The sequence below is a fragment of the Neoarius graeffei genome, chromosome 15, assembly GCF_027579695.1.
Source record: "Neoarius graeffei isolate fNeoGra1 chromosome 15, fNeoGra1.pri, whole genome shotgun sequence".
Lineage (NCBI taxonomy): Eukaryota > Metazoa > Chordata > Actinopteri > Siluriformes > Ariidae > Neoarius > Neoarius graeffei.
This window is the reverse complement of record NC_083583.1, coordinates 53,015,064-53,303,421: the sequence shown is the minus strand read 5'-3', so window position 1 is coordinate 53,303,421 and position 288,358 is coordinate 53,015,064. Positions and strand designations below refer to the sequence as shown.

The 288,358-nt window shown below is 42.2% G+C and overlaps 7 protein-coding genes and 1 pseudogene across 10 annotated transcripts in view; 2 read left to right on the top strand and 6 right to left on the bottom strand.

Annotated features, from left to right (window-relative positions):
* Positions 1 to 12,867: 12,867 nt before the first annotated feature.
* gamt (guanidinoacetate N-methyltransferase) lies at positions 12,868 to 24,926 on the top strand. The gene is made up of 7 exons (XM_060941613.1): positions 12,868 to 13,578; positions 19,890 to 20,122; positions 21,584 to 21,729; positions 21,829 to 21,892; positions 21,980 to 22,047; positions 24,391 to 24,501; positions 24,594 to 24,926. The coding sequence occupies exons 2-7, from the start codon at positions 19,948 to 19,950 to the stop codon at positions 24,732 to 24,734; spliced, it is 705 nt and encodes a 234-aa protein (XP_060797596.1). The 5' UTR covers positions 12,868 to 13,578; positions 19,890 to 19,947; the 3' UTR covers positions 24,735 to 24,926.
* A 21,254-nt stretch (positions 24,927 to 46,180) lies between these two features.
* ndufs7 (NADH:ubiquinone oxidoreductase core subunit S7) lies at positions 46,181 to 70,812 on the bottom strand. Its single transcript, XM_060941612.1, has 8 exons — positions 70,739 to 70,812; positions 65,041 to 65,077; positions 64,808 to 64,876; positions 58,710 to 58,827; positions 58,313 to 58,492; positions 52,718 to 52,764; positions 46,589 to 46,677; positions 46,181 to 46,423 (listed from the first exon to the last, which is right to left on the bottom strand). Exons 1-8 carry the CDS (start codon positions 70,752 to 70,754, stop codon positions 46,326 to 46,328), a joined length of 654 nt encoding a protein of 217 aa, XP_060797595.1. The 5' UTR covers positions 70,755 to 70,812; the 3' UTR covers positions 46,181 to 46,325.
* A 3,194-nt stretch (positions 70,813 to 74,006) lies between these two features.
* On the bottom strand, positions 74,007 to 101,799 carry ctdspl3 (CTD (carboxy-terminal domain, RNA polymerase II, polypeptide A) small phosphatase like 3). 2 transcript variants are annotated; one of them, XM_060940567.1, is made up of 11 exons: positions 101,497 to 101,799; positions 81,166 to 81,283; positions 80,863 to 80,982; positions 78,620 to 78,728; positions 78,349 to 78,466; positions 78,091 to 78,177; positions 77,869 to 77,931; positions 76,167 to 76,246; positions 75,940 to 76,066; positions 75,716 to 75,811; positions 74,007 to 74,376 (listed from the first exon to the last, which is right to left on the bottom strand). In XM_060940567.1, exons 1-11 carry the CDS (start codon positions 101,641 to 101,643, stop codon positions 74,311 to 74,313), a joined length of 1,131 nt encoding a protein of 376 aa, XP_060796550.1. In that variant the 5' UTR covers positions 101,644 to 101,799; the 3' UTR covers positions 74,007 to 74,310. The 2 variants fall into 2 exon arrangements, with proteins under 2 accessions (XP_060796550.1, XP_060796551.1); XM_060940568.1 differs by having other exon boundaries at positions 80,863 to 80,979.
* A 19,789-nt stretch (positions 101,800 to 121,588) lies between these two features.
* On the bottom strand, positions 121,589 to 200,885 carry arid3a (AT-rich interactive domain 3A). Of its 2 annotated transcripts, none has more exons than XM_060941610.1 (9): positions 200,645 to 200,885; positions 179,327 to 179,973; positions 178,723 to 179,002; positions 143,632 to 143,704; positions 140,879 to 141,062; positions 136,835 to 137,082; positions 136,159 to 136,443; positions 129,396 to 129,485; positions 121,589 to 123,433 (listed from the first exon to the last, which is right to left on the bottom strand). In XM_060941610.1, exons 2-9 carry the CDS (start codon positions 179,668 to 179,670, stop codon positions 123,297 to 123,299), a joined length of 1,641 nt encoding a protein of 546 aa, XP_060797593.1. In that variant the 5' UTR covers positions 179,671 to 179,973; positions 200,645 to 200,885; the 3' UTR covers positions 121,589 to 123,296. The 2 variants fall into 2 exon arrangements, with proteins under 2 accessions (XP_060797593.1, XP_060797594.1); XM_060941611.1 differs by lacking the exon at positions 200,645 to 200,885 and adding an exon at positions 186,043 to 186,240.
* Positions 193,451 to 193,989, top strand: LOC132898898 (ubiquitin-ribosomal protein eS31 fusion protein-like; annotated as a pseudogene).
* Positions 200,886 to 205,524: 4,639 nt separating the features above from the next.
* Positions 205,525 to 223,165, bottom strand: LOC132899589 (G-protein coupled receptor 54-like). The gene is made up of 5 exons (XM_060941609.1): positions 222,958 to 223,165; positions 220,026 to 220,150; positions 219,561 to 219,696; positions 210,731 to 210,969; positions 205,525 to 206,315 (listed from the first exon to the last, which is right to left on the bottom strand). The coding sequence occupies exons 1-5, from the start codon at positions 223,163 to 223,165 to the stop codon at positions 205,968 to 205,970; spliced, it is 1,056 nt and encodes a 351-aa protein (XP_060797592.1). The 3' UTR covers positions 205,525 to 205,967.
* Positions 223,166 to 235,885: 12,720 nt separating this feature from the next.
* r3hdm4 (R3H domain containing 4) lies at positions 235,886 to 255,721 on the bottom strand. Its single transcript, XM_060941608.1, has 8 exons — positions 255,584 to 255,721; positions 246,546 to 246,700; positions 244,989 to 245,107; positions 244,792 to 244,909; positions 244,395 to 244,480; positions 241,845 to 241,930; positions 241,678 to 241,733; positions 235,886 to 239,456 (listed from the first exon to the last, which is right to left on the bottom strand). The coding sequence occupies exons 1-8, from the start codon at positions 255,628 to 255,630 to the stop codon at positions 239,353 to 239,355; spliced, it is 771 nt and encodes a 256-aa protein (XP_060797591.1). The 5' UTR covers positions 255,631 to 255,721; the 3' UTR covers positions 235,886 to 239,352.
* A 26,555-nt stretch (positions 255,722 to 282,276) lies between these two features.
* The window catches only part of abca7 (ATP-binding cassette, sub-family A (ABC1), member 7), an 89,922-nt gene continuing 83,840 nt past the window's right edge, over positions 282,277 to 288,358 (bottom strand). For both annotated transcript variants that reach the window (XM_060941607.1, XM_060941606.1), the window contains 3 exons: positions 287,210 to 287,302; positions 283,021 to 283,264; positions 282,277 to 282,935 (listed from right to left, as the gene is read on the bottom strand). In XM_060941607.1, coding sequence (XP_060797590.1) covers positions 282,561 to 282,935; positions 283,021 to 283,264; positions 287,210 to 287,302 — 712 coding nt within the window. In that variant the 3' untranslated portion in view covers positions 282,277 to 282,560. The remainder of the gene's footprint in view (positions 282,936 to 283,020; positions 283,265 to 287,209; positions 287,303 to 288,358) is intronic.

Genomic DNA, 288,358 nt, shown 5'->3' with positions numbered 1-288,358 from the left:
TGATTTGGAAATCATGGAAACTTTACATTTCATTGAAAGTTAACTCACTTGTCCTAACACTGTTTGCTCCTGTAGTAAAAGCTCATACACAGGGGCTTTTATGGTGGACATTCCACCCAGGTCTAATCTTAAGCTAATAATACATGGATTTAAAATTTTTGTTGTTGTTTGTTCAGTAAGGTGACATTTTCTGTCGGAGACATTTATTTAACGTTTATGAAAAGAGTTTCAGTGCCTTAACACTAAGTTAAGGCTTTAAGACTTAGTAAGTTTCCCAACATAGGTAAGTGTTCAGGATAGAGGACTTTGTACTTTCTAGTTTCTCAGTAATATAACATGGTGTTTTTTTTTCTCTGTTTAACTTCAAAAGAAAAAGAGAGAAGCTGGCGAGAGAATGACTGTTTAACATGTAATAGCTGCTATAATGTAAGTGAACTAGCTTTCCGTATGGATGTTCCACAACAGGTGGCACGGTGGTGTAGTGGTTCGCGCTGTCGCCTCACAGCAAGAAGGTCCTGGGTTCGAGCCCCGTGGCCGACGAGGGCCTTTCTGTGCGGAGTTTGCATGTTCTCCCCGTGTCCGCGTGGGTTTCCTCTGGGCGCTCCGGTTTCCCCCACAGTCCAAAGACATGCAGGTTAGGTTAACTAGTGACTCTAAATTGACCGTAGGTGTGAATGTGAGTGTGAATGGTTGTCTGTGTCTATGTGTCAGCCCTGTGATGACCTGGCGACTTGTCCAGGGTGTACCCCGCCTTTCACCCGTAGTCAGCTGGGATAGGCTCCAGCTTGCCTGCGACCCTGTAGACCAGGATAAAGCGGCTACAGATAATGAGATGAGATGAGATGTTCCACAACATTAAATGTAACCATAAACAGTTAAAAAGCAAGATGTGTTATTCACTGGTAAGTTAAAAAATGTAATAATTGGCAAATCACCATGATACAAGTGGAGTAACACTGTGTGCGAGTGAATGAGTGAGAGAGAGAGAGACCCCTTATTATTATTATTATTATTATTATTATTCAAAAATCCCAAACTCAATAAATAAAGAGTAGTTAGGAATGAACCAAGTTGAATAAAATACACAATATCTAGTACAAGCACATTTTAATTTGGACTGAAACAACTAGAGTGCAGTAACAAGAAGTTCAAATCCGATTAACAAATTCAGCAAAAGATAAACTTTAAGCTAAAGATTAATCATTGTTGGTGCAAGCCAGTCCTGTAGAGCTTTTATTCTTAATGGCAAACATTTCATGTTTCTCTTCTATTTTTTTGCCATTTATAATTGTAATTATATTTAAAAGCAACTGTAATTGCATTAAAAATATTAAGTAATGAAAGCAAACCCGAATCATTTGTCCCTGATATTGTAATATTTAAAGAAGCACTTTGTACTTGATAGAGCCCTCTGCTGACTTCAAGGTGAATTGCAATGTCAATAAAAGCATGACCCTTTCCCTTTACCCCAACTGCCCCTATCCCGTGCTGTTGAAATTATGTAATATTGTGTTGTAAGTTTCAATGTAAAGGGGTGGGGCTGGACGCCGTGTAGCAAGAGGCAGAGATAATGTTGAGGCTGGAGGGGGGGAACCTTTCTGAAATGAAGAAACCAGAAAGATCAATAGCATAGCAATTTATTAAATCAGTTTTCTAAGGCATCTTTAAAATATATGAATATTACAGAGGCACCTTTAAATATTACAGTCTGTACCTATAATTCTTTTCCCATTATAAATTATTTATTTGCCTTTAATGTGATTCTCACGTCACACTTTTTTTTTTTTAAACAAAATCTGGTATCAGAATAAGACTGGACTGTATTCATATTTGTCCTAAGGGTCTATGGTAAATATATTTAATCATTAAACAATCAACTATAGTTTTGTTTGAAGGGAAAGTATGCACATTCAAACACAGATTATAATGCAAAATTGAGAGCAATGCGAGAGTTAATATAGAAAATGGACCTGAGATAATGGACATTGGAACAAATAAACTAAGAGGAACAAGCAGTACACAAGAGTAAAGGGCAAATTCAGAATGGACAAATACGGTACAACATTACAGAATCAAAGCTTACAGTGGTGCTTGAAAGTTTGTGAACCCTTTAGAATTTTCTATATTTCTGCATAAATATGACCTAAAACATCAGATTTTCACACAAGTCCTAAAAGTAGATAAAGAGAACACAGTTAAACAAATGAGACAAAAATATTATACTCGGTCATTTATTTATTTATTGAGGAAAATGATCCAGTATTTCTTTGCTTGTTTTTTAATAAATGGTAAGGAAAGGATCTGAAGTGGAGATTTTACACTGCTTGAAGATTAGTACATGATTTAGTAAGATTAGTAGGAGTCAGTTATCTGACACGATGTACTTTGACTTCTAGATTATGAATATCAGTTTTCAACCACGGGAAGGTGATAGTGCAGTTTATTGAAACTCAGAAAGGAGTTTTGACGAGACGGGAAACGATAATGTAACTGGCAAAACTTCACTGTTCAACTAAAATTCAGCCAGAGTTAGTTCTTGCTAATTACATCTTGTTCTGCTGTATAACGCTCTGGGTTTTAATCTGTGGACCAATCAGCTTTGGTTCCAAGCATCATTATTTTTAAGTGTAAAATTGATGTTACAACTATATCATGCATAGTAAAATATCAAAATATTATTGCATTTTGTCTTTTTTTGTCAACAGTGTAAATCTCTCTGACATGCCTACACTACACTTTCAATATTACTGACCTCACTAATGCTCATGTGGCTGAATGAGCACAAATCCCCACAGACATGCTCCAAAATGGAATGGAAAGCCTTCCAAAAAGAGTGAAGGTTATTATAAGAGCAAAGAGGGGATTAAATATGGAACAGGATGTTCAAAAACATATACGAATGTGATAGTCAGGTGCCCACAAACTTTTGGTCAGATAGTGTAGTTTTGGTTAAGATACATGGCAGGCCAACCAGGAACAGTCCTAGTCCTCCCAGTAACGACTCCAACATTTCCCAGGAGGACATGGTAGCAGAGAAGGTATGAACAGAGACAAGCCGCTATTTAAAATATGAATGGGGCAGAACATAACATTCAATATGGCTGCTGTATTACGTGAGTCAGATCCTTCTGGTAAAAAGAGTCCAATACCTTTTACAGTGGTGCTTGAAAGTTTGTGAACCCTTTAGAATTTTCTATATTTCTGCATAAATATGACCTAAAACATCATCAGATTTTCACACAAGTCCTAAAGTAGATAAAGAGAACCCAGTTAAACAAATGAGACAAAAATATTATACTTGGTCATTTATTTATTGAGGAAAATTATCCAATATTACATATCTGTGAGTGGCAAAAGTATGTGAACCTCTAGGATTAGCAGTTAATTTGAAGGTGAAATTAGAGTCAGGTGTTTTCAATCAATTGGATGATAATCAGGTGTGAGCGGGCACCCTGTTTTATTTAAAGAACAGGGCTCTATCAAAGTCTGATCTTCACAACACACGTTTGTGGAAGTGTATCATGGCACAAACAAAGGAGATTTCTGAGGACCTCAGAAAAAGCGTTATTGATACTCATCAGGCTGGAAAAGGTTACAAAACTCTCTCTAAAGACTTTGGACTCCACAATCCACAGTCAGACAGATTGTGTACAATTGGAGGAAATTCAAGGCCATTGTTACTCTCCCCAGGAGTGGTTGACCAACAAAGATCACTCCAAGAGCAAGGTGTGTAATAGTCAGCGAGGTCACAAAGGACCCCAGGGCAACTTCTAAGCAACTGAAGGCCTCTCTCACATTGGCTAATGTTAATGTTCAGGAGTCCACCATCAAGAGAACACTGAACAACAATGGTGTGCATGGCAGGGTTGCAAGGAGAAAGCCACTGCTCTCCAAAAAGAACATTGCTGCTCATCTGCAGTTTGCTAAAGATCACGTGGACAAGCCAGAAGGCTATTGGAAAAATGTTTTGTGGATGGATGAGACTAAAATAGAACTTTTTGGTTTAAATGAGAAGTGTTATGTTTGGAGAAAGGAAAACACTGAATTCCAGCATTACAACCTTATCCCATCTGTGAAACATGATGGTGGTAGTCTCATGGTTTGGGACCGTTTTGCTGTATCTGGGCCAGGACGGCTTGCCTTCATTGATGGAACAATGAATTCTGAATTATACCAGCGAATTCTAAAGGAAAATGTCAGGACATCTGTCCATGAACTGAATCTCAAGAGAAGGTGGGTCATGCAGCAAGACAACGACCTTAAGCACACAAGTTGTTCTACCAAAGAATGGTTAAAGAAGAATAAAGTTAATGTTTTGGAATGGCCAAGTCAAAGTCCTGACCTTAATCCAATTGAAATGTTGTGGAAGGATCTGAAGCGAGCAGTTCATGTGAGGAAACCCACCAACATCCCAGAGTTGAAGCTGTTCTCTATGGAGGAACAGGCAAAAATTCCTCCAAGCCGGTGTGCAGGACTGATCAACAGTTACCGCAAACTTTTAGTTGCAGTTATTGCTGCACAAGGGGGTCACACCAGATACTGAAAGCAAAGGTTCACATACTTTTGCCACTCACAGATATGTAATATTGGATCATTTTCCTCAATAAATAAATGACCAAGTATAATATTTTTGTCTCATTTGTTTAACTGGGTTCTCCTTATCTACTTTTAGGACTTGTATGAAAATCTGACAATGTTTTAGGTCATATTTATGCAGAAATATAGACAATTCTAAAGGGTTCACAAACTTTCAAGCACCACTGTGTGTGTGTGTGTGTGTATATATATATATATATATATATATATATATATATATATATATATATAATGAGAGAGAACACCCCTACTCATTCATAGGGTTTTCTGTATTTTGACTATTTTCTCCGTTGTAGGACAATACTGAAGACATCCAAACTATGAAAGCATATTTGGAATTATGTGGTAAATAAAAAAAAAATTTTAAAGAAAAAAATGTTTCATATTTTATATTCTTCAAAGTATCCAGTGTTTACCTTGATGATGCTTTGCACACTATTGACATTATCTTAACCAGCTTCATGAGGTTGTCACCTGGTATGCTTTTCAATTAACAGGTGCCTCATCAAAAGTTAATTAGTGCAATTTTTTGCCTTCTTAATGCATTTGAAATGAAACCGTAAATAGTAAATAATAAAAATACAGTAAATAGCCTGATTCCACAACTGTAGTAATCCATATTATGTCAAGAACTGCTCAACTAAGTAAAGAGAAATGACATCCATCATTACTTTAAAACATGAAGTGTCTTTTTAATCCATCCATTATCTGTAGCTGCTTATCCTGTGCAGGGTCGCGGGCAAGCTGGAGCCTATCCCAGCTGACTATGGGCGAGAGGCGGGGTACACTCTGGACAAGTCGCCAGATCATCACAGAGCTGATACATAGAGACAAACAACCATTCACACTCACATTCACACCTACGGTCAATTTAGAGCCACCAGTTAACCTAACCTGCATGTCTTTGGACTGTGGGGGAAACCGGAGCACCCGGAGGAGAACATGCAAACTCCACACAGAAAGGCCCTCGTTGGCCACTGGGCTCGAACCCAGAACTTTCTTGCTGTGAGGCGACAGTGCTAACCACTACACCACTGTGCCGCCCCGTCTGTTTTACTTAATAAAAATTAAGAAAAAACATTGAATTAGAAGAGGTGTCCAAACTTTTGATTGGTAATGTTTAAATCACAATATAATTATTATATAAATTATTATATAAATATAATATAATAATTGCAGGTTTAGCAAGAACACATTGGGTCATTGAGGCCAATTTTGTTTTAATGGCATTGACATTGAATATACTCATTTAATCATGTAATTGTATTTACATACAATGTACAAAACTGTGCAAAAGCTTATTCTTTTTTATACAAATTTTGTTTTACATGTTTACTTGACAACTTCTGTATTATTGGGTTCATAAAAAATTTCAATTTCCAAACATTACTTTTAACGAAATGTTACAGAAAAACATTTGTATGTCAGTAAAGTAAGTAACATATTACATATTATTCTATCCACATTCACTGGATATGAGCAATCGTGTGCTTTAATTGGCTACTCTACTACTAGGCTATCAGCTCATATACCATGAGTAGAGAAAAACAAAATGGCGGACTGTGTTGCTGAAACAACCGAGGATGAAATAAAAACTCTACTAGAAAACAAAACCCCCCAAAATACAAAAAAATAGCAACAAAATATGGAATAAAAGTATTTGATCTTAAGAACATATATCTTTTCTCAAGAATTATTATAGTATTTTTCACAAATTGCTAGTGTCATTTCGCCGGTTTGTTTACATTCTAAACGGAAATGATTTCGTCGGACGTTTTGTATAAAGTTTTCATTTATTGAATTTGTAAAAAAAAATGCTTTCTTTCTCAAAGTCCAGTCAATGTAGATAGAATAAAACAATTATTCCACTCAATCTCGTCGTACATGGCCATCTTGGCGCTACATGCCTCTTCAGTTATCAGCTCATGTACGACTCGACTTCATGGATTAACTGTTAAATAGACCACTTTTCAGAAGTCTCCAGAAGAACTGTGGCAGATTCTCCAAAATGCTTAGAAAAACTTTCAAGCCAATTCCTTATAAAACAGTCCAAAGTGTACCTGAGACCACTTGTGCATTTTTAAAGGCATTTGTCACAACAAATATTGCCTCGGTTTAGTTTATTACTGTTTACTGCTCTTTGTAATAGATTTTTATGTAGAAACTGTTGATGTATTTTTGAAGGCATCTTTACAACATTTCTTTGCGTGTGCCTTTTGCACAGTACTGTATAATGCATATACATTTTGAGAGTGCACTCATACAGTATGTTCATTCACCAGTTGGTGAGTTAGTGAGGGCCTGCAGGATGACCAACAGCAAGATAAACCTTCAGTTTATCTTGAATATCAATGTGAAAGCATGCATGGTTTCATAAATCGTGGTAAAGTTCTTTGAAAATAGCATTCAGCACGAGCTGGGGAGAACATTGTGCCTTTTAAAGACATTGCTTCTGAACTGTTTATAGTATATGAGGTCTAGATTTGGATGGAAACAGTGAGACAACTGCAACAGCTCTCTGCACACTTTTGCCATCTGCTGCAGGATGAAGTTAACCCTTTGGGAGGGGAGGTCTGAAAAGGTTTTCTTTGATTGAAACAACCATTGGTGGAGGTAGGAAGATACAAACAAGCCCAAAGGTTTTGTGTCAGCATGTCCATCTGGATGTTTCATTCCATTGTACTGTATGTATGTATGAATGATATACAGTATAATTTTTTAAGTGGCTTCTGCCTGCCTTTTTTGCACTGTCCAATCACAGTTAGTGTTTTTGAGCATAGCTGTTCCTGGTTTTGGACAAAGGTGAACTGTTTCCATTTCATATCTCTGATGGTAAAAAATATCTTTGTCGGTAAAGAATATCTTTGTCCTAATTAGCCCAATTATTGGGATTAATTAGGTTAATTAATCCCAAAACCAGCTGACAGATGGCATTGATTTTAAAGCTGAACACTTCGGTTTCCATTATTTCACACTTCAGTGTACACTAGATTATTGATGTATCCAAAAAATGTACATCTTTTCTGGGTTCCTCTCTAACACAAGGCAGACTGAGCAAAGAATGGAGCACTTAATAGACAGGATGGAACAAACTGTCTGCTCAAACCATTGATCTGCTACAAGGCTGCTTTGCTAAATAGCATCACAGATCTTATGTCTCAAAGAGAAATGACTCTAACCCTGACTGGATTATTTATAGCTACAACGGACCATTTTATGTATCCTCGTTTCAGCCTACCTAAATAAGAAGGGTCTATCTGCAAACTGGTAGGTGTGACTTTAAGCACATATATGGACTCAAAAACATGCAAATTCTGGAAATGTTTCTGAGTAGTTTTCCGATCAGAGTCACAAAGTTTTCTGACACACTTTTACTGCTATGGCATCTCTTGCCTTCTAGACCTGCCTGATTCATGCTGTTACGGCTTCTGCACTTGTGACTCACTCTCTGCTGCTGTGGATGGTCCCACATGGATACCCTAAAGATTACAGTTACCAAAAGCCGTTTATACCAAAATCTCACTATAATGATAAGTCTCAAACTCAGGGAATTTTTCTTTGCCATTGTTTGAATCTTTCGCCTGCTCATTAGGATCTAAATATGAATATACCCACGGCTTTCTGTAAAATGGCTATTCTTAAAAGAACTGTACAAATGAAACTGAACTAAATTTAACCGAAGTCCCTTCCAATGAAGATTATAAACTTTTTTTTTTTGGTCAATCATCTCATAAATCTCATGTCAGGTGAACTAGCTGGCTAGCAGTAAATATATACAACCCCAATTCTGAAAAAGTTGGGATGCTGTATAAGATGCAAATAAAAACAGAATGCAATCATTTGCAAATCATAGAAGCCCTATATATTTCATTGAAAAAGTACAAAGACAAAATTTCAGATGTTGAAACAGAGAAATTTATACATACATACATACATACATACATACATACATACATACATACATTTTTGAAGTTCATGCCAGCAACACACACTAGAAAAGTAGGGACAGGGGTATATTTACCTCGGTGTTGCTTCACCTCTTCTTTTAACAACACTCTGTAAATGTTTGGGAAGTGAGGAGACCAACTGCTGTAGTTTTGTAAGTGTAATGTTGTCTACAGGAAGGCCAGCTTAACACCCAGAGTCTTTTACTATAGAGCCATGCAGTTGTAATATGTGCAGAATGCGGTTTGGCATCATCTTGCTGAAAGAAGGAAGGCCTTCCCTCTTTATTTCTGAGAGACTCAGCGTCTCGGATATATATATATATATATATATATATATATATATATATATATATAAATATAAATTTTTTTTATTTTTTTTAAATACCCAATCATATTACTGACCTGTTGCCAATTAACCCATTGTTCCCAACTTTTTTGAAATGTTGCTGGCATTAAATTCAAAATGAGCGCATATATATATATATACACACAACCCCCATTCAAAAAAAGTTGGGACAAAGTACAAATTGTAAATAAAAATGGAATGCAATAATTTACAAATCTCAAAAACTGATATTGTATTCACAATAAAACATAGACAACATATCAAACGTCGAAAGTGAGACATTTTGAAATTTCATGCCAAATATTGGCTCATTTGAAATTTCATGACAGCAACACATCTCAAAAAAGTTGGGCCAAGGCTCTCTGGGCCAAGGCTCATTTAAAATGGACTGTGGCAAAGTGGAAAACTGTTCTGTGGTCAGACGAATCAAAATTTGAAGTTCTTTATGGAAATCAGGGACACCGTGTCATTCGGACTAAAGAGGAGAAGGACGACCAGAGTTGTTATCAGCGTTCAGTTCAGAAGCCTGCATCTCTGATGGTATGGGGTTGCATTAGTGCGTGTGGCATGGGCAGCTTACACATCGGGAAAGACACCATCAATGCTGAAAGGTATATCCAGGTTCTAGAGCAACATATGCTCCCATCCAGACGACGTCTCTTTCAGGGAAGACCTTGCATTTTCCAACATGACAATGCCAAACCACATACTGCATCAATTACAGCATCATGGCTGCGTAGAAGAAGGGTCCGGGTACTGAACTGGCCAGCCTGCAGTCCAGATCTTTCACCCATAGAAAACATTTGGCGCATCATAAAACGGAAGATACGACAATAAAGACCTAAGACAGTTGAGCAACTAGAATCCTACATTAGACAAGAATGGGTTAACATTCCTATCCCTAAACTTGAGCAACTTGTCTCCTCAGTCCCCAGACGTTTACAGACTGTTGTAAAGAGAAAAGGGGATGTCTCACAGTGGTAAACATGGCCTTGTCCCAACTTTTTTGAGATGTGTTGTTGTCATGAAATTTAAAATCACCTAATTTTTCTCTTTTTAAATGATGCATTTTCTCAGTTTAAACATTTGATATGTCATCTATGTTCTATTCTGAATAAAATATGGAATTTTGAAACTTCCACATCATTGCATTCCGTTTTTATTTACAATTTGTACTTTGTCCCAACTTTTTTGGAATCGGGGTTGTGTGTGTGTATATCTCATCTCATCATCTCTAGCTGCTTTATCCTTCTACAGGGTCGCAGGCAAGCTGGAGCCTATCCCCGCTGCCTACGGGCGAAAGGCGGGGTACACCCTGGACAAGTCGCCAGGTCATCACAGGGCTGACACATAGACACAGACAACCATTCACACTCACATTCACACCTACGGTCAATTTAGAGTCACCAGTTAACCTAACTTGCATGTCTTTGGACTGTGGGGGAAACCGGAGCACCCGGAGGAAACCCACGCGGACACGGGGAGAACATGCAAACTCCACACAGAAAGGCCCTCGCCGGCCCCGGGGCTCGAACCCAGGACCTTCTTGCTGTGAGGCGACAGCGCTAACCACTACACCACCGTGCCGCCCTGTGTGTGTGTATATATATTTAAAAATCTGAGTTTCAACATTTGATATTGTCTGTACTATTTTCAGTGAAATATAGGGTTTCCATGATTTGCAATTCATCCTTTTTTTTTTTGTAATGTTTTACTCAGCATCCCGACATTGGGGTTGTAGACATAGAGTATATAATATACAAAATAATACTAATAGCAAGATTAAGTCTATAACTTGCAATAACTAGATAAAAGAGACAAATTATTAATGGTAATATCTCATTCTTTAATATGAAATAATATGAAATTAATGAAATCATTTCAATGTGAAAGTTTTGGAAAACAATATGCAGCAACAAAAGCTCTATAAACAGACAAAATAAACAGTAGGCTACATTCACAAAAAGTTCTAAGACATAGTGAAGTCTGGAACCTATTTTTGTAGCCTAAAATCCACAGACAGGCCAACTTAAAGTGCCATTCCACCATTGGATGTATTCTTTGGCATAAAATACAATATATTTTATGACAACAGGACTAGATAGAGAAATCTTTTAGCTTCAATATGATATATCAAACATAATTTTTTGACAACGACAAGTATATTAATTTTGCGACCAAAGTCACCTACCCTTTTAATTTCCACGCGGTAGTGAAACGTGATGTCATCGGCAGGTTCCCCTTCTTGTGTACCACGTGTCGGTCTATTTTTAGACCAGGAAACCCCCAAAGTGAGAGAGTCATTTCTCCTCGTATATGGGGGCCAAAAAAATTGCGAAAAATTTTGAGTTAATCTTTCAGTTAGGTAGATTTATTGGTATTAGCTAGATTTATTGGTATTATTTTTATCGCGTTCTATCCGCCATTGCTGATAATACGTGCCATGTCACACGTCACGTGGTACACAAGAAGGGGAACCTGCCGATGACATCATGCGCGGAAATTAAAAGGGTAGGTGACTTTGGTCGCAAAATTAATAAAATTGTCGTTGTCAAAAAATTATGTTTGATATATCATTTTGAAGCTAAAAGATTTCTCTATCTAGTGATCCAAACAACTCAAAGCCCACATGATGTTCAAAATTAAAAATTCCTTAGCGCCTCAATACTTGTCTTCTGCAATTCAAAATGTTACTCATAACTACAGTACAAGATCCAGTCACTCTTCTCTTCAGCTCCCCCGGTGTGGTCCTTTTGGAAAAACTTCTTTTCTGTACACTGCAACCAAAATTTGGAATGAACTACCTTCAGAAATAAAATCAGTAGAAAATTTTCCCCTGTTCAAGAAGAAGGTAAAACAGCACTTTTTCAACATTCTATTTGATGAAGAAGCAGCAGATTATGTGTATTTTTAGTTTCTATATTTTTAATTTCATTCTTTATTTTTTATTATTATTATTATTATTATTATTATATTAGGCGGCACGGTGGTGTAGTGGTTAGCGCTGTCGCCTCACAGCAAGAAGGTCCTGGGTTCGAGCCCCGGGGCCGGCGAGGGCCTTTCTGTGCGGAGTTTGCATGTTCTCCCCGTGTCCGCGTGGGTTTCCTCCGGGTGCTCTGGTTTCCCCCACAGTCCAAAGACATGCAGGTTAGGTTAACTGGTGACTCTAAATTGAGCGTAGGTGTGAATGTGAGTGTGAATGGTTGTCTGTGTCTATGTGTCAGCCCTGTGATGACCTGGCGACTTGTCCAGGGTGTACCCCGCCTTTCGCCTGTAGTCAGCTGGGATAGGCTCCAGCTTGCCTGCGACCCTGTAGAAGGATAAAGCGGCTAGAGATAATGAGATGAGATTATTATATTATGTGGGTTTTTCTATTATTATTAACTATCAATATTGTTCAGTATTATTTGTTATGGTATTAGTTTTCACTTTTTTGCTATGCTTCCCCATGATATTCAGTTATACAGTATTGTTAAATTATTTTTATTTTGTTATTTTTTAATTGTGTGTCGCTATTTTTTGTCTGTGATAATAAGGGACCACAATGGAAACAAGTTTTTTACGCTTTTTTGTGTCATCCCTGCCACACCTGTACCGTTTTTTTATTGTACGTTTATGGCCAAATAAACAAAACAAACAAAATACCATTTATATATGTTGTCAAAATATATTGTATTTTATGCCAAAGAATACATCCAATGGTGGAATGGCACTTTAAGCTCTTGTAAACAAACAAACAAACTAAATAAGTCAGAGCAGTTTGTGGAAGAATATGGAAGGATGACAGAATAAATATTAAAAAATTAAAACTTGACGAATTACACATTGGGCATTTTGTTATGTTGTCTTAATAATATGACACATTTCCTTAAAGTCGACTTCATTATAATTGTGAACCCGTTTGGAGCTCTGTTTATAAGAAATCCTGTCAGATTAGCTCGTGTTAGCTGTGTAGCTAAAGAAAAGGGAGGGGGGTGGGGGGAAATCATCAATTACTTCCTTGTTCCGGTTTGAAGTCCACAAAGACACGCCCACATTTCCATTTATGGTCTTGAAGGCGCACACAGTGACAGGCGCGGTCCTTATTTCCGTCGCTCTGCACTCAACACCCCGGGCTTTCATGTGTGTTAAATGCGCGCCCTGAGACACTATTCTATTAGGAGACTTGTGTAGGAAGACTATGTTTGGACGTCTGACCCTTTGATGGAAGGATACCACCCTGGAGTGATCCAGCAGACAGACAGAGTCCCCTCACACAGCTTCCTCCAGCCCATGTGAAGGCTCCAGCTGTTCTCCTGACTGTGAACGTGCTGTTCCAGCTGTCTTAGCCACGTGACCGCCTCCTTATCGCTCCCAGTGGCCCAGTTAAAGTTCAGATTACTGTACAGCTTCCTGCAGAATCAGCACTTCTTCCAACATATAACACTCACTGCAAAGGCAGCTTTCTCTTTTCCAGTCATCGAACCTGGACACACCAGATCTACACCAGAGTCCTGTATTAATAAATATCAGCAATGACTTCTGCACAGCCGATTTTCTCTCAAGGAGAAGACTGTAAGCCAGGCTGGAACGACGCAAGCGCCGATTACGATGAGTCGGATACACATCTGGAGATCTTGGGGAAACCTGTCATGGAGCGCTGGGAGACTCCCTACATGCACTCCCTCGCCACTGTCGCAGCGTCGAAAGGTAAATCAGTTATGGCTTCCTGCCTTCATAGAGCAGTCCTCAGATCCTGAGTTACAGATGAATATTAATGCAGCATATAATGGAAAATCTATAGGCCTGTACAGTTCAGAAAGTGACAGTGTAACCACACACACACACACACACAAGGGTACAGTTTGGATCATGGCTAATAACAACATGAAAACCCCATGTAAAACAGATTCAGCAGTTTTGCATTCACACCCTCCCTTTAATTTTCCCCACACCAGCACCTGACTCAAAATGAACAATCCTACACATTAACGTGTTTCCACATGTTCAACAGGAGGGATTTTCTCCTCAAACCATGAACTCTACCATACAGCTCCCAAACCTTCAGTTATGCAAATATTAGGATTATTATTCAAATATATATGTACAACAATATTTTGGCTATTTTCGTTGCAACCTTAGAACTTTTTATTCCTCAAATTTCCATACAACATTCTTACCAAGCTGAGATTATTTATATACAAGCAACTTGTTTTTAAGATATTAAGGTTTAGATTCAACCCATTTGCTTAAAAGGAGCAAAATGTTGTATCCAAAAAATGTACATCTTTTCTGGGTTCCTCTCTAACACAAGGCAGACTGAGCAAAGAATGGAGCACTTAATAGACAGGATGGAACAAACTGTCTGCTCAAACCATTGATCTGCTACAAGGCTGCTTTGCTAAATAGCATCACAGATCTTATGTCTCAAAGAGAAATGACTCTAACCCTGACTGGATTATTTATAGCTACAACGGACCATTTTATGTATCCTCGTTTCAGCCTACCTAAATAAGAAGGGTCTATCTGCAAACTGGTAGGTGTGACTTTAAGCACATATATGGACTCAAAAACATGCAAATTCTGGAAATGTTTCTGAGTAGTTTTCCGATCAGAGTCACAAAGTTTTCTGACACACTTTTACTGCTATGGCATCTCTTGCCTTCTAGACCTGCCTGATTCATGCTGTTACGGCTTCTGCACTTGTGACTCACTCTCTGCTGCTGTGGATGGTCCCACATGGATACCCTAAAGATTACAGTTACCAAAAGCCGTTTATACCAAAATCTCACTATAATGATAAGTCTCAAACTCAGGGAATTTTTCTTTGCCATTGTTTGAATCTTTCGCCTGCTCATTAGGATCTAAATATGAATATACCCACGGCTTTCTGTAAAATGGCTATTCTTAAAAGAACTGTACAAATGAAACTGAACTAAATTTAACCGAAGTCCCTTCCAATGAAGATTATAAACTTTTTTTTTTTGGTCAATCATCTCATAAATCTCATGTCAGGTGAACTAGCTGGCTAGCAGTAAATATATACAACCCCAATTCTGAAAAAGTTGGGATGCTGTATAAGATGCAAATAAAAACAGAATGCAATCATTTGCAAATCATAGAAGCCCTATATATTTCATTGAAAAAGTACAAAGACAAAATTTCAGATGTTGAAACAGAGAAATTTATACATACATACATACATACATACATACATACATACATACATTTTTGAAGTTCATGCCAGCAACACACACTAGAAAAGTAGGGACAGGGGTATATTTACCTCGGTGTTGCTTCACCTCTTCTTTTAACAACACTCTGTAAATGTTTGGGAAGTGAGGAGACCAACTGCTGTAGTTTTGTAAGTGTAATGTTGTCTACAGGAAGGCCAGCTTAACACCCAGAGTCTTTTACTATAGAGCCATGCAGTTGTAATATGTGCAGAATGCGGTTTGGCATCATCTTGCTGAAAGAAGGAAGGCCTTCCCTCTTTATTTCTGAGAGACTCAGCGTCTCGGATATATATATATATATATATATATATATATATATATATATATATATATATAAAATATAAATTTTTTTTATTTTTTTTAAATACCCAATCATATTACTGACCTGTTGCCAATTAACCCATTGTTCCCAACTTTTTTGAAATGTTGCTGGCATTAAATTCAAAATGAGCGCATATATATATATATACACACAACCCCCATTCAAAAAAAGTTGGGACAAAGTACAAATTGTAAATAAAAATGGAATGCAATAATTTACAAATCTCAAAAACTGATATTGTATTCACAATAAAACATAGACAACATATCAAACGTCGAAAGTGAGACATTTTGAAATTTCATGCCAAATATTGGCTCATTTGAAATTTCATGACAGCAACACATCTCAAAAAAGTTGGGCCAAGGCTCTCTGGGCCAAGGCTCATTTAAAATGGACTGTGGCAAAGTGGAAAACTGTTCTGTGGTCAGACGAATCAAAATTTGAAGTTCTTTATGGAAATCAGGGACACCGTGTCATTCGGACTAAAGAGGAGAAGGACGACCAGAGTTGTTATCAGCGTTCAGTTCAGAAGCCTGCATCTCTGATGGTATGGGGTTGCATTAGTGCGTGTGGCATGGGCAGCTTACACATCGGGAAAGACACCATCAATGCTGAAAGGTATATCCAGGTTCTAGAGCAACATATGCTCCCATCCAGACGACGTCTCTTTCAGGGAAGACCTTGCATTTTCCAACATGACAATGCCAAACCACATACTGCATCAATTACAGCATCATGGCTGCGTAGAAGAAGGGTCCGGGTACTGAACTGGCCAGCCTGCAGTCCAGATCTTTCACCCATAGAAAACATTTGGCGCATCATAAAACGGAAGATACGACAATAAAGACCTAAGACAGTTGAGCAACTAGAATCCTACATTAGACAAGAATGGGTTAACATTCCTATCCCTAAACTTGAGCAACTTGTCTCCTCAGTCCCCAGACGTTTACAGACTGTTGTAAAGAGAAAAGGGGATGTCTCACAGTGGTAAACATGGCCTTGTCCCAACTTTTTTGAGATGTGTTGTTGTCATGAAATTTAAAATCACCTAATTTTTCTCTTTTTAAATGATGCATTTTCTCAGTTTAAACATTTGATATGTCATCTATGTTCTATTCTGAATAAAATATGGAATTTTGAAACTTCCACATCATTGCATTCCGTTTTTATTTACAATTTGTACTTTGTCCCAACTTTTTTGGAATCGGGGTTGTGTGTGTGTATATCTCATCTCATCATCTCTAGCTGCTTTATCCTTCTACAGGGTCGCAGGCAAGCTGGAGCCTATCCCCGCTGCCTACGGGCGAAAGGCGGGGTACACCCTGGACAAGTCGCCAGGTCATCACAGGGCTGACACATAGACACAGACAACCATTCACACTCACATTCACACCTACGGTCAATTTAGAGTCACCAGTTAACCTAACTTGCATGTCTTTGGACTGTGGGGGAAACCGGAGCACCCGGAGGAAACCCACGCGGACACGGGGAGAACATGCAAACTCCACACAGAAAGGCCCTCGCCGGCCCCGGGGCTCGAACCCAGGACCTTCTTGCTGTGAGGCGACAGCGCTAACCACTACACCACCGTGCCGCCCTGTGTGTGTGTATATATATTTAAAAATCTGAGTTTCAACATTTGATATTGTCTGTACTATTTTCAGTGAAATATAGGGTTTCCATGATTTGCAATTCATCCTTTTTTTTTTTGTAATGTTTTACTCAGCATCCCGACATTGGGGTTGTAGACATAGAGTATATAATATACAAAATAATACTAATAGCAAGATTAAGTCTATAACTTGCAATAACTAGATAAAAGAGACAAATTATTAATGGTAATATCTCATTCTTTAATATGAAATAATATGAAATTAATGAAATCATTTCAATGTGAAAGTTTTGGAAAACAATATGCAGCAACAAAAGCTCTATAAACAGACAAAATAAACAGTAGGCTACATTCACAAAAAGTTCTAAGACATAGTGAAGTCTGGAACCTATTTTTGTAGCCTAAAATCCACAGACAGGCCAACTTAAAGTGCCATTCCACCATTGGATGTATTCTTTGGCATAAAATACAATATATTTTATGACAACAGGACTAGATAGAGAAATCTTTTAGCTTCAATATGATATATCAAACATAATTTTTTGACAACGACAAGTATATTAATTTTGCGACCAAAGTCACCTACCCTTTTAATTTCCACGCGGTAGTGAAACGTGATGTCATCGGCAGGTTCCCCTTCTTGTGTACCACGTGTCGGTCTATTTTTAGACCAGGAAACCCCCAAAGTGAGAGAGTCATTTCTCCTCGTATATGGGGGCCAAAAAAATTGCGAAAAATTTTGAGTTAATCTTTCAGTTAGGTAGATTTATTGGTATTAGCTAGATTTATTGGTATTATTTTTATCGCGTTCTATCCGCCATTGCTGATAATACGTGCCATGTCACACGTCACGTGGTACACAAGAAGGGGAACCTGCCGATGACATCATGCGCGGAAATTAAAAGGGTAGGTGACTTTGGTCGCAAAATTAATAAAATTGTCGTTGTCAAAAAATTATGTTTGATATATCATTTTGAAGCTAAAAGATTTCTCTATCTAGTGATCCAAACAACTCAAAGCCCACATGATGTTCAAAATTAAAAATTCCTTAGCGCCTCAATACTTGTCTTCTGCAATTCAAAATGTTACTCATAACTACAGTACAAGATCCAGTCACTCTTCTCTTCAGCTCCCCCGGTGTGGTCCTTTTGGAAAAACTTCTTTTCTGTACACTGCAACCAAAATTTGGAATGAACTACCTTCAGAAATAAAATCAGTAGAAAATTTTCCCCTGTTCAAGAAGAAGGTAAAACAGCACTTTTTCAACATTCTATTTGATGAAGAAGCAGCAGATTATGTGTATTTTTAGTTTCTATATTTTTAATTTCATTCTTTATTTTTTATTATTATTATTATTATTATTATTATATTAGGCGGCACGGTGGTGTAGTGGTTAGCGCTGTCGCCTCACAGCAAGAAGGTCCTGGGTTCGAGCCCCGGGGCCGGCGAGGGCCTTTCTGTGCGGAGTTTGCATGTTCTCCCCGTGTCCGCGTGGGTTTCCTCCGGGTGCTCTGGTTTCCCCCACAGTCCAAAGACATGCAGGTTAGGTTAACTGGTGACTCTAAATTGAGCGTAGGTGTGAATGTGAGTGTGAATGGTTGTCTGTGTCTATGTGTCAGCCCTGTGATGACCTGGCGACTTGTCCAGGGTGTACCCCGCCTTTCGCCTGTAGTCAGCTGGGATAGGCTCCAGCTTGCCTGCGACCCTGTAGAAGGATAAAGCGGCTAGAGATAATGAGATGAGATTATTATATTATGTGGGTTTTTCTATTATTATTAACTATCAATATTGTTCAGTATTATTTGTTATGGTATTAGTTTTCACTTTTTTGCTATGCTTCCCCATGATATTCAGTTATACAGTATTGTTAAATTATTTTTATTTTGTTATTTTTTAATTGTGTGTCGCTATTTTTTGTCTGTGATAATAAGGGACCACAATGGAAACAAGTTTTTTACGCTTTTTTGTGTCATCCCTGCCACACCTGTACCGTTTTTTTATTGTACGTTTATGGCCAAATAAACAAAACAAACAAAATACCATTTATATATGTTGTCAAAATATATTGTATTTTATGCCAAAGAATACATCCAATGGTGGAATGGCACTTTAAGCTCTTGTAAACAAACAAACAAACTAAATAAGTCAGAGCAGTTTGTGGAAGAATATGGAAGGATGACAGAATAAATATTAAAAAATTAAAACTTGACGAATTACACATTGGGCATTTTGTTATGTTGTCTTAATAATATGACACATTTCCTTAAAGTCGACTTCATTATAATTGTGAACCCGTTTGGAGCTCTGTTTATAAGAAATCCTGTCAGATTAGCTCGTGTTAGCTGTGTAGCTAAAGAAAAGGGAGGGGGGTGGGGGGAAATCATCAATTACTTCCTTGTTCCGGTTTGAAGTCCACAAAGACACGCCCACATTTCCATTTATGGTCTTGAAGGCGCACACAGTGACAGGCGCGGTCCTTATTTCCGTCGCTCTGCACTCAACACCCCGGGCTTTCATGTGTGTTAAATGCGCGCCCTGAGACACTATTCTATTAGGAGACTTGTGTAGGAAGACTATGTTTGGACGTCTGACCCTTTGATGGAAGGATACCACCCTGGAGTGATCCAGCAGACAGACAGAGTCCCCTCACACAGCTTCCTCCAGCCCATGTGAAGGCTCCAGCTGTTCTCCTGACTGTGAACGTGCTGTTCCAGCTGTCTTAGCCACGTGACCGCCTCCTTATCGCTCCCAGTGGCCCAGTTAAAGTTCAGATTACTGTACAGCTTCCTGCAGAATCAGCACTTCTTCCAACATATAACACTCACTGCAAAGGCAGCTTTCTCTTTTCCAGTCATCGAACCTGGACACACCAGATCTACACCAGAGTCCTGTATTAATAAATATCAGCAATGACTTCTGCACAGCCGATTTTCTCTCAAGGAGAAGACTGTAAGCCAGGCTGGAACGACGCAAGCGCCGATTACGATGAGTCGGATACACATCTGGAGATCTTGGGGAAACCTGTCATGGAGCGCTGGGAGACTCCCTACATGCACTCCCTCGCCACTGTCGCAGCGTCGAAAGGTAAATCAGTTATGGCTTCCTGCCTTCATAGAGCAGTCCTCAGATCCTGAGTTACAGATGAATATTAATGCAGCATATAATGGAAAATCTATAGGCCTGTACAGTTCAGAAAGTGACAGTGTAACCACACACACACACACACACAAGGGTACAGTTTGGATCATGGCTAATAACAACATGAAAACCCCATGTAAAACAGATTCAGCAGTTTTGCATTCACACCCTCCCTTTAATTTTCCCCACACCAGCACCTGACTCAAAATGAACAATCCTACACATTAACGTGTTTCCACATGTTCAACAGGAGGGATTTTCTCCTCAAACCATGAACTCTACCATACAGCTCCCAAACCTTCAGTTATGCAAATATTAGGATTATTATTCAAATATATATGTACAACAATATTTTGGCTATTTTCGTTGCAACCTTAGAACTTTTTATTCCTCAAATTTCCATACAACATTCTTACCAAGCTGAGATTATTTATATACAAGCAACTTGTTTTTAAGATATTAAGGTTTAGATTCAACCCATTTGCTTAAAAGGAGCAAAACAAGCTAATGTGTCTTCTTTAAAAGGAAAAGAAAACATTTTGTATGTTTGTATTGTATGTGTGTATATATGCATAACATAAGTATCTGTATATATGATTTGGTCAATATTATACCATGTCGGTATGTCTTGGTATGTTTTCTTTTTGTTTGTTGCTTTTGTGTATATATAGTTTATTATGGCGGAAAGTGACGTTTGATTAGCGGTGGTATAGAGGGTTAGGATTGGATAAGTTATTACTTATTCCTAATCCTTTCTGAACATTATTCTGTTTGTTTATGACGATGTTTTGATTATTGCATTTTTTTATATCTTCTTTATTGTTCAGAATAAAGTAATCAATCAACCAATCAATCAAAAAAAACTGTCAAGATAACCGCTCTGAAAATGATGGCGTGTAAGGGAAAAAAAAAATCACGGCGTCTGAAAACCATTGTGCTGGAAAAGACAGGTGTCTGGTATTAAAAACAGCCCATAAATAGTGTAAAATAAAATTGCACACATTTAAATTGTTCTTTACCGACAACAATTTTTCCCAATCAGCCTGAAAAAGAAAGTTCATCAATTACATGCAGAAAAGTTTAAAATAGATCACCATTTAATAGTAAAACTATTTTTTTCCTGCAGTGTCTTTGAAGTATTGCAGAAGGGATCCCGAAATCACATTCAAACCCTGACTGAGGGGCTGTTTACTGTTTCACTTGTCTATTTTTATCCATACTGAAATACCATGGCATAGTGTTTCTCATGTCCACTTCTATCTGGGTTTCACTGCTTGACTAGAAATCCTCAGTCATACAGTATCATAGAATCGTTTCATTGAGTAGTAGTGGAATCATCAAGTAGCAAGAATTACTTCTAATGAGGAGTTGATTAATAAATGACCCTTCTTATGTTCTGCTGTGTAGGTGGCCGTGTCCTTGAGATTGGCTTTGGCATGGCGATAGCTGCCACTAAAATTGAATCGTTTCCTATTGAGGAACACTGGATCATTGAGTGCAATGACGGTGTGTACCAGAGGTTGGAAGAATGGGCCAAGTCTCAGCCACACAAGGTTTATTAAAAAAAAAAAGTTTATTCTTTGCACATTTAATTCATTTGGTCACAGAGAATGACAATAGTTTTAATACTTTTTTTTTTCTTCCTCTTACAGGTTGTTCCTCTTAAAGGCATGTGGGAAGACGTGGTTCCCACCCTCCCCGATGGTCACTTTGATGGTGAGAGAAACGACAATTAAAACATACCTTATGATTCAATCATAACTGAGTCTTTTAAAAAGGTGCTTATATGCCATTTTGCTCCAGGAATCCTTTACGACACGTATCCCTTGTCAGAGGAAACATGGCACACTCACCAGTTTAACTTCATTAAGGTATAGTGATCAAGTCTGCTAGAGACCTCTAAAGACTGGTAATGAGCTGCTGCTGCACTTGTCTTAGAGTTTGGGTGGGGCAGGACAACATTTATAACTAGAAGGGCACTAGGTAGAGTGCATACCTCCGCCAAGCCACATAACATCAGAGTCAAATCACTTGACCCTAGGATTTATTAAAAATAAAAAAACCCAGACTTTATTTTCAGAAGGTTAATAACCAGTTTAGCTCACACTAATCTTACACTGGGCCTTCAATATCTATCCGGGTTTGGGACCGGCGCCAAGTGTGCACTGTCTTGTACAACCCTAGTGGCTAAGTATTTTATATAATCTGCATGTCTTTGGACTGTGGGGAAAACCAGAGCACCCAGAGGAAACCCACACGGGCACAGGGAGAACGTGCAAATTCCATACAGAAAGGCCCCGTCAGCCGTGGGATTCAAACCAGGAACCTTCTTGCTACGAGGTGACAGTGCTAACCACTACATACTACAGGATAATACTGAAGCTGTACACCAAATTTAATCAAAATCTGTTTACTACTTTGAGTTACGTTAAGAACAGACCAAAAAAAAAAAAATCTTTGATCCACATACTTATCCGGATTTGCATCTAAATCTAATCAATTGTTCCTTGGCCCATGGCTCACCTTTCCTCAAAACAATCAAAATCTGTTCATTACTTTGAGTTGCATTGGGAACAGACAAACAAACAAAGAGGCATAACCTCCTCAAACAAAATTAGCAAAGGTAACAATGACACCTCGAAAAATTAAGTCGAGTGCATTTTTTGTGAATCCTGTAACAGTTGAGAGTTGACAACATGCAGTCATCCAGCATATAATTAATTTGTTTCAGCAACTAGCTACAAAAAAGAAATATAAAAACAAACAACAAAAAAAATGACCTTGGAAAAGGGAAACATTTATGTATGAAAATGTTCATAGAGTGAGCACGGGGCAGTGTGATTCAAGCCCCAATGGTCCTCTAGTAATGCTCATTGGAGTTCCTATTTTTGACCACTAGGTGCAATGAAACCTTGATGGCGTGCACTGAGTGCATGGGCCAACAATAGTGCCACATCCAAAAAAAAAAAGAGAGCAAATCAAAGGAACATTGGCTTAGGCTACATCCACACGACAACGGCAACGAGATGTTATTTAAAAAAATATCGCGTCCAAATGGGCAACGATCAGTAAAATATCAGGTCCATATGGCAACGCAACGCTTGCTGAAAACGATGCAATACACATGCCACACCTCTAGGGGCGCTGTAAGACGGTCCCTTCGGAGACACCAGAACAATAGAAGTAGTAAGGACGCATGCGCATAAACTATTATGCGCGAGACTTCATATTAGCCACAAAGTCAGGAAAATCTGTTCGTAAAATTACGTTATAATGACCAAATACAATGAAAAGTATTTTTCCAGTCTCACCTGTGAAAGGTAATCCCATGTGATCTCGTTTGGATGGTAAACCTGTTGGTACAGTTAAACGCAGCACATGAATGAGGCATCTTTATTCTCCGCTTTGACCCATCTAATATGGCGGCGAGGATGACGCATGATTCTACGCGGAAGGCGGCGTCTTTAATGGTCCGGAATAAATTGAATGCTACACGTTGATGGATTAATTTGTTGTTTTACGCCCTTTTTGAGGAATGTGTTGTAGGACTTAAACCAACATCTGAAGAGGTGAGATCGCTCCTTTTTTTCCCTATTTTTGCTGGCGGGATTGACTCTGCCCTAAGGGCTATTTTCTCTCTCTCTCTCTCTCTCTCTTTGCACCATTACACAATAAATATTCACAGTGAAAATATTTAGTAAGCGCGTTTAATGAACCAAGTTATAGGATTTGTTGACAACTCGCATCGAGTTCGTTACACTTCTACCCGGCGTGAAGCACTGACAGTCATGTGGTTGTGACGTCATCGTAAACAAATCCGTTCTACTCATCCAGACGACTTCGCAACGGCAACGTTGCCAGATCTTTCCACTCTGGAACCCGTTCTCAAAAAGATTGCATTTTGGGCACCCAAAACGCCGGTGCCGTGTGGACGCCAGGCCTAAACGATAAGCAATTGTATCGGAGTCACCTGAATCCGTTGCCATGTGGACAGGGCCTTATATCTGTCAAAATAGCAACACTTACACATTGGTGCACGTGTAAACACATTGGTCGTTTAAAACATGTAATTAGCATTTCACTGGAATTTAAAACGCATGGGATTGTGAAAACTAACATTCTCTGCCTCACCTATGGATGAGCCATCACTGCACAAATATAAAGATTATATCGCTCTTTTCCACTTTTATCATTGTCCTTTAAACATGTCCCAGGCCCACGCTAAGAGGCTGCTGAAGTCTGGTGGCATCCTCACCTACTGCAATCTCACCTCCTGGGGCGAGCTGCTCAAGTCCAAATACGACAACATAGACAAAATGTTCCAGGTGTGTATTCTAAGGCCAGTGAATTAATATTAAATCTCATAGACATGACTTGGACAAGAGAATTACCAAGAGTGTGTGTGCTTCTTTTTCAGGAAACACAGGTGCCTCAGCTGCTAGAAACTGGTTTCAAAAAGGAGAATATTAGCACCACGGTAATGGACATCAATCCACCAAGTGAATGCAAATACTACTCCTTCAAAAAAATGATTACACCAAATATACTTAAAGAATAAGCTACAGGCCCAAGCTGCTTGCATACATACACATCTATGGTGCTTTTTATGTTTTCAAATAAAAAATGCTGTTATCAAGGAAAAGTGTAAAAAAAAAAAATCTGTAAATTTTTTTTGTATAATTAATTCTATGGTGGAAGTCATGAAATTTGCATTTAGATTTCTGCAAATAAAAAGCACAAGACTGTAGAATTATGGTCCAAGTATTATTTCATAATGATAAATTTCATGTCTAGAATTAACAATTTGAAAATTATGATCTTGATAACAGGGTTCCTACACATTTTCAAATGTAAAATTCCAGACTTTTTCCATACTCAAATTCTCAGGTTTGGAGACTTCAGCGAACAAACAACTACTCGTATATTTAAAAGAATTACTTGAAAATCAAACAGGTACTCACATTATGACACACCACCAAAATGCATACCATATTTAGCTTGGCCTAAAATTTGTATCAGTGCCCTGTTTTTGTCATAAATATATATATATATATACACATTACACAAAATACAGGATGCCACTCTGACGCACACGTATCTGATGCACACTTCAAGACATTAAAACACAGGTGTGACATACAGGATGTCCCGAAAAAAAATGTATACACACTTTTAATCACTGTAAAGTACTGTATGCGTTTATTAAAATCCATGTAATTTTCAAAAAGTAACAGAATTTACAGACATTTTATTATTTAGTCACCGCCTGTTCTCAAACTGACATCCATTCTGGTCCAGTCACTGCTGCCAATGCAAATCACATTCAATTCTCTTGGTATTTTTGGACATTCACTTTCAGTGACTGTTGCAGGTCTCATAGCGTAGTAGACTATAAACATCAGTTAGAGGCAGTGATAAAACAATAAAGTGATGTCTGTAAATTCTATTACACCTTGAAAATGAAATGAATTTTAATAAACACCTACTTCACAATGATTCAAAGTGTGTATACATTTTTTCGGGACACCCTGTATGTTGTGCACACACAGAAGTTTACTCATCTCATCTCATTATCTCTAGCCGCTTTATCCTGTTCTACAGGGTCGCAGGCAAGCTGGAGCCTATCCCAGCTGACTATGGGCGAAAGGCGGGGTACACCCTGGACAAGTCGCCAGGTCATCACAGGGCTGACACATAGACACAGACAACCATTCACACTCACATTCACACCTACGGTCAATTTAGAGTCACCAGTTAACCTAACCTGCATGTCTTTGGACTGTGGGGGAAACCGGAGCACCCGGAGGAAACCCACGAGGACACGGGGAGAACATGCAAACTCCACACAGAAAGGCCCTCGCTGGCCACGGGGCTTGAACCCAGGACCTTCTTGCTGTGAGGCGACAGCGCTAACCACTACACCACCGTGCCGCCCACAGAAGTTTACTGAAGCTTCTAATTTGAAAACATTCATTATGGCATTTTTTGTATTTACTATTGTGTTTTAGGAAGGCCCTGTGTTAGTTCCACTGTAGATCACATTTTGTCCACATACCAAGAGATGGCAGACGTGGCCGAGACGTGGCCACCCTAACCAGTATGTAATGGCTGCAGTGCCCTTGAGCAAGGCATTTAACCCCACATTGCTCCAGGTTGTAACCATGTTGTACCCTGTAATAACTGTAAGTGGCTTTGGATAAAAGCGACAACTAAATGTAATGTAATTATAATAATAATGTAATAACAGCATTGTTCAGTTTATATGTATGTTTGCGTACACAGCCTTCATATTTTTGTTGGCAGTTTTTTTGTCTTGGGTCACTTATTTTTCTAGCAAATTCTGGCAACACTGCCAAATAACCCATAAGCATTTTTACACTGACTGGAGCTATGATGTGTGTTCACGCGTGTTCAAGAGGCGTTTTGTAGCAGGGGGTTTTCCTGCGTCTTGTCCAAAGTCTTGCAAGAAGCAAGCAGGTTCAGGGGGTGTGGAGGAGCGCATGCCAGTACAACAGGACACCCGTTTCCCTCCCTCCGCATTTCAACACATTTCTTTGGCAAAATTCAACTGAATGTCGGAATGTTGAGCTTCATTTTACTATGTAGCGGCAAAGGTCTGGAAACACAAATATTTCTCCATACCCTAATTTCCATTTTCCATACTTTTCCAGACCTGGAAAATACTAAAATCAAATTCCATACTTTTCCATACTGCGTAGGAACCCTGTGATTAATGAACTAAAAGTTACATCAGCAAGTGCTTTCACATCAAGACAAATAATAGGACCGTAATTTTACATGGCTCTCTCACTGTACATAGAAGCATCTGCAGCGTGTTTACAAATCTGAAAAGAAGTCCATAATCTGTCTAGACTGTACAGTAACAGAGCTGCCATTTCCAATTAGTCTGAAAAATGAAACTGGTTCTAAAATCTGACCTTATAATCACAAAAATAAATGGTATTCAGATTAAAGGAGTATTGTGAAGGCAGTCAGTTCCACCTTCTCAGAAGGAGTGGGTGGTAAGAGAGAGCAACTGGACTTGCTTGAAGATTCTTGAAGACGTTTCACCTCTCATCCGAAAGGCTTCTCCAGTTCTGTCTGACTAAGGTGGGGTTTACATTAGACCGTATCAGCGGATCATCAGATTAACATTTTTAAAACGATTAGTGTGCACACAGCAACACCAATACACGGATACGCTTGGCTCCGCAGGCATCCTGCGCTCCAAACCACTCCGCCCTGAACAGCGAGTGCCCTCTGGAGGGTGCGCACTCCGGCCCTGCGCAGCTCACAGAGCGCGCGAGTGAAGTGCACGAGCAGTGATTCGGGACTGAGCCGCTGTGTGTGTGATCCCAGCGCATATCACTTACCACTTGCAAGTGGAAGGATGGCAAGCCTAAAGACAATCATAACTACACAATGGGCAGTATTTGCATCAGTATTTGCAGTATTTTCATACTTTTATACTCTTTAATGAAAGGTGATACAAGGCGGAAGTCCGCGCCGTTTTTCAGTAGTCGCGTCACATGACCAACGCCAGCGAATCAGGAAGGTGGATGTCACAGTGACGTTGTCCAATGACGACGCCAGCTAGAGCTCAGCACAGCGTATCCGCGTATTCTGAATGTTTACACAGCACCGGACCAGACACGATCTAGATTGAATACGTGGACTCTGGCGGATTCCCGTTTCCCGGCGTTTCCAGGCGTTTTAATGTAAACGGACAGTGCATCCGCGAAGAAAACGAGACAGATAAGGTCTAATGTAAACTTGGCCTAATAGGGAGTATCAGGTATTTATCCTCTCGTGGATGAAAAGCGATCCTAAGGTGTCGTTGAGTCATCCTGTTGGTGTGGGTCACTGGGGGCTGGGTGTGAACGGCCTAGAGAGTCGTTGGGGTGATCAATGGGTTGTTGATTCTCTCTGTCCTCCTGTGAGTCACTGAAAACAGCTGGGTTTTGGTGTGCATTCAGTTGTCTGGGAAGTGTGCCAAGGACTGCATTGTAGGTGGCTGATAAATGATGTCTTAGGGCCTGTCCACACGGCAACGGATTCAGGTGAATCTGATAAAATTGTTTATTGTTTCGGCCTGGCGTCCACACGGCACCGACGTTTTGGGTGCCCCAAAACGAAATCTTTTGAGAACGGGTTCCAGAGTGGAAAGATCTGGCAACGGCGCCGTTGCGAAGTCGTCTGCATGAGTAGAACGGATTTGTTTACGATGACGTCACAACCACATGTGCTTCACGCCAGGTAGAAGTGTAACGAACTCGATGCGAGTTGTCAACAAATCCTATAACTTGGTTCATGAAACGCGCTTACAAAATATTTTCACTGTGAATATTTATTGTGTAATGGTGCAAAGTGAGAGAGAGAGAGAGAGAGAGAGAGAGAGAGAGAGAGAAAGTGAGAGTCAATCCCGCCAGCAAAAATAGGGAAAAAAAGGAGCGATCTCACCTTTTCAGATGTTGGTTTAAGTCCGACAATACATTCCTCAAAAAGGGCGTAGAAGAACAAATTAATCCATCAACGTGTAGCATTCAATTTATTCCGGACCATTAAAGACGCCGCCTTCCGCGTAGAATCATACGTCATTGGATGGGGCAAAATGGAGAATAAAGATGCCTCATTCATGTGCTGCGTTTAACTGTACCAACAGGTTTGCCGTCCAAATGAGATCACATGGGATTACCTTTCACAGGTGAGACTGGAAAAATACTTTTCATTGTATTTGGTCATTATAACGTAATTTTATGAACAGATTTTTCTGACTGTGGCTAATATGAAGTCTCGCGCATAATAGTTTATGCGCATGCGTCCTTACTTCTATTGTTCTGGTGTCTCCGATGGGACCGTCTTACAGCGCCCCTACAGGTGTGGCATGTGTATTGCATCGTTTTCAGCAAGCATTGCGTTGCCATGTGTACCTGATATTTTACTGATCCGTTGCCCATGTGGACGTGATTTTTTTTTTAAAAATCTCGTTGCCGTTGTCGTGTGGATGTAGCCTTAGACCCCCACCTCTGTTCAGTGATGGCTGTTCCAGGTTGACAAAAATGGCTTCTTTAACTCCTCGCTCATACCAACGATCCTCTCTGGCTAAAATGCGTACATTGCAATCCTGAAATGAGTGTCCTTTGTTGTTAAGATGAAGATGGACAGCAGAGTCCTGGCCTGAGGAACCGGCCCTCCTGTGTTGAGCCATGCGCCTGTGAAGCGGTTGTTTTGTTTCTCCAGTATACAAGTCCGTGCATTCCTCACTGCACTGAATTGTATACACTACATTGTCCTGTTTGTGTCTGGCTATTCTGTCTTTAGGGTGGACCAGTTTCTGCTTCAGGGTGTTACTGGGTCTGAAATGTACTGGAATGTTGTGTTTGTAGAAGATCCTCCTGAGTTTCTCAGATAGACCAAAAATGTAGGGAATGACAATGTTCTTGCGTTTGTTCCCGTTATCCTCCTTGTCCGTTATGTTCCTTTTTCTGCTCTTGAAGAAAGCCCAGTTGGGATACCCAACTTGAGAACCAACAATCCATCAATCACCCCAACGACTCTCTAGGCCGTTCACACCCAGCCCCCAGTGACCCACACCAACAGGATGACTCAACAACACCTTAGGATAGCTTTTCATCCATGAGAGGATAAATACCTGATACTCCCCATTAGTCAGACAGAACTGAAGAAGCCTTTTGGATGAGAGATGAAACGTCTTCAAGAATCTTCAAGCAAGTCCAGTTGCTCTCTTACCACCTGCAGTTTACCATGACCTGGATGACTGAGAATCTTCACAGACGACATCTCAGAAGGAGAAAGAAGAGGAAAAAAAAAAAAAAGGTCAATGTTTTGAAGCATTGACTGCTTTTAAGCATTTGAAGAAATCATGCCCATTAGGCCATCAAAACTGGTGGTGAAAGAGTAAAAAAAAAAAAAGCAGCAATGAGAAAGACATCTCGTGTTTTTCCACTGGACAGAGTCGCACGACTCGGCTCAGTCATTCACCACGTTGTCACCATTTCCACCACCAGGCGAGCCGTGCTGTACTGAAGCACCTCTGCTTAATTTAGTCACTTCTTACCCAGACACAGAGTTAAAATAGTGCAGTCTATTGATTGTTCAGTCACTCAGACATCCTGATTAATATCTCTGGATGGAATTGGCACAAAAATATTCAGTGGTTCAATAAATTAGTGTCCTTTTTCTGGCAAATTTAAGAGACCAGCCATTTAAACAATGCAAGCTGGTTAAACAGCAACTTTAATGCTTCTTTTTTTGACTGATCTTACATTTTTCTTCCATGAGCCAAGTAAAAGCCATCAACTTGTGGTTGTGGTGGGAGAAAAAAGTGAAAAGGCTTCATGTTCACTTTGTTTGTACCCTATGTAGGACATAACATAACGGAGCTGAACACAATACCTAGTGCCCTTTTGAATAGTGTATAAGATTAGATTTAGGACCACAGAATATGCACGAGTGCTTGTGTGTTTTAACATTGTCTAGTAAGGTTTGTACTCAAATCCCTCTGTATTTTCACTAAAGATAAATATATTGATGGGCGGCACGGTGGTGTAGTGGTTAGCGCTGTTGCCTCACAGCAAGAAGGTCCGGGTTCGAGCCCCGTGGCCGGCGAGGGCCTTTCTGTGTGGAGTTTGCATGTTCTCCCCGTGTCCGCGTGGGTTTCCTCCGGGTGCTCTGGTTTCCCCCACAGTCCAAAGACATGCAGGTTAGGTTAACTGGCGACTCTAAATTGACCGTAGGTGTGAATGTGAGTGTGAATGGTTGTCTGTGTCTATGGCTACATCCACACGACAACGGCAACGAGATGTTATTTAAAAATATATCGCGTCCAAATGGGCAACAATCAGTAAAATATCAGGTCCATATGGCAACGCAACGCTTGCTGAAAACGATGCAATACACATGCCACACCTCTAGGGGCGCTGTAAGACGGTCCCTTCGGAGACACCAGAACAATAGAAGAAGTAAGGACGCATGCGCATAAACTATTATGCGCGAGACTTCATATTAGCCACAAAGTCAGGAAAATCTGTTCGTAAAATTACATTATAATGACCAAATACAATGAAAAGTATTTTTCCAGTCTCACCTGTGAAAGGTAATCCCATGTGATCTAGTTTGGACGGCAAACCTGTTGGTACAGTTAAACGCAGCTAATCTTTATTCTCCGCTTTGACCTCTCCAAAATGGAGGCGAGGATGACGTATGATTCTACGCGGAAGGCGGCGTCTTTAATGGTCCGGAATAAATTGAATGATACACGTTGATGGATTAATTTGTTGTTTCTCACCTGTGAAAGGTTATCCCATATGATCTCGTTTGGACGGTGAACCTGTTGGTACAGTTAAACGCAGCACATGAATCTTTATTCTCCGCTTTGACCTATCCAATATGGCGACGAGGATGACGTATGATTCTACGCGGAAGGCGGCGTCTTTAATGGTCCGGAATAAATTGAATGATACACGTTGATGGATTAATTTCTTCTACGCCCTTTTTGAGGAATGTATTGTAGGACTTAAACCAACATCTGAAAAGGTGAGATCGCTCCTTTTTTTTCCCCCATTTTTGCTGGCGGAATTGACTCTGCCCTAAGGGCAGAGTCTCTCTCTCTCTCACTTTGCACCATTACACAATAAATATTCACAGTGAAAATATTTTGTAAGCGCGTTTCATGAACCAAGTTATAGGATTTGTTGACAACTCGCATCGAGTTCGTTACACTTCTACCCGGCGTGAAGCGCTCACAGTCATGTGGTTGTGACGTCATCGTAAACAAATCCGTTCTACTCATCCAGACGACTTCTCAACGGCAACGTTGCCAGATCTTTCCACTCTGGAACCCGTTCTCAAAAAGATTGCGTTTTGGGCACCCAAAACGCCGGTGCCGTGTGGACGCCAGGCCGAAACGATAAGCAATTGTATCGGAGTCACCTGAATCCGTTGCCGTGTGGACAGGGCCTATGTGTCAGCCCTGTGATGACCTGGCGACTTGTCCAGGGTGTACCCCGCCTTTCGCCCGTAGTCAGCTGGGATAGGCTCCAGCTCGCCTGCGACCCTGTAGAACAGGATAAAGCGGCTAGAGATAATGAGATGAGATAAATATATTGGCATGTGATGGGGGGTTAGCTAGACAGTGAGTGGGAACTGCAAATTCGGAGGAAAATATAGCTTGTAATTAAAAAAAAAAGTTCTGACATACTTGGCTGTTTTATTTAATGGCTGCTCAGATTACATTAATGGGATTTAGCAGACGCTCTTATCCAGAGCAACATACAGTGGCATGCAAAAGTTTGGGCACCCTTACTGAAAATGTCTGTTACTGTGAATAGTTAAGTGAGCAGAAGATGAACTGATCACCAAAAGGCATAAAAGTAAAGACGACACGTTTCTTTTCAGCATTTTCTGCAAGATTTGTGTATTATTTTTGTTTTGTACAATTGGAGAGTGAAAAAAGAAAAGGAACACCATGTGAAAGTTTGGGCACCCTAATACATTTGAGTTCTCAGGTAACTTTTACCAAGGTTCCAGACCTTAATTAGCTTATTGAGCTGTGGCTTGTTCAAATTCTTCATTAGGAAAGGTCAGATGATGCAGATTTCAAAGCTGTATAAATTCTCTGACTCCTCAAACTTGTCCCTAAAATCAACAACCATAGGCTCCTCTAAGCAACTCCCTCGCATTCTGAATAATAAAATAATTGATGCTCACAAAGCAGGAGAAGGCTACAAGAACGTAGCAAAGTGTTTTCAGGTACAGTGGGGCAAAAAAGTATTTAGTCAGCCACCAATTGTGCAAGTTCTCCCACTTAAAAAGATGAGAGAGGCCTGTAATTTTCATCATGGGTACACTTCAACTATGAGAGACAGAACGGGGGGAAAGAATCCAGGAAATCACATTGTAGGATTTTTAATGAATTAATTGGTAAATTCCTCGGTAAAATAAGTATTTGGTCACCTACAAACAAGCAAGATTTCTGGCTCTCACAGACCTGTAACAACTTCTTTAAGAGGCTCCTCTGTCCTCCACTCGTTACCTGTATTAATGGCACCTGTTTGAACTCGTTATCAGTATAAAAGACACCTGTCCACAACCTCAAACAGTCACACTCCAAACTCCACTATGGCCAAGACCAAAGAGCTGTCAAAGGACACCAAAAGCAAAATTGTAGACCTGCACCAGGCTGGGAAGACTGAATCTGCAATAGGTAAGCAGCTTGGTGTGAAGAAATCAACTGTGGGAGCAATTATTAGAAAATGGAAGACATACAAGACCACTGATAATCTCCCTCGATCTGGGGCTCCACGCAAGATCTCACCCCGTGGGGTCAAAATGATCACAAGAACTGTGAGCAAAAATCCCAGAACCACACGGGGGGACTTAGTGAATGACCTGCAGAGAGCTGGGACCAAAGTAACAAAGGCTACCATCAGTAACACACTACGCCGCCAGGGACTCAAATCCTGCAGTGCCAGACGTGTCCCCCTGCTTAAGCCAGTACATGTCCAGGCCCGTCTGAAGTTTGCTAGAGAGCATTTGGATGATCCAGAAGAGGATTGGGAGAATGTCATATGGTCAGATGAAACCAAAATAGAACTTTTTGGTAAAAACTCAACTTGTGTTTGGAGGAGAAAGAATGCTGAGTTGCATCCAAAGAACACCATACCTACTGTGAAGCATGGGAGTGGAAACATCATGCTTTGGGGCTGTTTTTCTGCAAAGGGACCAGGACAACTGATCCGTGTAAAGGAAAGAATGAATGGAGCCATGTATCGTGAGATTTTGAGTGAAAACCTCCTTCCATCAGCAAGGGCATTGAAGATTAAACATGGCTGGGTCTTTCAGCATGACAATGATCCCAAACACACCGCCCGGGCAATGAAGGAGTGGCTTCGTAAGAAGCATTTCAAGGTCCTGGAGTGGCCTAGCCAGTCTCCAGATCTCAACCCCATAGAAAATCTTTGGAGGGAGTTGAAAGTCCATGTTGCCCAGCGACAGCCCGAAAACATCACTGCTCTAGAGGAGATCTGCATGGAGGAATGGGCCAAAATACCAGCAACAGTGTGTGAAAACCTTGTGAAGACTTACAGAAAACGTTTGACCTCTGTCATTGCCAACAAAGGGTATTGTAAGATTGTGTGTGTTCTCGTGCATAGCTGTCCTGAGCTTTATGACCCTTTCACACCCTGGTAAACGTGCATAATCGCGAGAACAGACTCTTTTGTTTTCTCTGTACCTTCTAGTTTCGCTGAAACCACCTTCCTGGTTCCTCCTGTTCTAGGGGGTGTATGGTCTGCTCTTTCATGTATAACAAAAACGACTCCTTATCTGGCGAGTTTCACCTTGTCTTGTCACGCAAGCTTCTGATGTATATAAACCCTGCTTTTTCTATGTATCACTGAGCAGTGCAAGAATAAACCAGATTGATTTCATTCGTGTGGTTCGTTTTTACCCTGCTCCAGAGCGCTCTTATATCGACGCATCTGAACTAGGACAGACGCAGGTTCTAACAATTTGGTGACCCCGACGTGATACTCTCAATCAGGTAAGACATGTTTAATTGACTACCTGGTTGGCAGTAGTTTCGATTTTGTTTTCCCTGGTTCGAGTCCAGGAAGAGCGCGCTATACAAATTTACGACACATTTCCGTCTGTTCCTCTTCAGATCCGTCTGTTGTCATTGTACGATGGGAAGCTCGTTCCCTAAGCCTGCGCCAGGGGAAACCCCGGCCGAATGGATGACTAGGTGCGGTTTCGCTTATTATGTTTCTCCTTGGCTCGATAATTTGGCAGGTTGGACCGAGGCCAACCCTCAAATTCCTTCATATCCTCGCCAAGGTACTTTCGATCCTGGTTATCTTGCATCGGCCTATCGCATGATTTATGAGGGATTAGGGGACCCCGGCTGGGATCGCCCGTATATGCGGGATGGATATGCCAAATGGTATGATATGAAGAAGATTTGGGATAATTTTAAACAGGCTTATACTCCCCGTTCAGTCCTGAAATCCATCCCGAAGCCTCGGGCTGCACCCGTCACCAAGGAAACGGAGGAGGCGGCGCTAGGAAAATCCAAATCTCATTCTGCTCCTCCAGCCTCGTTAGATAGTAAACCTCCACCTTATAGTAAGACCGGAAAAGCTACTGGTAAATCGTCGTCATCTGTAAAAACGATTCCTAAAATTTATCCGTCCCTGGCTGCTGTGTCTGCGTGCCCCCCCCCCACGGTTGACAGAGGGCAGCGTCCCGGAGGGATAAAAGGTGCACCTGCATCAGCCAAGAACGGCAAAGACGAAGAAAGTAGTGACGATACCGATGATGACACTGATGATGACGATTGGGATAATCCCGATGGTGTGGGTCCAGACGCCGGCTCGCGTCCTTATCCGCCACAAAACGCTGCTTGTGTATGGGTTGCAAAGCGCAGTGGTATTGATATAACTCCCCCGTCCCCGTCGGCTCTTAAGGACATCATCTCGCTTCTTCCGTCACCCGATAAGCCCTTGCTTTTTGTTGATCAGTTAATTAATGTTTCTCGTAATTGTCAGCTTACGGGAGCTGATTACCGGTTTATTCTGCAAAATAAATTAGGAGGCGCATATGATGAGACAGCCCTGTTAGAAAACGTTCAGGTTCTCGCCCCCGTCAATGATCAAGCTGAAAATATTAAAGAAGAGTATGAAGGGGATGACGGTCGCCCGCGTCGGCGCACCGTGACTACCTTCTTTTGGAAGGACACGCCGAACGCACTGCAGCAGCTTCGTGAGCAGTTGACGCGATACCTGCTCGCCTTAAAACAAGCAAATAGAGACCTGTCACAGGTCACTAACTGCAAACAGGAGCGTTCTGAGCTGACGTCGGCTTTCTGGAAGCGCTTTGGGGAAGTTTGGCAACATTTGGGAGGTCTTGAACTTGATTTGGCAAACCCGAACCCAATGTTCTTGTCCACCTTTCTGTCTAATTGTCGCCCCGAAATACAGAGCGTATTAAAACATCACTGGAGTGACCGGAATAATCTGGTCCTCCGTCAGGCCGGGGAGCGGGTGCGCACGTTGGAGAGCGATGGTCTCCTAGACTGTAAGATGAATAAAGCATGTTTATCTGTTGTGCCGGGCGGACGGGTGGATGGACGACAGGAGAGGGGTCGCCGAATGGGGCCGCGCGGCGGGGGAGGGAGGAGAAATGGAAAGTGCCACTATTGTGGAAAAGAGGGACATTGGATAAGAGAGTGCCATGCGAGACAGCGTGATGAACGGGAACGTGAAAAGCCTGTCATTCACGCTGCCCCGAGCCCTTCTGGGCAGAGGGATTTTTCCCGCCCATAGGGCTGCCCTCAGAGCGATGAAACCCCGACCGTTGTTATGTTAAATCTTTCATTCAGCTCCCCCCTTAACGAAGATCTCCCTACCATTGTGTTATGCCTAGCAGGGACTGAGTATTCTTTCTTACTTGACACTGGGGCCACGATGTCTTCGGTGGGGAGGGAATATGCGGGTCCTTTATCTACACGGTCTGTAAGCTCTGTGGGAATAGAAGGGGTTCCTTTCCATTCCAGTTGCACGCCCCCCCTTTCTGTTACTTGTGCCCTTGATCCTTTACTGAAGTTTTCTCACTCTTTTGTTTGCATGCCTGAATGCCCTTTCAATCTGCTAGGACGGGACCTCATGAGCCTTTTGGGGCTTTCTATTTCCTTCAGTGGTTCGCACATGCGTGTGGATATACCTGACGACGCTCCATCGGATGCCCAAGCTCTCACTTCCCTTTCTCTCCCCCATAACCTTCTCAATGCTGCTTGTGCCGTTACCTGCCTCACACCCTCTCTTTCTGATCTCCCAGCTTCTCTTTGGGCGGAACATAAGGACGAGGTGGGCTTTGTTAACTGTACCCCTTACGAGGCGGTCATTAAACACTCTTCGCCAGTATATGTAAAACAGTACCCCCTTTCCCCAGCTAAACTGTCTGGCATTGATGATGTTCTGTGTTCTCTCCTAGAGCAAGGTGTGGTCGTTCCCTGTGTTAGCCCTTATAACACCCCAGTGAATCCGGTGCAGAAGCCCAACGGCACGTGGCGTTTCACCCAGGACTTGCGTAAGATTAATGAGTTAATTATCCCAGTCGCCCCATTAGTTCCAGACGTTCCCTCTCTTATGGCCTCGATTCCGTGTGAACATGCTTTTTTCTCTGTAATTGATCTCTGTTCTGCCTTTTTCAGCGTCCCTGTGGGCCACGACACACAGCCCCTGTTCGCTTTTACGCATAGGGGTAAGCAGTACACCTGGACCAGGTTACCTCAAGGGTATGTTGATTCTCCTGCGGTTTTTACAGCCGTAGTGAGGGACGCCTTGGCCGATTTGTGCCTCCCCTCGGGCTCCTCCGTGCTCCAGTATGCGGATGATCTTCTGGTAACGGCGGAGGATAAGGACATTTGCGCTACAGCTACACTCGCTCTCCTCTCTCTTCTGGCGCAAGAAGGTTTCAAGGTCTCACGAACTAAGCTTCAGTTCTGCCTCCCCACTGTTCGATATCTGGGTCACGATCTCTCCCAGGGCTCCCGCAGGCTCAGCCCCGAGCGTGTGCAGGTCATCCTAGACACTCAGGTGCCTGCCACCAAACACGCCCTCATGGCTTTTCTGGGACTTATCAATTACTGCCGCCAGTGGATTCCTGACTGTTCCACCTATGACAAGTGTCTGCGCTCTGCAATTCTGCACTCGGACCCTTTGACTCAGCCCTTGGTATGGTCTGACGAGATGTTGTCGGCCTTCAGGGCCTTGAAACAGGCTTTATGCTCGGCTCCTGCTCTCGGACTTCCGAATTACCGTTTGCCGTTTCATTTATATGTGTGCAACCAGCAGGGAACTGCGTCTGGGGTTTTGGCGCAGGAGCACGGGGGGGGTATGCGGCCTTGTGCGTTCCTCTCTAAAACTCTCGATTCTGTGGCTCAGGGTCTCCCTGCTTGCCTCAGGGCGGTGGCTGCATGTGCTGTCATGGTCACGGACGCTGAACGGCTGGTCTTATCTCACCCGCTCGTTCTCCACACCTCACATGATGTAGTGCACGTTTTAAAGAACCTCAGTACCCAGCATTTATCTGCGCAGCGTCGCTCTGGATACGAGTCTATTCTTTTGGCCACCGAAAACCTTACTGTTAAGCCCTCCTCCTCCTTTGATTCTCTCGCACACGCTCTTCAGCGCCTCCTCAATTCACAGGATGATTTTCTTCCTTCTGAAACACACGACTGCATTTCTAGCATTCTTTTCGAGACAAGTATCCGCCCCGACTTACGTTCCACCCCGTTACTTTCAGGTGATTCACTGTTCGTGGATGGCTCGTGTTCACGCCCCTCTGACGGCGTTTTTGTGTGTGGTTATTCTGTGTGCCGCCTTCCTGATGAAACTGTTGAAGCTTTTTCTCTTCCTTTCTCCTCGGCTCAGGCTGCCGAACTATACGCTCTAACCCGTGCATGTGTTATTGCTCAGGACACAGACGTCACTATCTACACTGACTCACGTTACGCTTTCGGCGTTGCTCACGACTTTGGTCGGATTTGGGCTTCGCGTGGGTTCACCACTGCAGACGGTAAGCCCATTTCTCATTCTTCGCTTGTTACTGATCTTATTACAGCGTGTCTTCTCCCGCGCTCTTTAGCCATTGTTAAGACTCGTGCTCATTGTATTGGGGACTCTTTTGAGATCAGGGGAAACTCTCTCGCCGATCGCATTGCCAAAGCCGCGGCTGCCTCCGGTGTTTTTCCGCCTTCGCTTACTCTCTCCCTGGTCTCATCCAGCCGTATGATTAGTGCCGTTCTTCCAGACATTGACTTGATCTCCCTCCAGGCCTCCGCTTCGGCCTCAGACAACCATTTCTGGGACTCATGCGGCGCGCAGCCGTCTGACGGCGTTCGGATCGATGCTCAGGGCCGCCTTTGTTTGCCTAGACATTGTACTCCATTTCTCGTCCGCGAGTTTCATGGTCCCACTCACCGCGGCCGAAGAGGGGTAGTGGAGGATCTATCCAAAACATTTTGTATTGACAAAATACACACTGATGTACATCACATTCTGGACAGGTGTTTAACGTGCGCCCAGAATAATCCATCTAAACCAGGCGCGGTACATCAGCACCTTCCCATACCTGACACGCCGTTCCAGGAATGGCAGATTGACTTTACTCACATGCCAAAACAGGGCCCCTTTAAGTATCTTTTGGTCATGGTCGACAAATTTTCACGATGGGTGGAGGCTTTCCCCTGTGGGAAAGAAGACGCTCGCACGGCGGTAAACAAATTGACGCAAGAAATCATTCCGCGTTATGGTCTCCCGGTAGGGATAGACTCTGACAAAGGTACGCCGTTCACCTCTAAGGTGACCCAAGAACTATGTAAGGACCTAAAAATCCATTGGCGTTTCCACATCCCGTACCATCCGCAGTCCTCCGGCATTGTGGAGCGCGCAAACAGAACAATCAAGGGTAAGCTGCGTAAAGCCATGCAAGAAGCTGGTACTAAAAATTGGGTACAAGTTTTGCCTTTAGTTCTCGCTGACATGCGAATGACCGCTCAAGTGGCCCTCGACAACCTGTCTCCGTATGAGCTCGTGATGGGCCGGCCTTTTCCTACACCCTGGCGCAGAGGTATGCAGGCTATAGGAACGAGTGATCTTGATGTACATCTCAGTGAGTACGCCGTGGGTCTCATGCGGGTGTTGGATGAGTACTGGACGAGACTAAATTCCAAAAAGCCTCCCATTCCTGAGGCACCCACTCACCCCTTTGAGGTAGGGGATAAAGTGTTGGTAAAGAAATTCGCTAAATTAGGCACTCCTCTAGAGGAACCACCCTACAGTGAACCCACGGATGTGCTCGCTGTAACTCGAACGGCTGTACTAACTGACCTTTTTCCACAGTGGATTCATGCCAGTCGAATAAAGAAGGCTCCAATGTAATAGAAATCTATATTGTTGATGCTTAACAGGTTTTTGTGTTTCAGAAAGTTGCTGTGACAATAGCTGACGGCCTTTTCAGGGATCCCCTTTCCAGCATCCGGAGTGATCCGGTTTCGGCTGATCTACAAAGAGGGGATGGTCGGTGCGTCCCGCAGACTTCTGAACTGAGGAATCTGGAAGACACGTGAGCCTGGGCTACCTTCAACTATCTACATCCTGTGGACACAGAAAGAACAAAGTCAGTGACCAGTATGACTTTCCTTCTGGTATTGGTCTTAGCGCTTGGAGCAGGGAATCCCGCTCAAGCCAGCCACGAGGACAACGTTTTTTGGCGATTTGCCAATTGGACTGCTAAACAACATACTAATCAGTCTTGTTATGTCTGTCAATACGTTAGAGTCTAAACTGTAGTTATACTCTGTAAACAAAGTATAAAAGAGGGGATTGTAAGATTGTGTGTGTTCTCGTGCATAGCTGTCCTGAGCTTTATGACCCTTTCACACCCTGGTAAACGTGCATAATCGCGAGAACAGACTCTTTTGTTTTCTCTGTACCTTCTAGTTTCGCTGAAACCACCTTCCTGGTTCCTCCTGTTCTAGGGGGTGTATGGTCTGCTCTTTCATGTATAACAAAAACGACTCCTTATCTGGCGAGTTTCACCTTGTCTTGTCACGCAAGCTTCTGATGTATATAAACCCTGCTTTTTCTATGTATCACTGAGCAGTGCAAGAATAAACCAGATTGATTTCATTCGTGTGGTTCGTTTTTACCCTGCTCCAGAGCGCTCTTATATCGACGCATCTGAACTAGGACAGACGCTAGGGGGTGTATGGTCTGCTCTTTCATGTATAACAAAAACGACTCCTTATCTGGCGAGTTTCACCTTGTCTTGTCACGCAAGCTTCTGATGTATATAAACCCTGCTTTTTCTATGTATCACTGAGCAGTGCAAGAATAAACCAGATTGATTTCATTCGTGTGGTTCGTTTTTACCCTGCTCCAGAGCGCTCTTATATCGACGCATCTGAACTAGGACAGACGCAGGTTCTAACAGGTATATAACAAAGTATTGAGATGAACTTTTGTTATTGACCAAATACTTATTTTCCACCATAATTTGCAAATAAATTCTTTAAAAATCAGACAGTGATTTTCTGGATTTTTTTTCTCATTTTGTCTCTCATAGTTGAGGTATACCTATGATAAAAAGATGAGAGAGGCCTGTAATTTTCAAGTGGGAGAACTTGCACAATTGGTGACTGACTAAATACTTTCTTGCCCCACTGTAGCTGTTTCCTCAGATTGTAATGTTAAGAAATGGCAGTTAACAGAAACAGTGGAGATCAAGGTGAGGTCTGGAAGATGAAGAAAACTTTCTGAAAGAACTGCTCGTTGGATTGCTAGAAAGGCAAATAAAAACCCCTGTTTGACTGCAAAAGACCTTCAGAAAGATTTAGCAGACCCTGGAGTGGTGGTGCACTGTTCTACTATGCAGCGACACCTGAACAAATATGACCTTCATGGGAGAGTCATCAGAAGAAAACCTTTCCTGCATCCTAGCCACAAAATTCAGCGTCTCAAGTTTGAAAATGAACATCTAAGTAAGCCTGATGCATTTTGGAAACAAGTCCTGTGGACTGGTGAAATCAAAATAGAACTTTTTGGCCACAATGTGTAAAGGTATGCTTGGAGAAAAAAGCGTGCCAAATTCCAGGAAAAGAACACCTCTCCAACTCTGAAGCATGGGTGTGGATCGATCATGCTTTGGGGTTGTGTTGCAGCCAGTGGCACAGGGCACATTTCACTAGTTGAGGGAAGCATGGATTCGAATAAATACCAGCAAATTTTGGAAGCAAACATCACACCATCTGTAAAAAAGTTGAAGTTAAAAAGAGGATGGGTCCTACAATAAGACGATGATCCAAAACACACCTCAAAATCTCCAATGGAATACCTCAAGAGGCCCAAGCTGAAGGTTTTGCCCTGGCCCTCACAGTCCCCTGACCTAAACATCATTGAAAATCTGTGGATAGATCTCAAAAGAGCAGTGCATGCAAGACAGCTCAGGAAACTTGTAGAACTGGAAGCCTTTTGCAAGGACGAATGTGTGAAAATCCCCCAGGTAAGAACTGAAAGATTATTAGCTGGCTACAAAGTGTTTACAAGCTGTGATACTTGCCAAAGGGGGTGTTACTAGGTACTAACTATGCAGGGTGCCCAAACTTTTGCTTCAGGCCCTTTTCCTTTTTTGTCATTTTGAAAATGTAAAAGATGAAAATTGTTTTTGCTTAAAATATAAAGGGAATGAGTCATCTTTAACTTTATGCCTTTTGGAGATCATTTCATCTTCAAACTTGCTTAACTGTTCACAGTCACAACAATTTTGACCAGGGGTGCCAAAACTTTTGCATACCACTGTACAACATACCCAGAGCAGACTGGGGAGCAGTTGGGGGTTAGGTGCCTTGCTCAAGGGCACTTCAGCCATTCCTGCTGGTCCAGGGAATCAAACCAGCAACCTTTTGGTCCCAACACTGCTTCTCTAACCATTAGCCCATGGCTTCCCCCAGACAAGTTAATTTATGTTTATTTAACATTAGTCACGCTTGTGCTGTGGGTTGTGCACTGCCAGAACATGAACACGGCTCGAAATTCGCGGTGGTCCAGTCGCCCGAGGCGATTTAATTTGTCATTTGGCGGGTAATTCCTGTCACTAGCCAGCCCAGCTGGCTAGTTGAAAATAAAAAAATAAATAAATATATATATATATATATATATATATATATATGAAGCGAAGATTCAGACACACCGTCAACTAAAGCCGCCACATATTAAGCGTGTGCCGTGTCTGTGTTAATCGATGTGTTTATCGGCAGGACGGAAACTACCGAAGAATTCCGAATCGCGGGCGGCACGGTGGTGTAGTGGTTAGCGCTGTCGTCTCACAGCAAGAAGGTCCAGGTTTGAGCCCCGTGGCCGGCGAGGGTCTTTCTGTGCGGAGTTTGCATGTTCTCCCCGTGTCCGCGTGGGTTTCCTCCGGGTGCTCCGGTTTCCCCCACAGTCCAAAGACATGCAGGTTAGGTTAACTGGTGACTCTAAATTGACCGTAGGTGTGAATGTGAGTGTGAATGGTTGTCTGTGTCTATGTGTCAGCCCTGTGATGACCTGGCGACTTGTCCAGGGTGTACCCCGCCTTTCGCCCGTAGTCAGCTGGGATAGGCTCCAGCTCGCCTGCGACCCTGTAGAAGGATAAAGCGGCTACAGATGATATGAGATGAATTCCGAATCGCATCGTGTACAAGTCAGGCTGTCGTTTTTTTCACTACTGCGCATGCATAGAACGCATCTCGTTGAATATCACAGTAATCACGTTATCAAATTCAATAGATGTGGCCACATTATCGCCCGTTTAAACACGTGTTTTTGTTGTTGTTTACATCTACATCTGCCAAAGCTACGTTGCGATGTGGAGTTTTCTGAAAGGTGTACAGAAACCGCCAGAGACGGGGACAAAGCGACCTCGGTCTGAAGAGGAGAAAAAGGCCGCCGATAAAGCGTACGAGAAGGAGAAACGACAAAGGACTTATAAGCAAATGTGGGAGCAGGGTAGGCCTTGGCTGCGATACGATTTTTATGGAATAATAAATTTTTTTCAAGTTGATTCCTAGTCAATATGAAGCTCCTAATGCTTTCTCTCTCAAATGGTTAAATACAGAAAGCATGTTGGACATATTTTGGGTGCTACGTATAGTCATGACAGTAAGTATATTTGTTTTCAATACTCATACACCAAGTTTTCCAATATATTATTTGTTGATATTATATTATGGTGCTCTGTGTTGTTCTCATTTATGTATTTAACAACAGTATCAAAATACTCGGGTCTTGAAATAAATGCACGTTAGTCATGAACAATGGTAACTACTCTCTTGTGTTATTTTTGACAGAAGTAAAATTCATACATGAACAAATTTTGGCTAGTTGATTTTCTGTTTGGCTAGTTTGCACCAATTTACGTGTGTGTATTTGAGTGTTTAGTCTTTGTCTAGTTCTTATCTAGTGTTTATACTGTTTATATTGTCTGAGTGTTTAGATGAGAACTAGACGGACTAAACCAGGGGTCACCAAACCGGCCCCCCAGCCCCTCTGCCCCCCATCACTTGAACCAGCCCTATGAGGCAATCCCCAAAAGTGGTCATGGCCTATTTTTTTAAATTGCTTTTTGGCAAATAATAACATGTCTGCATCTTGTATTTTGTTGATTTTATCAATTAAAATTGATATTTAGTTATAAAATGAACTATTCATATTTTCTGAATTTTCATCATATACTCGCGATCAAGCAGTGACAGGCAGCACACGCGCAGAGAACTGTCAGTGTTCAGGACAGCAAAATGGCTAGTGGTCAGCGAAAAGCTGACAAAGAGTGCAGAGTTTTTAAAGAACAGTGGACCACTGATTATTTTTTCGTTCAGTGTAAGGACCGTGCAGTTTGTCTTGTATGTAAAGAAAGTGTCGGTTTTCAAAGAATATAATCTGCGTCGTCACTACGAAACCCGCCACAAAGAGTACGCTAGTTTGTGAGGGCAAACAAGAGAAGACAGGATTCGGAGGATGAAATGCGGACCGGCTGCACAACAGAATGTATTCCTTCGCCAAACCCAGATCAACCAGGCTGCTGTCCGAGCTAGCTATAAGGTAGCTCACCTACTAGCTACCCATGGAAAGCCGTTTACTGATGGGGACTTTGTTAAAGTATGCATGCTTGCTGTGGCCGAGGAGGCGTGTCCCGACAAGAAGGATGCGCTCAACGCGGTGAGTCTCTCCGCACCTACTATGACCAGGCGAACCGAAGATTTGGGGGACAACGTGTATGACCAGCTGAATGAGAAAGCGTCAGAATTCGAGTTTTTTGCTTTGGCCATGGATGAGAGCAATGACGTGCAGGACACAGCACAACTGCTGTGATCTATTGATCTATTGCTCATATTATAATTTCACTGTTTTTTAAAATGTATTTATTTTATAGGCCTATTTATTTGACCTTTATTAAGTGCTGCATACAAGTATTATTATTATTATTAATAATATCAACAGGCCTACCTACAATTTATAATTTTCCACTCACCTTTGCCAGTGTCAATCACCTCAACTAGGCAGATGTTTCTTACCTTTACAGCTTTGATATTTTTATTAGAAAATAAATAAATGGAATATCTGTGGTATTTCAAATTAAAACAAAGTGTGAAGACTCGATTACTACTTTTGCAAACCACTAGTAAAGATAAACAAATATGTACTATCAAATATGTGCAAATCAAGTGTTGATCTAGTAGTGTGGATATAGTAGTGGGGATATAGTAGTGTGGATATAGTAGTGTAGATATAGTAGTGGGGTTGGCTGTGCCAGGCTAGTAATCTCTACTACACAATGAGGCCTGCTGGTGGTCATATTTGTCTGGGTCATACAATTCTATGTGATATAGCTGACCCGACCCCGGCCCCCCATCACAGTCAGGAACGACAATGTGGCCCCCAGAGAAAAAAGTTTGGTGACCCCTGGACTAAACACTCAGACAAACAATATAAACAGTATAAATAAACAGTATAAACACTAGTCTATGTCTAGTTCTTATCTAGTGTTTATACTGTTTATTTATACTGTTTATATTGTCTGAGTGTTTAGTCTATGTCTAGTTCTTATCTAGAGTGTTTATATTGTTTGTTTTTTTCAATTATTCTATTTTTATTTATTGCATTGCCTGTTTGCACTGTGGGTCAGAGAGGACCGATATTTCATCTGTGCTGTATGTCGAGCATGTATAGCATATTTGACAAAGTTGACTTGACTTTGGAAGGTAACTAGTCGGGCTGGCTGGTGAAAAAAAATGAATTTCTAGGCCTGATGAACCACATGCATCTCATCAAATTATGTATACCTGCTTTTGTTTCAAAATTGTTTATTTGCATTCTGAGTAGTATTTTACTACCCGTGTCTATCAAATCACCCCACCATTCAGAAAAGCATTCAAAGTCAAAGGAGTACTGATACAATAGACAGTCCTTTATTGTAATTGCAAAGAGGAGGTGATTAAGCTGCACCATAAGCAGCTCGACAGCTTTCCAAGTACAACAAATTACCACCGTTAAATAAAACATTTACAACAGATCACCTGTGATAAGAAATCTCATTTGCGATACCAAATTCGCATTTTCTTTTCCCGCTTAATCTTCCTCTGTAACTGCAGAGTTCCATAAAGCAAAGCCTCAGCAGTTGGTGGGCAGCCTTCGAGAAAAACACAGATTGTCATGTTTTAAACTTAAATTACTTGCTTAGATTTTTCATACTAAGGAGACATGGTTACAGGACACTGTAAAATTGAATTCAGAAAGAACGTTATACTGAAATGTTTTATTTAAAAGGCTTAAAATGATTTTAGGTGACACATACCCGGAACATAAATGTCCACAGGGACAACTCTGTCACAGCCTCGGACCACTGAGTAGGAGTAGTGGTAGTATCCTCCACCATTAGCACAACTACAAACAGCAAAAAAAAAAAGTATTAGATCATAGTAAAGTTTTGAGCTTGGTTTATGAGGTTCAAAGATACCACTGTCTGGAAGTGTTCAAGGTTTATTCCTAAGCCTGACAGGCTGAGAACTGTAAAACAGTATGGCAAGTTATTTTAGTGACTCAATACCCTTGAAAGCAAATCACTAAAATCCCATGGTGACAAACACTACGTTCAGACTGCAACCTGAAACGACCCATATCCGATTTGTTGTGAAATCCGATTTTTTTGTTAGGCCGTTCACATTACCAATTATATGAGACTTGTATGCGATCTCCAATATGAACGGAAAACGACCCAAAAGTGTCCCGCATGCGCAAATTGACACGTAATAAGCACATCTACATAATACGTAAAAAAAAAAAAAAAGCGCACTCTTCAAGTTTGCAAGTAAAGCATGGAGATGAGGCGAGACCTGGCGATGTGGTTTTTGTGGCGGCGGCGGCGGAACTCGCACAATAATCTGATTAATGTGGGCAGCAGACTAATGAGACCGAAGGTGTCAAATTACTGGAAATTTCCAGAACAATCTTGTAATACAGGATGGTTTAAGTTATAAATCAGTTATAGAAACTGTTTTATTTAATCAGGCTAACAGATAAACATCCAGGTCCCTACCAAATCCACCATTAGCTTGATCAATTCTATAAAAGTCTATTTAAATTCTGAAAACTGTACAAGTGTTCTTGTTTTCCACCAAAGAGGCGGGATTAGCCAACGCAGAATAGTGACGTTTGTCTCTTGTTGATGACGTGTAGGTCGCATGAATGCGACCTGTCCGGTCAGACTGCAGTCGCATGTGAAAATATCGGATATGCATCGGATTTAGGACCACATATCCAAGCGGCCTGGGTCGCATGTGAAAAAAATCGGATCTGTGTCGTTCAGACTGTCAATAACAAATCGGATACAGGTCGCATATGGGCAAAAAAATTGGATATGGGTCGTTTCAGGGTGCAGTCTGAACGTAGTCAAATGTAATCCCCATCCTCAGAGATTATGAAGTAAAAATGGTTTTATCTGTTCATGTGTCACATTGCAAAAGAATATATAGGTTACAATATTTTTTCACATATGCTGAAATGCAGAGACTGCTCTATATACACACACACACACACACCATTCGCAATTTTGGATGAAGCATTGGGTGTAAGTGGAGCAAAGTGTGTAAGTGGGACAGAGAGTGCATAAAGGACTGCTTTTACCCAAGAGACCAGAAAATGTCTATGAAATACCATGATCAACTGCAAGTTAAAATGTAAACAAACAATAGATCGCTTGATTCTCACTTGCGTTAGTTCTTATCTCTCAGGTAAATCATTCACAAAGATCATCAGAAACCCCTTTAAAGACCTGGATCTTAGTTAAACAAGACGGAGAAGTGATTAAGGCTACATCCACACGACAACGAGATTTATTTTTTTTAGCGGGTAAAAATATATATATCGCGTCCACATGGGCAACGGATCAGTAAAATATCAGGTACATATGGCAACGCAACGCTTGCTGAAAACGATGCAATACACATGCCACACCTCTCCGTGCGCTGTAAGACGGTCCCATCGGAGACACCAGAACAATAGAAGTAGGACGCATGCGCATAAACCCCTTCTGTTGTTGTTACGAATGATGTGCGCGAAAGTGCTGCTTGTTCTAGTCATGTGGTTGTGACGTCATCGTAAACAAATCCGTTCTACTCATCCAGACGACTTCGCAACGGCGCCGTTGCCAGATTTTTCCACTCTGGAAACCGTTCTCAAAAAATATCGTTTTGGGGCACCCAAAACGCCGGTGCCGTGTGGACGCCAGGCCGAAACGATAAATTTTATCGGATTCACCTGAATCCGTTGCTGTGTGGACAGGGCCTAAGGCGCACTGTAACTGTACGGCTGGGTAAGAATTTTGTCGTGACCTTCATGCATATGGACTTTGTGAGGAGTAATCAAAGAAACAGCTGGGGACTTTAGTGCTTCGTGACAAAAAAAAAAAAAAAAGTACTGTAAAATAACGACACATAGCAAGTACTTGGGAAACACTAAGGCCAGAGCTGAGAGGGAAATACAAACTTTTCACCAAGTGATCACTGCAAACTCGAGCATGCTTCGACTCGGCTCCCTTCGATTTCAGTGAGAGGCTCAAAAGCCACCTTTCTCGACGTCTTTTTGTGAAACCCTGTGTTCGTTCACCCTTTTTTATTAGTTCACAGGGAACCCTAAAAAAACTTGATCGGTTTCACGATTTGAGCGATTCGACCGACCTAAAACAATGCAAGCGTAAGGCATTTTTCACGCGAGCAATGCACCTTCTCCGTACAAACGCTTTATCAGCTGAGCTTTGGTAGACCACCAGCTAAAGTTTGGAATAACTAATGAGGCGGATGTGACGTCACGTGAAACCCAGCAATAGATGAACGACTGTTCTTGATGCAGTGCCGTCTGAAGGATCAGAGATCACGGGTGTTCAGCTTAGGCTTGTGCCCTTGCCTTTTACGCACCAAAATTCCTCTAGATTCCTTGAACCTTTTGATGATACTATGTACCGCAGACGGTGAAATATCCAAATCCCTTTCTTTCTCTCTTTGAGGAACACTGAAACGTTTAAAAATAATTTTCTCATGTATTTATTGACCACCTGGAGATCCTCAGCCCATCTTTGCTCCTCAAAAGACCAGGCCTTTCCTGGATACTGATTTTATACCAAATCAAGATTACAATCCCCTGGAGACATCACTCATTTCAAATCACACCATTACTAGCCCTAAATTGCCCCTGTCCATGCAAGAATGGATGTATATTAACAAATGAAATGAAGTTGACCAGACAAAACATGAAATATATTGGGTTCATACTGTCTGTAATGAAATACAAATCAAAGCCATTTTTAGAAAATTGCTTTGCACAGCTGTTTTTTTTTTTAATTTGCATTTTCGATACTGTCTAAACATGTCATTTAGGGTTGCAATACCTTCATTTAACCATGTTAATGTTTGTCTAAACGACTCATTCACTGGGACAGACAACACATTCAGAGATTATGGTGGGGTTTACATTAGACCGTATCAGCGGATCATCAGATTAACGTATTTAAAACGATTTGCGTGCACACAGCAACGCCAATACACGGATACGCTCGGCTCCGCAGGCATCCTGCGCTCCAAATCACTCCGCCCTGAACAGCGAGTGCCCTCTGGAGGGTGCGCACTCCGGCCCTGCGCAGCTCACAGAGCGCGCGAGTGAAGTGCACGAGCCACGATTCGGGACTGAGCCGCTGTGTGTGAGATCCCAGCGCAGATCACTTACTACTTGCAAGTGGAAGGATGGCAAGCCTAAAGACAATCATAACTACACAATGGGCAGTATTTGCATCAGTATTTTCATACTTTTATACTCTTTAATGAAAGGTGATACAAGGCGGAAGTCCGCGCCGTTTTTCAGCAGTCGCGTCACATGACCAACGCCAGCGACTCAGGAAGGTGGATTGGTCAGTGACGTTGTCCAATGACGACGCCAGCTAGAGCTCAGCACAGCGTATCCGCGTATTCTCAATGTTTACACAGCACCGGACCAGACACGATCTGGATTGAATACGTGGACCCTGGCGGATTCCCGTTTCCCGGCGTTTCCAGGCGGTTTAATGTAAACAGACAGTGCATCCGCGAAGACAACGAGACAGATACAGTCTAATGTAAACTTGGCCTAAGGCTACATCCACACGACAACGGCAACGAGATTTTTTTTTTTTATATATCGCGTCCACATGGCCAACGGATCAGTAAAATATCAGGTTCATATGGCAACGCAACGCTTGCTGAAAACGATGCAATACACATGTCACACCTCTACGTGCGCTGTAAGACGGTCCCATCGGAGACACCAGAACAATAGAAGTAGGACGCATGCATGCGCATAAACCCCTTCTTCTGTAGCATCAGCCACATAAAGTTGATTATTAATCAGTAGCGTAAAACGAAAGACGCGGAAAGAAGAATGAACGGGGGTAGATGGAAGCCGGTACGCCAACATTCTGACCCTCCAGGATTCTTTAATGGTCCGGAATAAATTGAATGCTACACGTTGATGGATTACTTTGTTCTTCTACGCCCTTTTTGAGGAATGTATTGTCGGACTTAAACCAACATCTGAAGAGGTGAGATCGCTCCTTTTTTTTTTCTATTTTTGCTGGCGGGATTGTTTTTGGAAAGCGCACGGGCAGTGCGCGGTTTTGGTTATACTGCTTACGCAGTGTTTGGACTAAAGACCCTGCCCTAAGGACTATTCTCTCACTCTCTCTCACTTTGCACCATTACACAATAAATATTCACAGTGAAAATATTTTGTAAGCGCGTTTCATGAACCAAGTTATAGGATTTGTTGACAACTCGCATCGAGTTCGTTACACTTCTACCCGGCATGAAGCACTCAGTCATGTGGTTGTGACGTCATCGTAAACAAATCCGTTCTACTCATCCAGACGACTTCGCAACGGCGCCATTGCCAGATTTTTCCACTCTGGAACCCGTTCTCAAAAGATTTCGTTTTAGGGCACCCAAAACGCCGGTGCCGTGTGGACGCCAGGCCGAAACGATAAACAATTTTATCAGATTCACCTGAATCCGTTGCCGTGTGGACAGGGCCTAAAACTAAACAGAAGTGTTATTTAGGAAGAAAAGTGTTGCTATTTAACAACAAAAAATCATGTACCAATGTATAAAACGTTGCTCTTGTTAAGCTTTCTTTAAGGAATAAACTTAACACTTGTGAAATAAGGCTTTGGTCAGTGCATGGAGCTGTTTCCACCATGGGAAAGACACTACTTTGCAATTGCTCAGTTTCCTTATACTGTAATTTTCCATTTTATGATGTTTAAGAAGAAAAAAAAAGGGAAAGAAGAGGCGTATAGCCATTTATAGTTGCTATAATGGGAAGTAACATACCACAAATGGTCAGCATACTGATCTCATCTCATTATCTGTAGCCGCTTTATCCTTCTACAGGGTCGCAGGCAAGCTGGAGCCTATCCCAGCTGACTACGGGCGAAAGGCGGGGTACACCCTGGACAAGTCGCCAGGTCATCACAGGGCTGACACACAGACACAGACAACCATTCACACTCACATTCACACCTACGGTCAATTTAGAGTACAGCATACTGATAAACAAAGTATTCTGTACTGTTCGTAAAGGCTGCAGTAGAAGTGGAATAACACTTTCTGCTATAGAATATTAAATCAACCGGGGCAGCAATGGCCATCCACTTCACGACAACCACCTCTCATGCCAAGATATTTTCTTTTTCTTCGCTTATTGTTTATGATAGTGAAGGAATTACACCTATAAAAACTTAACTTTCTGGTGCATAGTTTGGCAACAGTGGTATGCAGACTTGTGCTTATTAAAGCACCCTAATTAATGCAGCATTAGACAAGAGGAATATGCAAATGACTTGGGAAAGAAGCACACAACCAAACATAAAGCAGCTGCTCTCATCGCTGAAAAACTCCTTTATAACATGCTTCACTTTTTTTGGGGGGCCTTTTCCACCTTTATTGGATAGGACAGTGTAGAGACAGGAAATGAGCGGGAGAGAGACAGGGAGGGATCGGGAAATGACCTCGGGTCGGAATCGAACCCGGGTCCCCAAATTTATGGTATGGCGCCTTATCCACCTGAGCCATGACACCCCATGCTTCACGTTTTTGGTGCTGGTTGTCTGGATGATCAAAACGACACACAATTTCACATCCTGGTACGTAAATCTAACTGTTTTGAATCATGATAAAGGTCATTGCAGCTGCATGACAGCGCTGCGTTTTAACTGTAGCAACATCGAGCAACCGCTCTACCCCTTAATTTATACAGCAATATAATATTGTGATAGAAATGAGTCATTAGTTACCAATTATACTCGAAGAGTATAACCCTGCGCTACTACACTTGGGTTAAATAAACTGATTTTTCTGACATTAGAGCATCAGGTGGCCTGAAGGAGACAAATATTTGTCCTTACCTTCCCATAGAAATGACATATCTGGGCTCAGGCATCTGATCGTACACCTACAGCAACAAAAAGTGACTTTTAAAAAATGGTCTCATAGCATCCCGAAACAACCAGTCAGAAAGAACGCACTTTCATTAATCTCAGTAATGTGCAGAGGTGTGTATGGGTAATTATACACTCATCTCACTGTTCCATATGGTCACTGTCAGGCAGAAACCTCATACCTCCATATTTCATCATTAACATTTTTTTTCCCATAAAATCAGTGCTACTCGTCACTCTTTACAGTGTCTTGCAAAAGTATTCATCCCCCTTGGTGTTTTGTCCCATTACAAGCTGGAATTAAAATGGATTTTGGGGGTGGGTTAGCACCATTTGATTTACACAACATGCCTGCTACTTTAAAGGTGCAAATTTTTTTTTTCAATTGTGACAAGCAATAATTAAAATGGGGGAAAAAAAATCTGGAGTGTGCATAGGTATCCACCCCCCCAAAGTCAATACTTTGTAGAGCCACCTTTTGCTGCAAGTCTCTTGGGGTATGTCTCTATTAGCTTAGCACATCTAGCCGCTGGGATTTTTGCCCATTCCTCAAGGCAAAGATCTTCCAACTCCTTCAAGTTAGATGGGTTGCGTTGGTGCACAGCAATCTTCAAGTTACGCCACAGATTCTCAATCGGATTGAGGTCTGGGCTTTGACTAGGCCATTATTTAAAAAAAATAAAACAAAAAAAACCACTTACAAGGTCTTCAAAAAGAAGTTGACAGTTTGATGAGGTCTTAATGAACCGTCTGACATTCTTTGGTTAAACTCCCACAAGGATAAAACACCACAGCTCCGTTCTCCGTCTAAACAGCTCTGTTCAAAACAGCTGATCTGAGTGAGTGTTCCTTTAAATGATAATGAGCCACTGCTCACCCCACCCCCCCTTATTCTGCTGGCCAATCAGGTAGCACTTTCATCAAGAATATTCAATTTGTGTGTGTGTGTGTGTGTGTGTGTGTATATGAGTGTTTAGTCTACGTCTAGTTCATATCTAGAGTGTTTATATTGTTTGAGTGTTTAGTCTATGTCTTGTTCTTATCTAGTGTTTATACTGTTTATATATACTGTTTATATTGTTTGAGTGTTTAGTCTATGTCTAGTTCCTATCTAGAGTGTTTATGCTGTTTATATTGTTTGTTTTTTTCAATTATTCTATTTTTATTTATTGCATTGCCTGTTTGCACCGTGGGTCAGAGAGGACTGATATTTCATCTGTGCTGTATGTCGAGCATGTGCAGCATATTTGACAAAGTTGACTTGACTTCATTCACAAAAGCAGTTATCAAGTCATGAGAGGAGACACTCAAATGAGGGGGTGGGATAATTTTAATGAGCTCCCATTGGGACACAGAAAAGGGAAGACAAATCTGAATGGCTTGTTGAAGCTCATGTCTTCTGAAATAGGCAGAACAAAAGAAACTGACTGGGTGTCCCATTTCAGAGATTGTGGGTTGGTGGGCTCCAGATACCCGAATGTTTGTGCACAGGCACTGAAAAAGGCAAGTTTTTTCCATAATGTCCACTTTAACGCAACAAATAATTAGCCCCATTTAATCAGCCTGTTCTGTTTGTACAGGCTAAACTAAAAAAAAAAAAAAACCCACAAAGTTTCAGACATGCTGATTTTCTTCTTCCTCACATATGTAATATTTAAAACTATGACCAATCACCTGTAAATTACCATCTATGATCCTGGCATAGCTGATTCACATGTAGCAATGCACACAATAATCCAGAGAGCTGAAAGCAACAAAATAAAAACTAAACACTGAAAGCGCAGCTCCTAAAGGCCAATTAATGCTGACAACCCAGTCCTCGCAGACGGTGTCGCAGACAGTGTCTGCGTAGCCCCCCTTCGCAGACGCTCTGCGCGCACCTCCCAAAAATTGTGACCACCGCAGAAGCCTCGCAGACAGCGTCGCAGACAAGAGGGCTCTGATTGGTCCACTCTACCCGCTGTACACGCACTTCCGCTTCCCTACTTTCCCGGTTTGGTTTGTTTTCACGACCGGCATTTTTAAAAACACGAGCGAAGATGGAGCAGCACGAAGAGCGGTTGATTGAGGAAGTATGTACATCTATACGACTCCAGTTCTAGTCATTATTAAAAAAAAAAAAAAGTTCTAGTCATTATAAGTAACCGGAGGATAAACACTCCACTAACCACACCCACCAACTACTCCTAGCGACTTCGCGCCCCCTTGCGTTGTGTCGGTGAATAACATCGCGCACGCCTATTCCCCCGCTCAACAATAAATTACAACTGTCTGCGAAAAGCTATCTGCGAAAGCCTTGTCGCAAGAGCATGCAGAGGCCTTAAGAGTGGTGTGTGCGACATCTTCCAGTAACACAGCCTGTCAGTTAGGGCGGCACAGTGGTGTAGTGATTAGCGCTGTCGCCTCACAGCAAGAAGGTCCTGGGTTCGAGCCCAGCGGCCGGCGAGGGCCTTTCTGTGTGGAGTTTGCACGTTCTCCCCGTGTCCACGTGGGTTTCCTCCGGGTGCTCCGGTTTCCCCCACAGTCCAAAGACATGCAGGTTAGGCTAATTGGTGACTAAATTGACCGTAGGTGTGAATGGTTGTTTGTCTCCGTGTCAGCCCTGTGATGACCTGGCGACTTGTCCAGGGTGTACCCCGCCTTTCGCCCGTAGTCAGCTGGGATAGGCTCCAGCTTGCCTGCGACCCTGCACAGGATAAGCAGTTACAGATGATGGATGGAGCCTGTCAGCTACCACAGGCACAGACTAACCCTGTGTCCAAAATCACTCACTCGTTCACTACTCCCTATATCGAAGACTATATAGTGAGCTTATTGGTAAAATTAAAAGAAAAAAAAAAATCTTTCGGACACTAGTCCGTCGTGCTGTTATTTACATCATTACTGTCACATAATTAAAACGTGCCAGATCAGTCGGCTGGTGGGTTTTCAAAATAATAAAAACACATGCATTTATTTTTGTGATAAATCCATATTATACTGAGCGTATTCCCCACATTCATCAATACAAAGTACCTGCATCTTTCAGTTTTGTTGTTTAATCAAGGCTGAACACTTTCTTCTTTGCTGCTGCCTTTTATTAAATCAAATTTGAGGCTTTTAATTTGATTTCTTTCAGTGCGACCTCAGTGCATGATGGGATATTGCTTTGGTTAGTGACCATGGGTTGTACACTACTTTTTGTGATGCACTGTGGGATACTTTGAGTGCACTATATAGCGTGTAAATCATCCTCACTAAGGTTTCGGACAGCACTACAAAATGGTGTCCTCACTATATATAGTGCCCTATATAGTGAGTAGGGAGTGATTTCGGACACAGGGTAACTCTTCCTCCTTTTATAAGGTGCCTCCTCTTCTTTTGTCCTGAATTTAATGGCAAGTCTTATTTGTCTTCACGTCTTTGTTGATAGCTTTCTTTCAAGGTCACCGATATGAAATGAGTTTTACAAAACCTTCTTTAAATTCATGTGCACAATTGAGAAGGCTATATAAAAGCTGACCGTGTCATCCAGATACAAAATTGCAGTCAATACAATTTGAAACTTATCAATTGAGATTCACATGAATGCAAACTTGCACAAATTCAGGAGCTCTCAGAGGATATGAAATGTTTCAGCTTGATAAAAGAAGCCCAGTGTTGTGGTGTGTAAATAATGTTAAACTTCTAGTTTGACCAAACTGATGTGAAATTACTTAGGATTAAAAACAGCCTGAATGATTGCTTGAGCCATCAGAAGAGAAACAAGCAGGAGCCGGTGTCAATAATGATGTAACAACATCGCGCCATTCTAGCAACACCATTCAGTCTGATATGATAATAGAGATGAAAGTGGAGCAAAGAAATCCTGAACTCTTGAAAGTCAAACTAAGATTGGGGGGCTACGTCCCCCGAAAAACTTGCACCCATGCATTATGTAACAAAAAATAAATTCCCATTGCTAGTTTTAGGTCGCTTAGAAACCGGCTCTTCCATTATTGCGGTTTCTTCCACGTTTTCTTGATGTTGTGTTGTAGAAACGGCACTAAAACTTAGCTTTGAAACCACAAAATGCAACTTTGATGGGAAAAATATATAATAAATTGCTTACCTCTCTTCACGTCGAAAGAAGGAGGAAAGTTTTGCTTGTTTTGACACGGCGAATTATTAACACAAGAGGAAATGCTTGTAATTCGCACCGAAAAAGACTGCAGCTACACTGGCAGCTTGAACACGCTTTCTAGTGCGATTGTGTTGTGCTTGCGCAGAACGGTGCCAGTCCTGCGCACCTTAGCTGAGCTCCGGCACGCGCGCCGTTAACAAAGAACACCTGTCTTTAATCAATGAACTACGTTTGGGCTATTTAAGGACTGCGCCCATGCAAGGACGATGCAAAGTATTACGCCGCGTCTAGGAACGCGAAAAATCCGAAAAATAAATTTCTCCATTTGGAAAACCGGAGATTTTCAAGAGTTTTGTCAAATACCCGGATTTCCGGGTAAATCCGGAAGACTTTCATCTATAATGATAACATCTGGGAATTAATCACAAACATGAAAACATGGAATATACCACCCCTGTATTGTACCAAAGACAGGTGATTAAATGAAATCCTGGGCTAAAAACATTTTGAAATGCTTGCTTTATGTTTTAAAGTGCATATCCTGGACCAATTTCATTTGGTTTATATGAAAGTATGTCCCTTTACACACTCATCCAGAAGGGTAATTTTGCACAAGGCCATCTGTCTACAACAGAAAAAAATAAAACGCGTCTGGAAAAATCCCAAGGGAGTCTGGAGCCAGATTCGTGACATTACCTGCGGAAGCGCCAGCAGGCTGCGCGAGCTTTGCACGGTTTCAGTGCACAGCCTGTGTAGACCAAGTTTAGCAGCTAGCGATTTTGCATTGAAATATGGACTTGTCACCTGAGCGCAATGCTACTTCACCTTTGGATGAAGAATATAATGAGATGTCAGAATTGGGGCTTCATCTGTTTGGATTTGATGATGATGATTCAAGTAGTGAAGACAACAGAGACAACACCGGGGATGTAAATAATATGGTCGTTTTCTTGTAAACAAACCAGTGCTGACGTAGGATTCAGAAGGAGGCGTCTCGCACGCGAAATCAATGTTTGCTGGGAAATCCAAATGCCAAGTTTTTTCAGAAGCGGACCAATTCGCCTCAAATGGCTTGATTTCAACTGAATTTGTCTGGTACTGCGCAAGGTAAAAAAATTGCACAAAATGCAAAATGTTACAGATATTTGACCAAAGTTTAATATAAAATAGGAGAATTACATTGATCTTGCTCCTGAATTTACCCGTGATATGCACCAAGACGTGCACCAGTTTCCCCATGTCTGTGGACTGTGATTAAAAACTATGCGGGCACAAGATGTGCTGACTTCAATAACACCTTCTCAGTACACTCAATACTTTTCTAAACTCAACTGGAGCAAATAAATTAAAAGAGTCTGCCAAATTGCCCTTTCTTAATTTTCCCCCCGTTCAGTCACTACAATATGGATGGATATTTATTCATCCAGCCTTATGTAACAGTAATCATCACCACATCATACCTTGCGTAAAGCAGGAGCCATCTTGTTAGTGAGCGTTCCAGCGACGATCATGACGTCAGCCTGTCTCGGACTGGCTCTGAACACGACTCCAAAGCGATCCATGTCATAGCGAGGTGCTGCCATGTGCATCATCTCGACAGCACAACACGCCAAGCCAAAGGTCATGGGCCACAAGGAGCTCTAGGTAACAGGCAGGAAAGGATCACAAACTGTCATTTCCTGCCAAATAAAACAAAGTGACCTGGCGACTTGTCCAGGGTGTACCCCGCCTTTCGCCCGTAGTCAGCTGGGATAAGCTCCAGCTTGCCTGCGACCCTGTAGAAGGATAAAGCGGCTAGAGATAATGAGATGAGATGAGATGAGAAAACAAAGTGAGCCAAAAATGAACGGTACTTACTCTGCGTGCCCAGTTCACCAGGTCATCGAGCTTGGTGATGACGTATTCACCTTTGCTGCTGATTGCCGAGGTGGGCTTCGATGCCACAGCAGTGCTTTTCTCTCTGAATGGAACCAGGCTGCAAATTGGACAGAAAGGACAGTTGTGGTGACAGCTCACAGAGCTCCCCCAGCAAGTAAAACTGAATTACGGGCATCTGTGGATTTTCTAAGCTTCTTCATGTTGAATACAACTCCGTGCTTCCACGGAAGGCGGTCACATTTTTCTGCTCTCCCTCCTTTTTTCCCTGCTTGTGCTTCTGTGTCTTGTCTCGTCTGCTGTACTTTTTGAAGAGACTCTTCCTGCATTACTTTCTAAACTAAAAAAAGCATGGAATTGATAAGCTGGTCCCCTAACGAAATTGACAGTTTTCTCGACGAGAAATTTGGGTTCGGGGGAACCCGTCTGTCCTGCCGGAACATTTGCGGCTGGTTACACGATGGATGCGTGGGAGCGGTGGCGAGTCGTGTGCCTGGCGATTCTTTCTGTGGAGGACACTGAAGATATCTACCTATTCGGAACCATGATTACAGGACTTTTGCTGATTGGATTAGGCATTGCCCTGGTATATCGAGGAAATCAGACAACAGTGACAGCTGTTCAAAGCCCCACAAAGCTGCCCGATATGATTGGAGTGGTGGGCAAAGCTGTTGGCACTCAGACTGTGGACATTGAGAACTTTAACCACAAAATGGTTGTTAACTCGGAGCAGCTTTCAGCTTTGCAAGGAATACGTTTTTCGGAGATCAATTTGAATAGAATGGACAGATATGGACGAGCGGTGTGGACGTGCAAAGACTGCATCTGGAAAGACCAAACAATTCATATCTTATCGACATTCGGTGCCCTGAGACAGCACCGACCTTGGTTTAGGCCGTTGCTGAGGAAACATTTCCCCCTGAAGGTCGCTGCCAGGAGACGCTCTCATTCCTCGCATTCCTCTCTAGCTCTCCGCGGTCGCCATTTTTACCCCCAGTGTGACAAGCAGGTGCGTGACCAGCGCCTTCATGGCTGCAGGAGCGGACAGCTGCTTGCTTACGCTGGATTACCTCCTCCCCTCACCTCTTACCCCTGATTCCCCCCCCTCAAGTCCCGTGTTTAAAGTGTACTTGTGTTGTTGTGTGCTTATGCAAAGGATTTTTTTTTTTTAAATGTTCCCACACTGTACTCCTGACAGGAGCATAGTGGGGGGGTTCTTTTTTTCCTAATCTCTCCTCATGTTGTGTTTCCTTTTTATCTTTATCCCTGTCTTCCTGTCCTGTCTACCCTATGTCAATTGTATGTTGTATATGTACGGACAGGCTGACGGCTAATTTCGCTGGTACATGTGACTAGTGACAATAAAGGGCATCATCATCATCATCATCAATAGCGAAAGAAATTTAGCTTCTGTGTCATAAATGATGGTGGGGTTTTTTTTCTTTCTAGAACAAATTTACTCCAATTAAGATTTTCCACGCAAGATTGATTTAATTATCAGTAGATACCCCCTCATCCCCATACTGCGAGTTCTAATCATGGTTGGGTCATACCAAAGACCATCATAAAAATGGTCCCTACTGCCATATGGCAAAGTGCCACAATGCAGATGTGAATAGCAAGTCAAACCCTTGTGGCTACCTGAGGGCCAGTCCCTCACTGTAATCCTAGTTATGAAATCAGTAACAGGCAAAGGGATACAGAAATGCAGAGCGCTGCTGCCCAATAAGCCTTAAAGGGAAACTGAAGGCAAATTTATCATCAAAATTCTATTTATGTCTCTCATTTTATAAAATGTAGGAATGCATTTCTGACAGCTATTGTATCACTGCTATAGCAAGTTGAGTGTTTGAAATATATTATGTAATATATCAGCAGGGCCGCGTTAACCCTTGCCGAGGCCCTGGGCAGACACACCCCCGAGGCCCCACCCCTGCCTGTTGGCAACTGCGCTCAGCAAATTCACCCCCTCAGACGTGCCTGTCTAACTAGACACAGAAACTTGGACTACGTTCAGACTGCACCCTGAAACGACCCATATCCGATTTTTTTGCCCATATGCGACCTGTATCCGATTTGTTATTGACAATCTGAACGACACAGATCTGATTTTTTCACATGCGACCCAGGCCGCTTGGATATGTGGTCCTAAATCCGATGCATATCCGATATTTTCACATGCGACTGCAGTCTGACCGGACAGGTCGCATTCATGCGACCTACACGTCATCAACAAGAGACAAACGTCACTATTCTGCGTTGGCTAATCCCGCCTCTTTGGTGGAAAACAACAACATTTGTACAGTTTTCAGAATTTAAATAGACTTTTATAGAATTGATCAAGCTAATGGTGGATTTGGTAGGGACCTGGATGTTGATCTGTTAGCCTGATTAAATAAAACAGTTTCTATAACTGATTTATAACTTAAACCATCCTGTATTACAAGATTATAAGATTGTTCTGGAAATTTCCAGTAATTTGACACCTTCGGTCTCATTAGTCTGCTGTTAATCAGATTATTGTGCGAGTTCCGCCGCCGCCACAAAAACCACATCGCCAGGTCTCGCCTCATCTCCATCGCAAACTGCACTGGTGTTTCTGCACCTTGAGCCAGCGCTGAGAGAAGTTGCAGAATTCAGCTGGCTATAAACAATCTAAATAAATATTTATAAAAATGTAGAAAAAGTTTGTTAATATGACGAAATAAATATGTACAAATTATTAAGCCTGAATTAAGAGTTTGGTAATACAGCGGCCGTATCCCAAACGACTGCCTACTGAAGCTCGAGTTTAAAAATCCATTACTTCCTAGTAACATGTAGTCCACTTACTGTATATAGAAATTAGAGAGACATTTAGGAGTCAACCCTCATTACCAGGCTACACGTTTTCATTTCAGTTCAGAAACGAAAACACACACGAGACCTCACACTAACACTAACCAGATAATTAAACAAACAAAAAAAAAAAAAGAGAAAATCATTAAACATGAAGAGTGCGCTTTTTTTTTGTTTACATATTACGTAGATGTGCTTATTACGTGTCAATTTGCGCATGCGGGACACTTTTTTTTAAAAGATTTTTTTTGGGATTTTTTCACCTTTATTGGATAGGACAGTGTAGAGACAGGAAATGAGGAGGAGAGAGAGACGGGGAGGGATCGGGAAATGACCTCGGGTCGGAATCGAACCCGGGTCCCCGGATTTATGGTATGGCGCCTCATCCACCTGAGCCACGACGCCCCATGCGGGACACTTTTGGGTCGTTTTCCGTTCATATCGGAGATCGCATACAAGTCTCATATAATTGGTAATGTGAACGGCCTAACAAAAAAAATCGGATTTCACAACAAATCGGATATGGGTCGTTTCAGGTTGCAGTCTGAACGTAGTGTTAAATAATGACAGTGGCACAATTAGAAATACTACTGAACGATAAAACTTTATATCCATCAACACCTATTTAATCGAGAAAAAGCAATGGTGAAATAGGCAATTGCATGGTGAAAAAATCCATCAGACATCACGGTTAACAAGTCTGGTTAACTAAGGTTTAGCCTCAAGAAGCCTTTGAATGAGTGAGTCAATGAACAACATGTCAGGAACATCACCTCGGCCTACAACAGTTTCTTTAGTATTCAGAACAAGAACATTCATTTGGTATAGAACCGTTCGTTTTCATTTTGGAATCCAGGCGACTTTTAACTTGTGAAAACAAAGAGCGATAAAGAAAGAAAAATATCTTGCTTCTCAGAAATAAATCTCAAAATGTTAGGCTATGTGAAACATTTCATCCTTTCACACATGTAATGTCCCAAACAGCAGTGGCACACAGCTTTGCGCATTCAATTTGACAGCCATGGGTCAACTTACAAGGGCACTTTCCTACTTTTCTGGAAAGCGAAGTCATTAATTAAATCATTGAACTCGAGCTGGCGTAGCGTGTGAAGACATGGTGGACAGTGATCATATTGACAATGACGGGTGATTTATGCGACGGGACAAGGTGGGCTTCCTTACGGGTGGCGAAATGCATCAAAAATGTTATCGATATGATCAAAACTTCTGAAAATATCATTTCATATTTTCCGATCTCGCTACCTCCGAGGCCCCCTAGTGGCCGAGGCCCTGGGCAGCTGCCCATGAAGCCCATTAGGATAACGCGTCCTTGTATATCAGTCCATATGTCAAAGCAATGGCCGTAAACGAGATTCGTTGAGACCTGTGTGAGACATCGTAGGACGGAAGTAAAACGTACAGCGGAAATCAAAGTGCCCAACATCTGCCAAAGTTGTCAAAAGACGTGCACGTCCTCTTTCGAATGCTGATGTAATCAAGCTGGAAGTTTTCCCTGTGTCCGAAATCACTCCCTACTCACTATATAGTGTGGATGCCATTTTGTAGCGCTGTCCGAAACCTGAGTGAGGATTACGTGGGAAATGCGCTCTATGTATTTATCACAAAAATGCATGCATTTATTATTTTGAAAACCCACCAACTGCCTGATCTGGCACGTTTTAATTGTGCGACAGTAATGGCGTAAATACCAGCGTGACGGACTCGTCCTTATCCTGTCGTCTTTCCAACTCTTCTCTACTCCACGTTGGTTCGAAGTCGTATGGAATAATCATCACTGATGAAGCTGGCAAATCTCGAAATTAATCTAAATTGGAATGATATGGCGATCTGGCTGCTGTGAAAACAGTTTTCAAAATGGCGGCGCCGACACTTCACGTTTGAAGTCTCGCACAAGTCTCGTGAAGATCGTGCGGATAAGCGACGCCTGCCGTGGACCAAACGAACTACATTCGACATGGCTAAAAACTGAAAAGGCTGAAAAGTGAAATATAATATGCCAATACAAGTCACAATATAAGATTAATAATACCGAAAACCTAATTGAATAACATGTTAATTAAGAAATAAAGCAAGTTTAAAAATGACTTCAGTTCCCCTTTAAAGGAACAGTCCACCGTACTTCCATAATGAAATATGCTCTTCTCTGAATTGAGACGAGCTGATCCGTACCTCTCCGAGCTTTACGCGACCTCCCAGTCAGTCAGACGCGCTGTCACTCCTGTTAGCAATGTAGCTAGGCTCAGCATGGCCAATGGTATTTTTTGGGGCTGTAGTTAGATGCGACCAAACTCTTCCGCGTTTTTCCTGTTTACATAGGTTTATATGACCAGTGACATGAAACAAGTTCAGTTACACAAATTGAAACGTGGCGATTTTCTATGCTATGGAAAGTCCGCACTATAATGACAGGCGTACTAACACCTTCTGCGCGCTTCGACAGCGCATTGATACCTTCACTCCTCTTCGGGCACGGCCAGGCGGGCGAATGCCCTGGTCCGTCCGCCCTGTCTAAAAAAATGGTACAACTCGAGCCCCATGGTAAAATTGGGACTTTGTCATTTTTCCGCATGAGGCCCATGGTAAAACCACACTTCCAGGAGGGGCTGCCATCTGCCTCCCAAGCCGACCGAGAGCGCTCCTCGTCGCGCACGGCCAGGCGGGCAAATGCCCTGGTCTGTCCGCCCTGTCTTAAAAAAAATAAAAATAAAAAAATGGTACAACTCCGAGTGAAGGTATCAATGCGCTGTCGAAGCGCGCAGAAGGTGTTAGTACGCCTGTCATTATAGTGCGGACTTTCCATAGCATAGAAAATCGCTACGTTTCAATTTGTGTAACTGAACTTGTTTCATGTCACTGGTCATATAAACCTATGTAAACAGGAAAAACGCGGAAGAGTTTGGTCGCATCTAACTACAGCCCCAAAAAATACCATTGGCCATGCTGAGCCTAGCTACATTGCCAACAGGAGTGACAGCGCGTCTGACTGACTGGGAGGTCGCACAAAGCTCGGAGAGGTACGGAGCAGCTCGTCTCAATTCAGATAAGAGCATATTTCATTATGGAAGTACGGTGGACTGTTCCTTTAAGGGCCTGGTTAGTACTGGGATGAGAGACTGCCTGGCACATGAAGGACTTTGACTTTTCTTCCATAAGTTGTTTACCCATCTTTACATGGAGTGCCAACAATTCTAGAACTGCCTATAAATCCACAATTTCCACACCTTTTAGCTTCTTTATCCTTTGTGTTCTTGAGCACGACTGTTTTCTGAGCAGCAAAAGAAGAAAATGGTCTGTAACGAAGATCAGCGTTTGATTAGAAATTGTCAAAGCTTTGTATCTTCTATATAAACTCTTACAAAGTATGTCTATACATCAAACATAAATCAAAATCATTAACTAGCAAAGCAGTCTGAACGAAGGTGTAACCTCGATAAAGTAATCAGTCATGTCTCACCTGAGTGAAAAGGAGCCCAGTGTGGCAAGGCGAGGAGCTGAAAGAGAGGGACAGGACTGTTACTCACGGTAAGATGAAGGACAGCACTTTCAAATACCTCTGTGAAATCATGCAATTTATTTTTGGGTGCAAACTAACATCTCTTGCGGTTTTCCAACTAGAAATACCATGATCAGATACTGACCTTAAATGCTGACTTGCTACTGAATTTATTGACGTACTGTATGCCATGAGCATGTGTAACATTCACATTAGACAGATCTTAAACATGAACACACGACATAAACTGAGGCGACTATAATGCCTTAGAATTTCTGTACAACTTGTTTTATATTAAAAAAAAAAAAAAAAGACTTGGCAGCAGTGGGTTGTTTTACAATCAGGGTACAAAGTTTGTGTCACAGGGGTCCAAAATTCAAATTGATTCAAACTGGTTCTTGTACCGGCTCTTAAGTGAAGGACAAGTTAAAGAACAGATACAGTAGGCATGTGTAATAGTTTGTATTATAACAAGATTAAGTGCAGCTTTAAGCAGGGCTGGGAGAAACAAATCAGGGCTCTACAGTGCGCACATGGGCGCCGCCAGGGGGGGAAAGGTTAGAACAATTCTAGGGGCCCAGCACTGCCATGGGGCCCTTTAAGGGGCTGATAATATGCTTTTAATGATTTTAATAAGACTTTTGAAATAACAACAATGCAATATTCCATCTGGTAAAATGAGCTAATTGAACAAGGTTGTCTATTTCTTGAGTTCTTCAACATATTGTCATTTAACCCTCCCCCTTTTGCGAAATGGTACGGTCCAGTTCTGGTAGACGCGCGATGCGTTAAATCTGTGTGCTGATCAGTGCAACGCTACTTGCTGCTGTGTCACGGTGCAGCAGCAGCCAGCCAGCAGTGGAGTGCGTACAGTCTATGATCGCTAAATATGAAGAGTGGCTGTCAAAAACGTAAAGCAAGGCAGCTGAAAGCTGAGAGGGACCGGAGAGGCAGGCAACTGGCCACTCAGTTTTTCCCAAAGAAAGGTAGCTATCGCTCACATGTGTGTTCAAAATATTAGCGAATGGTAAATGAACAGTATGAACGTGGTTGGATTTGCCTATCAAGAGAACACTTTTACAGTTTGTACAGTGACATTTTTTCCATTTTAATAACTGAACTGACTTGTGTGATAAACAAGATGAAATATTACGTTATGCTGGTGCTAATAACTAGTGCTAATAACCAGTTTCATAACTAATGGGGTGCCCTAAATATGCACAGATTCAGCCTCAGGGGGACCTCCGCCCTACCAAACCACTGAACCCCCCTTTGGAGAAGGAGGTAAGCAGCAATACAACCCATAAATGCTTTAGGATTGAAGTTTTTAATGAGGGAGCGCCATATACAGTTTGCTAGATTAAAGTGTTGCTAATAACGGACACCAGTCAAGTGTTTGACATGGTTACGTGTGTGGAATGTTCACACGTTCTAAACCATTGGTTTAGAACATGTCACATCACACATTTCACTACCAATTGTCCTAGCACAAGAAGGCATGTGGCAAAATCTTGAATTTTCATTTGTGATTGTAAATGCACCAGAATTAGTCACTGACCAGTTTTTATCTAGTCCCTGGTAGGTTAATACATAAAATGTAATAAAGTCACAAACTCAAGGTCCATGGGCTATCAAAAGTCAAATAATGACAATAGTGCAATTGTGACGAGGGTGGGCAAAGTTGGGGGGCCCAAAATTCTAATCTTTCATGGGGCCCAAAATTTCTGGCGGCGCCCCTGAGTGCACACATTTCACTCACATTTGCGAGCGAATTTTTCAGCATGTGAACGACGACGAAAAAAAAAACAACGCGCATTTGTGTGAGGGCTTCTTGCAGCCGACAATTTAGGAAAGCACTGAGCACAGACGCGACGAGTTTAACATTCTAAAATGTATCAAACGTTAAACTGCAAAATATGTAAATCCAGCGCTGGATAGCCTACCTAATATAGTGTAACGAGTAACGGCCTGTATTGTTGTAAGTGTGTGTGTTCAGCGTTGTGGGTGTGTTCTGCCTGTGCCTTGCTCCCTGTCTGTAGTTGCGTGCATTTGCACCTGCGGTGGTTCCCATGGCAGCCGGGGGGTGTGGGGTGTGTGTGTGTGTGAAAAAGTTACTTTTTTTTTTTTGCTGTTCTGCCACATCTTTCTGTGATTGCCCCTCTTTCCCACGGTTGTATGTTGTGGGTGTGGCATTAGGTGGGAAAAGTGCTTTTTAGGGATTCATCAGATCATTCAACTGAGAGCTGGTTCGGACCGAGCTGAGAAATATATTCGCTATGCTAATATATGATTATTGCTGGATTTCATTGTTTCTCCGTTTCCGGTTGAGAGTATGTCGTGCGCATTCTGGCTGCCGCTTCTCACCAGAGCTTTTTTTTTATTATTTATTTTTCAATTTTCATTTTATTTTATTTTTTTACTGTGTGTTTGTGTAGTTTGATGTTTGAGTGTTTTGTCTGCCGGTTGTGGTGTAGCTCCGGACCCAGTTTTGGGCGTTGGTTCCCTCCAGGCCTTGGTTTGCCGTGGGTGATGCCTGTGCTCCTAGCTATGGACTGCAGTGAGCTCGTTGCTCATTTTAACATCGTGGTTGTCCAGCGCTCTGTGCTTTAACGCTTGGCGTGTTGTTCCGAGCGATGTTGCTCGGTGTTGTCGCAGCGGCTGTGCAGGCGGTTTGGGACACACCAGCGCTCTGCGTGGCGGAGCTTCTCTGCTCGCTTTGTGGATCCACGGCGTGGTGTTCGAGCGATGTTGCTGACGGCGTCACGGCAGCGGTGCTGGAGATGTGGGACTCGTTTTCATGCGCCTTTTGGTGGGACTGTGGCTGCTACACCACTGGAATTACATCTTGACCCCTACTTGGTGGACTTTTTATTTTTTATTATTTTTTTTCTTTGTCTATTATTGTAAAGCGTCCTTGGGTTGCTTGAAAGGCACTATATAAATTTAACTTATTATTATGCAGAGAATAACAGCGTTTTTTAAAAGCAATGATGGTGGAAACAAGAATAAAAGAACAGACGAGGAAGAAAGTGTAGTGAAGAAAGCTAGAACGACGGGAGAAGGTGCGGGAAAATTATATAATGAGATGGAAAGCACACACCCCAGTGCAAACATTTAGATGGGAACATACAACACAGCAGAAAAACAAATAATATACAGTATATACAAATGGTGCATGTCACAACACAGCAGAAAAACAAAGAATATATATACACAACTGGGCGTGTTGAGTTGCAGATGTTAATTGCACATTAGTTATCGAAACTCAGTTCAGCTACAAAACTCAGGATATTGCACTGTATTTGGTATTGCATTGTATTGGGTATGGATGTAAAAGTGTAGAAATATAAAATATACAAAAGCTATAAAAACTAAAAAGTTGCTCTGTGAGGTTGCACTGTAATAAGTATTGCACTGTATCAGGTAAGTGTGAGAATATTGTCCTTTTAGGTCCTTGGTGGTGCATTGTTGCACCTGCCAGAAGTGGCATCAGTCAGTGCATGTAATTAGCCTTTTTCACATTACGTCACTTGCAGAAGAACAAGAGGCGGCATGCTAATCTGCTGGCTAACAAGTAGCAACCATAGAAAGTCAGTAAACTTCCTTTCCAAAACAAGGCAGATAGGTGACTGGAATGGTCGCTAACAATACGTAATGATAAACAACAATGCGCAATATTATTATCAATCTTATCTGTGAATGAGACAGTTTTGTTAACATATGTTGCCGCCGTATACCTCTTCTTCCATTCAAAAGGCTGAAAACGGATGAGTTCCCCTGCAAGTGATGTAATGTGAAAAAGGCTAATTGTTCAAGGTGGTTACGGCCTGTGGGAAAAAACTGTTTTTGAGTCTGTTGGTCCTTGCTTTGATGCACCTGTAACGCCTGCCTGAGGGCAGCAAGTCAAAGAACTCAGAGCCAGGGTGGGAGCTGTCCTTGATGATGTTGTTAGCTCTGCTCTCTGTTTAGCTACTGTTTGTTCATTCATTCAGTTGTTCATTATTCATTTGTTTGTTCATTCATTCATTCCCAATTGAATTTTGCGTTGTGTTGGTGTGTCTAAGGTTTGCGCTGCAATAAACCTTTAAAATGAAAACCTGCTTGTGCCCCCATTTTTTTCCCTGTGCTCCTAAAATTTTTAACTTAGGAGCACGTGTGCTCCTGAAAAAAAAAAAAGTTAGTGTAGAGCCCTGAAACAAATGAAGTGATTCTCGGAGAGGACATTTTTTTTTGACAATTCAGAATCCACTACTTCCATAGTGCTTTTAAATACAAGGCTGCAAGCTTTATGTTAGTTGTCTCTAATATTTATGTCCCAATATCTTGACCACATTTTAGGATGAAAATAATCATTTTAGATATGTTATTTTATATTGAAAAATTAGCTGTCTCGGAGAGGACATTTTTTTGACACAGTTGCATACTAATTTGATCAAAATAGTCTGAAAACTTACTGGCATTCAACATAAAAACTTAACTATGTTTCCAATGATATGGAACCAAATATTTGTTTTATGGTATAAAGAGGGGGCAGCACGGTGGTGTAGTGGTTAGCGCTGTCGCCTCACAGCAAGAAGGTCCGGGTTCGAGCCCCGTAGCCGGCGAGGGCCTTTCTGTGCGGAGTTTGCATGTTCTCCCCGTGTCCGCGTGGGTTTCCTCCGGGTGCTCCGGTTTCCCCCACAGTCCAAAGACATGCAGGTTAGGTTAACTGGTGACTCTAAATTGAGCGTAGGTGTGAATGTGAGTGTGAATGGTTGTCTGTGTCTATGTGTCAGCCCTGTGATGACCTGGCGACTTGTCCAGGGTGTACCCCGCCTTTCGCCCGTAGTCAGCTGGGATAGGCTCCAGCTTGCCTGCGACCCTGTAGAACAGGATAAAGCGGCTAGAGATGAGATGGTATAAAGAATGATGTAAGTGCATCCCTTTTGGAGCTACCTGTGGTCAAAAAAGCACTTTTTCTAAATGACACGAGTAATTTTGCTAAATATGACACATATTGCCAATACATTCACCAAAAATAACGTTATCACCAAATTTTTTTTTTTTTGCATGGTAAATAGAGCTATCACAGGGCTACAATAAACAACCAAGTTTATTTAGTCAAGCCTTTTGATATTGAAGATAATAAGTGTTAAATGTGATTTTTAGCTTGCGTACCCCGATTGTAAAACAACCCTTAACAACCAGATCCTACATACAATCTGCACTGAGCAGTTTAAGAGCTTTATATGCTGGTCATGCAAATATATTAGTCTTTTACACTAATGCAGCCAAACCACTTGTTTCTAGCCCAGAGATGTTTTGACTGACCCCCAAATGACTCACTAGTGGACAGATACTGGAGTCCACAGATAGTTTCATGGCATTATTTCAAAGCCAATTTATTGCATTTCTATAAAGCGTATGAAGACATTCAGGACCGAGCCACAGCTTTGGTGAGTCTACATGTCACATCTGTAGCTTTGTTAGCCGTTAGCTAGAAACATAACAAGGTCAGGGAACAGATTGTTAAGATAACGAGAAGACGAACCGCACCAGCGACCAAATTTAACAAAATAATTGGATTATAATGATCAGTGACTTGTCATACTCGAGAAGAAGTCACGCAACTCGATTTTTAAAACTAAACCATGCAAGATTGGGCTGTTACGATACTCACCAACCAACGCCGCCATCTTTATATCACACAACTTCCGGTACAGCGTCTTCTTCTCTAGTTATGGAAATAGTGATGCGCGGGTGCACAGCGCCATCTGCTGGATGTGACACGTAATTAGGAAAAGAACACAGAGGGAAGATTAGCTAGAACTTTATTGATCCCTTTAGGAGGGTTTCCTCAGGGAAATTAAAATTCCAGAAGCATCATTACAGGATAAACAGAGAATAGAAATAGAGAAAACTTCTAGATAAATTAAATTAGGTATTTACAGGCGGCACGGTGGTGTAGTGGTTAGCGCTGTCGCCTCACAGCAAGAAGGTCCGGGTTCGAGCCCCGTGGCCGGCGAGGGCCTTTCTGTGCGGAGTTTGCATGTTCTCACCATGTCCGCATGGGTTTCCTCTGGGTGCTCCGGTTTCCCCCACAGTCCAAAGACATGCAGGTTAGGTTAACTGGTGGCTCTAAATTGACCGTAGGTGTGAATGTGAATGGTTGTCTGTGTCTATGTGTCAGCCCTGTGATGACCTGGCAACTTGTCCAGGGTGTACCCCGCCTTTTACCCGTAGTCAGCTGGGATAGGCTCCAGCTTGCCTGCGACCCTGTAGAACAGGATAAAGCGGCTAGAGATAATGAGATGAGAAGATATGGGGAAGAGGAAGGGGGGAAAAAAGGCCAACAGAAGAGGTATTGCACATTGTCCAGTATTGCTCATCATCAGGCTAGGCTACTGCTCCTTCCCGTCCTCTGTCCTCCTGTTCCCCCTCCTCCCCCCAGAGAGGAGTTGTACAGTCTGATGGCATGAGGGACAAAGGAGTTTTTAAGTCTGTTCGTCCTGCACTTGGGAAGGAGCATTCTGTCACTGAACAGGCTCCTCTGGTTGCTGATGACGGTGTGCAGAGGGTGACTGGCATCGTCCATGATGTTCAGTAGTTTGTCCATAGTCCTCTTCTCTGCCACCGTCACCAGAGAGTCCAGCTTCATGCTGACCACAGAGCCGGCCCGCCTGATCAGTTTGTCCAGCCTGGATGTGTCCTTCTTGGATGTGCTGCCCCCCCCAGCACACCACGGTGTAAAACAGGACACTGGCAACCACGGACTGATAGAACATCCACAGGAGTTTCCTGCAGATGTTAAAGGACCGCAGCCTCCTCAGGAAGTACAGCCTGTTCTGTCCCTCCCTGTTTAAGTGGCTGGTGTTGCAAGTCCAGCCCAGCTTGCTGTCCAGCCACAGCCCGAGGTCCTTGTAGGAATCCACAGCCTCTACCTCGACCAGAACTGGTCATGACCTTGGTCTGGACCTCCCAAAGTCAACGACAAGCTCCTTGGTCTTCAAGGTGTTGAGCTGCAGATGGTTCCTGTTGCACCAAATGGCAAAGTCCCTCACCAGGCTCCTATAGACCCCTTTCACTGACGTCACCCGAAACCGGAAGTAAACAGACCCTGCGCCATTTTGGAAGACCAAGAAACTTGTGATAAGGGGATAATAACGGCAGCGGTATGTGAACCCACGAGAATAAAGTGGAGTGGCAAACGACTTAAACAAACAAATCTGAGCTGTTTTATTTATGATTTATTGGCCCAACAGTGGACTTGAAAGAAACCTGTGTGAGACTTGGCAAAAAACTGTGGATATAATGGATAAGTCTGTGCATGATCTGTGGACACTTTGAGGTAAGCAAACGCAAGAAATTCAGATTTAAAACATGCTAAAGTGGCCCCAAGTTGATAACTGTATGAGGAGCAAGCCTCCCAGACTTCTACAATTTAATAATAATAATAATTTAGGATGGTTTGGGGCTTGCTCGCTGCTGCCAGGTTGGTTGTTGAGTAGCCTGACTGTTTGTTTTTTTTCTTGCGTGTGGTATCATTGTTGACGCGAGGTTGTTTTTTGAACATGCCAATGCGGACACGATTTCCCCGATGAGTTATGACTTCAGACGCGATGCGTGTGTGGAGGTGTGGAGTCCGCGTGATATGTGCGTAAGATAGGCTTCTCATGTGTTTGGAGATCCGCGCTCCGAGACAAGTGCAAGCACACACACCCCCAAGGGAAAAAAAGGGGCCCCCCGAAAATATCGGCATAGTTCGAACACTGAGTGTAGGCACTGGGTGTAAACAACAAATGGTTTACAATGTCTGGGTAGCAAACAGATGGCAGAATTGGTGTCAGGTCCTCCTTATGTTTCCATTCTCCCTTGCCCCGAGTCTTATCATATGGGTCAAACCCATCAATCACAGCCAGTTTCTCCACATACCGTGCCCTTTCTGCAGCTGGTAATGTACTCACATAACCCGAATTATCATCCATCATGTCACTTTACCCTCGCTCGTACTTTGTTTTATATTGTGAGTGCATGTACTTGGTCTTCCAATATGGCACCTAACAAAATCTCGCGGCGCAGTGACATGTGAAAGGGGTTTATACTCCTCTTCTCTGTCATACAGTATTCCTCACTGTGCCATTTCCCTTATCCAGATGGGAGTGGGCTCGGTGTAGCAGGTAGAGGACGGCGTCTTCCACACCAACGCCTGCCCGGCTATTTATTTGAGAAGCATTTTTGTTAGATTTCTTGAAATTTGCTTTAAATCCCAACAGCAATGAAAAAAAAATCCATCATCTGTAAAATAGCCTTCGTCCACCATGTGTCTGATTTTTTGCCGCCGTCTGCCCTTATATTTAAAATTGCTGTCCATGATTGTTCATCTTTTTCCATCATCCCCATTTCCTGCCTTTGCCACTGTTCTCCACCCTTGTCTGCCTTTTTCGGTTTGGGCTCCCCCCACCATGGGCCACCCTTTTCTTTCTTTGTCTACCCTGTTTGTGGTCGTCCCCCTTTCTGCCTTTTTTCCATTTTTTTAACCCTTATCTACATTTTCCTGCCCTTTTTCCACCTTAGGCAGCTTTAAGTCTCTCTTTGTCCATCACGGACAGCTTAACCTATCCGACTACCTGTGCCATCGCTCCTCACCCATCTTCGTCCACTCTTGTAAATTTGTGACAGAAGTGAATATTTTGCCAGCACCTTCAGAAGCAAATCTACAATACTGCGTTTTCATTTCACTGTGCAAATACTTTTAAAGCACTGGACTTCAGCAGAATCAGTACTGTTCACAGTAAAGCAACACACAATTCTGTAAAGCAACATGTATTACTCTGTCCTAAATAATCGCTTTGGAATCATTGGTTAACTTCATAATGGCATCCAGATAATGAAGTTGTTAAAAAGACCAAAGTTTATTGTTATTTGGAAGAAATTGAATGAAACAGCAGAATCCAGGGCATTTCAAAACAGTAGGTATGCAAACAATCACTGAAAATTCTACACCATTAAAAAAAAAAGTCATAAAACATCAGCAATAATAAATTAGCAAATCAAAAATCACAATAAGTTAAGAAGCACAACACTTCAAATTACCCCAAATGAGGCTCAGCCGGATTTCCTTTGAAGCATATATTGGTAATAAAAGTCACTTTCTGAATCATTTAGAATTTATTCAGCCTATATTACATGCATAATACTATTATATACATGAAAATATACACAAAAAAAAGGAGGAGAGGGAAAAACAGGATTTTAATCTTCAGTGAGCAGATTGTGAAAGTGATCCGTCCTCCTCTTCAGCACAGTCCTGAAGTCATTCTAAAAATAAAAGCATCGAGTTGATTAAATTATGTAATGATAAAAGAATGTAATTGCTCTTGGGCTCATTAACTCGAGCGTCAGCGATGTGGTAGCTCACACGGCCGTACTGATCACAAAACCAGGGAGTAACTATTGTGAAGATTGATTAGATTCTCCAAACAAAATCAGAATCCATTGAAAACTCAGCGAGGAGTAGCGATTTTCCTGAAAGTTTGTTAACCGGCCTAATTAGCAACTTGCTAACGAGAAATCACAAAACCAGGGAGTTACTTTTGTGCAGACTGATTAGATCTCATCTCATTATCTCTAGCCGCTTTATCCTTTTACAGGGTCACAGGCAAGCTGGAGCCTATCCCAGCTGACTACGGGCGAAAGGCGGGGTACACCCTGGACAAGTCGCCAGGTCATCACAGGGCTGACACATAGACACAGACAACCATTCACACTCACATTCACACCTATGGTCAATTTAGAGTCACCAGTTAACCTAACCTGCATGTCTTTGGACTGTGGGGGAAACCGGAGCACCCGGAGGAAACCCACGCGGACACGGGGAGAACATGCAAACTCCACACAGAAAGGCCCTCGCCGGCCCCGGGGCTCGAACCCAGGACCTTCTTGCTGTGAGGCGACAGCGCTAACCACTACACCACCGTGCCGCCCCTGATTAGATCTTCCAAACAAAATCAAAATCCAGTGGAAACTCAGGGAGTAGTAGCGATTTTGTGAATTTTGGACGGACGCCACGTGATGGCAATAATTCATCGCCCTACGGCCGGTGAGCTAATAATACACACACATGGTTATTCATGAACAATTAACTGTTTTACAAAACACTACGGGGCAGCACGGTGGTGTAGTGGTTAGCGCTGTCGCCTCACAGCAAGAAGGTCCGGGTTCGAGCCCTGTGGCCGGCGAGGGCCTTTCTGTGCGGAGTTTGCATGTTCTCCCCGTGTCCGTGTGGGTTTCCTCCGGGGGCTCCGGTTTCCCCCACAGTCCAAAGACATGCAGGTTAGGTTAACTGGTGACTCTAAATTGACCGTAGGTGTGAATGTGAGTGTGAATGGTTGTCTGTGTCTATGTGTCAGCCCTGTGATGACCTGGTGACTTGTCCAGGGTGTACCCCGCCTTTCGCCCGTAGTCAGCTGGGATAGGCTCCAGCTTGCCTGCGACCCTGTAGAACAGGATAAAGCGGCTAGAGATAATGAGGTGAGATGAGACAAAACACTACTTTTGTGTGTGTGTCCAATTTATATACTTTTCTGGTTATACATGATGTATCGTCGCACATTTAACCAAACATTCTGACAAGAGTGAGACAAATGAGAAAACCTACAGCTTGGGTGAGCTTCTCCAAGTAAGGTATGAGCCTCTGGAGCTCCTGGTCCTCTTTGTCTCCACACCAGCTCTTTATGGAAATCGTGTTCACCAGCTCGAAGAGGAGAAAACAGATCAGAAGTGAACAGTAGTTCCAACAAAACTCTCATGAGAGTGATTTTAGGGAATGCAACACTTGTGTTATTAAACCTCCCCCCCCAAATCTAGCGGAAGCTCTCATACATGGTATGGGAAAGTGTGGGGTGCGTTGTCCAGAATCACTGTTTTTGAAAGATCTCTTTCCAGCACTGCCAAGTCCTTAATATAGTGTCCAAGAACGCATGCACAGTCATCCTGATACAGACGATGTCTTTATGGGGAGGGGGAAAGGGATATTACTTAATTGTACCAAGGAAACATTCACCTCCACCACATTAATACAATTCACACAGAAAGATTAAGCACCTTACCTGAATATTTTTTTTCTTGGGTCCAGTATGTCCACTATCATTTCTGCATATTCCTTTTTAGCAGACGTGTAAACAAACATCTACAAAAGATAGGAGGAAAACATGGAATGCTTTTTGAAAAACAGTTGCTGCAGACAAAAATTTTTTTTTTCAGGAACCTGATAACAGATCATGTGGAGTAGAGGACGTTTTCACGGTTTATACACACCAACTTGCATACTTTAACATAACTCACTGTGTGCACGCTGTCTTTTTCTCTAGTTTTTGGTTTGGACTATGAAATATTAGGCATCATTTCACAAATGTATTTTTTTTTTTCGCGGTCTGGTTTCCATTAAATCCTGCGCTCTGATTGGATGGCGAGCGGGTCCGTATCCTACGGTACAGACCCCAGTTACGGACCCCTGGCAACTCGCTCGTTCACAACAACAACATAGTAGCAATCTTTGTCAACATTTATTTTCGCATTTCTCAGGAGAATAGCATTAATTTTACAGCATGGATAGCGATAACGACAGTGTTCACAGCGAAAGTGAGTTTTACTACCCTGAGGAAGAAGAAATAAAAGAAAACATTTCAGGAGAAAGCTAAAAACCTCTAACTGTTGCCAACGCCGAGCAAAAACATGGCTGAATCAATTTTATATAAATAGGGGACTACATAGGCGGCAAAATGTAGTTTTTTTTCCCTGTCATGGAAGTGCACTTGTATACCGAGGAGAAAGCAATTTGCATTACAGCCATGAATGAGGATTCAAAATGGCATTAATTTTACAGCATGGATAGCGATAATGGCAGTGTTCACAGCGAAAGCGAGTTTTACTACCCTGAGGAAGACAAAATAAAAGAAAAAACATTTCAGGAGAAAGCTAAAAACCTCTAACTGTTGCTAACGCCGAGCAAAAACATGGCTGAATCCTGAATGACTCCTATTTGTATAAATAGGGGACTACATAGGCGTCAAAATGTAGTTTTTTTCCTGCCATGGAAGTGCACTTGTATACCGAGGAGGAAGCCATTTGCATTACAGCCGTGAATGAGGATTCAAAATGGCGGCTCGGCTCGGGTTTCCCTTTCGGGCGCTCTCGTTTTCTGTTAGAATTTGGTAAAGAAAAAAATAAATATATTATTAACCAGCTTAAGGTCGGTCCGTATGGTGAAATACCGTGACCTCGGCCTTGAATACTGACCTCGGCCCAGAGGGCATCGCTCAGTACTTTCAAGACCTCAGTCACGGTATTTCACCATACGGACCTCCCAGCTGCTAAATAACATATCTTTTCAAATATCTCATCTCATTATCTCTAGCCACTTTATCCTGTTCTACAGGGTCGCAGGCAAGCTGGAGCCTATCCCAGCTGACTACGGGCGAAAGGCGGGGTACACCCTGGACAAGTCGCCAGGTCATCACAGGGCTGACACATAGACACAGACAACCATTCACACTCACATTCACACCTACGGTCAATTTAGAGTCACCAGTTAACCTAACCTGCATGTCTTTGGACTGTGGGGGAAACCGGAGCACCCGGAGGAAACCCACGCGGACACGGGGAGAACATGCAAACTCCACACAGAAAGGCCCTTGCCCGCCACGGGGCTCGAACCCAGACCTTCTTGCTGTGAGGCAACAGCGCTAACCACTACACCACCGTGCCGCCCTTTTCAAATATCTATCCTACTTAATAATCAACTCAACTTACCTCAAAATGCTTCACCATGGCTTGCAGAAACTCTTTCACATAGGGCCTGAGAACCACATAGACCTGCATGTAAAAGGAGGGGAAAAAAAAAAAGCTGTAAATAAGCATTGCGCACACTACAAAAGGTTAAAGCTTTTTAGCATCCTTTCCGTCTAACCGGACTGGTGCATGCATGGAAATTTAACACCACTGGTACAACAAGTAAAGTAAAGCCTCAATAACCTTGTACTCTTGATCTTGAAAGATTGTATTAAATGTGTACTCTGCATCTTCGATTCTATTGAGGGAGCTGAACACGAGCGTTTCGTCCTAAGAACCAGAAGCAACAAGGGTCCAGTTACACGATCAGAACTTTTCAAACTAAAGATTTTACACACACACACACACACACACACACACACACACACACACACACACACACACACACACACACACACAAAACAGGTGCCTGTGCAAACATTTCATATTTGAAAAGCTCACCAAATCGAGCACCATGGTGGCTGCAGGTGTACTTCTCGTCTTTGGTGGCATGTCCCGGAGAGCAGACACTGCTCTGGGCTGTTGGGACTGGTTAGGAATGTTTTTGATGAATGTGAATCTGTGAGGAAACAGTGCATGGGACATGAAAGCAGACGCTGCTTTGTGGTTCACAATGCTTTCGGGACGATCCGAAAACAGCGATCAGAACATGTGTAAGAAAAGCAGGAGATGTATTAAAAACAATTAAGCGTGGGGCAAAAATGACACTTACGGGCTGAACACCTCATTGTTCTCCTCGTCTTCCGACAGGCAGCTGACGGCACTGTATCCGAACATGTACTGCTCAGGGCTGAACATTGTATCGCTCCTCATCCTCTCGTCTATAGAAAAGAAATACTGAAAGTGGATATTCTGCAGCATTGATAAACGTTCAACTTTGATCAAGAAGCAAGGGGTTTTCACTCATTTTTAGCTTTTACAGACATTTGGTGTGGTTTGTTAACAGTTATAAAGCGTTAGACACTGTAGCCAAGATGCAGCTTAAATAGCAGGGTTGCATTTTAAAAAAGTATTTTTCAAAAAAAAACAAAACAAAACAACAACAAACAAAAAAAACCATACAGTTAGGTCCATATATATTTGGACACTGACAAATTTTGGTTTTTTTTTACCTGTTTACTGAAACATATTCAAGTTATAGTTATATAATGGACATGGACATAAAGTCCAGATTTTCAGCTTTCATTTGAGGGGATCCACATTCAAACTGGATGAAGGGTTTAGGAGTTTCAGCTCCTTAACATGTGCCACCCTGTTTTTAAAGGGACCAAAAGTAATTGGACAATTGACTCAAAGGCTATTTCATGGGCAGGTGTGGGCAATTCCTTCGTTAAGTCATTCTCAATTAAGCAGATAAAAGGCCTGGAGTTGATTTGAGGTGTGGCGCTTGCATTTGGAAGATTTTGCTGTGAAGAAAACATGGTCAAAGGAGCTCTCCATGCAGGTGAAACAAGCCATCCTTAAGCTGCGAAAACAGAAAAAACCCATCCGAGAAATTGCTACAATATTAGGAGTGGCAAAATCTACAGTTTGGTACATCCTGAGAAAGAAAGAAAGCACTGGTGAACTCATCAATGCAAAAAGACCTGGACGCTCACAGACGACAACAGTGGTGGATGATCGCAGAATAATTTCCATGGTGAAGAGAAACCCCTTCACAACAGCCAACCAAGTGAACAACACTCTCCAGGAGGTAGGCGTATCAATATCCAAATCTACCATAAAGAGAAGACTGCATGAAAGTAAATACAGAGGGTTCACTGCATGGTGCGAGCCACTCATAAGCCTCAAGAATAAAAAGGCTAGATTGGACTTTGCTAAAAAACATCTAAAAAAGCCAGCACAGTTCTGGAAGAGCATTCTTTGGACAGATGAAACCAAGATCAACCTCTACCAGAACGATGGAAAGAAAAAAAGTATGGCAAAGGCGTGGTACAGCTCATGATCCAAAGCATACCACATCATCTGTAAAACACGGCGGAGGCAGTGTGATGGCTTGGGCATGCATGGCTGCCAGTGGCACTGGGTCACTAGTGTTTATTGATGATGTGACACAGGACAGAAGCAGCCGGATGAATTCTGAGGTATTCAGAGACATACTGTGTGCTCAAATCCAGCCAAATGCAGCCAAATAATAATCGGCGTTTCATAATACAGATGGACAATGACCCTAAACATAAAGCCAAAGCAACCCAGGAGTTTATTAAAGCAAAGAAGTGGAATATTCTTGAATGGCCAAGTCAGTCACCTGATCTCAACCCAATTGAGCATGCATTTCACTTGTTAAAGACTAAACTTCAGACAGAAAGGCCCACAAACAAACAGCAACTGAAAACTGCTGCAGTAAAGGCCTGGCAGAGCATTAAAAAGGAGGAAACGCAGCGTCTGGTGATGTCCATGAGTTCAAGACTTCAGGCAGTCATTGCCAACAAAGGGTTTTCAACCAAGTATTAGAAATGAACATTTTATTTAAAATTATTTAATTTGTCCAATTACTTTTGAGCCCCTGAAATGAAGGGAGTGTGTTTAAAAATGCTTTAGTTCCTCACATTTTTATGCAATCATTTTGTTCAACCCACTGAATTAAAGCTGAAAGTCTGAACTTCAACTGCATCTGAATTGTTTTGTTCAAAATTCATTGTGGTAATGTACAGAACCAAAATTAGAAAAATGTTGTCTCTGTCCAAATATTTATGGACCTAACTGTATACAAAAATGATACCATTTCCAGTAAAATTAAGGGAAAAAAGTGCCTAATGTGTTTCCAAGAATTTTGTGTACTAGATATGGCAATACTACATACTGAATCCTAAACATGGTAATGTCGTAACTGGTATAACCTTCAACAATCAGTGACTTATGCACCATATATCCTATTAGTACACAGTGTCAGCGCTGAATACAAGGTTAAAGACCATGCCGCATGTCCGCAACAGCAGTGTAGTGAGTACTTACGGTCTTTTTTGGGTGTGACAAAACGCACTACAGGAGAGTAAAGGCTACGTGCAGCCAGGTTAACTGATGAGTAACGCCTTTCCCGGCGATGCCGCACCGGTGTCTTGAAGTCAGACTCTGCTGATTAAAGAACGTTGATTAAATTCACTTTTTAAACTCTACATCTTGCATGTGCATATATATGAAGATTTCACTCAACAAAAGGAGCCAATAGAAGGAAAAAGTCCCATGAACGCAAGTAAGGGCTAGAACACAATCTGCACCAAACAAAGTGTGTGACTGAATGTTTAAACACGTTTTTACCTTTACACTCCTGTCGTGGGAGAACCCTTTTCCTTCCATGTCGTAAGCGTGGGCGCTTCGCCGCAGTTGGGATGGTATCACAGTACAGATTAGAACAATCCTTTAAAATCTGGACTTCCTAAACACAGGTCACAAACATGCGAACGAAAAGAACATAAATCATTTTTCACATATAAGCAACACAAATCTGAGACCACGTTCACACTTGATTTAAAAAAAATATATAAAAACCCACGCATCACTCTTTTTAATCAAATGACAGTCATACACTCATGCAGCACTTGATTAAGTATTATATGAACACTGGGTAGGGCCTTCCTTTGCCCTCAAAACAGCCTCAATTCTTCATAACATGGATTCCAGAAGATTTTGGAAACATTCCTTGGGAGATTCTGGTCCATGTTTACATCAGACGATTCCTGACGATTTTTCAGGTGCACTTTCATTTGGTAACTCTCCTGCTGTACCACATCCCAAAGGCGTTCTACTGGGTTCAGATGCGGTGACTGAGAAGGCCACTGAACTCAACGTCATGTTCCTGAAACCAGTTTGAAACGACTTTTGCTTTGTGACACGGTGCATTATTATGCTGGAAGTAGCCATTAGAAGATGGTAAATGGCAGCCAAGAAGGGATGCACACAGTCAGCAACAATACTCAAATAGTCTGTGGCATTCAAGTAATGGCTGATTGGTAATAACAGGCCCAAACTGTGCCATAAAAACATTCCCCACACCATTACACTACCCCCACCAGCTTGGACTGTTAACACAAAGCAGGTTGGATCCACGGATTCATGCTGTTGGCACCAAGTTCTGACCTTACCGTCTATTGCTAGCCTGGCAAGCCAGACTAAATGTGAATATTTAGTCTGGCCTCGCTCGTAGACATTTCCGAAGGGTGTGGGAGGAACAACCCGCTGTCTTTCAAACTGTCTCTGTGCGTATAGGCCAACGCTCTGACCAATCAGCGCAACAGTGACTGTGACGTAGTCAGAGCGACAGAAAGCAGTGGGGGAGGCCTTGAAATAAATAATTTTTCAAAATGCGTATTAATTAATAAACAGGTTCTAGATATTAAGAAGTTTGGAGATAATGACCACAAGTTTGGAGTCTGTACCACATACTTAACATACACTTATTTTTTTCAAGGGTTTGCTTAAACTGTTTTTGAGAGTTTTTATTTAGTGGTGTTTGGTGAAATAATTTCCCTTAAATTTAAAATAACGGGAAAATAAGAAACAATCAAAAAGTAATGTTTCAAAGCTGTTTATTAATTCTTCGTACTGTACAAACTAGCCCCATCCTTTTGGCTACGAGCGGAGCCAGCTGGTAGATCAGACTTTTGCCATAGCCGGTCGGCAAAACAGCGAAAACGTCCTTCTTGAAAAGGAATGAGCGGAGAGCCTCTTCCTGCTCATGTTTCAACGAAAACTCCAAGTCTAATTCTTCTAAAACTGATTCCAAAGCGGAGTCAAACTAGCGCTGTTCACTAGCCGTAGCCATCTTTCCTGTTGCGCTTTCTCCAGCGTCGCGCAGCTTTGTCGTCACTCCTGCAAAAGCCCGCCCAAAGAATCCAAACAAAAACCTTGCGTTGTGATTGGCGGGCACGATTTGATGCCCGGGGTGTTTTGTTGATATGGTGCAAGGCTAGACCCACTCGTAGGCAAAAATATTTTTGCCCGCTAGGCGGGTGGGTCTAGTTTACTAGGCTAGTATAGTGCCCCTTTTCCACCAAAGCAGTTCCAGGGCTGGTTCGGGGCCAGTGCTTAGTTTGGAACCGGGTTTTCTGTTTCCACTGACAAAGAACTGGCTCTGGGACCAGAAAAACCGGTTCCAGGCTAGCACCAACTCTCTGCTGGGCCAGAGGAAAGAACCGCTTACGTCAGCCGGTGTGTGTGTGTTGTTAAGACCAACAACAATAACAAGACCGCAAAAGATCACCATTTTTAAGCGATGAGAAGCAGCAGCTGTACAAACGCGAAGCCATCCATTATTATTATTGCTGCTGCTTCTTCCGTGTTGTTTTTGCTTCGATATTCGCACCAAGGTTTATGCAAACGTAGCGACGTAACTGATGTATACAGCGATGTAATGACGTGTACAACGACGTAATGACGTGGCTTCCCTTAACACCGCGAGCTATGGAAAAGCAAACTGGTTCTCAGCTGGCTCTCAAGTTGAACGAGTTGTGAACCAGCACTGGCCCCGAACCAGCCCTGGAACTGATTTGGTGGAAAAAGGGGCATCTGTGCCCTGGCAGAAATCAAGATTCATCAGACCAGGCTATGTTTTTCCAGTCTTCAGCTGTCCAGTTTTGGTGAGCCTGTGCCCACTAAAGCTTCAGCTTTCTATTCTTGGTTAACAGAAGTGGAACCTGACGTGGTCTTCTGCTATTGTAGCCCATCTGCCTCGAGGTTTGACATGTTGTCCATTCCGAGATGCTTTTCTGCTCAGCACAATTGTACAGATAGTGATTATCTGAGTTATTGTAGCCTTTGTCAGCTCAAACCAGTCTGGTCATTCTCCGCTGATCTCTCTTACCAAAAAGACATTTCAGTTCGCAGAACTGCTGCTCACTGGACATTTTTCTCTTTATTGGACCATTCTGTGTAAACTCTAGAGACAGTTGTGCATGAGAATCCCAGGAGATCAGCAGTTATAGAAATACTCAAACCAGCCCTTCTGGCAATAACAATCATCTCACAGAGATCACATCCCCTCCATGATAGCTGATGTGAACATTACCTGAAGCTGCTGTCCTGTATCTGCATGATTTTATGCATTGGTCTGCTTCCACATATTTTTTTTAAATATATAAAAATAATGAAAACACATCTCAATTTCACAGCAAATATGACTTAAGTTTTGATCCGTCTGTACCGAAGGAATTGACAAAAGCATGATCTAGGAGCGTAAGCACCTCAGAGAATCTGCCTCACAGACTGATCCAGGAGCAAACAAACAGTCACAGCTACTCAGAGATGCTTCTCAGTTTATTCTTCATTTGCACGTGATGTCACAGCTAATTACGCATGACCGAAAGTGGGCCATGTTGGAGGATCTACACAAACTCATGTGGTGCACGTTTACTATAGAAGATATACTCAAAAGGTTGTTACGCTCAAGAATTCCTTTTGTTTCTTAACTATGCCAACTCTTTGTGCTGTAATTGGATGCGGGCACAACTCTATTCGAGACAAGAGGATTTATAAGACCAAAAAAAAAAGAAAAAAAAAAAAGTGTGTTTCCGGTAACCCGACCGATCGAGAATTTCCGCATCGAAATTGCCGACCGTAAAGTTATTACAAATTTCCCTCGATATTTTAATGTAAGCGGCGTTAGTTTGTCATAATTTTTTGTTTCAACGCATTCAAGTTGTGAAAGAAACGATAAAAAGTAAAATGTTTCGCCACTTCTATCAGCCCTCCTGCATAAACATGGAAGCGCACTTGTATACTGAAGGAGGAAGGGAAAACTGAGCCGAGCCGCCATTTTGAATCCTCATTCAAGGCTGTAATGCAAATTGCTTCCTCTTCAGTATACAAGTGCACTTCCATGGCAGGGAAAAACACTACGTTTTGCCGCCTATGTAGTCCCCTATTTATACAAATAGGAGTCATTCAGGATTCAGCCATGTTTTTGCTCGATGTTTTTGCTCGACCCAAGTTCTACAGTAGGCTAGGATAGGCCGTCTGCTTTTAATGGAAGTAGCCTAGGACGTCATTTTCACGTTATTTCTTGATAAGGTGTTTTCACGTTATTACATGAAAATATCATGAAATAACGTGATAAGTTCGTATCATGAAGTTGCGTGATGTTATGTTATTACATGATAAATATATTGTAAAAACGTGATAACTTTGTTAACGATATCTTTTCACGTAATTACTTGATTCTAAGCCAATTTTTTTTTTGAGTGTGGCAGCAATACGCTTCCGTAGATCATAACTCCAACTCTCGCAATATTTTTTTTATTCGTTTAAAGATTTAAAACACTTATTTTATTATGATGTGTGGTATAAAGGATTCTGTGCCAAAATACTATTTTGTAAGATGTTTACTTGTGTTAATTTTTTCGAACAAAATTAAAAAAAAAAAAAAAAAAAAAAAAAAAATTTTTCCTACCTACCGACCTTATTTTAGTATTTCGTGTTACCTGAAACACACTTTTTTTTTTTGGCCCAAGTTCTTTAGAATTCCAGCAATTATAAATAATCAAGGAGAAAAAACAAGCGAGTTGTCCATGGAGCGTAGACGTCAATGGCTGTCCAACATAAACCGGGCTGATGAGAAATCAAAAACCACATGAGTCTGCAGTGAACATTTTATCAATGATAAGTGCTATGAACTAGTTATTAATGAAAGATTTCAATATATAAGAAATATTGGATCACTTAATAGCCTGGTCGTGCAGAAACTCGCCGTGATCGAGTGTATGATCCAACAATCAAAGGCTTCTATGATTATTTCATTTTAAAAAGAGCTGTACATCATTTTTGATGACGTTGCTTTTATTTTGCTTTTTCTTTAAATTAGGGGAAACCAGCGGACCTGTACAATTTTACGGATCCAGACTGGGCTCCGACACAAAATATGGGCCACAACAAAATCAAAGATGGTACTAAAGCGGTGGCTCGAAATGCTCGGCTTACAGAGCACAGAAAGAAACACAAAATTACTGAAGAATCTTCCCAAACGATCACAGAGTCAGTCAAACAAGACTCACGTCAATCCACTACCTCAAATACAGCAGCCTCCTCGCCCGGTGAGGGCTCTTTTATGAATAAATGTGTTATATAGTGCGTTAGATACCGATCTTCTGAAGCAGTCAAAATGATTGTTTTTAAAATAGATTTGAGAACCGACTACAAGCTTCTAAATGTAACTCCTCTTTACCTTCCACTCTGTTCTCTTCCCACTGTGTATACAGTATGTATATTGCAGATCCTTCAACATGGCGGCGGCCAATGACGCAAGCAGTTTTGGTCACGTGGTTGCAAATGAAGACTTGTAGGACAAACATGAGTATATTCACATTCAAGAGTGTGTTGTAGCTATGTGATTGGATTATGATGTGACTGACGAAGCCAAGTTATCTATATATGGCAGGGTAACGTAAATGAGTAATGAAGCATTGGATTGCACTCAGCGCAAAATGTATACCATTCCTACTTATTCAGGTGACATTGGGCATACTTAACAACCTGTGTCCCCCCCCCATCGGCCCCTCTGAGTTACAGGTCAATCCTGAGATCGAGATGCTGACCTCTTCAAGTTTATTTGTATCGCGCTTTTAACAATATACACATTGTCCCAAAGCAGCTTTACAGAATCTGAATGACCCAAGACATGAGCCAATTTTATCCCTAATCTATCCCCAATGAGCAAGCCCGTGGCGACGGTGGCAAGAAAAAACTCGCCCAGACGACACGAGGAAGAAACCTCCAGAGGAACCAGACCCAAAAGGGAACTCATCCTCACCTGGACAACAACAGACAACATGACTATAACAACAGTTTTAACATGAAGTCAGTTTCGTTGAGGTTATAAACTCTTCATTAATAATGGAAACTTGGGTGCAAAACTCAAGAAGAGAGGACCTCCTCTGCTCCTCAGACCTGCCTGATCCATCCTGATGCCCCATGTCTGGTCAGAGTCTCATCACATCACTCCTGTAGAGGACTAGCCTGGGCCCGGCCATCCCAAGTGTGACGCAACACGGGGGCCTGTTGCGAACTTAGTCTGGCAAGGCAAGCTATCTCCAGCTCTTCCAAGCTCCCAAAAAATTGGTAGCCAATCAACTTTGAGCATCTCCAACGGCCCTGGGTAGAGGCGTGTTCAAGGCAGTGACGTAGTAGAACTGCGACCGGAAGCCACAGATTGTTTACAGAATCTATGCCAGAAGCGCTTCATTCACTAGAAACATTACGAACATGGAGCAGCGGCAAGCCTTTGACGCAGCGGTAGATGCTGTATTGAAAGCATTCAACGGGAAGTTCTCATTGAAAACGGAGCAAAGAGCAGCCCTGAAGGTATTTATCTTCTTCCTGTTACTCAAGCAGTTTCCGTCGCGTCACATACGTCAGAGGAAAGAGTGATGTGATTGGTTTAAGCTTCGTCACAGAGCAATTCCATGTAAATGTCAACCTCACCATGCAAAAATAAAGCAACATGTAATACATCAAAACCACTCCCAGAGATCTCACCTAGGCCTGTATTTTACAGATGTGAATAAGTTGAACCAATTTGTAACCAACCTAATATGTCACTGTCAATCTTTCTTCCTTATAATGTAAACCCCAAGCTAAAATCAACTTTGATCATGTACAATTCTATATTATTGCCACAAGCCACAGAAATGTATGCTAAAATCCACAAAACAGCAAAACAATAGCCATCCTAAATATTATTTAAGAACTTTGATAGTTTTAGCTGATATTTAGAGAGTTTTTCAAAGGGTTATGGTGGTTAAATTGCTGATTTTCTAAACATATGCCATGTCTATTTCAGACGCGTCACATCCATAACGGAATTTCGTCACATCCATAACGCTGACTTTTCCTTCCGAAACTCTGCATGAAATACAAAATATTTTAAACAAAGATTTTTTAATATTCACCTTGGACCCCTCTATCAAACGGATATCTCCATTTCGACATTAGGTTTACAATTTCACAGAGTTTGATAAAAATGTACAGTCACCCAAGAAAAGTGATACTTTTTCTGTCACATCCATAACGCATCTTTTATTGGCATTTTCTGGCATGCCCTAGATGTACTATGGGAATTGTTCTTGTTCTATCACTTCTCCAGTATGGTACAGCCTTAAAATATTCAACACCTGTTTAAATACTGGGAGACAATAAAACATGCACTGGGTCATTTGTTGCCATTTTGAGTTCAAGTGTCACGTCCATAACGCTGGAATTGCTCCACAGCCTTTTCTGGCTTCGACCAGTAGCAAACTGAGGCATTTCAGGTAGGCGGGTCAACCACACGCTTTGAGAAACGGTTGGGCTTAATATCTTTGCCAGACCAATGCTCACAGAACTTTGAAGCTGCGTTAGCCAGACTAGTAGAGGACGGCCCCATACGGACAGTTGAAAGTTGCACTTGGAAGACACTCTGGACTCTTACAGGAATGTTTTTATGGTTGAGGACTACAGTTGACTTGCTAACTTTAGGACTGCAGTTGTCATGAACAGTTTTGCACTCAAGTTTCCATCAATGAAGAGTTTATAACATCAACGAAACTGACTTCATGCTAAAACTGTTATAGTCATGTTGTTGCCCAAATGAGGATGGGTTCCCTTTTGAGTCTGGTTCCTCTCGAGGTTTCTTCCTCATGTCATCTGAGTGAGTTTCCACCACAGGCTTGCTCATTGGGGATAGATTAGGGATAAAATTAGCTCATGTTTTAAGTCGTTCAAATTCCGTAAAGCTGCTTTGCGACAATAAACATCGTTAAAAGCGCTATACAAATAAGCTTGACTTGGTTTAGACTACACTACTGTATGAAAGAAGAGACACATTATGTACCTTTACATCATCCATCAGGATTATAGTCTTATGAAAAGACAGACAGACATTACTGGAACATCATCTTCATTAAGCAGAGAGCAGAATGTACAAGCGAAGATAAATCTCCAGCATTTAACTAACCAAAACCAGTAGTAATCAGACCAGCCTGTACCAGTTTCAAGCATGCCAAACATGCATCTCTCTCAACTACTATTATAAACCTGTTCATGAAGATACTCTTACCCCTTTTCCACCAAATCAGTTCCAGGGCTGGTTCGGGGCCAGTGCTGGCGCTGGTTCACAACTCGTTCAACTTGTGAGCCAGCTGAGAACCAGTTTGCTTTTCCATAGCTCGCGGTGCCACGTCATTACGTCGCTGTATACGTCAGTTACGTCGCTACATTTGCATAAACCTTGGCGCGAATATCGAAGCAAAAACAACATGGAAGAAGCAGCAGCAACAACAACAACGATAATAAATGACTTCACGTTTGTACAGCTGCTGCTTCTCGCCGCTTGAAAATGGCGATCTTTCGCAGTCTTGTTATTGTTGTTGGTCTTAACAACTCCACCCCCCCACTGATGTAAGCGGTTCTTTCCTCTGGCCCAGCAGAGAGTTGGTGCTAGCCTGGAACCGGTTTTTCTGGCCCCAGAGCCAGTTCTTTGTCAGTGGAAACAGAAAACCCGGTTCCAAACTAAGCACTGGCCCCGAACCAGCCCTGGAACTGCTTTGGTGGAAAAGGGGCATCTGAGGACCTGCATTTGACAGTTACTCCTACAGTGCTCCATGTATCATGGTTCAGTCTAAATTAATGTGTCATTTGCAAGATATTTCACCCAACTTACCTACAGGTAAAGAAATATCAGCTGTGCAGCTAGTGGGAGAAATTATCTGAGATGAGATGTAAGCCCAAGTCAGTAAACAGCCTTCACTGTTAGCAAAACTTTTTACCTGAAGAATGGTTTAGGAAGCTTACTGCTAAGTGGCTTTAAAAAAAAAAAAAAAAGTACCACACACAGGTATGAAAGTGTTTTTGTCACACTTAAATGTTTCAGATCATCAAACAAATTTAAATATTAGACAAAGACGTAGTCAGCTGGGATAGGCTCCAGCGCGCCTGCGACCCTGTAGAACAGGATAAAGCGGCTAGAGATAATGAGATAACACAAGTAAACACAAAATGCAGTTATTAAATGAAGGTTTTTATTATTAAGGGGAAAAAATCCAAACCTCCATGACCCTGTGTGAAAAAGTGATTGCCCCCTAAACCTAATAACTGGTTGGGCCACCCTTAGCAGCAATAACCGCAATCAAGCGTTTGCGATAACTGGCAAGGAGTCTTTTACAGTGCTATGGAGGAATTTTAGCCCACTCATCTTTGCAGAATTGTTGTAATTCAGCCACATTGGAGGGTTTTTGAGCATGAACCGCCTTTTTAAAAAGTGCACATCATGGGTAAATTTAGGAGCAAGATCAATGTAATTCTATTTTATATTAAACTTTGGTCAAATGTGTGTCACATTTTGTGCAATACCAGAAAAATTCAGTTGAAAATCAAGCCATTTGAGGTGAATTGGTCCGCCTCTAAAAAACCTTGGCATTCCCGGCAAACATTGATTTTCGTGACGTCGCGTGCGGGACGCCTCCCTCTGAATCCTACGTCAGCGCTGGTTTGTTTATGAGAAAACGACCTGGTGGTTTTCTGCAAATTTCTTCAACGTTATCCTGTAATTATTAAAATGGTTAACAGATGTATCATAGGAGGGTGTAGCAACACCAACCTTGATGGGATTAGTACTCATCGTTTCCCAAAAGACCGGACAATGAGAGAGAAATGGGAGCGCTTGGTCTACACAGGCTGTGCACTGAAACCGTGCAAAGCTCGCGTGCACTTCTGCAGGGGACGTCACAAATCTGGCTCCAGACTCCCTTGGGATTTTTCCAGACATGTTTTGTTATTTTTTTTCTGCTGTAGACAGATGGCCTTGTGCAAAATAAGTATTTTTTTTTTTTGAAAGAAAATCACTGTTCTTTTCAATGAAGATCACTTTAAACTAATCAGAAATCCACTCTATACATTCCTAATGTGGTAAATGACTATTCTAGCTGGTTTTTGGTGCAATATCTCCATAGGTGTATAGAGGCCCATTTCCAGCAACTCTCACTCCAGTGTTCTAATGGTACAATGTGTTTGCTCATTGCCTCAGAAGGCTAATGGATGATTAGAAAACCCTTGTACAATCATGTTAGCACAGCTGAAAACAGTTGAGCTCTTTAGAGAAGCTATAAAACTGACCTTCCTTTGAGCAGATTGAGGCTACATCCACACGACAACGGCAACAAGATGTTATTTTAAAAAAATATCGCGTCCACATGAGCAACGATCAGTAAAATATCAGGTCCATATGGCAACGTAACGCTTGCTGAAAATGATGCAATACACATGCCACACCTCTAGGGGCACTGTAAGACGGTCCCTTCGGAGACACCAGAACAATAGAAGTAGTAAGGATGCATGCACATAAACTATTATGCGCGAGACTTCATATTAGCCACAAAGTCAGAAAAATCTGTTCGTAAAATTACATTATAATGACCAAATACAATGAAAAGTATTTTTCCAGTCTCACCTGTGAAAGGTAATCCCATGTGATCTCGTTTGGACGGTAAACCTGTTGGTACAGTTAAACGCAGCACATGAATGAGGCATCTTTATTCTCCGCTTTGACCCATCCAATATGGCGGCGAGGATGACGTATGATTCTACGCGGAAGGCGGCGTCTTTAATGGTCCGGAATAAATTGAATGCTACACGTTGATGGATTAATTTGTTCTTCTACGCCCTTTTTGAGGAATGCATTGTAGGACTTAAACCAACATCTGAAGAGGTGAGATCGCTCCTTTTTTTCCCTATTTTTGCTGGCGGGATTGACTCTGCCCTAAGGGCTATTCTCTCTCTCTCTCTCTCTCTCTCACTTTGCACCATTACACAATAAATATTCACAGTGAAAATATTTTGTAAGCGCGTTTCATGAACCAAGTTATAGGATTTGTTGACAACTCGCATCGAGTTCGTTACACTTCTACCCGGCGTGAAGCACTCACAGTCATGTGGTTGTGAAGTCATCGTAAACAAATCCGTTCTACTCATCCAGACGACTTCACAACGGCAACGTTGCCAGATCTTTCCACTCTGGAACCCGTTCTCAAAAGATTGCGTTTTGGGCACCCAAAACGCCGGTGCCGTGTGGACGCCAGGCCGAAACGATAAACAATTTTATCGGATTCACCTGAATCCGTTGCCGTGTGGACAGGGCCACAGTTTCTGGAGCATCACATTTGTGGGGTCGATTAAATGCTCAAAATGGCCAGAAAAATGTCTTGACTATATTTTCTATTCATTTTACAACTTATGGTGGGAAATAAAAGTGTGACTTTTCATGGAAAACACAAAATTGTCTGGGTGACCCCAGACTTTTGAACGGTTGTGTGTGTGTGTGTGTGTATATATATATATATATATATATATATATATATATATATATATATATATAAAAAAAACGTAACATAGTGGTGTGAAAGTGTTTGCCCCCTTCCTGATTTTTTTTTTTTTTTTTGCATGTTTGTCACACTTAAATGTTCCAGATCATCAAACAAATTTAAATATTAGACAAAGATAACACAAGTAAACACAAAATGCAGTTTTTAAATGAAGGTTTTTATTATTAAGGGGAAAAAAAACCCAAACCTACATGACCCTGTGTGAAAAAGTGATTGCCCCCGTCCCCAATTAAAGCACAAATTAACTGTGGTTTATCACATCTTTGGAAAGCGGAGTTCGATTTCTCTAGCCACACCGAGGCCAGATTACTGCCACACCTGCTCTGTTCTCAATCCAGAAATCACTTAGGGGTTGTTTTACAATCAGGGGACAAAGTTTGTGTCACAGGGGTCCAAAATTCAAATTGATTCAAACTGGTTCTTGTACCAGTCTTTAAGTGAAGGACAAGTTAAAGAACAGATTTCAGGTAATTTTTTGACATGTGTGTATGGTAGTTTTGTGTAATCTGCTATAAGATAAAGAAGATTAAGTGTAGCTTTAAGCAGGGCTGGGAGAAACAAATGAAGTGATTCTCGGAGAGGACTTTTTTTTTTTTGACAATTCAGAATCCACTGCTTCCATAGTGCTTTTAAATATAAGGCTGTAAGCTTTGTGTTAGTTGTCTCTAATATTTATGTCCCAATATCTTGACCACATTTTTATATTGAAAAATTAGCTGTCTCAGAGAGGACTTTTTTTTTTTGACACAATTACATACTGATTTAATCAAAATAGTCTGAACACTTACTGGCATTCAACATTAAAGCTTAACTATGTTTCCAATGATATGGAACCAAATATGTGTTTTATGGTATAAAGAATGATGTAAGTGCATCCCTTTTGGAGCTACCTGTGGTCAAAAAAGCACTTTTTCTAAATGACATGAGTAATTTTGCTAAATATGACACACATTGCCATACATTCACCAAAAATAACGTTATCACCAAATTTTTTTTTGCATGGTAAATAGAGCTATCACAGGGCTACAATAAACAACCAAGTTTATTAGGTCAAGCCTTTTGATATTGAAGAAGATAAGTGTTAAATGTGATTTTTAGCTTGCATACCCCGATTGTAAAACAACCCTTAAATAAGACCTGCCTGACAAGGTGAAGTAGACCAAAAGATCCTCAAAAGCTAGACATCCTGCTGCGATCCAAAGAAATTCAGGAACAAATGAGCAAGTAATTGAGATCTATCAGTCTGGAAAAGGTCATAAAGCCATTTCTAAAGCTTTGGGACTCCAGCGAACCACAGTGACAACATGGAACAGTGGTGAACCTTCCCAGGAGTGGCCGGCCGACCAAAATTACCCCAAGTGTGCAGTGACGACTCATCCAAGAGGTCACAAAAGACCCCACAACAACATCCAAAAAACTGCAGGCCTCAGTTAAAGTGCATATCATGGGTAAATTCAGGAGCAAGATCAATGTAATTCTCTTATTTTCTATTAAACTTTGGTCACATGTCTGTCGCAATTTTTTTTACCTTGCGCAATACCAGAAAAATTCAGTTGAAATCAAGCCGTTTGAGGTGAATTGGTCTACCTGTGAAAAAACTTGGCATTTGGATTTCCTGGGAAACGTTGATTTTCGTGACGTCACGTGCGTGACACCTCCCTCTGAATCCTACGTCAGCGCTGGTTTGTTTAGGAGAAAACGACCTGGTGGTTTTCTGTAAATTTCTTCAATGTTATCACGTAATTATTAAAATGGCTAACAGAATGTATTGTAGGAGGGTGTAGCAACACCAGTCTTGATGGGATTAGTACTCATCGTTTCCCACATTGCGCTCTGGTGACAATTCCATATTTCAATGCAAAATCGCTAGCTGCTAAACTTGGCCTACGCAGGCTGTGCACTGAAACAGCTCGCGCAGCCTGCTGGCGCTTCCGCAGGTGATGTCACGAATCTGGCTCCAGACGCATTTTATTTTTTTCTGCTGTAGACAGATGGCCTTGTGCAAAATTACCTTTCTGGATAAGTGTGTAAAGAGAGACATACTTTCATATTTAAAAAAAAAAACGAATTTGGTCCAGGATATGCAGTTTTAAGGTCAGTGTTCATGACTCCACCATAAGAAAGAGACTGGGCAAAATGGCCTGCATGGCAGAGTTCCAAGATGAAAACCACTGCTGAGCAAAAAGAACATAAAGGCTCATCTCAGTTTTGCCAGAAAACATCTTGATGATCCCCAAGACTTTTGGGAAAATACTCTGTGGACTGAAGAGACAAAAGTTGAACTTTTTGGAAGCTGTGTGTCCCATTATATCTGGCATAAAAGTAACACAGCATTTCAGAAAAGGAACATCATACCAACAGTAAAATATGGTGGTGGTAGTCAGGGGCTTCAAAGTTTGGGAGAATAGCAGGGTACAAATAATTTACAGCAGGGTGCAAAATGGTAAAATGTCTGCCAGCGGCAGACATAATGCATGCAAAGCGTGCAGGGATGGATGGATGGATGGATGGATGGATATGCAAGTACGAATTTTTCATGGGGCGGGATGGTTTGGAACAGGTCGTCTAAAATTGGGATAACATTTACCCGGGACGGGTATTTGAGGCGGGTCGTCTAGCTTAAGCTTGATCAGCGTTGTTACGCACGCCAGTGTTTCCCACAGAAATTTTGGAGACTATGGGGGCAGCCCATGGGGGAGGCGTGGGGTTGTTTAAAATTGAGTGATATGTTAAATATTAAGTTATTACTGAAAAACTATTGATTAAAAAAACAGACACTGAGAAATGGTCCTATAAACAACTTTACCAATATAAAAGATTACCAGGACTACAAAAGTGCAGAAAAATAGGCTTTACTTATCCAAATGCTCCTGTTGGTTCAAAAGTTAAAGTGCAGAGAACCTCACAGCACAACATGAAGTTACCTTAAAATATAATATAAATGCCTCAGCTTTCATGGAAGAAAAAAAACTATTAATACTAGTACTGTGTGCAGGCAGTCTCTCCTGAAGACTAAATTAAACAATAATTATAAACTAATAAAATAAATGGCTCAGGCTTCATAGAAGAAAAAAACAATTTGAACAGAATCTCGCAGTATGATGCTGAAGCTGCCTAAACAATGGAAAATAAAATACCATTTTGGCAAAAACGTTGGCATCCATTAATTTCTTGTATTAAGTAAAAAAATATGTTGCCAGATACTGCTGACGTTTTACAGCCCAAAATATGTTCAAAACCCGCCAGATTGCGGGAAAACGCGCAATCTGGCAACACAGGCGGCAGTAATGGCTGCACTCGTGTCGAGGATGTAAACACAGTTGACGCGGCAACGGACATACATGACATAGTGGATGTAATTTACGTTCACAACTTTTTTTGCTGTCAGAAATATTTAATATTAAATTTTGTGACTCGACTGACAATAGCCGGCGGCATAACAAGCCATAGCCGGTGATTTGCCGCCGGTGACCGGCTACTTTTGAGACCGCTGGGCTAAGGTATTAGGCAGAGACCCGTCCACCCGTAAATTTGACGGGCAATTGCCGATTTCAACGGGCAAGTATACACACAGACGGATACTGAAACGGACGATAATGCCGAAAATTTTCGCACATGAATACTCCCACATGTCATCCGATAAATCCAGTTATGTTCCGCCCACACACGGACTGGCCATCGGGAGTAGCGGGAGTTTTCCCGGTGGGCTGGTGGTTCAGTGTGGGCCGGCGGAGAAAAAAAAAAAAAAAAAAAACAGTTGCGCGCTGGCCTTTAATATGATAAGCAATGTTAACAGTTTCTTTAACAAACTGTTAACATTGCTTATTACAGTTGCGCGCTGGCCTTTAATATGATAAGCAATGTTAACAGTTTGTTAAAGAAACTGTTAACATTGCTTATCATATTAAAGGCCAGCGCGCAACTGTTTTTTTTTTTTTTCTCCGCTGGCCCACACTGAACCACCGGCCCACCGGGAAAACTCCCGCTACTCCCGATGGCCAGTCCGTGTGTGGTTCCGCCATCATTTACAAATCGTAAGAAACACAGTTTAATACGAAAAATACTGAAAACTTGAAATGAAAAATCAGAATATTTCATCGTTTCCGCCATTTTGGCCCGCACTGAATCTTGTAACATGCGGACTGAATAAATCGCGAATTCTGATTGGTCGAAAATTGCCAAACACCCTGCGTTGTAGTTTCCTCTTTCTTGGCGGGAGAACCGCATTTTTTTTTGCTGACTCACTCTTCTGGATCAAGATGAATCCCAACAAACGCCCCAAATTGAATGTGACAAAAACTGATTCGTTTTTCCACAAAAAGACAGAAAAGGTATGTGTGATACATTGATTAACAAGGGGGTTTCATTGGGGTATGGTAAAATAGAATACTGTTGGTTTTTTTTTTTTATTAAATACTGTAACTAGATCAAAAGATTATATACAATTCATTGTTGTTTATTTTCTTTTCACTTTTGTTACCAAATCAAACACCATACATACATCTGATACATTCAGGAGTGAAACTGAAAAAAATACAAAGTAAAAATATGCAATATTTCTGATCAAAAATTACACGCCATTTCACCCTGAAAATGTCCTAGAATGCAGGAAATGAAGTCTAAATTTCAAAAATTTTCTGGGGGGGCATGCCCCCAGACCCCCCTAGAGGGACTTCACGCCTGCGGCGCTCGTCTTCGCACCTGCGGCGCTTATCAGGATTATATAAAATATTATTTTTGACTGGTAAATTTCTTTTTCTGCCTAATACCCTACACTGGGCAGTGTGATGGTCTGGGGCTGTTTTGCTGCTTCAGGACCTGGAAGACTTGCTGTGGTAAATGGAACCATGAATTCTGCTGTCTACCAAAAAATCCTGAAGGAGAATGTCCGGCCATCTGTTCGTAACCTCAAGCTGAAGCGCACTTGGGTTCTGCAGCAGGACAATGATCCAAAACACACCAGCAAGTCCACCTCAGAATGGCTTAAGAAAAACAAAATGAAGACGTTGGAGTGGCCTAGTCAAAGTCCTGACCTGAATCCAATTGAGATGCTGTGGCATGACCTTAAAGGGTATATTCTGGACCAAATGTCTGTCTATCTATATATCTATATATAAATAAAATACATACACACTACATACAAACTCAATCTGCTCAAATGAAGGTCAGTTTAATAGCTTCTCTAAAGAGCTCAACTGTTTTCAGCTGTGCTAACATGATTGTACAAGGGTTTTCTAATCATCCATTAGCCTTCTGAGGCAATGAGCAAACACATTCAGTGCGTTTACATGCACATAGAGAAAACCGAATTTCTGCCGCTGCTCGACTGAAATCGAAGCTCTAAATGGCATGGAAACTTAGCTAGGCTGAAATTGAACCGAACTTGATTTCTCGTAATCGAGCTACACGACCTAGATTATGTGATTGTAGCCGAGCTACTTACTGCATGTAAACCCTATCGAGCTACGGAGTCGAGCCGCTCACTTCAGCACTGCCCCTTCCGGAAGTGACGAGACCACAAGCGAGAAAAACAACAGCCTCGGTCGGCATGACAACGAATCATGACAACGGCATGAATCTTTTCTTTTTGTGGCATTGTTTGCACTGTTAAAATTTAGCTCACTTACTGTATCACCAAATACATCTGTACAGCTGTTGCATAGCTGTGAATTGTGTACATGCGTGTGTGTGTGTGTGTGTATATATATATATATATATATATATATATATATATATATATATATATATATATATGTGTGTGTGTATGTCCAACATCTGAAGAATGTCAATAAAAACAAAACAATTGAACTTTGTGTGTGTTTATTAAGACAAGTTAAATTGTAAGCAAAAAATGGACTTTAGAAAAATATTATTGTGCAATATAAGTTGTCTTACAAAACAGTGGTCTGCGCCGGACAGTTTGTAGCCATACAGTCTGTTAGAGCAAGCCTAACAGCTTGAGCACGGAACTGCCAGTGTTGCCAGATTGGGGGGTTTTAAGTGCATTTTGGTGGATTTGAACATGTTTTGGACTGGAATACGTCAGCAGTATCTGGCAACACTATGCTCTTCTTCATGACGACAACCGGAAGTGTACCAACACGATGGGGCATGTAGCGCCACGTGTGGCTCGGGTGCACAATGCACCTTGCACAATAGCCTGATTTCACTTGTGCATGTAGGATTGGATTTCTCTGGCACCCCTGCTGGGACCCTTTGCTCGATTACAGACAGTAGCTCGATTTGGATGTGCATGTAAATGTACTGATTGTACCATTAGAACAGACCTGGGCATTTTATGGCCCGCATCCGGCCCTTTGGTTCATTCTGACCGGCCCGCGTAAGGTTAATTAGAAATTACAAAATAAACGTATTTCCTAATTTTACCTCATGCATGGACTGAATGTGCATTGCTTTTATTTTGAAGTTGTAACATGAAATTCCACGAAACCTAATCCCGCAATAACTACTTCCGTAATTTGTCCAGACCAACCACAAACTTGTACGTCATCCTTCAAACGGTCCAGCCAATCACATAGTGTGACGTCACCAGCAGGCACCGGAGCCCGAGCCGATCTGTAGATCTGATACCTACTTTTTGGTGAATAATCTCATTATTTTTACAAAATATTACATACACAAGTGTCGATATGCCAAATCCCCCCTTCATGGCCTGCTCTTAAGAATGAACTGTCCTTGTTACAAAAATGTCTGAAATATATAAACAATCCCCATGCAAATATACTGTACACATTCATAGCAGAAGTTAACCTTTCATAAACACCTTTTTTCCCCATTTTACATATTGTATATATATGTATTTGATAAGTTTTCTTTTTAGATTATATTTTCAGAGGTGGTGTGATTTTATGTTGTAATATAAAATAATTGTTTGTTTGAATTTAATAAAAAAAAAAAGATCTGATTCCTACACCGAATGGACTGATGATCATCCGTCAGCTGTGCTTCACATCTCCACCTCAGACATTCAACCTGACTCTGATGCACTCGTTAAAGACCAACAGAGACTAGATTTCTCTCACTGAACAAATAAACTGAAAAACACCAAATGAGGTGATTAGACTACAAATGTGGGCATCATTATTATAATATGATGTATCTTGCTTGATATGTGGAGTAGAAAGACAATATTGTGATGTCTTTATTGTGTTTTGGGGTGAATGTGACTGAAAAAAAAAAAAAAAAAGGTACAAACGTTCACATTTTGTTAACCATTGTTTTGGGAAATTTGATTGAATAAATGACATTTTTTGTAAGGCAACCTCATTTTTTCCATACTCTTACCAGTCTTAGCAGCTTGTAAAAACAATGTTATTTATTGCTTTATATAAAGAAATACAATTAATATTATGCAGAATTTAGTTCAGCCTTATGGTCCGGCCCTCCACAAAATTTTCTGTTTCTCATGTGGCCCCATGGAAAAAATAATTACCCACCCCTGCATTAGAACACTGGAGTGATAGTTGCTGGAAATGGGCCTCTATACACCTATGGAGATATTGCACCAAAAACCAGACATTTGCAGCTAGAATAGTCATTTACCACATTAGCAATGTATAGAGTGGATTTCTGATTAGTTTAAAGTGATCTTCATTGAAAAAAACAGTGCTTTTCTTTCAAAAATAAGGACATTTCAAAGTGACCCCAAACTTTTGAACGGTAGTATATAAAAATAAAAATCACTAAACTAGCTCATACCTGTCAGCCCTCCCGTTTTTCCCGGGAAATCCCTTATTTTGACTTATTTCTCGCTGTCTTACCGTTTTTTTATTTTCCCGAAAATATCCCGTATTTTGACATTATATAAAAGTCAGTAGGTCCAGAATTCATGACGCGCCTCTGACAGGGGTTTACAGCAGGAAGTCGGGCCATGAATTCACGTCTCCGCCCTCTCAGGCATCAGTAATTACAGAACTCCGTTCGGAAGCAAGGCTGAACAAGTGATTAGGTCCAGTGTTGCCAGATTGGGAGGTTTCAAGTGCATTTTGGCGGGTTTCGAACATATTTTGGCCTGGAAAACATCAGCAGTATCTGGCAACACTGATTAGGTCTGAGGTGAAGATGGCGATGCTAATAGCTAAGAAAAACATTAGCCTCTCTTTCTTTGATGATTTCAACAAGTGCGTGGCTGGAATGTTCCCAGACTCTTCCATCGCAAAGAAATTTTCCATGGGGAAAACGAAAGCCTCCCAAATAATCAAAGGTAGGGGGCGTCATGGCTCAGGTAGCTAAGGCGCCATACCATAAATCCAGGGACCCGGGTTCAATTCCAACCCGAGGTCATTTCCCGATCCCTCCCCGTCTCTCTCTCCCACTCGTTTCCTGTCCTGTCTCTATACTGTCCTATCCAATAAAGGTGAAAAAAGCCCAAAAAAAATCTTTAAAAAAAATAAAAGGTAAGCTACACATGTTTACATTAAGTATGTCCTGGCTAAGACCTCATAAATAGCCTAGTGTAAACTAATTGGTGTATTAACTGTTTTATCCACTCATTGTCCATTTTATTTTCTATCTGAAACTTACCCATTTTAAATCACTCTTGGTTTAATATTTTATATTACTCTTTATCTCTTTATTACTCTATCTAGTGTTCCGAGGCCATGACTATGGTAAAACCATAATAAATTGCAATGGAATTGAATTTATTGATTGGTTATATAATGACCTTTCTTATTTTAACATAAGATACATATTTTAGCCCTTAATTTGGGAAATAACTGGTACCACTGAAAGCAAATAAAAATAAATGTATAGTTTATTCACAAATGCACTCTATAAACCATAAGCATATTGAGTTTGGGTCTTGGCTATCACCAACATGCACCAGAGTACAGGAAATCACAAATACTAGATAGAAAATTGCCCCCCATTCAACTACACACCCACTTTTGGTGAAGGGTACGACTTTCCGAAATTTTCCCTTATTTTGAGTTAAAAATCTGGGAAATATTCCTTTTTTTCAAACCTCAAAGTTGACAGGTATGAACTAGCTATAGCCAAGTACGGGTTAGCTAGCTAGCTAGCTCCAATAACAAACACAGCAGCGCTGATATGGTAACCAACATCAGGCGACCTGCTCAGTGGAAATGTAAGCTCGCTGTGTTACTCTGAAAAACAACAAATAAATGTCATTTCAGACAAGACTATGGGTTATCCCTGTGGTTATTTATACTAAACTCTATTTTTAGTGTGCTTATTTGTTTGTATCCTCTAGAATAAGGCTCACCGGAGACTGAGACTGGCTCTGCTCGATCCGCGGTGCTCGACTCAAATCCGGCCGACGGCGCCGCGGGGTGCTGGGCTGAGTCTCGCGCCGAGTCTCGGGCTGAGGCGACGGGCTCTCGCGAGAAATAATCCTCGACCGGAGTTTCATGGTAACGGAACCGTGAGGAAGTATTTCAGTGAGCTTAAATCCCAGTGTCACTGAGGCTGAAAGAGAAATGCTTAATATTAATAATAAAAACCCTTCCCGGTATGATTATTTCCCTCTGTAGGCCCGGCCGCTCTCAACATGGCTTCACTAACAGTTTAAACCTGCCGGTAGGGGCGGAGCTATGCACAGCATCACAAACACGACAACGCTTAATGGGCGGGGCATGGATTACGCACGTCACCATCCAGACAACACGCTTCTGCAGTGCACACTCCTTGGCCTACTCTGATTTTGCTTTGAAATGGGAAAATGTACTCTTTTTGGTTTTGTTACTCAAGATAGGAATGCCACTTCTGAGTTTTACTTAATTAACCTCATCATTTTAGCCAAACATTATATACACAAGTCAAAATTTAAAAATGTAAAGCCAACCTTTATTGAATTCTCCATTTATGTAAATCATTATATAGCGTTCATCTCTTGTTCTCTTAATAAGAAAGCTGTGAAGTCTTATTCCCTTTTTGTGCTGTACAACGCATTCATGTAATTTTATTTATTTTCCTGTTTCTGTTTATTTGTTTTTCTACTATTATTTCCATGCCATAACCCCTGGCAGACTGTTACAGCGGTCTCAAAAGTAGCCGGTCACCGGCGGCAAATCGCCGGCTGTGGCTTGTTATGCCGCCGGCTACTGTCAGTCGAGTCACAAAATTTAATATTAAATATTTCTGACGGCAAAAAAAGTTGTGAACATAAATTACATCCACTATGTCATGTATGTCCGTTGCCGCGTCAACTTTGTTTACATCCTCGACAAGAGTGCAGCCATTACTGCCTGTGTTGCCAGATTGCGCGGTTTCCCGCCCAATTGGGCGGTTTTAAGTGCATTTTGGCGGGTTTTGAACATATTTTGGGCTGTAAAACGTCAGCAGTATCTGGCAACATTTTTTTTTTTACTTAATACAAGAAATTAATGGATGCCAACGTTTTTGCCAAAATGGTATTTTATTTTCCATTGTTTAGGCAGCTTCAGCATCATACTGTGAGATTCTGTTCCAATTGTTTTTTTCTTCTATGAAGCCTGAGCCATTTATTTTATTAGTTTATAATTATTGTTTAATTTAGTCTTCAGGAGAGACTGCCTGCACACAGTACTAGTATTAATAGTGTTTTTTCTTCCATGAAAGCTGAGGCATTTATATTATATTTTAAGGTAACTTCATGTTGTGCTGTGAGGTTCTCTGCACTTTAACTTTTGAACCAACAGGTGCATTTGGATAAGTAAAGCCTATTTTTCTGCATTTCTGTAGTCCTGGTAATCTTTTATACTGGTAAAGTTGTTTATAGGACCATTTCTCAGTGTCTGTTTTTTTAATCAATAGTTTCAGTAATGACTTAATATTTAACATATCACTCAATTTTAAACAACCCCCGCGCCCCCCCATGGGCTGCCTCCATAGTCTCCAAAATTTCTGTGGGAAACACTGGCGTGCGTAACAACGTTAATCAAGCTTAAGCTAGACGACCCGCCTCAAATACCCGTCCCGGGTAAATGTTATCCCAATTTTAGATGACCTGTTCCAAACCATCCTGCCCCATGAAAAATTCGTACTTGCATCTCTCTCTCTCTCATTATATTATATATATATAATCTCCTTCTCACCCCCGGCGGGGGGGTGGTATCCATGTCATCCTCAAGCTCGGGTCCTCTACCAGAGGCCTAGGAGTTTGAGGGTTCTGCGCAGTATCTTCAATGTTCCTAGGACTGCGCTCTTCTGGACTGAGGCTTCAGATGTTGTTCCTGGGATTTGCTGGAGCCACTCAACCAGTTTGGGGGTTACTGCCCCAAGTGCCCCCACTACCACGGGGACCACGCAACCCTTGACCTTCCACATCCGTTCCAGCTGCTCTTTCAACCCTTGATACTTCAAGTTTCTCATGTTCCTTCTTCCTGATGTTGGCGTCAGCTGGGATCGCCACATCTATCACCACCACCCTCTTCTGCTCTTTGTCCACCACCACTATGTCCGGTTGGTTAGCCAGGATCTGTTTGTCAGTCTGGAAGCTGAAGTCCCACAGAACCTTGGCCCTCTTGTTCTCAGCCACCTTCTGTGGTATGGCCCATTGGGACTTGGGTACTTCTATTCCATACTGGTTGCAGATGTTCCTGTATACTATCCCAGCCACTTGGTTGTGCCTCTCCATGTACGCTGATCCAGCTAGCATCTTACACCCTGCTACTATGTGCTGGACTGTTTCAGGGGTTTCTTTGCACAGTCTGCATCTTGGGTCTGATCTACTCTGGTAGATCCTGGCCTCTATGGCTCTTGTGCTTATGGCCTGTTCTTGTGCTGCCATGATTAGTGCCTCTGTGCTGTCTGTCAGTCCTGCATTATCCAGCCACTGGTAGGATTTCTTGATATCAGCCACTTCCTCTATCTGACGGTGGTACATGCCATGTAGGGGTTTGTCCCTCCAGGTTGTCTGTTCCTCCTCCTCCTCTGCGCTCTCATCAGGGTTCTGCTGCCTGAGACATTCACTTAGCAGTTCATCCTTTGGGGCCATCTTTCTGATGTATTCTCGGATTTTCGATGTTTCATCCTGGACCGTGGTCTTGATGCTCACTAGCCCTCGGCCTCCCTCTTTCCACTTAGTGTATAGTCTCAGGGTGCTGGACTTGGGGTGGAACCCTCCATGCATGGTGAGGAGCTTTCTAGTCTTGATATCTGTGGCTTCTATCTCCTCCTTTGGGCAGTTTATGATACCAGCGGGGTATCTGATGACTGGTAGTGCATACATGTTGATGGCTCGGACCTTGTTCTTACCATTCAGCTGACTTTTCAGGACCTGCCTTACTCTCTGGAGGTATTTGGCTGTGGTTGACTTCCTTGTGGTCTCTTCATGGTTTCCATTAGCCTGTGGGATGCCAAGGTACTTGTAGCTGTCTTGGATATCACCTATGTTGCCCTCTGGTAGGTCAATCCCCTCAGTCCGGATCATCTTGCCTCTCTTTGAGACCATCCGGCCACACTTGTCCAATCCGAATGACATCCCTATGTCATCGCTGTAGATCCGGGTGGTGTGGATCAGCGAGTCTATTTCTCGCTCGTTCCTGGCATACAGCTTGATGTCATCCATGTAGAGCAGGTGGCTGATTGTTGCCCCACTACGGAATCGGTACCTGTAGCCGCTCTTCGTGATGATTCGACTGAGGGGGTTCAGGCCTATGCAGAACAGCAGTGGTGATGGCGCATCTCCTTGGTATATGCCGCACTTGATGTTGACTTGGGCAATGGGTTTTGAGTTGGCCTCTAGGGTTGTCTTCCACATTTCCATTGAGCTCTGGATGAAGGTCCTTAGGTTCCTGTTGATCTTATACAGTTCCAGACATTCCAGTATCCATGTGTGTGGCATTGAGTCGTAGGCTTTCTTGTAGTCAATCCAGGCAGTGCACAGGTTGGTCTGTCTCTTCTTACAGTCTCGGGCGACTGTTCTATCAACCAGTAGCTGGTGCTTGGCTCCTCTGGTGTTACTGCCAATTCCTTTCTGTGCCTTGCTCATGTATTGAGCCACATGCTTACTCATTTTTGCTGCAATGATGCCTGACAGGGCCTTCCATGTTGTGCAGAGACAGGTAATTGGCCGGTAGTTGGATGGGATGGGTCCCTTCTGGGGGTCCTTCATGATTAGGACTGTCCTGCCTTGGGTTAGCCATTCTGGGTGGGTCCCATCCCTCAGCAGCTGGTTCATCTGTGCTGCTAGGCGTTCATGGAGTGCAGTTAGCTTCTTCAGCCAGTACGTATGGATCATATCGGGGCCTTATATATATATATATATATATATATATATATATATATATATATATATATATATATATATATATTTATTTATTTATATAAATAAATATATATAAAATAAATAAAATATATAAATATCTCCCTGCACGCTTTGCATGCATTATGTCTGCTGCTGGCAGACATTTTACCATTTTGCACCCTGCTGTAAATTATTTGTACCTGCTATTCTCCCAAACTTTGAAGCCCCTGTGTTATATATATATTTTTATACAAAATGTATGCAATGATATTTGACAATTTAAAAAAAAAAAAAAAAAAAAAAAAAGTGCACACTCCTTGCTTACCTTCTGATTATTGCTTTTTTTTTTTGGTGTTGTAGATGTTATATAATAATTGTCAACGTTTACCAAAAGGTGACGTTTGGGTACTGTTTGTTGTTAATTACAAACTAATCTTCTAGGAACGTTCCTGTAACATTCACTCATGGTATCATATCAGGAACTTGGGCAGTAAGAAGGTTCTGGGTTCGACCGAGGGCCTTTCTGTGTGGAGTTTGCATGTTCTCGCCATGTCTGTATGGGTTTCCTCCTACAGTCCAAAGATATGCAGGTTAGGTTAATTGGTGGCTCTAAATTGACTGAGTGGTTGGTTGTGTCTCGATGTGTGTGCCCTGCGATGAGCTGGTGACTTGTCCAGGGTGTACCCTGCCTCTCGCTCATGGTCAGCTGGGGTAGGCTCCAGCTTGCCCCCTGCGACCCTGCACAGGATAAGCGGTTACAGATAAAACAAAAACTTGGGCAGTAGGCGGGACGGCGGTGCAGTGGTTCAACACTGTCGCCTCACAGCAAGCAGGACCGGAATTCAAACTAGGCCATTCGGTACAGAATTTGCATGCTGTTCTTGTGCCTGATACCCCTTTCGCCCGATACCCCTTTCCCACCAACAGGAAGCAGGTTCCATTCCGGGTCCTCTCCCAAATTTCAATTCATTCATACCTGTTTTCAACCAACAGAGAACAGGTTTTTACTGTAAGTCAGTTCTGTTTAGGATTCTTTGAACCTTGGTGCCAATTAGAGAACCGACTCGTGTTTATATCAGTTTTGAGCAGAACCACTATAAATCAAGGATTGAGTTTGTCAAAATGCTCTGAAAAGTTCAAAATTTGGTGCACAAATCAGAACAGAACCCATTCCCTGTTGTTCGAAAAAAGTCAAATCTCAACCAAAAATAAATAGATTCAGAACCTGAAAAGTTGGTTACCAGATCGAACCAAAATATAGCTGGTTTTTCCAGTGTGTGTGTCTTTAGTTTGGAGAGGAAGCACAGCAATGGAGAACGCAATGGAAATGTTTGTCTTCCGAAAAAATGGAACAAAAACAAATATCTGCAGTAACGAAACAAAAGCTTGCAAGTAATAAATGTTCTCCGCCATCTTGCTACTACTGTTTATTCCTGCTGTGCATTGTGCAACACCCTCTGTTCATCATGCATCCTTGATTATAATGGTTCTGCTCAAAACTGGTCAAAATGTGGGCTGGCTCATTAGCTGGCACCAAGGTTCAACAAATCTTGAACAGAGCGAGTTCAAGGACCCATTTCCTGTTGATCAAAAAGCAGTATGCATGGGTTTCCTCTGGGTTCTGCGGTTTCCTCCCACAGTCAAAAGACATGCAGATTTGGTCAACTGGCTACCCTTGGCAGCAATGGCAAGACTCCAGAGGATATAGAAAAGTAACATGAGTTTTAAGACCAAATTCAAGCTGTTTCAATCACTTATCTCTATATTCCTGTACGACCGTGAGACCTGGATGCTGTTGGCTGAGAGCAAAAGAAGAATCCAAGCATTCAAGACCAAATGCTTTCGCCGACTCCCGACAAATAAACTATAGTGTAGGTATCATGCCGCCATTTTGTCTCTAAGAACTACAATTCCCAGTCCTCTGCCGCGTGACCTACGTCACGCGTGGGCGGGATCATCTACGTCAGTCCGACATGCGCGCATAAGTCCAGGCGGAAGTTCCGCTCTTTGTCTCTCTCGCGTCCGGTTTTCAAGGAATCTAGACGCACAAAAGAGATGCTCTCAAACCCGAAAACACTTCCTTCTTGCAAGATCCATCATTCAGCGCGATTTCTTACCCTTGGCCAAGGTAAACTCTAGAGTCGCGCGATCTTTAAACTCAACCTGAGTTACAACCGGTTTACTCGTATTAGAAGTGACGTCACGACTGCAGCCCAGGCAATTAAAAGTTAAGAAGCGATTGAATCCCTTTTTAACTCAAAAGCGCTGTGCATCTTATTCTGATCAGAGACTTTTCCTCACGAACGCTGAAGTTCGGACCAAGAATCCTCTGCTTTCCACGGGAACCACCCAAGTGCTCCGCTGGACCAGAAAGTTCTCTACGCCTCCATCACGAGAGGCCCGAAACTACAACGGCAAATATTTCTTCATATCTTGCTAAAGGCAGGATTAAGTAAGATTTTGGCATTTGGGCATAATTAAGATAGTCTTAGGAATTTGCTTTTATTGAAATAGTGTGAATTTAAACCCAGGTTTATTGTTACACTGTTAAAACACGCAGCGTGTTGATTTATTTTGTTAATCTCTCAATTGTTTTTAATAGATAGGCTGTGCATGCTTTTCTTTACTACTAACATATTTAGTTGTCTTATTATACATCTTGACTGCATTAAGATTTCAGGGGATTCAGTACTGTTATAAGCTAGTGAAATTGGCCTATGGTTGATTTCTTTTAGCACACGTTAGCTACGGCTAATTCCTTTGTCTTTAGCAACACGTGCTCAGTAGACCTCACCAGGCCTAACAAACACACTTTAGCTAGGCCATAGGGCCTTTCACAAACACACTAGCAACACAAGGCTAATCTAGGCCTCCACCACGTGTAGTTAGCTACACGAGGCTAAACACATGGTCAAGTCCTTCCCACACACACACACACACAAGCACACATTAGCAACAGAGCTAATCCTTTGTTCTATTTAGATAACATTCCTTTGTTTAGCTAGCACAAGCTAGACCATACACACACACACACACACACACACACACACACACACACCATATCATATTTGTATATGTTGATTATCCATTTTTATCTTTTGTTATAATAAATCCATTTATCAAAGCTGTGTGTATTCATCTTGTTGGTGTGAACAATATTTCTGAAGTCCCCAATCTCTCAAAGAATTCAAAAAGGTGCATATAAGTTATGTAATATAGTAAGTGATCAATAATAATTAGGAAATATACCATAATCTAGCTGTTTGGCAATTTATCCAGGATTAATGGTATGATTCACTAAATGATTCACTGAACGATTCACTAAATGATTCACTGAATGATTCACTTCAAATGAGACTGATTCTATGGTATGATTCAATTCAAATGAGTCAAAGTAAACGATTCAATGGGATTGATTCATTTTAATTATTAACCTTCAAATTTAATGAGACTGATTTAATGAGATTGATCACTTAATTTCAATAATTAACTGATTGCACCCACAATAGGGAGCGGAAAACTAACGAATTTGTCAAGAGCGAAGTCAGGAGACTAGTAGGACCCTATGAACCTCTCCTTGTCACAGTAAAGAAGAGAAAGCTCGCTTGGTTTGGCCACACAACACGCCACAACACCCTCAGCAAAACGATCCTGCAGGGAATGGTTGAAGGCACACGCCGAAGAGGAAGGCAGAGGAAAGCCTGGACGAACAATATCACCGAGTGGACCCAGAGGAGCCTCCCAGAGAACATCCGAGCCACAAGCGACAGGAAGAACTGGAAGAGGATATCGACCTCAGCGGCTGCTATGTCTCCCCGACGATGCCAGTCAAGGGATGAGTGAGGGAGTGAGATACTTCACTGTTCGCATCAGTCCGCAGCATAAAATTCCAACTCTAGCAGTAGTTCATTACACGGAAACTTACTGTTACTACGTACTGTCAATCAATCTGTGCCTTGCATGGCAACATGCAAAGCTCTATCCAGCTGTGGCTTCTTTGGAAATTATTTTGGTTCATGGGGCAAACAAAAGATTTGGCCACGTTATGTCTGGATTTCACTTACTTGATATTAATTTCTTGTATAAAAGCAGCTTCATACTCAATTGTGCTGCTGTACTGAATATTAGCCTGGCTGTAAGGATCTATGGCCAAATCACAACAGCATTCCTGCTCGTGCAAGATTGCTTAAATTATAAATCACAGCTTATTTACAATTAGGCCTCATGTTTGTACAGGAGAAAGGCCCGACACTGAAGACAGCCTTCGGTTAGGAACGTCTAGCTCCATAGTTGTCAAAGTGTTGTCCCGAGTCCATCCTGTCCACTTCCCCTCTGTAAATATTAACAAACATTTGTATACTGTAACTCTCCACTGTCCATCACTGTATGTACTGTGACATAGCATCACTATGCTGCAGTACTTCTGGCACTTACCTGGAAATAATACTGTATTTTGCACTTCAGATGAGATGCAAACTGCATTTCGTTGGTTTTGTACCTGTACTCTACACAAGGACAATAAAGTTGAATCTAATCGAATGAAGTATAGCCTCGATATTCGGTTTTGTTCCCCCAGTAAATTCTACAACGAGAGATTGAAGTTAAAGTGACTTGGTGTAGTGTATACAGCCGGTTCTCAAAATGCAAATTTATTTTCTAATGTAAATCTATAGTGTAGGTGTAATTAATGATTTTGTGTATTTAGGATTGGATAAGTGATCAATCTTTAATAATTACATGAAGTCAGTCTCATTAAATTTGAAGGTTAATAATTAAAATGAATCAATCCTATTGAATCGTTTAATTTGACTCATTTGAATTGAATCATACCATAGAATCAGTCTAATTTGAATCGTTTGAAGTGAATCATTCAGTGAATCGAATCAGTGAATCGAATCAGTGAATCAGTGAATCATACCATTAATCCTGGTTAAATTACCAAACAGCTAAATTATGGTACCTCATTATTGATCACTTACCATAATTACATAAATTGTCTACACCTTTGAATTCTTTGCAATTGGGCCACCTCAAAAGTATTAGAACAGCAGATAGACACCACACAATTTTGATAATAAATGAATTTATTATACAAAGATCAAAAATGGATAATCAGTTGGAATATACAGTGAGGTGTGTGTATATGAATGTGTGTGTGGGTGAGAGAGAGGGAGAGAGAGAGAGACACCTTGGGTCTCTCTTGAAGTTGGAATGTTTATCTGCAATCTTGGTATGTGTGCGCGCATGGGGGGGAAGTGAATCCTCATGACTTAGCCCATGTTTACAGTAGACCGTATCAGCGGATCATCAGATTAATGTTTTTAAAATGATTAGTGTGCACACAGCAACACCAATACATGATTTGCATGCACACAGCAACACCAATACACGGATACGCTCGGCTCCGCAGGCATCCTGCGCTCCAAATCACTCTGCCCTGAACAGCGAGTGCCCTCTGGAGGGTGCGCACTCCGGCCCTGCGCAGCTCACAGAGTACGCGAGTGAAGTGCACAAGCAGTGTTTTTGGGACTGAGCCGCTGTGTGTGTGATCCCAGCGCATATCACTTACCACTTGCAAGTGGAAGGATGGCAAGCCTAAAGACAATCATAAGTACACAATGGGCAGTATTTTCATACTTTTATACTCTTTAACGAAAGGTGATACAAGGCGGAAGTCCGCGCCGTTTTTCAGCAGTCGCGTCACATGACCAACGCCAGCGAGTCAGGAAGGTGGATGTCACAGTGACGTTGTCCAATGACGACGCCAGCTAGAGCTCAGCACAGCGTATCCGCGTATTCTCAATGTTTACACAGCACCGGAGCTGACACGCTCTGGATTGAATACGTGGACCCTGGCGGATTCCCGTTTCCCGGCGTTTCCAGGCGGTTTAATGTAAACGGACAGTGCATCCGCGAAGAAAACGAGACAGATACGGTCTAATGTAAACTTGGCCTTAGTGAGCATGTGTTTTCTAAGTAACAAAGGAATTCCACACTCATAACATTATCAAACTCACTGAAATCTTAATAAGGTCAAAATGTATGTTAAGGAGATTGAGGATATTAGTAAAAGAATAAGAGAGAGAGAGACATGCACAAACTTATGGATTAACCAATTTTAAATCAACAAACAAATGATAGAGAACCAAAATTCAGTGTATACACTTCATTTAACTTCAGATAACTTCACATTAAGTGAATAACTAATTCCTAAGACTTAAACTTTTGCCCAATGCCTGTTCTTACTGCAAAAAGTCTCGTCTTCTGTCGAAAACACAGTCTCTCTCCGTGGAAATGGCAGGCAGGCTGGAGAAGTTTGCGCTTCGGTGAGAGAGAGAGAAGTGAGAGCGGTTGCTCTGAAGTTTTCTTTGAAGATCTTCGTAGCTCGTGAGAAGAAAGTTCTGATCAGACAGGGTTAGGACGGTCCAGCCGCTCCCAACACCAATAAACTGCCTTTTGGTTGCAGTCTAGTACGTACTGAAAAAAATAATTGAAAAACCGGTTTATAACTCACTTGAGTTACAGCGCGCGTGTTTCCGGAGTCTACCGTGATCAAGAGTAGACCAGAAGAGGAAAACACGCTGAAATGTGGTTTCGGACGGTCCGAGGGTGAGTGTCTTTTTTTAGGTCTGTTCCGCTCAGGATCAGACTTAGAGACAAAGGAAAATGGAGTTTCCAAGTCTCTTATGTGAAACCTGAAGAATGTGATGTACGTGATCCCGCCCAGGCGTGACGTAGTCAACGCGGAAGTTGGCTGGGAGTTGTAGTTCTTAGACACAAGATGGCGCATAATACCTACAATAGGAAGCATAATTAACCAGAATTAAATGTATTATATTTTCATAATGTTTACAAAAGCAACTCTGCAGTTATAATTACACAAGACAATTATAAAAATGTAAAAAAAAAAAGTCTTTAAAAAAATTGTGAAAACTGAAAGTGACAAACATATACAGTTGTGCTCATAAGTTTACATACCCTGGCAGAATTTTTGCTTTCTTGGCCTTTTTTCAGAGAATATGAATGACCCTGATCAAAAGTTTACATACCCCAGTTCTTAATACCGTGTATTGCCCCCTCTAACATCAATGACAGCCTGAAGTCTTTTGTGGTAGTCGTGGATGAGGCTCTTTATTTTCTCAGATGGTAAAGCTGCCCATTCTTCTTGGCAAACAGCCTCCAGTTCCTGTAAATTCCTGGGCTGTCTTGCATGAACTGCGCGCTTGAGATCTCCCCAGAGTGGCTCAATGATATTGAGGTCAGGAGACTGAGATGGCCACTCCAGAACCTTCACTTTGTTCTGCTGTAGCCAATGACAGGTCGACTTGGCCTTGTGTTTTGGATCATTGTCATGTTGGAATGTCCAAGTCGGCCCCATGCGCAGCTTCCGGGGTGATGAGTGCAAATTTGCCTCCAGTATTTGCTGATAACGTGCTGCATTCATCTTTCCTTCAACTTTGACCAAGTTTCCTGTGCCTTTGTAGCTCACACATCCCCAAAACATCAGCGATCCACCTCCATGCTTTACAGTAGGAGTGGCGTTCCTTTCATCGTAGGCCTTGTTGACACCTCTCCAAATGTAATGTTTATGGTTGTGGCCAAAAAGTTCAATTTTGGTCTCATCACTCCAAATTACCTTGTTCCAGAAGTTTTGAGGCTTGTCTCCATGCTGTTTGGTGTATTGTAGGCGAGATACTTTTGCCGCTTTTCCACTACAAACGCGGCTGAGTTGGGCTGAGTCGAGCTGAGCGGGGCTATTGAAGTTGCATTTCGACTACAACCGCGCTGAACCGTGCTGGCTGGAAGTGGGTGGACACATTGGGTGGAGTTAGCGAAAGTGGGTGGACGTCACGTGATGTTGTTACGCAGCGCAAACAGTGACAGTGATCTTTTAAGCGGTAGTCTCACGACCCGAATAGTAAACAATAAACATGGAGGACATGGAGTCGTTAGTGTTGCTGGTCTTGGTGCTGTGGCTTGTTGTCACCAACAACGCCAACAGATACTGGCAAGAGTGTATAGATGAGGCGAGGCGCATAAGGCTTCAGAAATTCTCGTAATTCGTAATTATTATTCTTCCGGGTTTACGGTGTTTACAGATCCCAGCGTGCTCGCGGGGCGTGTGTGGGCATGTGAGGACACTCCTCCTCACCAATCAGTGCACAGGGGAGTGTCTGCTCACGCCCCCAGCCTCACTCGGCTCGCTTCAGCCCCACTCCAAAACGGTGCGAGTTTTAGGGGCTAAGCAGGGCTGAAGCGAGCCGAGTCGTGCTGTTCTTTGGTAGTCGAAACGCGAGCCGTGTCGGGCTGAAGTGAGCTGAAAAAGGGTAGTGGAAAAGGGCCATTTGTGGCATTCGCTTGGTTTTAACAGAGCCCCTGATTTTCCATTTGTTAATCACAGTTTGAACACTGCTGACTGGCATTATCAATTCCTTGGATATCTTTTTGTATCCGGGCGGCACGGTGGTGTAGTGGTTAGCGCTGTCGCCTCACAGCAAGAAGGTCCTGGGTTCGAGCCCCGGGGCCGGCGAGGGCCTTTCTGTGCGGAGTTTGCATGTTCTCCCCGTGTCCGCGTGGGTTTCCTCCGGGTGCTCCGGTTTCCCCCACAGTCCAAAGACATGCAGGTTAGGTTAACTGGTGACTCTAAATTGACCGTAGGTGTGAATGTGAGTGTGAGTCTGTGTCTATGTGTCAGCCCTGTGATGACCTGGCGACTTGTCCAGGGTGTACCCCGCCTTTCGCCCATAGTCAGCTGGGATAGGCTCCAGCTTGCCTGCGACCCTGTAGAAGGATAAAGCGGCTAGAGATAATGAATGAGATCTTTTTGTATCCCTTTCCTGTTTTATACAGTTCAACTACCTTTTCCCGTAGATCCGTTGACAATTCTTTTGCTTTCCCCATGACTCAGAATCCAGAAACGTCAGTGGTTGGATGAAAGATGCAAGAGTCTGTCTGGATCCCAGAAACTCACTCAGCTTTTATGCACATACACTGATTACAAGCAAACAGATCACAGGTGAGGACGTTACCTTTAGTAGTCATTCAAACCCATTTGTGTCAACTTCTGTGCATGTTATCAGGCCAAAATCACCAGGGTATGTGAACTTTTGATCAGGGTCATTTGGGTAGTTTCTGTTGTCATTATGATTTAAAAAGAGAAAACACAGTTGTTTGACAAATGGTTTCACCCAACCACTAAGCATGAGTGGAAAAGATGTTTTTGTGTTATCATTCATATTCTCTGAAAAATGGTCAAAGAATCATAGATTCTGTCAGGGTATGTAAACTTATGAGCACAACTGTAGCCTACTCTACATGAGCAAGCAGGACAAAGCTTGGTGCAAAAAACCCAACACACCCCCCTCCAAACATGCGCTGCATATATCCGACGTCATTAGAAGATCCATTTCATTTGTGAAACTGTTTGCATGAATCTGAAATATAAAACTTTTTTTGTGAAGCAGGACAGTACGCTTGCATTCAGAACGTTGTTATAAAACAGCCAGGATGTCCTCTAATGTACCAGTAATTTTAAACTCCAACTATTAAGATACTTTATTTACTAAAACACTGCAGCCATTTTGGCTGAATTACGTTTAAGTTAACAAATGCACAAGAATGAAAAAAAAATTTAATTTAAACTTTAAAATTTGACTAGAATTGAAATATTAAGATGTAAATGCAAAACTCATTATAAAACTATTCTTAAAACCTTCAGTCTTGCAAGGGGGGCAGGCAAACTTCCTAGAGTTCCTTAAAGGAGATACACAGAGCCATGGCCTCACTTTTTGTTTATAAATGCCTTGAGACCTCAAGAATGGCACAGGAATAGTTTTAAGCGTTAACAATAAATCTAATATAGTAATTATGATTAAAATGATGCATATAGGTAGCGGTCTGAGTGAATGACCTTGACATCTGTGACGTCACCGCAGGAAGGCTATCGGTCCCATCGCCATTTCCGCTATACTAAAACACAGAGCTGACTGCAACTTCGAGCTTCCATTTTGAGCCAATTTATCGCCATGCCACGTAGATGTGCCAGCAACACGACAGAAGGTGGATTTATGTTGCATTCATGGCCCAAGAATGTTCAAACTCCAAAGATTTGGACACATTTTGCGAGAAGTTCATGGACACATTGGGCACCTACGGTACGAAGTGGTCTCTCCTCTGCTCTGCTCATTTTACTGATTACTTGTACGAGACCTCTGATCTGTTGAGGAGCGTTGGCTATAAGCCCGTATTGAAAGAGGGTGCAGTACCGACAATTAAAGGAAAAGAAAACTACAAGAAAAGGAAAGCAAGTTCAGTTGCACCAGTTCTCCTGGAGTGTGAGCAGAGGGTTGTTGGTAAAACCCAGGACAGAATGGGATGGGACAGGACATATTATTGCTCAGGCAGTGACCTCCCCGTGGTTGTTGCTAAAACCGGTGACGTCCCGGGTTTTAGTAATCGCCTGAGCCGAGCAGTAATGGCGGAATACTCCATATGGAGAATGAATGGACCAGCCATCTAATTTCTCCGCTGGATATGCTCGCCTCAGCAGCAATATCTCACCCTTACATGGAAAAAGTGAAAGAATGGAGAGCTGAATGAACAACTGAAAGTTAGATTGTTTCAAAACAAATCGGCCACAAGGTCGGCCTTCAAGAAGCGAGAACACAGATGGGTAAGATGCGACCCTCATTTGGATACAAAACACTTCTTGTTTACCTGCATTTACAGTGCCTTGAAAAAGTATTCATATCCCTTGAACTTTTTCACATTTTTCCACCTTACAACCATGAACTTAAAAGTTTTTTATTGAGATTTTATGTGATAGACCAACACAGAGTAGCACATAGTTGTGAAGTGAAACAAAAATGATAAATGGTCTTCAAAATTTTAAACAAAAATCTGAAAACTGTGGTGTGCATTAGTATTCAGCCCCCTGTACTCTGATACCTCTAAATACAATCCAGTGCAATCAATTGCCTTCAGAAGTCATCTAATTAGTTAGAGTCCTACTGTGTGTAATTTACTCTCAGCATAAATACACTTATTCTGTGAAGGCCTCAGTGGTTTGTTAGAGAACACTGAAGAACAAACAGCATCAGGAAGACCAAAGAACTCACCAGACAGGTCAGGGATAAAATTCTGGAGAAGTTTAAAGCAGGGTTAGGTTATAAAAAAATATCCCAAGCTCTGAACATCTCAAGAAGCACTGTTCAATCCATCATTCAAAAATGGAAAAAAGTATGGCACAACTGCAAACCTACCAAGACATGGCCGTCCACCTAAACTGACAGAGCGAGCAAGGAGAGCACTGGTCAGAGAAGCAGCCAAGAGGCCCATGATCACTCTGGAGGAGCTGCAGAGATCCACAGCTCAGGTGGGAGAATCTGTGCACAGGACAACTATAAGTCGTACACTCCACAAATCTGGCCTTTTTGGAAGAGTGGCAAGAAGAAAGCCATTGTTGAAAGACAGGCATAAGAAGTCCCGTTTGCAGTTTGCCAGAAGCCATGTAGGGGACACAGCAAACATGTGGAACATGGTCAGATGAGACCAAAGTTGAACTTTTTGGCCCAAATGCAAAGCGCTATGTGTGGCGGAAAACTAACACTGCTCTTCACCCTGCACACACCATCCCCACTGTGAAACATGGTGGTGGCAGCATCATGCTATGGGGATGCTTTTCTTCAGCAGGGACAGGGAAGCTGGTCAGAGTTGATGGGAAGATGGATGGAGCTAAATACAGGGCAATCCTGGAAGAAAACCTGTTGGAGGCTGCAAAAGACTTGAGACTGGGAAGGAGATTCACCTTCCAGCAAGACAATGACCCTAAACATACAGCCAGAGCTACAATGGAATGGTTTAGATCAAAGAATATTCATGTGTTAGAATGGCCCAGTCAAAGTCCAGACCTAAATCCCATTGAGCATCTGTGGCAAGACTTGAAAATTGCTGTTCACAGACGCTCTCCATCCAATCTGGCTGAGCTTGAGCTATTTTGCAAAGAAGAATGGGCAAAAATTTCAGTGTCTAGATGTGCAAAGCTGGTAGAGACATACCACAAAAGACTTGCAACTGTAACTGCAGCAAAAGGTGGCTCTACAAAGTATTGACGCAGGGGGGCTGAATACTAATGCACATCACATTTTTATTTGTTTAAAATTTAAGACCACTTATTTTCGTTTCACTTCACAATTATGTGCTACTCTGTGTTGGTCTATCACATAAAATCTCAATAAAAAACTTAAGTTCGTGGTTGTAAGGTGGAAAAATGTGAAAAAGTTCAAGGAGTATGAATACTTTTTCAAGGCACTGTAGATTAATACATGTAACTTGATTTGTGTGTTTAAGTTAGCGGTATAAGATTATTTAATTTGCTTCAGAATGTGATTGTCTCAGTTCGTCTGATTATTTAATTAGCCTTTTACATTTTATCAGTGAAAATGCATGCATATACATGTATGTTGCATAAGTTATAACACCTATCCTGTTTTAATGAGAGTCAACCCACAATCAATGAAGTCAAATCAGTCTTAGTTGAGCAAGTCAGTGACTATTTCTTACCTTCACCCTAAGTTATTTATTGATATGACTTTGGTCTATAGCTGTCAAAGGCCTCGGCCTCAACACTGGTTCTTGCTGTGACGTCACGCACTCGGGGCTGGCTGGCTCAGCTCGAATGCCAACTTTGCAGTTGATTTTAACTCTCAAAAAAATATATATTTTTTAATTCCCATTTATGCAGCATACAAGAGTCAAGGATGGAGATACTATCCACTCAGAAATTTATTTAAAAATGAAGGTTCTGTGCATCTCCTTTAAATGTGTAGGTGCAAATGCTCCTTGCAGAGAGGAGCTTGTAGAGCCTACGCTGCGGGTTAGAAGTAATCTCGCCAAACAGTTCGGATGCCATTGCCTCTCTTCTTTCAACAAGTGTGCAAAGACCAGATTGCCCAAGGGCTTCTCTGTAAGAAACCAGGGTAGATTATTTTATGAGCCCGTTTCTGCAGCCTTTCTAGGTCGTCACTTAAGTACTCCAGTAAGGCACGGTGATAGACTTGGTGGCCTATTCAACGATTGATCATATACAAGCAACGTAAAACAGTATTAACTCACTTGATGCAATGGAGGATCTCTTGAGTTGCCTCCAGAAATACAATCTTAACAGGGGCCTTCTTAACTAATTCCTGTATGTGTACATTCCACTTTAAGTCTCAGCTTTGTTCAGGCCTAAAACTTTGACACTGTTCACTGTCTCCAAGGACTTACCATTAACTACTATCGGCTCAAGATCAGGCTTGTTCTTTGCAAATCTAATCCTGAGTTCCTTGCATTTGGTTTCATTCAGCTGAAATCCTTCCAAGCTAGATTGACTGGAAATAGTGTCCACAACAGATTGAAACGTTGCTCTCCTGGCCTTTCTCTACTACTTTTGAGATCGTGGTGTCATCTATGTATTTCCACATGTCGATCGGTGCATCGAGGTCGTTGATCATAACGAGAAACAACCAGGGGCCTAATTTGGTCCCCTGAGGGACACCAGCAGACAGCAGACACCGAACGCCATTCAAAAAAAGAAGGGGGGGGGGGGGGGGAGAGAGTCTCGTGCTAATTTAATGCACTGCTTTCGGTCCATCAGGAAATTGACGATCCAGCTCTTGATCTGCATTGGAATGTCGTATGTCGAAAGTTTCCTAACCAGTATGTTATGATCAATTAGGTCAAAAGCTTTACGGACGTTGAACAAAACCACTCGGATCGTGGCTCCAATTACGCAACATGCTAATAAGCGTATGTGTGGTACACATGTGAGCAAAGAAACCGCAAATAAAATTAAGCAAATGTAGACATTCTTTGAAACAAAGTGATATTTAATATATTCAAATTTCAAATAAAATTAATTCACACAACACATTTGGGATTAAATAAGTGAAATAAGTAAGAGGCCTCATAAGCTGTCGTACACAATCCCTCAAGATACCGCAAAAGCCACACATTTTCAAAGAACACATTAAACACATAGTTAAATTATTAATCTAGGCAATCCCCAGCAATGCCCATACTCCTACTCTTGAGTAACTCACTTGAGTGGAATAAGTTTCATTAAGGATTTATTAAAAAAAAAATTTAAATAAAATAACCAAAAGAACGGCCTGTAAAGAAACGCTATTCATACACTCGCTCTCTCTCACACTCACACACAGTGATACAAGCAACATTCTGGAACACCATTATAAAAAGGTAGCATTATATCTTGTGTACTAAATGTACGAAAAAAATCCCTAAAAATTAACATTATAGCTGTGGAGGTAGATGTGTATTTCCTGAGATGATGTCAAATGCTTTATTTAAAAATAAAATGGGGGGGGGGGATTTTGTGTGTATGAAAATGTATTTATTAACCTCTTCCATAGCTGGTACAGATCCAGCATTTTTAATGGTCACATCTCATTAGAACATAAAACGATTACTGCAAGAGGAGCTTTCCAGGAGAGAAAATTATGGGTTTGATCTTGCACAAGTGTGACCTGTTAGAAAATCTTATGCGTTTTGGACATAACTCTTGGAATCTTAAATATATCATGGCCATTAAAAAAAAAAAAAAAAAACTCCTCCTCAATCCACAAAATTAACATAATCTAGTTGTTAAAACTACGAGAGTCTTAGTGTAACAAATTCTATGGAAAGAAAAAAAACAACAGAATAATTGTCAAAAGCATAAGGCATCCTATAACGAGTGTGAGCTGTTCTGGTTGTCTTTGCAATATACAATACAGTGAAGTCAGAATAGTCAATGTGATCTTTCATTTTTGGTTACATTAAAAAAAAAAAAATCTTCTCACAATAAAATGCACTTTGTCACATCTTGAGTTACTTCTAGACAGTGACTGGAGTGACGTAAAATATCTATATAGTTTATTTAATTTTTTTTTTTTTTAAATCTTTCCACCCTTGATCCTAAGTGGATGAGTATACATAACAAAACACTACCCCAATACATGGTGATGGGGCTATACCTAATATTTAAAAGCTCAAAATACAAGATCGATTTTCTCATATGACCCTCACAAGGATAAAGAAACGCTCTAATCCACCAATCCCAGCTTTCCAGTAAACAAACACAAGCAACAGGGAGATTTCATGTTGATAAAAGAAGAAATGGCATCACCTGGCATGGAGGGCCCTCTATCTACTAGAAGGCAGCACGTTGTGTTAATTGCCACCTCAAAGCAATCAGAGATATGATACAGCAGGAGGACGACAGAGCACAAGTTAGACTTGATAGCATGAGACGAGGCTTCGACATGCGGTTATGAAACCCTACGGAGCCTCAAAGCTCTCCAAGTGGCACAGATTGTACTTTGTGATTTTAACCAGCTCTGCAAATGAACTCCAATATGGAAACTACTGTAGATATATATTTAAAAAAAACAAACAAAAAACTTAGTTTTTCGTATCGAATCGTTGATTTGTGTTGCCTGCGGGCATGGGCCGTGTAAAATAACTGTTTGAGGTAGATAGAGTGAGTCTAAAAATATGCCTGGAAAGCTATGAGGTATGTTGTCACTTCCTGATAACGAAAAGCTTTTTATTTATGATGAATAACAGACACCTTCACCTGCACAGATGCTGAAGTAACTTATATGCCAGTGAATTAATGTCAAAGAAGAAACGAGCCAACATGTTCAACACAACAGAGCCAAGGCTGGAAAAAAAAAAAAAAAGGAGAGAAAACACTGTCAGAAGTTCAAGAACATATAAAAAAAAAAAAAAGTGTCCGTTTTGAGGTTCTGGACATGGATAACGCAGCGATTTTGTCCCATCGTTTAACTTTTCCAGCTTTAGTACTTCTTGAAAGCTTAACTGCTACTTAGAGGAACTGTTGGATTTCTCCATTTCATTGTGGTAGAAAGCTAGCCATGTCATTTTATACCTGAACTAAAAAGTCAAATGTAAAAATCGATACCCTACCTGATCCTGAATATAATGCAACACTAAAGTTAGTACAGGGAAAAAAAAAAAGCATCATAACCGCATCATGATTAGATAACGTCGCCCCCCCCCCAAAGTCCAGTCAAAAATGACAACACTTTATTAGAATAATGCATAATCCTGGAAAAGAAAAGGGGGGGGGGGGGGGGGGGGGGAGTGTACACATTGTTTTCTTATTCTGACATCATCTCGGTTAGTCTGTGTAATGCATTAAAACAATTCACAACAACAAAAAGATCCATTGTAACCAAGGTTCAGGTCAAAGCCGTTCATTCTGGGATAAAACAAACAAAACGTTCGTTTCAGTGCTGGCTCAGTGACTGGTCATTGTCTGCCAAAATGAATGGAGAAAAAAAAAATAATTAAGCCTACAGATTGAAATACGCCACATCCAGCTCACACGCTGACGCGGACCCCATGGCCTGAGGACAATCTGTTTAAGATCTATTGTGCGAGGGAGATGGGGGGGGAATCCTGGAGTATGTTCTCATGTAGTTCTCAGGCATTATGTTTTCAGCCCAGAAAAAGGGAGCTAAATGCTGTGTGCTTCGGATTTGTGTGTTCAGGGAGACAATTACGGAAATAGACAGAATTCTGTATCACAACAACTCTGCATAATACCAACGAATAGGAGTGAATTTGGCAAATTCAAGTGTCTCAATAACAAATATTTTGTAGAAACTGACTAGTATTCAACAAGTATGTGGTTTTAAAATAGATTTTAAATTACAGAGGAACAAATAAAGTTCCTTCTATTGATTCTAGATGATGCAACAGAGGTGTTTTCTAAATATTAGCTAAACAAAGCAAGTAATAGCAGATGGGATCATTTACACTCATTTGCATTTCCTATTTAACACGTGAATTACTGACCTTTTTTTTTTTTTTGTTTGCTCGTCTAGGTCACTTAATAAACACCTTTTAAATTCCTGTTTTAGCCGTGTTTTTCATCTCCCTATTCAAAAGCATTTTCAAATCTTAAACACGGTTTATACACACACACACACACACACAAGCAAAAAAATATATCCTCCGTAATTCAGTATTAACTTCTGCTCTGCTAAGTAACGTGTCTAATCTAGAAGACTTTTTAAATTTTACAAACAGTTAAGATAATTGCCATTTCGTTTCTCAAGACTGGAAAATGGTTTCCACCGTTCTTTCCAAAATACCAAGTGGTCAGGCACGCAGCATGCGGTGTCAGAAAACCGGCATGAAGTTGTACATGTTCATCATCGTTGTTGGGGTTTCAGTGAGTCTCTTGTGGCTCACGCCACCAAACGATTAGAGGGGAAATTTATTTTTATTTAAAAAAAAAAAAAAAAAAAAAAAAAAGTGTTGATGTTCGGCAAGGCACTACAGATATACATGGACCATACATGTATAGTTTAGAACCTTATTTTCGTTACGTTTTAATAACACTCATGATAAAATTGCATTCATAAAATGCTTTTCCTGCTTTCCAAAGAAGTTTCATTGTCAGTCAGATGATGTGTAAAAAGTGTGTAAACAGTGTGCTACCATTTCTAGATTCTATTGCTCTACTAATTCCAAGTATTTTGCACCCAGAACAGAAATAAATTATTCACAGGTTTTGTGTACATACGTACGTACGTGTGTGTGAGACCATGTGTGTTTAACGATAAACTCTTTTGTTGCTGTAATCTTTTAGTTCATTTTGGCTACTGAACAAAAGAAGAGGAGCGAGAACCTGAGATAGTGTGCATCAAGTGGTCTGGGAACTTGTTATTCCTGCTAGGTGTTTTTTTTTTTTTGGCATAGGCTCTAGAAAATGAGGTTGATTTTTGGCTTTAGCTAGCTTTGAGACGGGGAGGTTGTGAGGTGTTTTAGGGTGACGGGTTGGTGGAGCTGGATGAGGTAGGTGTCTGAGAGGAAGGAAGCTGCTGAGAGTTACTGCGCTCGCCAGCTGTTTTGTTAGCTGTTCCTGAGGAGTTTAGACCAGTAGCTTGAGCAAAAAGCACACCTGCAACAAAACAAGCACATGAACATTGTAGTCACAGTTAAAAACGAAAGAACAAGAATACTTTTGATTCACAGCAGAGCTATAACGAACTCCGTATTTAAGAGAAAATATATGATAATGCAGCGATCTGATTTTTGATGGCTTTTGCGATTGTACAATGTCCGTACATACGAACATCTGTGCACCACCACAGGGAACCTGATCGTAAGTGCAAGGCAATGCATCTCAGACTCTCGACTGCCAGACAACGAAATTTGTATCTATTTACACGAGAGGGGGGTTTTTTCCTACTTTTTGGGCAATATTGCTGACAGGAGGCAACCAGGTGAGATACAGGGCAACTAACTAGGGTAACAGATAATTGGCAACAACCAAATCAGATAAGGGCAAATCTATTGCCAGGGAGACAGACACTGCAGAGACGGACGCAAACATTTGTAGCCGTCGATTTTGTCTTGGCTTCAGCCTTTATTTCGCTTAAGTATTACTTCTGGGACAACACTGAATAGATACTCTGATTAAAATTTTATTTGCCAACATTTATAAGTCAAAATAACCACATTATTCTGTTAATAATAAACACTTTTTAAATCTCTTTTAAAAAATGTTACTAGCCTCAGTCATATATGCTATAACTAAGAACTGACATGTCACAAAAAACAATTGTTTAATATGTAGTGAAAATTCATTATGTCTGATAATTATAACTATTCTTTTAAGTTCGTTTCTTAAGACACGTATTTTTAAGTATGTTACCTCGCTTGTTGACAGTTTCGGCGAACACTTCCGCCTTCTTCAAAACAGTCACCAGATGTCGAGTGGTGACGTGCCTTATCAGCTGATGTTACTCTATGGAGGCGTGAACGTCCCGCCCAATTTGACAGGTAGTCCACGCCTCCTGCTGTCAGGTCGCTGCCCCAGGACCATGGTCCTGGGATGGTCCCAGAGGTCCCAGAGGACCATGAACCGGGATGAGGGAGCGTACGCGCTGTCACATACCTGGAGCGCAGTCCTGGGGCAGCGACCTGACAGCAGGAGGCGTGGACTACCTGTCAAATTGGGCGGGACGTTCACGCCTCCATAGAGTAACATCAGCTGATAAGGCACGTCACCACTCGACATCTGGTGACTGTTTTGAAGAAGGCGGAAGTGTTCGCCGAAACTGTCAACAAGCGAGGTAACATACTTAAAAATACGTGTCTTAAGAAACGAACTTAAAAGAATAACAATTGTTTAATTCTCATCTTAGCAAAAAAGAAAAAAAGGACACGGACCACGAGATGGCTCCTGAGGAGGAAAGGGGTGTGTGTGAGAGAGACAGAGCTACTTAAAGGCTTTCTTTTTTTAGATCCCCAAGTTTGTACTGTTTTGCCCTTGGGCTCCACATGTGGTCATGCTCTGTATGTGAAAGAGATCAGACGATAACACGCAGTCAAAAGTTTGGAAACACCTTCAAATTCGATGTTCTTTCTTTATTTTAATTAACTAAAAGACACTTCGTGTCTTAAAGTAATTACTGTTATTTCTCTTTACTTAGTTGAGTGGTTCTTGACATAATATGGATTACTACAGTTGTCGAACAGGGCTATTTACTGCATTTTTATTATATAAGCCTAGGTCACAACCGGACGTACGATTTTTTTTGGCCGTGCGATTTTTGGCATTTCCCAAATCGCTGTGGTTTTTTTTTGTTCGTGGAGAAAGACGCACGTTGGCCGTAAGTTTGTCTTGCAACCTGAAAAAAAACGTAAGCGCCCGTAGAGTTTGTTTGACATGACAAAGAACCTCTGCGGCCGGTCTGCGGCTCGAAAATCAGCACGTCACACGCGCGCCCTCCGTGCGTTTCACGCGCGCCCTCTGTGCATTTCTTGCGTTTTTTTTGCACGTAGACCGGCCGTAGGAGCACGTATGGCTGGTTGTGACCGAGGCATTACTCTTTACTGGTTGATGGTGTCAAATGCATTAAGGCGGTAAGAAATTCCATTTTTGACAAGACACACCTGTTAATTGAGAAGCATTCCAGGTGACTACCTCATGAAGCTGGTTCAGATAATACCAACGGAGCACTTGCATGTGACGTCACAGCCGATCCAGATTGTGACAGACGCCATCTTGTCGGTCAAACGCCATTTTCCACCTTCTACTTCTGGTTCTACTTCTGCTTCTACCTTTTCTTCTGGAAAACCCTACTATATTACAATTCTACTACAACGGCTGCGGCTACAAGCTCTCCCTACCTGTGCACGTTTTTTTATGTTTTTTTTGTGTGTATTTTTGCGTGTTGTTCGTCTGTACCGGACTTCAATATCCACTACAACCGTATGGACTTACTGGACATTGGTTTCCAGCAGAAAATGACGGTTTGTAGCGATTTCCATTGCATGCACAACATTCCAGACGAGATAGCGAGACCAGCGGGGTCTCCGTGGATTGTTATCGGAAGCAAAGCGAAGGAGGCGGCATCGGGAGCGGAAGCAAAAGCGAGGCTGTAGAGCCGGCCTGTTGACTAAGCTCAGAAAACAGCCACTCAAACCTCCACTGCCAAGCCTCTACCTCTCCAACGCCAGATCCATGGTAAACAAGACGGACGATTTGGAATTACAGCTGGAATTACCTTATTCTATTCTATAATCGGCTGGTCAGTGCTATACTCAATACTTAAGTGACTTACCCGTCCAATGAGGATTATTTTCTTGTTTACAAGATGCCACATCTGAGTCGCTGACAAATCCTGACTTTCTGTAAAGATAACTGTCCAGAGATTTATAAGCATGCAGTGCTTCACCACTGAACAGCAAGGGAAAGTTAACGAGGTACACGTCTGGGTATTCCGCTGGCAGTTCAACATCCACTGACACGGTCGTGAAAACTACGTCCGGTAAGCCATAAGGGTCACTAATCTGTAGATCGTTTATTTTAGACATATATCTAGTTATCTATTAATTAGAAAAATGAGCCGTGTAGTCCGTCGGTTGAAATTGATCCATTCTGTACACGAGTGCAGCAGTATTCAGCGGTGTTTTTTACCGACAAGATGGCAGCTGTGTACTTTCCGGTCACGTGACTGCAAGATCTCTATAGTGTGCAAAGCTGTTATCAAGGTAAATAGTGACGACTTTGAAGAATCTAAAAGATGAAAACTTTAACACTTTTTTTGTTTACCATATAATTCCATATGTTATTTCATAGTTTTGATGAGTTCAGTATTGCTCTACAATGTAGGAAAAAAAAAAAAAAACATTGAATTTGAAGCTGTTTCCAAACTTTTGACTGGTACTGTATATTATATTGCCCATCACTTAACTTGACGCAAGACAGCAAATGTTATCCCTACACCGCTAGCGATAACTTTAAGCTATGTTCGCAAAAACCACCGGTAAGTAGCAAAATCCCATTCAAATCACTATGGCACGGTAGTTAGCTAACGGCAGTTTACACTTAGCTGAGACGGGGGAACCCCACCCCCCCAAAAAGATTCCATGTCTTATTTACAACCTGGGCACATAAAAATAGATGTCTGTTGGTTTTCTAAGCATTTGAGGAGGTAAATTCACCACTTTGAGTTCACACAACTTCTCGGCATAAAAAGATACAAGTTGTCGCTCTTTTTTCCACTCCACTCCACTCCCGGAGACACTGCCATCTTTGTTGAAAATTTCAGAAGCTCTCAGATGGTCATGTAATTTGCTGCTAGAACTCTGATTGGATGATCTTAACAAGTTGCCCCAAATGATCAAAATTGTTCAGATAGAAATTATGTTGACCAATCTCAATGGGAAAGAATTGAAGCATGATTGCCCAGCAACATTGCCCAAAAAGTTGCCCCGTGCATCATCACTTTTACTCTGCACGCTCACGTAAACAGAATTATTGTACAGTTCAATAGCGATTCTGAGCATCTTTCCTCAGTTTTAGAATCTAAAACTACCATGGATTGATATTGATTAGTTCTTATGTCCGATAATATTCGGCGGTAACTATAAAGTGAAAGCGCTGGTTCGCTGCTGTCCCACCAGGCACCCAGCAGAGTCACACCATAATAAAATGTGTCATGGTGTTGTTTCTGGCGCATGGCATGCAGCGTCAAAGAAAGGAATAAATATGCATTTGTAACTGCGATGCGCATCTCATTATTGGGCTCACTGTCACAAGACAATGCAGCAATTTATTGATGTGAAATACACTACACAATTTGATATGCTATAATATTCTATTAGTGTGTAAATATCTACTAGTGCATCTCAAAAAATTAGAATACCATGAAAGTTCCTTTTTTCATAACTTAATTCAAAAAGGTAAACTTTCATATATTCTATATTCATTACATGTAAAGTGAAATATTTAAAGCCTTTTTTGTTTTAATTTTGATGATTATGACTTATAGCTCATGAAAATCAGAACTCCAGTATCTCAAATTATTAGAATATTCCCTAAGATCGATCAAAAAAAGGATTTACAATACAGAAATGTCCAACTTCTGAAAAGTATATTCATTTATACACTCAATACTTGGTTGGGGCTCCTTTACCATGAATTACTGTATCAATGCGGTGTGGCATGGAGGTGATCAGTCTGTGGCACTGCTGAGGTGTTACTGAAGCCCAGGTTGCTTTGATAGTGGCCTTCAGCATATCTGTATTTTTGGGTCGGGTGTTTCTCATCTTCCTCTTGACAATACCCCATAGATTCTCTATGGGGTTCAGGTCAGGCAAGTTGGCTGGCCAATCAAACACAGTAATATCATGGTCAGCAAACCATTTGGTAGTAGTTTTGGCACTGTGGGTAGGTGCCAAGTCCTGCTGGAAAAGGAAATCAGCATCTCCATAAAGCTCGTCAGCAGATGGAAGCATGAAGCGCTCTAAAATCTCCTGGTAGATGGCTGTGTTGACTTTGGACTTGATAAAATACAGTGGACCAACACCAGCAGATGACATGGCACCCCAAATCATCACAGACTGTGGAAACTTCACACTGGGCTTTAAACACCTTGGATTCTGTGCCTCTCCACTCTTCCTCCAGACTCTAGAACCGTGATTTCCAAATTAAATGCAAAATATACTTTCATCTGAAAAGAGGACTTTGGACCACTGAGCAACAGTCCATTTCTTTCTCTCCTTAGCCCAGATAAGACACTTCTGACATTGTCTCTGGCTCAGGAATAGCTTGATATTAGGAATGCGAAAGTTGTATCCCCTTTCTTGAAGATGTCTGTTCGTGATGGGTCTTGATACACTGACACCAGCCTCAGTCCACTCCTTGTGAAGCTCTCCCAAGTTCTCAAATCAACTTTTCTTGACAATCCTCTCAAGACTGCGGCCATCCCTGTTGCTTGCGCGCCTTTTCCAGCCACCCTTTTCAGCAATGACCTTTTGTGGCTTACCCTCCTTGTGGAGGGCATCAGTGATCATCTTCTGGACAACAGTCAAGTCAGCAGTCTTCCCCATGATTGTGGTTGTGTGTACTGAACTAGACCGAGAGATACACTGTGTTCATACTGTTTTACTCAAACTCTAAATGAAATGTTCTAATATTTTGAGATGTTTATGTACTGTATGCCATACTGATTAAAATTAAAATAGAAAAATGCTTGAAACATTTTAGTTTATGTGTAATGAGTCTATAATATATAACTTTCACTTTCTTAAATAACTGACGGAAAATATTCAACTTTTTCACAATATTCTAATTTTTTGAGATGCACTAGTATATTATATTGAATGGCGTAATGAACGGGCTTCTTGTATTTATAGGTCTGTTTGAATGTCAAATCCAACTTGGAGCTCTTTTTACTCTCCATGAGGGCCAGTGCAACCAGGCTGTAAAAGAAATGGGTTTTGAAACAAAACAAAACAAAAAAAGTTGTGCGCGCGCAACATTAAATTGCAAAACTACTATGTGAAATATGAAAATCGGCTTCGCCGCTGAATTTCAACATACAACTTTTGCTGCATCTGCCACTCACCAGTGTAGACAACCCCGTTGAGCTCCATGGACATACTGATGCTATTCAGGCCGTTCGAGGCGAGATTGAGGGCAGAATCTTGTCTGCTTTCTGAAAGGGAAGAAAAAAACAAAACAAGCCACTCAACAATTAAGTCCATTATGGTTTTTGGCTTAAATCAAAATCAACCTTGAGAACATACTGAAAGTGTCATTACTCATCTCATCTCATTATCTCTAGCCGCTTTATCCTTCTACAGGGTCGCAGGCAAGCTGGAGCCTATCCCAGCTGACTACGGGCGAAAGGCGGGGTACACCCTGGACAAGTCGCCAGGTCATCACAGGGCTGACACATAGACACAGACAACCATTCACACTCACATTCACACCTACGGTCAATTTAGAGTCACCAGTTAACCTAACCTGCATGTCTTTGGACTGTGGGGGAAACCGGAGCACCCGGAGGAAACCCACGCGGGCACGGGGAGAACATGCAAACTCCACACAGAAAGGCCCTCGCCAGCCCCGGGGCTCGAACCCAGGACCTTCTTGCTGTGAGGCGACAGTGCTAACCACTACACCACCGTGCCGCCCAGTGTCATTACTCGTTCATTTAATTCATTTATCTTCAGTAAGAGCTTTCAGAGTCGGGGTAGATCCTGAGTCCGTCTCAGGAACACTGGGTATAAGGCAAGAACACACCCTATATGGGCCACCAGTTTATTCACACGCTCATTCACCTAAAGGCAATAGATCATCAACAGTCCACCTACTAGGACGTTTTCTGAAGGTAGGATGAATCTGGAGAACCCAGAGAAGGGGGGGGGAGGCCCATGCAAACATGGGGCAAACATTCACAAGACACTAATATGAGCTCACGTTTACTATGAATTTTGTCAGATAAAACCCACATGCAACTGAACCACTTGGTTTTACGTTACAACCGTGTTTATTTCGACTGTTTGTCATTGAGGGGATTTCCCCACCAGCACAAAGCAGAGTGGAGATGCACGACTGCAGGTGAGAAATGGGTCAGCACCTTGACTTCATTTTTTCTGTCACACTCTTATACAGCATTTCAGACTTCTGTTTAGTGTAGAAATACTACTCGGAGAACAGTTTTTCCCCTAATCCATTTCTTGATTCACACTGACTTTGTACAGTTGGGGGAAATTTCAGGCCAGTTACCATGAAGTCACTTGAAGATTTGCATAGATTAAGAATAGAAACATGTGTCATAGTCTAAAAAGTGAGAAAATAAATGACTTGTATGACTCATTTCAGTACTATTCTAGGATAATGCTAGTAAATGAAAAAGTCAATGAAGGATTGGTTTCACTACTATACTACGCAGTAAAAATCATGTTCAATGAAAAGGATAGAGATTACAGCAAGACACTTTACCACAACAAATATTTGCTGGGGGGGGGGGGGGGGGGGGATTCATAGTAAGGTTTCCCCCAAAATGATAAATTACAACACCATTTGTAGGCAACAGCTTGTCAATTCGGGGAAAGCTTAGCATTTTTTCTAGCAAAATGGTTATATTGGGATTATCACATTTCATGCTTTATACAATGAAAATGAGGTGGAAATAAGTATTTGGATACTTTTATCATCAACATCCAGTGCATCTTCTCTTGCATATACACTACCGTTCAAAAGTTTGGGGTCACCCAGACAATTTAGTGTTTTCCATGAAAAGTCACACTTTTATTTACCACCATAAGTTGTAAAATGAATAGAAAATAGAGTCAAGACATTTTCTGGCCATTTTGAGCATTTAATCGACCCCACAAATGTGATGCTCCAGAAACTCAATCTGCTCAAAGGAAGGTCAGTTTTATAGCTTCTCTAAAGAGCTCAACTGTTTTCAGCTGTGCTAACATGATTGTACAAGGGTTTTCTAATCCTCCATTAGCCTTCTGAGGCAATGAGCAAACACATTGTACCATTAGAACACTGGAGTGAGAGTTGCTGGAAATGGGCCTCTATACACCTATGGAGATATTGCACCAAAAACCAGACATTTGCAGCTAGAATAGTCATTTACCACATTAGCAATGTATAGAGTGGATTTCTGATTAGTTTAAAGTGATCTTCATTGAAAAGAACAGTGCTTTTCTTTCAATAACAAGGACATTTCAAAGTGACCCCAAACCTGTAGCGTAGTTTGGGGGGGGGGGGGGGGGGGGGGGCACATCGGCACCAAAAACCCAGGGCCTCACCACTAGGGGGGGCCCCTGCCAATCACCGGACGTGCTGGTCAAACTTTATTTACACTATGTGCCTGCGCCGGTGGCGTCTACACATAACGTGGAATATGGTTATATAATTATTCTATTTTCTGTGACGAGACAGCTTATATCAAGGTAAGACACACTAGGCCTACTGGCACTGATATAGGCTTATGGCTTGTTTATGCGTACCCTCCAGATTCTGAAGTTGCCCCTGCGCAGTGGTCCATGCTGCTCAGGATTCTAATGCTATGGTTACTCAAACAAAGAATTAATCTGCTAGCTGAGTTGTGGTGTGGTGATGGTACGGTTTTCTTAGCAGTGTTAAAACAAGTATGAGGCGGTTTAAATCCGGCGCACGTAAAAGGAGAGAAAGATTAGAGGAGCAACAGAGGAGAGATGCTGTGACTTCTAGCTGTGCTCCACTGACGAGATATTTTCGCCAGGCTACGGTTGATGCTACACCTGAGGTGAACGAGACAGGCGGATGTGCTGGTACTAGCACTGTGGAAAATGCTAGTCAGGTGGAGTTTACTGTCCGGGAAGATGGCTCTTCTGACTGCACAACCTGCCCTCACTCATCTCTCGACTTGAGTGAGGAAGAGAACGTAAGCGAAAGGGTCAGCAGACCTTCTGAGGTTGAAAACACTAGTCGCCTGGGGGGATGCATTGTCGGGGAAAGTGGCGCGGCTACTGCGAGCACATCTCGCGCTAGCTCATCCCTCGATTTGAATGAGCCGTATCCCACGGACACCACTGAAAAGGTTAGGGAGCTTGCAGACTTTTATTCAGGGGACATATCCAGTACTGAAGAGGTAGTTGACGAATTCAGTACCTTTTGTGCCATATACCGTGAACTGCGTGTGGTGTTAAACACGCATGAGATCCTCAAATTTCTTATTGCCAATGACATGGACCGGGCTTTCCCAAATTTGTCAATTTTGTATCGTATTTATTTGACTATCCCAATAAGCAGTGCGAAGGCTGAAAGGAGTTTTAGCCGACTGAAGCTCATTAAGAGTTTTTTACGATCAAACATGGGTGAGACGCGCTTGTCAGATTTGGCGCTGATCTGTATCGAGAGGGACATCGATGTGAATAAGGAAAGCGTTGTTGACAGATTTGCTAGTATGAAGGAGAGAAAGCTAAAGCTGAAACTAAATTAAATGTGTTAAGGCTGCCCTTTTTTGTTCAGTTGAGCCCACAGACGCAATCTTAATAATCAATCATTATGGGCATAGGCATTACTTTTTTTGATGGACATACAATACTTGTTTGATGGGCATACAATAATTTCCACCAAATGATATTTTGCCACTGGTTTGTACTTGTTTGCAATGCGCAGTTCCAGTGCGCTACGCAGTGCTGCAGAGTTCGAATGATATAATCACCCACAGCGAGCTGTATGATTTATAACTGATGTGAAATAAAATTAAAGCCTGTTAGTTTGCACTTATTGTCATGCGTGAGTCTGTTGCTGAAGATTATGGTCGCATTTTCGAAATTGTAAAAATCCCTTTATCGCCGGTATTTTATTAGGCTATAGCCTAAGATATGGGTAGGGGGGCCTCTGAAACATCTACCGCCCCCCCTGTCACAATACCCAAGCTACGCCCCTGCCCCAAACTTTTGAACGGTAGTGTATCCACTTCACATCTGCACACACCGAGTAAAGTTGTGTGTAAACGCTTGCGTGAGCCAAACAAAACTAAAAATTTAGACAAATGTACAAAAGATGATTTTCTTTGTATTTCTAGGTTGATAAACGACAAATTGCTCGTAAAATTACCAGGCACATGCACAACACAGGTGATTTGTGCTTGGTGAGGCCCACAAAACTCCATAAAAAGACCAAATTCACATAGCAGAAAGTGCAAAAATGTCTTAAGGTGGCAAAAAAAAGTTAACAGCATGACATAGCAGCGAAGTCACAGCACCTGAAAGGACCAAAATATCAAGCGAAATTAGAGGTGACTTCAGCGTCATCCATCCAGCTCAATATAACAGATCAAAAGAAAGCAAAAAACACGCACAAAAAAAAAAAAAAAATGCTCCTCAGGGCATCTGGCTAACTTGCACCAGCAAGCCTTACAGCTACCACCTCCACAGATGACCCATCCTGTTTGCGTATTTGAAATTAACAGCATAATCTGTATATAAAAATGCAACAACTCATTGCGAATCAGAATATTTAAAGCCGATCAATCAAGGCTTACTTTTGGTAGTCTGGTGCAATTATAAGAGACTTTGCCATTGTTCATAAACAGGAAGCAATAATGGTGAAGGTTAAGGAGCTTTCTAAAGTTCCAGAGACAACATTATTAAAACACTCCAACTGAAAAAACTACCAAGCCACAGCAAAGACCATAGACACCCCTCTCAGTACAACTGGTTCGATAATATGTTGGAAAGATAATGATGGAACCACAACTAATTATCCCTGGATAGGTGTGCCACAGAAGATTTCACAACATGATCTCAGCCTAAGAAGTAAATTACACCAACAGGTCACTCAAAAGAGAGTTGCAGGACAACCTGAAAGCAGCAGGAACGATGCTTACACAAAGAATAATAAGCAAATGACTTCCCATTCCTACACCTCATACCAAACTCCTCTGCTAGAAAGGAGAAAAGGGATGCATGTCTAAAAGCATTTAGGCAAAAATCAGCTCCTTTGGAACATCATACTCTGGTCATACAGTGGGGCAAAAAAGTATTTAGTCAGCCACCAATTGTGCAAGTTCTCCCACTTAAAAAGATGAGAGAGGCCTGTAATTTTCATCATAGGTACACTTCAACTATGAGAGACAGAATGGGGGGAAAGAATCCAGGAAATCACATTGTAGGATTTTTAATGAATTAATTGGTAAATTCCTCGGTAAAATAAGTATTTGGTCACCTACAAACAAGCAAGATTTCTGGCTCTCACAGACCTGTAACAACTTCTTTAAGAGGCTCCTCTGTCCTCCACTCGTTACCTGTATTAATGGCACCTGTTTGAACTCGTTATCAGTATAAAAGACACCTGTCCACAACCTCAAACAGTCACACTCCAAACTCCACTATGGCCAAGACCAAAGAGCTGTCAAAGGACACCAGAAACAAAATTGTAGACCTGCACCAGGCTGGGAAGACTGAATCTGCAATAGGTAAGCAGCTTGGTGTGAAGAAATCAACTGTGGGAGCAATTATTAGAAAATGGAAGACATACAAGACCACTGATAATCTCCCTCGATCTGGGGCTCCACGCAAGATCTCACCCCGTGGGGTCAAAATGATCACAAGAACGGTGAGCAAAAATCCCAGAACCACACGGGGGGACCTAGTGAATGACCTGCAGAGAGCTGGGACCAAAGTAACAAAGGCTACCATCAGTAACACACTACGCCGCCAGGGACTCAAATCCTGCAGTGCCAGACGTGTCCCCCTGCTTAAGCCAGTACATGTCCAGGCCCATCTGAAGTTTGCTAGAGAGCACTTGGATGATCCAGAAGAGGATTGGGAGAATGTCATATGGTCAGATGAAACCAAAATAGAACTTTTTGGTAAAAACTCAACTTGTCGTGTTTGGAGGAGAAAGAATGCTGAGTTGCATCCAAAGAACACCATACCTACTGTGAAGCATGGGGGTGGAAACATCATGCTTTGGGGCTGTTTTTCTGCAAAGGGACCAGGACGACTGATCCGTGTAAAGGAAAGAATGAATGGGGCCATGTATCGTGAGCTTTTGAGTGAAAACCTTCTTCCATCAGCAAGGGCATTGAAGATGAAACGTGGCTGGGTCTTTCAGTATGACAATGATCCCAAACACACCGCCCGACAACGAAGGAGTGGCTTCGTAAGAAGCATTTCAAGGTCCTGGAGTGGCCTAGCCAGTCTCCAGATCTCAACCCCATAGAAAATCTTTGGAGGGAGTTGAAAGTCCGTGTTGCCCAGCGACAGCCCCAAAACATCACTGCTCTAGAGGAGATCTGCATGGAGGAATGGGCCAAAATACCAGCAACAGTGTGTGAAAACCTTGTGAAGACTTACAGAAAACATTTGACCTCTGTCATTGCCAACAAAGGGTATATAACAAAGTATTGAGATGAACTTTTGTTATTGACCAAATACTTATTTTCCACCATAATTTGCAAATAAATTCTTTAAAAATCAGACAATGTGATTTTCTGGATTTTTTTTCTCATTTTGTCTCTCATAGTTGAAGTGTACCTATGATGAAAATTACAGGCCTCTCTCATCTTTTTAAGTGGGAGAACTTGCACAATTGGTGACTGACTAAATACTTTTTTGCCCCACTGTATATAGAACTCCTTGGCAATAATTCAACTTCTGTTAGGAGAAAGAAGGGCTACGCATATCATCCCAAGAAAGTCAGTCATACCCACAGTGATGTACAGAGGTGGACAAATCATAACATAGGTCTGTTTCTCTGCAAACAGTACTGAAGCATTACACATAATTGAAGGAAATATTCATAGCGTTGAGACCGAATAGCCAGGATAATGGTGCTTGTGACATTTTCAAAAATGTCTCAAGCCTTGTTACCTTGACTGTTGATGCGGATGTTCATGGGCACCTGGGTGCTCATAGCTAGTAGGTTCTGCTGCAGCGTCCTCTGCAGGAGCCACTGGTGGTCCTCTGTGGGCAGAGCCATCTTCTTTTCAGGAGGCTCACCGGATTCCAGCTTCTCCCTCAGCTGCCCGAGCGCAGCAACCTGAGCGGCCATGGCAGCCTGCACTGCCACTGCCTGAGCTGCTGCCACTGACTGAGCAGCGAGTGCGCCAGGCAGTCTGCTGGTCTGTACAGTCAGAGCCTGACTGGCATCATCTTCTAGGTAAATCAGAGGAAATGCAAAGGAGGTGAAATGGATAGGGAGTGGTAAGAAGGCAGCATATCAGTGATATGGATTTCACAGGTTTCACTCTGCTGCTTGCTTTGAGACTGTCGTTTTGGTTGAACCTACTGTCTGTGTGCATACATATTCTGGGCATGTATAGACCAAAATTTACAAGTATTTCAAATTATGATTACCATGTCCTTCTGAAACTGCAAAATGCACAGTTTGACCAAATTCTGATTCGTGGTTCAAGTTAATTTAACCTTTAGCGAGAAATAAATTGAAAGGCAATGCTACTTTTTCACTAGACAGTGTGATACAGCACAGTATAGTTCATTTAAAATCAGCAGCTCCAAGTGCACCTCAATTTGAGACGGTCCTTACCCTTCTTGACCTTTTGAACGGAGGGAAGTGAGGTATCGCTGGTGCCCACAGCCATACCAATGGTGGGTATAGGGACTTTGGGGGAAGAGAGCATGGTGGGAGCGCCATTGGGGGAGTAGGTGAAAAGGGAACTGCCAAAAGCTTGGCGGCGTCCCTCCCGCCGGTTGCTGTCTATGGCAGCTTGGAGCTCATTAGGGTTGCTGAGACCCCGTTTTTCACATTCATATGGATAAAGGTACTTCATGTATCTGGAAAGAAATTGGGGTTAGAAATGTGAGCTCCAAGAGAACAGTTAGAGGAAGCAGAACAGGAGCAATAAACCTCCAAGTGCAAGACAAACAAATCGGCCAACCTGCACCACCACTTCACGCAGTAAACTAATTGTGTGATATAAAAAAAAAAAATCCAAATAAAAAAAAAAAAAAAAATTGGGACAGCATGTTAAAACTGAAAACAATGATTTGTAAATAATCTTTGACCTGTATTGCACTCAAAACAATACAGCAGCACATTATATGGCATTTTATCTTGTTTTATTTGTTTCAAAATAAAAAAACTTAAATTTTGATTCTTGCATCACAATTCAAAAAAAGTTGAGACAGTAAAGCATTTACCACTTTATAACGTTGGCATTCCTTCTCAACACTTAAAAGATGTTTAAGGACTGAAGATACCATGAGCTGAAGCATTTCAGGTGTTATTCCCCCCCCATTCTTCCTGCAAGAGTACAGGGTCGTCATGGTCATATTTTTCGTTTCAAAATTCATCACACATTCTCTACTGGGGACAGGTACCCTCTTCTTCCACAGCCATGCCTTTGTAATGTGTCCAGAAAGTACAAAACCACAGTCTTGCTGAAATATCCCTGGAAAAGATGTCGTCTTGAAGGCAGCAAAAGCTGCTCCAAAATCTCAGACTACGTTCAGACTGCACCCTGAAACGACCCATATCCGATTTTTTTGCCCATATGCGACCTGTATCTGATTTGTTATTGACAATCTGAACGACACAGATCCGATTTTTTTCACATGCGACCCAGGCCGCTTGGATATGTCGTCCTAAATCCGATGCATATCCGATATTTTCACATGCGACTGCAGTCTGACCGGACAGGTCGCATTCATGCGACCTACACGTCATCAACAAGAGACAAACGTCACTATTCTGTGTTAGCTAATCCCGCCTCTTTGGTGGAAAACAACAACATTTGTACAGTTTTCAGAATTTAAATAGACTTTTATAGAATTGATCAAGCTAATGGTGGATTTGGTAGGGACTTGGATGTTGATCTGTTAGCCTGATTAAATAAAACAGTTTCTATAACTGATTTATAACTTAAACCATCCTGTATTACAAGATTATAAGATTGTTCTGGAAATTTCCAGTAATTTGACACCTTCGGTCTCATTAGTCTGCTGTTAATCAGATTATTGTGCGAGTTCCGCCGCCGCCACAAAAACCACATCGCCAGGTCTCGCCTCATCTCCATCGCAAACTGCACTGGTGTTTATGCACCTTGAGCCAGCGCTGAGAGAAGTTGCAGAATTCAGCTGGCTATAAACAAACAATCTAAATAAATATTTATAAAAATGTAGAAAAAGTTTATTAATATGACGAAATAAATATGTGCAAATTATTAAGCCTGAATTAAGAGTTTGGTAACACAGCGGCCGTATCCCAAATGACTGCCTACTGAAGCTCGAGTGCACTATATAGAGTTTAAAAATCCATTACTTCCTAGTAACATGTAGTGCACTTATATAGAAATTAGAGAGACATTTAGGAGTCAACCCTCGTTACCAGGCTACACGTTTTCATTTCAGTTCAGAAACAAAAACACACACGAGCCCTCACACTAACACTAACCAGATAATTAAACAAACAAACAAAAAAAAGAAATCATTAAACATGAAGAGTGCGCTTTTTTTTGTTTACGTATTACGTAGATGTGCTTATTACGTGTCAATTTGCACATGCAGGACACTTTTGGGTCGTTTTCCGTTCATATTGGAGATCGCATACAAGTCTCATATAATTGGTAATGTGAACGGCCTAACAAAAAAATCGGATTTCACAACAAATCGGATATGGGTCGTTTCAGGTTGCAGTCTGAACGTAGTGTTCGTGTACTTTTCTGCGTTAAATGCTGCCATCACAGAAGCACAAGTTACCATTGCCAAGGGCACAGACACAACCCCATACCATGACACACCCTGGCTTTTGGAGTTATTACTGGTAACAGTCTGGATGGTCCTTTTCCTCTTTGGTCCAGAGCACATGGCATCTTTTTTGGACCAAAAAAACCCAAAACACACTGATTCGTCAGACCACGATACACGTTCCCATTGTGTGATGGTCCATCCCAGATGCCTCTGAGCCCAGAGAAGTCAATGACGCTTCTGGACACAGTTAACATAAGGCTTCCTTTTTGCACAGTAAAAGTTTTAACTGCCATTTGTGGATGTGACTCTGTATTGTAGTGCTTGACAAAGGTTTGCCAAAGTAATCCCAAGCCCACGTGGTTATATCAGCTGTAGATGAAAGACTGTTCTTGATATAGCGCCGTCTGAGGCCTCAGAGATCACAGGTGTTCAGCTTAGGCTTGTGCCCTTGACCTTTATGCACCGAAATTCCTCCAGATTCCTTGAACGATATTACGCACCATAGAGGGTGAAACATCCAAATCCCTTCCTCTTTCTTTGCAAATCAGGATTTAAATAAATAAATAAATAAATAGGCCAGACCAATTCAATTAGTTGGTTCTCGGAATCGCCGCTTGAAGAAAATGCAAAATGAAAAAAAAAATAAATAAAATCGAAATCAAACTCCCGCCAACAGAAAAGGTCACGTGACGTCGAAAACCAATCAAATCGCCCCTTTCACTTTCGATAAAGACTTGTGGAAGAAACATGCCTGTGGAGGGGAGTCCTGCAAAGCCTGTGTTTGTGATTGTTAGGATATTCAGCGAACAGAAGCGTAAAATCTTTGACAGGTGTGTTGAAATTCTGTTTACTGGTTTGCCTGTATTGTTTGGTCTATTTCCACCGCTAATTTTTCCATCAGAGCATTTTTTACAAATTTTATTTTTATTATTTCACCTGCTCGCTTCATATTTTTCCTGAAAAAAAAAAATCAGAGAACCAACTAATTAAATTGGTGTGGCCTTGACAAACTGGAGCTCCTCGGGTCATCTTTGCTCCTCAAAGACTAGTCCTTTCCTGGATACGGATTTTGTACCAAATCATGATTACAATTACCTATTGCAATATTTAATTGTTTTACCTCATTACTTGCCCTAAATTGCCCAGTCCCAATTTTATTTGGAAGGTGTTGGAGGCCTGAAATGCAGGCATTAATGTATATTAACAAATGAAATTAAGTTGACTAGGGAGCTAGCTAGCTAAATAAATAAATAAATAAATAATAAAATCAATCTCAGGTTCATACCGTCTGCAATGAAATGTAAATGAAAGTAACTTTTTTTTTTTAAATTTGCATTTTCAATACCATCCCAACGTTTTCTGATCTGGGGTTGTACAATAAAAATATACTGATGCACTTGTTCCAATTCATTACCATTTCTATAGTAACAGCTTGCACAAAAATGGAATTGTTGATGTCAAAGTTTCCCCCATTAAGAAATATTTAGCATTTTTAGGAGGAGTCTCCAATGTCAGCACTTTATCAGTCAGGGGAAGTTATTCTTTTAACTTTTCTGAACGTAGGAAACTATTCAGGAGCTGTTGGTAAAATCACGAGGCATTTTTTTTTTTTGTCCAATTGATGGTTGGGGGGGGGGGGGGGGGGGAGGCTGTTGAAGTGTAACCGTTCATCACTGCAGTAGTATATAACAGAAACGCACTTGTTTTGCAGACATTCTACTAATCTTGTAATTATAAACTGATATTGTACAACGTGTCTTTCTTTATGAAAGAAGAAACTGTTAGAATTAGCAAAAAGCTGTGGTACAAGATGAATAAAACATTTATTCATCAGGGACTAATTATTTTCTTATAACAGCACAACAGAGAATCAAATACTCACTGTGTTCTGAGCGTGAAGGCAGCGCTGGTGATTGAGGTGGGTAGATTCAGACCTTTGGTGATCTCCCTCCATAGCTTTTTATTGATAACCTCCACCAGGCCACCCTTCTCTGTCACCAGCTGATAGAGCATATACAGATCCAGCACCTGCTTGGCCATGATGGGGATCCTGTTCACCGGAGTCCCTACACAGTAATGTGCATGGTTTTTCAATGCAAGTTTCTACATTTGGGCAGTATAGCAATTCCATTAAGATTACTTGAATTCTACCACAGTTCATATGCATGCCTGCATAGCATGTGTGCACTCACTACAGGGTGAGAATTAGGAGGGGGAAGGGGAGGGGTCATTTTCCCACTTGTCCCTAGAGGGCAGTACAAGATCAAATGACTATACATACACCCACCAAATCAGCCAGAACATTAAAACCACCTGCCTAATACTGTGCATGTTCCCCTTGTGTGAACAAAACGGCTCTGAGCCGTTGAGGCATGGATTCCGCAAGACCTCTGAAGGTGTGCTGTGGTATCTAGCACGCAGCTGATCCTTTGAGTCCTGTAAGTTGTGAGGTCTCCATGGATCAGACTTGTTTGTCCAGCACATCCCACCTGATGTGTGATCAAGATTTGAGATCTGGAGAATTTGGAGGCCAAGTCAACACCTTGAACTCATGGTCATGTTCCTCAAACCATTCCTGAACAATTTTTGCAGTGAGGCAGGGCGCATTATCCTGTGGAAAGAGGCCACTGCCATTAGGGAATACTGTTGTCATGAAGGGGTGTATTTGGTCTGCAACAATGTTTAGGTAGGTGGTACATGCAAAGTAACATCCACATGAATGCCAGGACCCAAGGTTTCTCAGCAGAACATTGCCCTGGGCATCACACTGACCCTACCAGCTTGCCTTCTTCCCATAGTGCCTCCTGGTGCCATCTTTTCTCCAGGTACAAGATGTAAAAGATTCATCAGCCCAGGCCACCTTCTTCCATTGCTCCAGTGCTGATGCTCTTGGTCCAGTTCCGACTGTAGGCACTTTTTGCGGTGAACGGGGTCAGCATTGACACCCTGACCGGTCTGCAACTACACAGCCCCATACTTAGCAAGCTACAATGCACTGTGTGTTTTTACACCTTTCAGTCGTAGCCATCATTAACTTTTTCAGCAATCTGTGCCACAGTAGCTCTGCTGTGGGATTGGACCAGACAAACAGACCTTTGCTCCCCACATGCACCAAGGAGCCATGACCTCGGCACCAGTTGTCCTTCTTTGGACCACTTTTGGTAGGCACTAACCACTGCATACCAGGAACACCCTACAAGATGTGCCATTTTGGAGATGCTTGGACCCAGTCATCTAGCCATCACAATCGCCCCTTTTCCACCAAAGCAGTTCCAGGGCTGGTTCGGGGCCAGTGCTTAGTTTGGAACTGGGTTTTCTGTTTCCACTGACAAAGAACTGGCTCTGGGGCCAGAAAAACCGGTTCCAGGCTAGCACCAACTCTCTGCTGGGCCAGAGGAAAGAACCGCTTACGTCAGCAGGGGGGCGGAGTTGTTAAGACCAACAACAATAACAAGACCGCGAAAGATCGCCATTTTTAAGTGACGAGAAGCAGCAGCTGTACAAACACGAAGTCATCCATTATTATTATTATTGTTGTTGCTGCTGCTGCTTCTTCCATGTTGTTTTTGCTTCGATATTCGCGCCAAGGTTTATGCAAACATAGCGACGTAACTGACGTGGCTTCCCTTAGCACTGCAAGCTATGGAAAAGCAAACTGGTTCTCAGCTGGCTCGCAAGTTGAACGAGTTGTGAACCAGCACTGGCCACGAACCAGCCCTGGAACTGATTTAGTGGAAAAGGGGTAAATTTGGTGCTTGTCAAAGTCACTCAAATCCTTAAATCTTGCCCATTTTTCCTGCTTCGAATACATCAACTTCAGGAATCGACTGTTCGCTTGCTGCCTAATATATCCCACCCTTTAACAGGTGCCAGTGTAATAAGATAATCAAAAATGTTATTCACTTCACTGGTCAGTGGTCAAATGTTATGGCTGATCAGTGTAGGTTGCTTTTTGTGTGTTACATTACAGACAACAAAGGCTCTTTTCTCAAATAAAACACTCTCACATGAATAGGGAGCTTTAGTGCTGAATATATGAGGGGGAAAAATATCTGTATACAATACTTTATGTTGGAGCCTATTTGTTAGAAAGGTCAGAAGATAAATGTTCTGATAATTCCAAGGCCAAGCTACAGTATGTGCTCATTTTCACACAGTGGTTTTCTATATGTTCAGAGGCCATAGATCAACTCCAGCATGCTATAAGCAGTAAAAACGTCAATAGCGACCAAGCAGTCATTTAAAAAATGCTGCTTCATCAGGCTGAAACCAGAGCTGGGTGTTCCTTCATGATGACAGGAAGAGAAACACGGGCGTAAATGTTAATGCAACTTCTAAAATTTGCTGGGTTGAATAGTGCCAAGTCTCAAAAAAGACAAATAAAGCCACGGGAAAACGTCTGTTGAAACATGTTTCTGACTGAACTCAATAACTCAGCAGTTGACTAAAAATTAACAAATCAAAGTGTTCATGGACCATGGCTGATTACAAGGCATTTTTTGTGAACATTAACTGCTGCTATGCTGTATTTATAAAAGCAAACTTGGTTTTGGGAATGGAGTCATGTAAATTAAAATGCAATACGGTTATCAATTAAGTGTCTACTACATGTTCATTTCAGTAGCAATTATATACCTCTTTTCTGCATGAAGTTGAACAAATCGTCCAGAAACTCTTTCCTCTTGGGATCGCTGTCCAGTTCATAAAGCTGTGGGGGGAGAGGGGGGGGGGGGGGGGGGGGGGGGGGACACGACCCAAGAATGAGATGAGGCTCCAACTGTAAACTTGATAAAACCGTAAAGCACACAAAACTAACTATAAAAATTGTGCTAGATCACAGAAATACATAATTGTGCACATCAAGATTTGAAATGATTCAACCATGAAATTCCACGTTCATGTCTTAAGTGGCACAAAATCAGCAGAGTTAAAAAAAAAAAAAAAAAATCACGTGTATAAAACAAAATAATTAGCAGCCAATTTCACAAACATGAAGGGCTTAACTGCCATTTCCTCTCATTTGGGTTTAAATCACCTCTGGCTGAAAATCTGTGGTGGGTGTAGTTTTCCCCTCTGTGCATATATGGGATGTGGCCGTGAAGTGTTATTTAAGTAGCAGACATTTTCAATATATATTTGGAGGCACTTGGAGTGCTGTTACACCAAGTTCAAAAATATGGGCAGGTGCAAAAAGGAACCAACAAAACTCAGGGTTCAGCGTCTCAAGTAAAAGCTCCTGCATTGTCATTACGGTGCACCACCTCCTCATGGTTACAGTGGTGCTTGAAAGTTTGTGAACCCTTTAGAATTTTCTACATTTCTGCATAAATATGACCTAAAACATCATCAGATTTTCACACAAGTCCTAAAAAGTAGATAAAGAGAACCCAGTTAAACAAATGAGACAAAATTATTATACTTGGTCATTTATTTATTGAGGAAAATTATCCAATATTACATATCTGTGAGTGGCAAAAGTATGTGAACCTCTAGGATTAGCAGTTAATTTGAAGGTGAAATTAGAGTCAGGTGTTTGTCATCCCCATTGATTGAAATCAGGTGCGAGTGGGCACCCTGTTTTATTTAAAGAACAGGGATCTACCAAAGTCTGATCTTCACAACACGCGTTTGTGGAAGTGTATCACGGCACAAACAAAGGAGATTTCTGAGGACCTCAGAAAAAGCGTTGTTGATGCTCATCAGGCTGAAAAAGGTTACAAAACCATCTCTAAAGAGTTTGGACTCCACCAATCCACAGTCAGACAGATTGTGTACAAATGGCAGAAATTCAACACCATTGTTACCCTCCCCAGGAGTGGTCGACCAACAAAGATCACTCCAAGAGCAAGGCGTGTAATAGTCAGCGAGGTCACAAAGGACCCCAGGGTAACTTCTAAGCAACTGAAGGCCTCTCTCACATTGGCTAATGTTAATGTTCATGAGTCCACCATCAAGAGAACACTGAACAATAATAGTGTGCATGGCAGGGTTGCAAGGAGAAAGCCACTGCTCTTCAAAAAGAACATTGCTGCTCGTCTGCAGTTTGCTAAAGATCACGTGGACAAGCCAGAAGGCTATTGGAAAAATGTTTTGTGGACGGATGAGACCAAAATAGAACTTTTTGGTTTAAACGAGAAGCGTTCTGTTTGGAGAAAGGAAAACCCTGCATTCCAGCATAAGAACCTTATCCCATCTGTGAAACATGGTGGTGGTAGTATCATGGTTTGGGCCCATTTTGCTGCATCTGGGCCAGGACGGCTTGCCATCATTGATGGAACAATGAATTCTGAATTATACCAGCGAATTCTAAAGGAAAATGTCAGGACATCTGTCCATGATCTGAATCTCAAGAGAAGGTGTGTCATGCAGCAAGACAACGACCCTAAGCACACAAGTCGTTCTACCAAAGAATGGTTAAAGAAGAATAAAAAGTTAATGTTTTAGAATGGCCAAGTCAAAGTCCTGACCTTAATCCAATCGAAATGTTGTGGAAGGACCCGAAGCGAGCAGTTCATATGAGGAAACCCACCAACATCCCAGAGTTGAAGCTGTTCTGTACGGAGGAATGGGCTAAAATTCCTCCAAGCCGGTGTACAGGACTGATCAACAGTTACCAGAAACGTTTAGTTGCAGTTATTGCTGCACAAGGGGGTCACACCAGATACTGAAAGCAAAGGTTCACATACTTTTGCCACTCACAGATATGTAATATTGGATCATTTTCCTCAATAAATAAATGGCCAAGTATAATATTTTAGTCTCATTCGTTTAACTGGGCTCTCTATCTACTTTTAGGACTTGTGTGAAAATCTGATGTTTTAGGTCATATTTATGCAGAAATATAGAAAATTCTAAAGGGATCACAAACTTCCAAGCACCACTGTAAATTCAACATTGAAGCTGTGCTCCAATTAAGCCCGAGTAGAGACAGACCTAGGAGACCCAAGACAAAAAACACACTGACTGTATTAAGCACCTTCACATATGAAAGCTATACCGTGTGAGGTAAAAACACGGAATAGATGCATTTCATTCCCACTCGGTCTTCTATAAGGGAAAAGTAACATTGTGTATTTCCACCTGACTATTTAACGGAATGCTACAGAGCACGAACAAGGCAAGACCAGATACTGTACATGACTTGTAATTTACTAGGCAGCAAGCACTGTATTGAAAAGCCCAAGCCAAGACATTAGCTAGATAGCAACATGGCACAAGTCAAACTGCATCACATCTCTGTTGAACAAGTTCTTCTCCCATTTCTGAACATTTGTTTTGTTCAAGCAAAGGCTATTTATAACAACATTTTTGCTTATACAGTGGGACCACCGTATCCACTGAGACCCTGTCCACACGTAGCCGGGTATCTGCTAAATTGAAGATATTTTTCTACGTTTTGGCCTGTCATCCACATGAAAACACATCAAAAACGAATATTTAAAAAAACTCCGGGCAAAGTGAAGATTTTTGAAAACTCCGTGTATGCCTTTTCGTGTAGACAGAGATAACCGGAGTTTTGCGTTTTAGAATGTCACAATCTGCGCCAAAAAAAATGACAACAAATCTGCCCTGACGTCAAACATGCGACCTTTGTTTACTGCAGAAGCCAGATTAAGCATGGACAAAGAGTAATGGATCGGAGTAGTGCCTTGAAAGCGTTAATTATTGTGCAGGTGCCATTTACATGTTTAATTTTAGAAGCCCAACTACTGACAAGATTCCCAATCAACGTTTTCTTGCGTCTTTTGAAGTTTATACTCCAAAATTGTGTTTAGAAGCAATTCTGTCTCCGAGTCTGTCCAGACGAACGAGCTTGGCGCCATGTTTTATGTTTAGGCGGAAGTGACGCCAACAGAGGGCTATTCTGATGTGATTAGGGGGTAGGATTTGGGGAAATAATGCCATCTACAGGTTTGGAATGCTCATGAATGTGATTGAAAACGCAGATGTTCGGTTATGTGTGGAAGGGATTTTTTTCGAAGACGAGGTGGTGTGGATAAAACATTTTTATAAATGGAGGGGGGGGAAAATGTTCGGTTTTAAAAATACCCGGCTACGTGTGTACATGGCCTGACTCACCAACCTCAGTTTATCCTACAAGCAGGACCTTTCAAAAACTACAATTTCCACACACACCCCTGCTTATAGACAGCATTAACCACGCACATTATATTTCACTTATTATACCCCTTAATTTAACCCTGGCTTACCTTACGATTGTCTTGCGTTTGTTTTTATTTTCCATGCTGATAGTATTTGTGTTCCGCACTTCTACAGTCATCTTTTCATACCTGGTGTTTTTTGTTACTTTGACTATTCTGTGGAAATAAAATGTTTCCACACTTGCTGCCATCTCCACGCCTCAACCATGATTAGAATATTAAGTGGAAATGTCAGAATTCTGGTCATATATGAGAGAGACAGACACTTCACATAACTACCAGAGTATATTGTTTTATTTATTATTGGTTACAGTTGGGGAGGTCATACTGTGTGTAATTTACCTATGATAAAGTTTAATTTGTAAGTATGCGCATGAAAAACAAGCTTTATATACGGTTTGCACCCAACCATGGTTTCAGCTATCTGCGTTAGATCCTGGAACATCTCCCCAGCAGATAAAGTGCTCCCACAGTATTTGCCAGTATTCTCTTTGCTTGTTGCGGTTTTACAGTGAGGCACTAAGGCCCTGTTTACATTATTTCGAATCAGCGGATCATCAGATTAACGTTTTTAAAACGGTTCGCGTACACACAGCAACGCCAATACACGATTCGCGTGCACACAGCAACGCCAATACACGGATACGCTAATCACATGACTAATTAGACGGCACGTCACATGATCCCAGTGCATATCGGGCATGCGCAAGTCACTCACCACTTGCAAGTGGAAGGATGGCAAGCGAACGCCTTCTCCAGCAAATAAACACACCTGGCTGTGATGTTCATGTTCTCACTGAGTTTAAGCGCCTGAAGGAGGTTGAAATGTGTAAATAAACCTCAGTGCGGCTCAGCACTTCCTCCTGCGCTCCAAATCACTCCGCCCTGAACAGCGAGTGCCCTCTGGAGGGTGCGCACTCCGGCCCTGCGTAGCTCACAGAGCGCGCGAGTGAAGTGCACGAGCAGTGATTTGGGACTGAGCCGCTGTGTGTGAGGTCCCAACGCCAGCGAATCAGGAAGGTGGATGTCACAGTGACGTTGTCCAATGACGACGTCAGCTAGAGCTCAGCACAGCGTATCCGTGTATTCTCAATGTTTACACAGCACCGGACCAGACACGAACTGGATTGAATACGTGGGCTCTGGCGGATTCCCGTTTCCTGGCGTTTTAATGTGAACGGACAGTGCATCCATGAAGAAAACGAGACAGATACGGTCTAATGTAAACTTGGCCTATGTGTAGTGCTGTCACAAGATCACATTTACATCATGACCAGTCACAACATGCAAGTCTGATGGTCCCAATTCCCATGATGGAACATTTCCATAAGTGTCAATGTCAACAAGAGGTAGATTAACGTTCCAAATTGGCCGTTTTACTCCCATTCCACAGAACACCATTACAGTATAATAGTAAATATATGGTTTTCAGTGTGAGTGGGAATGGAGTATTACACAACTTCTGCAGTGCTAGTATGACTTTAAACTGCAACCGGTGGGGAGTTTCAGGTCCAGGAGGACATGCGTATAAGGGGTAACTCCACTTTCCCCCAAATCACCATTGCTCCCAGGTCCGCTCTGACCTGGAGTGGTAGCACCTGCCTGGGTTCCAGCTACCTGCCTGGGTTCCAGCTATGGGTTAAATAGTACATAACCAACAAGGTGCTGGCAGCAGGGCACTTTCGGTGCAATGTGGCAGATGAACCCAACAGGATCAATGGCACACCACCTGATTGCATGCGAAAGAGCCACTCAAATGGCCAATGGAGGGCATCACTCAGCAAGTCAGTTGTCACTACGGGGCAACTTCCATACCAGTCAGGTCTGTGGCACTTTTGTACACCACTTGGCATCAGGTCTGAAGGTCCAGAGAGATAACATGGGAGCACGACATCGTTTGTCTTACCTTAACGTGCAAGGCGCTACATTAGGAGAGGAGAAAGAAAGCCCTGTGGCGATGGCGTAAATGCAACAGCTGCAGATCTGAGAAGCTGGAAGTTGCTAGCAGGAACTTTACAGACTGGCAGCTCGCATTTGATGGTTGCAGCCTCGCTGAAGCTCTGGGTAACAGCAGGCTGAGGCAGCATTGCGGGTGTCCAGGCAGAACACTGCCTGTCCTGGAAAGGGAAGCCCCTGGAAAAGGTGGGGTAAAGAAAGCTTACCCAGTCCTTACCCGGCTGGCTTACCACAGCCAGTGGGTCTCCATAATAGCGGTAGAAAGATGAAAAACATGAAATTGATAGTTGGGACTTGGAATGTCCACACCATATTAGACAATGATAAGGAGACCTGAGCATAGAACAGCTCTGATCGCAAAGGAACTAGATTGCTACAGAATCAATATTGTTGCACTCCAAGAGACAAGGCTTGAAGGCCAAAAGACGAGCAAGACAGCGAATACACCTTCTTCTGGAGTGGGAATACCAACAGAAGAAAATAAATGCAGGAGGAGTTGCTTTTGCCATTTCGAATAAGATAGCTGGCAAACTGCCAGTGGGAATATCTGAGTGAATCACAAGTTTACATGTACCCACAGGGAACGATCATTACCTAAACCTGATCAATGTGTATGCACCTACCATGACCTATCCCGATGAAGAAAAAGAAGCCTTCGATCATGAATTAGCTGATGTGGTAGACAGGGTACCTTCAAGGAGAGAAGCTTCTGCTACTGGGAGATTTCAATGCAGGAGTAGGGAATGATCATATAACATACAAAGGTACTATTGGGAAATAGGAACGCAAATGGTGAACTCATGCTCAACTTTTGTACTCAATGTGAACTATGCATCACAAATATCTACTTTCCCCAACCAGACAAAAATTACTTCACCTGGTGCCACCCAAGATCTAAAACACATCTTGATTATGTCGTGACTCGCAGATCCACCATGAGAGAGATTCGGTCAACAAAAAGGTACATCAGAACTTGATCGGAAGGCAAACTCTTCAATCTTGCCAGACTCAAGTCCTTGATCAAAACTCAACAAATTTGCATGCGAGAACTGCTGTATGCAGAGGACTCTGCATTTGTAGCAACAGATTTGGATGACATGCAGGAAATCATTGATCACTTTGCCACAGCTGCAACCCTCTTTGGATTGAAAATCAATACCATGAAAACAGAACTCCTGTACCAACCTTCACCTGAGCCACAGGCAAGATCAAACAATGTTGTTTTGGTCAATGGAACACCTCTTAGGAGTTCTGAGAGTTTCACCTACTTAAGCAGTGCAGTTACCAACACAAACTTATCAGACTTGGGAGGTAGACCGCCGGATTCAAGCTGCCACCAAAGCCTTCAGTACATTACAAAAGCAACTGAGCAATTCCAGCGTTATGGACGTGACACTTGAACTCAAAATGGCAACAAATGACCCAGTGCATGCTTTATTGTCTCCCAGTATTTAAACAGGTGTTGCATATTTTAAGGCTGTACCATACTGGAGAAGTGATAGAACAAGAACAATTCCCATAGTACATCTAGGGCATGCCAGAAAATGCCAATAAAAGATGCGTTATGGATGTGACAGAAAAAGTATCACTTTTCTTGGGTGACACTACATTTTTATCAAACTCTGTGAAATTGTAAACCTAATGTCGAAATGGAGATATCCATTTGATAGAGGGGTCCAAGGTGAATATTAAAAAATCTTTGTTTAAAATATTTTGTATTTCATGCAGAGTTTCGGAAGGAAAAGTCAGCGTTATGGATGTGACGAAATTCCGTTATGGATGTGACGCGTCTGAAATAGACATGGCATATGTTTAGAAAATCAGCAATTTAACCACCATAACCCTTTGAAAAACTCTCTAAATATCAGCTAAAACTATCAAAGTTCTTAAATAATATTTAGGATGGCTATTGTTTTGCTGTTTTGTGGATTTTAGCATACATTTCTGTGGCTTGTGGCAATAATATAGAATTGTACATTATCAAAGTTGATTTTAGCTTGGGGTTAACATTATAAGAAAGAAAGACTGACAGTGACATATTAGGTTGGTTACAAATTGGTTCAACTTATTCACATCTGTAAAATACAGGCCTAGGTGAGATCTCTGGGAGTGGTTTTGATGTATTACATGTTGCTTTATTTTTGCATGGTGAGGTTGACATTTACATGGAATTGCCCAACTATGGTCTCTCCATGACATCAAGAGAACCACCAAGTTGAAAGTATACAACACCACAGTCTTTCCATCTCTGCTTTATTCCACAGAATGCACGACGCTCTACCATAAACCTTTCAAGAAACTGACCAGGCTACAACTCCAACACCTGTGTCAAATCCTTAAAATAAGATGGCAGGACAAGGTCCCTGATGTAGGAGCCCTCAGGAGAGCCAATACAGTAAGCGTGGAAGCCCTGATCACAGCCTCCCAACTTCGTTGGGCTGGACACATCTGGTGCATGCCTGACACACTACTACCCAAAGTCGTTTTCTACAGAGAACTGAGCCTTGGAAAAAGGAGACAAGGAGGACAGAAACTGAGGTACAAAGATGTCTTGAAGAGGAACATGAAGAATGCTGGAATTATCGATCAGATGAGGGAAAGGGGTGCATCGGATAGAGTAACATGGCGAAGCACAGTTAAAAGCTCAGTGTCCGCAATTGAAGACAAGCGTCAAAAGGGAGTATACAAGGGCTCACGAAGCCAGACATTCCATGGCAGCTCAGCCAGGCCATTTGTGCCACCACTGTGGATGACTGTTACTCTGGCGCGGGCCTCGCCGCCCATCTGCATTTCCTAATGAAGCAGTCATCATCGCTAGCAACGGACAGCTGACGACGACAATGCTAGTAAAAAGAGCCAGTTGTCTTGCTGTTAGCAGAAAATGTTTGACTTATCAGATTCTTACACAAATACACATGCAGATATAGACTGCTTTGCTACAGTAGTTATAAAGAAAGCTTGGGCAGCCTAAAATTTTTCTCCGTTATAAGAATCAAAATGTCATTTTTAATCAGAATTTGAAATGCCATTTTGTCAATCTGTTTCTGCTACATGGGTCTCTCAATTCAAGCAGATAAGAACCTGGTCTTGTATAACTGAAAACAACTGCCCGAGATATTTCCCCACCCCCACCACACACACACACACACACACACACGATGGCCATGCAGTAGACAGACTTTACTCAATGGACTTTATGAAGGACTGTTAAATTTTGTCAATATTAACCGAGTTTAAAAGGGGGAGGGGGGGAAAAAAAAAAGAGAACAAATTTTAATTTCAGGTAATTGTTAGTGTGTTTAAATTAATTTTTTTTTACAGACACGCATGTTTTACTGGGAAATACGCCCCTTGTATTTTTCATCCAAGCTCCAGCCGGGATATTGAGAACACAAACCGTGACATAAACCTCTACATGTCACTTGTGAGGAAATTAAATGAATTTTGATAAATAAATTTGAGGAGCTTGTGTTTGTGAATGTGTCTATATAATAATAATAAATAAATAAATAAATAAATAACCACACATTGGCTTGAGGATATGAAGTTTATCTTCTTGTGTTGAAAAACTCATTTCACATACAAAATATATCATGGATCTCTCTCATTATCTGTAGCCGCTTTATCCTGTTCTACAGGGTCGCAGGCAAGCTGGAGCCTATCCCAGCTGACTACGGGTGAAAGGCGGGGTACACCCTGGACAAGTCACCAGGTCATCACAGGGCTGACACATAGACACAGACAACCATTCACACTCACATTCACACCTACGGTCAATTTAGAGTCACCAGTTAACCTAACCTGCATGTCTTTGGACTGTGGGGGAAACCGGAGCATCCGGAGGAAACCCACGCGGACACGGGGAGAACATGCAAACTCCACACAGAAAGGCCCTCGCCGGCCACGGGGCTCGAACCCGGACCTTCTTGCTGTGAGGCGACAGCGCTAACCACTACACCACCGTGCCGCCCTATCATGGATCTGAGGGACATATTTAAATATTGGCTGGCTTGTTTTGTGGTATATTCCATTCAGCTAGCACGATACTCAATTTCAAATATTCAATATCATGCTCGCTGAATGGAATATATCCAATATACCAAGAAAAAAGCCAGCCAATAATAATAATAATAAATAATACACACTTTCCCAGTTTTTCGATGTCCACTGGTATGATGTTCTCTTGTAAATAGGGGGGAACCGTCAGGGCCTTCAGAAAAGGCCCAAACATATCAGCATTTCAAACGTTACATTTAATTTCTTTCATAAAATTATTCTCTTCTAATTCGGCCTCATTTTCTATCAAATTTGCTTCAGAAATGAAAGGGTTACTGTCCTGAAAACATTAAAATAAAAAGTTATCCAATGAGATTTTTTGTGTTTTATCTCTAGGCTGAGAAGAGTTTAGAGCTGGCTCACTAATTGGTTAGGACTTCATTGCCGGGACAGGCAGCCATAGCAGTGGATGTTTATGTTGGAAGAGACGGATGGTTCTGCGTAAGCGCAGCAGAAAAATTCACTGGATATTCGCATCAGCTCCGACATGTGAGGTCACGTCTTAACATGCAATATCGTAAACCATATTCAGCGCTCGTTCTCTACTGGGTAGAGTGTCGTAATACACGTAGGATAAGCAATATGCCAACAATATTGCATGCTATCATACCAAATGAATGAAACCCGCTAGAAGGGAACAGAATACATGTTTTTATTCCATCAAAAAAAGGCCTCCATGTATAATAATTCCCGATATTTCACTCCAGTGACGTCACTCCCAGTGTTTTCCCGCTGACTTGACGTGCGTTGTTAAAATGGCGAACCGGTTCAAAATGAAAATTCTTTTGATGACCTTTAAAAAAATGTAAATAAAATATAAAAGAACATTACATGGTGATGTGAAGATATGAAGGTTATCTTCTTGCACTGAAAATATTTTCACTTGCTCGCTTTGCTCACTCTTGAATGTGTTCACCACTCGAAGATAAACTTCATATCTTTGTGCAAACCATGCAATATCCCCTATATACTTTGTAACAAAAGTATGTTTTGGATTCATTGCAAGGCTGTTGATCAGTGTAGTAAAACCTGTCAAGCTGGTGTTACACTGGCACTACACTGGCACATCAAAATTGTTTTTGCAGGCAGGCTGTTTTTCAAAAAATCTGTATTGTATGTTGTGTGATTTCTAGAACATTTCTGGTAACACCATGCCCAACTGCCATTGGTACCAATAAGAATCTTGAGCAAAAATAACACCAATAGAACCTTGGGTACTGGACTGGGACCTAATTTGGCAATGGTGGTGAGGGACACAACTCCAGTTCTTGAATGCGGTGGTACTTCATGCAGTGGAAAAAAGAAAACCCACACAAAGAGCACTTCAGTTTATACAATTCCACATTTTCTACTCTGAATATAAAACATAACAGGTTACTGAAATCTGAAAATGTGCCTGTACACACTGCATTTCTTAATGCCACACGGAAACAGTTTATAGTCATTTCGAAACTAGCAATGATCCATGATGTCGTCGGACTCCAAAACAAACACACACACACACACCAAACCCATGATAAAACTAACAATATACAAGGTCATATCTCTGGAAAATCTGGTATTACTGCATGAAGCAGTGTACATATTGTTCATTTTCACAAGTGCAAAAGCTGAAGCAACATCTGAAGGCTTCACTCAGTGCGTTTACATGCACATCCAAATCGAGCTACTGTCGGTAATCGAGCTAAGGGTCCCAGCAGGGGGGCCAGAGAAATCCAATCCTACATGCACACAAGGAAATCGAGCTATTGTGTGAGGTACATTGTGCACCCGAGCCACAGGTGGCGCTACACGCCCCATCGTGTTGGTACACTTCCGGTTGTCGTCATGAAGAGCTATTCAAGAGTATAAACAAAGTTATCAGTTCCGTGTTCACAAGAAGAACGACGACGAGGACAGCAACATCGAGAGATGTTGTTCCTCCTGACCTCTTCTGCTGCTTGCTACTACTACTGTTGTCATGCCGACCGAGGCTGTTGTGTTTCCCGCTTGTGGTCTCGTCACTCGTCACTTCCGGAAGGGGCAGTGCTGAAGTAGCTCGACAGGGTTTACATGCACTAAGTAGCTCGGCTACAATCGCATAATCTAGGTCGCGTAGTTCGATTACGAGAAATCCAGTTCGGTTCGATTTCAGCCGAGCTAAGGTGTTTCCTAGCCTGGGAAATCCCATGCTGCTTTGCACAATCGTTCCGATCTGAAAAGACAGCATGGAAACTATGGTCTAAAGGCTCGCCTGAGTTAGAGAGCCAATCAGAGAGTGGGGAGGGGTGGAAAGACGGCGACGCGTACTACTCGACAAAACGGAAGCTTGTAGTTTATTTGGGACTGTTTACGGATCACATTTAACATGGCGGCGAGCGATACGAACCAAACTTTCAATCAAGCTTTCTCTTGCACAAACGGCAGTAATCGTTCGGTGCCATTGTTTTCCTATTTTTGTTTTGCCTTCTCTTTCTCTTTCCTTCTCTTCTTCACCTCTTCGTCGCTCTAACTACGTCACCGGGTACAACTGCCATGATTGGCCATGGGCTACGTATACGCCAAATGATAGACATTCGCAACGTCCAATAAACGGCCGTTGACAATCGTAAACCACACCTCCCCTACGAGAAATACAATAGGCGGATTCCAGACCATATTTCACTTGTGATATGGTCTGGTGTTAACCAGACTAGGTGCTTCCATGGCATTTAGAACTTCGATTTCAGTCGAGCTACGGCAGAAATTCGATTTTCTCTATGTGCATGTAAACGCACCGACTGTGATAATGGCACATCAAGGCTGCCAGAGAGGAAGGCAGATATCATTAGCTCGTGCAGTGCCCATTAGGCTGTGCTCATCGTCACACAGTCTCCATTTTCTATCCAGGGAGTAACAGGGAAGGGTAATTATTACATCTCTTGGGAAACAAAACAAGGAGAGCAAGACTTCAAGGGACGGAGGCTGGGGTGAAGTAGGCCCAAAGGGTTATTGGAAAGTGGGGGGAAGGGATGAGAGAAGGAGGAGTCAGATGACGGAGTTGGGTGTGTGTTTAATGCAGCATGGGCTTAATTACAGGATGCATGCACTTTTGAGGAGCACCACACCATAAATTTCTCAAACAGCTCCTCTTGGTCTCTCTCCCTCCCTCTCATGGAATTCCACCAGTGCCTTCTTCCTCTCATTTACAAACAGTCCGTCCTTTTCCCAGTATGTCCAAACACATCAGTGGACCCTTACCAGCTTCGGCAGTTATCAAAAGCAAAGCATTTATAAACCCATCCTGCTGCCACATCATCAACAACTCCTCCTCCAGCGCTCAAATGAGACTGTGGATTAAATAAATATCATTATTTTTAAATTTCCCACTTTTTGTGAAATAGCTTCCTCTCACATGGAAAAAAAATTAAAATCCAACCTTTACTTGAAATAAATTTCAGAGAAAACCAAATCCCTCATCCAGAAATAATACATTTTCAGCAAAAACACGACACTATTATTAACACCCCTGCATTTAATACTTTGTACAACCTCCCTTTGCCAGTAAAACAGCACCATGTCTTCTCCTATAACATTTTATAAGGCTGGAGATACAGAGCAGGGCATCTGAGACCGTTCCTCTACACAATCCCTCCAGATCATCCGGGGTCCTCGGCCCCCTCTTGTGCTCTCTCCTCTTCAGCTCAGCCTACAGGTTTTCAATGGGGTTCAGGTTAGGGGACTGAGATGGCCGGGGCAGAAGCTCGATTCTGTGCCCAGTTAGCCACTTGCGTGTTAATTTGGACATGCGCTTCAGGATCATTGTCTTGCTGGAATATCCAATGACCACCCAGTTTTAGTTCCCTGACAGAGGCAGCCAGATTGTGATTTAAAAATGTCCTGGTATTTCATGGAGGGCGGCACGGTGGTGTAGTGGTTAGCGCTGTCGCCTCACAGCAAGAAGGTCCTGGGTTCGAGCCCAACGGCCGGCGAGGGCCTTTCTGTGCGGAGTTTGCATGTTCTCCCCATGTCCGCGTGGGTTTCCTCCGGGTGCTCTGGTTTCCCCCAAAGACATGCAGGTTAGGTTAACTGGTGACTCTAAGGTGGGGTTTACATTAGACCGTATCAGCGGATCATCAGATTAACGTTTTTAAAACGATTAACGTGCACACAGCAACACCAATACACGATTCGCCTGCACACAGCAACGCCAATACACGGATACGCTCGGCTCCGCAGGCATCCTGCGCTCCAAATCACTCCGCCCTGAACAGCGAGTGCCCTCTGGAGGGTGCGCACTCCGGCCCTGCGCAGCTCACAGAGTGCGCGAGTGAAGCGCACGAGCAGTGATTCGGGACTGAGCCGCTGTGTGTGCGCTCTCAGTGCATATCGGGTATGCGCGTCACTTACCACTTGCAAGTGGAAGGATGGCAAGCCTAAAGACAATCATAACTACACAATGGGCAGTATTTGCATCAGTATTTGCAGTATTTTCATACTTTTATACTCTTTAATGAAAGGTGATACAAGGTGGAAGTCCGCGCCGTTTTTCAGCAGTCGCGTCACATGACCAACGCCAGCGAATCAGGAAGGTGGATGTCACAGTGACGTTGTCCAATGACGATGCCAGCTAGAGCTCAGCACAGCGTATCCGCATATCTCAATGTTTACACAGCACCGGACCAGACACGATCTGGATTGAATACGTGGACCCTGGCGGATTCCCGTTTCCCGGCGGTTTAATGTAAACGGACAGTGCATCCGCGAAGAAAACGAGACAGATACGGTCTAATGTAAACTTGGCCTAAATTGACCGTAGGTGTGAATGTGAGCGTGAATGGTTGTCTGTGTCTATGTGTCAGCCCTGTGATGACCTGGCGACTTGTCCAGGGTGTACCCCGCCTTTCGCCCATAGTCAGCTGGGATAGGCTCCAGCTTGCCTGCGACCCTGTAGAACAGGATAAAGCGGCTAGAGATAATGAGATGAGATCTCATATTCCCTGAATTATGAAGGTCAACACACTTCTCCCTCATTTGGTTTATATATGTTCTCTTATCTTTCCCATGTTGAGGGATGACTAAGGGAATTTGGCCTCTGCGTCACCTCATATTTGTCCCCCAGTTGATCAGGAAGCCCTGGATTACAGCTTGAAAAGTTCCTACACACTCCAATCAACTCAAACATGTACAATTTAAATGGGAAACATGCTTCAGTTACATTGTGTTCACTATAATTTCCAGGGGTGCCAATAATAGTGGCACACGTTTAAATTTATTTCTTGAGGGATTTGTTTTTCCTCTGAATAAACTTAGATTGGATTTCTCTCATTCCTCAGTGTGAGATGAAGCTACTTCACCAAAAGTTGGATTTTTTCCAAATGGTTTTTACTGATCTTTACATGGGCGGAGAGACCATCATCACGGAAAGATCAATCTATAAAAATACACACACAAAATATTGAACATGCATAAAATTTAGCATAGCACGCAGCAGCAATAAACCATTGCACAATATTGAACATGCGCATCTAACGAGGTAAAAAGAGCAAACGCTTTCATGTCCAGCCTGAAGTGTTCTCTCCACCATGACAACAGCAAAGGCTCGTTAACAGAGAACTGCAAAATGAAAACCAAATCAACTCTTTCATGGTTCTGCACACTTCCCTTCACAAAGATCAGCCTTTATGACAGGATATTTGGCCTGCCAACGTCCTAACGCTACAGTGGAAACACATCTATCGGACACAAAGAAGAAAATATAATGTCTTTGTACCTGTACTCTCATTAACTGGATCAGCAGTGTAATGGAAAAATTCACAGAGCAAACCAGATGTTAGTATGTCAGTCTAATAGAGCAAAAAAAATTACACACTGAAAATAGCTTTCAAATTTTATATTGAGAAGAGAAGAAAAAAAAAAAAAAACATACACGATGAAAAGATCAGACAAACCATTCACGGCAGCATTCAGTATAAGGAGAACACTTTATACAAAAGCTTTAAATACACTTCAACTGCTTGCAAGCTAATCCTGTAGTGTATTGTATAGAACAGAGGAATAATAAGCAGACAAACATGCTCATTAAAGCAGTCATTCGATTTTAGTCGAGCCTCCAAATAACCAGCAAAGTTCGAAAACCGTTTTGTGTTAATGTAGGTAAGAGCTCTCTCTCTTGTGAACATTAATGTAAGAAAAGGCCAATGTCCACTACACCTGCATTTCCCACATTTTAGTGGATATTACTGACGTAAACGGCGGCACGGTGGTGTAGTGGTTAGCACTGTCGCCTCACAGCAAGAAGGTTCTGGATTCGAACCCAGCGGCCGACGAGGGCCTTTGTGTGTGGAGTTTGCATGTTCTCGCCGTGTCTGTATGGGTTTCCTCCTACAGTCCAAAGATATGCAGGTTCGGTTAAATGGTGGTTCTAAATTGACCGTGAGTGTGAATGGTTGTTTGTGTCAGCCCTGCGATGAGCTGGCAACTTGTCCAGGGTATGCCCTGCCTCTCACCCATGGTCAGCTGGGATAGGCTCCAGCTTGCCCCCCGGCAGATAAGCGGTTATAGATAAAAACAAACAAACTGAAGTAAACAAACTTCATTCGGGCTGTGATAAATGGTCAGGCTTTACAAAATCTACCCATCAGACAAAATGCATTTAGATTTAGAGAATACGGACCAAGTTTTAAAGAATGGCACAAAAACATGTACAGTACATTTCTTTGCACAGCTATGACAGCATTAAGTGTAATATTTTAATATTCTTGTGTGTCTAATATAATACCACCATGTGTTCTGGGTGTAAAAATGCTTTTATATAAATGCACCTGAAGTCACAAGAGAAAAAAGAAAAAAAAAAAAAAACTTCTACATTGACTGGATATTTAATTAAAAGGCAGAACATTTTTTCCCCCACTATGGTTTTGTCTTCACTAAGGCTTCCCCATCTGTAACTTTCATGTCATGTCATGTGGAGTTTGTCACTGTGTACTCTAATTTTAAGCATGTGTGGTCTCATAAATGGTTTTTCTGTTGGTTCACTTCTGCATTGGAGATAGCTCTGGGCATCTCGGATATCAATAGACACAAGAGTACTCTGAGAGCACAATATCCCCTGCTGGCAACTAGGCCATAACCCTGGTAAAATGCGACTGAATTGAACGAAATTGCAATATACATATTACCGACATATAACAAAGAATCCTACCAAGTTTCATGAAATTCCTCCAAAAATTGAGAGAGGAGTTGATTTCAGAAGGCAAGTACCCTTCCCGGGACGAACAGACGGACATCGCCACGACATTATCCCCCTTCGGGCCTTTCAGCTAGCGGGGAGATAAAAACTTTTTGCCAAATTAAATGAAATTCCTCCGAAAATTGAGAGGGAAGTTGATTTCAGAAAGCAAGCACACCTTGATGAAATTGCCCAAGTACAAGTTTGTTAATAATCAAGGGCATAACTCGTAAAATTTGCCCAAATTAAACGAAATTTCAATATGCACATAAGTGTCATATAACGAAGCCTTTTGCAAAGTTTGGTGAAATTCCTCCACAAATTGTGAGCAGAGGAGTTGATTTCAGAAGAACGTACACAGTCATGAAATTGTCAAAGTACATGTTATTTAATCAAGGGTCAAAACTCTGGTAAAATCTTCACAAATGAAATTAAATCGCAATATGCGTATTACCGTCATATAACAAGGCCTTTTGCCAAGCTTCAAGAAATTCATCCAAAAATTGTGAAAGGAGTTGATGTCAGAAGGCGAGCACACCTTCATGAAACTGTGAAAGTGCAAGGTTGTTAATCAAGGGCCACGACTCTGGTAAAACGCGACCGAATTGAACAAACAACATGCGTACTATCGACATAATGCCTTTTGCCAAGTTTCGTGAAATTTCTCCAACAGTTGTGAGAGGAGTTGATTTCAGAAGGAAAAAACACTCATGAAATTGTCAAAGTATAATTTTATCATCAAGGACTGTAACTCTGGTAAAATGTGGCTGAATTTAATGAAATTACAATATGTGTAGTACAGACGTAGAACAAAGAATCCTGCCAAGTTTCATGAAATTCCTCCAAAAATTGTGAGAGGAGCTGATTTCAGAAGGCGAGCACCCTTCTTGGGATGGACGGAAATCGCCACGACATCATCCCCCTTCGAGCCTTTCAGCTAGCAGGGGATAATAAACTAGGCCACTAACTATAGATAGGTACATAAACCAAAGAAACACCAACCAAAGAACAAATGCAAAAATATTGGGGGGGGGGGGGGGGGGGGGGAGTAATGGACGGACACGACCCCACAAGACATTCACAAGCTTCCGACCAAATTAAGGAACAAATAAATGCTCTAACTGTCCACCACCCCTGAATCAGCCCCTTTTTTTTATTTATAATAATATACACACACTTTTTAATGGCCCAATTTGCACTCTTGCTCTTTCGCCCTCTCCCTCACCTGATTGGCTGTTGCCTCCTGCCAGTCACCATAAGCCCCTTACATACAACCTGTTCAAGGTGGGAATGTTGTGCCTTTATTCCGCATCACCAATGTGTAAAATGTCCGAATATGGAGGGTGTGGGGGGCATGAGAAGAGCCTGTGCTGCGTTGTTCCACCTCAGAGTCGGAATTGAGGACTCCATAAAAGGGACAGCCAGCATGGCAGGACGGGGGGGGTGAGGTTTTTTGACACGGACATACTTCTTTTCGAGACCAGCACAAATTCAGACGTTCCAGTCTATGGCGTCCAAGGTCCATGTGCCTTTCTGCTTCGAATTGCTTCCTACTTCTCTTCTGATTGCACAGAAACTTTGCTTGCATTTGAAGAGTGGTATAAATGTAAACAGCTAGAAAAAAAAAAAAGGCACCTCTCCTCAGTTCACCTGCTGTTATTGTTTTGAAAGCAATGCCCGTGTGCTCGGGGTATTTGTATTTCTGATGCACAGCATGTTCTACATCATCTAGACACCAACACACTGTTTGTATCACACCTCTGCTTCCAGAACACCAGCATGCAACGTCTCATCTCATCTCATTATCTCTAGCCGCTTTATCCTTCTACAGGGTCGCAGGCAAGCTGGAGCCTATCCCAGCTGACTACGGGCGAAAGGCAGGGTACACCCTGGACAAGTCGCCAGGTCATCACAGGGCTGACACATAGACACAGACAAGCATTCACACTCACATTCACACCTACGGTCAATTTAGAGTCACCAGTTAACCTAACCTGCATGTCTTTGGACTGTGGGGGAAACCGGAGCACCCGGACGAAACCCACGCGGACACGGGGAGAACATGCAAACTCCGCACAGAAAGGCCCTCGCCGGCCCCGGGGCTCGAACCCAGGACCTTCTTGCTGTGAGGCGACAGTGCTAACCACTACACCACCGTGCCGCCCCAGCACGCAACGTAAAAAAAAAATAAATAAAAAAAACCCCACTGGCACGGCTTTATACTGGATGTGTTTGATTTAGTATAAAAAAGCCAAACTTGGCATAACAAGGGTTCTTCTTAATAGCCATATTGTGGGATCTCTTTAAAATGAGCATGAGAGAGTCAGACTTTTTTTTTTTTTTTAAAAGGCCTGAAGTTGAGCTTGCAAATAAATTTCTCTCCAATCTGAACCAACATCCTAACTACTCCAGCAGCGTCATTGAGTATTTTAGTCCTCTTAATCAATAATTTTTTTTTAAGTTTAACAGCACATTCCTGCATACAGTAGCTTAAATGTGTTATACCGACTTGAATGCAGTATTTTAATGTAGAAACGACAGCAATTCTTTACGGTGTGCATTTCATCAAAGCCATTCAGTGAACACGGAATCCATCACCCTTCGTGGTCACAGAGAAGGCCCCAAAATGCTTTTATGATATACAAGACACCGGTGTCGAAACCCTGTAACGGCATTTCACACCTGCCATAAGCAGCATGGGGGGGGGGGGGGGGGGGGGGGCGCGTAAACTAACCGGTGAGCCAGTTTCAGTCTTACAGAGCAGATTTGCTCAACATCCTCCAGAATCATAATAAAAGAACATGAGCGTTCTCTGACTGAATGGTGGGCAGGCCCTGCGGACATCTCTGATAAAAGGGAGCGCCATTGTGTGAAAACAATAGTGCTGGCTTCCATAACCATAGCCTTATTCTCTCCAACTGAATCAGCAGCACAAACAGGGTTGGAACAAACACCTGCATGGCGAGAAATGTTACTTTGTGTCTCACTCCATCAGAGTGAAACCTGAAACTCAAAAGATCTGCACCGTTTAATAATTCAAATGACTTTTGTATTTAGCAAGCTTGCAAATCAGATATAAAGCAGGACCGTTTTCGCTCCTTACGGGGCAGGAAGCGAAATTTTAAGCAGTGGCAGTTGTGCGTCTTTTCCCAAGAGAGGTACGTCTGCATCCCTGAGCGGAGAACGAGATGGCACAAAAATAAAAATTAAAAAAAAGGAGAGAAGACTGAAAATTTTCTACTCAACCTCCATGAAATAACATAAGCAGATAAGAAACAAAAGGGCCAAAGTACGTACAAATTAATCTGCAAGTTAGCACAACTCCATTTCTCGTGTAAAACAACTTCAGTTGTATGGCATGGAAAAGGCTAAATTTCCTACAGATGACCAACTACAGCTTCTTTACATTTGATCCAAAAAACAAGAAGTCAGATGTTCTGTTTTCTGCCACACTAAATGAACATACAAATTTCCTCACGCTGAGATCTTGCAAGTGCAAGCATGCAACTATCTAGACGGAGGATTAGAACCAGACCAAGCAAAACCTGTGCATTTTCAGTTCCCTTTCTGCAGGGCTTCTCGCAGACAAGCCAAAAAAAACCAAAACAAAACAACAAAAAGTCTCAATATTAGACCAGAAGGGGGAAAAAAGAAAACCTAATTAAAATAAATATTTTATACATCTAAAACCAATTTTGAGTTAAAGGGAGCAAGAAGAAACCCAAATGTTAATAATCAATGAGACGAGGCTTACTAAGGCTCTTGTTGCTTGGCCTTTCAACCCCCTCCAAATGTCACAAAACCTCGTGTTTCCATCTAATGACAATCTCCATGCGCCCAAGGCCTGTACAGCACAAGCAACAGAAAAATGTTTAACCTTGGACAGCCTTCAATTTATCCCACTGTAACTGTATTTTGATGTGCGCACATAGCTTACATCATATATCCTCAGTGGACAACAGGGGTGTTATTATATTTTCAGATCACAATACAATATTAGGCGGCACGGTGGTGTAGTGGTTAGCGCTGTCGCCTCACAGCAAGAAGGTCCTGGGTTCGAGCCCCGTGGCCGGCGAGGGCCTTTCTGTGCGGAGTTTGCATGTTCTCCCCGTGTCCGCGTGGGTTTCCTCCGGGTGCTCCGGTTTCCCCCACAGTCCAAAGAGATGCAGGTTAGGTTAACTGGTGACTCTAAATTGAGCGTAGGTGTGAATGTGAGTGTGAATGGTTGTCTGTGTCTATGTGTCAGCCCTGTGATGACCTGGCGACTTGTCCAGGGTGTACCCCACCTTTCGCCCGTAGTCAGCTGGGATAGGCTCCAGCTTGCCTGCGACCCTGTAGAACAGGATAAAGCGGCTAGAGATAATGAGATGAGATGAATGAGAATACAATATTACAAATATTATGTCATGATATTTAAATGTAAGCCCCCCCCAAACTTGAGCTTAGATTCATATAAAATTCAGATGGTTGGAAAAGCTATACAAACTGGTCGCTTTAAATTCGGCACCATGGATCCAACGTCCCCAGCTTCAAACCTATTGTCTTTGAGAAAGCTTGCATGTTTACAGTGCAGGAAGCCTTCAAGTTTGCAGTTACGAACCCCTGGCTTAAAATGCTTTCTGCTTACGAGTTGGGACGGTCCTTAAGCTCGAAGGCACAAATTCATCCCAAAATACCGCATACCAAGGCAGGTACCATTACGTGGGTTTTCATCAACCTGCTTAATGCAAAATTTGAAAATGGCACCACCCAGATAAAGAGGGAGAAATGGAAACGTGAATTTCGAAAAATAAGTCTCATAGCACAAGAACTTTTATACGCTCACGAGGCGGTTTTTCAGGCAGTATATTTGTGCAAAATTGAAATGGACACACGTTTTTTTGCATTTAAGTCAATCAATGAAATCAATCGAACTCACCATGCCAACATTCATCAGATCTTGGAGCTCCGTTGCCATACTTAATCGGAATGACTATTGCGAGAGGAGAAAACCCCAGCTTTAAAAGTCGCATAACATCACTCAATGGAAGCACAGACCATTTGCAATTATGTTTGACATGTGGAAAATTAAAATCCATGAAATTTTTAGAATAGGTTATCATACGGTGAAAATTTCAGACTGTACGACCCCTACTTCTAAATAAAACACAGTAGTACTGAGAATATTTTGGAGTAGCAGCCACAAGAACAGTTGGATGATGGTACAAGTGCTAACCAACAATTCCAACAGATCTACCTTATGCCTCGGTCACAACCGGCCGTACGTGCTCCTACGGCTGGTCTACGTGCAAAAAACGCAAGAAACGCACGGAGGGCGCGCGTGTGATGTGCTGATTTTCGAGCTGTAGACTGGCCGCAGAGGTTCTTTGTCATGTCAAACAAACTCTACGGGCGCTTACATTTTTTTCAGGTTGCAAGACAAATTTACGGCCAACGTGCGTCTTTCTCCACGAACAAAAAAAAACAGCGATTTGGGAAACGCCAAAAATCGCATGGCCAAAAAATCGTATGTCCGGTTGTGACCTAGGCTTTACTACAGAATTCAGCTCCAGCTCTAATGCAAACAGACTGGTTACCTGTTGGAGGCGTGTCAGATTTAGATTTGAGCTGTACTCTGCATAGCATTGTCTAGGAATAATTACTGCTACATGCCTAATGGACAAAAGGCTTATTGTTCCAAGTTCCACAAAGCTAATCTAAAATACGTGATTGCCTGAAAGGATGAAGAAAATTAGTTATTTTTAAAAGTGTAGATTCAGTGATGCTGCATCCACCAATTGTGCTCTTCATAGAGGTTATGGCCGAGTACGCATGTCACGCGCAGAAGATGTGAAGGCAAAAAGAGGAACCGACTTCAATACAAGAAGCAATCCAGAGCTACAAAAGGGAAAGCAAGCCAGATAAAACTGCTGTGCTAAGCCTCTGTGCGTTCTTTGTTTATGTTCTAGCAGCTCTTCCCCCTCCTTCTGCTCTAAACTGAAAGCTTGCCAGTTTTTCGAAGCCTCAGGTTATGTGGCTTTGACGTCGGCCTGACTGCTGCTTGAAGAATTCTTAACATGGAGTCGCTGCCAAGAAGAAACTCGTCATGGCAGCACGTACAGTTTGGCCAGAGTTCAACTACGGGAAAAGTAAAATGAAACTCCCCCCCCCAAGTGCTTGTCATTACAAGGCTTATTAATCCTAACAGGCTTAGATACAGGTCAATGGAAATTTAAACGCAGCTTCCTTAAAAGGAGCATTATGGGAATAACACAAATAAATGAAGTAAAAATATGATCTACACTTAAATATACACTACCGTTCAAAAGTTTGGGGTCACCCAGACAATTTTGTGTTTTCCATGAAAAGTCACACTTTTATTTACCACCATAAGTTGTAAAATGGGGCGACACGGTGGTGTAGTGGTTAGGGCTGTCGCCTCACAGGAAGAAGGTCCGGGTTCGAGCCCCGTGGCCGGCGAGAGCCTTTCTGTGCGGAGTTTGCATGTTCTCCCAGTGTCCGCGTGGGTTTCCTCCGGGTGCTCCGGTTTCCCCCACAGTCCAAAGACATGCAGGTTAGGCTAACTGGTGACTCTAAATTGACCGTAGGTGTGAATATGAGTGTGAACATGTGTCTATTGCCGCTTTTCCACTACAAACGCGGCTGAGTCGGGCTGAGCCGTGCCGTGCTGAGTCGAGCTGAGTGGGGCTGTTGAAGTTGCATTTCGACTACAACCGCGCTGAACCGTGCTGGCTGGAAGTGGGTGGACACATTGGGTGGAGTTAGCGAAAGTGGGTGGACGTCACGTGATGTCGTTAAGCAGCGCAAACAGTGACATCAGTGAGCTTTTAAGCGGTAGTCTCACGACCCGGATAGTAAACAATAAACATGGAGGACATGAAGTTGTTAGTGTTGCTGGTCTTGGTGCTGTGGCTTGTTGTCACTGACAACGCGGACAGATACTGGCAAGAGCGTATAGATGAGGGGAGGTGCATAAGGCTTCAGAAATTCTCGTAATTCTTCTCCTTCCGGGTTTGCGGTGTTTACAGATCCCAGCGCGCTCGCGGGGCATGTGTGGGCATGTGAGGACACGCCTCCTCACCAATCAGTGCACAGGGGAGTGTCTGCTCACGCCCCCAGCCTCACTCGGCACGGCTTGGCTCGCTTCAGCCCCACTCCAAAACGGTGCGAGGTTTAGGGGTTAAGCAGGGCTGAAGCGAGCTGAGTCGTGCTGGTTTTTGGTAGTCGAAACGCGAGCCGTGTCGGGCTGAAGTGAGCTGAAGCGAGCTGAAGTGAGCTGAAAAAGGGTAGTGGAAAAGGGCCATATGTGTCAGCCCTGTGATGACCTGGCGACTTGTCCAGGGTGTACCCCGCCTCTCGCCCGTAGTCAGCTGGGATAGGCTCCAGCTCGCCTGCGACCCTGTAGAACAGGATACAGCGGCTACAGATAATGAGATGAAGTTGTAAAATGAATAGAAAATATAGTCAAGACATTTTTCTGGCCATTTTGAGCATTTAATCGACCCCACAAATGTGATGCTCCAGAAAGTCAATCTGCTCAAAGGAAGGTCAGTTTTATACAGTCGGAGGAAAATGTTTGTACACCCTTTGGAATTTTTTACATTTCTGCCTAAATTGGTCATAAAACATTGCCTGAACTCTCCAGCAATCTTAAGAATGAACAAACAGTGTCTGCTTGAACTAAAACCACTCAAACAATTACATGTTATCATATTTTTATTGGCCATAAGATGGAAATATTGACAGGATAGGGAGGCATAAGTAAGTACACCCTTAGCTAAGGCTCATCCAAGAGCTAATTAGACTAATTAGATGATAAAACAATTTGACTCAGGTGTGAGCCAACCTGATGTCCAATCATTGAGGTGTGTTGTAAGCTACCCACCCCACTGGAAAACCAGTTAAAAGGTGTGTTTTGATGAGAGGCATGTTCTGTGCATCATGCCTCGCTCAAAGGAGCTGTCTGAAGACTTAAGACACAAAATAATTGATTTGTATAAAGCTAAAAAGGGTTACAAAACCATCTCTAAGACCCTTGGTGTTCATGTGTCTACAATTAGAAAAATTGTGTATAAATGGAGACAATTTGGAACGGTTGTTACTCTGCCAAGGAGTGGCCGCCCTGCGAAGATCACTCCAAAGGCACTGCGAGTCATCATCAATGAGGTAAAAAAGAATCCAAGAGTGTCCGCTGAAGACTTGAGGAAATCACTGAAACATGCAGACATCTCTGTGGACACATCGACTATAAGAAAGACACTGAACAAGAATGGGATTCATGGGAGAAGGCCACGGAGGAAGCCATTGCTGTCCAGAAAGAACATTTCTGCTCGTTTGGAGTTCGCGAAAAAGCATTTGGATGCTCCTCAGCGCCACTGGAAAAACATATTGTGGTCTGATGAAACCAAAGTTGAATTGTTTGGGGGGAACACACCACATCATGTGTGGAGGAAAGTTGGTACAGCACACCATCAGCAAAACCTCATCCCCACCGTCAAGTATGGCGGCGGTAGCATCATGGTGTGGGGTTGCTTTGCTGCCTCTGGGCCTGGACAACTGGCTATAATCAATGGGAAAATGAATTCTCAAGTATATCAAGATATTTTGCAGAAAAACCTGAGGCAATCTGTCAAAAAGTTGAAACTCAAGAGAGGATGGGTCCTGCAACAGGACAATGACCCTAAACACAGAAGCAGGTCGACATTAGAATGGTTTCAGAAGAACAAAATTCACGTTCTGGAATGGCCCAGTCAAAGCCCGGACCTCAATCCAATCGAGATGTTGTGGCATGACCTCAAGAAAGCCATCCATTCCAGGCATCCCAGGAATCTTGCTGAATTGCAACAGTTTTGCAAAGAGGAATGGTGCAAGATTTCTCCTGATCGTTGTGCCCGTCTAGTCTGCAACTACAGGAAACGTCTGGTTGAAGTTATTGCAGCCAGAGGAGGGTCAACCAGCTACTAAATCAAAGGGTGTACTTACTTATGCCTCCCTATCCTGTGAATAATTCCATCTTATGGTCAATAAAAATATGATAAAACTCAAATGTTTGGGTGGTTTTAGTTCAAGCAGACACTGTTTGTTCATTCTTAAGATTGCTGGAGAGTTCAGATGATGTTTTATGACCAATTTAGGCAGAAATGTAAAAAATTCCAAAGGGTGTACAAATATTTTCCTCCGACTGTAGCTTCTCTAAAGAGCTCAACTGTTTTCAGCTGTGCTAACATGATTGTACAAGGGTTTTCTAATCATCCATTAGCCTTCTGAGGCAATGAGCAAACACATTGTACCATTAGAACACTGGAGTGAGAGTTGCTGGAAATGGGCCTCTATACACCTATGGAGATATTGCACCAAAAACCACACATTTGCAGCTAGAATAGTCATTTACCACATTAGCAATGTATAGAGGGGATTTCTGATTAGTTTAAAGTGATCTTCATTGAAAAGAACAGTGCTTTTCTTTCAAAAATAAGGACATTTCAAAGTGACCCCAAACTTTTGAACGGTAGTGTATAGGCCATTAAAAAACACCGATGTTGAATATACTTGGCAAATTATATTCATGAATATAAAAGTAATTTTGTTCAAATCAGTCTGTACAAGACCTACCTCATTCCTGCATATCTATCATAATTAGAGTTTATTTCATCAGTGTTTGGTTTGTTTGTAGCGCTTCGTCATTTCACTAGTTCGGCCGTACGCAAGCGTAAGCGTTTCTCTTCATTCTGAGAAATGCACTCAATAAGAAACCAGAGGAAGAAATCCGTTTGTGCTAAAGCAGCTACATGATGACACAGTGACAAACGAAAGGTGAAAAACAACAGAGGGCTCATGCGGATCTTCTCTTTTCACATCATTAAACATCATCCAAAAATCTCTCACACACACACACTGATTCAATTACATATTTACAAAGACCTAAATTGCACTCTAATCAGATATTATACAAGTAAATGCCAGATCGAACACAATACCATTTGTCAATAGTACATCATGGAAATGAACCAAAAAAAAACAAAACCCAGACCTAATTTAGTGCAATGGTTTCAGTCAGCACAGTCTTCCCCTATCCACCTCAAGCATCAATCTTTAATACGAAAGCCTTTAAATGGGAGCTCACCACGGAGGGATGTGATGAATTTTTAAAAAGACATGTCTGCTTTACTGTCCATCTGGGCTCCACTTGTCCTACTGGGGATATTTACAATACAGAGGAGACATCAATGGCCATTTCTGCATCCTCTTTTACCTCAGGAAGATTGTGTAATACGAGAAAACGGCCAAATAACACAAACCACAGCACTGCTGAAGGTGCGGGGATTCATTTCTAGAACAGTAAAGTAGACGATTATTTAACACTGATCGCGTCTCCAGCGTCAGCACTTTGTCACAGTCGGTATGATTTCCACCATGGGAGAGTCTTCAGGACACAGGAGTGTATATGCTTTCTGGTTTCTCTGGAACATCAGCTTTTTTAAAAAAAAGGTCTCATTGTCTTATGCGGCAAGGGAACAGCTATTTGATCAGTGAAAAGGAGCACAGTGTGTCATTCATTAATACATTTAAAAAAAAAAAAAAGAAGTAAATAGTTGGGAAGGCACTGCAGTATAAGTGAAACACCACACTGGGGGTAGAAGATCCACTTTGGGGTGGTAACAGCCCGCCACCAGTCCTCTCAATAACTGCCGGCAACTGGCGATTTTGCCGCCTACAAACGCTCCATTGCCGGCTACTCACAGTGGTTTTTCAAAGAATTGAAATTCATAAGTTTTTACTTCATAATTTCTCATCTCATCTCATTATCTGTAGCCGCTTTATCCTTCTACAGGGTCGCAGGCAAGCTGGAGCCTATCCCAGCTGACTACGGGCGAAAGGCGGGGTACACCCTGGACAAGTCGCCAGGTCATCACAGGGCTGACACATAGACACAGACAACCATTCACACTCACATTCACACCTACGGTCAATTTAGCGTCACCAGTTAACCTAACCTGCATGTCTTTGGACTGTGGGGGAAACCAGAGCACCTGGAGGAAACCCACGCGGACACGGGGAGAACATGCAAACTCCGCACAGAAAGGCTCTCGCCGGCCACGGGGCTCGAACCCGGACCTTCTTGCTGTGAGGCAACAGCGCTAACCACTACACCACCGTGCCGCCCACTTCATAAATTATACTTCATAAAAATAAAATTTCCCCCCATCTATTTTTATAAGACATTCTTTTATTCACTCAAAAATCGGTTTTAGACAGCAGGCCTAAGAATTCTGTTCAGGTATGCGGACAGCCTAGACTTGACAGACCGCGATGAGAATAACGGCGTTAGAAATAAACGGCATTACTAACGGCGTTATTTTTTTAGTAACGAGTAATCTAACTAATTACTTTTTACATCGTTATAACGCCGTTCCCGTTACTTACAATAAAATGCTATGTGTGACTTTATTAAAGCTGTTTTCATCTGGCACGCTGCTCGTTCAGCCTTTCTTTACTCTGCTTTAGTGTGGGGCGGGGAGATGCGAAACAACGGCATAGTAAGCCAATCAGAGTAGATTTGGACAACATACGTAGGTAGGCTCCGTCTACTGTACTACTGCGCGCTCTTTCAATCAGAAGACACAGCGATGGCGCGCGGTCAGCCCAAGACCGCGCTTTCAAATTGGAAATACGGCCATTACTTTTCATTACTTGAAATAAAAGGCAAAAATGTCTACGTGCAATGCACATTATCTCGAGGAACAAAAGCGTTTGTCCTCATCAGTGGCCAGTAATTCAAACCTTATGAAAAGTTCTAAAACATTTAGAAACTGAGTTTTATTCTATCATTAGTAACAATTTTAATAACTACAAAAATATATTAAATTTGATTGATGTCTTCTCACATTGTCCCACAAAAATATTAGTGTAGATAACGTTACTAATTTGTTCTGTTAAGCGTCCATTTCAGTCATGAAACACATTTAACATTCACTTTTATAATGATCACACTAATTTAATTTGATTTTTTTTGGGGGGGGGGGGGGGGGACAAAATGTAACGGAATAATTACTTTCCCTGGTAATTAGTTACTTTTATGACAAAGTAACTCAGTTACTTTTTGGGAAAAGTAACTAGTATCTATAACAATTACTTTTTGAAAGTAACGTGCCCAACACTGTTGACAGATATATTGCGGTATGCGTGCACGTGCGTTACGTGTAACTGTGGTGTTCAACACTACGTTAGGCTTACAAAAAGCCGAAAAATGTCGGGGAAGCGCCAGGCAAACATCAGCGACTTTTTCGCTGCAAAAAGGTCGAAAACACAAGGTAATAAGACTGTGACGGGTCCTCCAGTGTTTGCTGTAAACATGTAACAAACCATGCTTAGAAAGTGACTATTTCTTTATTTTCTCCAGCTTCTGGGAGAAACATTGGAGCGATAACAGATCTAGGTTAACATACAGTATGAAGAGGATTACAGTGATGCTGAGGACTTTGATGGCTTCTGAACAATTTCCAATATTAGATCATAAATATTTTTATGAATGCTATAAGCTGTGACTGAATATATTTACTAAAGTTCTATTAGAACATTTCAATACAATTGACTTGTTTATAATAGTTTGAAATACAAATGATGTACAGTATTTGTCACTTTTTCTAAGTTCTAATGAATAACTGACTGAAATTGTATTCTCGTGTCAGTCTTTACTTTTTAAAAATTTATATTTGTACATACTAACACACTAAATGATCTTCAGATCATGAATATAATTTTTGTATCCAATTTTTGCATTCAGGATCACTCAGAATTCACCATTTAACATCTACATTTTCAAAATTTTCTGGGGGAGGACCCCCGGATCCCCCTCTTTTTTATACATCACGGCGGCAGCTAACGCAGCCTCCGCTCAGCTTACACTTAAAGGAACAGTCCACCGTACTTCCATAATGAAATATGTTCTTCTCTGAATTGAGACGAGCTGCTCCGTACCTCTCCGAGCTTTGCGCGACCTCCCAGTCAGTCAGACGCGCTGTCACTCCTGTTAGCAATGTAGCTAGGCTCAGCATGGCCAATGGTATTTTTTGGGGCTGTAGTTAGATGCGACCAAACTCTTCCACATTTTTCCTGTTTACATAGGTTTATATGACCAGTGATATGAAACAAGTTCAGTTACACAAATTGAAACGTAGCGATTTTCTATGCTATGGAAAGTCCGCACTATAATGACAGGCGTACTAACACCTTCTGCGCGCTTCGACAGCGCATTGATACCTTCACTCGGAGTTGTACCATTATTTTTTTTAGACAGGGCGGACAGACCAGGGCATTCGCCCGCCTGGCCGTGCCCGACAAGGAGCGCTCTCGGCCGGCTTGGGAGGCAGACGGCAGCCCCTCCTGGAAGTGTGGTTTTACCATGGGCCTCATGCGGAAAAATGACAAAGTCCCAATTTTACCATGGGGCTCGAGTTGTACCATTTTTTTTTTTAGACAGGGCGGACGGACCAGGGCATTCGCCCGCCTGGCCGTGCCCGAAGAGGAGTGACGGTATCAATGCGCTGTCGAAGCGCGCAGAAGGTGTTAGTACGCCTGTCATTATAGTGCGGACTTTCCATAGCATAGAAAATCGCCACGTTTCAATTTGTGTAACTGAACTTTGTTTCATGTCACTGGTCATATAAACCTATGTAAACAGGAAAAACGCGGAAGAGTTTGGTCGCATCTAACTACAGCCCCAAAAAATACCATTGGCCATGCTGAGCCTAGCTACATTGCTAACAGGAGTGACAGCGCGTCTGACTGACTGGGAGGTCGCGCAAAGCTCGGAGAGGTACGGATCAGCTCGTCTCAATTCAGAGAACATCATATTTTATTATGGAAGTACGGTGGACTGTTCCTTTAACCTCTGCCTACTACTCTTTTTTTTTTTTTTTTTTTTACTTGCCCCTTCTCAGAAATATATTGAGAGGGCTGTGCCACAATCAATCATGGCATGAACTACTTTCCTATAACAGAACAACCCACTGTGGGATACTCCCTACTTATTTATATATGGTAGATTATAAAAATTAAACATCCTAACCAACTAATTAAAAAGAATTCCATCTAGAAAATACCAACACTAGTCTGTGCCAAGTTTCCCAAAAGCATCGTGGCAGAAAAGATCGTTAAATGGTAGAGCGAGCAGCACAATGAACTCTCTCTCACCTAGTTAAGATGCTCTTGGGAAACCTACCACTGTTTGGAGTCACAAAAATAATTCTGAAAGTTGTTTTTATTTTTAAAGTCCTTTCCAGTCCATAAATAAAAGTTTTGACTTGAACAGGGTTTTTCAATAATATATGTAGTAAGCAATTTCAAAATATTTGAAATTTATATTTAAAAAAAGGTCAAGACTCTGATGCGAAGCCTTGCTTAACCCAAACTACACACTGTGCTCAAAAAAAGGCTTGACCAACAAATCTGAGTTTAAGCTTTGTTGCTGCAGGCTGGTACATTTTGATAATTAATCAAATCAGTTTCTTTTATTCATTCAGCTACATGGCCAGGCTTGATAGCTCCATCAGGAGCAAATGTCTGATTTAATATAACCATATATCAAAACTATTGACACTCACTGGACAAGCGGATAGGCTTCCCCATCCGCACTTTAGCCAGAACACTGAAGGAAAGAAGATTTGATTGTTTAATGGCTGGCTTGAGATCAAATGATATGGGTTCCCACTTGAGAAATTGAATTTTGTCATGATTAGCTGGAAAATGTTTGGGCGTGGTTCCAACGGACACGGGCTGCGAGACAAGCTGGCGAGTAGTGGCAGAGTCTGAATTCAGAGTGACAGATTATCACTTTCCCTCAGGCACATTCCAACCCGCATCCACCCACCTGCCCAAAATAAACTGCAGTGCATTAACCCTTCCCTTTCCAAACACACACATGCAGGTCGTCTTAACAGTTCAATGTACCTTTAAAAAAAAATTAAAAAATTAATACGTTACTAAAACCACAGTGTAACATGCTTACACAAGCAGTACTATGCGATTAGGTAACACGATCTTAACCCTCAAGAACATAGCAAGTCATTAACAGTCACCAAGTTTAATGCATTCTGGTGGCAGCATGAAATGGAGCTCGGTCTCTAAAAAGGTTTAACTGCAGTTTTCTCTGGACTGGGCACCTGCCAGCCTTTGGGGAATAAATCCACAATTACACAAACAACAAAAACTTATCTATTAACAGAAATCAGTCCCCCCCTCGCCCTCTTTCTGAAAAACACCCCCCCTCAAAAAAAGCGCCATTCACTCAGATGTTAATCAAGAGCAGTATAGAACAAAACAGTCGCTTTTGTTCTTAAATTTCTCTCCCAAAAAAAACCCCTCACACCATGTGAGAGTGATTTTTATGCCATGTCAGCACCGGAGGCTCTCTCATGGCAAGAGCATTTCTAAAAAAAGGTATTATAGTTACTTTATAAGTAAATAATTAAACAAATAAAATTACTTAAATAAATAAAAGGAGCTTCTTAAAAAAAAAAAAAAAAGGCCGACAGAAATTCTAACGCTTTGTGTGTTGGCGCCTTCTTAAAAACGTCACCCAAAGTATTTGGCGTTTAGACCAGGATAGCAAAATAAAAATACGCTTGATTGTCAACCATATCTTACAAAAATATCATGCTGGTAGGTCTCCACCCTTTATAAATAAATAAATAAATAAATAAATAAATAAACAAAAACCCACAAATGAGCCTTGAAAGCCCAATCCGACACCTGGCATGTACGCCACTCGATCGTGTCTGCTGGTGTAGATCATGAAACGACACTCACGTAACACGCGATTTCAATACTTACTGCAAGACCACAATACTTTGACTATCTCTAGTAAATAAGCTATGAAGGAAACATGAACTGCCATGGGGTTTGAGGCATGCTTATTAAGAACACAAATGCAGATAGCTTTCGGTTCCTCTAATAAAAGCACTGAACCATGAGGCTTTTAAACAGCTGCATAAAAACCAAGAATGAAATACTCTGGCCAATTTATAGACATCATAATTACAAGTACAGCAGTGCAGAAAGGTTTCGATGTGCATAGTGTGGAACTCTGGATTCACAGTTTAACACATGGCATGGAAGTAAGACTCTACGTTGCGTCCAAGACTTGAACACGACCATAAAAATGTGGAGTCTGTACCTCCAGCCTCAGGATAAGGAGCTACTGGAACACCTTCGTGTGCGTGTCTAAAAATGATAAGAAATGTGACGCCTTAAATTTCAGTTTTAGTTGTTAATTTTTAGTTTAGTATTCCTACGCAGTACAGAAACTCCATAAAATGCATAGGGGTTTTCTTCAAAAATCCACTGTAGATTAGGAACCCCCCCCCCATTGCCATTAAAAAAAATTTAAAAAATGAGACAGGAAAGCAAGCATTTCCACCATTTCAGATTGAAGGAAAGAACAGGAGGGTATCATTTTTCCAGCTGTGCAGAAGGAAATGGCTTGCTGGCAGTGGCAATCCCAAAAATTCAATTGATGGTGGGGGAAGGGAATTATTCAACAATTATCCACCAAAAGTGAACATCGGTGAACAATAACAGCAACAAAGTTGAGTTTATTCATCTCATCTCATTATCTCTAGCCGCTTTATCCTTCTACAGGGTCGCAGGCAAGCTGGAGCCTATCCCAGCTGACTATGGGCGAAAGGCGGGGTACACCCTGGACAAGTCGGCAGGTCATCGCAGGGCTGACACATAGACAACCATTCACACTCACATTCACACCTACGGTCAATTTAGAGTTACCAGTTAACCTAACCTGCATGTCTTTGGACTGTGGGGGAAACCGGAGCACCCGGAGGAAACCCAGGCGGACAACATGAAAACTCCGCACAGAAAGGCCCTCGCCGGCCCCGGGGCTCGAACCCAGGACCTTCTTGCTGTGAGGCGACAGCGCTAACCACTACACCACCGTGCCGCCCAGTTGAGTTTATTATTTCACCAATATTCACTGAGACGGATAATCGTTTAAGTATAAAGCTGTGTTCACATATATACCGGTACGATAGTGGTATAACTGTATCGATACGAAGTATACCGGTACAGTTTAGTGCATCTGTCCACACTAGCGAGAAATGTTTGCGGTTTTCTTTCACGGTAGTTGAAATGCGCGTGCGTGAAATGTTTCCGTGGTTACCGAGTAACTTTCTTCCGAGAATATGGCGGATGAAACGACGTGTGTGCACTTTTTGTTGTCAACGTACAGTCTGTATTTCTGGTGGTCATTTATTCAGTCGAATCGTATAAAACGCGCGAGGCAGTTGAGAAAGAAACAAACGAATCTCCGTTCTTCACTTTTTTATTCAGCGAAGACATCGATTGAGGTGTGTGACTTTGCGCATGCGCATTATATTTGTATCGATACAGAACCACTTCATCTGTCCACACTACAGCGAAGCGCGACAGTACCGATACTGTACCGGTACGAAACCCATACATTTGTGGGTTTCGTACCGATACAGTTATACCGCTACAGTACCGGTATAGTTGCTAGTGTGGACAGGTGTTGCGGTACGAAAGTAGTATCATATCGGTACAAAATCCCTAGTGTGGACAGGGTATAAAATACACAGGTGGTTATTTAAAAAAAAAAAAAAAAAAAAAAAAAATTGTATTCAAAACAAAAATTATTTCAAACTTCAAAAGCGGCATGCGAATGTAATAAAGGTGCGGTGGAGACTTGCGTCACTCATCTATGCAGAGTCACATAAAACATTTTGTTTTGAAATACATCAAATCAAATCAATTCCACCTTACCTTTGAATAGTTTTCGACCGAACTTTGGAGCATTTTTAGTGCTTTTAGGAACAGCATTTCCTTTCATCATTTGTAATTCTTCCTTACGGTGAGGAAGCGATTGGTTGCCATTTCGCCGAGCTACTCAAGGCGATTACCGAGAAATAGTCAGAATTCGTCGACCAATCAGCGCATCCGATTTCCTATAATCGCCTCCATATTTATACTAAAGACTTTTTTACAAATTGGTCGCGTAAAGTCCACATTGCCGACATGGTCATGACCGACATGAAAATTTCCTTCATTTCTCTTTCAGATTTATATATATATATAAAAAAAAAAAAAATTTTGGCTAGAATTTTTCAGTGGTATCTCCAATACATTTACTATACCGATGTGAACTATACACTAGTCTAACGTTAACCGAGTTGGCAGGGTGGCAGGTCTGGTAGTATAATCAAAGTAAACATCACTGGCCATTGTGGCTGTGTAAGATCATGTAGGGGCAATTAAATCATTACATCTTTCAGGCAGATTCCTGAAAAGTCAGCAAAGGAAAATTGTGAAAGACAAGCTGCCGCCATTTTGTACCTGTCTGAACTGCTCTTCATAGGTCCAGTCAGTGTGGTCCTGGCCATGTTGCTGGCCTTGAAAGAGTGGAGCTGGGAAACTTGAAGCCCGTGGTTCAGTTTCAAGCCCTGATCGGGCCTTCAGCAACTGAGAGTGAGAATGACGCTGACGATGAGGCAGCAACAGGATGCCTTGGCCTGGGGTGATGGCCTCACGGGTCATTTGCAGGCCTTCCTCTGCCAGGTCATCATCGTAGTCCTCCATCTCCCCCTCAAAATCATCCTCGTCCCACTTCTGCTTTCTAAAAAATGAGAAAAACGTAGACTTGCATGCCAGCTGGAGCATTTAAAAATAAAATTAAATTAAAAATCCTCACAGCTGAGATCTAGGACCTGCAACCTTTATAAAACTGATGACTAGTCAAACATTAAATTTCCAAAAGTGGATAACTTTCCAAGCTCTTTTCATGGTTTCAAAATTCTTCAATCAGTTGTTTTTGAAATGTGCACAAATATCCACTAAACAGGAATGAGTTATGCGAATGACTGTTGTTGCATAGTTACAACAACAACATTTATCACAGCATGATATCATGGTAATTAACAGCAATTATGAGCATACATACATTTGCTCCTCCTCGTCAGACCCCATCATGTCTTTGTAATGCTCCTCTCCCCTCTCGTCCTCTTCATCTCCTTCTACTTCCTCCTCCTCTCCAGCGGTGCTGTGCTCTGACTTAGGGCTGTCATCCATTGGCTGTCTCTGCAGTCCGGCTGCCGCGGCCCTCATCGCTGCCAGAGCCGCTATCTGAGCGCGCTCCGTGTCTGAGGTGGAGCTTAGCTTCAGCTCCTCGCCTGTGGGAGAAGAGCTCTGGAACGAACCTGTCTGCTGCTGTTGCTGCTCCATCTCCATAAGCAGCCTGGCTCGCTGTTGCCTGTGCAAGTTCTCCATAACGGCCTGCAGCTTCATCTCCAGGCAAACAGGACGTTCTGAAATAATCGCCTCTTTTGCCCCCTTCCTCACCAGAAAAGCACCGAGCAGGTTTGCAAAACACTTGATTCGAATGGATGGTGCCTTCACCGAGCAGCAAAGTGAATGCCTAAAAAGAAAAGCAGCCTCGCAGAAGAGCTGCTAGAAACGTCTTCTGCTTAAACCTGAGGATTGTTGATCACGAGAGCGTCGAAGACACAGCCCTCTACAGCACTACAGATGGGAGCAGGCTTTAGAGAGGAGAGGCTCCCCCCGATGCAGAGTGGCTACCTCTATCAGAGCCTGGAAAAGAGAGAGAAACAGATCCTGCATTAGTAAAAACGATCAGAGAAATTCTCCTCCATCCAGTAGCAGTCTTCCTTCTTCACCTGCTCCATGTGGCATATAAGAAAGAATTCTGTTGTTGCTGCCAAATCATCATTCAACTTCACGATACAGATATCACGACTATGTTCCTTTGACAGATCTCTAAAGCCGTCACAAGAACGATAAGCTAGATTTTCCCAGTGCATATACAGCGAGAGAGAGTCATATTAAGAGTACCAACTGCACTCTTTATTTATAGGTATGGACTGATCCAATGAGCTACCAACACTGGTTTGAAACACTGGAAGGGCACTGAAATGGAGGACATTTTCATTTTCGCAAATGACGTCCACCAAATATAGGCTCTTATGACGTTAATGGATTACAATTATGGTCAGAAGTTTACATACAGTGACATGAATGTCATGGCAATATTTGGGCTTTCAGAAATTTCTCTTAACTGTTCTTTTTCTGTGGCAGAATGTACATCTTTAATTTAAAGGGGAACAGAGGGCAATATATAGAGTAAATATAACAATAAAACACATTAACGAAGGCGGCACGGTGGCGTAGTGGTTAGCGCTGTCGCCTCACAGCAAGAAGGTCCTGGGTTCGAGCCCCGTGGCCGGCGAGGGCCTTTCTGTGTGGAATTTGCATGTTCTCCCCGTGTCCGCGTGGGTTTCCTCCGGGTGCTCCGGTTTCCCCCACAGTCCAAAGACATGCAGGTTAGGTTAACTGGTGACTCTAAATTGACCGTAGGTGTGAATGTGAGTGTGAATGGTTGTCTGTGTCTATGTGTCAGCCCTGTGATGACCTGGCGACTTGTCCAGGGTGTACCCCACCTTTCGCCCGTAGTCAGCTGGGATAGGCTCCAGCTTGCCTGCGACCCTGTAGAAGGATAAAGCGGCTAGAGATAATGAGATGAGATGAGACATTAACGAACCTTATTCAAGACTTACAAAAGGTTTTTTGTTCTAAGGTTGGAAAGTTAGTGTTTTGAAAGTAGCTCGAGCAAACTATTTCCGCAGTTTGAACAGCCCGCCATGATATTAATTTTATCCAATCAGAATGCACGTTCATTTTCTCTGCGTAACACTCATGACGTATGTATGTGCCCAGTTGTGTTGGCTCATTGAGGTTGGGAATAGCGCGTGTGAAATACCCGTTTCTGCCTCTTGCGACGATTTTGCAAGTCCACGGGTGGCGCCTATCTCATTGCAGCAAATAAATTCTGCTGGACTCGTGAGCAACTCCACGTTACATTTTCCGCACGAGCACCACGCCGTGTCACCTGCACGCAGACGCTCTGCCCCACGCTCGCCATGCCCATGGTCAGCATCAGTCTCATCCTCGCCGTCATCCGAGCTTTCTTCTCTTATTTCATCACCGGAGTCGAGAGTACCTCTCCTAGGTTCAAACTGGTACCCTTCTAAGCCATAGCCTGCTTGCAGTGTGTCTTGCGGGATCTCTTCGTATGATTCGACAGAGCTGTCGCTTTCACTTCATGCGCCCAACGCCATGATTACACGCTTATCTCCTCTATTTCGGAGAGTTCCGCTAGTGCAGTGGGTAGCGCTGACGTCACGGTCTTTTAAAAATGGCGACTCTTGTGCGGTTTAGCGTATAAAGTATTATATTTACAATTACCAAGATATTTCGTTGTTTTCTAGTATATAAATTTGATAGAATACGTTACTTTGTCACATCAGCAACTGTATATATTATATTTGGTACCCCTTTAAAGAGAAAAAAAAAATCCACCCCACGAGAATTTGGTGCGCAAGTTTTAATTTTCTTTGGGTTTTCTGAAATCAGCACAGGATCAAAAATATACATACAGCACACCTAATAGTTGGGTAAAATGTCTCTTTGCACGATTCGCCTTGACCAAACATTTTTAATTACCATGAACAAGCTTCTGGCAGAATTCTGGTTGGATATTTCACGACTCATGGTAGAATTCAATTAAATTTGTTGTTTTTTTTTTCTTGGCATGGACTTGACTTATAAGCACGGTCCATATATTTTCAATAGGGTTGAAGTCAGGACTTGTTTTAAGCTTAAATGTTAGCCTGATTTATCCTCCACAACTAGCTCTGATGCGTTTGGGTTCATTGTCCTGTTGTAACTCCCAAGTCATGTTCAAGTTTCTGATGGTTTATGTTGAAGAATTCTGAGGTCGTCGTCCTCCATTATTCCATCCACTTTGTGCAATGAACCAGTTCCACTGGCAGCAAAACAGCCCCAGAGCATGATGATCCTACCACCACCACCACCACCACCAGCTGGTACAGTGTCCCTCTGTACATGGTGGTCACTGTGGCCAAACAACTCAATCTTTGTCTCATCTGACCATACAGCTTTCCTCCAGAAGGCTTTTTTTCTTTGTCCGTGTGGTTCAGCGTCAAACTTTGGTTAAGCTTGAAGGTGTCAATTTTGGAGCAGGGGGTTAGTTCTTGGATAGCAGCCTCTTAGTCCATGGTGATCTGAACTGTAGACAGTGATCCATCAGCTTCCAGTTCATGGCAGGGCTGTGCCATGGTGGTTCCCAGGTTGTTCCTGACCATCCAAACCAATTTCCTTTAAGCGGAGGGTGACAGCTTGGGTTTTCTTGAAGCAAAATGAATACACCTCACAATAACTTGCATACAATTGTTTGAACTGATCTTGGAATTTGCAGTTGTTTAGAAATGGCTCCAAGAGACATTCCGGAGTTGTGTACAAGGGTAAGTCAAAAAAGTTCTACGACAGATGTTATAATTTCAAAAGGAATTCAAAAAGAGGAATACAAAGAAGGAATTCTCTGATGGAAACATCGCTTGCAGAAGTGTTTAGACTTAAACGGAGGATATGTACTGTAGAGAAACAGCTGTGTTATTTTCATAAATAAAGTAGTGCTGTCAAAAATGTCGCGTTATTAACGCGTTAACTTGACTCAATTTTAACGGCGATAATTTTTTTATCGCGAGATTAACGCTCTGTGACATGATGTAGGTTTTTCATAAGCTTTTGAAACTGCCAGGAACTTGGAACAGAGATTTTGCTTAGAAAAACGATAGCAGCTAGACTGTAATGCCACGCCCCGCACAGCCAGAGTCCTCTGCCCTCCCCCCCCCCAAAGAACCAGCGCGGGCAGGGCGCGCTAGTAGAGATGGGATTTATGGCTCTTTGATGGGATCCACATCTTTGTGATCCGTTCTTTGAAAAGAGCCGTTCAAAAGACTGGTTCATTTGGCTCTTTTTAAATATTTATTCAGTTTTAAGAAGACAGCGTCTAAAGAAGCCAGATCCCTCTGAACTGTAAACTCAATGCTATCCCAGAAATCCTTCCTGTAATATGCAAATTTGGCCGCCTCTGATTGGACAGCGCGACGCATCAACAGGCAGAAAGTGTAAAAGTACAAAATGTGTTAAGTGAGCTGAAACAGTAAAGATCAGATTCAATGCAATATTTATCAACGAACAACTTAAACTTAATATAATAGTGTACTTTATATTATAATCAAGCATGTCAAGCCTACCGTCACTGTGTAACCTGTCTCTCTGATAGACTAACTCAAGCAGTAGATCACTTCACTCATGGTTCTCTTGTTAGTCTCGGGACGAAGAGCCCCGGTGCTCAGCTTAGGTTTCAGTTTGCAGTGGCTGTGTCAAGACGTGTTATGCTTTGCAATAAGAAAAACATTGGTACAAAACAAGCCCATTCACTTTTTTATGCTGGTAAGAGAATTACAATGGTTTTTCGTGTGACAAAAATGTGCGATTAAATTGCGATTAATCGCGAGTTAACTATGACAGTCGCGACATTAATCGCGATTAAATATTTTAATCGCTTGACAGCACTAAAATAAAGATTTTTTTTTCCATTTGTCTTAGAACTTTTTGACTTACCCTCGTACAACAAAATACTGGAGGTTTTCCTTCCTTATAAAATGAAGTCAGTAGAAATATCAGTCTGGAATGATGTGCAGAGGTGTTTTAAATTCTCCAATATTAACCAACACCCCTAGAAGCTCCGCCCCTTTACCCAGCTCATGTGCCCTCACTATCAGTTTAAATGAAGAATATTTTGACTTAAAATGTAATAAAATCTACCATAACATTAGACAAGTATACCGTTAACACCAGTTCGCGATATTCGAGTAGGCTTGACAGCGTGCTGCTGCGCTGATGAACCTCTCATAACGTTTGTATGGGAGAATGGCGTGTTTTCATTACAGGCCAAATGGAGAGGAAAAAGTGTTGAATCTACATAAAACGAGTGTTGATTCAAGAATAAACAAACATTTACGGAATATATTGTTAATTTTGGGCGGCACGGTGGTGTAGTGGTTAGCGCTGTCGCCTCACAGCAAGAAGGTCCGGGTTCGAGCCCCGGGGCTGGCGAGGGCCTTTCTGTGTGGAGTTTGCATGTTCTCCCCGTGTCCGCGTGGGTTTCCTCCGGGTGCTCCGGTTTCCCCCACAGTCCAAAGACATGCAGGTTAGGTTAACTGGTGACTCTAAATTGACCGTAGGTGTGAATGTGAGTGTGAATGGTTGTCTGTGTCTATGTGTCAGCCCTGTGATGACCTGGCGACTTGTCCAGGGTGTACCCCGCCTTTCGCCCGTAGTCAGCTGGGATAGGCTCCAGCTTGCCTGCGACCCTGTAGAAGGATAAAGCGGCTAGAGATAATGAGATGAGATGAGATTGTTAATTTTGTGCGGCGTTGTGATGAGCTTTTGCTTTAAGCATTTAACGTTGTGCAATGCAAATACACCAAACTCACAGGCGCCGCCATCTTGGGGTTTTTTAGTGACATTCGTCACTGGTCTGTGTTTTGTTGTTGCTTCCATGAAGCAACATACATCACTGGATCGATCAAGTTAAAAAAAGTTAAGTTAAAGTCCTTCCCGCGCCTACAGTACCTGGTATTCCTAGGCAGTCTCCCACTCAAGTACTAACCAGGCCCAACTCTGTATGGTGGCGCATCGGGCAGCGCCGATCTCCGTTTCCATAGCCCTCGGCCTCTCGCCTATTACATAGCTAGGGTTACAGTGGGGGGCTAGTCCTCTGGTAACCACGAGAGTTTAACTCCCCATGCGCATCTGTATTGCAGCGTGCCTTGCCAGATGGTAGTAGGTACCATTTTTATGATGGTCTTTGGTATGACCCGACCGTGAATAGAACTCCCGATCTCCCGATCGAGAGGCGGACACGCTACCACTAGGCCACTAGTCGGTGATCGATCAAGTAAACCACTCATAATTGTATCCAAGCTAGAAAAACACTTCTCCAAACACTTTGGTCCCTGGGAATATGAACCACAACCAGAGCACCCTGAGAGCTACACAACCATACTACCACCAGAAGACTTGCCTACTATTGACACCAGACTGTTCAGAAATCCAGAAAGGGCTTAAGCGACTGAAGAACGGCAAATGCAAAGGAACAGAAACTGTACACTGAACATCTGAAATATGCAACATCTGAAAGGATGCTGAAGTACATTATGCTACTGATAGAGCTGGTATGGACATTTCTACAAGTACCAACTAGATGGCTTACTGCAAGCATTACATGCCTCCACAAACGGGGACGGAGGTCATGTGCTGAGAACTACCGAGGTCCAAGTATCATTGCTACCCTATCCAAAGCTGCATCAGGGATCACTGCGGAGAGAGCTCAGGAGGAATATGAGCATATTCTGCTACCATCACAATTTGGATTTCGGTCAAACAGGTCAATGTGTGGTGCCATTGTCACTCTACGCCAAGTTCTTGAAAAGTCAAGTAAATCAGGAACCCCACGGTTCATAGCTTTTGTGGACCTGAAAGCAGCGTAGGACGACTGGATACCACATGACGTATTGATGAAATGCCTTGAAATCCGGCTGAAATCACCCCAGCTGGTATCAGTCCTACGTGCTCTATAGACCCTTCCCACGTGACGTCACGACAAACGCGGCCGCCATTTTGGACATGAACTACCAGTAGTCTACCACAGCCAACAACGAGGAACGACGGCGAAGCATCGAAAGGAATATAGCCATCAAAGAAAGCTTTTACCTTCAGCAAGACTTCCATCATGCCATTATATTGTTGTGCACCTGGATGTAGTAACCATCAACACACAAGGCAAGATTTATCATTTTATCGGATCCCGACAGATGCTGACCGACGGAGAAGATGGATGGTCTCTAAAATATTGGCAAAATGATGTTTATTGACATAGCAATCGTGTGTAATGGGAAGCATTTGCATATCCGAAGTGTCGTGTTTACATCAAAGATAAAATAAACCGATATGACAACGACTGCTGCTGCCAGGTTGGGGGGACAAACTAGTAGAAAGGAAGTGTGCCAACAGTGCCAACACACTTCCTTTGTGGTCGATTCTGCTTTAAGGCAAGATGCATTTAATTATTCGTCTGCTGTGGGTTTGGAATCGGTAGCCTGACCGATTCGTTCATGTTTGTGGTGCCATTTGTTTGTTGACGCGTGTTGAAATGGAAGATTGGTTGTTGACATGATTTCCAGTGATGCTTTGGTGCTGCTGTGGATCAGACGTGTTGAGTAGCCTGACTGTTTTTTTTTTTCTTGCGTGTGGTATCATTGTTGATGCGAGGTTGTTTTTTTTGAACATGCCAATGTGGACACGATTTCCCCTGATGAGTTATGACTTCAGACGCGATGCGTGTGTGGAGGTGTGGAGTCCGCGTGATATGTGCATAAGATAGGCTTCTCATGTGTTTGGAGATCCGCGCTCTGAGACAAGCGCAAGCACACACACCCCCCAAGGGAAAAAAAGGGACCCCCCGAAAATATCGGCATAGTTCGAACACTGGGTTGGAGAAAGTGATGGCAAATAGTGAGTGCACAAACCATAGAAGGCAAACTGTACACAGCCAGGGCAGTGTGATGGTATGTCGACTTTTAGATTGTGTTAGCTTATCAATGAACACACTCGTCACTCGACGAGTTTCACGTCTTTACGACGGATATTTAAATGTGTGTTAGGTATTATTGTTGCAGTCTAAGCAGTCACTGTAGCAGCTAGATGAGCGAGAACCGAAAGGGTCTGTGCCATAAACCATTATTTCTTCATGTCCAAAATGGCGGTCGCGTTTACGAAGGTCACGTGAGTGAAAAGGGTCTATACAACTGTACAAAAGCATTTATCAAAAAGGTCCAGCTCGACTATTTGACACAGTCTAGTTGGATGTCAACAAGGTGCTCTGGAATCCCCTTCCATTTCCAACGTGTACATGGACTTTGTTTTTAGAATTGCCCGCCATGAAATACTGAAAGCATACCCAGACACTGGCTTCAGGGTCAAATATTGTATCCAAAATGAGGTGGTGCCGCCACGAGAACTTTGTAAGAAAGCGGGAGCAAATGGGGGGGAAAAAAAAAAAGTCAGATGACAGAACTTCTATATGCTAACAACCTAGCCATTTTTGCAGAATCCATTGAGGAGCTTCAAACACTACGTTCACACTGCAGGCTGAAATTACTCAAATCCGATTTTTTCACCCATATGTGACCTGTATCCGATCTTTTATTGACAACATGAACGACACAGATCCGATTTTTTCAAATCCGACCCGGGCCGTTTGGATATGTGGTCCTAATTCCGATTCCTATCCGATCTTTTCATATGCGACTTCAGTCTGAACCGCCAGGTCGCATTCATCCGACTTACACGTCATCAACAAGCCACAAACGTCACTATTCTGCGCTGAAGTAGGCAGCGGGTCTCTCAAAAAAAGTTACAACAACATGGCTTTGATGTTCCTTTGAACGGAGGTTGCAGTCACTACCCCGCAGAACGCCTGAGCCAAAACCCTTGCCCTCTTCCTTCTCAACCTCCTCCTTAACATCAGGCTATTGTGCATGTTCTGGCTCCGTCGCAACAACAACTGCATCATCGCCAGGTACTCCATGCTGGCTACTGTCATACACAGGAAACTTTAGGTTACTTCCGTAAACACTGGCCGTGCTCACTGCGTGTGACGTCGTCGTATCCTGCAATGCGCATGCGGAACACTTTTAGGTCGCTTTTCGTTCATACTGAGGATCACATACAAGTCGCATATATTTGTTAATGTGAACGACCTCACAAAAAAATCGGATTTCACAAAAAAATCGGAATTGAGCATTAAGCCTTGCAGTGTGAACGTAGTGAAAATGTTCTGCAGATTTATGACAACACTTTCACTCGCTTTGGATTGCAAATGTCTTGTCAAGACGGAGACGATGGCCTTTAATGTGGATGAGGAGGTGAAAAGTAAGGAGTGTCTCATTTGCCTTGGTGAGAACAAGATCAAAAATGTCCGTAGCTTTAAATACCCTGGATATACCATGAACTCTGGTGACAATTCTGCATTCCTTGGTACTAGGGATGTCACTTGGAGCCACTTTTCAAAAATGGAACGAGTTAAAACACATTCTAACTGACCATCACATCCATCTATCAACTAGAGTAAAGTTCCTCACAGCGGGTGTTCGATCAAGGCTGTTAAATGCATGAGAAAAGAGTAAAATTGAAATTGTATGGCATGGCCTCCTCTGTAAAAATGGTACAAGGGAGATTTAAGCACAAAAACACACCCAATAGAAATAAAGAGATCGAGGGAGAGATAGACTGGAGTTTTTAAATCGCAAATGCGGAACTACGTGAGAAAACAAAGACCCTTCCCATTAAATTATTCTGCCATAAACAGCAATTAAGATATATTGCACACACACACACACACGTGTCGTATGGGCAACGATGAACTCTCAAAACTATTGTTCGACACAAGATCTTCTAAGTGGTCAAAATTTGAAAAACTTTTGGGTTTAGACACAGAACAGATAAAATGTACAATGATGGATAAATCAGGCTTCTTGCAACTGCTCGATAGGATTCTTCCTACCAAGACAGAAGCACCCGTCCCTAAGGAGGACACTCCACAAAGGGAATATGAGGATGAGAGATTCCAGCTCGCTCACTGTTGGTTCAAATCGGCTTGAAATTCATGATTCCCACCCAGTAGTCGAATCCCTCATGTTTACTTGTTTTTCCAATAAAATCAGCAGAACATTTTGCTGTCTAGTACCTGCGAAAGATCGGCTCACTGAGGAAAATTTTGTATCCTTCCTTTAAAAAAAAAAAAAAAAAAAATCCTAATTTTTCTCTTCATGGGGGGGAAGGTCTATAAATAATCAGTAATACGGTTTTGAAGAGAATTAAAAGTTTGACTCTCTTATACACAGCGCATTTGAGCACCGCCGTCATTAGTCGTGCTTGGTGTCCACAATTTAAAGTGAACATACCTGCTCAATTCTGGCTTTTATGTTTAAACACAAAGGATGCACCAATTTCATTCATGTATTACTTTTAAAGGAACAGTCCACCGTACTTCCATAATGAAATATGCTCTTATCTGAATTGAGACGAGCTGCTCCGTACCTCTCCGAGCTTTGCGTGACCTCCCAGTCAGTCAGACGCGCTGTCACTCCTGTTAGCAATGTAGCTAGGCTCAGCATGGCCAATGGTATTTTTTGGGGCTGTAGTTAGATGCGACCAAACTCTTCCGCGTTTTTCCTGTTTACATAGGTTTATATGACCAGTGACATGAAACAAGTTCAGTTACACAAATTGAAACGTAGCGATTTTCTATGCTATGGAAAGTCCGCACTATAATGACAGGCGTACTAACACCTTCTGCGCGCTTCGACAGCGCATTGATACGGAGCTCAGATACCAATGCGCTGTCGAAGCGCGCAGAAGGTGATAGTACGCCTGTCATTATAGTGCGGACTTTCCATAGCATAGAAAATCGCTACGTTTCAATTTGTGTAACTGAACTTGTTTCATATCACTGGTCATATAAACCTATGTAAACAGGAAAAACGCGGAAGAGTTTGGTCGCATCTAACTACAGCCCCAAAAAATACCATTGGCCATGCTGAGCCTAGCTACATTGCTAACAGGAGTGACAGCGCGTCTGACTGACTGGGAGGTCACGCAAAGCTCGGAGAGGTACGGAGCAGCTCGTCTCAATTCAGATAAGAGCATATTTCATTATGGAAGTACGGTGGACTGTTCCTCTAAGGTCGGTCTGTATGGTGAAATACCGTGACCTCGGTCAGTATTTTCAAGACCTTGGTTACGGTATTTCATGATACGGCCCTCCCAGCTGGTAAATAACATATCAGGCAATGTAAACATTAAATAACTGCTATGTAAAAAGGAATAACCTATACCAAAAGATGTACTGTTTTTCCCCTCCCCCCCTTTACTGTGGAATCACCTAAGGCCAAGTTTACATTAGACCGTATCTGTCTCGTTTTCTTTGCGGATGCACTGTCCGTTTACATTAAAACGCCGGGAAACGGGAATCCGCCAGGGCCCACGTATTCAATCCAGATCGTGTCAGCTCCGGTGCTGTGTAAACATTGAGAATACGCGGATACGCTGTGCTGAGCTCTAGCTGGCGTCGTCATTGGACAACGTCACTGTGACATCCACCTTCCTGATTCGCTGGTGTTGGTCATGTGACGCGACTGCTGAAAAACGGCGCGGACTTCCGCCTTGTATCACCTTTCATTAAAGAGTATAAAAGTATGAAAATACTGCAAATACTGATGCAAATACTGCCCACTGTGTAGTTATGATTGTCTTTAGGCTTGCCATCCTTCCACTTGCAAGTGGTAAGTGATATGCGCTGGGATCACACACACAGCGGCTCAGTCCCGAATCACTGCTCGTGCGCTTCATTCGCGCGCTGTGTGAGCTGCGCAGGGCCGGAGTGCGCACCCTCCAGAGGGCACTCGCTGTTCAGGGCGGAGTGATTTGGAGCGCAGGATGCCTGCGGAGCCGAGCGTATCCGTGTATTGGCGTTGCTGTGTGCACGCGAATCGTGTATTGGTGTTGCCATGTGCACGCTAATCGTTTTAAAAACGTTAATCTGATGATCCGCTGGTACGGTCTAATGTAAACCCCACCTAAAAATCCATCGTTTTCCTGAAGGCCGTTGATGGCATGCAGTTTCTGAATTCACAACCGGTAATATTATGCCCTCCCACACTCAACATAACCTGTAATGGTGTAACTGCTCATTTTCCCGTCTTTATGAGGCTGTCAGTTCTGGATGATTAAATTTATTCACAAATTTTTTTTTTTGGGAGGGGGGGAGGGGGAGATGTCCACCACACAAGCCTACTACCTGCTGCACAACTAGTTGCTGAGCTCGTTTTAAAGCTGGAGACATTTATGACTACGCATTCTGGGTAAATTACATTTCTGAACCAAACATACTTGTCAAATATGACCCAAAAAGCCATTATTAATTGACGATTATTAAATTGTGCACCTGAAGCCTGAAAGTCACTTTTTGTTTTGTTAATCACGCCATGTTGGACAGAATTTACACGAACTGATCTATTGAGAAACAGTGCTAATGCTTCTTCCCATAACATTGATAAAAACCCAGAGATTGTGAGATCTGAGCAAACACGACAAGAGATAAACAAAGTGCTAAGGGTCTAATTCCACATACAAGCTACGCCGCATGAGCTGTACTACAGTGCACGTGTGCGCACACTCCTTATCAAAGGCATATAATTAATCGAAAATACCAGCACGCGGGACACGCTCAATATCACAGGCTTACACAGAGAAACTATTTGACCGGACAGAATGGCCTTTTTTAGAAAAGCCAGAGGAGACAAAAATAAGTTTCTAAATAAGGTTCCAATTATGGTATGTGAACATTAAATAAAGAGTGAGCGCTGCTGGCTAAATTAGTCACTGAACGTTTACAGTGTTGGCTGGCTTGCGAAGGCCGACTGTTCTTTGTTTACACCAGTCACTCAGCCCTCCGTTTACGAACAGGATGCAACGTCACAGGCTTTCGCTGCGCTCTTAACCAGAGGGACATGCACAGCCACGAGCGACAATGACAAACACAGCTACTGTAGAGCAGTACAAAGCAGTACATAAGCGCAAAGGAAAAAAAAAAAAAAATCAGACCCCCCCCACCCCAAAAAAAACCCTTTCATTCAGTCTGACAGAAATCATACAGCACTTTTTCACATTCCTGCAAGCACGAGCTCTGTGGAAAGTGAAACTCTCCCTTGTAAAAAAGCACAAAGTTAGTCATTCAGAGGATTACTACCACATACTACAGTCAACCACAGAGCCCTGAATCTGCCAAAAGGAAAGGCTAATCCGATTAACATGGCAAGCCACGCAAACAGCCAGTAATCTCATTTACGCAGATCTAATCTTTGGCTGTTTTTAGGGCCTTGGAGTTTGTCATAAAATACTCTGAGGTGTTGAGGTTATAAGATCTAAAAGAAAAATCTTGAAAGAAAGCAAATTCAAATCCGCAGCACCAAAACAGGTTTCCTCTAATGGCCCTTTTCCACTACCCTTTTTCAGCTCGCTTCAGCCCGACACGGCTCGCGTTTCGACTACCTCAGAGCAGCACGACTCAGCTCGCTTCAGCCCTGCTTAGCACCCAAAACTCGCACGGTTTTGGAATGGGGCTGAAGCGAGCCAAACCGAGCCGAGTGGGGCTAGGGGCGTGAGCAGACACCCCCCTGTGCACTGATTGGTGAGGAGGAGTGTCCTCACATGCCCACACACGCCCCGCGAGCACGCTGGGATCTGTAAACACCGTAAACCCGGAAGAAGAAGAATTACGAGAATTTCTGAAGCCTTATGCGCCTCGCCTCATCTATACGCTCTTGCCAGTATCTGTTAGCGTTGTCGGTGACAACAAGCCACAGCACCAAGACCAGCAACACTAACAACTCCATGTTTATCGTTTACTATCCGGGTCGTGAGACTACCGCTTAAAAGATCACTGATGTCACTGTTTGCGCCGCCTAACGACATCACGTGACGTCCACCCACTTTCGCTAACTCCACCCAATGTGTCCACCCACTTCCAGCCAGCACGGTTCAGCGCGGTTGTAGTCGAAATGCAACTCCAACAGCCCCGCTCAGCTCGACTCAGCATGGCACGGCTCAGCCCGACTCAGCCGCGTTTGTAGTGGAAAAGTGGCATAAAATACATGGAGCATATTGTTCGGTCAGGGGAAATAGAGATGTAAACTTTAGGCATAAAATGTGCCTCAAGAAACTAAACAAGCCTATGGCGAGGGGGAGGTAGGTTGTCTACTGTCGTTATCGCACACGCCGTTAGCTTCGGACTGCAAAATGTACACCGAAAAGGACTTCCATGTGTGTCCAGTAAGAACATGTGCTATAAGATAATGGGCTTAAATTAAACCTTTCCTGTCTTGCTAACCATTTATTAGCCTATATAAAAAAAAATCTCTCTCGATGGGATATTTTACATCTTTATTTTACCTTTGCATTCGGTCCTTTGGTTAATAGAACCTTTAATTTAACCAGCCAAGTCATTATAAATTAGAAAGCCATTTAAAAAAAGGTAGAGAAAAAACTGAATAAACTTTTTGGCGTGTTTTGTCTGCAGGTGGATTAAACGGCAAAATGCAGATTTTTGTAAAAACCCTTACGGGGAAGACTATAACCCTTGAGGTTGAGCCTTCAGATACGATTGAAAATGTCAAGGCCACAATCCAAGACAAAGAAGGCATCCCTCCTGACCAACAGAGGTTGATCTTTGCTGGGAAGCAGCTGGAGGATGGACGCACCTTGTCTGATCACAATATCCAGAAGGAGTCCACCCTGCACCTGGTGCTGAGGTGGTGCAAAGAAGAGGAAGTCGTCATCTTACGCCACTCCCAAGAACAACAAGCACAAGAGAAAGAAGGTTAAACTCGCTGTGCTCAAGTACTACAAAGTCGATGAGAACGGAAAGATCCACCGTCTGCGTCGTGAGTGCCCGGCTGATGAGTGCGGCGCTGGCGTGTTCATGGCTAGCCACTTCGACGGGCGCTACTGCGGCAAGTGCTGTCTCACCTACTGCTTCAACAAGCCGGAGGACAAGTGAACGGATGTACAGTAGTCAATAAAATGTTTCCACCACCCAAACGTGAAAAAAAAAGGTAGAGAAAAAAGTAAAATATAAATATACAAAAGCAGCTTTATTTAAAACCCACCACCCAATTCATGCTTCAACTGGAACAAAGACCACATCTGATCTGAATGCAGGACTCCTATTCTAAACAACGTATGCCACTATAAAAGGGAAAAATGTACATATTCTTCACTTTTCACAGCCTAAAGGGCTAAAAATCATATTTTCACCCATTTTTCATTGAGAACGAAGGCACGGTCACTGTGGTTAACATGAAAACAATACGATGCTGATGACACTTCACATTCCAGTTCTGCTGGCTTGTTACAATGCAATCAACCTCTTGCAACAAGCCCCGAGCTGGAAATTGAGACTATACTGCAATCAGAGAAATGAAAAAACACAGTTAAAACACGAAGTTCCAGTTGCAAAGACTTTGGATGTCATTACTGCTATATAAAATCTGTAGTTTTGAGCATCTGCAAGGCTAAAGCCAAAGAAATGCATACAGCTGTGGGCACTGGCTCTATACAAATATAATCCTATCCGGTCTTTTCAGGTCAAGGACAATTCCATGAAGGACATTCAAAGACCAAGATCTCAGAATGTTTGAGCAAGCCTGTGATTTAACAAATCAATTTCCTTTATGTAGAAGGCAAAAGAACAGCATGCTCAACATTGTAGAAATGCATCGGAGCATTTCCAGCCTGCCTCGCTTTTCCTTTATATAGTCAGTCATTTCATGTAACAGCAGATTGCAAATGGTATTTGCTGAAGGAAATGTTTAGCTCCGATAAGTCCGAATCAGCTGGAAGCTACGCCTCCTGTGTGGCATGCTCCCAAAGAACAAAATCACTGCTTTCCTCCTCTCTGGTTGTTGGCAGTCATGTCAACATACTGTGCCAAAAGCCTCAAATTTGAAGATTATTTGAGCCATGTCCAAGCCACGTGACTTCCTAGCGCAGCAGTGAAACATGCACACCCCTTAAAATCAACCTTCATCTTCATCTCAATCGTAGATTAGCTCATAAATGACATTCTGTTAACCGGCAATATCAGAAGCAAGCATACACACACACACACACACACACACACACACACACACACACACCCGTGGAAAAGTCTCAGGAAACCCATTTAATTTGTTTATTTTTAAAGTGCAATCTTTGCTCTAGATTTTTATTTATTTCCTACATTATCGAGTTGGTACAAAAAACATTTTAGATTTCTAAACATTAGTTTGCCAGCACAAATGTTCCAGAAAAATATTAGGCACGGTCACAAGTTTACATCCACGTACATTAAGCTCATGGCAGTATCGGGCTTTCAATGACTTCTTTGAACTCCCCCCTTCTGTGGCATAATGATTTGTACAACATACATTTATTTTGGGTTTTCTGAAAACACCACTTGTTCAAAAGTATATGTACAGCACACCTAATATTTGGCAAAATATCAGCAAATTTCACTTTGACCAGATGCTTTTCATAGCCATCAACAATCTTCTGGGAGAATTCTGGTTGGATATTGGTTGATTGGGCATTTTATGGTACGGACATGAATTTTAACCACAGTTCACGTATTTTTGACAGGGCTGAGACTAGCTAGAAGTTTTTCCGAGTTCAAACATTAGTCTGCTTTAGCCATTCTACAACCAGCTTTGATACGTGTTTGGAGTCCTTGCCCTGTTGGAACACCCAATTGTGTCTCTGACGTAATGATGAAAAATTCTAAGGTAGTCCTTGTCTTTCATGACTGGTGCATTGGACAAAATGGATGCAATTCAGCCCCAGCGTGTGATGCTACCACCACCAGGCTTAACAGTTGGCACAGTGTTTCTCTGTACCTCTGGTCCTTGTGGCCAAACAACTCAATCTTTGTTTCATTAGACCATAAAAAACTTTCTTCCAGAAGTAATTTTCTTTGTTCATGTGGTCAGCTGCAAACATTAGTCAAGCTTGAAGGTGTCGATTTTGGAGCAGGGGCTTCTTTCCTGGATGGCAGTCTCCTAGTCCATGGTGATGTAAAACATACTTGGCTGTAGACCATGTTCCAGCAGCTTCCAGTTCAGGGCAGTCCTGTGCCTTAGTGGTTCCTGACCATCTGAACCAATTTCCTCTCAGCTGTGTGTCAGTTTGGGTCTTCTTTCAGCACAGTGGCTTGGCAAAATGGCCACACCTCCCAATAACTTGTACTCATGTACAGCTGTTTCAACTGTTGACCTTGGAATCTGCAGTTGTTGAAAAATGGTTCTAAGAGACCAGCGGTCTCAAAAGTAGCCGGTCACCGGCGGCAAATCGCCGGCTGTGGCTTGTTATGCTGCCGGCTATTGTCAGTCGAGTCACAAAATTTAATATGAAATATTTCTGACGGCAAAAAAAAAAAAAAGTTGTGAACGTAAATTACATCCACTATGTCATGCATGTCCGTTGCCGCGTCAACTTTGTTTACATCCTCGACAAGAGTGCAGCCATTACTGCCTGTGTTGCCAGATTGGGCGGTTTCCCGCCCAATTGGGCGGTTTTAAGTGCATTTTGGCGGGTTTTGAACATATTTTGGGCTGGAAAACGTCAGCAGTATCTGGCAACATTTTTTTTTTACTTAATACAAGAAATTAATGGATGCCAATGTTTTTGCCAAAATGTTATTTTATTTTCCATTGTTTAGGCAGCTTCAGCATCATACTGTGAGATTCTGTTCAAATTGTTTTTTTCTTCTATGAAGCCTGAGCCATTTATTTTATTAGTTTATAATTATTGTTTAATTTAGTCTTCAGGAGAGACTGCCTGCACACAGTACTAGTATTAATAGTTTTTTTTTTCTTACATGAAAGCTTAGGCATTTATATTATATTTTAAGGTAACTTCATGTTGTGCTGTGAGGTTCTCTGCACTTTAACTTTTGAACCAACAGGTGCATTTGGATAAGTAAAGCCTATTTTTCTGCATTTTTGTAGTCCTGGTAATCTTTTATATTGGTAAAGTTGTTTATAGGACCATTTCTCAGTGTCTGTTTTTTTTAATCAATAGCAATGCATGCATCGCTTTGCATGCATTATGTCTGCCGCTGGCAGACATTTTACCATTTTGCACCCTGCTGTAAATTATTTGTACCCTGCTATTCTCCCAAACTTTGAAGCCCCTGAAGAGACATTGCTGAGTTTTGTAAATCTGTTATCCTTCTTCTCAGATCTGCACTGAGCTCCTTGGACTTCCCCATTGTACTGTGTGTTGGTCAAATTCAATGAGTGCTGTCAAACAAACCCTGTTTGTCAGCACAGAGAAGCTCCCAGCCATGGTCATAATAACCAACAGGAAGTTAAGAGCCATTACCAAGTGAAAAGATATTTTGGAACTTTCAGCACCACTGAATTAATAATCTAAGTGGGCATATGTAAATTTCTGACCCTGTATGTATAAATTTGACTCCGTGTTTTCAGAAAATCCAAAATAAAACATGCACCAAGTTTGAATTTTTATTTTTTCTTTTAAAAGATGTTCTACAATCATTTTGCCACAGAAAAAGAACAGTTCAAAGAAAATCAACGAAAGCCCAATATTGCCATGACATTCACGTCTGTGTACATAAACTTCTGACCACAAAAGTATGTGTGTATATATCACACATTGTTGCATCTAAACACAGCCTCCAACCCCTCCAAGAGCTGCTGGACCAGAAACTTGATGCCTGGTACCATGCCAACTGGAAACCTGTTCAGCCAGCTTGATTGAGGATTTGTAATCCTTTAAAAAAAAAAAAGAAGACAAACCTAGAAATCAGATTGGCTTGAAGGTACTTGGCCTTGATCGTCACAAATAGAAAAATGTAAAGAACCTCAGGGCATAAAGCCAAGGACCTCCTGTTCACGTACTGGATCTTATCACCATGTAAAACTACACACCCCACCAGTCTTTCGGGGGGGGGGGGGGGGGGGGGGGACGACATGCTCTTGGCTAAGAAACAAATACCATGTATGCAAGTTTTCTTCCCTCAGACAGACATCGGCCTTATTTGAATAACAAAGTTGGATTAGGCAAAAGTCCCTCAGTCAGTTTTTTAGACACAGATTCAGCTGTCGCAATGAGATTTTTCATTTGAAACAATTCTCACACCTTATGAGGTTTCCGTCAAGTGTCCCTGTCTGTAATATAAGCCACAGTTACAGACGGTCAATTATTCACATTGCTACCAATTTGATGACTGTATATTACAGAAAACATGTTCAAACATCATGTAGATATTTGCTTATCTTACACATCAACTTCTCACTTTTCTTATGAATCATATTCATATACCCACAGGCTTCTCAGGAAATAATCGAATGAGGACAGCGTGTTCAAACACAATCAGCTTTATAAATACAGTACGATATTGTGCAGTTAAAACAGAACCCAAGAACAAATTAACACGGAATCGAGAAAGACGATTGCTCATCCCTTAGCAAAATGTAAAAGCCCAGGTGCGGCCAACATACGAAACTATTTGCACAAAACAACATTATGCAGAAAACCATAAATAGCTCAATTAGATATGTTGCAAATAGCTCATTAGATAGGTTACAAATACTTTCCAAATCCCAAGAAGCATGCAATAATATCTATATTCCGCAGGTTTCGTGATAATCATCGTTTGTTCTACTTCTTAGTCATTTATGTCAGTTTGCTTGCTACTTACCAACGCACCATCGATGTTTCACTTATGGTAAAACACACTGCCTTTATTAAAAAGGCCAAGTCTGACATTTGAATCCATTCCATGCATCACTGCATGAACAAGTCTTCTAGTGAGATGTATGTGCTTTTAACAAGGCACGCCATTCATTAGACAGCCTGCACTATGCACCCTGGCCTCAACTTGATCTCTGGCCACACGCTCTTAATCCACGGAGATCCAATCGCAAATAGAAGTGTCGTTTCTCATGGAAAAATTCAAATTCTTCAACTTCAAGGATTTTATTTATTTTCCAACATAGTTTGAATTTCATGGGGAACAACAGATACATCAAGATAAATACGCACACATACATACAGACAGACAGACAAAAGAGCTGATTATTTTTCATTCCTGGCAAACGAAAAAAAAAATCAAAATCAACGATACTAGAATTGCACAAAAAAAAAAAAAAAAAAGTGGCCAGGCCCAAAAGACTACAATCATTTTTTCCAGAACAATATCACGCTAATGTTGCATCACTACATCTACCGTTATATTTAAAGCCAAAGGAACACTGTCAGGTTTCTGAAGAAAGGTGAAGTCACGTCAGCTAAGTGAAACGAACTTGACTCGTCATGATTTTCAGGCGTTCTCTCGCTCGCCAGAGAATTACGACGCATCCTCAACCGCCAAACCATGTCTACTGTACATGGAAATCTAAAAATAATTCCACCCTGCCCAATCGGACAAATGATCTTTTCATCAGGAAACAAAAAAACGCACCACACAAATACTTCTGACACTACGGTACGAAAGAATGGAGGAATGAATCGCTGGAACGGACTCCAAACCAGAAACCATGATGTGCTCATGATGTGAATAGGGCAGGAAGTGGGTAAGTGCTTTTGTATTACACAACATACATGGTTTTTGCATTGCATTACACTGATCATTAGCATTCCTATTGAGTTAAATTGCAAAAAAAAAAAAAAGTAGGGTGCTGCTAGTATTTATAGTCAAGTACTAAATAATGCACATTTACTCATTTGTACATATAATTAGGCTAGATACACACTTGTGCAATTAACAGCCGTGTGTGTGTGGGATGAAGCTGCCAGAAGCAGGCAGTCAGACCACGTGGAGCTCACACACACACACACCTCTGGGCTTCATGACATTCTGGTCTTGTGTTTTTAGGTCTGATCGAGTAGATCAATCAAACACGACAGCTTGACAGCTCGTCGCTACATTATACAATCTAGAAGAAACCTGCCAAGCTAATATCACGAGCTATATCAGGACATAAACAAGGTGCATGCTTCTACCTGCATCAAGCTTTTCCCTTATCAGCAACTCTTACACAAGGTTGGTTTTAAAACCAGAGTCTCACTATTTTAAAAAAAAAAAAAAAAAGGTGCAAACCACAACAGCAATCAATACTCTACTTCCCCAACTAAACAACCAGAGATAAACGACTTAGCAACTATAGATTAACTCTCAGAAACACGTTTCAGTCTTTTGCTGGATCTTACTTTTAAAATGGCACTAAATTCCTCCATAAAAAGGTTAACTATTAGTGATAATAATAATAATAAACAGTGTCCTGTCCGAGTGGTCAACCGGTTCATCAGGGTAAGGGCAGGGCTGGATAAATATACCGGCTCTCCAAAACCGATTACTATTGTAGTAAGAAGTTGTGTCAAAATAGTACACCAGGAAGCCATGCGACCATCGGGAACAGCCGGAGACAGACTGTTTACTGCGCCAGGGTGGACATTGATTCTGCTGCTGCTTCTTCTTCGTCGGTGGCGGCCGTAACCATCGCAACCGGCTCGAATCATGCTGCTACTCGGCTAAGTTCATACGATTTGTTCTTAAAAAGTAAATAAAACCAGCGCCACCATATACATAACTACTCAAATAAATACACAAAGCAGCAAATACTACTAATTAACCCCTTCCTGGCCAGAAATTTTAAAAAACGAACAACAACAAAAAAAAGCACTCCATCCTTACCAATTTAGCTTCCGTTTTGTTTTCCGCACTCTTCGGAACCGGAAGCAACATTCCTGATTTCCCTGTAAAAACAAGGCGCACGTGACGTGCTTCTTCACTATTCAGCCGACTCTCAGGGCCACTAGTTTAACGCCTAAACATCCGTATAGCAAGATTACTTCGGTTTGATTTGAACATCCGAGGTAATTCGGTCGCATCGAGGCATCTTTGACTAATCCGAGGTGTGTCTACAGCCGTTGAGTCAAATCATTGGTTGACAAACAGCATTTAGATGCAAATTCCAAACCTGTGAATCACACAAGACCAGGCCTTCCCTGATCACCAGGGCACGTCTATAAAGGACAGATCTTGTTCAATACGCAAAAAAAAAAAGAAAATACTTTTGAAATATCAAACAAAAACGATAAATCAAAATTAAAAAAAAAAATAAAAAATTTTTAGACTGGCAAACAAATTATTCGTGTAATCGTGCAAAATATCAGTCTATTACTCTTCAGGAACCTTTTATACTCAACAAAAATAAAAACTTTACACTCGTTTCAAAGTCAATAATTTGAACATTTTGGAAAATAGGTTTGAAATAAGGGTGTAGTGGTTAATGCTGTCGCCTCACAGCAAGAAGGTCCTGGGTTCGAGCCCCGTGGCCGGCGAGGGCCTTTCTGTGCGGAGTTTGCATGTTCTCCCCGTGTCCGCGTGGGTTTCCTCCGGGTGCTCCGGTTTCTCCCACAGTCCAAAGACATGCAGGTTAGGTTAACTGGTGACTCTAAATTGACTGTAGGTGTGAATGTGAGTGTGAATGGTTGTCTGTGTCTATGTGTCAGCCCTGTGATGACCTGGCGACTTGTCCAGGGTGTACCCCGCCTTTCGCCCGTAGTCAGCTGGGATAGGCTCCAGCTTGCCTGCGACCCTGTAGAAGGATAAAGCGGCTAGAGATAATGAGATGAGATGAGATGAGGCTTGAAATAAGGGTGGCACGGTGGTGTAGTGGTTAGCGCTGTCGCCTCACAGCAAGAAGGTCCTGGGTTCGAGCCCCGTGGCCGGTGAGGGCCTTTCTGTGCAGAGTTTGCATGTTCTCCCTGTGTCCGCGTGGGTTTCCTCCGGGTGCTCCGGTTTCCCCCACAGTCCAAAGACATGCAGGTTAGGTTAACTGGTGACTCTAAATTGACCGTAGGTGTGAATGGTTGTCTGTGTCCATGTGTCAGCCCTGTGATGACCTGGCGACTTGTCCAGGGTGTACCCCGCCTTTCGCCCGTAGTCAGCTGGGATAGGCTCCAGCTTGCCTGCGACCCTGTAGAAGGATAAAGCGGCTAGAGATAATGAGATGAGATGAGATGAGGTCGCCAACAGATACTGGCAAGAGCGTATAGATGAGGCGAGGCGCATAAGACTTCAGAAATTCTCGTAATTCTTCTTCTTCCAGGTTTACGGTGTTTACAGATCCCAGCGTGCTCGCGGGGCATGTGTGGGCATGTGAGGACACTCCTCCTCACCAATCAGTGCACAGGGGAGTGTCTGCTCACGCCCCTAGCTCCACTCGGCTCGGTTGGGCTCGCTTCAGCCCCACTCCAAAACCGTGCGAGTTTTGGGTGCTGAGTAGGGCTGAAGCGAGCTGAGTCGCGCCGCTCTGAGGTAGTCGAAACGCGAGCCGTGTCGGGCTGAAGTGAGCTGAAAAAGGGTAGTGGAAAAGGGCCATAATAGACTGATATTTTGCACGATTACACGAATAATTTGTTTGCCAGTCTAAAAAAATTGACTTTTTTATTTTTATTTTGATTTATCGTTTTTGTTTGATATTTCAAAAGTATTGTATGAACATTTTGGCACAAAATTGATTCCATAAATTGCTGTCTGTGGAATTGCTCCTTGAAAACGTCACTCGTACAAAACAGAAATCCAGTGATTTCTTATTACGCCCTTCTGTGGACGTCCGGGACAATTAACGTTTTATATTAGAACTCAAATTTGGTGACGATCCCTAAATGTTTCCTGCAAGCTATCAGTCTATTCACTTTCATATCAGTACAAGTTCCCTAAGTGGAAAGGAACCTTGGCAGTTATGCTAAGTAATCCTGATTAATAAAATGTATTGATTATCTTTTTGCACAAAATTTATGGGACTGCTTTTTCCATTTAGGTCAAAAAATAATTTCACAAAAAGTGACAAACAAATGCATGCATGATTTAAATACTTTATTCTGATTTCAGTTGCATGATGGAACACAAAGAAGAAGAACATCAAATATATGATTTATTCATCACTTGTGAAATTCCTCTCTGCATTTAACCCATCTGAAGCAGTGAACACACATATACCCAGAGCAGTGGGCAGCAGTCAGGGGTTAGGTGCCTTGCTCAAGGGCACTTCAGCCCAAAGCCATCCCATATTAACCTAACCGCAGATCTTTGGACTGTAGGGGAAACTGGAGGAAACCCATGCAGACACGGGGAGAACATGCAAACTCCATACAGAAAGGCCCCCGTTGGCTGCTGGGCTCGAACCCAGAACCTTCTCGCTGTGAGGCTAACTACTACACCACCATGCCGCCCAATGAATATGCATTAAAACATACAGAGGTGTGTGGTGTTTTTTTTCCTTTTTCTTTTCAGAGAAGACTAATCCTAAACTTCTACAAAATAAAAGTGGTGGTTAGCAAATATCACTCATTCACTATGAGTAAGCGCGCTTTCCTGGTCAGGGTTTTGGTGGATCTGAGGTGGGAATACATTGATCCAATTCATCACACAGTACCATGTACATATGCTATTACACTCATTCACATATAGGGGTAATTTATCTTCATCAATCCATCTAATGGCATGTTTTTGGGAGGTGTGAGAACACCAGAGAACTGGGAGGAAACCTACATGGACAAGAGCAGAACATGCACAGAAACTCCACACAGACAGGAAGGAACCCAAGTTCAAGATTATTTAAACAGAAATGCAGGATAAATAAATTAATTTGTTGTTTTTATTTATTCTTTTTTACAAAATTTTATTTTTAGATTTTCCCCTGAATTCATCAGTGCTTGCTTATTTCTGTGTGTTTTAGTTCAACTTTAATCTTGCTTTATCATTTTACTGATGGTGGATGATTCTCACCTATTTTCATGACCATCAGAGGCTGTTGGTTTTGTGGCGCCACCTAGTGGAGGGTGATACTATCCAGAATTCAGTGATGGACTGCTGTGGGGAACACCACTAACAGATCAAGTTCATCTCATTTCATCTCATTATCTCTAGCTGCTTTATCCTGTTCTACAGGGTCGCAGGCAAGCTGGAGCCTATCCCAGCTGACTACGGGTGAAAGGCGGGGTACACCCTGGACAAGTCGCCAGGTCATCACAGGGCTGACACATAGACACAGACAACCATTCACACTCACATTCACACCTACGGTCAATTTAGAGTCACCAGTTAACCTAACCTGCATGTCTTTGGACTGTGGGGGAAACCGGAGCACCCGGAGGAAACCTACGTGGACACGCGGAGAACATGCAAACTCCACACAGAAAGGCCCTCGCCGGCCCCGGGGCTCGAACCCGGACCTTCTTGCTGTGAGGCGACAGCGCTAACACAGATAAAGTTAAATAAATTAATTAAACAAGATTTATTTCACGAACACTATAGATTTTATATTAATAAATTGCATATTTACAGCCAATTAGAAATGATCAATATGCACTGCTCTTGTTTTCTCATAAACAGCTCCAAAATTATCCAACATCTAAACATGAACATATGTACAAATATATATCATCACATAAATAAATAAATACACATTGAAATAATACAAAAGACAGACATAAAACAGTCGACACAGCAGCTTTGACTGGTTAACATTACTACTCAGAACAGGGATTTCTGAAATTAAACAAACCAAAGCATATAAACAGTCTCAAATAAAGTATTTGTTTCACATACAATCCTTGATATTCATCTTGTAAATTCTCACTGCAGAAATAACTATTTCTCAATAACTTTTTCGATACATAATAAATGTTTAGAGTTTTTTAAATATTGTTCTCTGTATACTAGTCCATACAATTTGAGGTAACCTAAGTAGAAAGCCTGATGTCCGTTGGCATTTTGCTGTCGTTGTCTTCCACAGAACAATCGGTGCAGCACACCCGTCTGTTTTCAAAGTAGCTTTCTGGTATAAGACTTACGTGAGCTTATTCATACTTTAAATTTAGAATTAAGGTTTAAATTGATCATAATAAAAAGGCATTTTTATGGGCATCTGACATGCAGTCCTGTGCAAAAGTCTGAGGCACATGTAAAGAAATGCTGTCGACCAAAAATGGCTTAAAAATAATGAAATTAAATGTTTCAACTTTAAAAAAAAAAAAAATATATATATATATATATATATATAAACAGCAGTAAGCCATAATAAATGAAACAAAAGTCGATATTTGTTGTGAGATGACCCTTTGGTTTTAAAATAAAAACTGTAGTCTCAGGAACAATGAGTGCAGTTTTATAATGAAATGAGCTGTAGGTTTTACTGAGCTTCTTACAGAACCAGCCGCAGTTCTTCTGGACACTTTGCCTGTCACACTCGCTTCTTCAATTTGCACCAAAACCCGGCAGCCTTCATTATGTTTTCTTTTTTAATCTGAAAAGTGCTCTCTTATGTAATATGCTGCTCAGATAAAAACTTTGTTTTCTGTAACATTTAATTTTGTGCTGGAAAACAAACGTCTCATCTCATTATCTCTAGCCGCTTTATCCTGTTCTACAGGGTCGCAGGCGAGCTGGAGCCTATCCCAGCTGACCATGGGCGAAAGGCGGGGTACACCCTGGACAAGTCGCCAGGTCATCACAGGGCTGACACATAGACACAGACAACCATTCACACTCACATTCACACCTACGGTCAATTTAGAGTCACCAGTTAACCTAACCTGCATGTCTTTGGACTGTGGGGGAAACCGGAGCACCCAGAGGAAACCCACGCGGACACGGGGAGAACATGCAAACTCCGCACAGAAAGGCCCTCGCCGGCCACGGGGCTTGAACCCGGACCTTCTTGCTGTGAGGCGACAGCACTAACCACTACGCCACCGTGCCGCCCCTAATGTAGAAGTCATCAAATAGAAATCTATAACAAAGTTTGTATGAAAAAAAAAAATAGGGTGCCTAAGGCTTTTGCACAGTACTGTATGTCCTGTTGCTACTATGCTTAAACCTAAATATATATCCTTTACCTAAACCTTTTGGCTCTTTTAGTTTCTGAAATAAAAACTGCAGTCTTTGTTTAAAAAAAAATATCGGTTTTCCTTGTGGAGACCAGTCAAATGTCATATCAAGATATACTCTATGACACATAGTGCATCTCAGTGTTTCCATTTGCGTTTGGCTGTTGGGCGACAGTTACCCGCTGTTTGAAACAGCAATGACAGGTTTTCTTGAAGGCCTTGCGGAAGTTGGCACCCATGAAGGCGTAGACTATGGGATTAATGCACGAGTTGCTGTAGGACATGCAGTGTGCCCATATCTTCACTTTATACGTGTAGTAGTCCTGACGGAACTGTGGGCTAAATGCCTGTGCCAGGATGAACAGCTGGATGGGGCCCCAGCACAGAATAAACAGCTGTACAATCACCAGCACCATACGGGATACTTTAGCTCTTATAGCAGCACTGCGCTCTGTCTGAACCTGGAGCTGACAAGTCACAGATTGGCAGAAAAGAAGATATTTGACAGACTTTTAAAACCCAGATGCTTAGAAATTGTGGTTATAAGTCAAGGCAAGCAGACTTAATAGAACCTTTAAAACATGTTTAGTGACTTGTCTGAGGAGCTTCTTAATTTTACTGTGGGAAAAATATTTTCAAAAAATACAAAGCAAGTAGAGCAGCCTTGACCTACTAGTAAGAAACATCCAGTGCATGTTGTTTTTAAAGACAAAATTGATATTATTATTATTATTATTATTATTACAAACCCCATTTCCAGAAGAGTTGGGCTATTTTCCAAAATGCAATTAAAACAAAATCTGGGATTTGTTAATTCATATGAACCTTTATTTTAGTGACAAAAGCACAAAGAAAAGATTTTCAGTAGTTTTACTGACCAACTTGACTGTGTTTCATAAATATAAATGAAGTTAGAATTTGATGCCTGGAAACACACTCAAAAAAAGTTGGGACAGAGGCATTATTACCATTGTGTTATATCACTTTTCCTTTTAATAACACTTTTTAATCGTATGGGAACTGAAGATACCAAGCTGCTGGACCAGATAACATACCTGGTCGTGTTTTGAAGGACTGTGCCATGGAGCTCAAGGATGTCCTCGCTGACATCTTTAACATCTCCCTGAATCAAGCTGTTGTCTCCATGTGTTTCAAAGATACAACCATAATACCAGTGCCAAAGAAGCCCCTCCCATCCAGCTATAACGACTATCGGCCCGTAGCACTGACTTCCATCATCATGGAGTGCTTCGAGCGACTGGTCATGCAGTCCATTCTCCCTCCCTCTCATGACCCGTTCCAGTTTGCATATAGGTCAAACAGGTCCATAGAGGACGCCATCTCCGCTGCTCTCCACCCAGCCCTCACTCACCTGGACTCAAAGAACACTTATGTGCGAATGCTGTTCTTGGATTACAGTTCGGCATTCAACACAATCATTCCCCAGCAGCCAATACAAAAACTCGGACATTTGGGACTCAACACCTCTCTTTGTAACTGGGTGCTGGACTTTCTCACAGGGAGGCCACAGAACGTTTGGGTCGGCAGTAACACCTCCAGGACCATCATGCTGAGCACAGGGGCCCCACAAGGGTGTGTGCTCAGCCCGCTGCTCTTCACCCTGCTGACCCATGACTGTGTACCAATCTACAGCACCAACCACATCATCGAGTTTGCAGATGACACGACTGTGGTGGGCCTCATCACGAACAACGATGAAGCCAACTACAGGAATGAGGTGAGCCAACTGGTCCAGTGGAGTAAAGACAACAATCTCTTCCTGAACGTGGAGAAGACCAAAGAGATTGTAGTTGACTTCAGGAGAGGTCACTCACAGCATCCCCCTCTGACCATCGATGGCGCTGCAGTGGAGAGGGTGAGCAGCACCAAATTCCTAGGGGTGCACATCGCTGAGGACCTCTCCTGGTCCAACAACACCGCATCGCTGGCCAAGAAGGCTCAAACTCGCCTCTACTTCCTCCGCAAACTGAGGAGTGCACGAGTCCCACCCCCCGTCATGTGCTCTTTCTACAGGGGCACCATTGAGAGTGTCCTCACTGGCTGCATCACTGCATGGTACGGAGGCTGCAATGCCTCCTGCCGGAAGACTCTGCAACGCATAGTGAACACGGCCAGTAAGATCATTGGTACCCCTCAGCCCTCCTTTACGGACATCTATCACTCCTGTCTCACCCGCAGAGTCATCAGCATCGCTGGTGGCACCTCCCACCCTTCACACTCACTCTTCAGCCTCCTGCTTTCAGGGAAAAGGTACCGGAGCCTCCGGGCCCACTCCACAAGACTGCTAAACAGCTTCATCCACCAGGCTGTCAGGATGCTGAACTCTGTCCACTACCTACCCCCTGCCCCTGGTCTGTAACACATTCATTCACACAAGAAACTACCTCATCCGTTTGCACATCACACTACAATCATTTGCATTACTGCTGCTGTATCTGCTGCTATTGCTCATTTGCACTACTGTTCATATACACCTCATAAGCTACTCTTCTAGCACCTTCTCTGTTACAGATATTGTACTGTATTTGCACTACTGCTATTTTGTACATTGTTTGATGTTAGAGTGTATTTTTATCTATATTTATAAATATTTATATATATTGTTTTTCTTAATATAAATTTTTTTGTAATCTTTATCTGTTTTACAAGTAAGGTGAGGGAGAAACATTTCGATTCTCCTATATGTCCTGGATATATAGTGAATTGACAATAAAAAATATTTGAATGTGCTATACATTCTCAATAGAAGACAGATCTGGACTGGCAGCAGGCCAGTCAAGCACACGCACTCTGTGTCTACGAAGCCATGCTGTTGTAGCCTGTGCAGAATGAGGCCTGGCATTGTCCTGCTTAAATATGCATGGATTTCCCGGGAAGAGACGTTGCCTTGATGAATATGTCGCCCCCCGACCATCACAGATGCTGGCTTTTGCACCTTTCTCTGATAACAAACTGGATGGTCATGTTCACCTTTGGCACTGAGAACTCGACATCCGGTTTTCCTGAAAATAAGCTGAAATGTGGATTCATCTGAACACAGCATGCATTTCCACTGTCTTTCAGTCCATGTGAGATGAGTTCGGGCCCAGAGAAATCAGCGGCGTTTCTGCATAGAATTGATGAACGGGTTCCTCCTTGTGTAATACAGTTTCAGGTTGCATTTCTGGATGCAGTGACGGACTGTGTTAAGTGACAATGGTTTTCCAAAGTATTCCTGAGTCCATGTGGCTATATTTGTCACATTAGCATGACGGTTTCTCAGGCAGTGACGCCTGAGGGCTCAAAGGTCAGGTACATTCAACAGTGGTTTCCGAATTCCCTGAATATTTTCACAATATTATGTACTGTAGATTTTGAAAGACCTAAAATCTTGTGCTGAGAAATGTTCTTTTTGAACTGACTAACAATTCTTTTACGAATTTTGGCACAAAAGAGTGAGCCATGACCCATCCTAGCTTGCAAAGACTGAGCCTTTGGTGCTGCTCCTTTTATATCCAATCATGACACCCTCACTTGTTATCAGTTAACCTGCTTATTGCGGAATCTTCCAAAACGGTGTTACTTGAATATCCAATAAACCTTTTCAGTCTTATTTTGCCAATGTCACAATTTTTTTTTGAGTGAGTGTGTTGCAGGCATCACATTCTAACTTCATTTATATTTACAAAATACAATTCATTAAGGCGGCACGGTGGTGTAGTGGTTAGCGCTGTCGCCTCACAGCAAGAAGGTCCGGGTTCGAGCCCCGGGGCCGGCGAGGGCCTTTCTGTGCGGAGTTTGCATGTTCTCCCCGTGTCTGCGTGGGTTTCCTCCGGGTGCTCCGGTTTCCCCCACAGTCCAAAGACATGCAGGTTAGGTTAACTGGTGACTCTAAATTGAGTGTGAATGGTTGTCTGTGTCTATGTGCAGCCCTGTGATGACCTGGCGACTTGTCCAGGGTGTACCCCGCCTTTCGCCCGTAGTCAGCTGGGATAGGCTCCAGCTTGCCTGCGACCCTGTAGAACAGGATAAAGCGGCTACAGATAATGAGATGAGACAATTAATTAAGCTGGTCAGTAAAACTATTGAATATCTTTTCTTTGTACTTTTGTCAGTTTAATCAAGGTTCACACGAATTAACAAAATCACAGATTTTTGTTTTTATTGCATTTTGGAAAATATCCCAGCTTTTCTGGAAATGGGGTTAGTACATAAGCAGTACTTAATGCTAGCTCTCTAATCAAGCCAACATGTGCATTTCAGATATTAGATTCTAGATGCATAGACATGCATAGAAAAGCCATGCAAAATATGTGGGCATAAAAGATCTCATTCATCTCATTATCTCAAGCCGCTTTATCCTTCTACAGGGTCGCAGGCAAGCTGGAGCCTATCCTAGCTGACTACGGGCGAAAGGCGGGGTACACCCTGGACAAGTCGCCAGGTCATCACAGGGCTGACACATAGACACAGACAACCATTCACACTCACATTCACACCTACGGTCAATTTAGAGTCACCAGTTAACCTAACCTGCATGTCTTTGGACTGTGGGGGAAACCGGAGCACCCGGAGGAAACCCACGCGGACACGGGGAGAACATGCAAACTCCACACAGAAAGGCCCTCGCCGGCCCCGGGGCTCGAACCCAGGACCTTCTTGCTGTGAGGCGACAGCGCTAACCACTACACCACCGTGCCGCCCGCATAAAAGATCTATACACTGAAATATACATAACATAATACACACGGATTCATTTTTTTTTTTATCCGCAATGCTATCCTACTTGTCTGAAATAATGTAACTAAACCTTTACATTAAACTGTACATAGCAACTCTACACTGATTACATACAACTTTTTGGCTTGACAAATTATCTTACCTGATAATTATTATCGACGGGCTCCACAGCTGGCCGGCCCATCTGGTACAACATGAGCAGATAACACACACAGATAGTGACCAGCGGGAGCAGATACACAGCCAGGAAGTTGTACAGGATGAAGGCTTTCTTGTGAGTTGTTGTGGGAAAAATTTCAGTGCAGAAGACCTGAGGACCAAACCATTCTCCAGCTAAAGTCTGAGTGTACAGCGGCACTGGCAGAGACACTAAGAAAGATCCTGAACAAAACACAAGTCAAAATGCACATACGTGTTACGGTTTTACAGTTAGATAAGCAAAATATGTAAATCAGGTCATTTTAAATGTCTGCTTTTAACACGTCAAGTAGTCTATCTCTATCTATGGTGGGGTTTACATTAGACTGTATCAGCGGATCATCAGATTAACGTTTTTAAAACGATTAGTGCGCACACAGCAACGCCAATACACGGATACGCTCGGCTCCGCAGGCATCCTGCGCTCCAAATCACTCCGCCCTGAACAGCGAGTGCCCTCTGGAGGGTGCGCACTCCGGCCCTGCGCAGCTCACAGAGCGCGCGAGTGAAGCACACAAGCAGTGATTTGGGACTGAGCCGCTGTGTGTGTGATCCCAGTGCATATCACTTACCACTTGCAAGTGGAAGGATGGCAAGCCTAAAGACAATCATAACTACACAATGGGCAGTATTTGCATCAGTATTTTCAGTATTTTCATACTTTTATACTCTTTAATGAAAGGTGATACAAGGCGGAAGTCCGCGCCGTTTTTCAGCAGTCGCGTCACATGACCAACGCCAGCGAATCAGGAAGGTGGATGTCACAGTGACGTTGTCCAATATGACGCCAGCTAGAGCTCAGCACAGTGTATCCGCGTATTCTCAATGTTTACACAGCACCGGACCAGACACGATCTGGATTGAATACGTGGGCCCTGGCGGATTCCCGTTTCCCGGCGTTTCCAGGCGGTTTAATGTAAACGGACAGTGCATCCGCGAAGAAAACGAGACAGATACGGTCGAATGTAAACTTGGCCTATGTCATCCGCCAGGACACCCCGCTGACAAGACACGACTTTTCCACTGATCTCTGTCCATCATTGCAGTTCGCAGTTCCTGATTGTTCGCTGTTCCAGAGTCATTCAGTAGGCTGTCTATATACGTGACTCATCTTCGTCCTCTGTTGACTTTACCTTCGATTGGTTGCCAGAGTACAAGTTTGTTGGCCATTTCTTCTTCATGTCTGACACAATGTCCCATCAATCTCATTAGACGCTGACGAACCTTTGTTGATATTTTGGGGAGTTCCCCGTACAACTCTTCATTTGTGAGGTGATGTCTCCAAGTGACATTGTGTACCATCCTGAGCATCCGGGTGTAGCATCCATCAAGCAGCTTCTCAAGAGTCCTCGTGAGAGTCCAAGTCTTGGCACCATAAAGACAAACAGATTCAACTGCGGCAGTGAATCGGCGAATTTTCAGTTTTCTGGAAAGTTGTGAGGAGCATATTTTGTGTAGCTTATGACAGTCCCTTCCTCACAGAGAGATCTTTCTCTGTGCTTTCCGTCCATGCTCCCAAGTATTTAAAGGACAGTCCCTTCCTCCCATCTTTCGCTGTAACCTGTACCGGCTGATCCTGGTTAAACGGTTGTATTTCGATTTTCTTTGAGTTGCAGTGGAGACCAACCTTCACAGCCTCTTCCTCTAATCTAGATAGCAGTTTCTGAGCCTGGTGTATTTCTTCAGTGATCAGTACGATATCATCTGCAAAGTCTAGATCTGTAATCATTGCTGCTCCTGTCCTTCTGCTTCTCCTTCTCTCTAACTGGAAACCCAACTCCTCTTCTCTACCACCAATGGCTCTTCTCATGACGAAGTCCAATACAATTGCAATGGAGCAAGTGTATCACCTTGGAGGCCACCCGCATGAATCTCAAAGAAACCTGTTATACCATTGGTAAAGTAAAGTAGACTAAAAGAAGTATAAAACAGCGACCTTTACTTATGGATACAAGATATAAATGATTTCAAGATATAAATATGCTACACAGACCAAATGAAATTATTGGATGGGCTTTATATAACCACAGATGACAGATTTCTTTCTTTTTATTGTCAGAGCATTTGATTTATTCATTGCTGTCAGGATGTAAAGAGAATTTCAAGAACCGTCATTCTGTGCACACTGTGTATTTATATTTACTAATTTATCCTTGCACTATGCTGTCTATACATATATTTACCCTTCTACATGTACATAGCTTTTTGTTTGCAGCGTCTACACTTCCTGAGAGTCCTCAGGAAGAACGATCTAGACCAGAAGCTGCTGCTGGCCTTCTACCGTTCCTCCATTGAAAGCCTGCTAACGTACTGCTTGTCCACCTGGTACGGGAGCTGCACTGCTGCAGACAGAGGGAAGCTTCAGAGGACAGTCGCAGCAGCGCAGAGGATTGTCGGCTGCCCTCTCCCCTCCCTGACGGACATATACACCACCCGGTGCATCAGCAGAGCTCAGAGCATCATTAAGGACAATTCACATCCTGCCTCCCAGCTGTTTGAGCTGCTTCCTTCTGGGAGGCGCTACAGATGTATTAAAACAAGGACTACTAGAATGAAAAACAGCTGCTTCCCAACAGCCATCACCATATTGAACTCTAAGAGGAAACAAATATAATGTCGACATTATGCAAAACATCTGTCACGGTCACTTTTACATTCTGTGCAATACAAATAATTTATTATTTATTCTGTACATAGCCATCCATATTCATACTTGGATATATAAGACACTTTTATACGTATTTCAATTTTTGTAATGTTTATGTGTTAGGATTTAAGTTTTTTTGGGTTTTTTTGGTACTTTTTTTTTTTTTTTGCACTGGAAAGGGAGAAGCTTCTAATCTCGTTATACAATTGATTGTAAAATGACAATAAAGGGCATTCTATTCTATTCTATGTTGGACTCTAGAAAGTTCCAGAAGGCAAAGTAGATACATGTGACTTGGCTTAGCTAGTTGGTGATCTCTGAGGTGACAAGCGTAATGGTGCTGATGGCAGTATTGGTGTGAAAGTTGAAGCTTTGGAAGTGTCTAAGTAAAATATGCAGATGAGGTCATGAGAGAAGTGGACAAGCTAAAGGATTAAAGCGCTGCTCCATCTCTCTGTTTAGCTAGAAATGAAGCGGGGAGGGGGCGGCACGGTGGTGTAGTGGTTAGCGCTGTCGCCTCACAGCAAGAACGTCCGGGTTCGAGCCCCGTGGCCGGCGAGGGCCTTTCTGTGCGGAGTTTGCATGTTCTCCCCGTGTCCGCGTGGGTTTCCTCCGGGTGCTCCGGTTTCCCCCACAGTCCAAAGACATGCAGGTTAGGTTAACTGGTGACTCTAAATTGAGCGTAGGTGTGAATGTGAGTGTGAATGGTTGTCTGTGTCTATGTGTCAGCCCTGTGATGACCTGGCGACTTGTCCAGGGTGTACCCCGCCTTTCGCCCGTAGTCAGCTGGGATAGGCTCCAGCTTGCCTGCGACCCTGTAGAACAGGATAAAGTGGCTAGAGATAATGAGATGAGATAAGATGAGATGAGATGAAGCAAGGGGTAAATCCCACTGCACCACTATCAGCAGGTAGTCAAAGAAGTTGAAGCTAAAAAGTCAGCTCACAGTTTCATTACAACACAAATATTGCCACAGAAGATGTTAATAATACAGATTAGTATAAATACGGAGGTGATTATAGGAAATTGCATGCGCTGACTGTTCAAGAAATTCTGACTATTTCTCAATAATCACCTCGAGTGACTCAGCAAAATGGCGGCCAATCACTGTCACCGTAAGTGAGGAAGAATTACAAATGATGAAAGAAAATGCTGTTCTTAAAAGCACTAAAGATGCTACAAAGTTCGGTCTAAAACTATTCAAAGGTAAAGAGGAACTGAGTTGTTTTTTCAATTTCAAAACAAAGTATTTTATGTGAGTCACATAGAAAAGTGAAACAAGTCTGCGTCACGCTGTTATTAGTGTGCTTGCCAAAGGCAAGCACACTATTGTTCTTCTAAGTTCACTTATTCTGCCTTATTCCGACACGTTTTTTGGATCCACTACTCCTCCTAGGGCATTCGAGATAGAGACACCGTTCCAACTCTGAGACGTCTGGCCCGAAGTGGTGTAGTGTGCTTGTATACAGCTTTTGGATCAACGCGCCCGTTCTCTTGTCGTTTTTCTTTTGTTTTTTTCCCCATAGAGAATGAATAGGGCTCATAAATCGAATCGTCCTATTCGGACACGCTCCATTGCAGATGCACCAAACCTCATGTGATAGTTCAGGCCAACTCCCCCGACACATACATGCAATCGGTTCTGGCCCGCACTCATATTTTTCCTTTCTTTTTGCTCATCCCTTTTTCCTCCATAGGCTTGCATTGATTTTTGGCCCCATTGAAAATGAATGGTGTTTCAGGAGAAAAACTTTCACTTTCCATCAGTTTTTTTAACCAAGTGACCAAACTTCAAGAAACTTCACTTGATGCCTCAGGCCAAGTCCCCGCACAGATCCATCCCCTCATCTGAGACCTGCACTCGTCTTTTCCTTGGTTTTCACGCATCTCTTTTTACCTCCATAGGCTTCCATTGATTTTTGGCCCCATTCAAATGAATGGAGTTTTGCTCAGTAACACTTCACCACACATCCACCAAACTTCATACGGCACCTCAGGCCAAATCACCATCACACACATGATATCGGTTCTGACCCTCACTTGTCTGTGTCTTGCCTTTCATCCGTCCATTTTTTCTCCATTTTGTCGCTAATCAGTGGAAGCTTGACTGAGTCATTCCTCCCTTCCCCCATAGGTGATGATGCATTTGGCAAGGATCTGCTCATTTGAGACTTTTGGCCCTTTTCCACTACCCTTTTTCAGCTCACTTCAGCCCGACACGGCTCACGTTTCGACTATCTCAGAGCAGCACGACTCAGCTCGCTTCAGCTCACTTCAGCCCGACACGGCTCACGTCTCGACTATCTCAGAGCAGCACGACTCAGCTCGCTTCAGCCCTGCTTAGCACCCAAAACTCGCACGGTTTTGGAGTAGGGCTGAAGCGAGCCAAACTGAGCTGAGTGAGGCTAGGGGCGTGAGGAGACACTCCCCTGTGCACTGATTGGTGAGGAGGAGTGTCCTCACATGCCCACACACGCCCCGCGAGCACGCTGGGATCTGTAAACACCGTAAACCCGGAAGAAGAAGAATTACGAGAATTTCTGAAGCCTTATGCGCCTCGCCTCATCTATACGCTCTTGCCAGTATCTGTTGGCGTTGTCGGTGACAACAAGCCACAGCACCAAGACCAGCAACACTAACGACTCCATGTCCTCCATGTTTATTGTTTACTATCCGGGTTGTGAGACTACCGCTTAAAAGGTCACTGATGTCACTGTTTGCGCCGCATAACGACATCACCTGACGTCCACCCACTTTCGCTAACTCCACCCAATGTGTCCACCCACTTCCAGCCAGCACGGTTCAGCGCGGTTGTAGTCGAAATGCAACTCCAACAGCCCCACTCAGCTCGACTCAGCCCAACTCAGCACGGCACGGCTCAGCCCGACTCAGCCGCGTTGGTAGTGGAAAAGCGGCATTTGACAGCAAATCAACTTCAACTCAATGGCCACTTTATTAGGAATACTTCCACGCACACACGATAGCAATTAGCATATACACTGTAAAAAATGATTTGTTGTTTTAACTTAAAAAAGTTAGTGTCCAGGCTGCCTTAAAATTTTGAGTTCATTGAAATTCATATAGTAAGTTAACTTGTTCGCCTTATTATGTTAACTTACTATATTAATTTCAATGAGCTCAAAATTTTAAGGCAGCCCGGACACTAACTTTTTTAAGTTAAAACAATTTTTTAAAGTGTAAGCATTCAAGTGTTACCATGCTAGCTGTTAGCATGTTACCCATTACGATATCATGCCTGCTGTTAACTCGCGAGTTGTTAGCATGTTCACCATTAGCATATTATCATGAGAGCTGTTAACATGTTAGGATTAGCATGGTAGCATGCAGAGTTCGCATGTTTGCTGTTAGCGAGTTCGCCTGAGCATGTTAGCATGCTAACTGTTAGCATGTCACCCTCAGCGTGTTAGCATGCTAAAAGTTAACATACTATCCATTAGCATGTTAGCCTGTTAGCTGTTAGCATGATAGCTGTCAGCATATTAGCCTTAAAGTGTTAGAATTTTAACAAATAGCATGTTAATCATTAGCATGTTAGAATGCTAGCTGTCAGCATGTTATCTATTAGCATGTTAGCATTAACATGTTAACATGCTAGCTTTTAACATGTTAATATGCTGTTAGCATGTTAGTATGCTAACTGTTAGCATGCTAGTTGTTAGCATGTTGGCATTAGCATGTTGGCATGCTAGCTTTTAGCATGATAGCATGATAGCTGTTCTGCTACAGCTCAGCAAGCACACTTTGCATTTTCTCTGCGGAAATGCAGTCTAGTTACATTTGCATGCCGCTTTTGAAGATTTAAAAAATTTTTAAGATGATTTTTTTAAATAATCACCAGTGTATTTATACTGAAACAATTATCTCCCTCAGGCTCAGTGAATATCGGTGATTATTATACATACAAAACACTTTTTCGATGGAATAAAAACGTGTTCTATTCCCTTCTAGCGGGTTTCATTCATTTGGTTCGATAGCATGCAATATTGTTAGCATATCGCTTCTCCTACGTGTATTATGTCACTCTACCCAATGGAGAATGAGCATGCAATATTGTTAGAATATTGCATGTTGTCAAGACAACATGACGTCACATGTCGGAGACGTAAAACTTCTCTGCTCGTGAGTGACAGTGACAATTTGTAAACAAATATGGCCGCCAGGTTTGTTTCATTAAAAACAGAAGATTTTGAGAAAATTTTGGTTGCCAGGTCGCTGCGTTGTGTGTAGCTGTCAATGTTGATTTTAAAAGTAACTACATAAATTACACAGGGGAAATAATCATAATAATAATACTCAGCTTGACTGCGCTAGCGTTGGCCTTCGCTAACACTACACCGGCTGGAAGGTAACTGGACTGCCGTGCTAACAGCACTGAGTCACGGGTAAGCTAGAGTTGGCCTTTGCTAATGCTGCTACTCAATGCTACACCATCTGGAAGCTAACTGGACTGCCATGCTAACAGCACCGAGTCATGGGTAAGCTAGTGTTGGCCTTTGCTAACGCTACTGCTCAGTGCTACACTGGCTGGAAGGTAACTGGACTACTGTGCTAACAGCACCGAGTCATGGGTAAGCTAGCGTTGGCTTTTGCTAACACTACTGCTCAGTGCTACACCGGCTGGAAGGTAACTGGACTGCTGCGCTAACAGCACCGAGTCACGGGTAAGCTAGCGTTTGTCTTCACTAATGCTACTGCTCAATGCTACACTGGCTGGAAGGTAACTGCACTCCCACACTAACAGCACCAAGTCGCGGGTAAGCTAGCATTGGCCTTCGAGAATGCTGATATGAAGAGTGTGTGTATGTATTATAATAATAATATTGGCTGGCGGGTGGCATGGTGGTAACTTAGTGGTTAGCACTGTCGCCTCACAGCAAGAAGGTCCTGGGTTCGCGGCCGGCGAGGGTCTTTCTGTGTGGAGTTTGCATGTTCTCCCCATGTCTGTGCGGGTTTGCTCCCGTTCCCCCCAAAGACATGCAGATTAGGCTAATTTTTAATTGTCTGTGTCTATGTGTCAGCCCTGCGATGACCTGGCGACTTGTCCAGGGTGTACCCCACCTCTCGCCCATAGTCAGCTGGGATAGGCTCCAGCTTGCCTGCGACCCTGTAGAACAGGATAAGCGGCTACAGATAATGGCTGGATGGATGGATATTGACTGGCTTTTTTTCGTGGTCTATCAGGTATATTCCATTCAGCTACTCGTCTTCAACTTGTTCATTATTATGTTTGTTGAATGGAATATATCTGATATACCACTCAAAGCCAGCCAATATTATCTAAATAATAACCTCAACTTCATCTCAGTCATTATCAGATGCGCAGCTTGTGAACAGGCAAGGCAGGCAACTGCTTGGGGCCCCTGGCCCAGGGGCCCCCTGAGAGTCGGGGCCCGAGGGCTTATTTATTTAGTTTTTTATTGTTCTTTACCATTGTATTTTCACATTTGGAATTTAAAAAACTTTGGTTTCATACATTTTCATTGGTGTCAGATTATTTATAACATATTGGTGATGGGCGGCACGGTGGTGTAGTGGTTAGCGCTGTCGCCTCACAGCAAGAAGGTCCGGGTTCGAGCCCCATGGCCAGCGAGCGCCTTTCTGTGCGGAGTTTGCATGTTCTCCCCGTGTCCGCGTGGGTTTCCTCCGGGTGCTCCGGTTTCCCCCACAGTCCAAAGACATGCAGGTTAGGTTAACTGGTGACTCTAAATTGAGCGTAGGTGTGAATGTGAGTGTGAATGGTTGTCTGTGTCTATGTGTCAGCCCTGTGATGACCTGGCGACTTGTCCAGGGTGCACCCCGCTTTTCGCCCGTAGTCAGCTGGGGTAGGCTCCAGCTTGCCTGCGACCCTGTAGAACAGGATAAAGCGGCTGGAGATAATGAGATGAGATGAGATATTGGTGATGAACACTGGTCAGAAAGGCCCCCTGAAAATGATTGCTTGGGGCCACAACAGACTCTAGAATCACCTCTGGTCATTATTCACTGATATTCACTTCACCTGAGGCAAATAATTGTTAATTAATATCCATGTTATTCAGGGTGGATTTTTCCTTCAATGTTGATTGCAGTAAGTGAAATAGTCCTGAGTGAGGAGAAAACCACAGACCTATCCAGATTCCCAGGTTCACCACGATGGCAACTTTCGGTGTGCGACACTGCAAGGAGCGCAGCGGATACACAGTGACATACCAGCGATCCACACTCATCACTGTCAGTGTTACACAAGTAGCCTGTGCAGATACCTATCAGAGATGTACAGAACAAGAGATTAACATTTAACTGCTATTCAACACTAAATACACTCACTGGTCACTTTCTCAGGAACATCTGTCTAGTGAGTGTATTTAGTGTTTAAAACTGTACCGCAGTAATTCTTGAACATATGACCTGGGTCAGGGGATATTAACTGCTAAACAGAACAGAACAGAACATGAGACTCAACGTAAGCACAAACAACCCTATTTATTACTTGCGCCAACAAATTATTCGTCCCAACCTCTGTCTAGGATATTTACAGACAGTTTATGAACCATTTTGTTTTGGTACTTCATGCATCAAGGCAGAAACTGACCTGTTGGATGTAGCTGACAAATTTACACATGAAATTTCCAAAGATCCAGCTCGGTAACGGATAAAGCACAGCAGTGAAAGGCACACAGCAAACCAGAAAGGTGATGTCTGTCATTGCCAGGTTAGCTGGAGAGAAAATACATTTATTTGCTTCATCTTTTTATTCAAGCTAAGGTGTAGTTTCAGGGGAAAGGGAACAAAGCAACAATCAATGGTCTTTGCATTAAATCTCAGTGAATAGCCTAAATAGATTTATACCTTTATAAATAGTCAGTTTAAGGCTGTTTTAGTTTTTTTTATTGTACCATTACTGTGACTGAACATAAAGCAGTATCCTGATCTCTGTTGCTTTCTAGATTATTCGCTGTTCTCAGTGGAACAGTGCAGCATGTCTCTGGCATACACACCTTCGACACAAAAATTATTTTTGTGCCATACTCCCATACTCCAAAAGGTGCTTTTTTATTTTATTTTAAGATTTTGTTAACTTCCAAAATCAGCTGCCTCATGCATTCGTCCTAAACTGTGTACATATTGTACATATCAAGAATACTGCTTTAATTTTGTTCAAAAATAACAGAAATTCTCTATAATTTTCATACTTGATCTTTAATATTTTAGACCTGAGTGTTAACCTTCTTTTTGTTAAATTACAAGTATAATGTTGAATTAATTGTTTCTTTTTGTATTCTCACCATTGGACAATATAAGTGATATTGAGAAAAAGTCCAGATTCATTTGATATGCAATTTAAAGAATCAGGGAGGAAAGAAATGCACCATGAGGAGCCTGAGGGGAACTTTATTTCAGTGCACTGTATACTTATGGACGGACGTGTTGACAATAAAGCTCTCCTGAATCTAGAAAGAAAGAAAGAAAGAAAGAAAGAAAGAAAGAAAGAAAGAAAGAAAGAAGGGGAGGCAAGAAAGAAAGAAAAAGAAAGAAAGAAGGGAAGGGGAGGCAAGAAAGAAAGAAAGAAAGAAAGAAAGAAAGAAAGAAAGAAAGAAAGAAAGAAAGAAAGAAAGAAGGGAGGGGAGGAAAGAAAGACAGAAAAGGAAAAAGAAAAAGAAAGAAAGAAAGGCAAGAAAGAGAGAAGGGAGGGAGGAAAGAAAGCCAGAAAAAGAAAGAAAGAAAGAAAGAAAGAAAGAAAGAAAGAAAGAAAGAGGAGGAAAGAAAGAAAGAAAGAAAGAAAGAAAGAAAGAAAGAAAGAAAGGGGAGGCAAGAAAGAAAGAAAGAAAGAAAGAAAGAAAGAAAGAAAAGAAAGAAAGAAAGAAGGGGAGGAAAGAAAGAAAAGGAAAGAAAGAATAGAAAGAAAGAAAGAAAGAAAGAAAGAAAGAAAGAAGGGGAGGAAAGAAAGAAAAGGAAAGAAAGAATAGAAAGAAAGAAAGAAAGAAAGAAAGAAAGAAAGAAAGAAAGAAAGAAAGAAGGGGAGGCAAGAAAGAAAGAAAAAGAAAGAAAGAAGGGAAGGGGAGGCAAGAAAGAAAGAAAGAAAGAAAGAAAGAAAGAAAGAAAGAAGGGAGGGGAGGAAAGAAAGACAGAAAAGGAAAAAGAAAAAGAAAGAAAGAAAGGCAAGAAAGAGAGAAGGGAGGGAGGAAAGAAAGCCAGAAAAAGAAAGAAAGAAAGAAAGAAAGAAAGAAAGAAAGAAAGAGGAGGAAAGAAAGAAAGAAAGAAAGAAAGAAAGAAAGAAAGAAAGAAAGAAAGAAAGAAAGGGGAGGCAAGAAAGAAAGAAAGAAAGAAAGAAAGAAAGAAGGGGAGGAAAGAAAGAAAAGGAAAGAAAGAATAGAAAGAAAGAAAGAAAGAAAGAAAGAAAGAAAGAAAGAAAGAAAGAAAAGGAAAGGAGGAAAGGGGAGGAAAGAAAGAAAGAAAGAAAGAAAGAAAGAAAGAAGGGAGGGGAGGAAAGAAAGACAGGAAAAGAAAGAAAGAAAGAAAGAAAGAAAGAAAGAAAGAAAGAAAGAAAGAGGAGGCAAGAATAGAAAGAAAGAAAGAAAGAAAGAAAGAAAGAAAGAAAGAAAGAAGGGAGGGGAGGAAAGAAAGACAGGAAAAGAAAGAAAGAAAGAAAGAAAGAAAGAAAGAAAGAAAGAAAGAAAGAAGGGAAGGGGAGGAAAGAAAGAAAGAAGGGAAGGGGAGGAAAGAAAGAAAGAAAGAAAGAAAGAAAGAGGAGGCAAGAAAGAAAGAAGGGAGGGGAGGAAAGAAAGACATGAAAAGAAAGAAAGAAAGAAAGAAAGAAAGAAAGAAAGAGGAAGGAAGGAAGGGAAAGAAAGAAAGAAAGAAAGAAAGAAAGAAATAAAGAAAGAAGAGGCAAGAAAGAAAGAAAGAAAGAAAGAAAGAAAGAAAGAAAGAAAGAAAGAAAGGGAGGAAAGAAAGAAAGAAAGAAAGAAGGGAGGGGAGGAAAGAAAGACAGGAAAAGAAAGAAAGAAAAGGAAAGAAAGAAAGAAAGAAAGAAAGAAAGAAAGAAAGAAAGAAAGAAAGAAAGGGGAAGGAAGGAAGGGAAAGAAAGAAAGAAAGAAAGAACGAAAGAAAGAAAGAAAGAAAGAAAGAAAGAAAGAAAGAAAGAAAGAGGAGGCAAGAATAGATAGAAAGAAAGAAAGAAAGAAAGAAAGAAAGAAAGAAAGGGGAAGGAAGGAAGGGAAAGAAAGAAAGAAAAGGAAAGAAAGAAAGAAAGAAAGAAAGAAAGAAAGAAAGAAAGAAAGAAAGAAAGAAAGAAAGGGGAAGGAAGGAAGGGAAAGAAAGAAAGAAAAGGAAAGAAAGAAAGAAAGAAAGAAAGAAAGAGGAAGGAAGGAAGGAAGGGAAAGAAAGAAAGAAAAGGAAAGAAAGAAAGAAAGAAAGAAAGAAAGAAAGAAAGAAAGAAAGAAAGAAAGAAAGAAAGAAAGAAAGGGGAAGGAAGGAAGGGAAAGAAAGAAAGAAAGCAAGCAGTGAGTGCAGGAGTGACTGACCGATGTAGATGTTGGTGGCGGTGCGCAGGCTGTGGTGTTTGGAGATCACCCACAGCACCAGCGAGTTCCCCAGCAGCCCCGACACCAGGATCAGCGCGAACACCAGCGGCACGAGCCACGCGTCCAGCAGGTAGGGGGAGAGCGCGCGCTCCCCACACTCAGCCGGAGCGGCGCACGAGCCGCTGCTGGAATTCACCGAGCCGTTCATTGGGGAGAGTTCTCCGAGCCGCCGTGACGAGGGGGACGGGGAGGAGCGGGTCCCGCTCAGCAGCACCGGAGCCGCTGTGAGGAGGGGGAGGAGCGGGTCCCGGTCAGCAGCAGCAGCCCCGCCGCCATGTCTCCCGGACCCCGTGTGCGCGCGTGCTGGCGTCGCTGTGGCGCTTTTATAAAGCCCAAACCCGAGCGCGCGCGCATTGGAGCCACAGTAAAGGGCACGAGAGCAGCGGAACCGGCGGAGCTAAACGAATCTTTCAATGATCCGAATCTTTTACACTGATTTGATTCCCCCCGATTGGTTCAGGTTAGAGGATTACAGCAGCCTCTGTTAGCATAAATGCAGCATTATAACATTAGGACAGTACACTGATATGAACAGTTTATTAGGGACACTACAGTAATACCGAGTAGGGCCCCCTTTGCTCTCAAAACAGCCGCAGTTCTTTGTGGTTCTCATGGGTTCCACAAGATGGGGAGGTAAGTTGTAACCATTAAGAGATGCACATGATCAGCAGCAATACACACACAAAACATTCCCCACAGCATTACATCACCCCCACCAGCCTGGCTTATTGGCAAGGATTCATCCTTTTGGCACCAAATTCTGACCCTACCATCCGTGTTGCTTAGCAGAAACCACGATTCATCAGACCAGGCTACATTTTTCCAACCTTCAACAGTCCGGTTGTTTTGGTGAGCCTCTGCAACCTCAGCTGCTTTCTGTTCTTGACTGACAGAAGTGGAACCTGAGGTGGGCTGGATTCGTCAGGTGTAGCCCAGCCGCCTCAAGGTTCGACCTGTTGTGCATTCTGAGATGCTTTTCTGCTCACCACAATTGCGCAGAGTGGTTATTTGAGCTATTGTAGCCTTTCTGTCAGCTCAAACCAGTCTGGCCACTCTCTGTTGACCTCTCTGACCAACAAGGTGTTTCTGTTCACAGAACTGCTGCTCACTGGATGGTTTTTCTTTATTGCACCATTTGGAATAAACTCCAGAGACTGGTGTGTATGTGTGTGTGTGTGTGTGTGAGAGAGAGAAAAAATCAGAGCAGATCAGCAGTTATAAACACTTACACCAGCATGTTTGGCACCAACAATCATTCAACAGACAAAATCACGAGATCACTTTTTTTTCCCTCATTCTGATGGTTGATGTGAGCATTACCTGAAGCTGCTGGCTCATATCTCCAGGTTTTTATGCATTGCTCTGCTTTCACATGATTGACTGATTAGATAGTGCCTGAATGTACAGGTGTTCCTAATAAAGTGCTCAGCAAGTTCATAACTGTACATAAACAGTCACAATTATTCAAATGGCAGGGAAGCACAATAATCTTAGAGGAAAAGTCCACCCTGAAACACATATTATGCTGTATGTTTGTATTTTTATAACACATAGGGTCAAATTACTCAATTCTAATTCAAGTAGGGCTTTTTTTTTCCCTTAACACGGGGCTGTATTTCTGAAATGCTATTGGCTAGTTCGTTGCTTGGTTACGGTTACAAAAATTAGCAAATTTTGTCAACAAAATGGCTGACTCTGCTGACTGAGCAATGCTGCGTTTCGCTATATTTGACAAAGAAATGATAAACCAATTGAAAGCTGCAAGCGAAAATCTCATCTCATTATCTCTAGCCGCTTTATCCTGTTCTACAGGGTCGCAGGCAAGCTGGAGCCTATCCCAGCTGACTACGGGCGAAAGGCAGGGTACACCCTGGACAAGTCGCCAGGTCATCACAGGGCTGACACATAGACACAGACAACCATTCACACTCACATTCACACCTACGCTCAATTTAGAGCCACCAGTTAACCTAACCTGCATGTCTTTGGACTGTGGGGGAAACCGGAGCACCCGGAGGAAACCCACGTGGACAACATGCAAACTCCGCACAGAAAGGCCCTCACCGGCCACGGGGCTCGAACCCAGGACGTTCTTGCTGTGAGGCGACAGCGCTAACCACTACACCACCGTGCCACCCGCAAGCGAAAATGAAAATACCAAAAAAAAAAGTAAAAATTTTTGGCTTTCCGTGTTTAAGAAATGGGCTGTAGAAAGACAAATAAACGACTCTCTCGTGGCATATGAATGCTGTGAGTTAGACAAGGTGCTATCGCAGTTTTATGCAGAAGTGAGGAAAGAAAATGGGGAAAACTATGAACCAGACTCTCTTAAAGTAACGCAGGCAGCATTGGATCGGCATCTGAGACAAGAGAAATGTCCGGAATCGGTCCTGAAAGATGTTAAAATCCTGTCCAAGGGGGTGTCGTGGCTCAGGTGGATAAGGCGCCATACCATAAATCCGGGGATCCGGGTTTGATTTCGGCCCGAGGTCATTTCTCGATCCCTCCCTCCTGCTTATTTCCTGTCTCTACACTGTCCTATCCAATAATAAAAGGTGAAAAAAGCCCCAAAAAATATCTTAAAAAAAAAAAATCCTGTCCAAAATCCTCGTGTCGTGTTCCCGTGTCATGATGAAAAATGCTATAGAAACTGATTAAAACGTGCAAGATAGTCTTGCACCCTGATTGGTTCAGAAAACGTCAATGACAAATGTTGTGAACTTGAATGGCTTCCGAAGTATGAATTTGGCCTTATTTTCAAAACTTCGAAATCACTCGTGAAATTAATCCTTAATTTTACTCGGCCCCATATGATTACCTATACTAATAAAAAACAAGTACAATTTAAAAAAAAAACTCTAATTTGACATGCAGCTGATATCAGTCAGAGGTATACTGTAATAGTAAATATGCCAAACAACCTGATTTGAGAATTCAACAGTGCTGTGGTATAATAGTTTTAAATCGAAACATTTATGAAACAGCAAATTAATTAAAATATTCTACCTTCTACAGTCTACATTCATGAAAGGAATGAAGCAAATCAGAACACATTCGCAACCTTTCTACATAGTTAGGTCCATAAATATTTGGACAGAGACAACATTTTTCTAATTTTGGTTCTGTACATTACCACAATGGATTTTGAACAAAACAATTCAGATGCAGTTGAAGTTCAGACTTTCAGCTTTAATTCAGTGGGTTGAACAAAATGATTGCATAAAAATGTGAGGAACTATAGCATTTTTTAAACACAATCCCTTCATTTCAGGGGCTCAAAAGTAATTGGACAAATTAAATAATTGTAAATAAAATGTTCATTTCTAATACTTGGTTGAAAACCCTTTGTTGGCAATGACTGCCTGAAGTCTTGAACTCATGGACATCACCAGATGCTGTGTTTCCTCCTTTTTAATGCTCTGCCAGGCCTTTACTGCAGCGGTTTTCAGTTGCTGTTTGTTTGTGGGCCTTTCTGTCTGAAGTTTAGTCTTTAACAAGTGAAATGCATGCTCAATTGGGTTGAGATCAGGTGACTGACTTGGCCATTCAAGAATATTCCACTTCTTTGCTTTGGCTTTATGTTTTGGGTCATTGTCCATCTGTATTATGAAACGCCGACCAATCAATCAGTTTGGCTGGATTTGAGCACACAGTATGTCTCTGAATACCTCAGAATTCATCCGGCTGCTTCTGTCCTGTGTCACATCATCAATAAACACTAGTGACCCAGTGCCACTGGCAGCCATGCATGCCCAAGCCATCACACTGCCTCCGCCGTGTTTTACAGATGATGTGGTATGCTTTGGATCATGAGCTGTACCACGCCTTCACCATACTTTTTTCTTTCCATCATTCTGGTAGAGGTTGATCTTGGTTTCATCTGTCCAAAGAATGTTCTTCCAGAACTGTGCTGGCTTTTTTACAACCCCGATTCCAAAAAAGTTGGGACGAAGTACAAATTGTAAATAAAAACAGAATGCAATGATATGGAAGTTTCAAAAATCCATATTTTATTCAGAATAGAACATAGATGACATATCAAATGTTTAAACTGAGAAAATGTATCATTTAAAGAGAAAAATTAGGTGATTTTAAATTTCATGACAACAACACATCTCAAAAAAGTTGGGACAAGGCCATGTTTACCACTGTGAGACATCCCCTTTTCTCTTTACAACAGTCTGTAAACGTCTGGGGACTGAGGAGACAAGTTGCTCAAGTTTAGGGATAGGAATGTTAACCCATTCTTGTCTAATGTAGGATTCTAGTTGCTCAACTGTCTTAGGTCTTTTTTGTCGTATCTTCTGTTTTATGATGCGCCAAATGTTTTCTATGGGTGAAAGATCTGGACTGCAGGCTGGCCAGTTCAGTACCCGGACCCTTCTTCTACGCAGCCATGATGCTGTAATTGATGCAGTATGTGGTTTGGCATTGTCATGTTGGAAAATGCAAGGTCTTCCCTGAAAGAGACGTCGTCTGGATGGGAGCATATGTTGCTCTAGAACCTGGATATACAGTGGGGCAAAAAAGTATTTAGTCAGCCACCAATTGTGCAAGTTCTCCCACTTAAAAAGATGAGAGAGGCCTGTAATTTTCATCATAGGTACACTTCAACTATGAGAGACAGAATGGGGGGAAAAAATCCAGGAAATCACATTGTAGGATTTTTTTTTTTTTCTGGGGCTTTTTTCACCTTTATTGGATAGGACAGTGTAGAGACAGGAAATGAGCGGGAGAGAGAGACGGGGAGGGATCAGGAAATGACCTCGGGCCGGAATCGAACCCGGGTCCCCGGATTTATGGTATGGTGCCTTATCCACCTGAGCCACGATGCCCCACATTGCAGGATTTTTAATGAATTAATTGGTAAATTCCTCGGTAAAATAAGTATTTGGTCACCTACAAACAAGCAAGATTTCTGGCTCTCACAGACTTGTAACAACTTCTTTAAGAAGCTCCTCTGTCCTCCACTCGTTACCTGTATTAATGGCACCTGTTTGAACTCGTTATCAGTATAAAAGACACCTGTCCACAACCTCAAACAGTCACACTCCAAACTCCACTATGGCCAAGACCAAAGAGCTGTCAAAGGACACCAGAAACAAAATTGTAGACCTGCACCAGGCTGGGAAGACTGAATCTGCAATAGGTAAGCAGCTTGGTGTGAAGAAATCAACTGTGGGAGCAATTATTAGAAAATGGAAGACATACAAGACCACTGACAATCTCCCTCGATCTGGGGCTCCACGCAAAATCTCACCCCATGGGGTCAAAATGATCACAAGAACGGTGAGCAAAAATCCCAGAACCACACAGGGGGACCTAGTGAATGACCTGCAGAGAGCTGGGACCAAAGTAACAAAGGCTACCATCAGTAACACACTACGCCGCCAGGGACTCAAATCCTGCAGTGCCAGACGTGTCCCCCTGCTTAAGCCAGTACATGTCCAGGCCCATCTGAAGTTGCTAGAGAGCATTTGGATGATCCAGAAGAGGATTGGGAGAATGTCATATGGTCAGATGAAACCAAAATAGAACTTTTTGGTAAAAACTCAACTTGTCGTGTTTGGAGGAGAAAGAATGCTGAGTTGCATCCAAAGAACACCATACCTACTGTGAAGCATAGGGGTGGAAACATCATGCTTTGGGGCTGTTTTTCTGCAAAGGGACCAGGACGACTGATCCGTGTAAAGGAAAGAATAAATGGGGCCATGTATCGTGAGATTTTGAGTGAAAACCTCCTTCCATCAGCAAGGGCATTGAAGATGAAACGTCGCTGGGTCTTTCAGCATGACAATGATCCCAAACACACCGCCCGGGCAACAAAGGAGTGGCTTTGTAAGAAGCATTTCAAGGTCCTGGAGTGGCCTAGCCAGTCTCCAGATCTCAACCCCATAGAAAATCTTTGGAGGGAGCTGAAAGTCCATGTTGTCCAGCGACAGCCCAAAACCATCACTGCTCTAGAGGAGATCTGCATGGAGGAATGGGCCAAAATACCAGCAACAGTGTGTGAAAACCTTGTGAAGACTTACAGAAAACGTTTGACCTCTGTCATTGCCAACAAAGGGTATCACATCACATTATCTCTAGCCACTTTATCCTTCTACAGGGTCGCAGGCAAGCTGGAGCCTATCCCAGCTGACTACGGGCGAAAGGCGGGGTACACCCTGGACAAGTCGCCAGGTCATCACAGGGCTGACACATAGACACAGACAACCATTCACATTCACACCTACAGTCAATTTAGAGTCACCAGTTAACCTAACCTGCATGTCTTTGGACTGTGGGGGAAACCCACGCGGACACGGGGAGAACATGCAAACTCCACACAGAAAGGCCCTCGCCGGCCCCGGGGCTCGAACCCAGGACCTTCTTGCTGTGAGGCGACAGCGCTAACCACTACACCACCGTGCCGCCCCCAACAAAGGGTATATAACAAAGTATTGAGATGAACTTTTGTTACTGACCAAATACTTATTTTCCACCATAATTTGCAAATAAATTCTTTAAAAATCAGACAATGTGATTTTCTGGATTTTTTTTCTCATTTTGTCTCTCATAGTTGAGGTATACCCATGATGAAAATTACAGGCCTCTCTCATCTTTTTCAGTGGGAGAACTTGCACAATTGGTGACTAAATACTTTTTTGCCCCACCGTATACCCAGTCATGTTAATGACCTATTGCCAATTGACCTAATGAGTTGCAATTTGGTCCTCCAGCTGTTCCTTTTTTGTATCTTTAACTTTTACAGCCTCTTATTGTGGGGCGGCACGGTGTTGCAGTGGTTAGCGCTGTCGCCTCACAGCAAGAAGGTCCGGGTTCGAGCCCCGTGGCTGGTGAGGGCCTTTCTGTGCGGAGTTTGCATGTTCTCCCCATGTCCGCATCGCATGGGTTTCCTCCGGGTGCTCCGGTTTCCCCCACAGTCCAAAGACATGCAGGTTAGGTTAACTGGTGACTCTAAATTGACCGTAGGTGTGAATGTGTGTGTGAATGGTTGTCTGTGTCTGTGTGTCGGCCCTGTGGTGACCTGGCGACTTGTCCAGGGTGTGCCCCGCCTTTCACCCGTGGTCAGCTGGGATAGGCTCCAGCTTGCCTGCGACCCTGTAGAACAGGATAAAGCGGCTAGAGATAATGAGATGAGATGAGCCTCTTATTGCCCCTGTCCCAACTTTTTTGAGATGTGTTGCTGTCATGAAATTTCAAATGAGCCAATATTTGCATGAAATTTCAAAATGTCTCACTTTCGACATTTGATATGTTGTCTATGTTCTATTGTGAATACAATATCAGTTTTTGAGATTTGTAAATTATTGCATTCCGTTTTTATTTACAATTTGTACTTTGTCCCAACTTTTTTGGAATCGGGGTTGTAGATGTTTTTTAGCAAAGTCCAATCTAGCCTTTTTATTCTTGAGGCTTATGAGTGGCTCGCACCGTGCAGTGATCCCTCTGTATTTACTTTCATGCAGTCTTCTCTTTATGGTAGATTTGGATATTGATACGCCTACCTCCTGGAGAGTGTTGTTCACTTGGTTGGCTGTTGTGAAGGGGTTTCTCTTCACCATGGAAATTATTCTGCGATCATCCACCACTGTTGTCTTCTGTGGGTGTCCAAGTCTTTTTGCATTGATGAGTTCACCACTGCTTTCTTTCTTTCTTTCTTTCTTTCTTTCTTTCTCAGGATGTACCAAACTGTAGATTTTGCCACTCCTAATATTGTAGCAATTTCTCGGATGGGTTTTTTCTGTTTTCGCAGCTTAAGGATGGCTTGTTTCATCTGCATGGAGAGCTCCTTTGACCGCATGTTTTCTTCACAGCAAAATCTTCCAAATGCAAGCACCACACCTCAAATCAACTCCAGGCCTTTTATCTGCTTAATTGAGAATGACATAACGAAGGAATTTCCCACACCTGCCCATGAAATAGCCTTTGAGTCAATTGTCCAATTACTTTTGGTCCCTTTAAAAACAGGGTGGGCGGCACGGTGGTGTAGTGGTTAGCGCTGTCGCCTCACAGCAAGAAGGTCCTGGGTTTGAGCCCAGCGGCCGGCGAGGATCTTTCTGTGCGGAGTTTGCATGTTCTCCCTGTGTCCGCGTGGGTTTCCTCCGGGTGCTCCGGTTTCCCCCAAAGACATGCAGGTTGGGTTAACTGGTGACTCTAAATTGACCGTAGGTGTGAATGTGAGTGTGAATGGTTGTCTGTGTTTATGTGTCAGCTCTGTGATGACCTGGCGACTTGTCCAGGGTGTACCCCGCCTTTCGCCCGTAGTCAGCTGGGATAGGCTCCAGCTTGCCTGCGACCCTGTAGATCAGGATAAAGCGGCTAGAGATGAGATGAGAAAAACAGGGTGGCACATGTTAAGGAGCTGAAACTCCTAAACCCTTCATCCAATTTTAATGTGGATACCCTCAAATGAAAGCTGAAAGTCTGGACTTTATGTCCATGTCCATTATATAGCTATAACTTGAATATGTTTCAGTAAACAGGTAAAAAAAAACAATTTGTGTTAGTGTCCAAATATATATGGACCTAACTGTATATACTAGTGCATCTCAAAAAATTAGAATACCATGAAAAAGTTCCTTTTTTTCATAATTTAATTCAAAAAGGTAAACTTTCATATATTCTATATTCATTACATGTAAAGTGAAATATTTAAAGCCTTTTTTGTTTTAATTTTGATGATTATGGCTTATAGCTCATGAAAATCAGAAATCCAGTATCTCAAATTATTAGAATATTCCCTAAGATCGATCAAAAAAAAGGATTTACAATACAGAAATGTCCAACTTCTGAAAAGTATATTCATTTATACACTCAATACTTGGTTGGGGCTCCTTTACCATGAATTACTGTATCAATGCGGTGTGGCATGGAGGTGATCAGTCTGTGGCACTGCTGAGGTGTTACTGAAGCCCAGGTTGCTTTGATAGTGGCCTTCAGCGTATCTGTATTTTTGGGTCGGGTGTTTCTCATCTTCCTCTTGACAATACTCCATAGATTCTCTATGGGGTTCAGGTCAGGCAAGTTGGCTGGCCAATCAAACACAGTAATATCATGGTCAGCAAACCATTTGGTAGTAGTTTTGGCACTGTGGGTAGGTGCCAAGTCCTGCTGGAAAAGGAAATCAGCATCTCCAAAAAGCTCGTCAGCAGATGGAAGCATGAAGTGCTCTAAAATCTCCTGGCAGATGGCTGTGTTGACTTTGGACTTGATAAAATACCGTGGACCAACACCAGTGGATGACATGGCACCCCAAATCATCACAGACTGTGGAAACTTCACACTGGGCTTCAAACACCTTGGACTCTGTGCCTCTCCACTCTTCCTCCAGACTCTAGAACCGTGATTTCCAAATTAAATGCAAAATGTACTTTCATCTGAAAAGAGGACTTTGGACCACTGAGTCCATTTCTTTCTCTCCTTAGCCCAGATAAGACACTTCTGACATTGTCTCTGGCTCAGGAGTAGCTTGATATTAGGAATGCGAAAGTTGTATCCCTTTCTTGAAGATGTCTGTTCGTGATGGGTCTTGATGCACTGACACCAGCCTCAGTCCAGTCCTTGTGAAGCTCTCCCAAGTTCTTGAATCAACTTTTCTTGACAGTCCTCTCAAGACTGCGGCCATCCCTGTTGCTTGTGCGCCTTTTCCAGCCACCCTTTTCAGCAATGACCTTTTGTGGCTTACCCTCCTTGTGGAGGGCATCAGTGATCATCTTCTGGACAACAGTCAAGTCAGCAGTCTTCCCCATGATTGCGGTTGTGTTTACTGAACTAGACCAAGAGATACACTGTGTTCATACGGTTTTACTCAAACTTGAAATGAAATATTCTAATATTTTGAGATTTTTTTAAAATGTTTTTGTACTGTATGCCATACTGATTAAAATAGAAAAATGCTTGAAACATTTTTTAGTTTGTGTGATGAGTCTATAATATAACATTTTCACTTTCTTAAATAACTGATGGAAAATATTGAACTTTTTCACAATATTCTAATTTTTTGAGATGCACTAGTGTATGTATATATATTTTTCTCGTAATTACAAAAACATTAAAACTCTGATGCCTTTATCTAGCAAGATTTAAATTTTTAATAAACCAGCAAGAAGACATAGTCATCACTATCCCCTGCCACGAGCATCTTATGAAGATCTCAACACTTACACCCTTATAACCCCATCGATTTAATATTGACTTATGTCATAAGTGCTGTGACACCTTCATAAAATGCTACCCGGCTTTTTTCAGTAGTATGAGCATGCAAAGTTTCACTGATGTAGCTTCTGAGAAAACTTGTCCAGATTGAGTCCACTTGTACAAAGTCCAGTAACATACAGTGGTGCTTGAAAGTTTGTGAACTCTTTAGAATTTTCTATATTTCTGCATAAATATGACCTAAAACATCAGATTTTCACACAAGTCCTAAAAGTAGATAAAGAGAACCCAGTTAAACAAATGAGACAAAAATATTATACTTGGTCATTTATTTATTTATTGAGGAAAATGATCCAATATTACATATCTGTGAGTGGCAAAAGTATGTGAACCTCTAGGATTAGCAGTTAATTTGAAGGTGAAATTAGAGTCAGGTGTTTTCAATCAATGGGATGACAATCAGGTGTGAGTGGGCACCCTGTTTTATTTAAAGAACAGGGATCTATCAAAGTCTGATCTTCACAAACACATATTTGTGGAAATGTATCATGGCATGAACAAAGGAGATTTCTGAGGACCTCAGAAAAAGCATTGCTGATACTCATCAGGCTGGAAAAGGTTACAAAACCATCTCTAAAGAGTTTGGACTCCACCAATCAAAGTCAGACAGATTGTGTACAAATGGAGGAAATTCAACACCACTGTTACCCTCCCCAGGAGTGGTCAACCAACAAAGATCACTCCAAGAGCAAGGCGTGTAAGTCAGCAAGGTCACAAAGGACCCCAGGCTATCTTCTAAGCAACTGAAGGCCTCTCTCACATTGGCTAATGTTAATGTTCATGAGTCCACCATCAAGAGAACGCTGAACAACAATGGTGTGCATGGCAGGGTTGCAAGGAGAAAGCCGCTGCTCTCCAAAAAGAACATTGCTGCTCATCTGCAATTTGCTAAAGATCACGGGGACAAGCCAGAAGGCTATTGGAAAAATGTTTTGTGGACGGATGAGACCAAAATAGAACTTTTTAGTTTAAAATGAGAAGTGTTATGTTTGGAGAAAGGAAAACACTGCATTTCAGTATAAGAACCTCATCCCATCTGTGAAACATGGTGGTGGTAGTATCATGGTTTGGGACCGTTTTGCTGCATCTGGGCCAGGATGGCTTGCCATCATTGATGGAACAATGAATTCTGAATTATACCATCGAATTCTAAAGGAAAATGTCAGGACATCTGTCCATGAACTGAATCTCAAGAGAAGGTGGGTCATGCAGCAAGACAACGACCCTAAGCACACATGTCGTTCTACCAAAGAATGGTTAAAGAAGAATAAAGTTAATGTTTTGGAATGGCCAAGTCAAAGTCCTGACCTTAATCCAATCAAAGTGTTGTGGAAGGACCTGAAGCAAGCAGTTCATGTGAGGAAACCCACCATCATCACAGAGTTGAAGCTGTTCTGTACAGAGGAATGGGTTAAAATTCCTCCAAGCCGGTGTGCAGGACTGATCAACAGTTACCGGAAACGTTTAGTTGCAGTTATTGCTGCACAAGGGGGTCACACCAGATACTGAAAGCAAAGGTTCACATATGGGGCTTTTCCACTACCAACGTGGGTGAGTTGGGCTGAGCCGCGCGGTGCTGAGTTGGGCTGAGTCGAGCTGAGTGGGGCTGTTGGGGTTGCATTTCGACTGCAACCGCGCTGAACCGTGCTGGCTGGAAGTGGGTGGACACATTGGGTGGAGTTAGCGAAAGTAGGTGGACATCACGTGATGTCGTTAGGCGGCGCAAACAGTGACATCAGTGACCTTTTAAGCAGTAGTCTCACAACCCGGATAGTAAACAATAAACATGGAGGACATGGAGTCATTAGTGTTGCTGGTCTTGGTGCTGTGGCTTGTTGTCACCGACAACGCCAACAGATACTGGCAAGAGCAGATGGTGGTTCCCAGCGTGCTCGCGGGGCGTGTGTGGGCATGTGAGGACACTCCTCCTCACCAATCAGTGCACAGGGGAGTGTCTCCTCACGCCCCTAGCCCCACTCGGCTCGGTTTGGCTCACTTCAGCCCCACTCCAAAACCGTGCGAGTTTTGGGTGCTGAGTAAGGCTGAAGTGAGCTCAGTCGTGCTGCTCTGATGTAGTCGAAATGCGAGCCGTGTTGGGCTGAAGCGAGCTGAAAAAGGGTAGTGGAAAAGGCCCAATACTTTTGCCCCTCACAGATATGTAATACTGGATCATTTTCCTCAATAAATGACCGAGTATAATATTTTTGTCTCATTTGTTTAACTGGGTTCTCTTTATCTACTTTTAGGACTTGTGTGAAAATCTGATGTTTTAGGTCATATTTATGCAGAAATATAGAAAATTCTCAAGGGTTCACAATCTTTCAAGCACCACTGTAAATCAAGGGCCATAACTCTGAAAATAATAATTTCTCAGAAATTATTTTTCGAACTCAACTTAGATCATGAATAGTAATATGAGCACACAAAGGTTCATTGATGTAGCTTATGGAGTTTGAGAAAACTTGTCCAAATTGAAACGGACGGACGGAAGGATGGACTCCATTCCTATATTCCCTTGTGCACTTTGTGGCGGGGGATAATAATAATAATAATAATAATAATAATAAACCCTTTTCAACTTGGACAGAACTACATGGCTGCACAAGTCATGAGTGTACATAACAATGAACACAACATACTCCAGACGAACTTGACTGAGTATTTATTTAAATGAAGGTACAGTCAGTCATTTATGGCTTGGACCAATCAATCACACAATGATCATATAAATACGAACTCAACATACAATCAACACGAGTCATTTTCCTATTTGTTGTACAACTAAAGACGCATCCTATGGTTTATAGTGAATGATGCCAACTACCTCTACATACAACAGGGTCCAAAAGTCTGGCCACGACTGAAAAAGCTTCTACTGTGCACTCTTTTCTAATTTAACACAACAATTTTCATTACAAATTATACTTTTTACATCAACTTGTGTGAAAAGTAGATTCTTTGAAATACTTCCATGAATTTCAGAGAGTTTCCTAGAATTTGGTTCGTCCCCTGTGCTTTAATGACTGTGTACTTGAGCCGAAACGGGCTCCACAAGTTTCTGCAAAACCTTATCCATTTTAGATCAAATACACTGGAGTGTTGTCTGATCACATGCTTCAGTAGAAGAGATTAGGCATGAGGAAGATCGGACATTTTGTACAAGACAGTTAACATGATCAATATCACAAACTCGCATTCAAATCGGGACCTGGAAATAGCACAGGAACTTGAATCTTAAATATTCAACATACTTAACATTTACTTTCTATTTCAAAACCTTCTGTTTATTTCCAATTTTAAATGAATAAATCCCCAGCTTTTCAATGAGCTGTCAGACTTCTGGACCCCACTGTATATGCGTGTGTGTGATTTTATTTATTTTACACACATACAAAAAATAAAATAAAATAAAATGGCAGACAGATGTAGACCTTTAATAAAAGGCCCCAAAGGCCAGGACTTGCATCTAAAGAAAAATACGGAACACGTGGCTTCATGTGAATTAAAAACGTGTTCAATTTGTACAGAAACTCACATTCAGGAGTTTTGGTGCCTGAGAAAATAAGCAACCATACACGTACAATTTGGTTTGCAACACCAACACCCTGACTGATCAGGTCTCGCCAGATTCTTTTTACTCATACTGTAAAACACAGCAACCCTTTGTTCTGGAAATGTACAATATGAAAAACTACATCACTAACAAACTGGCATGCGTGTGTAAGGCATAATTGTAAGTGCAAGTTGGTTTGGTTTTTTGCAAGTTCATTGCAGATTGACAATAGGGGCCTTTAACATGACATCATCGTAACTGCGGATGTTGATGCGGCCATGTTGCCGGGCAAAGCTTCGTGTTTGACAACGACCAGCACAGCAGCGGTGTACACAAGTAATTGTAAGCCCAATTCAGTAAACATCTACAGATAAACTGGTAGAAGTGACATCTAAAAGAACAAATGCCAGAGACCTGTAGTGCTTTTGGATGTAATAACAGATGTGGAGAGAAGCCTGGTTTAACTTTTTCTGGCTTCGCCAGGAAGCAGTGAAGACAAGAAAAATGGCGAGCTGCAGTTAAACGGGAAGATTGGATGCCAACAAAGCATTCGCGTGTGTGTGGAGAACATTTTATATCAGGTTAGTATGAAAGTCCTGTGCACCGATTATTTTTCCTAACACTTTTTCTAGTTCAAGGCCATTCAGTTATAAAAATCCTACAGATCTAGGTCTAGACTCGGCGTACTCAAGTTAACATTCAACTTTGGTCTAGATAGTAAAGCTTTAACAAATTGCATGATCTGGCACTCAGTACAGTCTACTGGTACATACACAAGCATGTCAGACTTATTACTCTACAAAAAAACGTGGCAAATGCATGAACGTTAAAACGTATATCTGGATGTAGGCTTTGGACGCAATATATTTTATTAGACCTAATGCTTAGCTCGACTAGCAGCATGTTTGTTATGTACTGATAATGTAGACTCAGCTAAACACCATAAAATATGCTAGATCTAGGCCCTGGCTTGTTTATTACTATTAGAAGTCCATGTTTGAGCTTATCTTTGTCATAATAAGGTATTTTTCTTTATCAGGAATTTCCCATAACATTCCAGCACGAAACCTGCCTCGAAACATCAGCAGACAAAAATACAGATGCCTACCTTTAGCATCTCCGGTGCATGTTAAAGTCCAAATACTAAATAGTTCAGGATGTCCCAAATCTGGTAGCTGGTTCGCCGTACATGTTTCAAGTGGAATAAATGCATTTGTGGGTAAATTATATGGATCTGTGATGCCTGCATGTTTCAGCTTTTTGGATGTAACGCGATTTGCTGGTATAATCTAAACTTTTAATCGTTTGAGAGATTGTACTGACTGCAGTCATCTCAATTTTCATTATTAACTGTCAACAGCCGCGTTTCTTTGTTTGCCCGGCAATATGGCGGATGCTACGTGATAAACAAAAATCTGGGATGTCAGTAAAAGGCCCCTATTGACATCACATGCCTCGGAAGCTTCCTTAAGTCTAACGTCACTGCCGTCCACCATCATCAGTACCAAACGAAGACCCTATATTCGAGTTTCTGCATTGTAAACAGTTGTGTCAAGTGATGGGAGATTTTTAATTTACTAAAATGGCTACACTTTAGAATAAATGTCAAAAGTACAACATATGGCACAGTGTTTGAGAATGGAAACACCACCATTTCTACCAAACGTCATCTCATGAGCATGTGTGCATAATTAAAATATTCAATTATTAAAGCGTTAAAAATGGCAGTTAGCGATCAGTACACTACATATGGATAGCGGGTAAGGAAATAAAACCGCAAGTACTACCGAGATGAATAATTCGTTTATCCACTAACAATTAGCATGGCCAAAGTCAAAAGGATTTTCTACACTTTCTACTTTTACAGCCTCAGCTACATGTACATATGCTAGACCATTACATTCAAAACTGAAAAATCTGTACATTAATCATAATTAGTTTGAACACCATCCTCAGTATAATCTTGAGAAAGCTGAAACATGATCATACGTAGATACGTTTACACTAAAATCTATCAGGTGCGTTACTGTTGCAGAAAGAGATACCATCAGGAACGTATTTGCTAATGCTTTTTTTTTTGCAGAAGTTCCAATTATGCAAGCTTTCCGCAAGGTTTCATTAGCCAGAATGTACAAAACATCTTTGCACTTAATCAGTGTGGATGAAGCAAAAAAATAAAATAACCGACTATCACAAAGCTTAGTGCAAAGCTTTTTGAATAGCATCATGAAAATCACGATCATTTCATTTTACAACGAATTCTGTAGTAAAAGTATCATTCAAATTTACTGCTAGCACCTATAAAAGCCCTTTAGGACAAAACAGTACATCTGCCAGGACCATATTCTGTATGTATACTGGATGTTTGTGCTTTATTTAACGTCGAGATTAAGTCTATTTAAAGTCCAAGTAGCTATTAAAGAACATTGTGAGACACTCTCTAAAACAAAGCCTTTCTTTTGTAGCCGGTAGAGACCACGAATACAGACTGTTTATTTAAAGCTGCTTCTATGATTCATACTGGCCAGGTGAGGTGGCAGTGCCGGAATACCGTCCTCCTCTCAGCTCCTCTGCTCCAAATAAGCCGAGAGCAATGGCGAAGGAGGGAGGAACTCCTCTTGCTTGTTCACAACCTTTGTCTGTCGTGTGCCATTACAGTCAGTGCCTGTGATAGAAGACATGTCAGTATGTTATCATTCTGCCTATTAAGTCATGCAGTTGTCATCATGAATAGCTGCATTTCCGCTCAGGATAAAACCTGATGCTTGAACCTGACCAGGAACTCAAACCCTAGGATACAAGTCTTTGGGCTCACATTGACAGTTACACAACATTACTTTGTAGGGCTGTAACCTATAGCCAATTGGATTGGACAGATGTGCGTTCTAAACGGGCATAAATACAGATATATGAATACAAGGCGGACTACTCTGGTCGAGACTACAGGTGTGCACCAGGGCACAAAGTAAAAGTCGTGTGAGCATGAGGTTTTTAAACTTTAAGGAGTGCATAAGGAGTTATGCCTCAGTCACAACCGGCCGTACGTGCTCCTATGGCCAGTCTACGTGCAAAAAACGCGCTGATTTTCAAGCCGTAGACTGGCCGCAGAGGTTCTTTGTCGTGTCAAACAAACTCTACGGGCGCTTACGTTTTTTTCAGGTTGCAAGACAAACTTACGGCCAACGTGCGTCTTTCTCCATGAACAAAAAAACCGCAGTGATTTGGGAAACGCCAAAAATCGCACGGCCAAAAAAAAAATCGTACGTCCGGTTGTGACTAGGGCTGTAACGATATACGTATCGAAATCGCGATACGCAGAGCCACGATCCGTATCGCGATACAAGAAGGCAGAATCGCGGTACACCCTTTCAAACTTCTCCTCAGCCCAAAAACAGAGGCGCTTCCAAACTTCAATTTATGAATACTTTACTTTTTATTTAAATTACATTTTAAACTTACTTAAATTACTTTTTTTTTTTTATATCTATTAGTAAGTCGTTTTTTCGCCGACCTGCGACAATCTTCTGCGAGTCACGCAACGTCCACACTCACCACTGGCAGAGCATTCATTTCTTTTAAGCGGTCGCCATTCTGGTTGCGACGCGGGGAGCGAATCTGTAAACAAGCAGCTCATTGGCTGGCTAGGTGTGCCACAAGCCAATCACAATCACTTGACCGGAAAGGCATGCAGTGTTGCCAGATTGGGCAGGTTTAGGTGCTTTTTGGCTGGTTTTGAACATATTTTGGGGTGGAAAACGTTAGCCATATCTGGCAACACTGAAGGCATGTCTGCTTGGGCGGAAGCTTTCTGCGGCAGTTACACTTTGACACGCGAGCAATGTTTCACCATAAAAATTCCGTAATTTCCATCTGTTTTCCGCGATCACAGAAAATCATTGGCCCTATGAGAGTGAGACAGTGAGAGAGCCACCCCCCCCCCAAAAAAAAATCTTAACGGATTTACACGATTTGGAAAAATGACTTTTTCAGAACCGAAAAAAACAGAGCTTCCGGCTCAACAGTATTATTTTGAGAAATAAAACAGTCTTTGGATATACATTTGTTCATTTTTGCATACATATTACTCATTCTCTGCAGTGGTCTGAATTATTTGTTATTAAATAGTTAATGTAAGTAAGTAAATGTTAATAAGTCAAATTTACTACTTTAAAAAAACATTTTTTAAAAAATCGTGGGCGTATCGAATCGTGGGTCAAAAATCGCGATACGAATCGAATCGTGAGTTGGGTGTATCGTTACAGCCCTAGTTGTGACCTAGGCTTTATATGCGAAGCTTGCGTGACAGAAAAAAAAAGAATAAAAAGATGTTCATTAACACAAACTGTGGAACTGCACAAATAGCCACCTGGTCAGGGTGGCTGTGCTTTAAATTCAGCTTTTAGCTTATTTATATTTTCTCAGAAAACAGAACCAACTAAATATACAAGTAAGTGTTGCATCCCAAATACTTTTTACTCTTCCTGATTTAATAATACTAGTTAACTAGTAAACTGTTTCTGTGGTTGTGGGTCCGAGGTGTACACATACAGGACTGTAACTCCCTAGTGTTGCCGTTCACCACTGCAAAATATTGCATGCCATCTTTAATCACGCCAGTTTAACAGGTAAGGGATGAAGGTGCTTCCTAACTGCTCAAAAACAAGATTGTGAGCAATTTTACTGACGCTTTTCACTAGGAACTTTTGGAGTCTTCCCAGAACAGAGGGTCTGGCAGATGTGCAACCGGATCTTTGTGGATAAGACTGGAGAATGTGGGCTTAGTAGAACTCTTATTTCTAAGATAAAACTCAGAGCTCCAAGTCCCAGGATTTAGGTTCCTGACAGAAAGCTAGCAGGAGAAACACACAAATGTCTGATCAACTTACTGGCTGATGCGAGGTCCATGTACTGGCAAATGGCATGAAGCAACAGTCTCTCAAAACTGGCGAGTATAAACACGAAACATTGAATTGAACACTGAATAAACACTCAGTTTTCTTTCTTTCTGACATTTAATACAAGAAACTTCATCACTCGTGTTTGGAAAACGTACCTGTTGCTAAGTTTGGCGACGTATATAGATTGCGGGTGAGCTTCAAAAAAGGTCAGCAGGTCACTCTCCAGAAGCTCCAATGTCGTCTTTAACGGGACAGTTTATACAGTGTAAATGATATGAGCAGAGAGTACGGGATATTGGGGGTTTATTTGTCCAATAACTACAGTTTACACTGAACATACACTACCATTCAAAAGTTTGGGGTCACCCAGACAATTTTGTGTTTTCCATGAAAAGTCACACTTTTATTTACCACCATAAGTTGTAAAATGAATAGAAAATATAGTCAAGACATTTTTCTGGCCATTTTGAGCATTTAATCGACCCCACAAATGTGATGCTCCAGAAACTCAATCTGCTCAAAGGAAGGTCAGTTTTATAGCTTCTCTAAAGAGCTCAACTGTTTTCAGCTGTGCTAACATGATTGTACAAGGGTTTTCTAATCATCCATTAGCCTTCTGAGGCAATGAGCAAACACATTGTACCATTAGAACACTGGAGTGAGAGTTGCTGGAAATGGGCCTCTATACACCTATGGAGATATTGCACCAAAAACCAGACATTTGCAGCTAGAATAGTCATTTACCACATTAGCAATGTATAGAGTGGATTTCTGATTAGTTTAAAGTGATCTTCATTGAAAAGAACAGTGCTTTTCTTTCAAAAATAAGGACATTTCAAAGTGAACCCAAACTTTTGAACGGTAGTGTATAGTGTACATCGATCAGCCATAGCATTAAAACCACTGACAGGTGAAGTGAAAAACATTGATTCTCTCATTACAAAGGCACCTGTGAAGGGGTGGGATATATTAGGCAGCAAGAGAAGAGTCAGTTCTTGAAGTTAATGTATTGGAAGCAGGAAAAATGGGCAAGCGTAAGGATCTGAGCGACTTTAAAGGAACAGTCCACCGTACTTCCATAATGAAATATGTTCTTCTCTGAATTGAGACAAGCTGATCCGTACCTCTCCGAGCTTTGCGCGACCTCCCAGTCAGTCAGACGCGCTGTTACTCCTGTTAGCAATGTAGCTAGGCTCAGCATGGCCAATGGTATTTTTTGGGGCTGTAGTTAGATGCGACCAAACTCTTCCACATTTTTCCTGTTTACATAGGTTTATATGACCAGTGACATGAAACAAAGTTCAGTTACACAAATTGAAACGTGGCGATTTGCTATGCTATGGAAAGTCCGCACTATAATGACAGGCGTACTAACACCTTCTGCGCGCTTCGACAGCGCGTTGATACCTTCACTCCTCTTCGGGCACGGCCAGGCGGGCGAATGCCCTGGTCCGTCCGCCCTGTCTAAAAAAATGGTACAACTCGAGCCCCATGGTAAAACTGGGACTTTGTCATTTTTTCAGCCTAAGGCCCATGATAAAACTGGGACTTTGTCATTTTTCCGCATGAGGCCCATGGTAAAACCACACTCCAGGAGGGGCTGCCGTCTGCCTCCCAAGCCGGCTGAGAGCGCTCCTTGTCGGGCACGGCCAGGTGGGCGAATGCCCTGGTCCGTCCGCCCTGTCTAAAAAAAATGGTACAACTCCGAGTGAAGGTATCAATGTGCTGTCGAAGCACGCAGAAGGTGTTAGTACGCCTGTCATTATAGTGCGGACTTTCCATAGCACAGAAAATCGCCACGTTTCAATTTGTGTAACTGAACTTTGTTTCATGTCACTGGTCATATAAACCTATGTAAACAGGAAAAACGTGGAAGAGTTTGGTCGCATCTAACTACAGCCCCAAAAAATACCACTGGCCATGCTGAGCCTAGCTACATTGCTAACAGGAGTGACAGCGCGTCTGACTGACTGGGAGGTCGCGCAAAGCTCGGAGAGGTACGGAGCAGCTCGTCTCAATTCAGAGAACAACATATTTCATTATGGAAGTACGGTGGACTGTTCCTTTAACAAGCACCAAATTACGATGGCTAGATGGCTGGGTCTGAGCAGCTCCAAAATGGTACGTCTTGTGGGGTGTTCATTGATTCACATGGGGCACGAAGGCTACCCCAATATGGTCCAATCCCACAGAAGAATTACTGTAGCACAAACTGCTGAAAAAGTTAATGCTGGCTAAAACAAAGGCGTCAACGTTCACTTTTTCAGCAGTTTGTGCTACAGGAGCTCTTCTGTGGGATTGGACCGTGTGGGATTGCTTTCATGCCCCATGCAAATCAATGAGTCTTTGACACCCTGTCGCCGGTTCACCGGCTGTCCTTCCTTGGACCACTTTTAGTCGGTACTAACCACTGCATACTGGGAACACCCCACAAGACGTACCATTTTGGAGCTGCTCAGACCCAGCCATCTAGCCATCACAATTTGGTGCTTGTTAAAGTCGCTCAGATCCTTACGCCTGCCCATTTTTCCTGCTTCCAACACATCAACTTCAAGAACTGACTCTTCTCTTCTCTTGCTGCCTAATATATCCCACCCCTTCACAGGTGCCTTTGTAACAAGATAATCAATGTAATTCACTTCACCTGTCAGTGGTTTTAATGCTATGGCTGATCGGTGTAATTGATAGAAAAACCGAGGTCTCACCTTGGGAACATGTTTGCGTTTCAATGTTGCACGCAACTTCCGATCAATTCTTTGGAAGCATTCCTGAGCGGTGAAGGCAGGGTTCACTGATGGCAGGGGAGAGGGGAAAAAAAAAATGATTGCCAAACTATCATAATAAATGGTTAATCAAAGAATAATATGAAAAAGAATATCACTTACATACATATGTTCATTTTCTAGATGCTTTTATGCAAACAAAAGTTAAACATGTTGCTCAAGGGCCCAGCAATGGCTTTCTAACAATCACAAAATTAAAAATCTAGATCTTCTGATGTAGCAAAAATCCTTTACCGCTGAGATAGATCTGGCCACAACAAACATCGTTGGGCAATTTGTGTAATTCATGTGAATAGGTGAGGCGTGAGTGAAGCCTCACACTCTCTCTGGTCTTTTAGGGCCTTGCTGGAGTTACTCTGTCTTCTTGTCTCCGCATCCAACAGGGCCAACATTTTCTCCTGCTCCTCTCCTGAGCGGTTCATGAAGTCACTCCAGTACTGCGAGAGATGGGGAAAGGCCATTTTAAAAAGACACTATAGCATACTGAAATTGAATCACTGGAACAGGTTGTTGTACCTCCACATAGTTTCCATTGGTGCACGCTTCAGTGAAAATAGTTGGCGACGCTGTCTCGTACGCTTCAGTCTCATCTTTGGAGCACTCATCTCGCTCCAGGAGGTTATCCAAGTAGCGAGCTGTTGAGATATTTAAATAAATTGAAAAATAAAATTAGAAAACTATGCACAATCTTAAAGGTGGACTGCCTTTCAGATTTTTCAAGTTTAGGTCATAGAAATAATTTTCCCTGTCATCCAATTATTTTTGTTTAATGGACTGAAAGCTACTGAATTCGAATCACAGAATTCCAGTTTTATTAGTTTTTTTTTTTTCCCTAAATAGAATAATTAATGAATTTAGGGCCACATGGTCCTACATTCTCTGCTATTTTTTCCTGCTTTGGCATGACGTAATACAAGATACGACATGACGTGGTGGGCTTTCCCCATTCGCGTAAGGCATTGTGGGATACAAATTCGAAACAGGAGAGAAAAATGGAGGACGTGAGCGTGCGAATGAAACGTGAAAGAGCGACTCCAGTAACAGAATGCAAGAAGAAAAGATGTTATATACAAAGGAAAGGAAACGCAGGACCAAACTAATAAATATCGGCGGTCAGCGAGCACCTCGGTGTGATCAGCTGTTCGTTTAGCGACAAAACGATGGAACGGTCAGTGCACGGTCAAGGTAAACCTGTAGATGGCAGTAATGCAACACTGTGGATGCCAGCTGCTGTAAAACCCAAAAGAAGAAGAAAGTAAACCTGCGCATGCGCATACAGACCTCCTCTGTCTGCTTGACTGCGCGAAGCGAGCGATTTCATGTACATTATTTGCTCGGGAATCCGCTCAAATTAAATAACTTCCCAGCCACAGGATGGCCTGGGTTTTTTTTTTTAAAGATATGACAGAAATAAACATATCACAATGACCAAATTTCAGAGGGAACTAAATTTCACCGGTTTTATGAAATCGAAAAGCCGTCTACTTTTAAAATCAGTCACAATTTTAACAGGTTATGACATCTCACAGTTTCATCATCGAAATCATTTCACGATAAATAATCATACAAGTATACTTGTATTGTTACGAAACCATTGAGTGAGGTAAGCAATATGTACATGCTTGTTCTGCTGCAAAGCTTTTCCTAACCATCTCATCTCATTATCTCTAGCCACTTTATCCTTCTACAGGGTCGCAGGCGAGCTGGAGCCTATCCCAGCTGACTACGGGCGAAAGGCGGGGTACACCCTGGACAAGTCGCCAGGTCATCACAGGGCTGACACACAGACACAGACAACCACTCACACTCACACTCACACCTACGGTCAATTTAGAGTCACCAGTTAACCTAACCTGCATGTCTTTGGACTGTGGGGGAAACCGGAGCACCCGGAGGAAACCCACGCGGACACGGGGAGAACATGCAAACTCCACACAGAAAGGCCCTCGTCGGCCACGGGGCTCGAACCCGGACCTTCTTGCTGTGAGGCGACAGCGCTAACCACTACACCACCGTGCCGCCCCTTTTCCTAACCAAATCAGATTAAAAAATAATAATTTCAACAGCACTTACTGTTCTCTCGTCTTCTCAAACTTTTTTTACCCTTGGCTTTGGGTACAAGGTCAGAGTTGCGTATGGCCTGGCTTATAAAGTACTGCTTCCTTTTGGCTGGAGACACCCGTTTGGCTGGAGAGCTGGGCAACGAGGAGCAGCGCTCTTCTATCAGGCTACAAGGAAGAAAAAAAAAAGTCAGACCTCCATCAGTCTAGAATTAATACCTCTGTTAATAATTAAGTTGCTGGATGAAGTATGCTGACCCTGTATATACATTTATTAACCATTTTATCAAGCGAAGCTACTATACACACAGTACTGTGCAAAAGTCTTATGCACATGCAAATAAATGCTGCAGAGAAAAAAAATGCCTTCAAAAATAATGAAATTAAATACGTTTATAAACACATCAGCAAACGGGAATAAATGAAATAAAGTCATTATTTGGTGTGATGACCCTGTTTTACAATCTTTCCAGTTTTATAAGGAAATGAATTGCAAGTTTTACTGAGCATCTTGCACAACCAGACACAGTTCTTCTGGAAAGTCCGTCACATCTTATTTTTGCAGCAAAACCCTTCATTAGGTTTTTGTCTGAAAAGTGCTTCTTACAGAATATACTGCTTTCTTTACTGACAAACAAACGTTTTTGTTTTTTTCCTGTATCATTTAATTTTGTGCTGCAAAACTAATGTCTGGAAATCTAAAATATGTCTTTATACTGACTCGATAATGTAGAAATCATAAAATAAACATCTTTATTTTTTTCACGGTCCGGTTTCCATCAAATCCTGCGCTCTGATTGGCTGGCGAGCGGGTCTGTATCCTATGATACGGACCCCAGTTACGGGCCCCGGTTATGGACCTCTGGCGACTCGCTTGTTCACAACAAACATAGGAGCAATTTTTGTCAACATTTATTTTCGCATTTCTCAGGAGAATAGCATTAATTTTACAGCATGGACAGCGATAATGACAGTGTTCACAGCGAAAGCGAGTTTTACTACCCTGAGGAAGAAGAAATAAAATAAAACATTTCAGGAGAAAGCTAAAAACCTCTAACTGTTGCTAACGCCGAGCAAAAGCATGACTGAATCCTGAATGACTCAATTTTGTATAAACAGGGGACTACATAGGCGGCAAAATGTTTTTTTCCTGCCATGGAAGTGCACTTGTATACCGAGGAGGAAGCCATTTGCATTACAGCCGTGAATGAGGATTCAAAATGGCAGGTCTCCTCGGCTCGGTTTTCCCTTTCGGGCCGCTCTCGTTTTGTGTTAGAATTTGGTAAAGAAAAAAAAATTATTTACCAGCTTAAGGTCGGTCCGTATGGTGAAATACTCGGCCTTGAATACTGACCTCGGTCACGGTATTTCACCATAAAAGTTTCTACAAAAAAAAAATAGGCTGCCTAAGACTGTTTACAAGAAGCAAAGAAAAGGGACGACAAACAGTTATCACCGTTTACAAAATACGGACGAGTCATGGAATACAGATTCACATTAAAAAATAAATAAATAAATATATATAAAAATAAAAGTACAGCTCTTATTCATGGATACGTGATATTTTCTGTGAAATATCAATAGTAAATTAAATCATACAAATGCAGGTAAAATACTTTAATTATGAACTCCGACAGTCCAAACATTTAATTGTTTTCGACTTCTTAATTTGTTTTATGCTGAGATTGCAATTCTGGTGTCTCGGATGGAGCCATTTCTTGCATTTTGTACAATTAAGCATAAATCCATATTCTGGCATCCTACATGTACAATTCATATGCAATTGCTTGCAAATCTATTTGCGCATCTTTAGTCGGCCTTTCTTCCGTTTTGTTTTTCTCTTTGAGGTGATGGATTTGACAGACAGCCCGTGCCATGTCTGTGATTGCTGCTTTCGTTTCTGTGGCTACAGACTCGCTGTATAATTTATGGGCACTTCGGTTGGTTGCTTTTTACCGTCTCCTCCATCTTTTTAATGACGAAAGGTTTTGGTCTTACGGATATTTTTGTCCGCTTTATGCGATTTCCGTGCGCCTTCGGTTTAGATATAGATTTGTCACCGATGTAATGTAATTCTGTCATGTTCTTAAAGTTTGGTGACAACAGGATGTGAACTACTTTTCGAAAACACTTGTCCGTTACTCTTTTCTTCCCATTTGTTCAGATATGTAGATAACAATAATACTTCTTTAACTCTCCTGAGTTCCCTTTTAACTTTCAGGCCTCTTCACAAGAAAAACTGAAAAATAGAACAAAAGAGAAAGATAGAAACAGGAAGAAATAAAGACAAGAAGAATACAGATAGAAAAATTAATGAAAAATTCATACAAAGCAGACCAGCGTTTCTCAACCAGTGGGCCACGAAGCGCCATCTAGTGGGCCACGAACCCCCTCCGCCCCAAGTTGAAGTTAATTTTTAAAGGAACAGTCCACCGTACTTCCATAATGAAATATGCTCTTATCTGAATTGAGACGAGCTGCTCCGTACCTCTCCGAGCTTTGCGCGACCTCCCAGTCAGTCAGACGCAGTCAGACGCGCTGTCACTCCTGTTAGCAATGTAGCTAGGCTCAGTATGGCCAATGGTATTTTTTGGGGCTGTAGTTAGATGCGACCAAACTCTTCCGCGTTTTTCCTGTTTACATAGGTTTATATGACCAGTGATATGAAACAAGTTCAGTTACACAAATTGAAACGTGGCGATTTTCTATGCTATGGAAAGTCCGCACTATAATGACAGGCGTACTAACACCTTCTGCGCGCTTCGACAGCGCATTGATACGGAGCTCAGTAGGTGTTAGTACGCCTGTCATTATAGTGCGGACTTTCCATAGCATAGAAAATCGCCACGTTTCAATTTGTGTAACTGAACTTGTTTCATATCACTGGTCATATAAACCTATGTAAACAGGAAAAACGCGGAAGAGTTTGGTCGCATCTAACTACAGCCCCAAAAATACCATTGGCCATGCTGAGCCTAGCTACATTGCCAACAGGAGTAAACAGGAGTGACAGCGCGTCTGACTGACTGGGAGGTCGCGCAAAGCTCGGAGAGGTACGGAGCAGCTCGTCTCAATTCAGATAACAGCATATTTCATTATGGAAGTACGGTGGACTGTTCCTTTAAGTCAGGTACAGAGGACTTTCACGTTACATCATTGTAATTGTGGATTTGTTTATGTGGCCGTGTTGGCTGGTGAGCTTTGTGTTTACTAGCGACCGGTACAAGTGTACCGATTGCGTAGACTTGGCTAAACGCCATCAAATATGCTAGATATCGGCCCTGGCTTGTTTATTAGTATTAGAAATCCACGTTTGAGCTTACCTTTGTCATAATAAGGTATTTTTCTTTATCAGGAATTTCCCATAACATTACGGCACGAAACCTGCCTCGAAATATCGGTAGGCCTCTGTACTTTTGTCTGCCTTTAGCGTCTCTGGTGCATTTGGAAGTCCAAATACTAAAAATTGTTCACAATGTCATAGTGTCCCAAATCCGGTAGCTGGTTCACTGAACACTTTTCAAGTGGAAGAAATACATTTGTGGGGAAATTATGAACAAGGTTTTAATTTTGTCACATTCTTCCTGCTCTTAACCTGCGCCACACAGAGAGAGCACGAGCAAGCAGAATAAATAAATAAATACGTTTGTGGGTAAATTATATGGACCTATTATGCCTGCTGAAAGAGAAGAGCAGGGAGGATTGAGAATCGAGCGGCTGTGGTTTGTTTACACCCGATACGAAAATCTGTAGCATCTTAGCAACCATAGCAGAGACATGAACAAAGCCCAAAAATTCCTCCTTACCCAGTCATAAACAATACAGGATTTATCTTGTAGTGTCCTGATCCCCAGATCTTTAACCCAGCCACATATAAAACGTTGTACAGCTCTGTGCTCTTCCAGGTTTTCATCTATTTATCCGTGTAGAACGATGTCTGCAGTACCAGGTAGTTTGAGATGTCAGGGAGCTCAACGGATGGATCATTTTCTACCTGATCGGAGAAAATCCTTCTTTGTAAGCATGCAAGGATCTAATCCCATTGAGTGGTTTCTATATCCACTTCTTGGTTTTAATAACTTGCTTGTTTGCTGGACACAAACATGGCAATAAGTTCTTGTGTTAATGGACCAGAGTCCACTTTTGGATCATTAACCCTTTCTGACTGAGAATGACCTGCATGCATGGTTTGGCTTCTGGCACATCCATACAGTTTTAAATACAATACCTACAATTAAAAACAAACAGTTTGTATTTATTGCATTTACATAATCCCTGGGCTCCTATCTGTAACAGGGAATGATGCTGGATCCCATTAATACACTACAATAGATTATTAGATTCTAATAGAATAGATGAGCCAGAATAATTGGGGATTTTGCTTTAACGGGCCCCGACTAGTTACAAGTATTTATAATACATAGGGCCAAATTACTCAATTCTGACTGACCAATCAAGGAGGGCTTTTTTCCTTAACACGGGGCTGTATTTCTGAAATGCTATTGGCTAGTTCGTTGCTTGGTTACGGTAACAAAAATTAAATTGTGTGAACAAAATGGCTTTTGTAAAGAAGTTCCAATAAAATTTTATAAACCTAGAGCCTCCTATTTTCCGTTTCAAAAAACATTAAATCCCGTTTCAGAGAATTCCAGGCCAATTCCAGGGGTCGAAATTAACTTTTGAATGGACTTGCCCTCAGGGCAACCAACCCCAAAAATTTACTTGCCCGCGTGCATGTATCCGTTGCCCTACTTTTTTGCAGGTTGACTGGGTAAGTAATTTGCATAAAAAGCAATCTGGATGTCTATTATAGAGTACGCAATAAAATATTTCAACTTGTTTTGCCATTGTTTGATTACTGATTGATTGAAATAAAGTTATAACACTCATATGTGTTTGGTGTTTATTTCATCATGATGAACAGTAAAACAACTAGGTATAACTACTAGTATCTTCTATTAAACATGTTAAACAGTCAGAAAACATGTCATCATGGTCAAGTGTAACTGATCAAAGCAGAATTAAAAATCAGTCCAAAAAGACGCTTTGTTCGTTCTAGCCTACGTGACAGTGGCGCCTCGTGTGAATAATCATAATATCATGTAGCGCCATCTCGCGAACGGAAGCGTCAACTACCGCAACGAACCAAAGTCAAGGACAAATGAAAGAGAAGACAGGAAAAATAAAGTTTTCGTTGTTTCTGTTAGGAACCACAACAACTTAATTTTTCTTGGTAAAACAGACATTCAAACACAGTTGTCCGACGGACAACTAGTGATAATTTTATTGTTGCCCGAGTATGAGAATGACTTGCCCATGTCCGTCGGTACATGCTTAATTTTGACCCCTGAATTCCCTTTCAATTCCGTTTCAGACAATTTGCTTCAGGGCAGCACGGTGGTGTAGTGGTTAGCGCTGTCGCCTCACAGCAAGAAGGTCCGGGTTCGAGCCCCGTGGCCGACGAGGGCCTTTCTGTGTGGAGTTTGCATGTTCTCCCCGTGTCTGCGTGGGTTTCCTCCGGGTGCTCCGGTTTCCCCCACAGTCCAAAGACATGCAGGTTAGGTTAACTGGTGACTCTAAATTGAGCGTAGGTGTGAATGTGAGTGTGAATGGTTGTCTGTGTCTATGTGTCAGCCCTATGATGACCTGGCGACTTGTCCAGGGTGTACCCCGCCTTTCGCCCGTAGTCAGCTGGGATAGGCTCCAGCTTGCCTGCGACCCTGTAGAACAGGATAAAGCAGCTAGAGATAATGAGATGAGATGAGACAATTTGCTTCAATTATATGCTCAAATGACAACTAATAGGTGGGCCTTACAGGAGAAAAGGTTGAGAACCCCTGAAGTAGACGATATATCTGAAACGTCATCACTGAAATTAGTTTACCTCTGACTATATGCTACTCAATCCCTAATTTCTACATCAGTCTTCGGGAGAAATATGGAAACTTCACCCCTTTTGGCAAAAACAGCATTTCAGAGTTGTGTTCTCTGCGCTCCACATCTCTTATCTGCTGATTAGTTAGTATTGGCCCGACTTTATCTGGCCTCCATCATGTAGCTAGAGGTGGTGTAGTGGTTAGCATGGTCACCTCACAGCAAGAAGGTTCCGGGTTCGAACCCAGCAGCTGGCGAGGGCCTTCCTTACCCCTTTTCCACCAAATCAGTTCCAGGGCTGGTTCGGGGCCAGTGCTGGTTCACAACTCGTTCAACTTGCGAGCCAGCTGAGAACCAGTTTGCTTTTCCATAGCTCAGGGTGCTAAGGGGAGCCACGTCATTATGTCGCTGTATACGTCAGTTACGTTGCTGCGTTTGCATAAACCTTGGCACGAACATCGAAGCAACAACAACACGGAGAAGAAGCAGCAGCAACAACAACAATAATGGATGACTTCACGTTTGTACAGCTGCTGCTTCTCGTCACTTAAAAATGGCGACCTTTCATGGTCTTGCTATTGTTATCAGTCTTAACAACTCCGCCCCCCCGCTGACGTAAGCGGTTCTTTCCTCTGGCCCAGCAAAGAGTTGGTGCTACCCTGGAACCGGTTTTTCTGGCCTCAGAGCCAGTTCTTTGTCAGTGGAAACAGAAAACCCGGTTCCAAACTAAGCACTGGCCCCGAACCAGCCCTGGAACTGCTTTGGTGGAAAAGGGGCATCTGTTACCCCTTTTCCACCAAATCAGTTCCAGGGCTGGTTTGAGACCAGTGCTGGTACTGGTTCACAACTCGTTCAACTTGCGAGCCAGCTGAGATCCAGTTTGCTTTTCCATAGCTCGTGGTGCTAAGGGAAGCCACGTCATTACGTCGCTGTATATGTCAGTTACGTCGCTACGTTTGCATAAACCTTGGCGCGAATATCGAAGCAAAAACACCACGGAAGAAGCAGCAGCAGCGACAACAATAATAATAATAATGGCTGACTTCGCGTTTGTACAGCTGCTGCTTCTCGTCGCTTAAAAATGGCCATCTTTCGCAGTCTTGTTATTGTTGTTGGTCTTAACAACTCCGCCCCCCCCCGCTGACGTAAGCGGTTCTTTCCTCTGGCCCAGCAGAGAGTTGGTGCTAGCCTGGAACCGGTTTTTCTGGCCCCAGAGCCAGTTCTTTGTCAGTGGAAACAGAAAACCCGGTTCCAAACTAAGCACTGGCCCCAAACCAGCCCTGGAACTGCTTTGGTGGAAAAGGGGCATCTGTGTGGAGTTTGCATGTTCTCCCTGTGTTTGCGTGGGTTTCCTCCGGGTTTCCCTGACGGTCCAAAAACATGCAGTTAGGTTAACGTGGGGTGGCCTTGGGCTGAAGTGCCCTTGAGCAAGGTACCGAACCCCTGACTGCTCCCCGGGCGCTGTAGCGTGGCTGCCCACTGCTCTGGGTGTGTGTGTGTGTGTGTGTTCACTGCTTCAGATGGGTTAAATGCAGAGGATGTGTGAAGTATGCATGTGACAAATAAAGGCTTCTTCTTCTTGAAGCATAGGCAGATACCGTCACCATGGAGACGATCTTAGTGACGTCCGTGTTATTGTTCCGTAGACTCATAGCAACGTTCGGAAAATTTACCATCCGTGATCACGCCGTATTTTGTATCCTTTTTTTTTTTTAAATGATTGTATTTTGTCCACATCAGCCATTTATTCCTTCTGCTACAGAAAAGGACCAACACAAGCGGCTTGTTGCTATGCGACAGAGTCAGTACATTGTTATTTAACATGTAAACATGCTTTGTATAGTAGCCTAGTTTTTTTTTCATCACCAGAGCCATGGCTATCACTATCAGGGTGTATTTTTAGACCTGGACCAGAATTAGAACCGAGTTTATTGCCAAATCTGTCCTCATACAAGGTGGTTGAACAGTTAAAATAAGACAAAAAATGATATAAACAGAATAAAAAGTAAAAAAGAATCTGAAATGAGAAAAGCGGATGTGTGTGCAGGTTTGGGCCAGGACTCAGAACACACCCTGATTTCGAAATTAAAGCACATATTTGGAGTTAAAAGGTTGTTTATAAGCGCGTTTGTTGGACTCGACTGAAGCAGTGAAACACTGAGGAAACGCCTTGACCGGTTTGTTTCCTTGGCTTGACGAACTGGAGGATTTCCTATGATTTCTATTCAACAGTTTAACTAGCAGGCTGTTTATTTCCTCCCTTAATAAAAAAAAACAAACAAAGTATTTGGTAGCTGCTTAGCAATTTTCAATCCTATACATTATTAATATAAACAAACAAACAAACAACCTCTCACAAATAAAAACACAACTAAGGCGGACTAGCTTAGCAGCTAGCCGCTTTCTAATGGAGGCTAAGTTGCACAACACAAAAAATACTCACAATAGTACACTTAAAAAAAAATCTTATTATTAAAATAGTTTTAACCTAAGCTTTAATTGCACAGATAATATTCATTAAAATCACTTTAATAACCGAGCTACCAGGTTTATTACTAGCCTAGGTACTGTCTGCTAAGTGCTAGCCATCTTGTTGAAGGCCAAAGTACTGTACTTAGACAATTTATTAAAACGTTTTTAATATTATTAAAAATAGTTTTAACCCAAGCTTTAATTGCACAGATAATATACATTAAAAAACACTTTAATGACCGAGCTACCAGGCTTATTACTAGCCCAGGTACTGTCTGCTAAGTGCTAGCCATCTTGTTGAGGCCAAACTACTGTACATATCGACAATTTATTAAAACATTAATATTATTAAAAATAGTTTTAACCTAAGCTTTAGTTGCACAGATAATATTCATTAAAAACACTTAAATAACCGAGCTACCAGGTTTATTACTAGCCCAGGTACTGTCTGCTAAGTGCTAGCCATCTTGTTGAGGCCAAACTACTGTACATATCGACAATTTATTAAAACTTTAATATTATTAAAAATAGTTTTAACCTAAGCTTTAGTTGCACAGATAATATTCATTAAAAACACTTTAATAACCGAGCTACCAGGCTTATTACTAGCCCAGGTACTGTCTGCTAAGTGCTAGCCATCTTATTGAAGGCCAACCTACATATCAACAATTTATTAAAAATAAAATAAATACTCGAGTTACTTACATTATATCGGATTCTTCATTGTTGGCGTTACTGTTAAGTACAACCATCTCGAGGATGAAGTAAATTTTGAGTTCTGTAGTCAGAAGACTAACTGTAGCTGCTAAGACAAGGCAAGCGGGTTGCCAGATAGAACAAAAAACCAACTCATACAGAATTACAGTATTGCTGGGTTTCACGTGACGTCACATCCGCCTCATTAGTTATTCAAAACTTTAGCTGGTGGTCAACCAAAGCTCAGTTGACAAAGCGTTTGTACGGAGAAGCTGCATTGATCGCATGAAAAACGCCATACGGTTGCGTTGTTTTAGGTTGTTCGAATCGATCAAACCGTGAAACTGATCACAGTTTCTTCAGGGTTCGCCGTGAACTAGAGCCCTGCACTCCCGCGGGAGTCCCGCGGGACCCGACGCAAAGCAGTGCGGCGCGGGACAAATTTTGAAAGCTCATTGCGGGCGCGGGCGGGAGGGGGAGTGCACAATGCGGGAGCGGGCGGGAGAGGTGATAAGCTGCAGTCCCGCTAACTAAAAACGTGTTTAAAATAAAATTTATAAATTATTAATTTATGTCTATCATATATAATTTGTGCTGGATATTTTATTTGGCATTAATAAAAACATTTTAAGATGCCTAAATTTGCGGATGTGGTCTAATCTCGCGTACGTTTCCGATTCCTTTCCGCTGTTCCGTGTTTGAGATCTCCGATCATGGCAGACGAGCAGAGCTCCTCTAGTGAAGCTCACAGTGCTTCAGGAGTGAGTGCTGCTTTAAAAAGAGGTACATTTACCGTTAAAAAGTCAAGAATCCTGAAATCAGACATTTGGAAGTTGTTCTCGTGTACGACGCAGAGGGAAATCAGCTGCCCTTTGCTTGTTGTGATAAGTGCCAAAAGGTTCTGACATACAACGGCCATAAATCAGAGAGCTCAGCTAAGCTCAGCATGTTTAATTCCCCAAGCCAATGACAAGAATTTTCGTGAGAAATAACGCGAACGTCTGCATCATGCGGGATTTGCGGGCGGGAGCGGGACAAAATATGGCAGGCGCGGGCGGGAGCAGGACTGAAAATCATAATTCTTTGCGGGAGCGGGACTGAAAATTCTGTCCCGCGCAGACCTCTACCGTGAACTAATAAAAAAGGGTGAACGAACGCAGGATTTCACAAAAAGACGTCGAAAAAGGTGGCTTTTGAACCTCTCAGTGAAATCGAAGGGAGCCGAGTCGAAGCCTGCTCGAGTTTGCAGTGATCACTTGGTGAAAGGTCTTGCAAGTCTTCCCGCTCAGCTACATCCTTCGTGTTTTCCAAGTGCTTTTCTTGCTATGTGTCGTTATTTTACGGTTTGTTTTTTAGTCACAAGCGCTAAAGTCCCCAGCTGTTTCTTTGTTTACTCGTCACAAACTCCATATGCATGAAGGTTGCGACAAAATTCTTACCCAGCCGTACAGTTACAATCAGGGATGTAGTGGTAAAAAAAGAGGTGGGTAAATTATAAATTCTGTGATCAGGGAGAGCATGGCGCAGTAATGGCCGATTCATATTTAACGTAAGCAAAGGTGAATGCAAGGACACCATGATGCATATAGTGTTTTGCGACAACTTTTCTGATGCAACAAAGACATACACGTGTGGTGCATGCCTCTTTCCTCTTGTGTGTGTGTGTGTGTTGGAGAGAGAGATAGAGAGCATGTAGGTAACTGATTTTGCTTGTAAGCACGTGTGTGCATGCATTTCTCTGTATGCATAGTGTGCATAGGAGTGAGTGTGTGTGTATGCATGTGTGTGAGACCAAGGGTTCCCTCAGGTCTCCACTCAGCCGCTATTTAATTCCTACATTAATCTAAAAATCCCTGTTAAACAAGATACCAGAGACAATAACTAGGGTTGAGGTTTATTAAATCTCAATAATCAATTAAGAGAGAAAAATAAAGTCTATAGGAAACAGGCTGAATTATATATCAACAGTAGGCCTCTATGAAAAATAAATCACATCATTAGATCTGGCACTGGAAGAATCTTAACTTTTGTATGTCTAGGTAGCACAACACAAAACTGCAGCAATTCAAGCAAAACAAAGAATCATAACAGCACTGAACCTACAGTATTTGTAGCTACCCTACTAGTAATTTTATCACAACAGTGCCCAGAGAGCTTCTTTGTCTATTGGGTGTGCAGCGGCATGTCTGTGGATCTCTAGCTCCTAATTTTGTAGCTATACCCTACTAATAATATCACAACAGTGCCCAGAGAGCTTCTTTGTCTATTGGGTATTTTAGTGTGCAGGGCCGTGTCCGTGGATCTGTAGCTCCTCTGTGCTTCACCAGCCAAGATTTCACACTGCAAAAAATGGCCTTTCAAAAATAAGAAATAAAAGATTAAAACAAAGCATATTTGATTGAATCAGGTGAAAAAAATCTGCCAATGGAACTAGTCAAATTTGACGTGGTAAGATTTCTTAAAGTAAGATGAAAAATCTAACCTGTTTTTAAATTAAATAATTCCAAAATAAGATTGGGGAACTTATTATGCAAGATCTGATTAACTCAAAATAGTTCTTATAACAAGATTGTACTTCTTACATTTAGCCATTCAAGTCTTTTTTTTGGGGGGGGGGGGGGGGGGGGGGGCCTTTTCCACCTTTATTGGATAGGACAGTGTAGAGACAGGAAATGAGCAGGAGAGAGACAGGGAAATGACCTCAGGTCAGAATCGAACCCAGGTCCCTGGATTTATGGTATGGCGCCTTATCCACCTGAGCCACGACAATGCATTTTGGGGGCACTAGATTCAAAGATTTCAGTAAAGTTCATTTTTTCTTGAAACAAGATGAACCGCGTGGCACGGTGGTGTAGTGGTTAGCGCTGTCGCCTCACAGCAAGAAGGTCCGGGTTCGAGCCCCGTGGCCGGCGAGGGCCTTTCTGTACAGAGTTTGCATGTTCTCCCCGTGTCCGCGTGGGTTTCCTCCGGGTGCTCCGGTTTCCCCCACAGTCCAAAGACATGCAGGTTAGGTTAACTGGTGACTCTAAATTGACCGTAGGTGTGAATGTGAGTGTGAATGGTTGTCTGTGTCTATGTGTTAGCCCTGTGATGACCTGGCGACTTGTCCAGGGTGTACCCCGCCTTTCGCCCGTAGTCAGCTGGGATAGGCTCCAGCTTGCCTGCGACCCTGTAGAAGGATAAAGCGGCTAGAGATAATGAGATGAGATGAGAAGATGAACCGCATTTGACAAATGTCCAAAATGTACTTGCTTGTTTTAAAAAAAACTTGTTTTATTTTCAAAGGTGCTCCAAATAAGACTTTTTCAAGACATTTTGTTTATACAAGATTTTCAATATGGACTGTCTAAAAACTAGCCTTTCTAGCTAAATGAGGTTTTGCTTGTTGGGCAATTATGTCTTATAATAAGGGTGGCTAGATGTTTTGACTTGAAAATAGACAAATAAACTTCCTAAGATTTTTATTTTTTGCAGTGCACATACTCATTTGGATTCCACTTTATCAATGGAGGGCCATTCAGATTCACAAACATTAATGATGACACTGTCTGTATCAACACCCTACACCTCAGGGGAGCCGCAATGATGTTCGTGAAACTGAACCCTCATTCACATTCTGCATTGCTCACAGGTATCAGGCTGAGAATATTGGTCACTGGGGACAGGTTTTGAGGTATCACACTGGAGTCCTCTTTGTAATCCCTGAAGCCTTCAAGCACTTTCTTAGGGTCAAGTCTGAAGCGATGTGCAAGTTCCTTGATGCAAGCTTCTCCATACTGCTCGTGTAAGGGAACAGGCCAGTTTTCTGGATTGAGAACATTAAAGTGATCCAGCAAGTCTGTATATTGAGCAGTGTTCTCAGCTGACACACCAGGGTGTCTGCTTGAGCCAGTGCTGAACAACCTGTCCTCTAGGTTCTCAGTAAGAGACTGAAGGAACACTGCTGAGTCTATTTGTCTCAACCTAGGATTGGCTGTTAAGGGAATGCCATGAAACTCCTTTCTCTCTGCAGCTGCAAGAGCATCCTGCCTTTTATCCCCTGGGGAGGTTATCATGGATGAAATTATGCGAATGGTTCTTCTCATAAGTTTGTCTGCTTTTGTGAGTGTCATTCCTCGTTCTTGCAAGTTCAGGGAGAGGTGTGCAATTCCCTCTAATGTAACCTAAATCACAGGAATTCTTGGGTCTCCATTTTGGTCATCAGGCCTCTATACATAGCCTTCTCATTGTCCTCTCTTGTTCCATCCATAGCAGCAGCACTGAAGTGCTGATGTAAGGCTGTGTATGAACTCCATACAGCCTTAATCGTTCTAAAGCTGCTAGCTGCCCATCGAACATCAAGGACCCTCCCAATCTTCTGCACATTTACCTCAAGTTCTTGTGCATGCTGAGCCAGTTCACGACAGTTCTTTGGTGACCTGTGGTAGAGGGTGTATATTTTGTCCAAAAATGATGTGAAATGGTTTACATTGTTGACATGTTTCACAGTATCACCTACAGCCAACTCCAATCTGTGGTTGAGGCAATGCCACACCATTAGATCTGGATACATCTGTCTTAGACGGGTGGCTACTCCAGATTTCCTGCCAAGCATTGCACTTGCACCATCACAAGCGAAAACTACAAAGTTTGCCCTGATGAAATTTTCATCTAGTCCCCAAGTATTTACGCACTGTAGTAAGTTCTTTGTTATATCCTCAGCTGACTGGCTTTCTAGCTCAACTAAGTCAAGAAATATAGCTGTGGGCACATCATTTACTGTGGATGTTAAATACACCACCAGTGCTGATTTCTTGCTAAGTGTTGTGGACTCATCAATTAAAACGCTAAACCTCTGGTCTTTCGTTAGTATGTGATTCATTATTTTCTTTCTCATTTGCTCTGCTGTGTGGTCAGTTATGTTTTTAGCAGTGTATCTTGAATGGAGAGTGATTCCTATGTCAAGGCCATTTGCTTGCTGGAGTACCACCAGGTCTTGGTAGTCAACGTATGGCCTGTTTTTCTTTGCCATATGGTAAGCTGTTCGAAACAGTGAGGCTGTCTTGTCTACTTCCCCTTCTACCTGTTTTTGAATGGACACATCAATTGTATTTTTTTTCTTTGTTAAATCTTCTGCTGCCGTATGGCTTTTTGACATTGCATGTTTGTAAATTTTGCTCCGCAAACATGAGAACTGATATTGCCGATGGCCATTGTGGCTGTATGTGACTTTTGTTTGAGACCATTCGTTTGAGAGAGACATTCCTGTTCCTTTAAACACTCCAAAGGATTTGACATGTTTAGATGTTTCACAGCCAAGATATTCACCACGGACAATAAGCCAAGCATTGTCTTTTTTAAACTGTGTATGTTGCTTTTCAGTCCAGACGTGTGGATGGCATCTGACACACTCTGATTCCGTCTCAATTTCTTCTTCCTCTGTGTCTTCTCTCTCTGATTCTCCTCCCTCATTTTCTCCTCTTTCTCTTCCTTCTGTTTCTGTTTCTCTTCCCTCATTTTCTCCTCTCTCTGTTTCCTCTCTCAAAGTTTCTCTTAAAGGCCTATCTGTTTCTCCATCCATTTGCCTTCTCTCTTTTCCTCCCTTTTCTCCTCTTTTAGTTGGTCCTGTTTCATCCTGTCCTCGCCCTATCTTCCTCCTCTCGCTCTCTCCTCCCTCTGTCTGTCCTCCTGCTGTTTCTCCTCGCCCTGCAACACTGTCTGTCTCTCCACCACTATCTGTAAAATAAAGTTTAAAATGGCTAAGAAACAATCATTGTGCCCTTCAATAGCCCTCTACACAAACGTTAATTGACCTTAGGCCAACACCTTACACACGCCTCTCCAGTACATCAAGGAGGGCAAGAGGGAGGGATGACTTACACCTTGCCCACTTCAAATAGTAGGTTGTCAGAGTAAACTCTCTAAAGCTTTAGCATCACCCACTATTTATCTTACAATAGGCTACATACTGAATTTGGTTTGTAATATTAACTGTCAAAAGTTACGTGAGTGACTAACAACTTCATGTGTCTACCAGAAATGTCATTTAGCCCATGCTGACAACGTGTTTTAGTCAGACGCGCAACTTGTGAACAGGCAAAGCAGGCAACTGCTTGGGGCCCCCTGGCCCAGGGGCCCCCCTGAGAGTCAGGGCCTGAGGGCTTATTTATTTTGTTTTTTATTGTTTTTATTGTTCTTTACCGTTGTATTTTCATATTTGGAATTTAAAAAACTTTGGTTTCATACATTTTTCGTTGGTGTCAGATTAGTTATAACATATTGGTGATGAACACTGGTCAGAAGGGCCCCCTGGAAATTTTTGCTTGGGGCCACAACAGACTCTAGAATCGCCTCTGGTTTTAGTCATGATCCATCAAACCAAAATGTCTGGGAATTGACCTAAAAGAAGCGTGAAGTTTAGCATTCCTTTTGGACTCACTTTGACGAGACTTTTTGCTGGCATCAGCAGGAGGGGTACTGCTCCGACGCTTCAAAAATCTGATATCCATTTAGCTATATCATCACTCCACACTCGTAAACAGTGAGTAATCGATCTCGCAGCCTGCTGCTTCCTGCTGGATGCTGCAAAAGGGCGATCAGTCATGCAGAAATTAATTGGAAGCCTCCGTAACCGTATCTACGTAGAATAGGAGGCGTATAGGTGCGTAAACTATATTTAGATGTGCGTAAACTCTGCTTGGAGGTACATAAACTATATGTAGAGGTTTGTAAATGCTATTTCTGAAATTTGGGAGGTGCGTAAACGGCATTTATGTGCGTTTATGCACCACTACATCCCTGGTTACAATGCGTCGTGATCTCTTCTCCGTGTTGTTTAACTAAGATGCAGGTCTTTAAAGGGGTTTCTGATGATCTTTGTGAATGATTTACCTGAGAGATAAGAGCCAACACATGTGAGAATAAAGCCAACTATTGTTTGTTTACACTTCAACTTGCAGTGCTTCGTTGTAAAGACGCGAATGAAAAGCTTTAAAAAGAAAACAAACAGACTTACACGGGCAAAAACAATACAGGATTCATTGGGCAGCGACTTGATAGTGAGGTCCTTTACCCAGCCACATACAAAAAAGCTGTAAGCCTCCATACTCTTCCATGCTTTCATCTGTTTTGCGGTATAGAAGGACGTCTGCAACACCAGATAATTCGAGATATCGGGGAACTCGACTGAAGGGTAGTTTTCGAGATCGTCTGACAAATCCTTCTTTCCCAGACTGTAGGGGTCAATTCCATTGCACATAGCCTCGTCTCGTCTCCTTCTGCTTATCCGGGGCCGGGTCTCGGAGGCAGCAGTCTGAGCATGGAAGCCCAAACTTCCCTTTCCCCAGACACCTCGGCCAGCTCCTCGGGAAGAACACCGAGGCATTCCCAGGCCAGCCGAGAGACATAGTCCCTCCAGCGTGTCCTGGGTCTTCCCCGGGGCCTCCTCCCGGGGGGACATGCCTGAAACACCTTCCCAGGGAGGCGTCCAGGAGGCATCCAAAAGAGATGCCTGAGCCACCTCAGCTGATTCCTCTCAATGTGGAGGAGCAGCGGCTCTACTCTGAGCTCCTCCCGAGTGACTGTGCTTCTCACCCTATCTCTAAGGGAGCGCCCAGCCACCCTGCGAAGGAAACTCATTTCAGCTGCTTGTATTCGTGATCTTGTTCTTTCGGTCATTACCCAAAGCTCATGACCATAGGTGAAAGTCGGAACGTAGATCGACAGGTAAATCGAGAGCTTCGCCTTTTGGCTCAGCTCCTTCTTCACCACGACGGACCGGTAAAGCGACCGCATCACTGCGGAGGCTGCACCGATCCGCCTGTCGATCTCACGCTCTATCATTCCCTCACTTGTGAACAAGATCCCGAGATACTTAAACTCCTCCACTTGAGGCAGGACTTCTCCACCAACCTGGAGAGGGCAAGCCACCCTTTTCCGGTCGAGAACCATGGCCTCTGACTTGGAGGTGCTGATTCTCATCCCAGCCACTTCACACTCGACTGCAAACTGCCCCAGTGCATGCTGAAGGTCCTGGTTTGAAGAAGCCAACAGGACAACATCATCTGCGAAAAGCAGAGATGAAATCCTGTGGTTCCCAAACAGGATTCCTTCCGGCCCCTGGCTGCGCCTAGAAATTCTGCCCATAAAGATTATGAACAGAACCAGTGACAAAGGGCAGCCCTGCCAGAGTCCAACATGTACTGAGAACAGGTCTGACTTACTGCCGGCAATGCGAACCAGACTCCTGCTCCATTCGTACAGGGACCGGATAGCCCTTAGTAAAGAGCCCCGAACCCCATACTCCTGAAGCACCCCCCACAGAATACCACGAGGGACACGGTCGAATGCCTTCTCCAGATCCACAAAGCACATGTGGACTGGTTGGGCAAACTCCCATGAACCCTCGAGCACCCTATGAAGGGTATAGAGCTGGTCCAGTGTTCCGCGATTGCACATAGCAATCTTCTGAATATATCTAAAGCAAGCAGTGGCTTCTAGATTACGAGTGCATTCTGATAAGTTATCACTAGTTGTTTGCACTAAGGCAGTTGTTTAGACCACCAGCTATTTCACTTCTGGTAAAACCACTAAGAAAATTCACATGACTGAAACCCAGCAATGCGAGGTGCGTTGCATCTGATGTCACATCCGCCTCATTAAATATGTAAGACATGAAGTGGTGGTCAGCTAAGCTCACTTACACGGGTCCAACTTTCTGACATGCTCTGGGGATAATACGATCAAAGTGCCCCATTCGCGTACCCTCACAGAATGGATAGACGACATGAAGTTGTGGCCTGACGTCAGCTACGTTGACATTGTCAGTTATTTTATTCTTAGTGAGGGCGTTGATGGCGAGGAGCTAAGGAAGTACAAAAGCACAGAGGCATACAATTATTTACACAGTAGTAAAATTGGCAAAATTATGTGTAAAAGAGAGGGCAAGTTTGTTTGCTTAAAGGTCATAGGCAACAGTTTTCAATTTATGCACATTTGAAACTTTATATGTTAAAAAACCCTCTGTAATTTTCTTCTGGTCCCAAGAAGTATTGTTAATAAGTAATAATTAAAATAAGTTAGCGCGGATCATGGCGAATTTCTGTTTGGCTATTTTGGTGACCACTCGGCGCGTGACGTCATTTAAGCCAAACAAACCGCTTGAGTTGAGTCCACTTCCATTTACTTGCATTGCCGTTCGGCTTGAGTGCAGACGTGCGTTCAGGAATTTCCAAAGAAAAACCCATGCCTTATTGTTGTGCAGTGAACTGTAACAACGGGACTGGTTCAGGAAGTTTTATCTTTTTCCGGAAGAGGAGAAGAGGCAGAGAGAGTGGATTGGCTTTTTCCAGAAGAGAAGAGGCAGAGCGAGTGGGTTGGCTTTTTCCGAAAAAGGAGAAGAGGCAGAGCAAGTGGGTTGGCTTTTTCCAAAAGAGGAGAAGAGGTGGAGTGAGAGGGTTGGCTTTTTCCGAAAAAGGAGAAGAGGCGGAGCAAGAGGGTTGGCTTTTTCCGAAAAAGGAGAAGAGGCGGAGTGAGTGGGTTGTGTGCGTGAAGCCAGAGGGTTGTTTTCATCCAGAAGAGGGAATGAGGGGCAGCATGGTGGTGTAGTGGTTAGCGCTGTCGCCTCACAGCAAGAAGGTCCTGGTTCGAGCCCCGTGGCCAGCGAGGGCCTTTCTGTGTGGAGTTTGCATGTTCTCCCCGTGGGTTTCCTCCGGGTGCTCACAGAAAGCTTTTTAATATCCCAAGTGGAATCAGATATGTTCTAAGCAAAGAAATACTAAAATATACAGTACCAGTCGAAAGTTTGGACACACCTTCTAATTCAGTGGGGGGTTTTCTTTATTTTTATTAATTAAAAGTCACTAATGACGGCACGGTGGTGTAGTGGTTAGCACTGTCGCCTCACAGCAAGAAGGTCCAGGTTTGAGCCCAGTGGCCAGTGAGGGCCTTTCTGTGCGGAGTTTGCATGTTCTCCCCATGTCCGCGTGGGTTTCCTCTGGGTGCTCCGGTTTCCCCCACAGTCCAAAGACATGCAGGTTAGGTTAACTGGTGACTCTAAATTGACCGTAGGTGTGAATGTGAGTGTGAATGGTTGTCTGTGTCTATGTGTCAGCCCTGTGATGACCTGGCGACTTGTCCAGGGTGTACCCCGCCTCTCGCCCGTAGTCAGCTGGGATAGGCTCCAGCTTGCCTGCGACCCTGTAGAACAGGATAAAGTGGCTAGAGATAATGAGATGAGATGAGATGAGGAGATGAGGCGGAGAGTGTGGATTGTGCGCGTGAAACAAAATCAAGCAGTCAAAGAAGAAACGGAGCAGCAACGTTCAAGCAAAAAGAAGAAGATTGGAGTTAAACATTTTTACTTTTGCTTGCAATTGACAAGTCAAGAATCCTGAGGGATCCTGTACAATCATTGTGGAAATGAGACAAAGGGATATTTCCTCACTTAGAGTCGGCTATAAATAGTATAATGCCGCGGATGGCAGGTTAATGTGGCCTACCAGCGCACTGTCAAGTAATCGTTACCTACTGTATATCCACTAGGGAGGGCGGTTTAATTATTCTTCAAAAGGGCTCTTATTTAGTATTACGACAGAAGTAAGAATTTATCATAACTACCAGGATAAATCGTTTGGGCGCGAGTCTTGTTGAGGTCCGTGGTCACCGCGATCAGAGTCGGCCGAGTCGCTGTCCGATTCTGAGGCTGCATGGTCAAACCAGTGAGCCAAATTCACCGATTGCTTTGCAACAGCCATAGGTTCATACATATATGGTTTCACCTCTCGATATTCAATTTAGAGAGTTCCTACTTCAAAATCACTATCGCTTTCAGACATTTTACACAACCTCTCACGACCAAAGTCCGTACACGTGTGCTCGGTTCGCAGGTAAACACAGAACTGCTCCCGGACAAAACAGTATATTTTAACCGTTTTATTCAATTTTAGGGTGCAAATTAGACACTAGAAAGATTGAATTTGCTTTTTGGGTCCCTCTTCTAGAAAATAAAGTTGATATACTATGTTTCACCTCTGACCCTTGCCTATGACCTTTAAAGGCTGAGGTTGAGCCTAGCCAGAACACGAACAAACCCAAACACCTGGCTTGGGTAATGATGAGAGCCAATGGCGTGATAGAAACGGTGGGCTGTTCCTGCATTGCAGGGTTAGGGAAATCCTGCAGTAGCCATCATCTGGAAGGTAGGCTGTGTCAGAGTTGAGCAATTATATTGGTTTACTAATAATGTAGTGTTTATATATTATAAGTCACTTTGGAGAAAAGTGTCTGCCAAATACCAACACCATAACTATAGCCATATTAACCGTAAGCACCTAGATCTAGTCTAATAGAACTCTACCAGCCTACTGTACCGTGATGTCTCTTGTATAGGTTTAAGAAGCAAAAGCTAGGTCAGAGAAGCATAGGCTAACTATTTTAATGCAGATGCAAATGCTCTCAAACTTTGGAAACAATAAACATACCGTACATACATACAGTACATACTTAACATACAGCGTGTCCAGCTTGACTTGTGTTTTGGTTGCATGCAGTGTTATAGTCAAGTCACTAAAGCTCGAGTCTGAGTCCAGTCTCAAGTCCCCAGTGTTCAAGTCCGAGTCGGTAAAAAAAAAAAAAATTCGAGTTGAGTCCAACACTCCAACTGCACCATTTGACGGTGGCTGTTTCAGCGCCATTAACATTAGTTTGTTCCTGAACATGACGTATGAACAGGTGAATGTGCATTCTCTTTATCAGGGAGTGCGAAGTATTCTGTCAGAGATGGTTGGGAGATGGATGTAAGTGCAGAAGGTGAAGTGAAGACGGTAAACAATCCAGAACGGCAGGCAAAATCGTAAAACAGTGAAACAGGCAATAGGTCGAGCGAGACACAAACAGGCTATTGTAGACTCGGCAGAATCAAAGAAGAGAAACAGGAAATCAGGGATCAGCAAATCTCACCTCATTCATTATCTCTAGCTGCTTTATCCTGTTCTACAGGGTTGCAGGCAAGCTGGAGCCTATCCCAGCTGTCTATGGGCGAAAGGTGGGGTACACCCTGGACAAGTCGCCAGGTCATCACAGGGCTGACACATAGACAACCATTCACACCTATGGTCAATTTAGAGTCACCAGTTAACCTAACCTGCATGTCTTTGGACTGTGGGGGAAACCGGAGCACCCGGAGGAAACCCATGCGGACACGGGGAGAACATGCAAACTCCGCACAGAAAGGCCCTCGCCAGCCACGGGGCTCGAACCCGGACCTTCTTGCTGTGAGGCAACAGTGCTAACCACTACACCACCACGCCGCCCAGGGTCAACAAATCAAACAAGGAAATAAGGCTCAGTAATGTATCAGCAACGCAACTCAATACTTCGCAAAGTAAGTGTGTTTTCACAGTTTTTATATCGGCATGCTGATTGTGCCTTAATCAGTCATTTACGGCACACGTACGAGAGTCTGTTTGGCGCATGCGCTGGCCGGAGCGCACCCGAGAGTCTATCTGATGCACACACCAAGGCACGCAGGTATGACACTCTTGCACAAAATTAGTACAAAATTAATGTAGATATAAATATCTTATGCCAAATTATTATGGCATGTTACAAAAAATAAAGAAAACATCCAAGTCCTTGTCTCCATTTTCCGAGTCCTAATGCAGTTAATGCACGAATCCGAGTCATCAATGCTCAAGTCCGAGTCGAGTCACGAGTCCTTAAAATTAGGGCACGAGTCAGTCGAATCCGAGTCCTGGACTCGAGTACTAAAAGCCTGGTTACATGTAGTGTGACATAATCAAATAACAGCAGTGTGGCATCTGGGACGTCCCACAACACCCTGATGAAAAGTCTAGCACGTCAGAATTTTTTGTATTTTTGACCTCATTTGACAACTCCAACAACATGTTCCTTGATGGCCACGATTGATCATTTCTGGACCCTCGTCCCTGACAACACGCAAAGATGTGAACGATAATTGGTCAGGCTCAAACCTGTAGTGTTACCAGTCTCCCGACCAAGCCACGGCAAGAATTTATGGCATTATGATTGCTAAATCTGCCATGGTGACCATCATGAAAAACAAAAACATTGTGTAGGCTGATCCTGGCATAGACTGGATTTTTCTGCAGTGATGGCAGACTGTTCCAAACTCAGCAACACTGTGAAACTGCGCTACACACATACTCCAGTGTTATTCTCAGGATAGTCAACCACTGTAATAATATCTGCTCAGTGTAGTCTTATGGTTGTTCCCTTTTACTGGTACACCGAGGTATCCTGGTCCTGTCCCTGCACTCATGGACTCTTCAGGTAAACGCTGTTACTTTAGGTATAAAATTATTGACTTTAATCCAGAAGATGCTATGCACAATTTTGTCAGCCCATCCATCAGTAAAAAGGAACAACCATCGGACCGTTACTGCTCATTTATTTGAGTGGTGGTCTAGTTTTCAAGACCCAAATAACATAGAAAGTTATAGGTCTATGGCCTTTCCTTTTTACTTGAGGAAATGATGCTGTTCTCCAGTTTTATATGATGAAAATAGTCCAATTTGATAGAAAACAATTTCATACCATGAGTTGGCCTAGTGGTAGCGTGTCCGCCTCTCGATCAGGAGATCGCGAGTTCTACTCGCAGTCAGGTCATACCAAAGACCATCATAAAAATGGCGCCATCTGGCAAGGCACGCTGCAATACAGATGCGAGTGGGGAGTCAAACTCTCGCAGTTGCCAGAGGACTAGCCCCCCACTGTAACCCTAGCTATGTAATAGGTGAGAGGCCGAGGGCTACGGAAACAGAGATCGGCGCCGCCCTATGTGCTACATGGCGTGGGAAGGACTTTGATTCTACGAGATCAAGTCGTACATGAGCTGATAGCCAACGAGGTGCATAATGCCGAGTTGGCTATCAGCCATGTATGATAAGATTGAGTGGAATAACTGTTTCATTATATCCGCATTCACTGGATTTTGAGAAACAGAGCATTTTATTTTTATTTTTTGCAAATTCGAGAAATAAAAACGTCAGACAAAATAATTTCCGCTTCGACGGACTTCTTAAAAACCTATCGATGGCTGCCCGAATTGACTTTAGTGTTGTTGGGTGGGTTTTTTTGTAGAAAGTGCTGTCTTGCTGTCATGCCGAGGTATTTATTTAATTCTTCCTTGGACATTTCAGTGATGTAATTTTCAAACTTCTTCGAGCTTTTGAACCAGTCTAAAAACATTCAACAGATTTTAATGCTTAAAGATGAAGAATGTAAACAAACTAACAAAATGACAGTAGCAATTTGGGGAAAATTTAATAATAATAATAATAATAATAATAATAATAATGCTTGAAAAATAAAAAAGATATGTTCTTACCATCAAATACTTTTATTCCATATTTTGTTGTGCTTTTTTTTTGTATGTTTTGGGATTTTGTTTTCAAGTAGAGTTTTTATTTCGTCCTCGGTTGGTTCAGCAAAACGCTCCTCCATTTTGTTTTTCTCTACTCACGGTATATGAGCTGATAGCTTAGTAGTAGAGTAGCCAATCAGAGCACGTGATTGCTCATATCCAGTGAATGTGGATAGAATAAAAAAGTCATTAGTATGTTATAAGCCCAGTTTTGGGAGGCTGACTGTGGAAACAATGGAAACTTTCCCCCCATAGCAGACATTAGAACGTAGCAAAACCCATTTATTCTGCAGACAAATGTGTTATCAAGAATCAATTATACACAGTTCACCTCCATCAGGAACAGTCAGGGCTTTGAACCAGAATTTTTTTCCTATTGGTTCGTTCCGAACAGAAACGGAATTTTAACGTTTCCGGTTTTGGGTTCCACCATTAAATAGACGTTCCCGAACCGGTTAGAACAAAAAAAATTTCGTTCCCGGAACGGTTAATTACGTTCCCTGTCAGCTGTTTAACAAATGGCTATAAAATGATGTCTCTGTCTCATCCAGCTTAAGCCAAATGTAGGCTAATTCTATTACAACCTTCATTAAATAAGACAAGAAATAATTCAAAACAATTATTATTTCAAATGTTGGCGATTTGGATTCTCAGTATGTCTTCCCATCTACACAAACAGAAAAAGTGCCAAAAATGAAAGATAATTCGTTTAGTGTGTTACCAAAGGCTAGTCAGGCCCTATGCATTGATAGGCTAACAGAGGTTAATGTCATTTAATGTTCGCGAGCCTCTCATTAACGTGGACAAATATATTGATATCGTGTTTGAAATTGACGTTTTTGAATAACGATAGACTGCAATATTTACCTCTTATTTAAGATGTGGAGACGTGATAGTAGTCCACCCTCCCGCTCTCTCCATTCAGTCAGCGAACCCCAGCAGGTCATAGAAACTTGCGCAGGAGAAGAATGACTTTTTTATTTGTAGGCTATGGAAACTTTGAGGAACGAAATAAAAACCGGTATTAACCGGTTACCATTATTTTTAATAAGCGTTTCTGTTCCGGAACATAAAAAATAATAAAGTTTCTGGTTTCGTTTCTGTTCCATGTGAAATAGAAAAAGTTCCCGGTTTTCGTTTTCGTTCCTTGAACCGGTTCAAAGCCCTGGGAACAATATATTGTATTCAAAATATAAACCGAAACAAATGGCTTAATATTGAGAGTCACTAGTAGTAACAATATCTTGTGCAAGAAATATTTTTGACACAATACTCACCTTTCATATTTGAGACAAAGAATCATTCTGATTCAGTAACAAAGCAAAATGTTCAGAGGAAGCATTGCAGTTAAACACAGTGCACGTTTCCCCTTGTCTCTGAAGTACAGCATATAAACGGCGCTGAAGTGCTTCGAGGAGAGACACTAAAATGTCTCGAAATGCTGGCTCACAGAGAAGAAAAAAAAGAAAACGTTAGCAGGGTCACACTGACCACGTCACTGTCAGGGAAAATTGCTGAGTGATTAGACTTAAGCTCAAAGTGATTGCAATGTACATGCTGTTGTCAGGCTGCTCCAACCTTCACTGCACTTATCCGGGAACACTTAAAACAGAAAAGACACACAATCACTCTGAAATAAACATGTTTTCCTCCTAAGACTACTTCTCACACTGCCAGTCAAAAGTTTGGACACCCTGACTCATTCATAGGTTTTTCTGTATTTGGACTATTTTCTACATTATAGAACAATACTGAAGACATCAAAACTATGAAATAACATCTGGAATATATATATATATATGGAATTATGTCATAAACAAAAAAGTGTGTAAAAAACATGTTTCATATTTTAGATTCTTCAAAGTAGCCACCATTTATGTTGATTACATTTTGCACACTATTGGCATTATATTAACCGGCTTCATCAGGTAGTCACCCGGAATGCTTTTCAGTTAACAGATGTGCCTCGTCAAAAGTTAATTAGTGCAATTTCTTGCCTTCTTAATGTGTTTGAGATCAAACAGTAAATAATAAACATACAGTAAATAGCCCTATTCTACAACTGTAGTAATCCATCAAGAACCGCTCAACTAAGTAAAGAGAAACAACATCCATGATTAAGACATTAAGTGACTTTTCCATCCATCCATCCATCCATCATCTATAGCTGCTTATCCTGTCCTACAGGGTCACAGGCAAGCTGGAGCCTATCCCAGGTGACTACGGGTGAAAGGCGGGGTACACCCTAGACAAGTCGCCAGGTCATCACAGGGCTGACACATAGACAGAGACAACCATTCACACTCACATTCACACCTACGGTCAATTTAGAGTCACCAGTTAACCTAACCTGCATGTCTTTGGACTGTGGGGGAAACCGGAGCACCCGGAGGAAACCCACGCGGACACAGGGAGAACATGCAAACTCCACACAGAAAGGCCCTCGCCGGCCACGGAGCTCGAACCCAGAACCTTCTTGCTGTGAGGCGACAGTGCTAACCACTACACCACCATGCCATCATTAAGTGACTTTTAATTAATAAAAATAAAGAAACCCCCCCACTGAATTAGAAGGTGTGTCCAAACTTTCGACTGGTACTGTATATTTTAGTATTTCTTTGCTTAGAACATACTGTATCCGATTCCACCTGGGATATTAAAAAGCTTTCTGTGAGGCTTTACAAACAAGGAAATAGAGGATATTACACAGTTGCATGACCGTGAGTTGGCTTAGTGGTTAGCGTGTCCGCCTCTCAACCCGGAGATCACGAGTTCTACTCATGGTCGGGTCATACCAAAAATCATCATAAAAATGGTACCTACCACCATCTGGCAAGGCACACTGCAATACAGATGCAAGTAGGGAAGTCAAACTCTCACAGTTACCAGATGACTAGCCCCCCACTGTAACCCTAGCTGTATAGGCGAGAGGTCAAGGGCTATCGAAATGGAGATCAGCGCCGCACCCATACACCTTAAAGAGTTGGTTAGTACTGGGAACAGGAGACTGACTGGGAAGACCACGTTCTGGCGTGAGAGGGACTTCGACTTGACATGGTTGCAAGAAGATATGAAGTTTATCTTTGAGTGGTGACTGTATATAGCTTTCAACATGAGAAGATAAACTTCATATTTTCGCACCACCGTTTAATGTTCTTGATATTATATGAACACATTCACAAAAAAAACCCCCCTGCAGATTAAAATAATTTTAATTTTGAACCGGTTCGCCATTTTGACTGCATGTAGCCAGTCAACGGGAAAACACTGCGAGTGACGTCATCGGAATGAAATATCAGTGATTATTATACATACAGGACACTTTTTCGATGGAATAAAAACAGATGTTCTATTCCCTTCTAGTGGGTTTCATTCATTTGGTTTGATAGCATGCAATATTGTTAGCATATCGCTTATCCTATGTGTATTACAACACTACGCAGTGGAGAACGAGCGTGCAATATGGTTATAATATTGCACGTTGTCAAGACAACACGACGTCACACGTCGGAGATGTAAAACCCTCCACGCTAGCAAGCGACTGTGAGAATTTGTAAACAAACTTGGCCACCAGGTTTGCTTCGTTAAAAACGGAAGATTTTGGGAGAATTTTGGCTGCCAGGCAGCTCCACTGTGTGCAGCTGTCTATGTTGATTTTAAAAGTAACTAAGTAAATTCCAGAGGGAAATGAATACTTAAGTCTGAGTGAAAAATACTGTGGCGAGTGTTCGTGGAAGAAGAGTCTGGAGACAGAAATCTTGGTTTCTCGGTTGTTAGCCTGTGCTAGTAGCTCTTGGTAGCACTGGCTTGACTGGACTAGGATTGGCCTTCGCTAAACACTACTGCTGAATGCTACACGGGCTGGAAGATAACTGCACTGCCACGCTAACAGCACAGAGTCGCGGGCAAACTAGCGTTGGCCTTCGAGAATGCTGATATGAAGAGTGTATGTAGTATAATAATAATAATAATTTATTATTATTATTATTATTATTATTATTAATAATAATAATGGCTTTTTTCATGGTCTATCAGATATATTCCATTCAGCTAGCATGATATTGAACGAGTCTTCAATATCACGTGAGCTGAATGGAATACATCTGATGGACCACTCAACGCCAGCAAATATTATTTAAATATGTCACTCAGATCTATGATGTATTTCATATGAAAAATACGAGTTTTTCAAAACGAGAAGATAAACTTCATATCTTCAAGCCAAAGTGTGATTTTCTTTTTATTATTTAGACACATTCACAAACAGAAGTTACTTCCCAGTAAAAGAGTTGTGTCCATATATATATAGTGGGGCAAAAAAGTATTTAGTCAGTCACCAATTGTGCAAGTTCTCCCACTTAAAAAGATGAGAGAGGCGTGTAATTTTCATCATAGGTACACTTCAACTATGAGAGACAAAATGAGAAAAAAAAAAATCCAGAAAATCACATTGTCTGATTTTTAAAGAATTTATTTGTAAATTATGGTGGAAAATAAGTATTTGGTCAATAACAAAAGTTCATCTCAATACTTTGTTATATACCCTTTGTTGGCAATGACAGAGGTCAAACGTTTTCTGTAAGTCTTCACAAGGTTTTCACACACTGTTGCTGGTATTTTGGCCCATTCCTCCATGCAGATCTCCTCTAGAGCAGTGATGTTTTGGGGCTGTCGCTGGGCAACACGGACTTTCAACTCCCTCCAAAGATTTTCTATGGGGTTGAGATCTGGAGACTGGCTAGGCCACTCCAGGACCTTGAAATGCTTCTTACGAAGCCACTCCTTCGTTGCCCGGGCGGTGTGTTTGGGATCATTGTCATGCTGAAAGACCCAGCCACGTTTCATCTTCAGTGCCCTTGCTGATGGAAGGAGGTTTTCACTCAAAATCTCACGATACATGGCCCCATTCATTCTTTCCTTTACACAGATCAGTCGTCCTGGTCCCTTTGCAGAAAAACAGCCCCAAAGCATGATGTTTCCACCCCCATGCTTCACAGTAGGTATGGTGTTCTTTGGATGCAACTCAGCATTCTTTCTCCTCCAAACACGACAAGTTGAGTTTTTACCAAAAAGTTCTATTTTGGTTTCATCTGACCATATGACATTCTCCCAATCCTCTTCTGGATCATCCAAATGCTCTCTAGCAAACTTCAGACGGGCCTGGACATGTACTGGCTTAAGCAGGCGGACACGTCTGGCACTGCAGGATTTGAGTCCCTGGCGGCGTAGTGTGTTACTGATGGTAGCCTTTGTTACTTTGGTCCCAGCTCTCTGCAGGTCATTCACTAGGTCCCCCCGTGTGGTTCTGGGATTTTTGCTCACCATTCTATTGATCATTTTGATCCCACGGAGTGAGATCTCACATGGAGCCCCAGATTGAGGGAGATTATCAGTGGTCTTGTATGTCTTCCATTTTCTACTAATTGCTCCCACAGTTGATTTCTTCACACCAAGCTGCTTACCTATTGCAGATTCAGTCTTCCCAGCCTGGTGCAGGTCTACAATTTTGTTTCTGGTGTCCTTTGACAGCTCTTTGGTCTTGGCCATAGTGGAGTTTGGAGTGTGACTGTTTGAGGTTGTGGCCAGGTGTCTTTTATACTGATAACGAGTTCAAACAGGTGCCATTAATACAGGTAACGAGTGGAGGACAGAGGAGCCTCTTAAAGAAGAAGTTACAGGTCTGTGAGAGCCAGAAATCTTGCTTGTTTGTAGGTGACCAAATACTTATTTTACCGAGGAATTTACCAATTAATTCATTAAAAATCCTACAATGTGATTTCCTGGATTCTTTCCCCCCGTTCTGTCTCTCATAGTTGAAGTATACCTATGATGAAAATTACAGGCCTCTCTCATCTTTTTAAGTGGGAGAACTTGCACAATTGGTGGCTGACTAAATACTTTTTTGCCCCACTGTGTGTGTATATATATATATATATATATATATATATATATATATATATATATATATATATAAAAGCAGACTCTACCATTTTGGCGATGGAGCTTCTCATTCATTTTCAAAATAGGGTTGGGTTATATAAAAATAAATATTATTTCTACAGTGCACCATATGTCTCAAGATATACAAGTTTCCTCATAAAGAATAAATGATTCTATTATATTACATCTACAAAATTAATTAACACTAAAGGGGGAAACAAAACTGTAGAGTAAAAATTGTACAATTTTCCTATTTTAAAGGCTGAAAACAGTAGAAAACATAACCAAATCAAGTGTTTCTGGAGATTGTAATTATTATTATTAAAACAAGAGTGCTCTGAGAGCACAATATCTCCTGCTGGCAACTATAGTGGTGCTTGAAAGTTTGTGAACCCTTTAGAATTTTCTATATTTCTGCGTCAATATGACCTAAAACATCATCAGATTTTCACACAAGTCCTAAAAGTAGATAAAGAGAACCCAGTTAAACAAATGAGACAAAAATATTATACTTGGTCATTTATTTATTGAGGAAAATGATTCAATATTACATATCTGTGAGTGGCAAAAGTATGTGAACCTCTAGGATTAGCAGTTAATTTGAAGGTGAAATTAGAGTCAGGTGTTTTCAATCAATGGGATGACAATCAGGTGTGAGTGGGCACCCTGTTTTATTTAAAGAACAGGGATCTATCAAAGTCTGATCTTCACAACACGTTTGTGGAAGTGTATCATGGCACGAACAAAGGAGATTTCTGAGGACCTCAGAAAAAGTGTTGTCGATGCTCATCAGGCTGGAAAAGGTTACAAAACCATCTCTAAAGAGTTTGGACTCCACCAATCCACAGTCAGACAGATTGTGTACAAATGGAGGAAATTCAACACCATTGTTACCCTCCCCAGGAGTGGTCGACCAGAAAGGCGTGTAATAGTCGGCAAGACCACAAAGGACCCCAGGGTAACTTCTAAGCAACTGAAGGCCTCTCTCACATTGGCTAATGTTAATGTTCTGAGTCCACCATCAGGAGAACACTGAACAACAATGGTGTGCATGGCAGGATTGCAAGGAGAAAGCCACTGCTCTCCAAAAAGAACATTGCTGCTCATCTGCAATTTGCTAAAGATCACGGGGACAAGCCAGAAGGCTATTGGAAAAATGTGTTGTGGATGGATGAGACCAAAATAGAACTTTTTGGTTTAAATGAGAAGCGTTATGTTTGGAGAAAGGAAAACACTGCATTCCAGCATAAGAACCTTATCCCATCTGTGAAACATGGTGGTGGTAGTATCATGGTTTGGGCCTGTTTTGCTGCATCTGGGCCAGGATGGCTTGCCATCATTGATGGGACAATGAATTCTGAATTATACCAGCGAATTCTAAAGGAAAATGTCAGGACATCTGTCCATGAACTGAATCTCAAGAGAAGGTGGGTCATGCAGCAAGACAACGACCCTAAGCACACAAGTTGTTCTACCAAAGAATGGTTAAAGAAGAATAAAGTTAATGTTTTGGAATGGGCAAGTCAAAGTCCTGACCTTAATCCAATTGAAATGTTGTGGAAGGACCTGAAGCGAGCAGTTCATGTGAGGAAACCCACCAACATCCCAGAGTTGAAGCTGTTCTGTACGGAGGAATGGGCTAAAATTCCTCCAAGCCGGTGTGCAGGACTGATCAACAGTTACCGGAAACGTTTAGTTGCAGTTATTGCTGCACAAGGGGGTCACACCAGATACTGAAAGCAAAGGTTCACATACTTTTGCCACTCACAGATATGTAATATTGGATCATTTTCCTCAATAAATAACTGACCAAGTATAATATTTTTGTCTCATTTGTTTAACTGGGTTGTATACACTCTGTCTGACTGTGGATTGGTGGAGTCCAAACTCTTTAGAGATGGTTTTGTAACCTTTTCCAGCCTGATGAGCATCAACAACGCTTTTTCTGAGGTCCTCAGAAATCTCCTTTGTTCGTGCCAAGATGCACTTCCACAAACATGAGTTGTGATGATCAGACTTTGATAGATCCCTGTTCTTTACATAAAACAGGGTGCCCACTCACACCTGATTGTCATCCTCATCTCATCTCATTATCTCTAGCCGCTTTATCCTGTTCTACAGGGTCGCAGGCAAGCTGGAGCCTATCCCAGCTGACTACGGGCGAAAGGCAGGGTACACCCTGGACAAGTCGCCAGGTCATCACAGGGCTGACACATAGACACAGACAACCATTCACACTCACATTCACACCTACGGTCAATTTAGAGTCACCAGTTAACCTAACCTGCATGTCTTTGGACTGTGGGGGAAACCGGAGCACCCGGAGGAAACCCATGCGGACATGGGGAGAACATGCAAACTCCGCACAGAAAGGCCCTCGCCAGCCACGGGGCTCGAACCCAGGACCTTCTTGCTGTGAGGCGACAGCGCTAACCACTACACTGCCGTGCCGCCCCTGATTGTCATCCTATTGATTGAAAACACCTGACTCTAATTTCACCTTCAAATTAACTGCTAATCCTAGAGGTTCACATACTTTTGCCACTCACAGATATGTAATATTGGATCATTTTCCTCAATAAATAAATAAATGACCAAGTATAATATTTTTGTCTCATTTGTTTAACTGGGTTCTCTTTATCTACTTTTAGGACTTGTGTGAAAATCTAATGATGTTTTAGGTCATATTTATGCAGAAATATAGAAAATTCTAAAGGGTTCACAAACTTTCAAGCACCACTGTATATCTATGCTATAAGTGCTTAATACACCCTCATGAAATTGTCGAAGTACAAGTTTGGTAATCAAGGGCCCTAACTGAAAAAATTCGACCGAATTGAACTAAATTGCAAATGCATATATAACAAATATATATATAATAAAGCCTTTGCTAAGTTTCGTGAAATTCCTCCAAGAATTGTGAGAGGAGCTGATTTTAGAAGGTGAGTACCCTTCCCGGGATGGATGGACATTGCCACGCCATAATCCCCCTTTGGGCCTTTCAGTCAGCGTGGGATAAAAAAAAAGTTATGAAAAGATTTTGCAATACCTAAAATCTCTCAATAAAGTGTATTGTGACAATATTACAGTAAATCATCATATTCTGGGGGCGGCACGGTGGTGTAGTGGTTAGCGCTGTCGCCTCACAGCAAGAAGGTCCTGGGTTCGAGCCCCGTGGCCAGCGAGGGCCTTTCTGTGTGGAGTTTGCATGTTCTCCCCGTGTCCGCGTGGGTTTCCTCCGGGTGCTCCAGTTTCCCCCACAGTCCAAAGACATGCAGGTTAGGTTAACTGGTGACTCTAAATTGAGCGTAGGTGTGAATGTGAGTGTGAATGGTTGTCTGTGTCTATGTGTCAGCCCTGTGATGACCTGGCGACTTGTCCAGGGTGTACCCCGCCTTTCGCCCGTAGTCAGCTGGGATAGGCTCCAGCTTGCCTGTGACCCTGTAGAAGGATAAAGCGGCTAGAGATAATGAGATGAAGTAATGAGATCATATTCTGCAGCCCTGTTTCTTCTTCTTCCCCCCATGATACTCTTCTTAACAGCACAGTGTAAGAAATGTCTGCAGGTGTCCAATTAAATAATCCGTAATTATACATCACCATACTTACTTTTACAAAGAATCTTCAAAAACACAACACATGCCTGTATTCAGCTTATACGTTTATTAATGTTCTTTAAAAATATATATAGGAATAAAATAATAAGTGCAATATCACCGAGTTGAAATGAATTTGCACTTGTAAAATGACTCAAATACTTAAATGTGCAGCTGTATTTAAATACTTACATGCAAAATGCACAAATGTGTAGATGCTCAAGATGCTGATGAGCTTGGAGGTGTGTACAAAATTAATTTGCACAAAGACCTAATTTAACTTACTAACAGATTCTTGCTGATGTACAGTACTGTGTAAAAGTCTTACACACCTTATTTTATTTTTTTAAACACAAACTTTTTCATAGACTTTTATTTTATGACTTCTACATTATGGAACCAGTGCAAAAACACTTTAGATTTCCAAACGTGAGTTTTGCAGCACAAAAAGAAAGGTTACAGAAAGATGTTTGCATGTAAGTTTAAAAAAAAAGAAAAAAAAAAGCAGCATATTACATAAGAGACCACTTTTCAGACAAAAATAATGAAGGCTACTGGGCTTTGGTGCAAAATGAAGACGTGAGTGTGACAGCCAAAGTGTCCAGAAGAACTGCGGCTGGTTCTGTAAGATGCTCAGGAAAACCTACAGCTCATTTCCGCATAAAACTGCACTCGTACCTGAGACTACTATTTTTTTTTTTTTTTGAGCAAAGGGTTGTCTCACTGAACACTGACTTTTTTTCATGCATTACTGCTTACTGATCTTTATAGTATTTTTTAATGTCGAAACACTTAATTTCATTATTTTTGAAGGCATCTTTGCTCTACAGCATTTCACTACATGTGCCGAAGACTTTTGCACGGTACGGCAGTTTCTGCACATTTATTTAACATATTTTCACATAGTTGTGAACTTGAACGCATTTGCATTTTTTTTTCTGACATATGCTCAAAGAAACTGTAAGTTTCAGCGAATATCACGCTACATGTGCAATATACAATTTCCACCGTTTTAAATATTTTGGATTTGTGAATGACATTATAATGACTATTCATCAGTCTCGTAAGTACATCTTACAGTTTGGTTTTACAGCTCCTTTTATGCCAACGTGCATCAGAGGGGTGCAATTTGTCTGAAAGGTCTGAATACAAAAAGCCTGACTTGATGAAGGCAGTTTCTGATTATAACCTGTCATTTACAGACTTAGAGACACAGTGCTGAGCGTAAATGAGTGCACCCCCTTTGAAAAGTAACATTTTAAACAATATCTCAATGAGCACAAACAATTTCCAAAATGTTGACAAGACAAAGTTTAATATAACATCTGTTTGACTTATAACGTGAAAGTAAGGTTAATAATATAACTTAGATTACACATTTTTTTTTAGTTTTACTCAAATTAGGGTGGTGCAAAAATGAGTACACTCCACAACAAAAACTACTACATCTAGTACTTTGTATGGCCTCCATGATTTTTAATGACAGCACCAAGTCTTCTAGGCATGGAATGAACAAGTTGGCGACATTTTGCAACATCAGTCTTTTTCCATTCTTCAACAACGACCTCTTTTAGTGACTGGATGCTGGATGGAGAGTGATGCTCAACTTGTCTCTTCAGAATTCCCCATAGGTGTTCGATTGGGTTCAGATCAGGAGACAGACTCGGCCACTGAATCACTTTCACCCTGTTCTTCTTCAGAAATCCAACAGTGGCCTTAGATGTGCGTTTAGTCATGTTGGAAAAGTGCACGACGACCAAGGGCACAGAGTGATGATTGCATCTTCTCTTTCAGTATAGAGCAATACATCTGTGAATTCATGATGCCGTCAATGAAATGCAGCTCCCCGACACCAGCAGCACTCATGCAGCCCCACATAAGGACACTGCCACCACCATGTTTCACTGTAGGCACCATGCATTTTTCTTTGTATTCCTCACCTTTGCGACGCCATACGGTTTTGAAGCCATCAGTTCCAAAAACATTTATCTTGGTCTCATCACTCCAGAGTATAGAGTCCCAGTAGTCTTCATCTTTGTCAGCATGGACCCTGGCAAACTCTAGGCGGGCTTTTTTGTGCCTGGGCTTTAGGAGAGGCTTCTTTCGTGGACGGCATCCATGCATGCCATTCCTCTGCAGTGTACGCCGTATTGTGTCACAGGAAATAGTCACCCCAGTTTGGCTTTCTACTTCTTTAGATAACTGCAGTGAACTTGCATGCCGATTTTCTTCAACTCTTCTCATCAGAAGACGCTCCTGTCGAGGTGTTAACTTCCGTGGACGACCTGGACGTCTCTGTGAGATGGTTGCAGTTCCATCTTTCTTAAATTGTTGTACCACTTTTGCTACAGTATTCTGACTGATAAGTAAAGCTTTGCTGATCTTCTTGTAGCCTTCACCTTTGTGGTGTAAAGAAATTATTTTCTTTGGGGAATTCTGAAGAGACAAGTTGAGCATCACTCTCCATCCAGCATCCAGGCACTAAAAGAGGTCATTGTTGAAGAATGGAAAAAGATTGATGTTGCAAAATGTCTCCAGCTTGTTCATTCCATGCCTAGAAGACTTGGTGCTGTCATTAAAAATCATGGAGGCCATATAAAGTACTACATGTAGTAGTTTTTGTTGTGGGGTGTACTCATTTTTCCACCACCTTAATTTGAGTAAAACTGAAAAAAATGTGTAATCTAAGTTATATTATTAACCTTAATTTCACGTTATAAGTCAAACAGATGTTATATTAAACTTTGTCTTGTCAACATTTTGGAAATTGTTTGTGTTCACTGAGATATTGTCGTGTACTCGTTTACGGTGAGCACTGTAATTATGAAAAAATAATCCTAAAATCATACAATAATCTTCAATAAATAAGATTTGTCAACTAACTGACTTGCACATATATACAGTACATGGTCATACAGGACAATCAATATCACAGAGCAGTTTTCAAACAATATAACAAAGTGGTCCTGAGAGTACTTAATATCTTCAAGAGTCGTTTGAGGCGACTACAGATTAAACTAAATTTTAAAATCAAGCAAAACTTCAAGATCTGAGAGAGAGAAGTTGTTCATGTCTGGACTATAAAAAGCTTGTTAAGGTCTTTGCTCTGAGATTTCTCTTCCTCTGAAGAGGACTTTAATCCGTTAGCTGAGAAATCCACTAGAGGCTGCATTTCTATTTGCCGAGGTTGCTTTGTTTTGCTACATTTGCTCTCTTTAGTCTTTGACCTAGCAGCTCCTGGCTGACTGGATTTGGATGATGATAACGGATGGGGTGACTGAGCAGCAATAACTTGAGACACTGATCTTTTATGTTCATTAGAAGTTGGTAGCAGTGGACAGATAGTTTGACTGGACTGAGCTGGATCTGACCCATTGTTTATAGCCACCTCTCTTAGCTGGTCGTCGTCATCCATCTGCTCTTTCGCAAAGTTGACAAAAACCTATGGGAGAAGAACGTTTCGCTTTTAGTTTCATTTTGAAATAATCACACACGCTTCCATACAATCATTTCTGCTGAGTTGTAACCTGGTCGAGTGTTGTCTGAGAAACGGAATGGTTCGCTATTCCCAGCTCTTTACTGTGGTTGGCCAGAACGTCGAACACATGAGCGAGGGAGCAGGCATGAGTTGGCAGCTGATACTGCAGAACATTATGGTGTCTCTCCTTCAGCTCAATTCCAGAAAAGCAGCTCTGGATGTAGGCATCCACGGGGCAGGGATCCCGAGATGGTTCAGACAAGCGGAGGATAATTGTATAACCATCACCAAATCTACAGGAAGAGTATAAAATATTCATGCAAAATGTAACACATTAAACACCGTGGACAGTTACTGCTCGCAGATATTACTCAACATGGGCATTTAGTTGATGCTACATTCATTCATTCAGCTGGTCAAGGTTGGGAGAGATCCACAGCCTATCCTGAGAACGTTGGGTGAAAGGCGGAAATACACCCTGGATGGGACACCAGTCCATCACAGCTCCATGCTCACACACATAAGGATAATTTAGTGTAGAGGCGGGAGGAATTCTGAGAACCCGTAGGACATGGGGAGAGCATGTACAGAAAGTCATTACAGAGAGAATAACCCAAGCTCAGGACTGAACCAGGGACTATGGAGCTGTGAGGCAGTAATGGTTCTTACTGCACCACCATGCCACTTAATGATACATCATTTTATTATTTAGTGAAACCAAATAGCATTCAAGGTTCTGACTTGTAAAATACGTTCATGTCTTTTTTTTTTATATTCATTTCATAACTATTGGGAACTTTCTCCAAGAAACAAGAAAAAAAAAGGGACTGACTTCTAGCTGAAAGCAACTTCTGGATTAAGCTGGACAGTACATGTTTCTATCAAACGTACTCTATTATGTATATTATATACCTTATTAAAAAATTCCCATGCAGGGATTTGCCAAGGATGGCTCACATGACATAAAATAGTTCCACCATTGATTAAGCAATGTATCTCTTGACATCAAAAAAAAAAAAAAAAAAGGATATGGTGTGAGTCAGTCATAGTATATCCTGGATATACCATGAACTGACATCCCAATTGCAAGCTTTACAGCCAACTCGAGTCACAGCAGTGCTTCCACGAGCATTTCTGTGTGTGTCGATCTACAACCCCGGTTCCAAAAAAGTTGGGACAAAGTACAAATTGTAAATAAAAACGGAATGCAATGATGTGGAAGTTTCAAAATTCCATATTTTATTCAGAATAGAACATAGATGACATATCAAATGTTTAAACTGAGAAAATGTATCATTTAAAGAGAAAAATTAGGTGATCTTAAATTTCATGACAACAACACATCTCAAAAAAGTTGGGACAAGGCCATGTTTACCACTGTGAGACATCCCCTTTTCTCTTTACAACAGTCTGTAAACGTCTGGGGACTGAGGAGACAAGTTGCTCAAGTTTAGGGATAGGAATGTTAACCCATTCTTGTCTAATGTAGGATTCTAGTTGCTCAACTGTCTTAGGTCTTTTTTGTCGTATCTTCTGTTTTATGATGCGCCAAATGTTTTCTATGGGTGAAAGATCTGGACTGCAGGCTGGCCAGTTCAGTACCCGGACCCTTCTTCTACGCAGCCATGATGCTGTAATTGATGCAGTATATGGTTTGGCATTGTCATGTTGGAAAATGCAAGGTCTTCCCTGAAAGAGACGTCGTCTGGACGGGAGCATATGTTGCTCTAGAACCTGGATATACCTTTCAGCATTGATGGTGTCTTTCCAGATGTGTAAGCTGCCCATGCCACACGCACTAATGCAACCCCATACCATCAGAGATGCAGGCTTCTGAACTGAGCGCTGATAACAACTTGGGTCGTCCTCCTCTTTAGTCCGAATGACACGGCGTCCCTGATTTCCATAAAGAACTTCAAATTTTGATTCGTCTGACCACAGAACAGTTTTCCACTTTGCCACAGTCCATTTTAAATGAGCCTTGGCCCAGAGAAGACGTCTGCGCTTCTGGATCATGTTTAGATACGGCTTCTTCTTTGAACTATTGAGTTTTAGCTGGCAACGGCAGATGGCACGGTGAATTGTGTTCACAGATAATGTTCTCTGGAAATATTCCTGAGCCCATTTTGTGATTTCCAATACAGAAGCATGCCTGTATGTGATGCAGTGCCGTCTAAGGGCCCGAAGATCACGGGCACCCAGTATGGTTTTCCGGCCTTGACCCTTACGCACAGAGATTCTTCCAGATTCTCTGAATCTTTTGATGATATTATGCACTGTAGATGATGATATGTTCAAACTCTTTGCAATTTTACACTGTCGAACTCCTTTCTGATATTGCTCCACTATTTGTCGGCGCAGAATTAGGGGGATTGGTGATCCTCTTCCCATCTTTACTTCTGAGAGCCGCTGCCACTCCAAGATGCTCTTTTTATACCCAGTCATGTTAATGACCTATTGCCAATTGACCTAATGAGTTGCAATTTGGTCCTCCAGCTGTTTCTTTTTTGTACCTTTAACTTTTCCAGCCTCTTATTGCCCCTGTCCCAACTTTTTTGAGACGTGTTGCTGTCATGAAATTTCAAATGAGCCAATATTTGGCATGAAATTTCAAAATGTCTCACTTTCGACATTTGATATGTTGTCTATGTTCTATTGTGAATACAATATCAGTTTTTGAGATTTGTAAATTATTGCATTCCGTTTTTATTTACAATTTGTACTTTGTCCCAACTTTTTTGGAATTGGGGTTGTACATATCATGATCTAGTCCTGGGTATGATTTTAATCTGCAACCGGTGGTGAGTCTCCGGTCCGGGAGGACTTGAGTATTGGGAAAAGTGGACTTACCCCTTAATCTTCCAGGTCTGCTCTGACCCGGAGTGGTAGCACCTGCCTGGGTTCCAGCTATGGGTTAAATAGTACATCACCAATAAGGTGCTGGCAGCAGGATGCTTTTCGGTGCAATGTGGCAGATGGTTCATTGGCGCACCACCAGATGACATGCGGAAGAGCCACTCAAATGGCCAACGGATGGCATCACTTGGCAAGTCAGTTGTCACTGTGGGGCAACTTCCATACCCGTCAGGTCTGTCACACTTTTGTGCACCACTTGGCATCAGGTCTGGAGGTCCAGAGAGACAACACGATGGGGGCATGACATCGTTTGTCTCACCTTACTGTGCAAGGTGCTTCATTAGGAAAGGAGAACAAGTCTGGTGCAGGCCTCATGGCCCATCTGAGTTTCTGCGCATCCTAATGAAGCAGTCATCATCGCTAGCAATGGACAGCTGATGACGACATATCATGATCATGCCTGGCGAGGCAGGCGATAGCACGGTACATTGCACATGCACAGGATGAAGGTCGCTCTGATGTAAACAACAAACATGGCTGCCTCCAGTGAGTTTATACTGAGATTCAAGCTTAACACTTCTCGTTTGGAATTTTTTGATGAGGGATATAAATCAAATATACCATGCGCTGAGAGACAGTGGGAATTATGCCAGTCACCAACGAGAATCCATAGGACTATTTTCTTCAGGGCTGTGCCCCTCAGAGAATCCATCATTTCAACCGGAACCTCTCAGTGCACGGAATATTAGATTACTATACTACACTACAGTTCCCGTTCTATTTTCTTTTCTTTCCTTTCCAATTTGTGCTCTCCTCTTGGCTTTAGTAGTCCAAAAATGTAAAAACACAAACGTACGTACTTTAATAGGAACACCTGTACACCTGCTCATTCATGCAATTATCCAGTCAGTCAATCATGTGGTAGCAATGTAATGCCTAAAATCACGCAGATACAGGTTAAGAGCTTCAGGTAGTGTTCACATCAAACATCAGAATGGGAATAAAATGTGATCTCTCTCAGTGACTATGCAAGTCACTGGAACTCAGATACTGTAGTTCGGCTATGTTCTGGGATGCTTTTCTGCTTACTACGGTTGTAAAGAGTGGCTATCCAAGTCACTTTAGCCATCCTGTCAGCTCAAACCAGTCCATTCTCCTCTGACCTCTCTCATCAGAAAAGCATTTCTGTCCACAAAGCTGCCGCTCACAATGTTTTTTTTTTTGTTCCCCCTGTATAAATTCTGTTATGCGGGAAAATGAGTCTGTTGTGTGGGGAAAATGCCAAGAGATCAGTAGTTTCTGAACATCCTTGGTATTAGTTTGAGGTATATGAACACTGCATTTATTTCCTGTAAGTACACTTTCTGATTTATTTTTGGTACCTGTTCTTGAGGTGCTGTACTGAACCCAGGCACTGGAACCGCCCATTGACCATGATGGCCATGCGAGTGCAGAGAGCTTCACACTCCTCCATGCTGCACAGAACAACAGCAATTAATACAACAATAGATCTCGACAGGAGCGATAAAGCTCTACAGGTTTTTCACCTGATGACCGTTTTCAATTTGGTAAATTGTTAAAAATAAAGCATCTTGATATGGTACTTAATGCATCACTCACTTCATCTGAATAAATACTGCAGACAAATTAAACAGCTGTTGATTTTATTCTACATATACAGTACCAGTCAAAAGATAGACACACCTTCTGATTCAATGTTTTTTCTTTTTATTCATTAAAAGTCACTTCATGTCTTAAAGTAATGATGAATGTCGTTTCTCTTTACTCAGTTGAGCGGTTCTTGAGATAATATGGATTACTACAGTTGTGGAATCGGACTAGTAAACTAAAAGTGTATAAACTCACTGGAGGCAGCCGTGGTTGTTGTTTACATCGGAGCGACCTTCATCCTGCGCATGTGGAATGTACCACGCTATCGCCTGCGTCGCCAGGCATGATCATGATATGTAGATCTACACACACAGAAATGCTCGCAGAGGCACAGCTGTGACTCGAGTCGGCCATACAGCTTGAAATTGTGATGTCAGTTCATGGTATATCCAGGATATACCATGACTGACTCACACCATATCCTTTTTTTTTTTTTGATGTCACGAGATACATTGCTTAATCAATGGCGGAACTATTTTATGGTCACATGAGTCATGCTTAGCCAATCCCTGCACGGGAATTTTTTAATAAGGGATATAATATATGATCTCAAACGCATTAAGAAGTCAAGAAATTGCACTAATTAACTTTTGATGAGGCACATCTGTTAATTGAAAAGCATTCCAGGTGACGACCTCATGAAGCTGGTTAAAGTGCATAGTCTGGACCAATTTCGTTTTGTGTTTTTTTTTTTTATATGAAAGTATGTCCCTTTACACACTCATCCAGAAGGGTAATTTTGCACAAGGCCATCTGTCTACAGCAGAGAAAAATAAAATAACAAAACGCGCCTGGAAAAATCCAAGGGAGTCTGGAGCCAGATTCGTGACGTCACCTGCAGAAGCGCCAGCAGGCTGCGC

What these genes read in the sequence shown, in the direction of transcription:
- gamt (XM_060941613.1), top strand. Translation starts at nt 19,948, where the DNA reads ATGACTTCTGCACAGCCGATTTTCTCTCAAGGAGAAGACTGTAAGCCA. An exon ending in CCAAGTCTCAGCCACACAAG is followed by an intron (nt 21,730 to 21,828) that starts GTTTATTAAAAA and finishes TTCCTCTTACAG; the next exon opens with GTTGTTCCTCTTAAAGGCAT. An exon ending in ACCAGTTTAACTTCATTAAG is followed by an intron (nt 22,048 to 24,390) that starts GTATAGTGATCA and finishes AACATGTCCCAG; the next exon opens with GCCCACGCTAAGAGGCTGCT.
- ndufs7 (XM_060941612.1), bottom strand. An exon ending in AAGGATAAAGAAGCTAAAAG is followed by an intron (nt 58,828 to 64,807) that starts GTGTGGAAATTG and finishes TCCAATTTGCAG; the next exon opens with CCTGGTTCCATTCAGAGAGA. An exon ending in TATGTCATTTCTATGGGAAG is followed by an intron (nt 46,678 to 52,717) that starts GTAAGGACAAAT and finishes TGCTGTTTGTAG; the next exon opens with TTGTGCTAATGGTGGAGGAT.
- ctdspl3 (XM_060940567.1), bottom strand. Translation starts at nt 101,643, where the DNA reads ATGAAACTCCGGTCGAGGATTATTTCTCGCGAGAGCCCGTCGCCTCAG. An exon ending in TTCAAGATCAAGAGTACAAG is followed by an intron (nt 77,932 to 78,090) that starts GTTATTGAGGCT and finishes TTTTACATGCAG; the next exon opens with GTCTATGTGGTTCTCAGGCC. An exon ending in TGGAGAAGCTCACCCAAGCT is followed by an intron (nt 74,377 to 75,715) that starts GTAGGTTTTCTC and finishes TTTTATTTTTAG; the next exon opens with AATGACTTCAGGACTGTGCT.
- arid3a (XM_060941610.1), bottom strand. Translation starts at nt 179,670, where the DNA reads ATGAAGCTGCAGGCCGTTATGGAGAACTTGCACAGGCAACAGCGAGCC. An exon ending in TCTGACGAGGAGGAGCAAAT is followed by an intron (nt 179,003 to 179,326) that starts GTATGTATGCTC and finishes CTCATTTTTTAG; the next exon opens with AAAGCAGAAGTGGGACGAGG. An exon ending in CAACGGGGTTGTCTACACTG is followed by an intron (nt 123,434 to 129,395) that starts GTGAGTGGCAGA and finishes GTTTTGTTGCAG; the next exon opens with GTGTGCTTTTTGCTCAAGCT.
- LOC132899589 (XM_060941609.1), bottom strand. Translation starts at nt 223,165, where the DNA reads ATGAACGGCTCGGTGAATTCCAGCAGCGGCTCGTGCGCCGCTCCGGCT. An exon ending in TTGTCAGCTACATCCAACAG is followed by an intron (nt 219,697 to 220,025) that starts GTCAGTTTCTGC and finishes CATCTCTGATAG; the next exon opens with GTATCTGCACAGGCTACTTG. An exon ending in GAACCTGGGAATCTGGATAG is followed by an intron (nt 210,970 to 219,560) that starts GTCTGTGGTTTT and finishes TGTTTTGTTCAG; the next exon opens with GATCTTTCTTAGTGTCTCTG.
- r3hdm4 (XM_060941608.1), bottom strand. Translation starts at nt 255,630, where the DNA reads ATGGTTGTACTTAACAGTAACGCCAACAATGAAGAATCCGATATAAT. An exon ending in AATGAAGAATCCGATATAAT is followed by an intron (nt 246,701 to 255,583) that starts GTAAGTAACTCG and finishes TCTTCCTTGTAG; the next exon opens with CCTGATAGAAGAGCGCTGCT. An exon ending in TTTGAGAAGACGAGAGAACA is followed by an intron (nt 245,108 to 246,545) that starts GTAAGTGCTGTT and finishes ATATCTCAACAG; the next exon opens with CTCGCTACTTGGATAACCTC.